The sequence below is a fragment of the Tursiops truncatus genome, chromosome 6 (genome assembly GCF_011762595.2).
Source record: "Tursiops truncatus isolate mTurTru1 chromosome 6, mTurTru1.mat.Y, whole genome shotgun sequence".
Taxonomy (NCBI): domain Eukaryota; kingdom Metazoa; phylum Chordata; class Mammalia; order Artiodactyla; family Delphinidae; genus Tursiops; species Tursiops truncatus.
Window position 1 is genome coordinate 66,496,829 of NC_047039.1, and position 288,358 is coordinate 66,785,186.

Sequence of the window (288,358 nt, forward strand, 5' to 3'; positions counted from 1 at the left end):
CCGTTCCCAAAATTTCCTCTAGGTTTTCCTAAGAAAATTCCACCCTCTTCCATTCTGGGGAGAAAAGGTTAAAATTAGGGCAAGCCCCGCAGGACTGGCATTCCAGATAGAGGGAGGCTGTCCCCAGAAATAAGCTGGTTCCCACTAGGATGGGCGGGGTGGGGCGGGGCGCCTCCAGTCCCAGTTCAGCCGAGGGGCTCCCGGGAGGCCTGCCCTCTCCAGTATCTGCCAGGGGTCTGGTCTCAAGCTTTAAAAATCTGAGCCGTGGCACTGCATCCCGACCTCTCCTCTCCCAGCCAGTTCTGGCTGGCTTTTCAAAAGTGTGCAGTTGTCTCCTCCCTGCCCAGCCCCATCCTCGCCCAGGACCAGCTGTGCGGCCGGCCGGCTTCACTTAGGACGCGAGCGCACCGAGCGGCGCTCACAGTTCAGGCACCTTCGGCTTTCCGCTCTGCTCGCGGGGCCGTTTTGCAAAGTTGGGCAGCTCCAAGCGCACGCTTTGCCTCCGACTTCTCCCTCCCCCGATTCCAGGCGTCCCCGCTTCCCACACTCCTTCCACCCGGAGCAGCCTGTCCCAGCGGGCTGGCGGCTCTCATCCCTGTCCAGTCTTCCTCCCCGACCATGCTGTTAGGGGGCGTCCTGCTGGCGGTGCAAGGTAAGGCCTGGATCCGGGGTGGGGGGGTTCCTCCGAGGGGCGCTCTCGTGACCCTCTCCCAATCCCGCAGCCCTGCTGGTCGGGCTCGCGGTCCTAGGCTGGGCCATCCGAGGACGCCTACGGATCCATCTCCACAGCCGCTAACCTCCCTCCCCGAGCCCAGCGACCGCGCACGGGTCGCGCAGTGCAAGCGCCCTGGGCGGGGGCGGCAATACTGCCTCCCTCTCCCGTCCCCTCCCGCACCCCTTCTCACTATCACCAGGTGGTTCCCCAGGGTGCCCTGAGTTGGTGTAAACGCTCCTGAGACCGAGCCTGAACTGAAACCCGCTTTGTGCCAGCAGCCCTGCAGCTTGCCGGTGCCCTGGACCTGCCCGCGGGATCCTGCGCGTTCGAAGAGAGCACCTGCGACTTTGACTCGGTGTTCGAGTTCCTGCCATGGATTTTAAACGAGGAAGGTAAGGGGGTCAGTGCACAGGGGCCCAAGGTGAACTTTCCTTTTTTTCTGGTTGGCTCTTTCGCATGGGCAATGTTATCATCTTGGAGTTAAGTACTCTCAGGAGGAGAAGTGTGAGTCATGGATCATCTTTCCAACTCTCAGCTGTGCTGCATGGATGGCCAATGAAGAGATGGAGGCCTTTGTTTACCTGGCCTGTGGGTAGAGGCTCTGCGATTTTGCCCACCCCCTCCCCCCACGGAAGGGAGAAAGGGGGCACAGCTGATGATTGTCTCGCACCAGCTGCGTGCCCTCTGCAGGTCAACAGCCTCTCTGGTCCGCAGTAGACACCTTGGTGAGCTGGGAAAGTTGGGTGAGGTTAGTTTTCTTCTCGTCCTGCAGAAATGGTGCCCTAATTCTGTGATGGGACCTCAGTGCTAAACCTCACATTTATGTTGTGCTTGACAGCGTTTTGTTGCATGACATCATCCTCATGTTATTGTTGTATTTATTATTCAGTACTTGGTGAAAGAGGATACCAAGTCCATGGCCATGCGCCTGAGGTCTCTCAGCTGGCTGGCATTGGTCATTGTCTTACCACTCATACCGTTCGGGTTCGAGTGACAAAGTTGAAATGTGGGCTCTTCAGATATAGCTTCTTGCCCTTCATTTATTTAGTAAAAAATAAGTAGTTCTCTAACACCCAAGAGGAGGCACTTCTTTCCCTTATCTCTCACTTGTGCCACCCCATTAAGAAGCTTGATGCCCCAGGCCACTGGGACTGGGAAATAGCCTCCTTTAAAAAACACTGCAGCATAAAAGAGACCAGCTAACCTCCTTCCCAGGAATCTCAGTTGTCCTCAGGACCCCACATTATCTAAGCTCCCTGGAGAAGGTGGAGGTTCAGAACCCCTGCTTAGGATGTGTGAACTGACATCACAGCTTTTCTGCCTTGGGCTTCTGTTTGGGGCTTTGCATATACTAGCTTCTCTGACATTGGCAGGGAGGTGATGTTAGCCCCATTTTACAGAGGAGGGACTCTCAGTCTTACAATATTCAAATGGCTGGCCCATGTCCCAAGCTACCAGTCAGTGGCCAGCTCTGAGCTGACTAGATCAGGGAAAAAACAGGAGGGAACTACTCAGTGGTAAGCTTTATTTATTGCCAACAATTGCCAAGTCTTTCCTACAGAGTACTTAGGGGTAGCTGGGAAAAATCAATTCATGATTTATCGTTTGAAGGATTCCTACCTTGCTGATTGCCTTAGGGAAGTCTCTTTCATCTCACCACCTTACCCCTTTCCCTGTCTGGTTGTGTTGGAAGCACTTTGAGCAGTGGCCTGACCTGGACCACATGACTGGCTTTGGAGAGCATTATTCTCTAGCACAGTGCTTTAGCTGCATCAAAATTACCTGGTGGGTATGTCAGGACACAGGTTGCTGGGCCCCACCTCTGAGTTTCAGAGTCAGTGGGTCTGGGATGGGCCTGAAAATTTGCATATCTAACAAGTTCCCAGGTGATGCTGCTGGTCTGGAGATCACATTTTGAGAACCATTGACCTTTGAGAACCCCTACCTCTGCTGGTGGCCCTGTGCAGGGCTAGGACTAAGGTGAAAGAGTCCCTTGCATGACCCTGAGAGTGAAAACCTCCTTAAATCTTGTGCCCTAGACACCCCTCTTGCCTCGCCCTAGCCTGGCTCTGAGAAAAGGAAATCAACATCACCCCTTAATCCAGGAGCCTCAGTCCTGTGCCCCCATTGCCAGGCCTCCGTCAGGATGGTGGCCCCCTGGCAGCCTGCTCCTGGGTCAGTGGGCAGGCCACAGCTCGCTGCACTCAACTGCCACCCAGACCCGCAGGAAGTGCTCTCTGCTGAGTTGGCACCTCTGCACCAGTGGCAGTTAAACTGTGCCCCTCCAGGAAAACAGGACGATGCTTACAGGGAAAGGTGATTGTGGTTTATAGCAAAATGAAGACACTGTTGCTTTCCTCTTTGCTTTCTTTTTAACTTCTAACAGCCACAGCTTTCTGGCTCAGGGCTGGGGAAAGTTCATTCATTCTCCTCTGAGCATTCCCCGGGGAGCAGGCTGGTTAGGCTTCCATCCTTACGTATCACGTTTTTCGGAGGCCAGAACTTGGACATAACAGTCCACTCCAGAGGCACAGCGAGGTAGGGGTGTGGCAGCCACTGCTGCTGCCTGCTGAGAAGCCATCACTAAGAATCTCCGGTATAAACCCATTCCTAGGTTAGTAGATTAAAGACAATACAAGTGTCCCAGGCTGAAATCTGTTCACAAGACTTTCTGCAAATTTACTTCATCTGGCTGCAAAAACCCTTTGAAACTGGTTCCATCCACCTCCGTGTATTGTATGGCGGCATAGAAAATTATAGGTTTCAGTGACTTTTGCCCACAAGTATTTGGAACGCAAATAGCACTTTCTAGATGTCCTTGGTCAGTAGGTTAATTTACAGTGGAGAGATCAAAGCCCAGTGACGAGAGTTAAGTAGAGAAAAAAATCTGCCAATTAGAATTCCATTACAGGAGATTCAAATCGGGAGTCATTGTCTCAAAATATCTCCCAGCTGCCCCAAGTTGTATTTGAGGTCCACCCCTTTGGTTTACTTAGAGTATTAGGTCTCTAAGCCTCTCCAATTACAATTCCAATGTCCCTAGCTCATGGCCATTTTGAAATATGTTTGATTTCCACTGGGCACAAAATGGATGAGTTTTGACAAGGCGATGCATTGACTTGGGTTGCATACCATAGGAAGGGTACCCCCAGGGACAGAGGGTGGCACCAGAGCAGGTGACTGGGCACGGCAACCGAGCCTCGTCTATTTTCCAGTTTCTTGATTTACCTCCATGTTTTCGGTAGAATATTTTAATTTTCTCTCACTTGTCAAGGCAAGTGAGATTGTGTCAGAATCAAACTTTGAACTTGCATCTAAATTTTAGGTTTGAATTAAATCCTGGAAAGAAGAGATCTATTTTATCCTATAAAAATCTTCCTTATTCATTCATTTATCATCTAAAAAAATCTTTATTCATTCACGGTTCAGAGAACATTGGAACCCCTTTGAACAGTCGTCCTCAGCTGAAGTCGAGACTGTTGGTTCCATTTCCCCACTGCCAACTGTGGGGGGCAGAAGCCCTCCGGCTGAGCATTCTTGGACACTGTAAAGTTGGCCTCACATCAGAATGGTCACGACGAGTCATCGGTTGGGTTTTGGCTTCATTCCAATCTTTGGACCCCTTGGTTTAGCATCTTTAAGCTGGCTCTATGAGGAAGTCATTGGAGGAACTGAGGGAGGGAGGGGGTAAAATCCAAACCCAGGTACTGCTCCTTAATTAGAAGTTTGGAACCCTAAGCCACCCCAGAGAGAAAGGTAGATGTGGACGTGTCAGGTTAAGAGGAGGTAAAAAAGGAAATTCAAAGCACTTGTAGAGAAAGTATTTTTTTTTTCTACAACAGTGAGGGTCAGTGTTTGAGGAATTGCCTAATACAGGAAGAATTTGGATGGTATTTGTACCCAGGAGCAAGTGATGGTATCTGAGGCAGGTTGGCCAGCTAGAAGTTTGGCATAACCAATGGGGGGTGGGTGGTAGAGTAGGCCGATATTTCAGTGTACATACATGTGTGTGTCTCTTCCTGTCAACCTCCTTTCTTCACCCAAACCCCTTCCTTCTCTCTTAAGAACACTTTCAGTTACTTGGTCAGCTGAGTTTCACTTCTTCACTCAGTCATGTGCTAGCTATTAATACTGATAAATCCTGCCTGATATTTCTTGAGGCCCGGCTGGAGCCAGAAGTCTGGCCAGCATCCCCGGGGGCCTTCCTAGAGGAGGAGGACCAGTCCCCCCTTTCTGTGGGTTACAACTCTCTTTCTGACTCAGCATCCCACCCTGACATCAGGAGTTCATCAGGCAATTCCCACCCTCTGGATCTGCTTAAACCTGCATCACCTCTGCTTGTTGGTCTCTTGATGCCCTTTATGCAGAAACACAGCCCCCGTGTTGTGGAGAGGCTGAGAGCAGCACGAGTCTGGGGTGTTCCTCAGATGCCTCTCGGAGTAACAGTCGACCCCAGGAACTGGCCGAGTTCTTCCTGCAATGCCCTGTGGCGTTCCCCGGCCCGCCCTGGCTACTACTGATGTCAGGTTGAACCTGGCTCTTGTGAGCTGTGCCTGAGCGTGGCCTTGGCTCTGCCCTGGCTCTGCCTGGGATCCTAGATCCTAGAGCTGGGCCTTGGAGTTCATCCAGTGCAACCTCCTCATTTTACGGAGGCGTGCATTGGGGCCCAGACAGGCTCCCAGTCAGGGTCAATGACCAAGTCAGTGGCAGCCCTGGGGCAGGGCCTCATTTCCTCAGCTCTTCACCTTTCTTTCTTCTAGCATTGCTGCCTCTCCCAATGTCCCTGTCTTCACCAGCTCCTGGACCTTGACACTTTGGTGTGTTAGTTAAACTCTGCAACGTGTTAGAAACTCTTCATCAGACATCTAATTATATTTCATACATGTGGAAGAACATGGGTTCCGAAGATGCAGTGCTTTGGGCCTACCAAACCCACAAAACACTATATTTTATGCCAGACCATGCATTTATTCACTCAGATGTGTAGGGATCCCACCTGCCTGCAATCTTTAGCATATAAAAGAGTGCCTGGCACATAGTAGATGCTCAACAAATATTTGTTGGATGAATGAATTTGCTGAAGGAATAACTTCAATATTGGATGATTAAAAAGTCCTTATGCGTTTCGTGTGTGCCTCTGGTTCATTCTGCCCCTTCAAAGGTAGTTCCTTAGCATAAGAAACAATGTAAGCCTAGTGGTTAATATGAACTCTAGAGTTGGACAGCTTGGATTAGAATCCAGGCTCTACCCTTATATGCTGTATGGCTTTGGGCAAATTATTTAACCCCTCTGTGTCTCAGTTTCCTTGGCTGTAAAATGGAGATAATTAAAGCACCTATCTCCTAAGATTGTTATGAAGACTAAATACATTAATATATTTAACACATAGTGAGCACTTTATACATGTAGCCTATTATTATTGTTATTCTTATTATTACTAGTTTTGTATTTTATCAAACATTATTTCTTCAATTCAGACAGCTTTCCAACACAGCTTCTGGATTGCTCAGGAGAATGTATTTTTCTTTTCATTATAGTTTTGCCATTTGTTCTCTATTCCAACCAGAGGAAGAGCTTTCCTTTTCTTATTGTTTGGCTCTATTTTATTTATTTATTTAATAATTTAATCATCCGTTAGCCTCCTGGGCCATCTAAGTTTTGTATGGCTGACTGAAGTGTGGACATAAAATAATAAGACTAAGTTTCGCACTTGGTTTACAGTCTCTCCCTATGACTTAGACCTTTTTCTCTATAAATTCTTAGTTTTTGTCAGGAATGCTTTGGTCCCTGCCCCAGCCTGTTCTTCCCTACTTATCTGTCCCACAGAGCTGGTGCCTCAGCATCTATCAAGTTCCATGCTGGTCCCTTCTAGCAGACCTCTGAACTCTCACCTCCTAAGCTCTTAGGCAGGTCCCTAACCCATGGCCTCCCCGTCAATCAATCTGAGTTCTTGGGTTCTCTTACCTGGCCCCTCCACTTGGGACTTAACCTACCTGGACTGGTAATCTCTGCCTGCTCCTCTCTGCTGTGACTCACTTCTCTGGATGTAGGCTCTGTCTGGCCTTCCTATCAAGGCCAACACCCAGTCTGGGTTCCTCCCTACTCAAATTAGAGTTGCTGAATGGGAAGTTGCTACCCAGCTCCTGGTCTGATCCCTGACAAGGCGCCCAGGATTGTTGGGATGTTTTCCTTCCCATAATTGCAGAAGTCAGCTGTGGTCACAATATATTGGGAGGAAAAAGTAATTTCTTGTCACAGGACTTTCTGCTTTCACTGTCATCTTCAAATCTCTTAGCATGCGGTCCCCAGGTTTTATGACTTGCGTTTTGGGATATGCTATTTATAAAAAATCCTGGTTCTTAAAATAGCAGAACCTATTTGGTAGGTCACCCCAGCAATAGTCCTACTTCTGTCTCTTGTTAAACAATGTTTGATTTTTAAGAATTTGAGTGAAACCTATTTATGGTAATAGAAGTGATGGGCATCTTGGTATATAAGCCCAGCAGGTAGCTGAACATGTGTCGGGCGTCTTTGCTGGTCAATCCTGATTTTTACTTCTACCAGTTATCCCACCCACTCTTCCTCAATTTCTCTTATGCTTGTCTTAATCAATTCAGTCATATAAATGTATTCATGCATTCAGATCTAGGCTCTTGCAGCATTTGATTATATGTTTAATTTCATATATATGTAGGTATGTATATGAAATACCTACAGGAAGACGGTAGTACTTAACACAGAAGAACATATGGCTGGTGATAAACGAGGAAGTTATTTAAGACCAAAGAACTTTCACAGTATATCAGAAATTTCTATCATATCCGTTAGGCCATACCTAATTAAGGAAAGCATAATGTCATAACTAATATCAATAAGACATTCCTGACAAAAAATAGGAATTTATAGAGAAATTCTCACACCTGTGCATTAGGCCAATGGTTCTCAACCCTGACTGGACATTAAAATCACCTAAAAGTTTCTTTAAAAATAGTTGTCTCCAGCCCTACCCCAAGAGACTCTGATTTACTTGGCCAGACATGGGGCCAGACTTGGTGCTGTTAACAAATAGACATTAAGAAATGAACAGACCTGGTGTTGTTAACAAATAGACACTAAGAAATGAACCAACTCCCTAGGTGATTCCAATATGCAGCCAGGGTTGAGGGCAGTGATTAGAAGAATGGCCAACTGCCCCCATCTCCCCGCAACCAGATGTAAAAAGAAGGAACGTCCTCTTATTAAGGATCCTTTAATGATTACCAATTGCCAACATGGTAAAGTGCAAACTGCCTAGCTTGGCACACAAGGTCCTTCGTGATTTGCCCCCAGCTGTATTTCTACTCTTCCCTCCCATTAATCCCCAGCGTGCTGTTCATTCAACATGCTCTTTACTTTCTTGCCTCCCCGCTCTATTTGTGCTGTTCTCTACGTCTGTATTATCCTGCTTTTCCATTCCCCTGCCCCATCCCGGCCTATTTAAATCTATCCGTGCTTTAATGTAGGGCTCTTTTTTGAAACATTCCCTGATTTTCCCAAGTAAATGAACCTCTCCCTTTCCTCTTTGTCCTCCCTTCCCATGGCTCTCTTCACGTTCCACCATGTAAATCTTCTTAGTGTCTCCTTATCGGCGTCCCCACCTCTTCACCTCATCAGAGTGTTACACTGTAAGAACAGGGATCACATGCTTCCCACAACACCTGACAGACAGTGTGTGGTACAAACAAACATTCTGGATTTAATCAATCTCTAAAGCCCTTATTGAGATTGATTTAAAAAGAAAAAAAAAACAAAACAAAACTTGACATTTTCCCCTGTAGTGAAAGAGGTTGTGTTTAAAAATCCTTCCTACCATAGGACTTCAAAGACTTTGGAGGCTTCTGTGGTAATTTCCAGATATAACAGTGAAGCCGTAGTTCAGCTTGCCTCACCAATGTGTGATTTGTTTCATCCCCGACATACCCATGGGCAAATAGCCCTTGGATTATTTACCCATCAGGGCTGCCCGAATCCCTTGATCCTCTGCCATCACAAACAATCATAAAGCAGCCTTGAGAGTGACACTGATGGGTCTAAAAAGTATTTTTTGCAAAAGATGAACAGACTTTGAACTAGCTGTTGAGAACTGTTGTTTCTAAGGAACTCAAGTGCGAGACATCAGTATAGTACCCACCCTATGGGATATTTGTCTGCTCCTGGAAGCAGCTCTTGCATACTGTGGTGACTTATGGAGAAACCAAAGGATTAGGTTTATGATTCAGTGTTATCTGCCAGAATATTTGCTTTTTCTACTTTTTGAGACATTTATCTGTGTTTTGGGGGATTCTGAGGTTTAGAATAAAATAATAAACCAAAACAAGTGGTATCATGCCATAATGTCATAGTATCATGAATGAACCATATGTTTTACAGAAAAAGTTTCTAAAGAATATTAAAGCAGAAACTAACACACCATTGTAAAGCAATTATATTCCAATAAAGATGTTTAAAAAAAAAGAATATTCATTCTATCAACACACATTTGAGTGCCCACTACCCATCAGGCACTATATTAGTTGTTGGAGTACAGAGAGTGCATGAAATACATACGCAGTCATGGTCCCTGACCTTTGTAGTCACCAGAGACCAACAGGAAGAAACATAAATCTGTAATTATGGTAGAGAGAAAAGGAATTGTATACTAGCCCAGGAGTTTCATTGCAAACTGCATAAGTAGGCTGTTTAAATTAAGCAGAAAAGAAATTTATTGGAAGGGTATTAACTAGCTCTCAGAATCAGAAGGAAGTCTAGAGAGCTATATTTGGGCAAGGGTAAAGAGATACATATTGTAGGCAAAATCCTACTGGAGGAGCCATTTGTGGACTTTACCACTAGATATTTGTTACTGCACTTCTGGGCCTGCCTGTTCGTTATTCTGTAGACAATGAGTACTGATATTGCTTGCTCTCCAGTCCAGTAGCTGAGAAGAGGATTGATTTGAGGAAGATTGGCAATGGAGAGGCTAGTTAGGGAACTGTGCAGTGGTCTAGCTAAGAGATGATGAGGGCTTGAAATAGGACAAGGGGAGTAAGGTAAAAGGGAGAGAGTAAATAAAACACCAGAAAGGGGACTAAATTGACAGGACTTGCTAATTGATTGGGCGGGAGTAACAAGTCAGGGAAAGTGACTCCCAGATTTCTGGTTTGGACAGCTGTTTGTTTGAGGGTGTCAACAGTTGAGAGAATTTCAAACTGAAAATTATGTTAGGGTAGAAGAAGTTGTGTTCAGTTCTGAGTTACCTGGGAAACATCCAGGTGGAGATTTCCAGCAGGACTTTGATGTAGGAAGCTGAAGGTCAGGTACAGTCTGGGTAGTACTATGGCTGTGGGAATCCTTAGCATAAAGACAGTGGTTGAAATCTTGAGAAGAGGTAAGATCACCCAAAGAGAATGTATAAAGTGGTAACAGCAGGAAGCTGAGGGTGGAGCCTTAAATTCATGTTTAAGGATTAAGCATAGGAAGGAGATGGTGGAATAAATGAAACAGAAGGAACTAGACATAGAGGAGGAGGAGAATTAGGAAAGTGCAGGGCCTCAGAAGCCAAAGGACTTAGGAGTTTCTAAAGCAGAGAGGTGGGCACAGTATGACTTGTCTGTTGGAAATGACAATTAGGTGCTTGAATGAGCGCAGTGTCAGTGAAATGATGAGGACAGACCCTGAATGCCCTGGTGGAAGAATGAAGGGAGAATGTAAACAGTTAGCAGAGTTCTCAGTAAGTTCAGATGTTCTCTCTTTCTCAGAGAGAGGTTCGACCAATACCTCTAAAGAAACTTGAGATGAAAGAGTTTTTGTTTTGTTGGTTTTGTTTTTTTTTTTTTTTTTAGGAAGGGGAGACTTGAGCTTGTTTTTGAAGTGAGAGGAAAGGATCGGTAAAGAAAGAAGATTCAGGAGACAGGGGGGCTCTAGCTCTGCACTAGAACCAATTTCCACTTTGACGATTCAGAAACCTCAAGAACATACCGATTTCTTGGACCCACATAACCCAAGATCCCTCCATTGAGTGGCTCAGTAACACTTGTGTCAACTTCAAAATGTGTGAAATTTTATTTCTACTGTAAATGCAGAGGATGTAGGAGATTGGGCTGAATCTGTGGTAATTAGGATGCATCCTAGAATATACTTATCAAAAAGCAAAACCAAACCTTTTATAGGCTACAGGAGAATGTTTGGGTATAAGGAAACTTTAACAGCATAGCATATTCTATTTCTGTTATAGGAATAGTTCCCAGCGAGAACTGTGAAGTAAAACCTAGTGAAATAGTTACACAATATAGCTTCCTATGCAGCCATGGTGTGTGACCCATAGGTGGCCTTTCATGGTACCTGTCGAGTACATTTATCGTCGTTGTCTGTAACCTTCACAACAGTCAACAGTCCTGGAGGTGGTTTTTATCAACATCAACACAAAGAGGCAGGATATGGACTGAAGCATATGTGGCTCCAAAGATTGGAGCTTCACTGGGCCCTAGGCTCCTTCCCATCAGAGAGTAAGTTGTTACCTTCATATTTCCAGAGGTCATCACCGAGGAAGACAGACCTGCAAGATTTATGCTTCCCTAGAGGTAGTGGGAAACCTCTGCAAAATACTGATGGTGTCCCAATATTCCAACTCCTGCCCTGGGGTTCCAGGCCCCAGATACAACCAGCATGCCTGCCATGTGGTGGTAAGCCTTTGGAACCACGCAAGCATCAAGCCAAGATAGGGAAATATACTTCTACTTATTTTTTCCATAACAGATTAAAGTTTACTCTTGGAACCATTTGAAGGATTCTCTTCTCAGTCCTCAGCATTATCTTGGCAGAGAACTTTAGGGAAAATTTACAGCTTGACCTAAAATGCTTTGGCAGTCTTAAGGAATACTCCTAAACTTCAAATTCATCCATTCGTACTGTGAACGAATTAAAAGAGTACACAGATAAATGTGTTTTTGCAAGCCAGTTGCCCTACTACACGAGCAGTTTGGTACTCACTCGTTCCATTACTCCTAACAGAATGGCAGTGTTGCTATCCAGCAACATTATATAATATTGTAATATATAACTTAGCTCTATGCTCAGAGAAATTTCCATTCCTTATTTGAAAAACTTTTGCCTCACTGCCAAAGAGAGCTGAAGTGTTATTTGGGGCCACATTTGTAATGAAGATGACTTTAATATGCTTTAACTTCACCAAGAAGATGCCTTCTTTGCTTACCAATATTTTATGACTAAGACCATATTGTCTGATACCATAACTTAATAAGTTTTCTTTTTTAAGCTTCTGCAGATTTCTTTTAATTTTGTGACTTTATGAAAAATGGGTAATAGACTAGAGTGTGTTTAAAGTGTATTGTGACTCTGCATTAGCCCATTTTAAAATATAAGCTTTATGGAAAGCTTTTGATTTTCCACTACAAATCCTGAAAGTTGGGAATACGCATCTGAAAACATTTTCCCTTTTCCAAAAATTCTGATGAGGAAAATGTGAGTTACACATTAGTACCGTTTTTGGTTTTTTTTGAGAATCAGCACTGAAGAGCAGACCCTTTTGTTTTTGTTTTGTTTTTTTTTAAATCTGTAGCCTTTGTTTAATTCACAGTTTCTTATATTTAAAGGATCATGGGTATTTTAGGTAAAATCTATTAATGTCCTGAAAACATTTTGGCTTTTTGAGAAATCCTGTCTTACAGAGGAGTATTCATCAGACACAATCCCTTCTACAGGAATAACCTACCGTAGGAGACCAAAATATAGGTAATAAAATATTATGCCCTTTTGTTAGTGCACTCAGATCCAAGAAGCAGAATTAAAAGCAGGATTAAAAAGTCTCCATGTGTATATACCTGGAATTTTATCTCTTCATTCTGCCTCTATCTGCACACCTATTCCAAGAAATAACTGAGTTCTTCACAGTTTGATGTTTGTCTGGGACTCGTTAAGTAGATATAACAATTGCTGATATTCTTGTTTTACTCATTGTCTTTTTTCTGAGTTATGATCTGTCCATTCAATTCAAAGCGCATCTGCTTCTTTGGTCCTCTGAACCAAAATTCACATTACCATACACTAATTCCATGTTAAATTCCATGGTCAATATCCCTGCTGGTATAATTTCAGTCACATTGATAAGAAATCATTCATTCAGGAGGTAGAAACAGTTTGCAGGTATATACATTGCCAGAGTTAATCAGGTGATAATTTTGTATATCAAGTTATTATGTACAAATGTTGTTATTAACAGTAAGGGACAGAGCTGGAACTCAAAGCTAAATTGTCCAACCCTATTTTCCAAGTGACACTGATCTATTTTTATAAAACATCACTCTGCATTACAGAGTACTTATTATTAGAAACTGAGTTTCTTGGGAAAAAAAGTCAGCCAAATCTTCCAACAAAAGTCATTATAACATACAAGCATTTACTAAAGAAGTGACTTCTCAAAACTTTCTTGTCACTTACTACTAGCTTAGAGCATATACTTTCTAATGGTGGTAAAATATTTATTAGTTTCATATATCTTTGTCTCGTAAATACAGTTCTATACATAGAAAAGTGAACAAATTATTTTAAAATATTCAGTATTCTATTTGGTGATTTTAGAATAGATTTTTTAACATCTTTATTGGAGTATAATTGCTTTACAATCGTGTGTTAGTTTCTGCTTTATAACAAAGTGAATCAGTTATACATATACATATGTCCCCATATCTCTTCCCTCTTGCATCTCCCTCCCTCCCTCCCTCCCACCCTCCCTATCCCACCCCTCTAGGTGGTCACAAAGCACCGAGCTGATCTCCCTGTGCTATGCGGCTGCTTGCCACTAGCTATCTATTTTACGTTTGGTAGTGTATACATGTCCATGCCTCTCTCTCACTTTGTCACAGCTCACCCTTCCCCCCTCCCTGTGTCCTCAAGTCCATTCTCTAGTAGGTCTGCATCTTTATTCCCATCTTGCCCCTAGGTTCTTCTGAACAAATTTTTTTTCTTTTTTTTTTTTATAGATCCCATATATATGTGTTAGCGTACGGTATTTGTTTTTCTCTTTCTGACTTACTTCACTCTGTATCACAGTCTCTGGGTCCATCCACCTCACTACAAATAACTCAGTTTCATTCCTTTTTATGGCTGAGTAATATTCCATTGTATATATGTGCCACATCTTCTTCGTCCATTAATCTGTCGATGGACACTTAGGTTGCTTCCATGTCCTGGCTATTGTAAATAGAGCTGCAATGAACATTGTGGTACATGACTCTTTTTGAATTATGGTTTTCTCAGGGTATATGCCCAGTAGTGGGATTGCTGGATCATATGGTAATTCTATTTGTAGTTTTCGAAGGAACCTCCATACTGTTCTCCATAGTGGCTGTATCAATTTACATTCCCACCAACAGTGCAAGAGGGTTCCCTTTTCTCCACACCCTCTCCAGCATTTATTGTTTGTAGATTTTTTTTTTTTCTGCAGTATGCGGGCCTCTCACTGCTGCGGCCTCTCCTGCTGTGGAGCACAGGCTCCAGACGCACAGGCCCAGCGGCCACGGCCCACGGGCCCAGCCGCTCCGTGGCACGCGGGATCCTCCCAGACCGGGGCATGAACCCGTGTCCCCCGCACCAGCAGGCGGACTCTCAACCACTGCGCCACCAGGGAAGCCCATTTGTAGATTTTTTGATGATGGCCATTCTGACCGGTGTGAGATGATATCTCATTGTAGTTTTGATTTGCATTTTTCTAATGATTTACATTGTTGAGCATTCTTTCATGTGTTTGTTGGCAATCTGTATATCTTCTTCGGAGAAATGTCTATTTAGGTATTCTGCCCAGTTTTGGATTGGGTTGTTCGTTTTTTTGATATTGAGCTGCATGAGTTGCTTATATGTTTTGGAGATTAATCCTTTGTCAGTTGCTTAATTTGCAAATATATTCTCCCATTCTGAGGGTTGTCTTTTCAACTTGTTTATGGTTTCCTTTGCTGTGCAAAAGCTTTTAAGTTTCATTAGGTCCCAGTTGTTTGTTTTTATTTCCATTTCTCTAGGAGGTGGGTCAAAAAGGATCTTGCTGTGATTTATGTCATAGAGTGTTCTGCCTATGTTTTCCTCTAAGAGTTTGATGGTGTCTGGCCTTACATTTAGGTCTTTAATCCATTTTGAGTTTATTTTTGTGTTTGGTGTTAGGGAGTGTTGTAATTTCATTCTTTTAAATGTACCTGTCTAGTTTTCCCAGCACCACTTATTGAAGAAGCTGTCTTTTCTCCACTGTATATTGTTGCCTCCTTTATCAAAGATAAGGTGACCATATGTGTGTGGGTTTATCTCTGGGCTTTCTATCCTGTTCCATTGATCTATATTTCTGTTTTTGTGCCAGTACCATACTGTCTTGATTACTGTAGCTTTGTAGTATAGTGTGAAGTCAGGGATCCTGATTCCTTTGGCTCCATTTTTCATTCTCAAATTGCTTTGGCTATTCAGGGTCTTTTGTGTTTCCATACAAATTGTGAAATTTTTTGTTCTAGTTCTGTGAAAAATGTCAGTGGTAGTTTGATAGGGATTGCATTGAATCTGTTGATTGCTTTGGGTAGTACAGTCATTTTCACATAGTTGATTCTTCCAATCCAAGAACATGGTATATCTCTCCATCTATTTGTATCATCTTTAATTTCTTTCATCAGTGTCTTATAATTTTCTGCATACAGGTCTTTTATCTCCTTAGCTAGGTTTATTCCTAGATATTTTATTCTTTTTGTTGCAATGGTAAATGGGAGTGTTTTCTTAATTTCATTTTCAGATGTTTCATCATTAGTGTGTAGGAATGCCAGAGATTTCTGTGCATTAATTTTGTACCCTGCTACTTTACCAAATTCATTGATTAGCTCTAGTAGTTTTCTGGTAGCATCTTTAGGATTCTCTATGTATAGTATCATGTCACCTGCAAACAGTGACACCTTTACTTCTTCTTTTCCAATCTGGATTCCTTTTATTTATTTCTCTTCTCTGATTGCTGTGGCTAAAACTTCCAAAACTATGTTGAACAATAGTCGTGAGAGTGGGCAACCTTGTCTTGTTCCTGATCTTAGTGGAAATGGTTTCAGTTTTTCACCATTGAGGACGATGTTTGTTGTGGGTTTGTCATATATGGCCTTCATTATGTTTAGGAAAATTCCCTCTATGCCTACTTTCTGGAGGGTTTTTATCATAAACAGGTGTTGAATTTTGTCAAAAGCTTTCTCTGCATCTATTGAGATGATCATTTGGTTTTTCTCCTTCAATTTGTCAATATGGTGCATCACATTGATTGATTTGCATATATTGAAGAATCCTTGCATTCCTGGGATAAACCCCACTTGATCATAGTGTATGATCCTTTTAATGTGCTGTTGGATTCTGTTTGCTAGTATTTTGTTGAGGATTTTTTTTTTTTTTTTTTTGGTATGCGGCCCTCTCACTGTTGTGGCATCTGCCATTGTGGAGCACAGGCTCCAGACTTGCAGGCTCAACGGCCATGGCTCACAGGCGTAGCCACTCCGCAGCATGTGGGATCTTCCCAGACCGGGGCGGCAGGCAGACTCTCAACCACTGTGCCACCAGGGAAGCCCTTGTTGAGGATTTTTGCATATATGTTCATCAGTGATATTGGCCTGTAGTTTTCTTTCTTTGTGACGTCTTTGTCTGGTTTTGGTATCCGGGTGATGGTGGCCTCGTAGAATGAGTTTGGGAGGGTTCCTCCCTCTGCTATATTTTGGAAGCGTTAGAGAAGGATAGGTGTTAGCTCTTCTCTAAATGCTTCGCCTGTGAAGCCATCTCGTCCTGGGCTTTTGTTGGTTGTAAGATTTTTTGTGTGTGTGTGTGGTATGCGGGCCTCTCACTGTCGTGGCCTCTCCCCTTGTGGAGCACAGGCTCCAGAAGCGCAGGCTCAGCAGCCATGGCTCACGGGCCCAGCCGCTCCGTGGCATGTGGGATCCTCCCGGACTGGGGCACAAACCCGCATCCCCTGCATCAGCAGGTGGACTCTCAACCACTGCACCACCAGGGAAGCCCTGTTGTAAGATTTTTAATCAGTTTCAATTTCAGTGCTTTTGATTGCTCTGTTCATATTTTCTGTTTCTTCCTGGTTCAGTCTTGGAAGGTTGTGCATTTCTAAGGATTTGTCCATTTCTTCCAGGTTGTCCATTTTATTGGCATATAACAGTGCCAGTTGTTACTTCTCCTTTTTTATTTCAAATTCTATTGATTTGAGTCTTCTCCCTTTTTTTCTTGATGAGTCTGGCTAATGGTTTATCAAGTTTGTTTATCTTCTCAAAGAACCAACTTTTAGTTTCATTGATCTTTGCTATCATTTCCTTCATTTCTTTTTCATTTCTTTCCGATCTGATCTTTATTATTTCTTTCCTTCTGCTAACTTTGGGGTTTTTTTCTTCTTCTTTCTCTAATTGCTTTAGGTGTAAGGTTAGGTTGTTTATTTGAGATGTTTCTTGTTTCTTAAGGTAGGATTGTATTGCTATAACCTCCCTCTTAGAACTGCTTTTGCTGCATCCCATAGGTTTTGGGTCATTGTGTTTTCATTGTCATTTGTTTCTAGGTATTTTTTGATTTCCTCTTTGATTTCTTCAGTGATCTCTTGGTTACTAAGTGGTGTGTTGTTTAGCCTCCCTGTGTTTGTATTTCTTACAGATTTTTTCCTGTAATTGATATCTAGTCTCATAGCGTTGTGGTCAGAAAAGATACTTGATACATATTCAATTTTCTTAAATTTACCAACGCTTGATTTGTGACCCAAGATTTGATCTATCCTGGAGAATGTTCCATGAGCACTTGAGAAGAATACGTGTTCTGTTGTTTTAGGATGGAATGTCCTATAAATATCAATTAAGTCCATCTTGTTTAATGTATCATTTAAAGCTTGTGTTTCCTTATTTGTTTTCATTGTGGATGATCTGTCCATCGGTGAAAGTGGGGTGTTAAAGTCCCCTACTATGAATGTGTTACTGTCGATTTCCCCTTTTATGGCTGTTAGTATTTGCCTTATGTATTGAGGTGCTCCTATGTTGGGTGCATAAATATTTACAATTGTTATATCTTCTTCTTGGATTCATCCCTTGATCATTATGTAGTGTCCTTCTTTGTCTCTTGTATTAGTCTTTGTTTTAAAGTCTATTTTGTCTGATATGAGAATTGCTATTCCAGCTTTCTTTTGATTTCCATTTGCATGGAATATCTTTTTCCATCCCCTCACTTTCAGTCTGTATGTGTCCCTAGGTCTGAAGTGGGTCTTTTGTAGACAGTGTATATACGGGTTGTTTTTGTATCCATTCTGCCAGTCTATGTCTTTTGGTTGGAGCATTTAATCCATTTACATTTAAGGTAATTATTGATATGTATGTTCCTATTACCATTTTCTTAATTGTTTTGGGTTTATTATTGTAGGTCTTTTCCTTCTCTTGTGTTTCTTGCCTAGAGAAGTTCCTTTAGCATTTGTTGTAAAGCTGGTTTGGTGGTGCTGAATTCTCTTAGCTTTTGCTTGTCTGTAAAAGTTTTAATTTCTTCGTCAAACCTGAAAGAGATCCTTGCTGGGTAGAGTAATCTTGGTTGTAGGTTTTTCTCCTTCATCATTTTAATTATGTCCTGCCACTTCCTTCTGGCTTGCAGAGTTTCTGCTGAAAGATCAGCTGTTAACCTTATGGGGATTCCCTTGTGTGTTATTTGTTGTTTTTCCCTTGCTGCTTTTAATAATATTTGTTCTTTGTATTTAATTTTTGATAGTTTGATTAATATGTGTCTTGACATGTTTCTCCTTGGATTGATCCATATGGGACCCTCTGTGCTTCCTGGACTTGATTAACTATTTTCTTTCCCATATTAAGGGAGTTTTCAACTATAATCTCTTCAGATATTTTCTCAGTTCCTTTCTTTTTCTCTTCTTCTTCTGGGACCCCTATAATTCGAATGTTGGTGCATTTAGTGTTGTCCCAGAGGTCTCTGAGACTGTCCTCAATTCTTTTCATTCTTCTTTCTTTATTCGAGCAGATCCTTTTGAACTCACATTTTAAAAGCCCTAATATATCATAGGTTATATGTTTTATCTGAAGATTTTCATCTTTGTTGTCAACATGAAATAGTTAATAACCTACCTACAGGTGGTTCTCTACTGAATATTGTGTAATAAAGGAGAAGCGATATTGAAGATGATGTATCTGAAGATGCATAGTATTCACATGAGTTATAATTCATGTTTTTTCTTCTAGTGTCATTGAGATGTAGCTGACATACAGCACTGTATAAATTTAAGGTGTACAGCATAATGTTTTGACTTATATATATCATGAAATGATTACTGCAGTAAGTTTAGTGAACATCCATCATCTCATGTGGATGCAAAATAACAGAAAAAGGAAAAGATATTTTTTCCTTGTGATGAGAACTCTTAGGATTTGCTCTCTTAACAAGTTTCGTATGTAATGTACCGCAGCACTAATTGTATTTATCATGTAGTACGTTATGTCCCTAGTATGTATTTATCTTATAACTGGAAGTGGTACCTTTAGACCACCTTCACCCAATTCCCTTTCCCTCCAAATCCCACCTCTGGTAACTGCAGATCTAATCTCTTTTTCTATGTGTTTGTTTTTTTGAAGTATAAATGACCTACAACACCTTGTGAGTTCCTTTTGTACAACATAGTGATTTGTTATTTTTGTACATTACAAAATGATCACCACAGTAAGTCTAGTTACCATCTGTCACCACACATGGATATTACATTATTATTTCCTCTATTCCCCACACTGTACATTTCATCCCCATGACTCATTTATTTTGTAACTGGAAGCTTGTACCTCTTAATCTCCCTCACCTATTTCACTCATTCCTCCACCCCCCATCCTCCGTGGCAACCACCTGTTTGTTCTGTATATCTATAAGTCTCTTTCTGATTTGTTAGGTTTATTCATTTGTTTTGTTTTTTAGATTCTACATATAAGTGAAATCGTATGCTATTTGTCTTTGTCTGACTTATTTCACTTAGCATAATATCCTCCAGGTCCATCCATGTTGTCACAAATGGCTTTATTTCATTCTTTTTTTATGGCTGAGTAATATTCCATTGTATATATACACCACATCTCCTTTATCTATTCGTCTATTGATGGGCACTTAGGTTGCTTCCATATCTTGGCTATTAGGCATGCATGATTCATTTTTAATCTTGGGCTTGTGAAGTGGGACTTATTTGCTTTCCATACATGTATGCTCTAAAGATTATTGAATGTAAAAGGAAACTAGAGTAGCTATAGAGAATAAATCCCAGGTTTTTAGACCACCCTCCATTTAAAGAACACATCAATAATTACCAATGATTTCATGCTCAATTTTGATCCACGTGGGCCTCTTGTCTGTCAAGTATGTCGTTAAGCAACTTTTGAGAGAGGTTGAGGGCAACCTGTTTGTGTAACAGCTGAAAATGGACAGCTTAGTTGTTAATAAAATTTCTCTGTCCCTCAGAATATCCCTCAAGCCTCTTGCCTCTCCACAAACTCAGCTACTCACAATAAAAATTTCTGGGAGATAAAAAGGGTGTGAAATTGTTTATATTTTTAATTAACTCTGTTCATTTGTCATTTTGGTGATCAGGAAGTCATTCATAATTTTGTGACAATATTCTGTCATAAAATAAGTTTTGATACATTAATGGATGATCTCTTGCTGAGCGTAATATTAGCCTAGTAGTCTAAGATTTCTTAGAAAATTAATGGGTCTTGGAAAAATAGATAATATTCACCATCATTCTATCCAAATGTGCAGTGAAACATGGTCATACACAGTAGACACTGCATTTGAGGCTCAGATGATTTAAGAACTTTTCCTTAGAAACACTCGACAAAGGAAAAATCCTGAAGAATAAACTGCAGGGATTCAGAGTTCTGATCTCCTTTCAGTCTTGATCACCAACCACCAGCTGCATTGCAGAATGACTTGCCATCAAGGTACTCTCAGCTGGGAGCTGAGGATGATACCTGGCGTATTTTATTTAAATATTTTGAGAATGGACACATCAATGATCATTTTTTATGTTTATCCTTAGATCTTTTTTCAGAGTTTCTAAAACTCAAAGACCATTTACAAGCATTTACTGAGCACTGGGTGAATGTGTTGGCATTGAGCTAGAAGACCCAGTAGACAAATAATGATAATTATTTTATCTAGCATTTATCGGGCAATTCTAATATGCCAAGCACTGTGCTAGATGCCTTGCATGTATAATCTCATTGAATTCTTACAATAACCCAATGAGGAGATACTCATTACAGATGAAGAAACTGGGATTTAGAGGGTTTTTTTTTTAACATTCCCAAAGTCATGGAACAAGTAATTGATGGAGCCTGGATTTTAACCTACATTTGTCTCCAAAGACTAAGAAAAGAATCATTCTGCTATTTTATCTCTGTTTCCCCATTCTCCCCTAACATGGGGTCTCAAAGGATCTTTGTGATAGAAATATTAATGATAGCTATAATAATAGCTAACTTGTAAATACTCATCTATATATTATTCTGTATTTGATGTTATTAACTAATTTAATTCTCCCAACAGCTTAGTGAGTTGAGTCTTATTTTCATCCTCATTTTAGGGTTAAGGGAAGTGAGGCATACAGAGGTAATATAACTTGCAGGTCACAGGGATCCCAGGTGGCAAGGCTGTATTTTGTAACAGGTCTTCTTGTTCCAGTCTGTGCTCTGTGAAGGAAATAGCAATTATAATACTCATTTTTTTCCAGTGCACTTTGAGGTGAGAAACTTTTCTACTTAAGCTCTGATGTGAATGACTAAGAGAACCATGAAAGGGCATTGTTTCTTCCAGATTCTTCCATACACAAGGGCAGTATCACCAAATAAATTCTAATTTGAGGAAATTTTAAATCAATCTTTTCCTTTAGAAATGGCACGGAACCCTGGGGCAACAGAAGAATTCCTGCTTGGTTCCAAGTTCTAAATGAGATTACATTGGGAACTCCTATGAGAGTCTCGCAGTCAAAGCATCCCCACGACTGCCCCACATTCTCTGGACAAATTCCAGTAGAACTTATGTTCCTTGATAATCTTATGGTCTTGTTTTAAAAATATGTCAAGTATCCTCATGCAAAAAAAAAAAAAAAGAAAGAAAAATGTAGTATCTGTGTGCTTGGGTTATGGAAAAAGACATTAGGCACTCAAATCAGTAGGGATATAAGCAGGAGACACCAAACAAGCAGAAGGACAATGAAAATCCCTCAACCTTGGAGCAAAAGCAACAAATGACCCCTTGGTAAAACTTACATTTTAGCTTAGCTAAAGAAAGACATGCATTTCGGTCTTGAGGTTTTTTTTTTCTTTTCAGTCATGACTATGTATGTATTTGTTTACTTTTGAATGTCTAATTTCTTTCTTTAAAAATTTTATTGATGATGGCTATTCTTACAGCAGAAACTAACACAACATTGTAAAGCAATTATACTCCAATAAAGATGTTAATAAAAAATTTTACTGAAGTATAGTTGATTTACCATGTGTTAATTTCTTCTGTACAGCAAAGTGACTCAGTTATACATATATATAGATTCTTTTTCATATTCTTTTCCATTATGGTTTGTCGCAGGATATTGAATATAGTTCCCTGTGCTCTACAGTAGGACACTGTTGTTTATCCATTCTATATATAATAGTTTGCCTCTGCTAATCCCAAACTCCCATTCCTTCCTTCCCCTCCCTGCCCTTGGCAACCACAAGTCTCTTCTCTATATCTGTGAGTCTGTTTTTCGTAGATATGTTGATTTGTATTGTATTTTAGATTCCACATATAAGTGATATTTGGTCTTGAGTTTTGACTAAAAATATAAACTCATGAGTAGTCAGCAGTGAAAGCGTAGCCCTAGGCAGTTGATCAGTGAGTTTGCATCTGTCAACAAAATGCAAGGGCCTGGTGGACAATATGCTAAGAGGCTCAGTATTCAGCTCTTATATGACTGGTCAGTTATTTCTGTGGAGCTGTAATATATAGTATGGTAAATTACTTGTCAGTGAGATCCTCAGCCATGATATAATAATAATGACCGCTTGTCACTATGTTGCAGATACCATGCCCATATTATTTCTAAACCCTATTATAACCTTGTATGATCTGTGTGGCTATATCCATTTTAAAGATATAGCAACTGAGACCCAGCAAGGTGACTCAGCTTGCCCCAGGTCACACAGCCAGAGCAGGATGGGGTCCAGGTCTGTCTGCTCCAAAGCCTGTGTCTGTTCCACTATCTTGCCATTGGGTGTCTGGCGCTGGATTTGATGCTGAAGGGGCTTCCAAAGAAGGGCAGGACTTAACTTCTGCCCTCTAGTAGTGAATAGGATTCCAACCTCTCAGATGTTGACCATTTTGACAACCTTTTCTCCCAAACCAGCCTCTTTACCTCTTTGCCTTTGCCAGGAGCTGTTGGCCTTTGCCATCATCCATCATAAACATCTCTCCCAAACTCCACTGGGGCTGGGGATTGCTTTGTGTCCCCAGCACCTGGCCTCATCATGGTAGGCATTTAAGGAGGGCTTAGTGGACTCAATTCAACTCATCTTCCTCCCTCCCTTCCTGTTAAGCTCAGCTTTCATGATCCCCTCCCCTCTTTGTTTCTCCCACTGGCTCTCAGTCCTTTATGACTGGCTCTTCCAAGCCTAAAACTAGTTCTTTCTTCAATCATTCAGGGGACCTAGTGTTTCTATCATAAAACTGCCATCATGTCCCACTTCCCAAAGCCAGCTTTGGTAAAGTTCAAGTGGAGAGAAAACTTTTGCCCACTAGTTCTTTTGGTCCTCAATCCTTGAAGAATAGATTTCTTCATCCTTTCTCCAGGGACGGCGTGATGACTCATAGCTCTGTTAGCTAGAAGAGATGCTTAAAAGGCTCAACGGTTCTGTCCCCATGAAGCCTGCCCTCCCACACTTAATACCAATTCACAAGATCCATTTACTGGAGCTCACGACATGCTTAATTCACTGATAAATGAAATAGGCGAGAATGTTCAGTAGTGCCATTTCCTATCCTAGAACCCTCTTCCCCCAGACCCTCATGTAGCTGTCTCCTTCTCATCATCTCAGCCTGAGCTGAGATGTTACCCTCTTCCTGGGGCACCCCATACCCCAGGTATGACCTCCCTCATGGTCACTATCACATCGCCCAATTTTAATTCTCTCTGTAGCACATTAGCTCTGATATTTTTCTTGTTTATTTAATTATGTATTTATTGTCTGCCAACCCTGTTAAACTGTAAGTTTTGCGATAGCAAGGAACCTGTCTCACTTGTGTCACTGTGGATTCTCCCATGCCCAACACAGTGTTTACCACCAGAAAGGTACTCAATAAATATTTGACAAGTGGATGAACAAATCTTAGTCACTGCGGTGCTGCTGCCTTGGAAATGTATGAAGGCCAACACATTATCAGGATTTGCTGAATGAAAAGAAATACCAGGTGAGCCTGGGCATCACAGAGACATTCTGTGAATGTGTCTAGGCAGAAGCATCAGATAGAAAAGGTGAATTTTTCAGTTACGTTTTGGTCCTGCCATTATGATGCCACCAACTCTCCCATTGTCTGCCAGTTTGAGCAAGTGTTTTACTGGAGAACAGAGATTTATCACACAGACACAGGATAGTATTTTCTTCCTTTTTTTTTTTTTTTTTTTTTTTTTGCAGTACGCGGGCTTCTCACTGTTGTGGCCTCTCCTGTTGCGGAGCACAGGCTCTGGACGCGCAGGCTCAGCGGCCATGACTCACGGGCCCAGCCGCTCCGCGGCATGTGGGATCCTCCCGGACCAGGGCACGAACCCGCGTCCCCTGCATCGGCCGGCGGACTCTCAACCACTGTGCCTCCAGGGAAGCCCAGTATTTTCTTCTTTTGACAAATGTGGAAAGCAATTTGTGGAACAAAGAAAGATATAGAACATTTAAAAACTAAATTCTAAGACATTACCCAAACATGAATTAGAAGGGGCGTGTGTGTGTGCGCGCGTGCCTGTGTGTGTGCGTACCTGTGTGTGTGTGTGTGTGTGTGTTTGTGTGTGCCTGTGTGTGAAGAATAAATCCTTAGGTAGTCTGTGGTGTGAGAGTGATTTTTCAGAAAACTGGCTAGTTCCTTGTAGTACAGATTGTGTGTAAATTATTCAAGCAACTGTTGTGATTTTCTTCTCTTCCTCTAAGATCAGCCAAGCTGATACCTGAAATCCATCATGGTAATCAGATTCCAGACCATGTGGAAAACATTCTCCCTTATCACAGATTTTTCTTTTATGATCCCAATAACACAGACCTCCATGTGAAGCCCTTGAAGCAGTTTGAAAAGAAATTCCCAAATAATGGATGTGATTGTCTGGCTGTAGCTCTCATGCATTCTTGTAAAAATGCACACAGCGTGTTGCGTCTCTCCACCCTTCTCTCTCTGGAGGCATGTGATAACCAGTATCACAACCGAGGTCTTAGATCTGTGTTCCCCAGGCGCATTTAGAACCATGACTACTCATTGCTGTCATTTATTTTGGGCCCCTGTGTGCTTCACCTCATTTCATCTCACAATCACCCTCTGAAGTGGGTGACATTCCCTCTAGTTCACAAGTGAGGAAACGGAAGTCTCTAGTGGCTAAGTGGTCTGCCTGACCTCACACAGCTAGAAGTGGCAGAGCTGGGGCAAGAAGGCTTATCATGGTATCTGTCCTGCCACAGCACTCCCAAAGCACTGGCAGTATTATTGAACCTCTCTTAAAGCATTTATTGCTCTTTCATTTTATTGGCCTTATTTAAGAACATATCTTTTCCCTCCTATTATGCTATGATTCTAGAAGTTAGCATCCATGTCTCTTCCTTCTCTTAATCTCCTATATACCTTACCAAATGCCCTGCACATAATAAATCAGGGCTGGGACTGGGGTGAGGTAAGTGAGGCACTCACCATGGCTGTAAAAGTTCAGGGGACCCCATAAAAACTCAGTCATCAAAATACATAATAATAATATTTATTTATGTTTTTACCTTTTGACCCTCTTTACCCATTTCTCCCATCCCCCGTCTCCCACTTTTGGCAATCACCAATCTGTTCTTTATGTCTATGAGCTTGTTTTTTTCCCTTTACATTCTACATATAAGAGCGATCACATGGTATGGTATTTGTCTTTCTCTGTCTGACTTACTTCACTTAGCACAATACCCTTAAGGTCTATTCATGTTGTTGCAAATGGCAAGATTTTGTTCTTTTTTATGGCTGAATAATATTCCATTTTTTGTGCGTATATGTATATATATACCACATCTTCTTTATCCATTAATCCATTGATGGACACTTAGGTTTTTTCCAGATCTTGGCTTTTGTAAAGAGTGCTGCAATGAACATGGGGGTGAATATATCTTTTCAAGTTACTGTCTTCATTTTTCTTTATATAAATACCCAGAAGTGGAATTGCTGGATCATATGGGTCATAGTTCTATTTTTAATTTTTTGAGGAACCTCCATACTGTTTTGTTACATTCCCACCAATAGTGCACAAGCGTTCCCTTTTCTCCACACCCTTGCCAGCACTTGTTATTTGTGGTCTTTTTGGTTATAGCCACTCTGACAGGTGTGAGATGGCATCTCATTGTGGTTTTGATTTGCATTTCCCTGATAACTAATGACGCTGAGCATCTTTTCATGTACCTGTTAGCCATCTGTATGTCTTCTTTTGAAAAATGTCTGTTTTAAAAATGCAAAACTAATGCAAAAATTCCATGATGAAGAAAATATTAAAATTTAAATAAAGACAGACTCCGACCCTGGACTTGGCCTCCCTTGCCTAGTCCCAGCCCTGTAAAAGCACTTAAAATATATTAAATGAATGGACTATAGAATTGGTGTTTGGCTCACGTGAGCTAAATGTGCCATTAATGATCTAGTGAAGTGTTACCATTCAGAACTCATTGATGAATCAGATGGACTAAAGCTCTTGGACTTTCTTGCTGTCAGTCTGTTCATAAAGATGTTGATTCAGCTGTACTGGTCACACTCACCCAAGCCTGGAAGAGCCACCAGAGTCCAGCTTCCCTACCAGTCTGAGCAGCAGTCTACCCAACAGGGGGAGTTTTCTTAGCAATTCTAAATTAAAAACTGCCCTTGGTTGTCTAAGATTCTGAAGTTCCTGGAATTTCTCTTTCATTTTGTTATTTTCCCACTTTCCTTATTCTTGTTATTTAAAGAAATCAGAATAGTTATTTTGGAAGAACACACTGTAAGATATATAAATATATGAGTTATATAAATATGTGTGTGTGTGTGTGTGTGTGTGTGTGTGTGTGTGTGTGTGTGTGTGTATCGACATCTCTCCCACTGTTCCCATCCCTCCACCAGGGCTCAGTAGATTATAATAAGTTCAGTAAATATTTGTGAATTTACTAATTGGACTGTAAGAGATGGACTGGAGGAAAAAGAATAGTTTAATTTTGAGGATATTAAATTAATATCTGAAGTCACCATTTTACAGCTGGCAAAAAGCTTTATACCAAAAAGGTCAGCAGGCTTAATTTGTTTTCACTTAAGCCTATTTTTTCATGCTGTTTTCATTATTTGTATTAGGAACATTGAAGACTTAGCCAAGTGAGGAATCTGTAAGTGGTATGCAGTTGCTTTGTCATTCACAGTAGCAATTAATAAGACAGAAATCTGGGGTCTAAGTGTCCATTGGGCAGCTTCTCATCTCAGCAAACATGCTCATTACAGAATGAATCACCACTTTCAGGGGGAACTTTAGTCTCTCTTCAGAGACATGTCTCTCTAAGTCATAGAATTAAAATGTTGAAAACAAGCTTCAAGTCCGCAAATGGTAAGACCAACTAGAAATGGAAACTTCAGGGAAAAGAGGTGCCCTTGGTGCTGTGCCAGTGAGGGATTGGGTAGAGGCACCTCTGTTCTTTCCCTCAGGTGTAGCTGTCCTATCTGGAGCTTGGGTGTTGTTGCTCTGGGCCTAGACCATTGAAAAGAAGAACAATTGCCATTAGGATAAATCTTTCTATGCTTATGTATAATCTACCTAGACAGGCACAATTTAGAAAGACTTAGCAATTTTCAGAAGACCAGATTATTCATGCATTCAACAAATACCTACTGAAGACCTACGTATGCCCAGTGCTGGGGATTCAGGAGTGAACAAAATAATAGTCCATGTCACATAGAGCATGCATCCTGGCGGGGAGAGCTTGAGATAAATGATGCAACTAACAACAGTACAACATGGCAGAAGGTGTAAGTTTCATGGAGAGAAATGGGACAGGGTAAGTGTGGGCTCAGGTGGGCAGGGAAAGACTCTCTGGAGAGGAAACGTTTGATCTGAGGCTGGAATGCTATGTTGGGGGAAGGCAAGGAGGTCAGTGTAGCAGCTAGTGAGAGAGGGGGCTAGGGAGAGGAGATGAGGCCACACAGGAATCTGGGGGCCAGATCATGTCAGCCTAGTGCAGGCCATGGAGACTTACGACTTTATTCTGAGAGAGACGGAAGCCTCTGGAGGTTTTTAGCAAGTAATGACCTGATATGACTTTTGTTTTATAAAGGTCACTCTGACTTCTAGGTGGAGAAGGGCTAGTGCCTTGACCCTGGATACCCAGAAGCCAGGCATAATCCTGCCCTTGTGGAGCTTATAATTTGGTGGGGAATTTTGGCAATGGGCACATAAACAAAGAAATAAAGTCAGTTCAGGTACATTATGAATAAAATGAAAGAGGGTGATGGGAAATCATGAAGGATGGGACTGCCTGCTACAGTTAATTGTTAGGAGAGCTTCTCTGGTGACGTTGAACTGAGAGCAGAGTGAGGAGAAAGAGCAGCCATGCACCAGGGAGGGAGGGCGAGGAGTATACCAGGTGGACGGTCAGCAGTGCAAAGGCCCTGAGGTAGGAGTGAACTGCGTGTGATGGAGGAACAGAAAGGAGGCCCGTGTGACCAGAGCACAGTGAGCTAAGGAGAGAGGTCGAGAGGTAGGCAGGGCTCGATCTTGGGGAGATACGTTCAGGCAATGGTGAGAAATTTGGATTCTAATCTATAATAATTGAAGTGGACATCCATTGGAGGGATTTAAGTATGAATTCTATTTTAAAAGGGTCACACTTCTGCTTTGTGGAGAATAAATACGCAGTGAGAATGGAAGTTAGGACACCAACCTTTGCAGTAATGTATACAAGAGATAATAGTGGTTTCGATACTGGTAGAGTTTGTAGAGTTGAAGAGTAGGTTTGGGACATATTTTGGAGGTAAGCCAACAGGATTCATTAATGCAGTGGATGTGGGAAGTAAGGAGAATCAAGAATAATCTCTAGGTAATTGACTTGAGCAACTGGATAGATGGTGTGCCATTTACAGAGATGGAGAAGAATGGGAGAGGGACAGATGGGAGAGGGCCAAAGTGAGGAGAGGGAAAATCAAGAGTTCTGATTTGACATGTGACATTTGAGGCCCTTGTTGGAGCTTTAAATGAAGATGTCCAGCAGACAATTCGATATGGGTGTCTGGAGTTCAGAGTAGAGGTCTGATGGTGAGACAAAAATTTGGGAATTATCTGCATGCAACTAGTATTTAATGCCCAGGACTACATGATCAGCTAGCAAAATAATATAGATAAGAAGAGAGAGAGGGTAGAAGACTAAGCACTGAGGATGTTCCAAAGTTTAGAGTGGAGACATAGAGAAGGTGCCAACCAGGAGGACTAAGAAGAGGTGGCCAGGTAAGCAGAAGACAAGTCAACACAGGGGGATGCTGTAGAAGCTAAAGGAAGAGAGTGTTTCTAGTGGGAGTATCCAACTGTGTTGAATGCAGCAGAGAAGTGAGATGAAGACAAAGAGAAAATATTGGATTTGGAACAACACTGAAGGTTTCTGGTGATCTTGGCAAGAACAGTTTGAGTAGAATAGAGAAAGCAGTTTTGAGCAGTTTCCCTTTGGCTGGGGGAGCCAAGTTTCATGACCCCTCCTGAAGTCATCTGTAAATTTTTATCTCTTGGAGCACAGAGAAATATAAAATTTCCTTCCACTGTCGAGCAGACTGAAAATGGTTGCATTCTCTGGCGTAGAATTAACCAGTTTTTGTTTTCTTCCGTTTCATTAAAAAACAAACCAGGGTCTGATTTCTTCACTTGTACTTATTGCTTTTTTTGCCTATTAATTTTGAAATTATTGGGATCGTGGAATGGCACAGATGGAGGGGTGTTTGTAATCCCTTTATTTTATGGATGAGGAAACAGAAGCCTGGAAAAGTAGAATGATAGAGGCAGGTTAGAATCCAGGAATCTTTTAACTACTTTATATTTAGGCTTTATGATCCATGTAACTCTCCCCCTCATTCCCAAATGCACCCAGTTGAATCAGATTAGAACAGTGGTCCCAGGTAGCTTGAGATAAAGGCATTCTGCCTCCAAGATTGCTTCTGATCTGAGACTGTACTTGTAAACTGGAATCAGCTTCATTGATTTGGTCATTTTTTAGGATATTACAGAAGATACTGTTGATGAGGGTCTGGAAAACACTCAGTGTCCTGTATCTATGGCATGCACACTCTCGTAGTTCTCTACTTGCTCAGATACAGCCCCCTGCAGATTTCCAGGCAGATACCAGTAAACGTTTCACATGGCTGTGCAGTGAAACCTGTTTGACTTACACTTTTTGGGTGGAAGTTGCCCGTGCTCCTAGCCTCAGCAAGCTTAGAGTGTACAAGGGTGAAAACCATACACAGAGCAAACGAGTAATGAATTCAGAGGTCTTTTATCTGACAAGGTGCTCAGGTGGTCCTCGGGACCAGTCATTGGCTGGTATGGCCTTTATATGAGTTTATTATTTAAAGATAGGATCCTTCTCTTTGGTGATACAAGTGGAAAACTCAAGTGGGAGATGCAGCGCTTTTGGATAACTTAAGAAAATCACTTTGTATATGAGGAAGACATCTCTTAGCCTTTCTTTGTGGCTCTAATAGACTGCCTAACTATATGGATCACCAGTATGGTATCACTGTGATGAGAGCTCCTCACCAGAACTTGCATCAGAACCAGATCTCAACCTACCACCATGCACGCCCCACCCAGGGTCTGAGTGTGCTCAGCCATGTGGTCTTATACAAGGCATTTATCCTAAGTCTTATTTTCAACATCTGCAGAAGGAGGAGAATTCCCATAAAGAGTACTGTGAGGCTCATGTGAACTGATTTGAGTGGATGAACATTACAAACTGTAAAGCTTTATACAATTGTGAGCTGTTAAAAGACTTACAAAGAGAATCCAGAGCTGAATTAAGCTTGACAGTTTGACAACTCAAAAGTATAAGACACTATAAAAGTAAGGAAAATATTTATTTTAGTTAAATTGTAAATTAGGCAAAAGGCTGTTTTATGAATATTCAGGGCACATGTGCTACTTTTTAAAAGGCACACTAATGACTCTGAATCTAGCACAGCCTGTATTCCGAGGTACCACCTGGAGCTGGGGACAAGGGAAATAGCATTTATTGTGTGTCTCTTCTGCAGGGGTGTGGGGCTTTGGGCTAGGCAGGATTCAGCAATGATGGAGACAGGGATCTTTCCTGTGAAAGATTATAAGCCAATAGGGAATCGGAGGCAAACATCCAGGTTCCAGGACGGAATGTGGTATGTGTAACAGAAGAGGTACAAAGGTTCACAGAGTCCAAAGAGTGGAGAAGTTTTGTTAGGGAAGGGAAGGCAGCAGAGAAGTTTTCTGAAAGAGGTGAAATTTCTGATGTGCTGTGATGGATGAATAGGATTCTGAAAGTTGGGTAAGGCAAGCCAGGTACACAGCAAAGACACAAAGATAGGTTGCAAAGTTTATGCCAGTATAAGAGTGGTCCAACATGAATGGAGCAAAGGTCAAAATGGGAGAATTATCATAGCTAACACTTATTGAGTGCTTACTGCATGTCAACCTGTCCTAAAGGTATTAAGCATATTTCTTCAGGGATCATCATAGTGACCCTATGGGACAGGTATTATTGATGCCATTGAGTTGATGAGCAAAGTGGGGCACAGGCAGGTTGAGTAAATTGCCCATGGTCACCCTGCTAGTAAGTGACTGAGGCAAGACTTGAACTCAAAACAGTGTTATTCAAAGGTCTAAACTTTAGACCACTGTGCTATGCTGCACTCCCATATTCTAAGAGATGAAAAGCTGAAATGAGACTGAATATCTCCTCTGGGGTTACACTACCACGGAATTATTAGGAGCAGGTACAAGTGTGCTCTTATTTCGGTAGACCAGTGTTCCCCCAAATTGGCACATGGACTACTAACGAGACATTGCCCACCAGTTTTGAAAAGTTATATATTTATCTTAATATGTATTTAGCATGTCAAAACCTTGATTGTGGAAATTTTTACTTAGAATGCTACTTTTTTTTTTTTTTTTTGCGGTACGCGGGACTGTCACTGTTGTGGCCTCTCCCGTTGCGGAGCACAGGCTCTGGACGCGCAGGCTCAGCGTTCGTGGCTCACGGGCCCAGCCGCTCCGCGGCATGTGGGATCTTCCCGGACCGGGGCACGAACCCGCGTCCCCTGTATCGGCAGGCGGACTCTCAACCACTGCGTCACCAGGGAAGCCCTACCCACAGGTATTTTTAATGTGTTTTTCTAATCATAGCACAAGTTTCTTGTGCAGCCTGCTTTCTGGGATGATAGGCTAACATAAGCCTCAGGATCCTCCGTACTTTTGTGAGTCAAATAACCAGGGCTTGTCTTTGTAAACATTTCATAGATACAACATTTCAGAAGCAAATTGTGAATTTACACAGCCTTCTGATAATTAGTTTAGAATAGGATACCTGACAAGTTTGTATAAATCGAATGCTACTTTGTTCCTTAGTGACTAGCACAATGTTTCTTACTGCTGAGACGGGGAACTCTTTGAAGATGATCGAGAATATTTAGCATTCACACTGATCCACACTGGAGTAACCTGGAAGGGAACTGCTTTGCTTTCTGGAACTTCTTGTTCCTAAAGAGTTTCAGGAAAAGTTGGAGAAGAATTTTAGCCAGACGTATATACAATGGAATATTACTCGGCCATAAAAAGAAACGAAATTGAATTATTTGTAGTGAGGTGGATGGACCTAGAGTCTGTCATATAGAGTGAAGTAAGTCAGAAAGAGAAAAATAAATACCATATGCTAACACATATATATGGAATCTTAAAAAAATAATGGTTCTCGTGAACCTAGGGGCAGGCCATGAATAAAGACACAGACGTAGAGAATGGACTTGAAGACATGGGAAGGGGGAAGGGTAAGCTGGGATGCAGTGAGAGAGTGGCACTGACATATAGACACTACCAAATGTAAAATAGATAGCTAGTGGGAAGCAGCCGCATAGCACAGGGAGATCAGCTTGGTGCTTTGTGACCACCTAGAGGGGTGGGATAGGGAGGGTGGGAGGGAGACGCAAGAGGGAGGGGATATGGGGCTATACGTATGCATACAGCTGACTCACTTTGTTATACAGCAGAAACTAACACAACATTGTGAAGCAATTATGCTCCAATAAAGATGTTAAATTAAAAAAAAAAGAATTTTAACCAGAAACATTTGTCCTTTTGGTTACTCTCCCCTTGTTTCCTAGGACGTCATTTTTATGTCAGCATGATGTTGGCTGAAGAAGAATTTATTCCTCTTAACAATTTCCTCAACTAAGATTAATGGTCTTAATGTGCCTTTTTGAAGTCATGTCCCTACCACGTCCCTCATGGGGGAGGTGGTTTCAAAAGGGATAAGCTGACTTTTGGAAATGGTGTAGGGTGAGTGAAGGCTGCTGGTGGGTCATCGTTTCACTGTGTGTTGTTAGAAACAGGCATGCTCTTTGGGAGATCCCATATCCTTCCTTGCCCAGTGACCGCTTGATTTCTTTAGGTTCCTGAGAAACACATAGGTACAAAGTGGGCATGGGCCTGACTGCTTCTTGGGAGGAAAGGAAACGAAATCTAGACTCACCCTATGCATGTCTGGGCCCAGACCTTTACTAGTAGAAGCATATGGAAGAAGGAGAAGGAAGACTAAACCAACATGAGCTTGTGGACTTCAGAAAGCTCCACTACTTCAAAATTGTGGCTCAGTCCTTATCATAAATTCTAGGAGCTTCCCTCTTTTTTTGGAGAGTGGACTTTCTTTCTCTTAATTTTAATTAATCCTTTGGAATAAGGAAGGTGAGAGGTAGGGAGTTTGTACCTTCAACTCTACCCCCTGCCCCCATATGGCTAGTGTTGTATAAATCGCTACAAGTGTTGAGCGATGTCCAGGACTTGAGTCACTGAAAGCACAGGGCTGAACACATCGTCGGTGTCCAGTAACTTCCTATTGACTGCATGTTTGATTGATTTGGGAGACAAGAAGATCTTATAACAATATATTTTACATATGATGTGGTCTTTGGGCCTGGAACTTGAGTAGTAAATTATATTCAAACTCCAGGCCATTTCTAGACTCTTTATAGGCATTTTTTTGCCATAGATCCTTGGCTGATACACTCACTGTCTTATCCCTTTTCTCTTTTTCCCATTTCAGCAGAATATATTCTTCTCCCATTTCCACACTCAATTGTCTCCTCCCTGCTTTTTATGGTAAATATTCTGAGATTTAATATATAATGTCAGTAAAATATTTTTTCAATAAATAGTGTGGAAAGGTGTTCAAAAATCATGACCAATTAAATATTTGCATATCAATGGTCAATGAATCTCTTAACACCAGATATCCCAAGTCTAGAACACTGTAAAACTGAGGAAATAAAAAAGAACCTAACGGAATCCTTCCGTTAACAGTGATTTTCAGAGGTTCAGAAGGAGATCACTGGTCTACCAGGGTGGGAGACACTTACTGACACTAGTTTTGATGGTTAACTTGGGTTACATTGGGTTAATAGTGTGTATTTTACCATACACTGTGACCCATTCCTCCTCATAAAGGAGACCAACTGTGAGATGAAGGAAAACTTGAAAGCAGTACTTGATTTACCCAAGATGTCATAGTTTCTTTTCATGAATCAGGAAATTCCCTGATGGGGACCATGCTACATCCCAGGGGTTCCAGAATTAAGAGATTGCTCTATTTTTCTTTCCATTCGAGTAGGAATAATTAGCTAACGAACATAACAGGAGTCATAAGTCTAGGGTTTTTGGTGAAAATTTTATGATCCTCAAATTTTATAAGGTCAAAATGCCTGCTTGTTTTTGTTTTAACATCTTTATTGGAGTATAATTGCTTTACAATGGTGTGTTAGTTTCTGTTTTATGACAAAGTGAATCAGCTATACATATACATATATCCCCATATCTCTTTCCTCTTGCGTCTCCCTCCCTCCCACCCTCCCTATCCCACCCCTCTAGGTGGTCACAAAGCACCGAGCTGCTTGTTTAATTTCTCTGAATTATCATATACCCTCCCTTCCTCCCAGGATTATTGTGAGATCAATGGAGACAGGGGAGATATAAAATGTTTTATAAAACTTAATATTCTGTAGACACTTGAGGTATATATTTTTTTTTATTTTTTACTTATCGATAAGATAAAGGCAAAGAAAGAAAATGCAGCACACAATATTTGGGTAATTTTTTGCTTCAGCACTGTTTGAAATCATTTCCATTGGGGAGTTGCCGATAGGGGAAGAAATCAAGAGTCAGCAATTATAGAAAGAAAGCAAAGTGATGATATATTAAAGAAACTAAGTTGGGGAGCAGAAGGGGAGCACCTGGGCTTAGAGAAGATTGTTTATAAATAGATGAACAAAGAGGCTGAAAGAAGGACCAAAATGAAATTGATGTTTTTCTTTACTTGCCAAAAATTCCTGGGAATATATTACAAAGTAAACTTATGCAATATGAAGGAGGCACATTGCAAGTCTGAATTTAAAATATAAATGTGGAATATTTAAAAGAGCCCTCATTTCAACTATTTCAGGAACCACTCAGATTAAAACCTCATAGAGCTTATTAAAGATTGGCTGCCCATTAAGTAGGTGCCATCAATATTGTGACTGATAATAATAATTTAAGAATCATTTATTATTAGGAAGTTTTTAGTGTTATGGTAAGTTGGAGAGCGCAGAAGATGCTGACCCTCATCTAGTTTATCTTGTCTTTAATTCTCTCAACAAGAGCAAGGTATGGAGATTTCCTGCCCAGCAGCACCATCTCCATATAAAACCAATCTCAAAGAAATTTGGTTCCCAATTGTACTGATCCCACCATTGTGTGACTCATCTGCCTGGATCCCAAGTTCCCAAGGAGTAAACGTCCGGTTCTAGCTGAGGCCCCCTTTCCTCAGGATAAGTTCTCAATAAGTGACCCTGAATTCTAGTCCCTTCCAAAGTAGATTATAAATTCTTTTCATTTTAGAATTATGATAGTGTGTGTGCTAGGATAATAGTGGTAGCTTCATACTTATCAAATATTTTCTGCATACCAGCCATAACTCATTTAATCCTCACAACAGATCCATGAGCTGGATATTAGTACTGTTATTATTCCCACTTTACAGAAGAGGAAATTGAGGCACAATGAAAAAGCTAAGTAACTTGCCCAGATTATACTGAACTAGATTTGAATCTAGGCAACTGAGTTTTTAACTGATAGACTGTATTGTCTCTCTAAATACTTGCATTCCCAAACTTCTGAACTATTGGAAGATTAAAAAATAGTACTTGTTTCTATCTCTGCCATATTAAAATGGAAAAGTGAGATAAAAAGAGTACACCAAAAATTAAAGGCGAGAGAGGCACATTTTAAGAGGAAAGATGAAAACATATTTTTATTCCTTCTGTTTAAGATGCAACAGAAATTTGTGTAAGGGAATGAAAAATTGGCTACAAAAGAGTAAAGCTCTCATTTCCAAGCTTAAGTATGTGCAGATATGTGATTTAGAAGGGAGAAGGCTTGCACTTTTGACAAGCCAAGTTTGTTTTAATTTGTGGTACTTGTACATCTCGTACCTGAGCAGCACTGAGTATTTGTAATAAATTGTCCTAGTTGGTTTAAAACCAAAATAAAACCAAGAGCTGGTGTCAGGGCTGATTCATTCCAAAGGGAAGACTTCCATCCAGGCAACAGAAAATTCTGTGGGAGTGGACCACTGACTTTGTCTTGTCTAGATGCCGGGCTGGCCACTGCAAATGTCAGTATGCTCCCTGTAGCTCAGATGCCTCCCCTGAAGTTACGGAAGGGATTCTTAAACTCTGGCCTTTGGCCAAGGACATTGAAGACTTGTTGGAAAGAGCCACTACTTTGCAGTGATTTATAGACAGTGTGCAGCAGCTTTTGAATAATAAATTGTATCCAGGGACCTGGCAACTTTCAGATCATGATCAAGTGGAAGTCCTTTATATTTCTGGTGTAAACCATGAATCTCATCTCACCAAAACAGTGCTGGGCACAAAGGGGTTAGAACCTCTCTCCTGGCCTGGCCACAATCCCCTTCTTTCATCATTCCAGTCCTGTTGATGTCTTATCCATGTTGCTCACTTCAACATTTTACATGGCTCTGGTTAGTGCCTTGGTATTACTTCAACAGGTAAACAGCTAAAGAAAACTATGTCTGCAGCTGCTCAAAGCTCAGTCCTTAAATGCTTAGGGTCATGGGCCTCTTTGAGAATCTGATGAGAGCCATGGATTCTCTCCCAGCAAAATATTCAGACACATAATGGTTTGTCTACAATGTCATGAACCTCTGAAACCATTCTTGTACCCAGGGTAGGAACCGTGGCCCTAATAACTTTAAATGAAAGGCTCTATTTTGAAATCCAGGCTCCTTCTAGCTCACACTTTGCCATCCCCAGGTGTAGCCCTTATCCTCATGGCCTCAGATAGTGGCAAATGTTCCAGCCATTGTAAATGCATCCAAGGCAGGAAGATGGATGGGAAAGATAATTTTAAGGGCATCTCCCGAAAGTTGCCCATACGACATATACTTATGTGCAGGACTAGCTCCGTGGGCATGCAACCAGTACAGTTACATGAGGCCTTTTGGTTTGGGTTTAGGGCTCTGTAGCCACCATCTTGAATTTCTTAATAAATTCATGTTTGTGTTTCGTAAGTGAAGTTCAGTGGAACAGTGGAGAACGCGCTGGGGGCTTGAGGCCTCAGCTCAGGCAGGGTTCCACCCACTGCCTCCTCTTACTTCCCCAGGACTAGTTCTCCACAGCTGACCCCTTTCCCCCTGGCGCCCTGGGCCTTCCCAGTCTCCCCATCTCCATCTCCACCTAGCAGTTGCTGTGGCCCTCTGCACCCAGTTGCAGTTGCCTATGCGTCTAGGGAGGATTTGTGTCAGGTGAAGTGTCCCAAGGCAACTTGGAGCAGGGCATGGCGACTGTGGTCCCCACCCTGAGGCACCAGTGTCAGAGCACACAAAGCAGGACTCATTGGGGGCTTAGCAACGCACTCACCTTCACCACAGACACCAAGACCATCCCAGCACGTAGAGGTCGTAACACACTTGGGGGTCCCCCATCTGCAGTGGGCGGGGGCAGCGGGACTGTGGGAAGAGTAGATGCCTAGCCTGACTTCCCAGCCCCCAGTGTTGAACAAGATGGGGAACCCAGTATCCTCTGGGCTGTCCTCCTGGTGCCTTTGAGTGTCTCCACTTCCCCCCCAGAATCTGCGTGCCCCAGGGAGCAACAGCAAACAGCAAATAAAAATCATCCTGACAGGTCAAGTGAGAAATTTCAGAAGAAATGTAAAAGCTTTATATTTAATACCTTTAATAGCGCCCTTTTCCTGCCTTTTCAGCAAAAGGCTCTTCATTTTCATTTTGCACCAAACCCTTCAAATTATGTAGTCAGTCCTGCTCTGTCTCACTTGCCAGCCACAAAGAGCTGCAAGAGAGACTGATAAATACAATCTTTGTTCTGGGTGGCTATGCCCAGCCCCAAATCAAGAGTTCAGTTACCATGGAAGATGGGGGATAATGGATATTGGGGTAGATAACTAGCAGTTTCCACCTTGTAAGATAACACTAAAAATAATTACCAGGGATCAAGCATTATTGAAAGTGTTAACAACTTTTAGCTCATTTAATCTTGAAGGCAATAGTACTATTAGCCCCAGTTTACAGTTAAAACAGCAGCACCCAGATATGAAATCACTTGCCCCAGAACACATGTCTAGCAAGTGATGGAGCCAGGATTCAAACTTGGGCAGTTTGGATTTTAAGTCCAGGATCCCTGTGTGGCACTGCCCTTGCAGTTTAGCCAGCAAAAACCACGCTCTGTGGCTCAACAGGGATGCTCCAGTTTACTAAGACAGTGAAGATCTTATAAAAAGTTAGGTCATGGGATCACCTGTACCAGAATTGCTACAGTGCTTGTTTAAAATGTGGCTTCCTGGGCTCTAATCCAGGGTACTGAATCAGAATATCTCAGGATAGATCACAAGAATCTTCGTTTTAAACAAATTCCTCCAGGTGATTCTTAGGAACTTTAAGAAATGTTGCTCGAAAGTTTATGTTTACAGTAAACTTCCCGAGATGAGTGTTGTCTGGGAATTTGTGAGGAACGGGATACTCGTATTAATACATTGCGTCAGGAAAGCAAAAGGTGACAACCCAGTGAAAGGGAATTTGGCAATATCTACCGAGACTCCAGATGCTTTGGCCCTGTGATATAGCAGTCCCACTTCCTGACATTTATCCTACAAATAGACCTACACATGTATGAAATGGCAGAGGTACAAGATTGTTCATGGCGGCATAGTTCATCATAGCAAAATATTGGAAGCAGCCCAGGCATCCAGCAGTGGAGAGCTGGCCAAGTCGCTCCACACACTGGCACAGAATGAGGAAGAACGCTAAGTTCTGAGGTAGGGAAAGCTCTAGGACATCTTGAGAGGTGAAGAAAACACAGTGCCCATAGTGTGCATAGTACAGCCAGGCCAGAGAATCACCTCCCGCAAACGATTCTCTCTTTATGAACTCTGATCTCAGGGCTGGCACGGCAGGTGCGGGCAGTAGAGTCAGCTGTGGCCCCTCTTAGTAAGCCCTAGGTTGCTGAAGGCTCCCTGACAGCTGTCTTTAGAATTAATGGAGGTACTTAGGGCCTCTCTGCCCTAGGCAAGGTGGGTCCTATTCATCAGTTCCACGACAAAGGAAATCATTCTATTACATCTCTTGGAAACAGTAAACCTAGCTCTTGAGTGTAGAATGATTCCAAGACTGCACAAACTTTTTCATCATTTCCCATTGGAAAAGCTGCTGCCTCAGACCTGGACTGGATCTGGGGGGAACAAACTTTATGTATTTATTTTTTAAGTGGTTTGGATGATTGGTCCTCTTCTTCTAGCTCTGTATGATGCCTATCTCCTCTTGAATTTGGATTGCTCTCTCCTGGTAGGGTGTTTTCTTTTGTACCTAAGAGAATGCTTACACTCTTGACTGGAAATATGAGGGAGTTTCAATAACAGATTGTTCTCTAAAAATAGTCCTCTCAGTTTTTCCCATTAAATTAGGTGTCAAATCTCAGAGCTAGTAGAGCAGTTTATTAGAGCAAAAGCAGCACAGAGTGTTCCCTTGGAGATCGTCATATATGGCCGTGAAACCCCAAGAAGGCAGAACTTGGAATTCTTCATGAGTTAGAGAAACCCAAATAACAAGTCAATTTTTTTTTCTTTATTTAAAAAATAAGGGTTAAAAAACACTCTGGCAACAAGAAGTAGATAAATAGTACATGATCCATTAGCATAATAAAAATTCTGTTGCTTCCTGTGTTTGGGGCCTGAATTAATTTATTCTGAGTTCTGTCATGACCAGTAGTGGTTCCAGAATGTGGGGTGGGGAGAGCTTGAAGCTACATTTTCATGGTCATTTATGTAAGATCAAAGAAGTATAAATTGACCGTGTCAAGGAGTGAAGGGGTAGCCGATGGACAGTAGAGGTAAAGCTCTCCTTCACCATCCCCTCAGGCTTCACCTTGGCACTTTAATTGCTCTAATTGGTAGATGATTCTCATCACAAAGGCCCAAAGTTATATCCAAGGTTAATCTGAACCAGCCAAGTCCAGTAGAACCTTCTGTGATGATGAGAATATTGTGAACCTGTTCTGTCCAATAGCCACTGGTCATTGAACAGTTGATATGTAGCTAGTATAACTGAGGAACCAAATTTTTAATTGTATTTCATTTCAACTACTTTACATTTATTTTTATTTATTTATTTATTTTTTGTGGTACGCGGGCATCTCACTGCTGTGGCCTCTCCCGTTGCAGAGCACAGGCTCCGGACGCGCAGGCTCAGCGGCCATGGCTCATGGGCCCAGCTGCTCCGCGGCTTGTGGGATCTTCCCGGACTGGGGCACGAACCCACGTCCCCTGCATCGGCAGGCGGACTCTCAACCACTGTGCCACCAGGGAAGCCCTCAACTACTTTAAATTTAAATAGTCACATTTAAATGGCTAGCAGCTACCATTTGGATAGCGTAGCTCCCAGAGCTTGGAAGAGGAGTCAGGAATTATGATTTCTGAACTCTTCCTTTATGGCAAATTAAGATGATGGTAATGTCATATTAGTGCTGTGTGCATTCATTGTCCATCTTATAGAATAGATATAACTGACCCTTGCCTCCCCCTTTTGGACGTTCTGAGAGGGGTGGGCCATCCCAACTTCCTTATTGGGTTCCGTGAGCCAGAGATGTCAATGCCAAGCTGTTCTTTGATTGTGTTTGTCCATTTGCAAGAATCAAACCAGGGATTCAGTCCCTGGAGGGGCAGATGGGTATGAAAGCGCTGCTCAGACAATAGAGGTGTGAAATCACAACACTGCACCTGATATTCACAAGTGAGAACACCTCTCTTGTGTATGTGTATTCCTTTAAAGTCAATCAATTCATTAATATCAGGGACTTGCCTTGACTTACATAAAACCCAAGCCCACCAATTCCTGCTTATAATTTTTACCAGAAAATAGAAAAAAACTAATTGCTGTAGCACACAGTGTGTGTGGTTATAACAATTAGGGGCTAATTTATTGTTATAAAACAGTCTTGTGTGTAGTGTAGATATCCAAGGTGGCTTTGCAAAAGCAAACATCATTCAATCTTGTGTATTTTACGAACCCTAAGTCAATCTGATCACTCTCTCCTACCTCCAGTTTCTCCCTTCAGAGTATTCATGTTTTATCGTAGTCCATTCAGTGGTATTTTCCAAATCACCTGGTACCTAATTTTTTTTTTTATGCTGCTGATTAAGAGACAATGCATAGTCGAGCCTCCCATCATGTAACCCACCAGGTCCTGCCAACAAAAGTCCTCATCTCCAACCCTCACACACTTACATCTCTAGGCCTAGGCTCCAGAATTTTTAAGATATAGGTCTAGTCATTTTTTCCTTAGGAATTCTATCTCCTTAGGAAGTGGGGAGGTTCGATGGCCCAGAGCAAGCCCAGCCTGCTTCAGATCCTCAGCTCCTGCTGACCTGTACTCCTAAGACTGTCCATCTGGAAGGCCCAAGACCTCCAGCGTTAGCACAGAGGGAGCCATCCTCCAGAACTAGTCTTCACTCCAGCCTCCACTTAGCCTGTGTGCTTTGTGGTCAAGGCCTAGTGTTGGGCCACCATCTCTTGGCTTCTGATGCATGCCCATTGGTAATAACATGCTTTACTTGACCCCCTAAGGGGAAGCCCTAAAATGCCATAGACCGGTAACTACTGTAGTTGTTAGAACTCCTGAAAGAGTTGAATCCTCTTGGCATAGATTAATGAGTTTTACATAATAGTCTAAGATGTTTTTGTGACATTAGGACATAGAAGCTCTCCAAAGGGCTTATTCAAGGAACAAATTTATAACACTTACAAGCTGCTATAATGACATTAACTACTCTCATCTCCTACTGAGCAAGACACCCAGCAGAGTGCAGTGAATATAAACAGGCCTAGAATTTCAGATCTTATTGTTCTGTTAATGAGCACATATGGTCCTTGAGCATACAGTGTGGGTGGTCCGATGGGGGTTATGAATCAAAGCCAAGAGGTTTTGTTCTCTGGTCAACCTCTGCATGTTATTTGTGAGCACTTGACTAATTGATCCTAAACTGCACGTTTAATGGCCACTTTTGGATTTTTGGCAGGAAAATGGCTACTTTTTTATTCTCAGATGTCATAATATATCCACCCTTTACAAACCAGAGCCCCAGCATGGACATGTGAATGGTCTCTTGGGTGAGATTAGAGGCCCTCCCTTTGATCCACAGCCCACGGCGTGACCTTGAGGAAGTCTTGGCCAGGTGTGCCTTCAGCCTTCCCCAACGCAAGCAAAACACACCTGCTCTTTATCTGGCTGAGTGGGAACGTGTGCAGCTGCAGTAGATTAAAACCAATGAACGTTTATCTGCAAACAGAGCTCCTTGGTGGTTAGATGTTATGCAATTACAAGTGCTATTGCTAAATATTACCCTGATTTACTTTGTATATGTTGAAACATTTAAAATTGATCACGCATTTTGTAGAAAATAGAATATTTTCCCAGTCTCCTGTTTTTGCTTTAAGTGATCAGAACAATTCAAATAATACAGAAGTGTATAAATGACTAAGTCTTCTTGAGGTAACGAATGTTAACGTAGAGCATTGCAGGTAACTTTTCACAATCCCTCTATGTGTGTAGAAATAGAAATTCTTATTTTTATAGTTTATAAAAGCACAAATATGCCTTTCATATGCTATGGCTATATACACACACAAATATATATATATTTTACATATACTTACATATATATATTTACATTTACATATATTTACATATACAGTACTTATACATATAATATATCTCCAAGTCAATACAGAGATACCTCATTCTTTTTAGTAATTCCCTAGTAGTCTATAATACGGTCCAGCATTTCCCCAGTGCTGGCCACTGTAGTGTTTCCTCTGTTCTTAAGTGATAAGGACAAAAGCAAAGGTTGTTACCTTGGCTTTATGATTTTTTTCATGTACTTCATTTTGACCTTCAGTTTGTTTTAATCTCCTCTTAATTAGGTTTTCTGTCCTTCACATGCCCGGTGATTTTTTTTAAAAATATGTATTTTTTAATCTTAAGGCCCCTTATTAAGAAAAAAGGAAGAGAAAAGTGCCTTGCTCTACAGTGATAGAGCTTGCAGGGATAGTTGGTTGGTTGCGTGAGCATTTGGCAGTATTGCTTGTTTACAAGGTCTGTTTCCTAGGTTTCCGTGTGTCATTGCCAATCTGTGTGACTTGGCAGCCAACAGCTCTTCCTAAACCATGTCTTGTGGCCAAATGCAAACTGAATGTCAAGGAACGGAAAATATTGCAAAATTTTTAAATGGTCAGGAAGGTTTTAATTGCAAGACAGGTCTAGTTTTTATTTTGTGAAAAATAGTGTGGAAACACCTAATTTTTAAAAATTCCCTTGAGCATTTACATTGCACACAAGGACTGAGAATATTTTTTAACATAGTACTTCTGTACTAGGCTGTTAGCTCACTGAGGTAGGCCTCTTTATATATTTTTGTATTATGTGTGGCTTAAAGTAGGTACTCAGTAAATGTCTTTTGAGCTAAATGGACCATTAAAAAAAAAAGTCTTGCTGAAGAGGGACTCTTGGATGTTTGTCTGATGCAGAGAAGAGGGCTCGGTGAGACAGTGGGGAAAGGACAGCCCAGGCATAAGATTCAATTTGAGATTAGGAGGAGACCAGGAAAGTGAGGTAATTCCATTTGCTCTAGTGATTGGCGCTAAATCAGATCTTGAGGATGTTTATCTTGGGCCTGAGAGCAATGGAAAGCCACAAGAACCTTTCTGGTGGAATGGGGGCAGGGAGGGAATGGCCAGATCAGTGAGTGGAGAAGCTGACTGGGGCTTTTATGCGTCATTGTGATTGATGAACTGGGAGGGACCGTCCTCTCCTGCCCGTTGCATGGAATGAGTTTGTTGTACCTTGTTTTTATAGTTTGTTCTGCCAGGTTTCCATGCATCAAAGAATATTCAGAACAATAGAAACAAAACTCTAATTTTTCATACTGTGAGTTGGTCTGTAGTCTGATTTTTGTGTATGTGTATACATACCACATATTTCCACAGATCCATCAAGAAAAATATAATTGGGGAACAATTCAAAAACCCTTCAAGAACAATGAAACTTCCTCCCTAGTCCTCAGTCTTCCTGAGTTTCTTGGTGGCCTCCAAAACGTTAGCCAGTCTCTCAAATGCTATCGAAGCTTGTGGATAGATTCAGCACTCTGGAGGTCCTATAATTCATTGTATGAGCCAGCCCAAGACCCAGTCCACTAACAAGCTTCAAAATATCATCTTTATTTTGGAAGTCTTTGTAGTCGGCCAGAACTTCCTCCCAGGAATATCTAAGTAAGCTTACCAAATAAAATTGATTTACCTAATACTTGCCTCTGTCCTACTGTGCCTGTTCTGGATGTTCTCACTTGTGATGACCTCATTTCTAGGCAAAATAAAAGATATCCTGCCTGGACATTCCAGGCTATCCCAGTTCTGGCGAGACCCATGAGTTGGGTGTGGCTTAAGCCTAACAAGCAGGGGAAAATGCCAAGAGAAGGATAAATAGTACTTTCCATCTTGCTTCTTGATACAGACCATGAAGTGTTAAGATATAAAGAACATGGAGTAATGACAGCAACTTCAAATGATTATTGCAAAACTCAAATAAAAGAGTGTGGGTAGAAGCTCTATGTAAACTTCAGAAAGCTCTGTGAATTATAGTTATTACTTGTTCCGGAATGCAAAATTCATTAGGTAAAAAAATTCTAAAACTAGCTGTCTTGAAAAGCCTAGCTTCAGTCTACTGTAATTTCCCCATGAAAGTCTGTTATCCACCTATTAGAAAAGTTGGTGAAAAGTATGTTCTCTCATCTAATGTCACTAGTTTTTTATGATTTTGCCTCAATTATTTCTGATTTGGAGTGTTTTCTTTTAATCTCTGCAAAAATATTGGGGTATACTTTTTTCTGTATATGTAAATCCTTCGTCTTTTAATCCAAGAATTCAAAGATGTGGCTGGGCTTCCCTTTAAAAGGCAAGTCAAGAGTTCTTGCAGCCTTACATCTAAAGAGCCTGCTACAAGTGACCTAGTCCAGATTTGGGTCTGTCTTTGGCATGATTCCTGTTTAGAAAACAGTGCCAATCATGGAAGTTACTTTTATTTGAAGAGAGGCAATTCCCTCTTTCAGACCTGCAAGCTTAAGAAGCAATTTCCTCTACCTGGCTTACTCTTGGCGCTTAATACAGCACCACCTGCAAATCGGAACTTTCTAATAAATGCCAACCCTTCTGCACCAGAGGAATGTTGAAAATATTAAAATATATATATATATATATTTTTAACTACCATAGGAATATTCTAGGAGACATTATCATCGCGAAATTTCAAAACATGGGTTTTTTTTTTTTTTTTTTTACGCCCTAGCATCTCCCACCAAGGATTGAATTAACAGAAAGGAAACATAGGGCATTTTATTTTGTGAGTAAAATCAGCGTCCAGAATAGCCAGTGTGACCAAGTTTTGAAAACCATGGAAGTGAGCAGTGGCTGTGATTGTCTTTTCCCAAGAATGAGAACAGTTTCAGATATGAATGGGTGGTTTGTTTGTTATTGTCCTCACCTCTCTATACTCATGTTGCACCATTGGTTTAGCAGTAAAGAATCTAGTCTAATATGTTCATTTAAAAGCGTATATCTGGGCTTCTCTGGTGGCACAGTGGTTGAGAGTCCGCCTGCCAATGCAGGGGACACGGGTTCGTGCCCCGGTCCGGGAGGATCCCACATGTCGCCAAGCGGCTGGGCCCGTGAGCCATGGCCGCTGAGCCTGCGCGTCCGGAGCCTGTGCTCCACAACGGGAGAGGCCACAATAGTGAGAGGCCCGCGTACTGCAAAAAAAAAAAAAAAAAAAAAAAGCGTATATCTAAGGGATTCTCCAATTTTAGCTTCACAAAGTTATATTTGTTTTGGACTGAATTTTTGGAAAATAGAGCACATTTCAGTTTTTGATTTTAAGTATTGTTTGTTCTATAATCAAAGCAGTGAAGGACTCTGAGTCCAGTGACAATTTTTCTGCATGGATATACATAATATGTCTTCTAAGCCAAAGCAAGTCCTGTCTGATGGATCACTTATGACAATCTCTTCTGTTAAAGGGTAGTAACAATCACCAGGCCAGAGGGAGTTGTAACTGAAGACAAGGATGATCTTTCTCAATGAGGGAAGCCAGCCAGCTCCAGGTCAAGCCTTGCATTCCATTCCCTTGGCTTCATTCCTCTTCTCCTCGTTACCCATGATTTCTTCTTTCTTATACCCCTCATCACAAGCCAAAGCCCAGTCTCTCAGGGACCTGAGGAAGCAACAGAGACAACTGCCTTGTAGTCCCTCAAGTTTATATTTATTAATGTGGATTCTGTTACTTATTGTTAGTGAGAAGATTCTTTAGCCAGACACAATTAAAATGTAAAAATCATACAGAGAAACATCTTGCTTCCATTGCAGTAAAGATGAGCATGTTCTGGCTTTAACACTAATTAGCTGAGAGACTTAAGAAGAGTTCACAGAGGGGGTTGGACTCAATGACATCTCAAGTCTTTTCTAATGTTAATATTTTGTGATCTCCAAGAAACCATACAAAGAAACCCAACTAGATATTACCAATATCTCCTTTAATATGTCAAGTCCTCTTGGGCTTCAAAATACCAACTAGAACCCACTTCCCTTCTTCTGCACACTCTCAACTTACATAATGTGGGGCTGGTTTTTGTGAGGGACTTACAACTCCCAAATTTCTTATCCAGGTCTCTCACATCCCCCACTGCCAGATCTGACATCTCCACCTCTTATTTTGCCACCTCCTTATGTTGTATCTTGGCTATAGTCTATGAAGAGTTGCCACTCAGCTCTCACTCAAGGTGACCTGACTTAAGCTCACCAGGGAGGAGTAAATAATGCCATGAGCATCTATTTTGTTTATAGCTATATCTCCAGGACCTTAGAACAGTGCCTGGTACAGAGTAGATGCTCAATAAGTATTGTTGAGCTCAGAGCTGGCACCACATCATGATGTCTTGGGCCCCACATAGTCACAATCACACACTGGATAGGTATCACCAGTCATTCTCTTCTCTGTTACCACCCCACCCCATGCCCAACTATTATTCCACTTGCAACCTGTTTTTTTATTTTTTCTTCCTTCTGCCTGATTCATTTCCTAGGTTAATCTATAAAAATTTCCTATCCACTTAATTAATAATCTAAATGTCATGTTTTCATTTAGTGAATAAGCCATTTGGAATGAGTTTGGTTTCCCAATTATTGTTATGATCCACTGACTCAATAAGGCGAATACAGCCAAAGAACTTTGAGATAAATGACACTGCTTGTCCTTGAACCCAAGAGACTTTGGGCTCTACTACTGAGGAGTCAACTGAAGCAAACTTTTCTACACTATTAATAGTACTTGGTCAGAGGGCAATAAAGTCTAACAGTTGCCTGCATAAAGGTCACACCCAGGGATTGTTATTATTATGAACTATCAGTGAAGTTGTAGTAATGGGAAAAATTAAACTTGTTTTAATATAAGACTTTCTAACATCTAATAAATACTATATCCCATTTCCTCTAATCTACAAGTGTAGGTGCCCAGAAGAGCCAATATGAAGTCAAAGGTGAACATTAACACATTAAAACTACACCACAGGGCCCCTGTTGTTCACAGCAACGTTGGTCCTGGGATGAACTTCTGTTCCCAAATTAAGTGGGATAGACTCTTGAAAAACAAATTATATGAACTTTGAGAGGACAATATTTCCTGTCACAACCTCATCCACTCCCCACCCCTCCAGCCTTCCTGGCCCATCACCAAAGAGGCTATTACCACAGGCTGTAGACATCATCCCTAGAGCTTTAAGTCAAACCTTCCAGTAGAGTGTTGCAATTGGTTCCCTAAGCCTCCAGGGACCAAGTTCATTCCATCAGGGATGGTACCAGTTGGGAATTCTGGGCCGTAGAAGATGAGATCCTTCATTTCTTAGGGTCTTAGCTTTGTCAGAGCACCTCTTGCCCAAGGAGCTATCCAAGGTGCTGTCTGAAACTCCTTGTCTTCTGGTAGATCTGAATATTTTGTCCCAGTATTGTCATATATTTCTGCCTCTCTTAAGCCTCACCCTTCTGCATTTGTCTAATCCTGAAACAATCTGTCTTTCTCAATTTGGATCCTTCCTGACCACTACTTGCTTCCAAATCCTGAGATGTGTTGTGACACATTCATAGCTCGCCCTCAACTAACCCTTTGCCTGCGTCTTGTCTTGACTCTGCCTAGTCTGACTTAACTCTTGTCCTCTCTCACCCTGTTGCCCATCTGGGCCTTCTGTATCTATAACACATGTAAGCACAGTAATATAAATCAGAAGTTAATCAATAAGAGAAAGTACACCTCAAGTTATATATGATTTTATTTTTGTATTAATATAAATTGCCTAAGTTATTGATATATATGGTTGACAAAAAGCTCTCTAATGAGAAAACTTCTAGGTATACAGACTAGAAGGACACACTGAGAAATAATTTTCATTCTTAATTTATTGTCTTTCAGCATGTTTGCTAGAGTAAATTCAATATTCAGCTACTGTGGGCAAGATCAACATTATTCTAGGAACATATATTTGTCATACAGACTCTAGTCACATTGGCAATTATGTGAAATAGAACAAAGAGAATTGTTTTGACTATAGTAGTAGACAACCCATTCTGGCAATTGGTGCTAAAATGTATTTTTAAGATACATTTTAAAAATATTTGGAACACTCCAAATTTATATACAGTGTCAAATTTGCCTAGAAGTTAATATATTTTTAATGTAAGATTAGTAATTTATGTTCCCATAAAAGTGCTTTTACGTACTTTCATAAAAATTGTCTCATTTGATTTCCTCTACATGTGTACGTTGTCTCTATAAGGAAAAGCAAATATTAACTTATAGCACTGTGGATACACATCAGGTGTTGTGCAATTGATTGTGTAGCAAGTACTCTGCTGTTTTCAGCTTCTTCTGCAATGATTGCACTGTCTTGAGAAAGAAAAACAAACAAACCTCCAAGCACAATAGCCTCTGTTTTCTAGCTATGAAGAGATTGTCTGCCTTGAGTATTACCAGTGGTGTTTGTATTGGCATTTATGGCAAGGCTAATGACTGCATGGAACTATGTCCATTCCTTTTCCCAGTCCCTGTGTGACCAATGACCCACATCTCTAAGATAGTTTTCAAGATTAGAGGTACAGATCATTGCCCTTAACAATTTTTTATGTCTGTATGAAGCTAATAAGCCTTCCAGGGACTGAGCTCTTGACCTTGGCTTCTGACCAACTCTTAGCATAGAGGGACCACATCCCAGATTAGCCTTGACTCATTTTATTTATTTATTTATTTTTAGTTATTTTTGGCTGCATCATGTCTTAGTTGTGGCACGTGGGATCTTCGTTGAGGCATGCAGATCTTTCGTTGCGGCGCCCAGGCTTCTCTCTAGTTGTGGTGTGCAGGCTCCGGGGCGTGTGGGCTCTGTAGTTGTGGTGCACAGGTTCCAGAGTGCATGGGCTCTGTAGTTTGTGGCACACAGGCTCTCTAGTTGAGGCCCATGAGCTCAGTAGTTGTGGTGCACAGGCTTAGTTGACCCCCGGCATGTGGGATCTTAGTTCCCTGACCAGGGAATGAACCCGCGTCCCCTGCATTGTAAGGCAGATTTTTACCACTGGAAGTCCCAAGCCTTGACTCATTTTAGACTTCAATATAAATAGAACTGGAATGGTCAAATAATCCGTTGTAGCAGTAGAGCCCACTCTTCCAATAAAACCTTATTAGAGATCCTGGTGAATAATATAGATAAAAGGAGATTGAGTTCCACGAAGGAAAGTCTGGGAACTTGGGTCCCCATTACCCTCCCATCGCTTGAGACACTACAGGGCTCCACAAAGCTCTGTCTGAGGACTACTGATTGTTCAGTTCCTTTACTTTATAGATGGGTACACTCAGGCTTGGAGAGATGAACTCACAGTTCGAGGCCACATAGCTAAGAAGGAGTAAAGCTGAGACAAAAGACTCGTCTCCTGACCACCTTCTGCTGCCCACTTCACATCCTCTGCCTCCTCCCTTCCCATTCCCTGATGCCTCATGGTTGAAACCATACATCATGCACTAACTCTGGATTCTGTATTGATAGGGCTTTTTTGTCCTCAACCAAAAACTACTCTAATTTAAACTAGCTTCAATTAAAGGACTTTGTCACCTAACATAAATTAGAAGTTCAGGGATATCTGACTTCAGGTGCAACTAGAAGCTTAAAAATTCCATCCATTTCAATCTTTGTCTCTTTATAGCTCTTGGTTCTGGCTTCTGTTGTGCTAGCTTCATTTCCAAGAGGCCTTTCATCATGGACTCCAGCAGGTGGAGGCATCCAATGTTCTTATAACTGATAGTTCCTGTGAAAAGGAAGTTTCTCCTAACTTCTTCAGAATTCTCATGATTGAGCCTCATTTACCTGAGTTGGTCTATGTGCTCATTCCTGAACCAACCTCTGTGGCCAAAAGGGTTTAAATGATCTGATTGGTCAAGCCTGGGTCAAGTGGCCACCCCTGCAACGGGAGGTTGAAGTCAGTCGCAATCGAACCATTTAGGTTGAAGATAAGGAAGGGCTGGTTTCTCAGGGAAGAAACAGGTTGCTGTTAACCAGAACTAGGAGGGAATGGATGCTGGGAAGGTAAAAACAACATGGATCTACTGAAACACCCTCAACTCTTAGGTGGCTTTTCAGACTGATACTTAGGAACAGAGGTGAGAGGGCTCGCCACAGAGCTAGCTGCCTGCACAGTTGCTACTTCTGTAGGACCCCAGACCCACCTCTATTATGAACTCTTTATTTATTACACAGTTGGAGAACATACAGGGATTTCTTGATTTTTTTAAAAAAAGCACAGGGCCTTCCCTGGTGGCGCAGTGGTTGAGAGTCCACCTGCCGACGCAGGGGACACGGGTTCGTGCCCCGGTCTGGGAAGATCCCACATGCCGCGGAGCGGCTGGGCCCGTGAGCCATGGCCGCTGAGCCTGCGCGTCTGGAGCCTGTGCTCTGCAACGGGAGAGGCCACAACAGTGAGAGGCCCGCGTACCGCAACAACAACAAAAAAAAAAGCACAGAGTTTAAACGTACCCTATATGTTTGGAGACAGTTGGTAGAGATGTCCAGATAATCCATTAGAAGGCTTGATACATTTGAGAGTGTTTGGTTGGGAGAGGACGGAACAAGGTCAGAAAACTTCCAGAAAAGTCTCTTAACAGTACGTAGTATTGATAACCCCAGATTGCTCTGCTCTCCTCTGTCTATAGCCCCACCCCCACCCCACCACCTGCTGGGATGGAGTATGTTCCCATACCAAACAAAGCTATGAACTGAGCAAGGCTCATAGCTAGGTCAGCTCAGGTGTACACACTCTGGGAGGGAAAGGCTGCCTTTCAGGTTTCCTAGGTGACAAAATACTAACAGTGGTGGAAGAACAAGATTGCTTTAGGATATTACAGTGTTAATCCTGTAGTTTTACAGCAGGATTCTAATTTAGGTTTCAACTAGAGGTATTTTAGGAGACTGATTAATGGAGATGTGGACCTGGAAATGCAGACACTTGGGTTCGTCTCAATTCTGCAATAGATTATCAGGTTGACTTTGATCAAATTTCTCACCCTCTTTGGGTCTTAGTTTCCTTTCCAAAAGGAAAGGTTGAAAATATAATAACAACTAACTTTGATAAAAATTAGTGTTTTCCAAAGTGGAGTATGCATGCCATAGTAGTTTATAAGGTTATTTTAGGTGGCACATGGCCATATTTTACAATTTTGATAATTATGTATTTTCCCAGTTTTATTGAGATATAATTGACATATAATTTATGTATGTATACTAGATTAACCAGCACAGCAACTCCCCAGTTTCATGAACAGTATTGCTAAGGAACCAGATAAAATAAGTATTATATTTTTTCAAAGATGAGTACAGTTAAAGAAAAACATAATATAACATTAGAACCTGTGGTACACAGATGTGGAAAAACCCCAAGCATGGTGCATGAATTATACAATTTAAGAAAACTCTGATATACATAACCTCAAAATTTTAAAAATTTTGTTAGAGTAGTATAATAATGATTTGACAAATATGAAATCTGAGACCACTCTTTATTGAGAACCTACACTACACCAGTTGCTATGCTAGGCACTTCCCATGCATGAGATTTTTGAATTTTTACAAACATCCTTCAAGGTACATATTCTTATCCCCATTTTACCCCTGAGGAACTAAAGCTTAGAGGAGGTTAATTAACTTTTCTGAAGTCAGGCAGTTATTGGCTGAGTTGTTATTTTAAGTAAGAACTACCTGATTCTAAAACCATGCTCTTTCCACCAACAACACTATCACTCCAGGACTCGTGGCTGACAGAAAAGTAAAACCAGGACAGGACCTCATATCTTCTGACTTCAACTCCTGGCAGGTTTTTCTCTAAAATTCACAGTGCTTCAAATTCCAGAGGGGCTTTCTGATGCTTTTCACAGTCTAAACAGGGCTGGACACATCAGCAGACAGGACATGAAGCTTCCTACTTTGTCTGACTCTGTGAGTACTCCCCTTCCTCTATCCTATAAATTCATCATTATAGCTCTAATTTCATATATGTTTGAATTTTTGCATCTCAAGAAGATTGTCTTCCCGCTCTGCAAGTTTGAGATTACCGTATAGTTTACACCCTAGTAGGGAATGGGTGAGAGCTGGCAGGAAAACGCAGTGAATTATAAACAGGCTGTTCCTCAGAGTGTACACAGGAGGATGTGTCAGGAGGGGAGTAAGGATGGTGGGGGAAGAGAGAAGAATGAAGAAGTGCCACGGTGAAGGATGAAGGTTGACTAAAAACTTGGGAAGACACCAAAGACAAAGCCCCCATGGTTTTGTAATTTTCTCTCAGTCTACCTCTAGGCCCAAAATAAATCTTAGGAACCATTGGTACAATGACTCAATTGTGCCTTCCTCATAGGTCTGCTGTTATGATTTAAAGAGATAAACATTTAAATGATTAGGGCTTGACCCATAATTAGCCCTCCTGAAAATGGTAGCTATTATAGTTATGGTGGTAATTATGTGTGCTGTTGAAAATGATCATTTTCTAACCTTGACATGTCTTATGCTCCTGTAAATATAAGATGTTTTGAAAACTCATTAAGGGGCTCCCTGGTGGCTCAGTGGTTAAGAATCCACCTGCCAATGCAGGGGACCCAGGTTTGAGCCCTGGTCCGAGTGGATCCCACATGCCGCAGAGCAACTAAGCCCATGTACCACAACTACTGAGCCTGCGCTCTAGAGCTCATGAGCCACAATTACTGAAGCCCGTACGCCACAACTACTGAAGCCCACGAGCCCTGAAGCCTGTGCTCCGCAACAAGAGAAGCCACCGCGATGAGAAGCCTGTGCACCGCAACGAAGACCCAACACAGCCAAAATAAATAAATTAAATTATTTAGAAAAAAGAAAACTCATTAAATTCCATGCTAAAAAAGTCATAAATCAAAGGACAAATGATAAACTGGGGAGCGTTGCAACAAGTGACAGATATTAGGCTAATCTCCTTATTATGTAAAGAATTTCTGTAAATTAATAATGAAAGACTAAAAACTGAATAGAAACATGGGCCAAAGACAACACAAAAAGGAAAATCAATGACTTTAAAACATGTAAAAAGTTGTTTAACTTCACTCATAATGAGAGAAATTCAAATTACAACTACAAGGACATACTATTATACATTTGTATAAAAACTCAAAAGCTATGTTTAAATATACATATATGTATTAGTATATGAATAAAGTATTTGTGGAAGGATGTCCCAGAAATTGAGAGTAAGAGAGAGGCTTACCTTCACTGTGTTATATCTTTCAGTTTTGCATAATTCAGTACCACCTATTCAAAAATAATCATAATAAAATTAAAAAACACTGAAACCACATGGAGTGTGTGGCCCTGGAGTCCTGAGACTCATGGCTCGTGTCCTTCTTTGCCACCCCTTTCCCTGCCTGGCTTGGCTCTCTGCTGTGCTGGAGTAAGGCACACGTCACAGGCCAGCAGGTGCAGAACCTTCAGGAAGGGTCAGAAGGGGAGGGGAAAAGAGCCACAGCCTCAGCCCTTTTATCTGAAAGGGTCCCCAGTGACCCTCAAATCTAATATTCTCTTTTCACAGAAAAAGAATTGGCCTGGAGCCTAGAGTTGCCAAGTAAATAGAGGAAGTCCAGTTCAGTTTGAATTTCAGATAAACAGGCAATTTTTTAGCATAAGTATGCCCCACGCAATATTTGGGACATACATCAGTATTTTTAATTGCTTAATCTGGCAATCCAAGTGGGATCCTGAACCTGGCTTCTCACCAGGCTGCATGTATTCTCCGAGCCTGGCTTTCCTGATCTACGAAATGAAGGGTAATAACTCTCCAGCTTTATCGTGGGGTTGCTGTGAGGATTAAACATGCCCCGGTGCTTAGTGAATAACTAAGTCTTCTAAAATCGTAAAGAATGAACACAGCTTCTCTCGGCATCATTGTTATCAAAACCCTAGTCTCCATGGCAGACAACTTATTGAAACCCACTGTCTTGTTTTCTACCAACTTTGCTGTGATTTCTTATAAGCTGTAGGCACATAGTCATACATTTATTTTCATGTTTAAGGAGGATTCTAAAATATTTTAACTGGGACTTCATTATTGTTTTTGGACTTAAACTTGTTGCCTTTATTTTAACCATATTTATCGTAAGTTGAGTGGCAGAATGTCCTGCTTAATTCAATTAGCATATATTTATTGAACACCTAGTATGTGGCAGGCGTTGGAAGGAAGGGGTGAGTAAAACAGACACAGATCCTGACTTCCCTGAATGCATGGTCTGGCTGAGATTCAGCAGTGGTAGGGCCAAAGGAAGAGGTAGACAGGCAAGATGAGTGTTTCTCAAGCCTGGCTTGACTTTAGATCATCTGGGGGGATTCTGAAAATTCTACTGTTAGTAGGGTGAACAACCAGGCCAATTTGTCCAGGATGCAGGGGTTCCTCAGGACATGGACTGATGTCTAGACTACACTGCAGACCCAGGTCTCCCTTGGTGATTGCAAGGTGCACCCAGGGTTAAGAACTCCTGGCTTAGAAGGAGCATAGAGCATGTTGGCTCTCAAACTCAATAGAGTCTATTTGACAAATGAGAAGCTCTCAGCCAGCGTGAATGTGGTTACTTACATAGACATGTAGAGAGTGAATGCGTGCACTAGACCCAACGCCCAGCTAACTGGATAAAACAGACATGAAAGGAGCAGGAATCCAGCTTGGAGTGGGCAGTGTGGGGAGTGGCTCTGGTCAGTAGTGTACTAGACTGCTGTGCTGTGGAGACCCAAGACTGTCTAAGTCCAGGGTGTCCACACCTGGTCCTGAGGACAAGTTTTAGGGCCCCTGGAAAGGAGGTTGATTGGAAGGGAACAGAGTTGGTAGGTAAAATTGCCCTGGACCACAAATGACTGTATCAAACTCTTGAGCCCACCTGACAGTCACAGCCACTTTTCTTTGTTCTGTTAATAGGTGGACATCTGTGTTCAGTTATGTTAGGGAAACAAAAAGAAGCCACAAATCTAGATGAGATCACTCATTTTACAGATATTACAGGGTTTACTTTCATCTAAACTCCTCTTTCTATTATTATGCTCACACCAGTGCAAGTTGTATCTTCTCTGTAAGGCAACAAAATAAAATGTGTTTACCTCTAGAGCTATAATTTCAAGTTGAACATTCTTGTTCATACTTGCTTTAATACTTTATAATAGGTGTAAAATGCAGAATTTGAAATGAGGAAGTGCAAATAAAAGTGATGTGTATGTATAAATATTTGTTTAAATTCAGATTTATTTATTTACCTGTACTGTGGTGAAATTTTCATAGGCACTCCTATTTTATTCTGGTTTGAATGAAGCTAGAATGTGTATAACTCCTTTTGTTTGGCAAAATTGCCTTGCATAATGCATAAGCAAAAATATTCAGCTGTGCTCTTGGTGGTTATTATTAGCAAAACTGTAAGATAGAGAGTCACAGTCTCTTGTAAGTCAAAATAAGAAAACTTCCTTATAAATGAATGTATATTCCATGGAAGAAGAATACTTTTTTCCTTCCAGGTACACTCAGGGAAACTGAAGAGAGAATCCAGTTACCTATGCATACCCATCCCCTGATGTCATCGCTCTCTGCATTTCCTTTATCTTAAATAGAGGGACACTTCCAAGTTTCCAAGGAATATCTTACCTACTTGGCAATTCATGTAGTGGAAAACATGTTCTGAGAACTGGTCTTTGGTAGAACAAACACTATCTGGTAACGCAGCCTTTTCTTATACTTTCGTACTTCTTTATTAAATACTACGTAAAGTGTAGCTCCCTTTCCAAATACCCCATGACCTTTCACTGTGGGCTCATCTCTTGGTTTTCTGTTGGTAGTTGCTAAGGTAAACTTCTCTTCTAAAACTGCCACTGGGGCCAAAAGTGTTCAAAGCTACGCCCTTCCCAGACCCTGTGAAAAAGAGTGAAGCAAACATCTGTGGTAGTGGCTTCAAATGTTGGCGTACTGTTTACACTGGAGATTGCCTCCTGGCATTTGTTTTACTTTTGCTAGGCTTAATGTTTCGTAATCTTTTAAGACTACTTTTGCGGTGTTAGCCAGGATATAAGAGTAATTTTCCTGTTGCCAGGGGGAACGAAAATGACATTTGAGACATCTGAGCAATGCTGACCTCATCACTTCCTGATGTATTGCTGATCCCTGCACTTCGGAACTCCTTGAAATTTGAAGCTGATAAAACTATAGCTCTCTTTAATCCAGAAATGTCACACACTGAAACATTTCCTGAATGCTTCTCACAGACTCTGCGTTCCAGGAAGGCAAAGAATTATACACTTTAACAATCCTTTATGTATCTTGACATAATGAGAATTTGTGTTTCAGAAAGTATTAACAGTGGGAGCATATGTGAAAATATTAAGTGTGGTGTGAGTTGCCAGTGAAGTTACAGCTCTCATTAAATATCATTTTTTCCAGAATAATAGTAAATTGAGTAATTTATGAAGTTCAAACCGAATGAGAAATCTCCATAATAAAAAACTTTTAATGCGTCCTTTATGTGTAAACATAACTGTATCTATCATTAGGAAGGAGTTTACCCATTTATTTTATTTTATTTTATAAATTTATTTATTTTTGGCTGCGTTGGGTCTTTGTTGCTGTGCATGGGCTTTGTCTAGTTGTGGCGAGCGGGGGCTACTCTTCGTTACAGTGTGCGGGCTTCTCATTGCGGTGGCTTCTCTTGTAGTGGAGCACGGGCTCTAGGTGCGCGGGCTTCAGTTGTTGTGGCACGCAGGCTCAGTAGTTGTGGTGCACTGGCTTAGTTGCTCGGTGGCATTACCCATTTATTTTAAAATATAGAAAGTATCTACAAGGAAGCAGGTAGATGTGGTATATGCCCTTATATGCTTAAAGCCTGTGAGGAATACAGATAATCAAAAAATTAAGAATAAAAATTTTAATACTGGGACTTCCCTGGTGGCGCAGTGGTTGAGAGTCTGCCTGCCGATGCAGGGGACACGGGTTCGTGCCCCGGTCCGGGAAGATTCCACATAAATTTTAATACTGATACTAAAAGAGACTTAGAAGAGACATTTAACTAGGTTTGGAGGTGGAGGTTAGCAAAGGCTGCTGGAAAAGACAGTATTTAAACAGGACCACCGTGTACAGTTGTCTAGGTTGTGCATTGCACAACTGTACTTTTTGGCTCTGTTAAGTTAAGACGTTAATGACGTGTGGTGGTGAGTGACCTAGGAAAGGAGGCAGGAAGTAGTGGAGTGGAACGTATGAAGGGAAGCCAATGAAAGAGCATCCCAAGTAAAGGAGATAGCGTGTGAGAAAGCCTGGAAGCAAGAGAGTATGTGATGCCTTAGCTTAGCAGAACTAAAAGAAATTCTGTGGCTGCCACGTAGACTGTAAAAAGAGTATGGTGGTTAAAATATGAAAGTCAGAAAAACAGGACCTTATAAATCAAGGACAGTGGGGAACCCCTCAAGTGTTTTAGGCCAGAAAGTAATATGATGAGTTAGGCACAGTAGAAGTAACACTCTGGACACAGTGTGGAGATCAGATTAGAGTAGGGCAAGACTGAAGCAGTAAGACCTATTGGGAGTCTCTGGCAACAATATAGACAAAAGATGGTGTTCCAGACTGGAGCAGTGGAGGGAACTTGGTGGAATGGATGGCTGTGAGAGAAATTTAGGAAGTTAAGTCATCAAGATTGATACAATTTTGGAGAAGGAAGGAGGTGGAGGAATCAATGAAAATACTGAGATTTCTCAATTGGTCATTGGATAGTCAGGGCTCCATTCACTTGGATTTGGAGCACAGAGGAAGAGCAGGATTTTGAGGAAAGAGAGGAGTTTGTGTCTATGACGTGTCCAAATGGAGACACCCAGCAGGAAGTTAGATGTATGGGTTTGGAGGATAATCAGGGACCCAGTTTGTGAACTAGACTTGGGAATCACCTGTATAAAAATTACGCTGGAAGACATAGGAGTGGTGAATCAGGTAGTTTGGAAGCCTGAAGCAGAAAAAAACCTAAATAACGGTGGTTTAAACTGAGATTTGTTTTTCTCTTTCATAATAAATAGTGCAGAGGTAGGAAGTCAGAATGTTTAGAAGACTCGACAATATAAGTAAGAATAGCCAGCTCCTTCTGGGTTTCTGCCCTACACACAGCAATGGCTTCCATCCTCAGGGTTGCCTGCTAGGTTGACCAACTGTGTTGGTTTGCCTGGGACTGAAGGGGTTCCCCAGACATGAGACTTTCCATTTTAAAACGAGGAAAGTCCCAGGCTACCTGGAATGAGTCAGTTACCTCTGCACATCCTAGTTTTGTGATGGCCACTGCAGCTCCAACCTGCTGCATCCACACCTCAGACAGGAAGAAGAAGGAAGGGAGGACAAAAGAGACAGGCCAACTGACTGAGGCCCTCTTTAAGGAGCTTTCTTGGAAGCCCCATCCAACAACTTTCTCTTACATCTCTGTCTAGAACTCAGTCATTGGCCACCTCCACGTGCAGGGGTGGCATGGCAACAGCAATGTCGTGGCTGGGTACATTGGCAGCCCCATCAAATTATGGTTCTTTAGAGAGAAAGCAGAGATACTGGGTGTGCAATTAGCAGTTCCTGCCACAATGAAGAAGACTCATCAGGGCAGAGAAACCAGACCCAGACCCAGTGAAGTACAAACCCTGAAGAGACAAACAAAGATGGAAATCCCCACAGAGAAGAGCCAGAAGTAGAAGGTAGGAGCAAAACTACTACAAAGGGTAGAGCCTCTTTGCTGCACCATGGAAGGTTTCATTCTGGGAGGGGTTTCTTACTGCTTGGGACCAAAATAAAACTGCAAATGCTACTCACTTCTCAATTATAGATTATTCCATAAGTTGCATTTCAGAAGCAGGTCATGTCTATAAAGTTGTGCTACAAATCAACCACCCTTGGTATATTGATTCCTGGGAGGATTTAGATTTAAGCTCATGCCTCTTAAACCTCATTAGTCTCCTTATCCACTGAAGCTAACCAAAAGCCAGGTGTTTCGTGCAGTTTCATTGAATGGGACTGAGAAGTTTCTTGAAACTGTGTCATTATTAAGGACCTCATATGGCAAAAAGAAAGAAGAACGGAAGCTATTCCCATTAAAAACATTGACTGAAAACAGATATGACTTGCAAAATTTGTAGAGCGATCCTTTCTAACCCAGCAGGGAGATTGGGAGCCTGATGGACTTGTTTTATGTTAGACAGTACAGAGCACCCTGTTGTCTGGCACCTAGGGGTCCAAATACAGCATGGAAATGGATTACCCGTGAGAAGCACACATGGTGCCTTCTGCTCTGTATAAGTTAGTAAATACTTATTAAGACACTGGGTTGAAATTCTGGGCTGTGCCTTTTACTTACAGGTCTCTGGTCTGTCAGTGTTGCCCTCACTCTGAGTGGCTTGAAAACCCTTCATTTCCATGTTGCCCTGCTCCCCACTTCCCAGCAATATTTATAGGTGAAATTGGCTAGGGTCCTCTGAGCCCAAGACTGTGGGGTCTCTCTGTCCACTGTCACTAACCAGAGTGCAGGTGCAAAAACTTATCCTGTATGCATTGATTCTAACCATCGATTTGTTAACATCCTTTTGGTGGGGGAAATGTGCCCTACTGTGGGTCAGTTATAAGGCATACCCTAATTTTAGAAAACTATGTATTTAAAACCCTTTTAGATGTGAGGCAATGTGATAGAAAAGTTCATCTGCTTACTGTGTTATGGAAAGGAATAGCATTTGTAGAAAAGTCTATACGGGCTACCATATAAAACTATCCATCCCTTCAGGATCCCAGTGTAAGGAAAAGGAGGAAAACTTTGCTCTCCTGACATAGGAAGGTTAGTACACTCATGAAAAGGTAAATTAATAAAGAGACATACAGGGAAATATTTGGAAGCAGCACAGAGCAGAGGGAAATGCATGGACTCAGAGCCAAACCTTCACTTACTAGCTGTGACCTTGGACTGCTGAATTAGCCTTCGTGAAGCTCTGTTTCCTCCCTTGTAAAGTGATAATTCCCACCTGACAGGATCACTCGTCAGGATTAAGAGAGAAGAATGTATGTCGAGAACCTAGTGCCTGCAGTGCAATGAATGCTAGTCCCCTTTGAACTTTGTTTCTTAACAGATGATTTGAGATGAATTCTGTTTTTTTAAAATTAATTAATTTACTTTTGGTTGTGTTGGGTCTTTCGTTGCTGCGCGCGGGCTTTCTCTAGTTGCGGCGAGCAGGGGCTGCTCTTTGTTGTGGTGCGCGGGCTTCTCATTGCGGTGGCTTCTCTTGTTGTGGAGCATGTGGGCTTCAGTAGTTGTGGCTCACGGTCTCTAGAGCGCAGCCTCAGTAGTTGTGGCACACGGGCTTACTTGCCACGTGGCATGTGGGATCTTCCCAGACCAGGGATCGAACCCGTGTCCCCTGCATTGGCAGGCAGATTCTTAACCACTGTGCTACCAGGGAAGTCCGAGATGAATTCTTGAAAGCTGTCTTCATTTTCATACGATCAAAATTATACTCATATAGTGATTCACTAAACAACTACAGAGGATAATAGTAAAGTTGGAAACTTCAAACAGAAGGTGAGAATAGTTTATGTAAGTCAGAGACATTTGTGATTTTTCTTAGATATTTTCAGAACAGAACATTCTTCTGCCAGAGGTAACCAGTACATTTATAAATAATTGTCAATCTGACTGATTAACAAATATTTAATGCAGTTTTTACATTTGGGGAATGCTATACCATTTGTTTTCTAATAACACAATCAACTGTTTTTGAGAACCCCTGTACCCATTGCATTTTCTATACTTTTTAATTTTTGCAAAGTCTTTGATGTGCAAAGAAAGCAAGACTCCTTCAAAATGTAAGCTGATGGCTGATACATAATTCAGGATGCAGTTGCATGGAAGCCTCCTCTCTCCATGAAAGGAATCTGGTTCTTTGCAAAACACTTTATGAGCATTTGCCGGATGCTTTGCATGTATTGTTGTCCAGGCTGATTTGATCAGCTGGTGGAGCCTAAAGATGATAGCCAACAAAAAATATAGTTGGGCAATGGGACGGGACAGACCGGGAGGGGCTGGGACCTAGAAAAAGATGTGCCCAGAGTAGTAGAGCAGGCACTAGGGAGAATGGATGCAGCTGCATACGGATCTTCCATACAGTGGGCAGAAGTCGGTGTCAGAAGGGCAAGACAATAGGCAGCAGGCAGAACTAGTAGCAGTTAATATCAGGGAGGTCCGGTATGAGAAGATGAGATGGGCTAGCCATCAGGAAAACCATGCTGATCAGATCTTTGGAAAAATAAGACCTAACATTCATTAAGAGCTTACCACATGCCCTTGGACACTGTGCTAAGAGCTAATCTTATTTAATCTTCTTTAAAACTCTGCAAAGTCAGTATTTAGCATCCTCATTTTACCTGTGAAGAAAGTGAGTCTCAGCATATGTGACTGGCTTAAAGTGACATGATTTGTAAGTAGTGTGTTTGGGATTTCAACCAATATCTGGCTGGAGTGATAGCCACAGAGTTTTAACCACTCTGCTTCCACAGACAGGGCCCAATCCAGACAGGCAGGCAGTAGGGCATTCAGGAAATCTGGCAAGAAGATCCTTGCCTGAGTTCAGGGACTGGACTTCAGCCCTGGGAAGGAAGCTGCCAAAAAGAAGGCAGTGTCTTTGTCTTAGACATGCGAGACACTAAGAGCTAAACAAACAGAGATGTAAGCAGCATTATCAGACCTGGGTCACAAGGTTTCAGCCAGAACGATATCAGGGGTAAATATATTGAATTCTACTTCAGATGGTGGTTAATCCTGGGTGAGAGCCATGGGGCTTAGCTGTGAGGATGGGAACTGCTGAGGATGGGCAGCCAGGAGAGCCCTAGTACTCAAGAGGACAAAGGTGTAGATTTCAACAGCAGAGTCAATTAGGTTGAAAAGAATGAAGACTGTTCTCACGTCAGCATTGTGAATGTGCTGCTGGTCTGTTACCTGAACGAATATCACCTCTGAACCATAGTGGAAAAAAAGTAAGAAGACAATATAAATTTCTTTCTGTTGAACAACTAAAGGACTCCCCCCACCCCTGCCGCCATGATGAGAAGAGAAATAATTAACGATTAACATTACACTTTACAAGGCATTTTTATATATATCATTTTCATCAGGTTTCCACAACAACTCTGTAGATATGAAATCATTTCTCACTTGAGCTTTACATTCTAAAGTCAGCATGAAAAGTGAAAATTGGATACTGTCAATATTGCCCTTGAAAGTTCCTTAAATTACACAGAGTATAGCATACATGGTTTTCTATATGTTATACCATTTCTATGTACAACACAGCCGATTTTCGTTTTTGTGTTGAAATACATAAAATAAATTTCATTTAGTGGCTATTCGTATGAAAAACCTATTTCATACAAGTATGTATGTATTGCACTGGTTGGAGTGCTTTAGTTGGTTTGTCATTTTCTAAGTATACTGAGTGATTTCTCAAATATTGAATGTATATGTAATAGGACTCCACTGTTTATTATTCCCATTTTGTAGGTAAAGAGACTGATGATGCATTTAGCATATGCATGATGTAGTTTTAAGCCAAGGTTATGCTTTGCAACCACTGTTCCATACAGTCACCCCAGCATGATTATCACACCTGAATGCCAGTACATTCATTAGCAAAAAGAATTGCAGGGATACCAAGAAGTCCCTCGTGATTTATGCCCTGGCCATACCACCATAGTGATGGCCTGGGATTTAGTCCCATCACACTGTGGCTTGGCTAATAGAAGTCATTAATACATTGAGCTCGAGCTGTGCAGATATGTGTAGCATTTGAGGATGACCTCAAGACTCAGTTTTTATGTCTGCCTTCACTGGAACAGAAAAGCCTTTTCTGTTGTTTTCTGATGCCTGCCTGTGACTAGAAGACACCTTCAGACCCTGAGGCATGTGGAGCCTGTCCATTCTGGCAGGATGGTTTAATTATTGGTTTTGACTGCTGACTTTAAAAAAAAATCTGTTTGGAAGTTTATGGCCCTTTTCTGACCCCTTATAAAGATTTTATCATTTCCAATAACTATCTCATAAATTAGTTCAAATTACCTAAGCAGCAGTATTTGAAAAGGGTCCTTCCCTCCCCTCCTGTCATCATGTTTCCAACACTGGCTAGTAAATCTCCCCCAGACCCTTGGCCCCATGCGTCATAGTCAACAACACAGTCCACATGTGATTTCTGCCATCCTTTGCCTTTTTCTTGTTTGTGTTTAACATCTCTGAATGATTGTTTTCTATTCTTACTGGTTAAAAAGTTGGGAAATGGAGTGATGTCTGCAGGAATGGTAGAGTAAGGACTTCAGAAAATCCTCTCCCCATAAACATTTATTCAAGGAAAAGGATTGAGTATCAGTAAGAACAGTGAACTTTGTGGTATTTTAACTTACCCTATCCTATCCTGATCTTTAGGTGCATATGGAAATGCAAGGGACCCAGAATAGTCAAAACAGTCTTGAAAAATAAGAATGAAGTCAGAAGGCTCATACTTCTCAATTTCAAAGTTACTACAAAGCTATAGTAAGCAAGACTGTGTGGTAGTGGCATAAGGATAGACATAGATCAATGGACTAGAACTGACAGTTCAGAAATAAACCTTTATATCTATGCTCAATTGATTTTCAACGGAAGTGTCCAGATAATTTAATGGGCAAAAATTAACTCAAAATATATCAAAGACCTAAATGTAAGAGCTAAAACTATAAACTCTTAGAGGAAAACATAGGTGTAAACCTTCATGACCTTAAATTAAACAATTAATTCCTAGTTATGACACCAAAAGTACACACAACCAAAGAAAAAATAGAAAATTGGACTTCATCAAAATTAAAAACTTCTGTACTTCAAAGAAGACCATTAAGAAAGCGAAAAGACAACCTACAGAATGGGAAAAAAATATTTGCAAATCATGTGTCTGATAAAATCTAGTATCCAGATTATGTAGAATCTCTTATAACTTAACAATAAAAAGATAAATAACCCAATTTTTTTAAATGAGCAAAGGACTTAAATAGACATTTCTCCAAAGAAGATATATAAATGGCCTATAGGCACATGAAAAGATGTTCTACATCATTAGCCATTAGAAAAATGCAAATCAAAAGCACTATTAGATACCACTTCACATCTACTAGGATGGCTGTAATAATTTTTTTAAAGATGGACAGTAACAAGTGTTGGTGAACATGTAGAGAAGTTGAACTCTCATACGCTGTTAGTAGACATGTAAATGGTGTTGCCACTTCAGAAAACAGTTTGGCAGCTCCTCAAAGGGTTAAATGTAGAGTTACCATATGACCTAACAATTTCACTCCTAAGCATATACCTAAGGGAATTGAAACTTATATCTACATAAAAAGTTGCACAAAAATGTTCATATTAGCATTGTTAATATTAATCAAAAGTAGAAACAACACAAATGTCCAACTGATGAGGGGATAAATAATAGTGATATATCCATAAAATAGAATATTATTCAGCTTCAAAAAAGAATGAAATTTTGATATATGCTACAACATAATAAACCTCAAAAACATTGTGCTAAGTGAAAGAAGTCAGTCACAAAAGACCATGTATTATATAATTCCATTCATATGGAATTTCCAGTATAGGTAAATCCATATACACAGAAAGTAGATTCGTGGTTTCCAGAGGCTAGGGGGAGGGAAAAATGAGGAATGACTATTAATGGGTATGGAATTTCCTTTGGGGGGGATGAAAAGATTCTGAAAATAGATAGTGGTAATGGTTGCACAACTTTGTGAGTATACTAAAAAACACTGAACTGCATTAAAAGGGTGAATTTTATTGTATGTAAATTATGTCCAAGATTAAATTCCAGCTGTCAATCTCATTAGGATGGAATAAATGAAATATTTCATACACAGAGGAAACTTCATTAACTAAGTGGTGAAATGATTTTTTTCTTTCTTTTTTTCTTTAATTGAAGTATAGTTGATTACAATGTTGTGTTAATTTCTGCTGAACAACAAAATGATTGTTATACATATATACACATTTTAAAATATTCTTTTCCATTATGGTTTATCTCAGGATATTGAATATAGTTCCCTGTGCTATACAGTAGGTCCTTGTTGTTTATCCATTCTATACGTAATAGTTTGTATCGGCTAACCCCAGACTCCCAGTCAATCCCTCCCCCTTGACAACCACAAGTCTGTTCTCTATGTCTGTGAATCTGTTTCGGTTTCATAGATACGTTCATTTGTATCATATTTTAGATTCCACATATAAGTGATATCATATGGTATTTGTCTTTCTCTGTCTGACTTACTTCACTTAGTATGATAATCTCTAGTTGCATCCATGTTGCTGCAAAGTAGCCATACTACATATGGCTGAGTAGTATTCCATTGTATATAAATAACACATTTTCTTTATCCACTCATCTATCAATGGACATTTAGCTTGATTCCATGTCGTGGCTATTGTGAATAGTGCTGCTATGAACATAGGGGTGCATATATCTTTTTGAATTATAGTTTTGTCCATATATATGCCCAGGAGTGGGACTGCTGGATCATATGGTAATTCTATTTTTAGTTTTTTGAGGAAACTTCATACTGTTTTCCATAGTGGCTTCATCAACTTAGATTCCCACCAACAATGTAGGAGGGTTCCCTTTTCTCTACACCCTCTCCAGCATTACTTATTTATAGACATTTTTTAATGTCTTTATTGGAGTATAATTGCTTTACAATGGTGTGATACTTTCTGCTTTATAAAAAAGTGAATCAGTTATACGTATACATATGTCCCCATATCTCTTCCCTATTGCGTCTTCCTCCCTCCCACCCTCCCTATCCTACCCCTCTAGGTGTTCACAAAGCACCGAGCTGATCTCCCTGTGCTATGCGGCTGCTTCCCACTAGCTATCTATTTTAGGTTTGGTAGTGTATATATCTCCATGCCCTTCCCCCTCCCTGTATCCTCAAGTCCATTCTCTAGTAGGTCTGTGTCTTTATTCCCATCTTGCCCTTAGGTTCTTCAGAACTTTTCTTTTTTCTTTTTTAATTCTATATATGTGTGTTAGCATATGGTATTTGTTTTTCTCTTTCTGACTTACTTCACTCTCTATGACAGACTCTAGGTCCATCCACCTCAATACAAATAACTCAATTTCGTTTATTTTTATGGCTGAGTAATATTCCATTGTATATATGTGCCACATCTTCTTTGTCCATTCATCTGTTGATGGACACTTAGGTAGGTTCCATGTCCTGGCTATTATAAATAGAGCTGCAATGAACATTTTGGTACACGACTCTTTTTGAATTATGGTTTTCTCAGGGTATATGTGCAGTAGTGGGATTGCTGGGTCATATGGTAGTTCTATTTGTAGTTTTTAAGGAACTTCCATACTGTTCTCCACAGTGGCTGTATCAATTTACATTCCCACCCAAGGAATACTTCCCAAGTGCAAGAGGGTTCCATTTTCTCCACACCCTCTCCAGCATTTATTGTTTGTAGATTTTTTGATGATGGCCATTCTGACTGGTGTGAGATGATATCTCATTGTAGTTTTCATTTGCACTTCTCTAATGAATAACGATGTTGAGAATTCTTTCATGTGTTTGTTGGCAATCTGTATATCTTCTTTGGAGAAATGTCTATTTAGGTATTCTGCCCTAAATAGACATTGGATTGGGTTTTTTGTTTTTTTGATATTGAGCTGCATGAGCAGCTTGCAAATTTTGGAGATTAATCCTCTGTCAGTTGCTTCAGTTGCAAATACTTTCTCCCATTCGGAGGGTTTCGTTTCATCTTGTTTATGGTTTCCTTTGCTGTGCAAAAGCTTTTAAGTTTCATTAGGTCCCAGTTGTTTATTTTTATTTCCATTTCTCTAGGAGGTGGGTCAAAAAGGATCTTGCTGTGATTTATGTCATAGAGTGTTCTGCCTATGTTTTCCTCTAAGAGTTTGATAGTGTCTGGCCTTACATTTAGGTCTTTAATCCATTTTAAGTTTATTTTTGTGTATGGTGTTAGGGAGTGTTGTAATTTCATTCTTTTACATGTAGTTGTCCAGTTTTCCCAGCACCACTTATTGAAGAGGCTGTCTTTTCCCCATTGTATATTCTTGCCTCCTTTATCAAAGATAAAGTGGCCATATGTGCATGGGTTTATCTCTGGGCTTTCTATCCTTTTCCATTGATCTATATTTCTGTTTTTGTGTCAGTACCATACTGTCTTGATTACTGTAGCTTTGTAGTATACTCTGAAGTCAGGGAGCCTGATTCCTCCAGCTCCGATTTTCTTTCTCAAGATTGCTTTGGCTATTTGGGGTCTTTTGTGTTTCCATAAAAATTGTGAAATGTTTAGCTGTGGTTCTGTGAAAAATGCCAGTGGCAGTTTGATAGGGATTGCATTGAATCTGTTGATTGCTTTGGGTAGTAGAGTCATTTTCACAATGTTGATTCTTCCAATCCAAGAACATGGTATATCTCTCCATCTACTTGTATTATCTTTAATTTCTTTCATCAGTGTCTTATAATTTTCTGCATACAGGTGTTTTGTCTCCTTAGGTAGGTTTATTCCTAGGTATTTTATTCATTTTGTTGCAATGGTAAATGGGAGTGTTTTCTTAATTTCATTTTCAGATGTTTCATCATTAGTGTATAGGAATGTAAGAGATTTCTGTGCATTAATTTTGTATCCTGCTACTTACCAAATTCACTGATTAGCTCTAGTAGTTTTCTGGTAGCATCTTTAGGATTCTCTATGTATAGTATCATGTCATCCGCAAACAGTGACAGCTTTACTTCTTCTTTTCCAATCTGGATTCCTTTTATTTATTTCTCTTCTCTGATTGCTGTGGCTAAAACTTCCAAAACTATGTTGAACAATAGTTGTGAGAGTGGGCAACCTTGTCTTCTTCCTGATCTTAGTGGAAATGGTTTCAGTTTTTCACCATTGAGGATGATGTTGGCTGTGGGTTTGTTATATATGGCCTTCATTATGTTCAGGAAAATTCCCTCTATGCCTACTTTCTGGAGGGTTTTTTATCATAAATGGGTGCTGAATTTTGTCAAAAGCTTTCTCTGCGTATATTGAGATGATCATTTGGTTTTTCTCCTTGAATTGTTAATATTGTGTATCACATTGATTGATTTGCATATATTGAAGAATCCTTGCATTCCTGAAATAAACCCCACTTGATCATGGTGTATGATCCTTTTAATGTGCTGTTGGATTCTGTTTGCTAGTATTTTGTTGAGGATTTTTGCATCTATGTTCATCAATGATATTGGCCTGTAGTTTTCTTTCTTTGTGACATCTTTGTCTGGTTTTGGTATCAGGGTCATGGTGGCCTCGTAGAATGAGTTTGGGAGTGTTCCTCCCTCTGCTATATTTTGGAAGAGTTTGAGAAGGATAGGTGTTAGCTCTTCTCTAAATGTTTGATAGAATTCGCCTGTGAAGCCATCTGGTCCTGGGCTTTTGATTGTTGGAAGATTTTTAATCACAGTTTAAATTTCAGTGCTTGTGATTGGTCTGTTCATATTTTCTATTTCTTCCTGGTTCGGTCTCGGAAGGTTTTGCATTTCTAAGAATTTGTCCATTTCTTCCAGGTTGTCCATTTTATTGGCATAGAGCTGCTTGTAGTAATCTCTCATGATCCTTTGTATTTCTACAGTGTCAGTTGTTACTTCTCCTTTTTCATTTCTAATTCTGTTGATTTGAGTCTTCTCCCTTTTTTTCTTGATGAGTCTGGCTAATGGTTTATCAATTTTATCTTCTCGAAGAACCAGCTTTTAGTTTTATTGATTTTTGCTATCCTTTCCTTCATTTTATTTTCATTTATTTCTGATCTGATCTTTATGATTTTTTTCCTTCTGCTAACTTTGGGGGTTTTTGTTCTTCTTTCTCTAATTGCTTTAGGTGTAAGATTAGGTTGTTTATTTGAGATGTTTCTTGTTTCTTAAGGTAGGATTGTATTGCTATAAACTTCCCTCCTAGAACTCCTTTTGCTGCATCCCATAGGTTTTGGGTCATCGTGTTTTCATTGTCATTTGTTTCTAGTTATTTTTTTATTTCCTCTTTGACTTCTTCAGTGACCTCTTGGTTATTAAGTAGTGTATTGTTTAGCCTCCATGTGTTTGTATTTCTTACAGAGTTTTTCCTGTAATTGATATCTAATCTCATAGCGTTGTGGTTGGAAAAGACACTTGATACAATTTCAATTTTCTTAAATTTACCAAGGCTTGATTTGTGACCCAAGATTTGATCTATCCTGGAGACTCTTCCATAAGCAGTTGAGAAGTATGTGTATTCTGTTGTTTTAGGCTGGAATGTCCTATAAATATCAATTAAGTCCATCTTGTTTAAAATGTCATTTGAAGCTTGTGTTTCCTTATTTATTTTCATTTGGATGATGTGTCCATTGGTGAAAGTGGGGTGTTAAAGTCCCCTACTGTGATTGTGTTACTGTCAATTTCCTCTTTTATGGCTGTTAGTATTTGCCTTATGTATTGAGATGCTCCTATGTTGGGTGCATAAATATTTACAATTGTTATATCTCCTTCTTGGATTGATCCCTTGATCATTATGTAATGTCCTTCTTTGTCTCTTGTAATAAATAATCTTTGTTTTAAAGTCTATTTTGTCTGATATGAGAATTGCTATTCCAGCTTTCTTTTGATTTCCATTTGCATGGAATATCTTTTTCCATCCCCTCACTTTCAGTCTGTATGTGTCCCTAGGTCTGAAGTGGGTCTCTTGTAGACAGTGTATATACGGGTGTTGTTTTTGTATCCATTCTGCCAGTCTATGTCTTTTGGTTGGAGCATTTAATCCATTTACCTTTAAGGTAATTATCAATATGTATGTTCCTATTACCATTTTCTTAATTGTTTGAGTTTGTTATTGTAGGTCTTTTCTTTCTCTTGTGTTTCCTGCCTAGAGAAGTTCCTTTAGCATTTCTTGTAAAGCTGGTTTGGTGGTGTTAAATTCTCTTAGCTTTTGCTTGTCTGTAAAGGTTTTAATTTCTCTGTCAAATCTGAATGAGATCCTTGCTGGGTAGAGTAATCTTGGTTGTAGGTTTTTCTCCTTTGTCACTTTAAATATGTCCTTCCTCTCCCTTATGGCTTGCAGAGTTTCTGCTGAAAGATCAGCTGTTAACCTTATGGGGATTCCCTTGTGTGTTATTTGTTGTTTTTCCCTTGCTGCTTTTAATATGTTTTCTTTGTACTTAATTTTTGATAGTTTGATTACTATGTGTCTTGACATGTTTCTCCTTGGATTTATCCTGTATGGGACTCTCTGTGCTTCCTGGACTTGATTAACTATTTCCTTTCCCATATTAGGGAAGTTTTCTACTATAATCTCTTCAAATATTTTCTCAGTCCCTTTCTTTTTCTCTTCTTCTTCTGGGACCCCTATAATTTGAATGTTGGTGCATTTAATGTTGTCCCAGAGGTCTCTGAGACTGTCCTCAATTCTTTTCATTCTTTTTTCTTTATTCTGCTTTGCAGTAGTTATTTCTTCTATTTTATCTTCCAGGTAACTTATCCGTTCTTCTTCCTCAGTTATTCTGTGATTGATTCCTTCTAGAGAATTTTAAATTTCATTTATCATGTTGTTCATCCCTGTTTGTTTGCTCTTTAGTTCTTCTAGTTCCTTGTTAAATGTTTCTTGTATTTTCTCTATTCTATTTCCAAGATTTTGGATCATTTTTACCACCTTTATTCTGAATTATTTTTCAGGTAGACTGCCTATTTCTTCTTCATTTGTTAGGTCTCTTGGGTTTTTACCTTTCTCCTTCATCTGCTGTATGTTTCTCTCTCTTCCCATTTTGCTTAACTTACTGTGTTTGGGGTGTCCTTTTCGCAGGCTGCAGGTTTGTAGTTCCCATTGTTTTTGGTGTCTGTGCCCAGTGGCTAAGGTTGGTTCAGTAGGTTTTGGAGGCTTCCTAGTGGAGGGGACTGGTGCCTGTGTTCTGGTGGATAAGGCTGGATCTTGTCTTTCTGGTGGGCAGGTCCACATCTGGTGGTGTGTTTCGGGGTGTCTGTGGCCTTATTATGATTTTAGGCAGCCTCTGTGCTAATGGATGGGGTTGTATTGCTGTCTTACTAGTTGTTTGGCATGGGGTGTCCAGCACTGTAGATTGCTGGCCGTTGAGTGGAGCTGGGTCTTGGCGTTAAGATGGAGATCTCTGGGAGATTTTTGCCGTTTGATATTACGTGAAGCTGGGAGGTCTCTTGTGGACCAGTGTCCTGAACCTCAGTGGCACAGCCCTGACACCTGGGTGGGGCACCAAGAGCCTTTCATCCACATGGCTCAGAATAAAAGGGAGAAAAAAAAGAAAGAAGAAGGTAATATAAAATAAATAAAATTAAGTAAAATAAAATAAAGTTAGTAAAATAAAAAATAATTTTAAAAAACTTGTTAAGTAATAAAAAAAAGAAAGAAAGAAGAGAGCAACCAAACCAAAAAACAAATCCACCAATGATAACAAGTGCTAAAAACTATACACAAAAAAAAGACAGACATAACCCTAGAACAAATGGTAAAAGCAAAGCTATACAGACAAAATCACACACAGAAGCATACACATACACACTCACAAAAAGAGAAAAAGGGGGAAATACATATATACATTCTTGCTCCCAAAGTCCACCTCCTCAATTTCGGATGATTCATTGTGTATTCAGGTATTCCACAGATACAGGGTACATCAAGTTGATTGTGGAGCTTTAATCCGCTGCTCCTGAGGCTGCTGGGAGAGATTTCCCTTTCTCTTCTTTGTTCGCACAGCTCCCGTGGTTCAGCTTTGGATTTGGATTCATCTCTGCGTGTAGGTCGCCTGAGGGCGTCTGTTCTTCGTCCAGACAGGACGGGGTTAAAGGAGTCACTGATTCGGGGGCTCTGGCTCACTCAGGCCAGGGGGAAGAGAGGGGCACGGAGTGTGGGGCGGGCCTGCGGCGGCAGAGGCCGGCGTGACATTGCACCAGCCTGAGGCGCGCTGTGCGTTCTTCCGGGGAAGTTGTTCCTGGATCCCGGGAACCTGGCAGTGGCGGGCTACACAGCCTCCCAGGAGGGGAGGTGTAGATAGTGACCTGTGCTTGCACATAGGCTTCTTGGTGGCGGCAGCAGCAGCCTTAGTGTCTCATGCCCGTCTCTGGGGTCCACACCGTTAGCCGCGGCTCGTGCCCGTCTCTGGAGCTCCTTTAAGCAGCGCTCTGAATCCCCTCTCCTCGCGCACCAGGAAATAATAAAGCAAGAAAAAGTCTCTTGCCTCTTCAGCAGGTCCAGACTCTTTCCCGGACTCCCTCCCGGCTAGCTGTGGCACACTAGCCCCCTTCAGGCTGTGTTCACACCGCCAACCCCAGTCATCTCCCTGCACTCCGACCGAAGCCCGAGCCTCAGCTCCCAGCCCCGCCCGCCCTGGCGGGTGAGCAGACAAGCCTCTCGGGCTGGTGAGTGCCGGTTGGCACCGATCCTCTGTGCGGGAATCTCTCCGCTTTGCCCTCCGCACCCCTGTTGCTGCGCTCTCCTCTGCGGCTCCGAAGCTTCCCTCCCGCTACCCACAGTCTCCTCCCGCAAAGGGGCTTCTAGTGTGTGGAAACCTTTCCTCCTTCACAGCTCCCTCCCACTGGTGCAGGTCCCATCCCTATTCTTTTGTCTCTGTTTTTTCTTTTTTCTTTTGCCCTACCCAGGTACGTGGGGAGTTTCTTGCCTTTTGGGAGGTCTGAGGTCTTCTGCCAGCGTTCAGCAGGTGTTCTGTAGGAGCTGTTCCACATGTAGATGTATTTCTGATATATCTGTGGAGAGGAAGGTGATCTCCACATCTTACTCTTCAGCCATCTTGAAGGCCCTCTCTATTTGTAGACTTTCTGATCGGTGTCAGGTGGTACCTCATTGTAGTTTTGATTTGCGTTTCTCTAATAATCAGTGATGTTGAACAGCTTTTCATGTGCCTACTGGCCATCTGTATGTTTCTTTGGAGAAATGTCCTTTTAGGTCTTCTGCCCATTTTTTGATTGGGTTGTTTGGGTTTTTTTGTTGTTATTGTGTTGTATGAGTTGTTTGTATATTTTGGAAATTAAGTCCTTGTCAGTCGCATTGTTTGCAAATATTTTCTCCCATTCTGTAGGTTGTCTTTTCATTTTGTTTATGGTTTCTTTTGCTGTGCAAAAGCTTGTAAGTTTGATTAGGTCCCATTTGTTTATTGAAATGATTATTTTTAATAAAGTAAGAGAAATAGCTCACCAAAAACATTATCATTTTTTTCTAGAATAGCAATTTTATTAGTGGCAGTCCAGGGAAAGTCACCATCCCTGATATCAGTATCTTCCTCATTCTTTCTTAATTTTCTAAAAGCTCTTCAAAATGTGCCACATTCCTTTTAGTTCAATTTGGCTCTAATATGACCACAAGATGTAATCTGACCACAAGCAAGGATAAGAAATAGTTCCAGCTTAGGTGCCAGTTCAGATTAATTGGTAGTGATTACATGGAACACTGTATTTAGAAGGATTCTGAGGCTATATCCAGGCTGAGCAAAAAAAAAAAAACTGTAGTGATTAACTAAGAACTAAGAATCTCTGTTTTGAGATTGGCAGTGGTAGTGGAGGTGGGTAGCTCTTGAGCTAGTTATTTGATCTAGGAAAATGCATTATTCAGCTGAGTGGATGCAAAATCACTTGGGTGGATAAATCTTTGGATGGACTGTAATGCAACTAATATGCATATCCACACAGCATGACCTAAGAGCGATTTTGAGGTCTGTAATTTGCATGCAGAATCTCAATAATTTGAAACAGCCAATATTTATGGCCAAGATGTCAAAATCACTCAATAAATAGCATTAACTTTCATACTGTATAACATCATGGTATTTAAAATAATACATTTTATATACTGTGTGTTCTCAAAGGCTTTTAACATAAGAGCATTAGCATATGCTTATAATAAAATCTGATATAATAAAAGATTATGTCAAGAAAGATTGTTTTATGGCATTCACTGAAAAATCAAGATAATCACCAGTAGATGTAGTCATTGAGCCTACTATAACACACATTTACTTAAGTTTGAGTTCTACCTCCATGTAAAACTATTTCCTCCCTCCTTTGCATGCTATCAGTACTTACATGCCTGACCTTTCTTTGATAGATAACAAGTGTCCTGAGAATGAGTCCTATTTCTCTGTCAGATGTGTAAATCAGTGGTTCTCAAATTGTGACCCACAGACCAGCAGCATCGGCATTACCTGGAACTTTTCAGAAATGCGGTCTGTTAGATGTGCAGCATCACCCCAGACCTACTGGATCGGAAACTCTAGGAGTGGGCCCAGTAATCTGGGTTTGAACAAGCCCTCCAGGTGACTCTGGGCTCAAGTTTGAGAGGCCCTGCTGTGAGTTGTTCCTTTCTAGAATGGGGAAAGGAAGGAGGGAAAGAAATTGGGCAAGTGCCCCAGGGAGAAGTGGGCCTCGTACGGCAACTAAGTTGGCATGCAATGTAAACATCCATAGGACACAGCACGGACTTTCTTTGTTTCTTTCTTCTTTTATATCCCATGTACCAACCCTCTACTTCCTCAGAAAAGGTTTGAAGTGCTCTCAGGATCTCCATCAATTCCCATCTCCACCCCACCCCACTACCAGTCTGCTTAGAGTCCCTTCTTTTGGGGTAGTAGCAGGGTGGGACAAGGAGGATGGTGCTTATTCATTCCGTCGTGTCATAATGAAGCAACATTATGTTTCAAAAAAGGGTTGGCATCAAGAACCCCAGCTTAGGGGCTTCCCTGGTGGCGCAGTGGTTGAGAGTCCGCCAGCCCATGCAGGGGACACGGGTTCGTGCCCCAGTCCAGGAGGATCCCACACGCCGCGGAGCGGCTGGGCCCTTGAGCCATGGCCGCTGAGCCTGCGCATCTGGAGCCTGTGCTCCGCAAGGGGAGAGGCCACAGCAGTGAGAGGCCAGTGTACCGCAAAAAAAAAAAAAAAAAAAGAACCCCAGCTTAGTTAGTGCTTCAAAACCCAACAAACCCCACAGCTAGTAAATCTATGTGAAGCACTTAAAGCAGCACCTGGTTCATAATGAGTGTTCGCTGTACCTAGGCGGTAATGGTGTTGCTGGTGATTACTGCCAGGGCCAGGTTTATCCACAGAGGGTGCCTGGGTTGGCATCTAGAAGCAGTTGTATTTGCACCCAGTGGGTAGTTGCTATGTTGAGAAGACTGCCAGCTGGAGATAGATCTTGATCTTGAAAGCTTCCACAGGCAAGTGAGGCTCCTTGAAGTCAACGCCCTAACTGTTCCTTAACTGTGAGGGAGGTCATCAGCTGAGCTGCCACTGGCCTGTCTGCACTTGCCACAGGATGGGGCTGGGATGAGCATTTGGGGCAGCAAGTGTGGGAAGAGGGGCTGAAGAACATCAAGCAAAGAGGCCTTTTAGGGCCTTTCCAGTAAGAATTTAGTGTTGGGAAGCCCCAAATGCAAGGGGTAGGGTGGGTGGTCACATGACAGAAGACTGCCTATTAGATGCTGGCCACGAATGTGGGAACCTCTGAGCAAGCATGAGGGTTCAGGTCAGAAAGGCAGAGGGTCCCCAAGACCCACAGGCAGATCAGATTAGTGTTAAGGAAGCCAACGACCAGAGTTAGACTTGGAAGGCTCAAGTGAGAATTCTCGGTTCCAACCCCTTTTTTTTGTCATAGAAATGCTGTTTTACAGCCTGTTGTAGCCAGCAGAGCACCCCTTGTCCATATTAGGAGGATGAGGGGAGAGGGGGCAGGAGGAGGGAGGGGGAGTGAAAGAGGGAAAGGAAAGGAGGAGGGAGTGGAGAGGGATGGGAGAAAAGGGAAGGGGAGGACAGAAGGGAAGGGGAGGAAGGAGGGAGCGAGGAAGGGGACAAGGGAGGAGAGGGAAATAATGCTTGCTGGCCCCAGTGTGTCTACTGATTTCCAAGCCCTGTCCTACATGTTTTGCACGTACTTTCTCACTTAGTTATCAGAACTATGAGATTCGGTCATGGAAGAGTCTAGAGGAAGAGAGTCTTATGCCTAATGAACTTGCAATGAACGTTTTCTGCCTAGGCTCTAAGATCTAAGGTAACCAAATCAATTTAATCTACAATAATGAGGCAAGTCAAATGCAGATTGAGTCATTAGGGATGAGGGAAGCTATGGAAAGGGAAGGGAGGCTTTCTGACTCCAGTAGAGGAATGCTGCTCCTCCAGATTCTGAAGCCCCTTAGCCTGGGTTCTCAAACTCATATGCCTATGGGGACCAGGAAGATGAATGCAATGTGCTAAATGGGCCTATTATAAGGTGATAATAGGCAACAGACACTTGGCTTCAATGTCAGAAGGTTATAGGGAGTAGTGGGGATTGTGGCAAAATGGAGCCCGCATACCACCTCTGAAGAGGCAGCACTACTCAGCTCTGGATTGTTCTTGTCATGTGTCATGTGCAAGTAGCCTCAGTGTTACTGGACCTTCTAATTTTTCACCAGAAGCAGAGACCCCGTGTTCAGGCAACATTCAGTGGCCCCACAAAATGCATCTGCAGGCAGTATCTGCCCTCAGATTTACGGGACCACAGTTGTGTATTTTCCTGAGTTGTGAGCAGAAGATTGATCTCTTCTCTGTGTCCCTTTCTCCTTCCAGGCCATTACATTTACGTGGACACCTCCTTTGCCAAGCAGGGGGAGAAAGCCGTGCTGCTGAGTTCTGATGTACAGACTGAGGAATGGAGCTGCCTTCGACTGGTCTACCAGATAACCACATCTTCGGGGTCTCCATCAGAGCCCAGCCGGCTGAACCTCTATGTGAGATTTGATGATGAAAGCTTTGATCGCTTGCTTTGGTCAGCCAAGGAACCTTCGGACAGCTGGCTCATAGCCAGCTTGGACTTGCAAAACAGTTCCAAGAAATTCAAGGTAGGTAGAGTTTATGTGCAGGGCTTCTTATTTGGCATTATGCTATTCTAAGATCTTATGAAAACTTCTGCTATTGAAGTTAGTTTTCTCCTGTGTTAGGATGTGACATCTTATGGGAGCTGCATCATAGAAAAATATCAGTAGCGTAAATTAGTATTTTGTTGATTCCTTAAAAGAGTTTCTTCCCAGATTTGTTTTGTGTGTATTTAAGTGGGATTTCTGTAAGACTCTAAAAGGGGCTCAAACCAACCTCTTCAATGGGAATTTATTTTCCAGTGGGCTTTAGGGAGCATTCTCATTTCTTATAATTTTTTTTCTTATAATTTTGTTTCATCCTCCTAAGTTATGTGTGATATGTGTTTATGTTGTCTTCCTGATGGTTTGTTTGCTATAAATTTTGAACAAGACATTAACTGTAATAAAAAAAATGAAAATACATTGAAAGAGGAAAGATACTTAAAGGACATGTTCTGATTCCTTTTCAGAGATGGAAGTTGTTCCATCAGAAGTAATGGGAAAATAAGGTAGAGAAAGTAAGATAAAGTTGGATGTGTATTGGAGCAGGGAAGGAAGATGTAATCTGAACTCGGCCATGAAGTGTGATATTTAGTGAGAACATGTCATGGGGGACAAAGCGGAGCCTTCAAGAAAACGTTCTCCATTCCTAGTCCGCTTTTCAATTCCCTATGCCATATCTCTTCTTCCTCAACAAGCTTTGAAATACGGTATTCTCCTACATTCCCTGTCTACTTGTAGTCCCTCCCATCAGGCAGCAGGGTGGATTAAGGGACGGAGCATTGAAGGTCTGAGCTCCCTATTTCACAGCGTCCTCCGGACAGTGTATCACACCCTAGACCTACCAGCATAGCTGCAAAATATTGGACTAAAATCACATAAGGAGAAGCAAATATTTTCAGAAGCAGGACCTACTGTGAACAGTGCTTGAAATCAGCCACATAAGTTGTTATGCTTCTCTCTGTTCTTTATGTAAAATTTTCAAATTTTCAGTAATATAGAAACTACAAGATGAGTTTTGAGCGTCTTCCACCTCATGCAGAAATCCCCCACCACTAGTCAAATGACACTTCCTACCTCCTCCTGCAAGGGATTTATTTTTTTCCCCGCTGAGGCCTCTGCCTTCAGTCCCTGGCTAGTCTCAGAATGGATTTCCCCAGGGACACAAGCTCTCCTGTCCCTCTGCAGCCAACTGGTGCCCCACAAGCACCGGAGAAGGTGGTGACTGCGCTTATGATGGAAGACAGCTGACTCTGAGCTCTTATTGGAACCTTGATCACCTCAAAGTTCTGAGAATATGTGTATGAGCTTGTACACACATGCACACACACACACACACACACACATGCCTTCTTTCAGTAAAGCCCATCATGAGATTGGTATCCTATAGCAATGAGCCGAGACAAACAATCTCGTTTTGCCTTGAATCGCTGAACAGCTCCTGACAAGTAGCTGAAATACTAATAAAGGACACGTGGTGTTTTAAAGTCTAACTCCCTTCTCCCGCATGTGTTGTACAGATTTTAATAGAAGGTGTGCTAGGACATGGAAATACAGCCAGCATCGCACTCTTTGAAATCAAGATAACAACTGGCTACTGTATCGGTAAGTGGGTTTCCTTTTCATTGCATCCGAACATGCATCTTTTTCTAAAATCTCCTGTTGCCAGGGGAATTGAATCAATCTGAAAAGCAGGGCATTTTATAAAGGACACCATGCAGTGCATTTTGAATTTTGCATCACTTGCGTGTTGTATGATGTTTCTCTGTCTTTAGCAGAGGAAGGCTCATTAGAGTTTGCCTCGATTGACTGGGTTGATGAAAGAAAAGTAGATGCAGCGACTGTAACCTGAGTTGCTGCCTTAAGCTCAACATATTCTAATAAACGTGACATCCAGTTTGCTGCATATTCAGCTTTTTGTAGCTTTTGCCAGAAAGCAGGCATCCTGTTACCTCTTTATTACCTCTTTCCTCACTTTCCTCCATTTCTCTCTTACACACCATTGCTCTGTCTTTATACTCACAGTTGTCACTTGATTCCACTTGAGCAGGGTTGGTAGGTGCCTCTTCTGTGCCAGCTTCTGAGAGGGCATCAAAAGCAGACATACTCTATGTCCTGAGGTCACTCACCTTCCATTCGCCTCCTACTGAAGCTGTTTCTGTATATGACAAATTCTGCTGGAGAAGGACAAGCCATGCTGTGGAGGTGTCGGGAGGAGGGGAGAAAATTGGACAGGACTGAATCCAGGAGATGCATTTGAGCCGTAGTTTCAAGAAGGAGTAGAATTTAGTCAGGTAGAGGAGCAGGGTAGGAAGGAAAGCACTCTTTCTGGGCAGACCCCATAGTGGGTGGACAGCACCGAGTGTGTCCAGGCAAAGGCGAGAGGCTGGGTAGTGTTTGAAGTGAGAATCAGCACTGTTAAGGGAGTCTGTTAAGGAAGAGTCTGGAGCCCAGCTGTGGAGCTTGGGTTCCGGGATTATGTGGTTGGGAGGCGTTAGAAGTCAGTCATCAGGGGAGGGGCCTGCAGCTGCGTTTTCAGATGATGACTGGCTGCCGCATGGAAAATGAGTTGGAAACAAAGAAAATAGGTCAGAGATAGAAAAACCCTTAGGAAGTGATTGTGACCTTACAGAGGGGACATACGAGGGTCTAAAATTGGGGTTGGCAGTGGAATGGGATAAAGGTGGTAGATCTGAGGGATTTTTCAGCACTGACCGTACTTGGAGGCTGAATGGCTGTGGAAAGGAAAGAGGCAAGAGAGTCAAGGGCAGTTCTGAAAGAAAACCGACCTAGATTGCGACCATTTTCTGAAGATTGTGACCATTTTCTGAGTTAAGACTGTATCTTCCTTGGAGCTCCTTAGTGGCGGCTGCGGGGATCTTAACACTCTACCGACTTGAGTCGTACCTACCTAGTGGAGCGCCACCTACTGGCTTAGTCAATGCACTGCTGCCCTCAGTCTCTGTTTCATTACCGGCAAAATGGGGATAAAATATTTCCCTCGTAGGATTGTTGTGGGGACTAATAAGATCAGGGATGTGAAGGTTATTGTCACAGTGCTTGGCACTCAAAAATGTTAATTGCTTTTCTCCAAATCACTTGATGGAGAAATAGGAGCGCTGATATTTCTTCTTGTTGAACTGTATGATCGTACTCTCACCTTACCTTTCTTTCTGTGCACTCTTTTTGCTCCCCTTGTTTGTAAAATGAGGTTAATAATAGTACATACCTTGTAGGGTTGTTTTGAGGATTAGATAATTTAATTTGTATAAAGTGCTCAGAACACTGCCTGGCACATTGAGGAATATTTTGCTTTTCCTTTACTCTGTGGCAGCCTTTGGCACCGACTCTTGGGCATGGGTTAGCGGATGCTGTAGTGGAAAAGTTGAAAATGAAAATCTTAAAAATGTTCAGTGCTTGTTAATACAAAAGCACACTGATAACTCTATCAGTCAGGACCCTGGCAGGAAAGTGGAAACAGAGTACATTCAACCTGAGTAATTTGAGGAAAACTCACTAAAGGGACTACAAAGGTGTGGGTGGGTGAAGGAAACCAGTCAAAGCTAGTGCAGTAATCCAGGACTAGTCAGAGTGATGACTCATGAGCCATCAATATCTTTAGGTCTGAAGGGGCAAGGGAGAAGGGGTTACCAGAACCTGGAGACAGTAGCTGTACGGCCCCTCAGTAGAGAGACACAGCCAACCCATGGCAACCTGGCAGAGAGGGAGCTGGAGGAATAAACACCCCCAACCTTGCTCTCCTCCTACCTTCCATTGGTTGAATCCAATGAGAAGCCAGAAGGCAGGGAAGTCCATACAAGGCCGTACACGTCAGCCTCTGGAGAATGGAGCCCCGTGGAAGAAAGGTGGGTGGGACTGGAGGGGCCAATAAGAGATGACCAGCACAATCACACTTCATATTTTTAATTGATAATTATGGGGGTCAATGAAAGAACTGGCTTGTGAGTTTCTTGTTGCCCGTAAAGGAGTCTGTTGACTGGGAACAATTTATCTGTGCAAACATGTCAGTGCTATTGAAAAGGGGAAAGAGAGTCTCTTTGTCTTCTCTTTTATCTCCACTCCGGAGCTGCAGAAGGACCCAGTGCCTAAGATATTCCTGTCCCGACTACGCTGACCAGGTTCTTGTTTATAAGCAAAGCAGATGATTTTAGCATCTAGGAAACATGCCCCTTAACCCTTAGCTTAGCACCTTGTCTACTATCAAGAGAGAAGGGGATGGGGGAATGGGCTACCAGAAAGGCGGTGGATAAACTTTCTGGAGCTAAAAGCATAGCTCTAAATAGTGCTTTGACACAGAGTTGGCTGATTGACCAAGCACTAACCATGTGTCTGGCACTGTGCTGGCAGCTGTCCACACTTACCACAGCCCTGTGCAGAGGGAGTGTCCCCCTATATCTCCTAGGAACAAATAGAGGCTAGGAGAGGTCACACAGCAAGCCACATGGCAAGTAGGCAGAAGGGCCACAATCCAAAGAAGCAATGATGAATTATAATCTCTGTTCATTACAGGATCTCTTTTCTTGACCGACATTGTCCAGGGGTCCTGGTACGAAGATCCCAGTGGTCAAAGGGAGTGAGAAACATATCTGAGTATCTAATAGCAAACTGCAGTAAGCCTGGGTGTACCCAGGCATAACTACATCTACATGAAGTCTGTTTTTATTTCTCTCTTGCCAGAATGTGACTTTGAAGAAAATCATCTCTGTGGCTTTGTGAACCGCTGGAACCCCAACGTGAACTGGTTTGTTGGAGGAGGAAATATGCGGAACTCCCACTCCATTCTTCCGCAGGACCACACCTTCAGGAGTGAACTGGGTGAGCTGGGGACAAATGGAGTCCTTGTTCCAGGATAACTGTTTCTGCCATCTCTCTCTACATTGACCTGACTGTGGCTTGTCGACAGAGAAGGAGACAGAGAGAGGAGGGTGAGTAGGGACCGAGAGACCTGGTGGAAGAGAAGAGTAAGCCGTGAGAGAGAGGAAAACTGCAGACACGAGCTCTGTAACTAAGGAGAAGGCCACCCAGATAACAGCTTTTCTTCCCCTGTGACCTGGTCTTGCTATTTTCTTTTTCTTTTTTTTTTAACATCTTTATTGGAGTGTAATTGCTTTACAATGGTGTGTTAGTTTCTGCTTTACAACAAAATGAATCAGTTATATATATACATATGTTCCCATATCTCTTCCCTCTTGCATCTGCCTCCCTCCCACCCTCCCTATCCCACCCCTCCAGGCGGTCACAAAGCACCGAGGTCTTGCTATTTTCACATTTCCATATTATGCTTGACTTTCTTCTGTTTGCTGTTCAACATTTCTTATTTCTAAAGACAAGGCTGGAATAATCCTAGGTTACTTTTCACTAAAAATACATGGAGTGATGGGAATAAGTTTTTAAGAACTTCCCTGGTGGCAGGGAGGGGAGCCAATAGTACTGATGGTCAGTCCTGAATGCGGTGAGCAATAGGGCCCCCTAGTGGCCAAGCGGGCTGGTTCTCTGTAGGGAAAATAGGGAGGAGAGGTCATCAATGAGCAGTGGGCTGGAGGAGAAAGTCCCCACAGAGACAGGGCAAGGGCTTGCATCCTTGTGAGTTATGGCAGCTCTCACCGGGACCTTGGTAGGCTTCATAAAAGCCTAGGTCTCCCTGCAGTTGCAAAACATTCCAGTCATCAACTGTAAGTTCTTGTTGACCAGCGAGAAGATTCTGGTGACTGGCTTTCCATCAAGGACAGAATAGGAATGTTGGTTCTGCTGCAAAGGGTAACATTTTCCCCTTCATTCCTTTGCCATGCAGATATTGAGGTGATCTGCTCAGTCACAATAAATTGCTGATGATGACAGTGTGTCCCCTTCAGCTGCCTGAAGACATGGCAACTTTTTATGGTTCTTTACTTCATTCCTCATTCACTGTAGTTTCTCTTCATGTGAATATTTTTAACCACGTCTCCAACTTTTTTAAAGTGTCCATCCTATGGCTTATCTTAGCTTTGGACAGTCTTCATTCTGTCCTTATTGTTATCTTTGCTCCTGTTCTGTCTCCTTTATATCCAGAGTCTCAGATTCAGTTTCCCAAAGGGGCCAGGCAGATGGTATAAAGAGAGTGACATATAGGCTGGGTGAGCACGGTGGCAAACTAGAGAGCATGGACCACATACAAAGAGTACTCAACTTCAATTAGTTGCCACCATGCGAGAATGCAAGCCCAGGGAACCAGGTCTTTCAGTTTTGCAAGATAATCAGCAAGGTGTGGGTTTTATGTGAAATTTCCCCAATTTTTAACTTGGTGAATATTCTCTTAAAAAACACCACAAGGCCAACCAAACACATCTTCAGGTCAGACCCAGTTAGCCAACTTCTACTTTGCAACCTTTTTTGTAAGTTCCTTTTCTTTTTTAACATGCCCAGTCTTCTTAGAACAACATATTTATAAGTAACCATATATAAGAAAGATTGGAGTCTCCTGTCTCCTGTGGTTTACCTGTTTAAGACTAAGCCAACTTTTTTTTTTGCGGTACTCGGGCCTCTCACCGTTGCGGCCCCTCCCGCCGCAGAGCACAGGCTCCGGCGCAGGCTCAGCGGCCATGGCTCACGGGCCCAGCTGCTCCGCGGCATGTGGGATCTTCCCGGACTGGGGCACGAACCCATGTCCCCTGCATCGGCAGGCGGACTCTCAACCACTGCGCCACCAGGGAAGCCCTGGATCTAGCATTTTCATTCATTCAACACTGTATTAGGTATGATTGGAAAAATGACAATTAAAATGACAGGTCCTCTATGGCCCCTGCCTGGTTTCAAGGAACATACATTTGAGAAAGAGGAAAAGATTTCTACCACAAATGGATGTAAGACAAAGTAGTATGTGTCGAGTGCTTCCAAAAAAAAAAAGAAAGGTGCTTGGTATTCAGCGACAAGAGGGATCACTTACTGTTTGGATGTTCTAGAAGACATGATGCGAGAAGTCAAGTGTATTTGAAGGATGGGCATGATTTGGACAGGCAGAGACAAGAGAGGCAGGAGCCATGATGCCTCTGGCAAGCGGTAGCAGCTGAGAAAGAGAGATGAGTGAGAAAACAGTATGGGGGCAGTTCTAAAAGGCTTTGAATGCCAGGAAAGAGATTTTAACTTTATTCCATTGATGATGGGAGGCCATTGGAGGTCTTTGAGAAGAGAGAGTTGCAATCACAGCAGTGTGTTAGTTTGATTAACCAGATGGTGATTATCTCAGTAGATACAGGACTGAAAGGTAGAACAAGGGAACGAAAAATGCCCCAGAAACCATTTCTTTAGATACATCTATGGTCACTTACATAAGGAATTGAAATTAGAAAAAGACCAAAAATGTATTCACTTCCTTCTTTTAAAAGTAAGGTTTAGCACTCTTGGAGATGACAAAAGATTTGGGTTTCCATATGTATATCCATATTTTGGTCCTAAAGACACACAGCCCATCACTACTTGTGGCCATTGTAGGAACCACACGTCTAATGAGTGTTATGTGTAGAGTGAATGATAAGCTGTTATGACAGATTAATCCATGAATCTGAATGAGTATTTTAAATGACAGTTGGGTTAACTCAAAACAATAAAATGTTACTACCTCTTGAAACCTTTGTTTAAATGAATAAAACAACTAACAATGTCTTGGGGTTTCAAAAAGAAATGCCAGATGACATTTTCTTAATTTATGGAAGTTGGCTGATTTTGAGATTGTTTTTCTGCCATATTTAAAAATTCTAGTGCAAGGAATAGAGAGAATCTTGAAAGACTAATGCATTAAAATTGCAATAATCCTTGGTGTCATTATCACAGATGTATAAGCTTCAGTGTTAGATAACTGTTCCCAAATTACTTAAAAATTAGTTCCAAAGTCAGATCCTCTGGGTAACCAATATCATGACCTAATAATTACTTGTTCAGTGCATCATTTTTCATTCTCAATGGTGGCAAGGACCAGGTGGCTTGGAGAACACGTATTTCTTGGGAGAGACAGCAGATCTGTGGACTAGTGTCAAATCATCCACTTGACTATGTTACCTGAGTATCATCTATTCTTTGAAGAATGCATCACCACTAGTTCTTCCTCACTCTCATTTGTGAGCACAGAACATTCTGACCATATTTGCATCAACAAGAGACAGAGGAGGACTAGGCTAGAGGTCAGAAGGCTTGTGCTCCAGACCCAGTTAGTTATCAGAGCCCTCTATTACTTTGGGTGATCAGTGGACATTTGGTCCTGTCTAGAACGTCCAGTAAGACATTTGGCCCATGCCATAAGGTCCTTGAAATTTGGTCCTCTCCAAAACATCCATAAGCATATTTGGTCCATGCCAAATGGTTTTGGACAGGACCAAATATCAAGGACCTTTGGCGTCTACCAAATGTCATATGGACCAGATATTTCATGGATATCTTATGGACTTGAGGATATGGGGAAGGGGAAGGGGAAGCTGTGAAAAAGCGAGAGAGTGGCATGGACATATATACACTACCAAACGTAAAGTAGATAGTTAGTGGGAAGCAACTGCACAGCACAGGGAGATCAGCTCGGTGCTTTGTGAACACCTAGAGGGGTGGGATAGGGAGGGTGGGAGGGAGGGAGACGCAAGAGGGAAGAGATATGGGAACATATGTATATGTATAGCTGATTCACTTTGTTATAAAGCAGAAACTAACACACCATTGTAAAGCAATTATACTCTAATAAAGATGTTAAAAGGAAAATTACTGAAAATATGGAAGACTGACAATGACTGAGAAACAATATTATTAGACTATGTAACAAAAATAGACAATAAATAATGCCAAACTAATCATTTTTTAAAAAAAGCAATCTATAGATTCAATGCAATCCCTATCAAACTGCCAATGGCATTCTTCACAGACTTAGAACAAAAAATTTTACAATTCACATGGAAACACAAAAGACCCCGAATAGCCAAAGCAATCTTGAAAAAGAAAAATGGAGTTGGAGGAATCAGGCTCCCTGACTTCAAACTATACCACAAAGCTACAGTAATCAAGACAGTATGGTGCTGCCCCAAAAACAGAAATATAGATCAGTGGTACAAGATAGAATGCCCAGAGATAAACCCATGCACTATGGGCACCTAATTTATGACAAAGGAGGCGAGAACATACAATGGAGAAAAGACAGCCTCTTCAATAAGTGGTGCTGGGAAAACTGGACAGCTACATGTAAAAGAATGAAATTAGAACACCACCTAACACTATACACAAAAATAAACTCCAAATGGGTTAAAGACTTAAATGTAAGACCATACACTATAAAACTCTTATAGGAGGAAAACATAAACCATAACAAGATCTTTGACATAAACCACAGCAAGATCCTTTTTGACCCACCTCCTAGAGTAATGGAAGTAAAAACAAAAATAAACAAATGGGACCTAATGAAACTTAAAAGCTTTTGCACAGCAAAGGAAACCATAAACAAGACAAAAAGACAACTCTCAGAATGGGAGAAAATATTTGCAAATGAAACAACAGACAAAGGATTAATCTCCAAAATATACAAACATCTCATGGGGCTCAATATCAAAAAAACAAACAGTCCAGTTAAAAAATGGGTGGAAGACCTAAATAGACATTTCACCAAGGAAGACATACAGATGGCCAAGAGGCATATGGAAGATGCTCAATGTCACTAATTATTAGAGAAACGCAAATCAAAACTACAATGAGGTATCACCTCACACCAGTCAGAATGGTCATTATCAAAAAATCTAGAAACAATAAATGCTGGAAAGGGTGTGGTGAAAAGGGAACCCTCCTGCACTGTTGGTGGGAATGTAAATTGATACAACCAGTATGGAAAACAGTATGGAAGTTCCTTAAAAAACTAAAAATAGAACTACCATACGACCCAGCAATCCCACTACTGGGCATATACCCTGAGAAAACCATAATTCAAAAAGAGACATGTACCACAATGTTCATTGCAGCTCTATTTACAATAGCCAGGACGTGGAACCAACCTAAGTGTCCATCAACAGATGAATGGATAAAGAAGATGTGGCACATATATACAATGGAATATTACTCAGCCATAAAAAGAAATGAAATTGAGTTATCTGTAGTGAGGTGGATGGACCTAGAGTCTGTCATAGAGAGTGAAGTAAGTCAGAAAGAGAAAAACAAATACCGTATGCTAACGCATGTATATGGAATCTAAAAAAAAAAAAAATGGTACTGATGAACCTAGTTGCAGGGCAGGAATAAAGAGGTAGACATAGAAAATGGACTTGAGGACATGGGGTGGGAGGGCAAAGCTGGGGCAAAGTAAGAGTAGCATTGACATATATATACTACCAAATGGAAAATAGTTGGCTGGCAGGAAGCAGCAGCACAGCACAGGGAGATCGGCTCGGTGCTTTGTGATGACCCAGGGGGTGGGATAGGGAGAATGGGAGGGGGGCTCAAGAGGGAGGAGATATGTGGACATATGTATGCATGTAGCTGATTCACTTTGTTGTGCAACAGAAACTAACACAGTATTGTGAGGCAATTATACTCCAATAGAGATCTATTTAAAAAAAAACAAGAGTGCTTTGGGTCCCTCTTGAGTACATATAAATACATTGCATTTGACATTAGAAAAAAAGAAGAAGGGAGACTAAAGGGACTAAGGAATGGGAAAAAGAGGACCTGGCCTTTCTAATATCTCGACCAGGAGATTTTCTAATATCTATATCAAGAGATAGGCATGATGACATGGTCATCCCTGAGGAGCACAGAGACTTGGTAGTAGGGTGTATTACCCCTGCTGTAGGCACTCGCCTCTCTCCTCTCCCCTCCCTCTCTCCATTCCATCTCCTCCTCTTCATCTTTTCTATCTTTTCTCTTCTTCCTTGGCTATTCTAAAACACCTGACAAAGGCAGGCAGCTTTGCCCTCTAGCATTGTTTAGTCCCCTGACATCAATACCAAGGCCTATAGAAGTCGTTGATCCTGAGCCTGAAGGGAAGGAATCCAGGAAGACTTTTATCTCCCTTCCAGCAAAGCATCTGATTATAGTCATCCTAGTCAGAGCCTGAACATCAGAATGACGCTTCTTCATTGATCACTCATTCATTCATTCAACAAACACATAATAAGCACTCTTTATAGGTCAGGTATTCTTGCATATCCTGGTGATACAAAAACTGTCACTGACCTCAAAGAGATCACAGGAACCAATTCTTCCAAAGTGCTATTCCCTAGAATACCAGTACTTGAGTATAAAAGTCTATATATGAGAGAAGAAGGGCTATATATGTGATCAAATAAACTGTGGAAACCCAGAGCTAAAGAAAGCTAAACAGATTTATTTCAGGACTTCTCAGTGCCTTTAATATAGTTCTGTGTTAATGTATATTATGGCATTTCTCAAAATGTTCAAATACTGAAATGCTATGTAAACATGCATAGTGATGTATGATCAATAGAGGTATGAAATAAATGATATGGGATCATAGAGAAGTGAAAGACCACCTTGGTTTTGGGGGTCAGGGGAGGCTTTCTACAGGAAGTCATATCAGAACTGGAATTTGGCCTGATGGATAAGGAGAAGATAAGTTTAGCATATGCAGAGGTGTACAGGCATGAGAGTGAATGGTTTCTTTGATGTCTAGGGAGTATTTGAGAATGCCAGTATGGAAGATGATGGCAGAGTAGGCCCTAGATCCTAGGTTATGTTTCTGCTTATGATCATCAGGAATCTTGAATACTTACTTTCCACTCACTTCTTCCAGCTCTTCTCTGCTATTTCACTTCGACTTCTCTTCAACTTTTGGAGTGAGGTTTTGCCCAATCAGTAGCCAAAGAGCCTTCTCATTCCCACCCAATACACACACACACACACACACACACACACACACACACACACACACACACACTCATTCATACTCCTCACACGTAGACTCCTATGTTAAGACTTCCCTGCTGCATAGGACAGGGCTAAAAAAGATGGGTTCTAAAAATTCTAAAATGTTTTACTTGAAAAGCTCTGTGCTCATATGACTCAAAGGTTTGACCAAGATCACTCTTGGGGAAAAAAAAAAAAAACCTCCAATGCTCTAAACAAGAGAGAGGTTGCCTTCTTATTACATTTACCTTCTACCAGGTATATTGATTTTCCCTGAGCTCCATCAATTTTGGTGGCAAAGGAAAGATTAAATGGTTCAGATGTCTGCCCGCAGCAGCAGATTTGCCTCTATATAAACTCATCTCCTGTTCATTCGTTTCCTGGAAGCAGCTTATGCTTTTGCTTTCAGATGAAAACTGGAGAAACAAACAGCAGGGGTGAGGGCAGCTGTGTGCCTGCTCAGAAACTTCAGAGCTGCCGAGCTGCCGAAGGAAGTCTTCCCCGGAGGCTCTGGCTTCCGTGTTATAGAAGAGGGAACAGTGAATGTAATATCTGAAAAATATTATGTGGATATAAGTTTTCCTTCATTTGGCTGTGTGTTTTTAACAGCCCCAAACAGTGAGTCAGATTTTTCAAATGAGCACCATGTCTCCAAATTCCTGTCTTATGGTGGAAATGACTACCACAGTAAGATTGTGGTGGAATACTGAAGGGGCTGGGATATTATGTTGCTTTTTCTTACTCAGTTTGGATTCATCACATATGGATTTTTTTTCCTTTTTTAATATTTTATGAAGTGAAACAAAATCCTTCAGGGGGTAACCTACTGACAGCTCAGATCATTACTGTCTCCTACCTGCCTTAGCAAAAAGAAGATAATTGCTGGAAAGATAATGAGGGAAATCTGTTTCTTTGCTGAGATTTTAGAAATCAGGTCTGCATATGGTGCCATCGTAGAAGGAGCTGAACAAAGTTTCAAAATGTAAAATAAGGTCAGAACTGTTTTATTCCATCAAAGACCGTGAGATGGGCGGATCGTCTTTCCATAACTCATGACATTCTTTTCCCATTTCAGTTTGGATTGAGTTCAAGCATCATCTTAACAGCACCTGTTCATTGTCTCTCTGCACTGATCCATTTGGTTCATTGCATAAGCACCCAGTAGGGGAGCAGCTTTATTAATTTTCTTACCATTGCCTTTGTGCAAGCTCTGCTGGATCTCCTTTCTCTGTCCTTGGGTGACTTTACCATGGCTTTCCAGGCACTTTCAAGTATTAACAAATAGCTTCGTTTTTAAGGATTAAGTTCAGTCAAGTCAAAACTCCATTTTCTCATCCAGTTCAAATTTTCCCCCAGACCAGACCACAGAGCAGCATCAGAGAAGGGATTGGGCTTTATTTCTTCATACTTCTTCCCTTTGCTCTTTTCTTCCTCTTTCCCCACTCACATGGCTGCTTCTAGTTCCTCCAGGGTTGGGAAAGGTGGGATGGGGGTGGAACAGAAATGGAAGGGAAGGTGACAAAAGGTTGTATGTGACCAGTGCTGTTTAATCTGGGGTCGATGCCCTTCACACTGCAGGTGGCCAGATGCTGGCCATTTCTCTCACAGCCAATGACAAAAATGATGCACTCTCTGGCCATCTATGAATCTCCCTTAGTGCCTGTCACTAGGTACACCACACCAACCCCTTTCTTTTTTAACATCACCAGCCCCTTTCTGTTGGGGTTAACACCCTGCATGCAGTCTCTTTGAGAAGAGTTGTTTAAGGCGCTCTAGCCCAGCTACCTTCTGAGTTGCCCACTTAGGCTTAGGGAAAACTCAAATCTTTGCCCCATCAACCTCTGGAAGTACAGCTCCCTGGCAACAAAAATCCTTTCTCTCCATTCTGCCCTCACAGGCCCCTACAACCTCTAGCTGCATGCAGCCAAGAGTTAGGCCCCAGCCTCTGTACCCCACAAACTCCAGTTCCACTGATCAAATTCTCCCATTAACTCTGCCACCCTCCTCTCAAGGCCCAAGGCAGTCACAGAACCCAGGAACTTGCAAGCATGGGTGGGGATGAAATTAGATGGTAGTTTCCCTCCCCCATCCTCTCTACAAGTGGTTCCCTGAAGCCCCCTCCCTTGGATCAAGGTAAGAAAGGGGAAGCAATCTCCTCCCGTTCCCTTGGGGGGTCAAAAAGGAACACATGACAGGTCAGCTCTGTGACAATTCTCTTCAAAGAAACTCTGTCTCCAGTCTCTCTGATCCCTCCTTGGCCTTCTCATATATACAGGCTGGCAGGGTTGGTGGAGAGATGGGCTACTCTGGTAGAGCTGGCTTAGATTCCAGGTCTGCCACAAGGTAGCACATCCAACAGGGATGGTCTAGCACCACTCTGTAGAAAGTAGAGGGACTTGTCCCCCATCATTCTTGGCACTGAGGTCTTAGCAGAAACTAGGAGAAGTTCCATTCAATCTGACTCTACTATAGAGTCAGACTTTATTATAGTAAAACTTACCCAAACCCTTAGAACTAAAGGTTCAGCAGATGACTCTCAGCTCCATAGACTGGAGAGCGGGCATGATAACTTGCTGTCTTTGGGTACTGTCTCCTCACGACAGCAGCAGACCAGCTGGCATACATTCCTTCAAGTTTTCTCCCTTACCTGGGAGACAGCTTGTCCAGGCAACCACGACACAGATGCAGACGTTGCAACTGGAGCACAAATGTGGCCAATGGGACCAAATCATAGATGAGTCAGAGGACGCCATTGGCATCGCAGACAAGCCAAGGGCAATCTCTGTGGAATGCTGGTTAGCCAGACTCTGAAAATGAAAGTTCAGGAGCTGCCCTCAAAGTTCTTTTCCTAAGTCAAGGGAAAATGGCTGACTACCAGTGGGCCACTGGTTCCACAACAAAAGTTGAGCTAGTACAGAGGACTGCTGCAAGAAAGTCCTCTTCAGAAGCAAGCGTACATGTGCTGTTATCGCAGGCATTATGCCAGAGGGGCCTGAGCTTTGGCTGGCATCACCGAGAGTTTTGATCTTTCAACAGGATCCCCAGTGATTTTGTTGATTATAGGATCCTTTCCACCTAAGATCTATCTATACCTAGTTTCATCTACTCAGACTTAAAGAATCTGATAAAAGTTGCTTCTTCTAGAGATTCTACCAGCTCTAGAACCCTGGACCAGATAGCAGGGTTGGCCTCATTGAGCTGGGCAGGAAAATTCTCATAATATCAGACACTAGACATAATTTCCCGAGGACTCCAGGCTACCTTTTTCATTCCCCTTGGAAGTGTACACAAAACAGTGCCTGCACACTCCCCCCCCCCCCCCCAACCACTGGCTCCTCTTCCTCAGAGCAGATTGTACCCGATGCCACACACTCAGCCTGGGCTGGTGGTCATTTCTCTGGCCCAGCCCCCTGGGGTAGACACCTGGTGATTTCTGAATCATCTCCACCCTTTCAACTGAGATGATAAACTTCTGATGAGCTACCTTTTATTTCCCAGTGAAAAACAGTCTTAGTAAATAATACCCAACTTGGCAACAAAGGAATGATGGAGAGGAAAGGGAGGGGCAACAGAATGTGGTCTAGTCTAGTGGTTCCATATGAGACTTGGTGTCCGCAGTCCTGGTCTGATTCCCAGCAGGCTCTCTGACTCACTTTGAGCAGGTCACATTGTGTTTGCTGTTTTTTTGCATCAGGAATGGGATTGTGGCTCACTTGGCCTAGTGTCTTGTGCATGGGCACAAGGCACTTAACTGCAAATCCAGGGGTTAAACTATTGTCCACCCAGGAGGTGAGTAAGTAGCCTTTAAAGAACACTGTCAGATAGCTGTGAACTGTGAGGAAGATACATTCATAATGGGTTAGAGTGTGAGACATTGCCCCTAAACACAGTTATCGTGCACTCCAGAAGTAGAATGAATAATTTCTAGTGGATTTGTGAGGTCTCCTAGATTTACTGAGAGTCTCGTGGAGCCTTTGGAGGTGCCCGTCACCCCGGGTAGACTGATTTCCTGCTTCATGGCTGTGGCAGTTTGGGTCCTCCAAGAAGCAGTCACTAAGCTGGGATTAGGTGGAAAGAGACTTATTGGGGGAAATGGCTGGGAAGCATAAGTGGGGAGAGAGCTGGAGCAGCTGGAGGCCAGGACCATGTGTCCATTAGGCATAGAAGTCCCAGTGCCTAGGAGACCTGACATTTTTAGGAATCCATGAGCATGTTTTAATTTGATTTATTTTAAAATCAGAGGGAAAAAATGAATGTCATAATAACAAATATTATAATAGGTCCAGCCTAGATCATATTCATCTTTATATGAATGCAGTTATAAAATAAAAATTTTATATATTTTGTGGAGAAAGGGGTCCAGCGCAGCAAAAGTGCCTAGGGCCCCAACAAAAGTCCTAACGTGGCCTGGGTGGGGAGAGCCTTCAGCACAGGATGGAAGGCTAACACCTGTGAAAGAGGGGGGCCAGGCCGATGGGGAGTTGCTGAAGAGCCCCTGTCAGGCAGAATGGCCTTGCCCTGGTACCCCTGCTCTGCTTGGTCATCAGCTGAGGACACCCGATGTGGCATGGCCTTGGCACACATTGCTGTTGTGGATCCAAAGGTGAAGCAGCTGGACACTGAATGGAGAGTATGTCAGGAGCCCGCCAGCATGGCCCCGCAATGAGGTACCAAGGAAACAAAGTATGACAGCTCCTCTACCCTTTCTCCCTGGCTGGATATCTTGGAAAGAGATTGTTTCACCGGTTAGACAAATTACAAAGGGCATAAAAACCTCCTCTCTGCCTTTGACACTCACATGCATTCTCAGTGAGCAAAGGCGTGTTACAGGGCTAGCTGGTCACACCCATTCTGCATTAGTCGGAGCTACCTGGCCACCAGCAGTGCTTTAGAGGACACCCGAGCTTAGGAGGGGGGCTCATGGCCCTGCTTCCTTATCAGAGGTTCTTGGATTCTGCTCGGTCTGACATTCTGATTCTTCCTTTAAAATCCCTCCCCAGGGGTGGCCAATTGGGAGCCCATCAGCTGTTTCCAGTCTTGCAGATATGTTTATTTGGCACACACAAAATTTAAAAAATTATGGTGGGAGGTGTTATGGGTTGAATTATATTTCCTCAAAATTCATATGTTGAAGTCCTAACCCACAGAAATTCAGAATGTGACCTATTTGGAAATGTGGTCATTACAGATGTAATTGGTTAAGATGAGGTCATACTAAAGTAGGGTGGGCCCCAAGTCCAATATGACTGGTGTCTTTATAAAAAGGGAAAATTTGGACACAGAGAGATACATGCACAGAAAGGAGAATACCATGTGAACATGAAGGCAGAGATCAATCCGTCAGTGTCAACGAGTGCCAATGCCAAAGAAGCTAGGAGAGAGAGAGGCATAGAATAGGGTCTCCCTCACAGTCATCAGAGGGAACTAATTTTTCTTGTACATTGACCTTGGACTTCTAGCCTCCTGAAGTGTGGAACAACAAGTCTCTTTAGTTTCAGCAACTCATTTGTGGTGCTGTTATGGTAACCCTAGCAAACTAATAGAGGTATCATTTTTAAATGAATGGATTTGCCAGAAAATTCTGGATTTTGAGTTTCAATGGGAAAAGCTTGCAGCACCTGGCTGCATGTCAGGGCATCAGCTGGAAGTAGAGGGATGGGCTCTCAGGGAAGAGCACAGGTCCATGCACGGGGCTGGCGCCCCTTACCACCAGCTGGTTGTTGCAGCCCGAGAATATGGACCCAGCACTATCAGATTTTCTGATTTTTTCAGAGAAGCCTAATTTCTGCTTCTCGTTGCTGGTAAAATGTGATTTTCAATGTTGGCAGCTAATCCATCACTCTATTTTCTCCCTGACCCACTCCACTTCAATCATATACTTGATCTGGCTGGCTGCTCTGATCATCTGAGTTTGTGATTTCTGGTTATTCACAGTTGCATGGCTTGGCAAGATGATCAGACAATTCTGTTTAAGCAAGGGAGATTTTTCAGAGGGGTTGAACAATTTGCTACCAGGAGAAAATGAGTTTTAATTTATTCACCTTTCCCCTCTGCCATGTTGCAGTGAGGATCTTTCTGAGACCCTGTATGTGTTTTGAATCACCATTTGTTGAGGACCTACCACATACTAGGCAGTGTGCTAGATGCAAAGTAAGTCTCCAGTGTGTGAATTCATATATTCTTCCTAATATCCTTACTGCTATTTTGCTGAGGATAAAAGGAATGATTATAAACCTGTCACCAGGTAATAAAAGCAAAGACATTAAGCTGTAATTGTTCTGAGCTTGTAAATAGAAAGGCCGTTCTATCAAAGCTTCATTGCTATTACTCCTCTGTCACTGCAGCTCAAATAAATTTAGACAAAATTGCTGGTAATAATAGTACCATACTGGGGAAAGCATGGTACTAAAAACATTAATGGCATTGCTTTACTTCATTATAATCATGTTAGGCAATTACAATGTGCCAGGCACATGCTAACCACTTCACATACATAATCTCATTTAATACTCAGATCAACCATATGAGAGAAATATTTGATTCCTATTCTAGAGATCACAAATTGAAGCCCAGAGATATTGAGTGACTTACTCAAAGTCCCAGGGATGCTAAGATATAGAGCAGGATTCAAAGTCAGTTCTTTTAATGTCCAATCCAAGCTCTCCCCATTCTGCCTCACAGTTTCTCTCTTTCACCAAAATGCCTCTAATGCAGTCAGCCTTTGGGTCCGGAGCCCACCAAAGCCTTGCCACGGGTGGGGTCCCAAGTTCAACTTCCCCAATCCCAACCCTGTCAACAGTGTTGACTGACCTACACATTCTATTAAAGAGGTACAAATTGTCATCTAGTTTGAATTCATATCAGTTTCACTCAAAGAACACACAGCGACATTTTGTGTACATGGGAAAGATGTACAGGAGGGTCACTGCGATTTTAAGAACAGATGGTATGTTTGGTATGCTCTTAGAAACCGTACAACTCAAAGAAGGCTTGTTGGAGGGGGACTTCTGGGGTAATGTCCTGCTTTTTTTTTTCACAGCTGTGTTCAGCTTGTAAAAATTCAAACACTTTACAGATGACACATCGACGTTTCTCTATGTATGTTTTACTTCAATCAAAATTAAGGGGAAGAAAAAGAATGGTGCTTATCTAGTATTAAGCAGAGCACAGTGAACTCCACTATTTATCTCCAAGCTGCAACATTCATCAACCCGTGGCCAAACTTCTTTCCTCAATAACTCATTCGCTTCCTCTCCTCCACTCCCACTGGATTATTGTGAAGTAAATCCCAGATCATGTAGTTGTGTCTGAGACTCCGCCCGCCTGTCTTAGGCTGTTTTCTCTGTGTGATTTCAGGCCACTACATGTATGTGGACTCGGTTTACGTCACGCATTACCAGGAGGTGGCACAGCTCATCTCCCCAGTGACCACGGCCCCCATGTCTGGCTGCTTGTTGTTTTATTACCAACTCCAGCAGGGGAATGACAGCATCTTCTCCGTGTATACGAGGGATGCGGCTGGCCTGTACGAGGAGATCTGGAAAATGGGCAATCCAGGGAATGCTGACTGGAACCTCGCTGAGGTGGAGTTCAGCGCCCCGTACCCTATGGAGGTAGGTGTGCCAGGTGTGCCCTGGCCTGGCCACTCTACAGGGATGCCACCCACACCCAGGCGTGGAATTCGAGAGATACTAGTCTCACACTCATTCTTTCTTTTCCGCGGTGTCTGTCTTAATCTTCCTTTTCCCTTCCTTGGCCTTCTCCACTTTTCTCCCTCTTTATTCCCTCTACCTTCATCCCTTATCACTTCATTTTCTAGAGAGAGTATTCTCTAATAAGGACAACTATGGGAAAGCCAGTCAACCCACTAGATTTCTTGGGCACACGCTCCCTCTGAGCCTTGCACTGTGGTCACGTGAGTTCAGAAGAGGAGATCAGTGAAACGCCTTCTACGTGAAACTCCCCCTTGAACTTCCATTCCTGACAGCAACTGAAGGTTTCCCTTACTTGAGGGAATACTCTCTCTAAATTTAAAAAAAAAAAAAAGACTTCTTTTCTCCTTTACAGTATAAATAATGTCATAAAAGTCAGAAATAAACTTACGATTGTGGCCCTAATTTGAAACAAGCCTTGGGGGCCTATAAAGTTTTTTAACTTTTTATGGTTTAAAACTCTTTATAGTTACATGAGTGGTAAATGTCCAGTGCAGAAGAATTAGAAAACTTAGAGAGGCAAATCAAACGAAAACACCCTATGCCAGCCCTGCAAAGATAAGAGCTACTAACATTTTGGTGTTTATCCGTGCACACCCGCAGACCTGTTTTCAAAGCACATATATTAATACATATCTATGTATGTGTCTGTTGGATGGTCCAGTACTGATGACCATCCAACCAAGTAGATAAAATTATCCCCATATTACAGATGAAAGAGGAGGAGATGGAGAGTGCAAGAAGTCTGACGTTTTGTTCTGGGTCACACTGCTGGTGCGTGCCAGGGCACTCAGAAAAGTTCCTGCGTTAAATCTGACTTAAATTTGAAGCAAGATGGTCAGCTCTGTCCGGGGACCCCTAGGACCTCTAGAGTCAGTGGGTGCAACATTGTGGTTGCAGATCTGGAGCTCTAAGCACAGTCTTAGTCCCCACAGGTTTTAACGTCTCCTGCTTTCGCTTTGCGCTTTTGCAATATCTTCCCTAGTTCCGTTTAGAGTGCAAAAGAAGCAGATTACCCTCTGGATGCTTTTCAGCGGTACCATCTGCTCACCTGATGTGGAGCTTCAGTGAGTGTTGGGCTTGAGTCTCAGTTTCTGATGGGTCCTGTCCAGTGCCTGCCACTCCCCTTCCCATCCTTCTCCTTCCCCCAGACAGCCCCGGAGAGGGGCCTGTGGCAGTATGTGTGCTATTTCCTATCCCAAAGTCTAACCAGGGCTTGATTGGCTCTTGCAGCCCAGTGGAAAATTTTCTGTGAGTTTGGGTTACAAGGAGGAAAAGAAATACACATACTGCTTCAGAAAATTTTCCTTCTATTAAAGTCAAATGAGTCACACACACAGTGAAGGCGTCGTCTTCGCAAATTCCTTTCATCCAACCGTAAACTCCCGGGGCAACGTTTAGATGAGCGAGACTTTGCTGAATTTTCTTTTTAACCAATGCTTGAAAAGTTACAGTGTCTGTTTACTGCTTAAGTTCACTACTAAACTTCAATACCTATCCTTTTGGGTCACACGTGTGTGATTTTGCCCTAGCAGTCGGGACTCATTACGCCGGGATTATTTGCTCTTGGTAATTGCGGGGGGAAAGAAATTTATCCTGTGGAAATCAGAGAATTTAAGGTCCCCATATTCTCAAGTGAATTTTTGAAAGGAAAACAAACATTTGAGACCCTCATTCTGAACAAGAGAGAACATAATGGCACAGAGGCTGTGATTTGCCAATTATGATCGGAAATATTCTTATTCTCCCTTACTGTTCAGTAAGATCACATTCTGTCGTTGGCTTTATCAGCTGGAACCTTGAAAACGAGATGTCACAGACCTGTGTTGAGTCTGTAAACTTAATTAACCCCTCTTCATTCGTCCACATCTGTTTCCTTGGTTCTCAGCCCTTCCTGTATTGCCAGAGACAAGCTTCCAGGGCCCCTCTTAGATTTTGCAGAGGCCAGGTGTCTAAGGACCATAGTCATTAAGCCGAAAGGGATCGTCTTGTCCAAACTCTTTTTTAAAAAATTAAGAAATTGAGACCTAGAGTGGAGAAGGGACAAGCTGGAGTTACTTAGTGGCTGACTAGCCTCAAACATGAATGTGAGTTCAGGAGGGGGTGTCACCCAGGAGGAAAAGGCATGGATTTAGTTCAGAGCTCGTTATGCACCTGACTCCATGCTAGGATCTGTATATACAGCATCTCATTTAATGGCATCTACAGTCCTACAAGGTAGGTGTTATAATGCCTATTTTATAACTAAGAAAAGCGAGGTCCCAAGAAGGTTAGCTATGTCCCCAAGGTCACCTAGGTAAGTGACAGAAATGGGATTTGAACTCTGGTCTATCTGCTGTCAAGACACCATTCTATTTAGAAGAGGTTGAAGACTAGACGCCTATGGGTCAAATCTAGCCTATGATGATTTGCCTAGCTGCTGTAGTGGTATATGTTTGTTTCTTTGTTTTTGTTTTGCATGTTTGTTTTCGTTTTTGAATTAATTGCTAACATTGAAAAGTCCAAAGATTTCAAATAAAAATCTAGAGATCCAGGTCCTCTTGACAGTTTGGTAAATCCAGGCATGTTAGTCCTAAATTCCCACACGTCAGCAATTGACGAAGCTGGGTACCAGTTGCCCCCTTTAGATGAGACTTGCTCCCCATTTCACACCCTTTCCTGCTGCATCAGACCAAACCCATGTGACACATTTACCTGCCTGGCCCGGGTAGGCACTTGAGTTTCCACCCCTGCTCAACACTGTATCTTCTCATGTTATCAATTCAGCAGAGTAGACTGCACACTGGGGTAGTTTTCCCAACACAGGTGAGCGCTGGGCTCACCACACCTGATCCCCATGGTCACAAGCAGAAAGTCGTCCACTGACCTCAAAGTTACAGTTGGTGGCAGAGAAGAGAGTATAACTAAAGGGAGCTGAACTCATTAACAACCCCGTGTTCTCTTTAACCATTTGAGCATGCCAGGATATGCTGAAATCCTAATATCCGTACATAGGATTTCTGGGCCTGATTCTGACTTAGGCATCAGGAAATCATCTCTGCATCTTTGTCCAGATGGACATGGAATTTTAAGTACTTGATTTTTTTTTTTTTTTGGTACACGGGCCTCTCACTGTTGTGGCCTCTCCCATTGCGGAGCACAGGCTCCAGACGCACAGGCTCAGCGGCCATGGCTCATGGGCCCAGCCACTCCACGGCATGTGGGATCTTCCCAGACCGGAGCATGAACCCGTGTCCCCTGCATCGGCAGGCGGACTCTCAACCACTGCGCCACCAGGGAAGCCCTGGACATGGAATTTTATGTATGAAAAAGGGAAAGGACCTTGGAGGGGCCTAGGTCTCTGTGAAGGGCAGCAGCAAAATTAGCCTGCCTTCTGCAAGCAGGCTGTTGTTTCTTTAATTGAAGTTCATAATGCAAATTGTCAATTCTGTAGTTCTATCAGAAAGTGATATAGGTACTTTGACACTCAAGGGGCAGGATGGGGCGGGGGGGCGGAGTCCACCAATAAAATGCAATTTAGGGCTTAGTATTCACTCTCCCCAAAAGAAAACTGTGAGTTAAGGAGGGAGCTGCCCAAATGCCTATACACCTGGCTGGATTGACACACCATTTTAAATCATAGTTACAAGCACTTAAGCCTAAAAGAAAATATAAACATGTAGCAATATTGTCATTCTCCTCTGCAGGTTATTTTTGAAGTTGCCTTCAATGGTCCCAAAGGAGGGTATGTTGCCCTGGATGATATTTCTTTCTCTCCTGTTCCCTGCCAGAATCAGACAGGTAAGCATTCTCTTTTCCTTCTTCCTCACATCTGGAATTTTCCTTTCTCAACAGATGCCTGTGGTCAAGACTTGCTTTAATTCCTTCTAATTTCCCTACCTTTTCCTCTTATCCTTACAAATTATTTAACCGAATAGTCATTTTTCTGGCATATTACTCTTTTTTTCTCTCACAGAGTGAATTTAATTTTTCTGATACCAGAGGTCAATTGTCATGGGTTAAGAAGCTTCTATCTTCTCTACCTACTAAGAAATTAAAATTAAATAATGCTAACTCACTCCCACTCCATCTTTCTCTTTAAAGGGTATCTTGGGTCCATAGACAGGTGGCTGAGTAGGTGGAAAAAACTCTCAAAATCTACTGAGTAGAATTATAAAAACTTATAAAAAACTAATTTTATGAATCTAATTTTTAAATGTCCTCCTGTTTAAAGATGTTAGTATTTGGTATACATTTCTATGATGGCTTTTGGTCTCAGAATATATACTCAATTTAATCTCTCTAAGTGAACCCTCACATTATTTTATCATGGCCAATTTTGTTTCCATAAACTTGGTGTTTGGGAAAAAGAGGAAATTTTTACTTTCTGGGAAATTAGGGAAACAAATTGATTCAAAGTGAATTAGAAAACAAATGTTTTAGAATAAGAAGGGTGACACTATATTAACAATAACCCAGATACATGCAGTCGACCTTAACTTTTAGTGAATTTGTTTCCTTAAGAGGCCCCAGGGAGACACTGTGGTCATCCGACTTATTAAGGAGCCCTCATTCTGGGTTTTGGAGTGTGGGAAGTAAATTTTTGAACTTGGCCTTGGTAGTCCAACTTTCACTTAAGGTAGAGTTAGTCTCTAATATGGTTTCAAATATATATTCTATAGGCAAGGGAACTGAGAAAGAATGTTTTCTATTCAAGCTAAACTGTTACCCTCAAATTACAGAGAAACTTGCTAATTAGCTAAAACCAAATATTATTTTTGACTAATTTTTTTTAAAAAAACTAGTGAAACAGATAGAACCAGACTGGATTTACATACTTATATTTTTTCATTAAAATGCTTTAATCCAGCTGTAATCAAAAATTAAAAGAGTCTCTAAATTTGACAGAACACAGAAAGCAAAATTGTTTTACTTCTCTAAATCTGATTACTCCCTAATTCCATCAGTTAATATTTCAGTGATGTTAATAGTAGTTTTACAACATCTTTGTGATTACTTTCAGAAAGTTCGTCTTCTCAGTCACTGGGCACTTACACTGAACTTTTTTCTATATTTCCAAGTTATACATATGGGAGAAGAGGTATTTATTCAGCGTCTCTACTGGGTAGCAGGTGGGGTGAAGCGGCAGCTGGAAGGTGATAGAATCTACTAGGCCACCTTAGAAGGAATGTTTAGAAACGTTCTCCCCTTTAAAAATATATAGAATATATGTGAGCTTTTTCCCACTGACTGGTGAAAAGAAAAGAAAGATTCCAGCAAAATAAGGACCGCTTATTAAGAGAGTTGGTGACCCTTCAGTCTGTAAAATCCAGCCCAGACCCTCCCTCCGTAAGGACCACCGAGGATTCACATTCTTATATGAAGTTAACCAAGGTCCTGTATTGGTCTTCAGAACTTCCCAACATACCAACTTTGCTTTAAAATGGTTTAATTACATGATCAAAGTGTTATGCTTGAGAGCCAGCCTTTTGGACTCACATCCCTACTCTGCCATTTACAAGCTGTGTAACCTTTGTTAATTAACCTCTCTGAGACTCTGTTTTCACCTTTATGGGACAGGGATGGAAGAATCTGTTTCATAGAGGTGTCGGGGTGAATGATGAGTTAATAGTGTCTGTGACAGCCTTAGCAGAGTATGGCACACAGAAAATGCTTAGTCATTAGACCTAATATTTACTTAATTTTCAAAATATTCCCATCCATTCCCCTAGAGAACAGGGGGTCAGATTGAAACCAAAGAGAACCAGCAAAGGGCACTGCTTTGATGAATGTGTAAGCTGGAGCCTGCTTTATGCCCTTCATTAAGCAGCTGTGGGCCAGATTCTGAGTCTTAGAAGCTGAACCCTCTGGTTTTCATACTTCCTCTTGCATTTCACAAATAGTTTATGGCCTTCTGTTTCGAAACAGGTGCCAACATTTTTTTCTTTATCTTGGTTAGCTTCAGACTTGTTGTCTCTGCTTTTCCCAGATGGATCTGGTGGTTTCTTCCCTCATCTCCCTAGTAAGCTGAGACAGGAATTATTTCAACATATGAAGCATCTTGTTCCCACCATCTGGTTGCTCTTAGAGTTAATCCAGTTTCCCAGACCTGAGACCTATCTCAGAGTAGCAGGTATTAAGCACCAGTGGCTTGCTACCGCGCCAACACCCCCGCCCCAAATAGTCCCCCAGGATGCTTCCAGAGGACAGTGAGACCTTACCCCATCCCCGCAACTTGAGTTACCACACTTCCCTTTCCAAGCCTTTTCCACCCACAAACTCCCCATCTACCGCCACATTTAGCCTAGAATCTAGATCATAGGGATAAGCTCTCCTCTTAGTCTGTAAGTCCTTGAATGCCTAACAGCTGATTCCATTCACTTCTAGGAATCCTGCCTTAATGCCCAACTCCCACACTGAGCGCTCCAGCCTGTGCCATATGCAGACCTAACTTCCTCTCTGGGCTTGGGTTCGCCCCACACCCAGGCCAGGGTCTGGGAGGATCCTGACACTCATGGATATACATCTGAAAGGATGTCTACCTGGGCCTAAGTCCCAATATTGACCATTCATCAACAACACACTGCCCAGACCTCTTGTCTAATTGGAAACCTGGCTCCAGTTGTTGTGTAGGTTACAGCCGAAGGTGTGACAGTCTTCCTTAGCTCAGAGGCCCTCAAAGATCTCCACAGCCTGATCAGTGGCCCAGTCTACTCCATCATGATTCCTCAGTCTGGTGGTAGTTCCCACTCACTCTCTTCCCTCGCCAGCCTTGAGCTGTCCCAGCTTGCTTTTGGACTGGCTTGTGCTAAAGTAAGAACTACTGTGCAAGTTTAGCAGCCTAAAGAGCACCACGCCCAAAGTCTCTCTAGCACTACAGGGGCTGATAAGCCTCTTAGATCTCGAGGACTGATACTGAGTCCATCTCCATGAACTCTATGAAGCAGAGGAAAAGATGAGAAATACTCCTAACCATTCTTCTCAAACCGCAACACCCTCTACCTGAGTAGTATACCTTCAGAGCCTCCTGATTCTAAAAAGTTCAAATGTCAGAAATCAAGTAATTAACTAAATCGTACATTATGATGCTCAGAGAGACTTTATTTCATTTTTTGGATGGGGCGGGGATGATCGGCTGATGCTCAGCGACTTCCAGTTGCCTCTGATTCCTCCCTATGCTTCAAATATGTCATTAACACTCCCCAAATACAATTGTGATTGCCACTTGGCTCATGCTTCTGAAACAAGCCTGAAGCAAAGGCTCTTCATTCACCCCAGATCTTTGGGGAGCTCATTTTAGGTCACACATAGGCCCTCTGGCCTCATCTTCAGTAATTAGATACTATCTCACGCTAGAAGCAGCATTCTGGGTGAAAAAGATTTAGGCTTTGAGTTATGCTTTTGAGGTTTTCTTTTTATCAGACCTTCTTAGGACCCCAGAAAAATCCATTGCTCAGACTAAGTGTTTAGCAAAATAATATAATTGCATCCTCAGAAAAATCTTCTCTGTGTGACTCAGCTTGTCACTATGGAGACAACAGAGGCTTGCTTACTTTCAAGCTTTAATACCACCTCTCACCCCCTCCCACACACCTAGGAAATGGGTTATGGTTCTCTTGTGGATGCCCAGGTGTATATGCCTTAGGATGTATTCCTGATGAATAATTTCACTGACCTTCCGTTCTCTTTATGCATGGCTTTTGGGAGTGCCACACCATTTTCTGAGCTGGATGGCCAGCTGTAGATCTGAATTCCCATCTGCTTTTTCATTACCAGGTGGCAGAGGGGTGACCAAGACCGGAGACCATAGTGGGGTTTCCCATGGGCTCAGATCTCCACGGGGGGATGTCAAAGGATCCTTGTTTGTATGACGTTATATTCATTTTCAAATGAATACCTTCATGACTTTATCTTCGCACCTTAAAGAGTTACCATGATGCTGACAGAGTCAGACAGAGCAGTGTGTGGGTTAACCCACCAATCTCAGAGCACTGAGAATTCTCTTCCTTTCCTATCTGGCTCATCAGGGTCCTCTCCTTGTACACTTGCTATAGGAGCATTTTCTTTCTGTTCTCTCTTTGTAACGTGGTGCTAGTCACTTTTCTTTTTAATTTAGCATTTTAAAACTCTTCAGTATCATTTTAAACTCAGACAGAATTTGCAAGAATATGTTAAAAAACTCCCGTATACTCTCTACCCAGACCTCCAAACGTTTAACATTTTGCCACATTTGTTTTATCAACCATTTAAGAGTAGGTTGCAGGGCTTCCCTGGTGGCGCAGTGGTTGAGAGTCCGCCTGCCGATCCTGGGGATGTGGGTTCGTGCCCCTGTCCGGGAAGATCCCACATGCCTCGGAGCGGCTGGGCCCGTGAGCCATGGCCGCTGAGCCTGCTCATCCGGAGCCTGTGCTCCACAGCGAGAGAGGCCAAAGCAGTGAGAGGCCCACGTACCGCAAAAAAAAAAAAAAAAGTAAAAACAAAAAGGGTAGGTTGCAGATATTATGTCCTTTCACCACTAAATACGTCAGTGGGTATTTTCTAAAACCAAAGACATCCTCCAACATGCTATGGAATAATTATAAAGTTCAGGAAACTTAACACTGATACAATATTATCAATTAACCTATAGTCCATATACTAATTTCACCAATTGCGCCAATAAAGTCTTCTATAGGTATTTGTTTTTCTGGACCAAGATGGAATCTTGGACCCCTTGTAGCATTTGGTTGTCATGTGTCTCTCATCCCCTTTATCCAGGCCAGCTCCTCAGCCCACTGGAATGTTTTCTTACTTTGAAAATTAACAAATTGAGTCTCTGTCCCTAAACAGCTTTTTGTTTCATCACATCTCTGCACCTAGAACTCAAATGTTTCTCTAGAAGTGATTTTCTGCTTATTCAAAATAGTGCTGTCTCTGGCCCTAAAAGGTTAGACCAGTGTATGTCAGTGTGCAGAACAAGATAACACTTGGCTGCACTGAATGTGTCCCAAACCGCTGCAGTCACGTCTCCTCTGGACACAGAGGGCAATCTGAACAGTGAGGTTTACAGTTACTTGTTGCTAGGACCACATCATTCTTGAAAGAGCAGAAATCTTTTATGTTCCCTTTCCTCCAGGCAATCTGGGATGAGGTGATGTTTATAGACCAGAGTAAGTGACACCAGAACTCAGCAAAAGCCAAAATAGTATCAGAACGGGTGACAGAATTGGTGTGACTGTTTGAGCAGTGTGATTTATACTGAGTAATGATCCTCTTCCAGCAGATCAGATCTTACTACTAATGTCAATTATAAATAGACAGTGGCTGTGCTTCTGACAGAGATTGATCAACAAAGGAAAACTATTTCTAGAAAATATTATTTCTGAAATATCTGTCAGAAAAAAATTAAGAATTCTATAAAATCCTTACTTTTTCTCTTTATTTTTAATTTTGTATTAATGAATTTTAAATTGTGAAGAAGTATGTGAATAAATGCTTTCAGTCTTTAATCAAGAAAGGAAATTTCTTTTGAAGTCTGGTACTTCATTTTTGTAGAGAATGTGAACAGAGCTCCTTCTTTCCATCCCTTTAGGGAGGAAAAGAACAATTTTACTGTCATGCTGAAATGTGGATTTGATGCTAACCTGTCAGCATGCCACTAGGGTAAAAATATTTTTGTTGTGTGTTACTTCTCTGAGCTCCCCTGGTACAAATGTCTACATATTTGTCAATCAGTTAATGTAGTCCTTTGAGATCCTTGGGTTTGGCTCACTTTAACTTTGATTCTCCTTTGCTCAGAGCGTCCTTTTAGTGCCGTAGAAGCAAGCTGCAATTTTGAGGAAGATCTCTGCAACTTTTACCAAGACAAAGAAGGTCCAGGCTGGACCCGAGTGAAAGTAAAACCAAACATGCATCGGGCGGGAGACCACACTTCAGGCTTAGGTAAATCAGAGTCTGTTGTGTGGGATGTCATGTTGGGGGTTGGGAGCGGGTAGTATTCGTCTCCATTCGCCAGCCGTTCTCACCAGGACACCAGCTTGAAAAAGGGAGGTGAGTGTGGGAGCAGCTGTGAAGAAGCAAAGACAATAGGTAACCTTGTGTCTGGCCATTTTTCAAAACTGGAATTCAAGCTGCTGCGCTAGCAGGAGTATTTACCAGTTTATTAAATAGTCAAACCTTTGGAAATTATCTTGCTCTTCACTTTAGATGGAGAAGTACCTTTAAAAAGCTATTAGATTCCAATTATATGAAACATCCAGAAGAGGCAAAGCCATAGAAACAGAAAGCAGATTAGTGGTTGCCAGGAGCTGGGGAGGGGGATGGGAAGTGACTGTTTAATGGGTATAGCGTTTCCCTTTGAGGTGATGAAAATATTCTGGAAGTAGATAGTGGTGGCTGTGCAGCATTGTGAAAGTACTAAATGCCACTGAATTGTATGCTTTAAATGGTTAAAATGGTAAATTTTATGTTATGTGTGTTTTATTGCAATAAATAATATATAGTGGGGCATGAAAGCTATCACAGCTGTTAGACAATTTTGGATGGACCTACAAGGAACTCTTAGAAATCAGTTTGAGCTCCCCTTATGTAAGGATTACCTGTCTCATTAAAGGGAGCCCTTGTGAAGCCCACTCCAGTAGAGACTGGTGGAAAGAGCTTATTCTCAAGGGGTTAGTGTCTAATTCATTTATTCAACAATTATTTATATACTGGGCACGGGGGTGACTTACCAGAAAGCTGATGAAGCTTGTTTCAGGGCCCCTCACTTTCGAGGGGCCCTTGCAATTTCATACTTGTAATTTTGTATTCTTTGCTTAGGGGTTGGCTAACTTGTAGAATTACAGAATAAAAACCTATTCTGACCCTGGCCAGCCTAACCCCTGGGGGATACAATAGTGAACAAATCAGGTATGTATCCCACCCTTGCTGGCTAACCGTCATTTCAATGGGCAAGAGAAACCCTAAACAAACATATACGCAAATAGACTCAAGATTACCAGTTGTGGAGTGTGCTGAGAGACACGAAGAGTGACCTCTGAGAGAGAATAAGGAACCACATTTTGGGTGGGGAGTTTATCTTTGTGGCTTTTATGTGTGGAAGCAAGAGCAGCCCAGGCAGAGGAATCAGCATCTGTGAGGGCTTTGAGTTTGGAAAGAACTGGATACTCCCAGGAATTAGAAGATTAGAGTGGCTGCACTGTGGGGAGGAGAGTGAAGGAAAATGAAGGTAGAGAGGAAGATCTTGGGCGTGGCAGGCCAGAGTAAGCAACTGGAATTTTACTACAAAGGAAATGAGAAGCCATTGAAAGAGTCTAAGTAGAGAAGAGAGGGATTAAATTTAGGTTTAAAAAAAGATTGCTCTGGCTGTTGTTTTGGCCACCTGTGTTAGTCTGCTTGAGCTGCCATAACAAATACCATAGACTGGCGGACTTAAACAACAGAAATTTATTTTCTCACAGTTCTGGAGGCTAGAAGTCCCCAAATCAAGGCACCATTGGTGTTGGTTTCTGGTGAGATCTCTCTTCCTGCCTTTTCCAAAGTGCCTTCTCATCGTGTCTTCACATGGCCTTTCCTATGTGTGTACACATGGAGAGAGAGAGAGAAAGAGAGAGATCTCTGCTGTCTCTTCTTCTTATGACACCAGTCACATGGGAGTTAAAGCTTCACCCTTGTCACCTCATTTAACCTTAATTGCCTCCTTAAAGGCCCCGTCTCCAAATACAGTCACATTGGGGGTTAGAGCTTTAACATATGAATTTTGGGGGACATAATTCAGTCCATAACACAACTCATGAAATAACCAAAGAATCTTTTGCCGGATTAAATAAAACTAAACTGTATAGCAAAGAATGAGGCACCCAAAAGAAAACTGATGAAGGAGGATCAAAAACGGGAAAGGAAAAAGAGTAAGGTATTATTCTTTTTCTTTCTGCCCCAGCTTTATAGGACACATAATTTAACATGGTAAACTGTTTTAAGTTTACCATGGGGTTGGTGGAGCATGTGGGAGGGGAGGGTCTTGATCTTATTTTTTCATGTTATTTAGGAGAAATTGGGGAAGATCAGATCTTCAGCACCTGGGAGGGTCTATCTGATTTAAAACCTGCTTTTTCGGAGCAGGCTTAACATATGAACAAGAGAGTAAGCTCTGCCCAGATACACAAACCACCCTCCACCCATCACCCCACCAAGGACTGCCAGGCCCTGTAACCTCTCCCCCTCCACTGGTCACTGCAGGGGTAAGACGGAAAATCTGCTCTGGGCCTTGTGTTCTCTATGACTCAGTACTACTCAGTCTAGTTGTCAGTTGGTTGTCCAAAAAGTGGGGAACCCCACATCATCTTGGGATGATTTCATCCTTTTTGTTTCATGAAAAGTGTAAATCCTAGGAATTCCCTGGCGGTCCAGTGGTTAGGGTTCCATGTTTTTACTGCTGAGGGCTGGGGTTCAATCTCTGGTCAGGGAACTAAGATCCTGCAAGCCACGACACGGCCAAAAAAAAGAAATATAAATCCTGATTGATGACTAGAATCTGGACATATGCAGTGGGGAATCTGTACAGGTTTACTTAAAAATGGAGAAGGTTTGGGCTTCCCTGGTGGCACAGTGGTTGAGAGTCCACCTGCCGATGCAGGGTACACGGGTTCGTGCCCCGGTCCGGGAAGATCCCACATGCCGCGGAGCGGCTGGGCCTGTGAGCCATGGCCGCTGAGCCTGCATATCCGGAGCCTGTGCTCCACAATGGGAGAGGCCACAACAGTGAGAGGCCCGCGTACAGCAAAAAAAAAAAAAAAAAAAAAAAAAAAAAAAATGGAGAAGGTTTATTAGCAATAGAATCACACAGATATTTTCAATATTTTAAATGCTTTCTATCATTTAAAGCCTGTAGAAATAGTCTCTGTTGGCAAACTCCACTGCTTGAACCAAATTTTCCCACTTGATAATCTGGGCTGAATTATTTAGGTTTTTCATTGCTGACGCACTGAATGTTTTGTCCTATTTGCAGGGTATTTCTTGATGGCCAACACAAAGTTTACGTCTCAGCCTGGCTACATTGGAAGGCTCTACGGTCCCTCCCTGCCAGGAAACTGGCAGTATTGTTTGCGTTTTTACTATGCCATCTATGGGTTTTTAAAAATGAGTGACACCCTAGCAGTTTATATCTTTGAAGAGAACCACATGGTTCAAGACAAGATCTGGTCTGTGCTGGAGTCCCCAAGGGGCGTTTGGATGCAAGCTGAAATCACCTTTAAGAAGCCCATGCCTACCAAGGTACAGTAGAACCTTTCTGCAATTTTCAGTTGCTAAACTGGGTTAGTGAATTTCTGTTTAATTATTTTCAGCTGGTGATGCATTGTTTTTCTTCTGTTCAAGCTGAGATCCCCACTCCCACACCCTATCCACAGCCATGGGCGAGTTATATCCTTCAGTTCTTTTCAGTTTTCTGTCTCTCAGAGTCATGGTCACCTAGGAAGTTTGCTTGTTTAGTCCGTAGATTCCTTGAGGATAGTCCAAAGACAGAGAATATGTGAATAATCCAAGTTCAACAGCTATACTTTAGTTCGAAGCCACAATTCACACACACACACGCATGCACACGCACACGCGCGCGTACACACACACACACACACACACACACACACACATAGGCTAGTACTTTCAAAATGTGAAATCAGTGAGCCTGGTTCTACATTGAGGCTTTAAGGTCAACAACCTAAACCTCTAGCTGAACACAGGATGGGGAAACTCAGTAAAATATGAGAGCCAACGCAGACAGAGAGAATTTAAATAATGGAACCATCAGCAGAGTATTTGATAGCAATAAGAAAACAGAGATCTTCATTGCGGGGAAAATACAAAAGAAAACTGTGATCTCCTGAATTTTACAACTCATAAACTTAAACTTAAGCTTTACAGGTGCAATAAATTCTGTCAACTAACCCAGATGAAATTAGAATGGGAAAATCCATTTTGTTTCATCTGTCAGTTGGTCAGAAGATCTCTCTCATGTACCCTCTGTGCAAAAAAGAAGCTAAAAGAAGGTCCCTTCCTACAAACAGATGCCTCACACAATGGGAGCTCAATAGATATCGCTGAAGAATGGATGGGTCAGTTGCTCATGTTCATTAACTAGGAATTACCCAAAGTCCAGGCTCCCCAGGGGAAGATACATGCCTAGCAGAGCTGTAGAACCTTCTTCATAAACATTAATGGCCCAAACTTCTCTTAGCTATAACCATCTGGACAGAACCATAGCTTTGTCTATAACTTCCTGTTAAATTTTGTACACCATTCCCATCATAATGTTGCTTGGTTACTCTTAGTTCATTGGAATACCCACCAAAGCATGATTAAATCTTTACAATGATTAATCAAAGATCTTTGAACATATTTACAAAGTTCTTTTTCATTGCTAGGCAAGAAGAAATTATGATTATAATGACATGGCAGCCTCCTTGACTTACTGATTTCTAAAAGGGTCAAACCAATTTGTGATACCTGTAGCAGAATATAAGCACACAAGTTTTATCACAATCTTATAAGCACTGATGGTATTGTTTTCATGCTGACTAAATAGGTTGTTGTAGGCATCCCCTTCTTAATCCCATCATATTTTGGTCACCTGACTAAACTGAGCTATTTGGCTCATCCCCCTGAGCAACAGAGGAAACAAATTGATGTTTCTGTTGCCAAGTTCCAACTCCTAGCCTAGGCTTATGTTTTTTAAACCTATTTCCTAGCCAGTTCCAAACATTTCCTGAATGAGACTATCTTTCTATAAATGTCATCTCACATTTGCAGCATTTTTGCATTTCCTCTTTGATCTCTTAGTCCTTCCCTGCACCTCTTAGGGATCCCAAAGGCTTACATTCTTTCCCCATTACCATTTATTTAACTCTCTCAAGTAGTTATGGCAACACACACACACACAGAGCAAACATGCACCAGACCCACATAATCAGGGATGCACCAGAAAATAAGAGAATTTTTGTTGTACTCCACACCCTCTGTTGCTAACGTTTTAAAAAAAGGAGAACATAATAAACATTTTATTCATTTATTTGACTTTATTCATTTATTTATTCCTTAATTCAACCATAATTTATTAGGTATATGCTCAGTGCAGGGCATATAAAGATGAAAGAGGCTCAGATCCTACTTCTGAGAATGAGATCACAGATGATAGAACATTAAGCTACAGATACGTAAAATAACTACCAACAGTACAATCTCACTGTCTCACAGAAGGGCTATATAGAAAAGTAGAGGAGTAGTTCTACCAATTGGACATATAAAAAACAGTGATTAATAGAGGCCCAGCTGAGCTGGTGTTTGGAGGGTTAACGTTCAGGCCATGCTGGATTCTAACTCCTGCTCATGCCTCACTCCACTCCTCCCTTCTCCCCAACGCTTAGCCCTCCCTCTCTGCCTCCAACCCTCCCCCCATCCGCTACTCACAAAACATGGGTGTTAGTAATCTTCCGGCTCGTCAGAGTGAGTCTCTGCTCTTACCTGACTTCCATGGAATGGGAGCAAGCCCCCCAGCAAATAAGGGTGCCCCAGAGAATTTGCCCTTTCTTCTTTGGCTGACTTCCAGCCCTCCCAGCGACCACAGAGACCCTCCCCAGCCACTTCAGGAAAACTGGATCTAGACCCAGTGGGGGCAGAGAAGTTCTTATAGCCTATTCAGGGATTTGGCCCCAGTGCAGGTGAGGAGATGGTAGGTACAGTTCAATGCCAGGAAACTCTGGACACGTATCTGAAGGTGGCCAGTAGTTTTTGGCGGGTCCCTTCTAAACAGAACCAGCACAGAGAGTGAGAGAACCATCTAACATCCATAGAGGCAGCATTGAGTAAGGCAGGAAACTAAAGTTCACTGACTTATGGAACACATACAGGTGGAAACAAACATACAAACGGTATCTCAGAGAAGGGACAAGATGAGAAGCCAGAGTTTCCCTTAAGCACCCCTGAACTCAAACTCCACTTCTACTTCTTTTTCTAAAGGGTTTTTCCTGATTTTCTGACACCTTCCTCTATACTTCTAAATATTCTATTTCCACCTCATTGCTTGCTTCATTAACCTTAGCAGTACCTGCTGACTCCCTGCTATGAAAGACAAGAAATTTAGCTTATTTACGCTATTTCCTTTTGTTTTCTCTCTCCTCCTCACAATTTTTAGTTATATTTTTAACTTTTCTCTTGGTTCCCTTTGTAACTTTAATACACCTAGCCATCTATTTTTGGTTCCATAAACTTTAGGTAGTGTCCCTTGACATCCCACTATGTGCAGTGAGTGCATTTTCACCCCTCTATTTCCCCTCACCTTGCTTGCCCGCTTCATCCCTCAGTTCTCTCAGCTGTACAATTGCTTTTACACGGTCATGGCTGAAAACATTTATATTCCTCCAGTGAAGCCTTCAGTGCCTTGCCAATGGCAGGATTTCCCAGTATGGGCCCCCTTGGCATTTAGAAGAGGACAGTTCTGCCTTTGTGAGGGGCCATGCCTCACACGGTTGGGATTTTGACATCTGCAGTGACAGCAACAACCCAAATTATTTCCACACGGCCCCAGAGGTGCGTGCAATCCTCAGATGAGAACTGTTGCTCTCTAAGCCGATTCTGAAAATTGAAATTAAGAGCCAACCCCACCTGCAGTCCATGCCTGCCACCTCCGATCTGCGCTCTGCCCAGAGGCAGAGTGATGATGAGGAAGCCTCCCATGCAGTGACCCCCTGGCTTCCCGTTGCTCTGAGGGAAAAGGCTCTCATGCTCTGACACGATCCCCTCCCCAGCTTGGCCGCTTCTCCCTGCATTCTAATCCCATTGCACTCAGTTCCTGGAACATGCTGCCCTCTCCCACTTTGAGCCCTTGCACACATCTCCTCTGCCTAGACGCTTGTTAATTCAGTCACCGCTGAATGTCCTTTCCACAGACACCCCTCCTCTGGCTCACTGCCCAGAATAGGTTAGGGTGCCCTGGGCCTCCTAGGCCTCTCCTGCGTCGTCTTGGAGACGGGATAGCACAGCGATTAGGGATAATGAGACAGGAGTCTCTCTGGCTTCAAATCTCCACTCTACTACTGAAATGGCTTTGCAATCTTAGTTTCTTTCCTTAATTGAGGTATAATTGACATATAACACTATATTAGTTTGAGATGTACAACATAATGATTTGGTATATGTATATACCGTGAAATGATCACCGCAATGTTTACTTTACATCTGTCACCTCACACAGTTACAAATTTTGTTTCTTGTGATGAGCACTTTTAAGATCTACTCCCTGAGCAACTTTCAAATACACAGTACAGTGTTGTTAACTATACTCACCATGCTGCATGTTTATAAGTTTACAGTTGAAGAAACTGAAGTTTCAAAAAGTTAAAATAGTCCTATTCTTGCTGTCGCATTGCCACTGTCCCTCAAATTCCAGACAAAATCCTTAACAGTTATACCTCAAAACTACATCTCGAATATGCCCACTTGTGTCTCCCCAGCCACCTAAACTGCTTCGTATCTTTCTATCTGGTTTTTCTGCTTCCACCTTGCTCTCTCTACGCTCTCATGCAGCCACCAGAATCATCATCTTGAAACAGAAATAGGATCAGGCCACTCTCCCGCATGAAACTGTCCTATGGTCTTTAGAATAAAGCTCCATTCCCTCCTGGGGCTTATGAGGCCATGCACGATCTGGTCCCCGCCTCCTTCACCGACTTCGTCTCCCTTCACTCCGCCCATGATCACATAGTCACACAGTCCTCATAGTCCCACCGGCCTTCTCTCTGTCCCCTGAGTCCCAAGGCCTTTCCTTCACCAGGGCCATTGCACTTGCCATCCCCTCTGCCTGCGATGCCCTGCCCCCATCTATCCTACGTCAAGCCCGGTTCCCATTCTACTGTCCCAGTCAAATGTCTCCTCTTAGAAAGGAACTTCCCTGACCACCCAGTCTGTAACTGCTTTTCCCATCCCCAAGTTATTCCCCATGATATTTCCTATTTTATTTTGTGCATAGCATTTACCTCAATATGAAATTTTCTGATTTGTTTGTCTACTTGTTCACTGTCCATTTCTCTTTTCCCATAAAAATATAACAATGAAAAGGAATAAGTAAAAGAATGAAAGAGTGGACTTTCTAAGGATGGTAAGTGGCAGAGCTGGGGTTTGAACCACGGTCTATAGACTGTCTGAAGCCTGCCCTTTGCCGCAGGTATCTTTGGGTGCTCAAGGTCTCCATCCAGTCTTGGGGAAAGCCTGTTCTTGTGCAGCTGGAAAAAGTGAGGCTCCCAATATGTCTTGGGGCATAGGCACCGTCTGTTATTTTATTTAATTCTCACAGCATTCCCGTAAGGGACGTAAAGTATCTCCTTTTAGTGCTCTTGGCATTCTAGAATACAGTTAGACTAACCCAAGGTCATGTTCTACTAGCAATGAATGCCTAAACTCAGAGCTCACTGAATGTGCGTCACTGTTGTGGGGAAGACCCTTCCCTGTCTCTGCTTTGCGTCCTCGCCACGCCATTCCTAAAGCCGGTCAGGTGTGAGTGGTCAAGACCCAACTCAACGAGAGTAAATGGCTGCCTTTTCACACCTGTTCCCTGGCTGGGAGCCTTGTATTTGAATCTTGACTACACCTGGCCTAACCCTAATCCCGGTGTGAGTTTCACCGGTGGAGATGTTTGGTAGATATGTTTGAGTATCTGTGCTGCACAAAATAATAACAATAATCTCTTCCCTTCACATTGCTTCTTAGTATAGCCTGCTTTCATGAACATTATTTTCACCTCTCAGTGAGTTGTCATGTGAGATCAGAGCTGAGTGGACTGACGGGCAGCCTGGACAGAACTGTAAAGTCAAAACTGTCGGCCTCTTTCCCTTTGTTTCTCCTCCTGCCTCAATCCTAATCCCTGCACACTAGCTCACCTGTGCCTTCCCGGGTACCTCCCACTCTGGATGTTTCTTTACCTTTATTTCCATATTAGTTCTTACCCAGACCATTTTAAGGACAATGGGCTGATTCGATGAACAAGTCCCTGCTCTCTCCCCTATACAGTCTAATGTTTGATGGAAACTATAATATATATTTCTACTTAAGGAATGATAGCAATGGTAAGAATTTCCCAGAGACCATTCTAACAAAATAGCCGTATGGATGGCTGTGTAATGTCACAGCTGCCAACAGCAACAGGAACTTTTATTGAACACTTTCCACGCGCCAGACACCGTGCTAAGCACTCAACATGCATTACTTCATTTGATGCCGCAGCACGCTAGGAAGGAAAGCTGTGTAGCCCTATTTAACAGACAAAGAAAGCTTGTGCAGAACATTAAGGACGTTCAACAGCACGCAGCTATTAAGAGGCAGAGCAGAGAGGTAAATCCAAGTCTTATTCAATCCAGAATCCATGCTTTTTATACCATACCTTAATGCCCCCACCCCAGCCCTCTCCTGGCTAATGTGGAACGTGTAGGATCAGATAAGAAGGGGAAGCCAGCCCTAACTCAAGACTTCAAAAAATCTCTAGGGCTTCATTATTAACTCTCTGTTGTTCTATTTTAGAAATCACTTTGGCTCCTAGGAGGGGGTCAAAATTCAAGGTGGTTCAGCACAGACAAAGGAGATCTGTGGGGTAGAGGGAAGTACAGCATAATGCTCAAGAGACTTGGCTGTGGGCTCTCTGGCGCTTACGCCTTTATAATTGGGGCTAGTTATGTGAATATTGCTGAGCCTTGCTTTTCTTCATATGCAAAATGAGTGTATTAGTAGTACGTGCCTCATAGGATTACGGTGCATCATGTAAAACCCTTAGCATAGTACCTGGCACATAGCTGACATTAATGTAGCTGGAGAGAGAATGACAAAGAGACTAAAGAATTTTTTTCCTAGGTCCTGATCCTTATAAGGTTTCATAGGTGACATCTCTTCAGTACCTGGGTAATTCTGTCCCTGAACTTTTGCTGTGAAGTATTCTTTAAATTAAAATCAGGTCGGAGTTAAATCTTTATTTTAATAGTACTAGACTACTGCACTTACACAATCGTGAACTGCTGACAATATATTTGTTAACGTTTTAGAAACATTTTGTAAGGGCATGAATCATGAAATGGTTTTCTTGATCTGTTTTTCCTCAGCATGTTACTAAATAGAGAGCAGGTAATCAAGAGTTACCTTGAGACTTTCACACACTAGAGATGGTAATGCGGAGAGGGAACAATTCACTCCAAAGTGCTTTTCTTGAAAGCTAAATGTCAGGAGAGACTAAAGAGTCGCTGTCAGAAAGTCTGTAATGATGATGCGCAAACATTAGCCTTTTTTTTTTTTTTTTTTGGATGGCTTGATGTTCTTTTAATGTATGAAAAAAATGTTTGAGCCTAGTGTAAACATGCTTTTGGTCCCTGAATTTTTTTTTTAACATCTTTATTGGAGCATAATTGCTTTACAATGGTGTGTTAGTTTCTGCTTTATAACAAAGTGAATCAGTTATACATATACATATGTTCCCATATCTCTTATGTTCAAATCCTTGGGCTGACATTACGCTTGGTCACTATAGCACCTATATCAGGTCCCGCAATATCTTTTGACTTGAAGCAAGTTTTCCCTGTAACAAAAGACCATTAAGTGGTCTGTTAATTAGAGGCACTGGGAGGAACTCAATATCATGTTCATCAAATCTTTCTTTTGGAAAAAATGTTAAATGTCCCATAAATGAGAGCATGACCAGGCATTCTCTTTCATCTGGGTCTGGCTTAATGATCAGCTCAGCAGTCATTAAAGTCTGCATGGTAAACCCTTCTAAGTCTGCATCTTTATTCTGTTGTAAGATTAAAGAACAAACTTCAAAAGTCATTTATGGAGATGGAGAAAACCCCCATCTGGCCAGTCTGAAAAAAATATAAATACATTTTTTTGACCAGGCAAGAACCTTATGTCAGCACTTCTCAGAGTATGTCCCGTGGAGTACAAATCCCTTCAGTTATTCCATTGAAAAGGGGTTCTGTGGTCAAATGAGTTGGGGAAGTTTTGTATGCTAGATCTCTACTTCCACATACACACATGAAGATTCACCCTGCACAGTAACATGTTAGAAACTCTGGTAAGTTCTACATTAAGGAATCCTGTTCAACCTTGTGTAAGGTGGCAGTTTCCTCAGAGTACTTGACATAGAACCCTTGTGTTGTGCATCATACTACTATCATAGCATTATGTATTGTATGGAAATTGTCCATTTACCTGCCTACCTACATTAGCTTACATCAGACTGTAAGCTTCTGGAGAACAGAGATCCATATCTTATTTATTTTTTATTTCTTATGTGAACACAATTCCTGGAACAGAGTGGGTACTCAATAAATAGTTGGAAAGAGAACCGAACTCTCAAGGAATATGTGTTGATGGCAAGGAAGAACAATGTAAATACATCAAAGGAAGAAGGAAGGTGAACTGTTTCTGCCTTTGAATCATATAAACCATAATCTCTTATAACGTAGCACCTGTGCAATTGGTCCTGCAAGGAATTTGAATGTGAACACTTAAAAGCAGGAACATCCTGCTGGAGTGGATATAAGGATGCACATAAACACATATATGCCAAGTCTGGTTTGGGGCTTTTTATGATGATATTTATTAAAACCAAAAGCTGTAACTCTTTTCTTTGGAACAACTTACATCGCACGATTTCCCTATTCCCAAAGACTGATATGAGGTTTTCCCAGCTCTCTTGATTTTCCTGATCCCTTTCCTGTCCCCCAACACAGCTTCTCCAGCCTCCATTCTGTGCTGTGGTCCATGGAGCACCCACTTCCACATCATAGTCTCCCCACCCACAGGTCCTTCTGGCTTCTCCTACCTTGGTCCTCTTAACCCCTGGGAACCCTCAGCAGGTATTTTCATCTTCTTTTCCCTAAGCTTCTCAGCACAGCTGGAGAAAATGAGATTAATCGCCACTGTTCCCTCCAGGCTGCTGGGATCCATGCTGCTGGGAAAGCCTTTTATTCAGATCATCTCTCACTGACTTCCACGCTCGTTCCCCACCCCAGATATTCAGATCCATTTTCACTTGCAAGTTTCCAACTCGATCCTACCTGCCTCATTCTTAGGATGTGACCTCATGGGTTCACCTGCCAAAAGAATGAAGACGTTGAACACAAGCCCCTTCAATTCTGTTCCTCTCTGAATCCTCACTTGCCTCTCTTTGAATCTGACAGTTGGTTTCTCAGTCAAAACCAACCGGTCATCTATACGTTTGATTTCGTCGTCCTGCCTCCTCTGGGACCTTATTTCATAAATTGTTCCCTCTCTCATAAATTTTCAATTTCCATTAGTCCTTTGCATGCTGCCAACATATGTTGGTCATACAAATGAACAGCAAACCTTCCTTTCACCTTTTTACCCATTTAAGTTGCCACCCTATTCCATTCCTTTAGTCTTCAAACTCCCTGGAACACGTGTCTTCAATTACTGTCTAGGAACCAGTGCAGTTTCTCCTTCTTCAAATCCTTGCCTTCCTCCCCCACTGCTCCCTCAAGGGTTTATCAACAGCAAATATTTCCCATTGATCTTGCTGCAGGAATCATCATACCTGAGAAAATCCTACCCTTCTCTCAAAGTCCATCTCAAGAGCCCCTTCCTCTCTGAATCTTGTATAAGTCATTAATTTGTGTTTTGTTGGGATGAGATTGTATGATAAAAGATCCTAGGTCAGGGCTAGGAAGACTTGGCTTGAAGTCTTGACTCTGGCATGAAATGACACAAATCAGAATGTCATGTCACCTCTCCATGAAATAAAAACATGTTTTAAGATGTCCACTCAGTCTCTTCTAATTCTTATTATATTTTTAGACATCTTAATGTCAGGAACTGTCTTTTAATATTGTGCAGCACAGTCCTTGTGGATAGCTTTCTCTATTACTTTATTTCCTCTCGCAATTATCTTCTCATTTTAGCAAAAAGTGAATGAAATTTGTCTGTGATTTGGATTTCTGCTTTTCACTTTGCCCTTTAATAATGAAAATGAAACTAGTTGTAAAATATCTAGGGTTCTAAAATTTTTAAAGACAACACTTAGCAGTTTGCTTGGATAGAAGAACAGGTCTAGTAAGTTTCTGGAGAGATTTTATAAATAGGTGGCTATTTAATAACAAGACACTCTGCTATAAAGGGACTAAGGAATCAGAAAACCAATGTGTAGATAAGATACATGAGAAAAGGTGAATTTCCTATCACATTTCATGATGTCTGAGAACATTGGGAAATGGCTGCTCCAGGATATTAATGTTCCAGCATAAGTAAAGCAGGGCAGCTGAGTGCAAAGCAGAAACTGCAAGATCATTAATTTCTGACACAATAATCAACACATTATAGAACAGATTAGGGTGGTTCCATACACAGAGCCAGGAAAATTATACTGTCAAATGGAATATGTCTTAATGTGAAATTGGATAGAGGAGCTAAGTATGGAAAAGGAGCCTACTGTTGAGTTTTTCCAAGCAAAACTCAGTGTCAGCTGTCAGTCCAGGAATTCTAAATTACTTTAAATATGCATAAGGCAGAGTTGAGATACTCTGATTTTCCTTCTCTTTCATTTCCTTTCAGATATTTGTTGTTGGGTTTCTGTGTTTCATGTCAATTTATAGGGAAATGACTGGAAAGACTGATTAGCACAACTGGTAGTTGCTAACACACAGCTTACATGAGTGTGGTGTTTATGTCAGTGCATTCTTTCATGACTTTCCCAAGGAATTAATTTCATAGAATATGGCTGGATTACCACGTTTGTTCTCTCAGCACCATGGAGATATCTGGGACATTCTTTCCCCATAGTCTTATTAGTAAGCTTAATTAAGCAAAAATGTATTCCAAAGATTGTTTATAAACCTAAAAACACTACCTCCCTCCACACTTCCAGATTCCTAATCTTGTATTTCACAGTCTCACGATGGCTGCCTTTATAGGGAATCTTTTCCCGGGTTTTTTGGATGAGGCAACACTGACTAATTTGCACTTTGAGATTCTCTGGTGATCCTCTGGTTTCCTGAGCTCATAGACCAGGTAAGTATTTGCTGGACACTCTAGGTATAAGCTCAATTCACTTACTTGGAAATCGGCAATTCACATATTAGTAAAGACTCGCTACTTTCTCCCACAGAAGAATACCTTATTTCCTTTTGCATAGATATCCCCACCTTTTTCTCCCTCCCTTGTGTGGCTTTCTCTGGGCATTCTGTGCTCTGTCTTTGCAGTACCTACATCTAGTAGAAGTCTCTCTCCAGGTGGTCAACAAGCTACCTCCCTATGCATCTCCCACCACACCCTGAAGGGTCATGAGCTCCTATTTTCTCTTCAACATTGGCTTACATGTGAACGTAGGCAATGCTCAAAGACGCATTACTATTTGTGGCCTGCCTATTTCATCTCAGTCTCTGAACCAAGACATTTAGTTCTCCCTTAGTGTCTTTCTCCAGATAAAGATTGCCTAATAAACATATCTGAAAGGCAAATGTCAAGCCAGAAAAAACAGTTTGCAACGTATATGACAAACTCCTAATACATTTAAGCTTTAAATTTAATATATCAATAAGCAAAACATGAACTAAGAAGTAGGAAGGTGGGCAATGAATATATATAGGCTAATCAGAAAAAAAGAAATATGACTAGAAAATAAATGCACAAACATGTCCAACTTCATTTATAATCAAAGAAATTTAAAAAGTAATAAAATAGCACATTTGTCTATCAAATGGATCAAGATATTTTTAAAACATAATACTCTGGAGTATGATATTTGTATTAATAGCTGCATTCATACTGCCTATATTGTTCAGTTTATCAATTAAAAAATCTTTCACTTTAGGCCAAAAATATATAGATGTATATATAATATAGGAGTTATTTATATACTTAAATTTCATTTATTAAATATTTATATATATATATAATTACATATTTAAGTATATTATATATAAATCATTGCCCTGGAGAGGTGAGTATTCAAGGAAATAGGATTCTCATAAGCTCTAGCGTGAAGGTAAATTGATATAATATTACTAGATGACAATTCAATTACCTGTATCAAAAAGAAAGATCCCAAACATGCATATCCTTTGACATAATAATTCTAATTCTAGGATTTTATCATCAGGAAATAATCATGGTTATGCACAAAGGTTTATCTACCAATATTCATCACAGCAGTATTTGTAATATTGCAAAATTGGAAACTGCCCAATTATCCATCAGTAGGGGTTGATTAAATAAGTTGTAACACAGCTAAAAAGGGCTTAGCATTATACAAGCTTTTAGCCACAGCTCTGCCTCAAGTCAGGATCTCCACTTTGCCCTGGGAGTTAATGAAAATAAGACCCACACTGTCTCTATGTCTCATACACGAGCAGAGTGAAGTCATTATTCCTGTTTGGCTATTAGCTAAGGTCACTGTCTTCTCCTGACCCAGAGAAATTCATCCAGAGCAGGGGTGAGCCCTTGAGAGTCAAGACAAAGACGTAGATTCCGCCTTTTTTGCAATTGATTGTGTTCTCCAAGTCTCCTGGTAGGACTGACGTTTTATATCTCCATCCACGTGTCACAATAGGACCGTATTATGATGTTCATCCTTGGGCATGACAATTAAATTGATGATTACATTACATTGCTCAGGGAAGTGTTTGACCAGGGGTCCTCCCTAAGGGAGGTGGGCCGGAGATGAACCACATTGTATGTCCAGGAAGGCATTCACACCTATTTCCTTTAGTGACGATGAAAGGCTTATAGGAAAATTTTATATAATAATGTTCTCGTTATTAGGGTGTGAGATTAGATCCTAAAACTCTAAAAATGATACCATCTCACCTTTAGTTCTAATGTTCATTTTTTCAGAGGCTTTTCATGTTTATTTTCCATTTAGACCCTCAATACTAATTGTACAGGATTGTGCAGGATCTATGTCCCACAAAAAAGAGAGCATGAATTTTGGAGTCAGACAGACCTCACTCCCAAAACAAAGGAAAGGAAGTGAAAATGGGTGCAAATGAAGATAAGATTGAAGGTGTGGATGTGGGGAGTTGAGGGGATTCTTTCCTATGGGCTAAATTTTCCGTGTGGAGCAGACATAAGGTCATCGGCTAAGAGAGAGAAGGACATCAGTGAAGTTAGGGAACACCTGCTGTGGAGAGGCGGGGTTACTGCCTGCGAGGAGAGGTTTCAACACTCACCAGCCCTGAAATTCAGTCACGATCTATGTAAGATTCAGGTTCTGGTGCCAGGTGATGGAGAACTCTTTATAAACATACATAAGGCAAAATGACAGGAAGCTAGTTGTAATATAAATACAGGTCAAAGACATACTTGTCCTCTGCTATTACTTGGGGAGTTTCAAGCCTTTCAGAATCATATTCTAAAATACCTAAAGCAAAAAGGAGAAAATGAGCAGATTGGTATAATGAACTATGTTCTATCAGATATTCGGAGTGTCATGTTTCATGGCCGGGTCTACAGCTAGCTGTTATATGACCTTGAGCTCATATCATAGGGTCTCTGGGCCTTTTCCTCATTCTAAAAAAATATGTGATTCTGAGGTCTCTTCTGGAAACTCCTTTTCCTTTTCAGTGACCAAATGATTTGAAAATAATGCAGATTTCTGAAATCAGTGAGTTGAGAGATCTGGGTATTTACCACACAAATAACAATGAAAAAGTTTGCTGCTGATCTGCAAATCTACCACAGGGTGCCCTCTACCCTAAAATGGAAGGCTCTTACAAGCAGACGGACTCATGCTGGGAAAAGCTGGAAGCTGTTCACTCTTTGTTGCTTGTGAAAGCCAAGAGCTGAATTAAATCAGATGGGTCTTTAAGAAAAGAAGAAACAAAACAGATGGATCTTTTAAGAAAAAAGTGTTGGTCAGCTAAAGACTTATTTAAAAACACATGGTCATTCTGCCTTTTGTGGGATCTGAAGACCAAATATAGTATCTGCAGGAGGCATGCTGTTACGGTTTAGCAACTATTTCCCCAAACATGGCTGGAATTCTAAAAATACTAAAGTCTTATACTCATTTTTCTAGATAAAGCTCCACTCAGCCTGTCTTTAGGGATTTGTGAAAATTCCACCCTTTTAGCCAAGTGTCTAATGTCAGAATTTTTGTTTTGCTTTATGTTTTCTTTTTTAATTCTCTTAACAACTTATTGTCAAACAGTTAAATGAATGCAGTTGCATTACATAGTATAGTATATCCTGCAATTGTGTCAAAAGCATCTTAATGAAGGGCTCTGGAATTCCACTGACTGGATTATAGTAATTTTGTGAGTAATTATTCCACCAGCTCTGCAGTCGCCATATCCAAATTTATCTGTGCAGATGATTCCAGAAGATTTCAAACCTCGTCAGAATAGAAGTTAAATTTAACCCAGAATCAAACCCTCTGGTAAATTGTTGAGGTCCACTGCTTATAACAAGAACGTAACTAGGTTTGTTTTCGAACATGGGTAATTTATGGTGTTGTTGGCATAGGATTGAAATGTTTCTATGTGAAGATAGGAGGCCATTTCTGGAAACTATCATTCACATACTAATTATAGGCCCAACTGGGGCTCTTCAATTGGTAAAGTAGGTGGTGGATTAACCCAACAACCTGGCCAGCGATGTCTCTCTGGAAGGCCATGAAACTACTTTAAAAGTCAGTGAAAAACCAGTCAGTTCAGCCAGTGTTGAGCTCTTTAATACCAACGATGCTTTTTTAACTACACAACAAAGGTTTGTGGTTCCCTGCAAAAGCTTTCATTACTTCCCTCCCTCAGCAAAGCCCTATTCATTGTGTTGGGTACCACTTAAACTATGACACTTCATAAAGTTATAATTAGTAACCCTAATGTTTTTTCTTTCCTGCATGCTTTAATCAAGAACTTTTCTGGACTTTTACAGGTTTAGGAGCAGTCTAGCCCCTCTGAGTAACCCAGCCTTGTGGCTGCGTTTCTGTACAGACTCTCTCTCCACCCCACTGTCCCCACCCCCTGGGAGGGAAAAACTTTAGGAGAGAATTAAAATTTGTATACTATGAGGAAAGTTTTCTCAGTTACCCTTAGGATTTGCTCCCTGTCATTATGTTATTTTGAGGGAGTAGACCATTCTTTTTTGAAAGGGAGGCAAGTGAAAACAAAGAAGATACTCCATTGCCCTTTGACAATTTGCAGTTTTCTGAAGAAGGAAATTGGAAGAGTGAACCCCTGATCATCTCCAGGATGATTATTCAGCTGGAGTGTCAGTCCATCTCCCTTGCTTTTTTGCTCCTTTGCCTTTTCTTTCCAGAGCTTGAGGGTATTTCATTGCTCCTTAGAACTACCACCTGGTGATGTGCAGAGGCGAAGAAAACTAATTCAATCTAGCCTGCTTTTAACATGTAAACAACTGTCCTGCTCTGCCTGGGAAGAATTAACAGGTTGAAATTGACAGAGAATCCAAAAAGGAGGTAACAGATCTGAAAGTTCCTCACATAGGGACTACACGTAATAGAAATTTAGCAAGTGGGGTTTGATAATCCACATAGCAGTTTTCTACCACCTTTGACTGGTGGTTCTCAGCCAGAAAAGATTTTGCCCTGGCCCCCCTCCCCAAAGGGACATTTGGCAGTGTCTGGAGACATTTTTGATTGTTATAACTTGGGGGTGATATTGATATCTAGTGAGTAGAGACCAGGAATGCTTAACATCCTGCAATGCACAGGGCAGTCCCCTACAACAAACAATTATCTGGCCCCAAATGTCAATAGGGCTGAGATCAGAACACCCTGCTGTAGATAAATGAGTATGTGCAATGTCTAATTTTAATATGATAAGAAGTAAGTTAAATCATGTTTTTGATCCTTACTTGACTATATTTAAAATTATTTGTTTGCAAATATGTATTTATCACTCTCTCCATTCACTGCCTATTTGTATTTCCAAAGTTAGTCTAGCTAAGTTTTCTCAACAATTAATATTCTCTATCAAAAAAAATTTTAAGTATCACTGGTCCCTAAGGACTGGAACCTTTAGTGCACTGAAACAAATTCATTTACACAAATCTAATTTGCCCTAACTTTTAAGAGATTTGCATAAAATCAAGAACACTGTCTAAGGGACAGCAATTTACTTTGTCCCTCTTCTCCCCTCTTAAATAGATATTAGTATCTATTCAAGTTGCCTAAGATTTTTTTCCCAGTCTTTAGAGATATTCTGTTTACTTTGAAATACTGCCAAAAATGAAATAAACACTGTTTTTTAAAAAAAAAATCTATAAATAAACAAGAGGTTAATCCCCTTAAGAATTTAGACTATGGACAATTTCCTTCTTGTCACATTCTTAATGGGACCCAGGGAGAGAGTTCTTAAGAACAGACCAAAATGTTTGGCTTTCTCTTCGCCTGTGTCAGCCAGGCCCAATCCTCAGCTTACCCAGTCACCAACTACCCTAAAATAACCTCTCCACCTCAAGAGGCCCTCAAAATGCAAGATGGCGGCACAAGAATAGGAGACGACGTTATCAGCATTATTTATAGCAGGGTGGAAATCCAATGTGTTAGACCAAACAAGCTGATCTTGTCACGTTTCTTTTGTGTGTTGGCATGCTGATAGACAACTGCCAAACAGATCTGAGGTTTGAGGCCATAGTTTCAATCTAGTACATAGCTGACTGACTTTGTGGCTCTTTTATCAGAACAACATGTGGTCTGGCCGGTATTCTAAGTGTAGAAAGAGTTCTAAGATAGGAATAACCTAATGGCCTGCTGTTGTCCAGAACATCTTTAGCATTTCACTTAACCCACTGTGGCAGTTCACAGATTTGTTTGGAATGTCCAAAAGGAGCCAGGAAGCTCTATCCAGTGGAACATTCTGCAATGAGGAAATGTTACATATCTTCCATAACCAGCTCACTTGATCACTGGCTCTATGTGGCTGTTACGCACTTGAAATGTGATTAGTGCACCTAAGGAAATGAATTTTAAATTTTATTTAGTTTTCATTTAAATAGCCACATGTCCTCGTGGCTACTATAATAAACAGTGCCAATCTGAAAAACAGTAACTCATTATTCCACATCTTCATTATAGATATTTTGATTCCTTCTTCTTTTCTCTCAATTATAAATATAGCAAAATTAAAGAATGTTTAGAAAATGAAATTCTATTCAATACCCGTAATTTCATGAACCTAACAAAACTGTTATACATTTGGTAAATTTTCAAGGTTTTTTTCTATGTATTTTTAGATGAGTTCGATATAATTTACCTTATTTTATTTTGCTTTATTTTATCTATTATAACCAGCTTTTTTTCCCTTAACATTATGAAAGGAATATATTTCTCTACTACTAAATAATATTCACAAGCTGTCAGAGTGAATGATTGCCTATTTCTTAGATTGTAGCACCATGATTTGTGTATTTCCTCTGTTTTTGAAATCTTGGGTTCTTTCATTTGTTTGCTTCCTTGCTTGCTTGGTTTTATGGTCATTATAAAATAATGCTGTAGTAAACATGTGAAAGTATGTTTACATTTCTCCTCTTTAAGATATGTTTACCTGCCAAATGTTTGAGTCTTATTTAGGTAATACTTTACATGGTGAATCATTTCACTACCACAGAATCATTTTGAAAAAGTACTTTTTCACCATTCATGTCAAAAACAGACTTTAAAGAAGCGAAAGGAAAAGAAAGCCAAATCTTTTCTAGGGGCAGCACTATTAATTCAGTAAATTACGAGACAGATTACTACTCCTTCCCATAGAACAGGAAGAATTGCTGATAAAATGTAACTGTACTCAGGGCTGATGCCATAGACCTCTGCTTTGCAAACGGGGAACAAGTTCCCACGCATAAATCCTACAAGTAAAATATTTTACATAGTCAGATCATGTCTAGAATTTATAAAGATAAGAAAATTAATGGAAGTTAAATTAAAAAACCCAAAACGCCCCTTTTATTTTGTTCCTTGTAAATACATATAGTTATATATTATCACATCTCCAAACTATCCTTTTTATAATTTAAAGTAATATGAATACAGTCCAAGTAAACTTTCACACATCTTACGATTAGGAGTTATTCTGAAGATATTGGCCTAAGACATTTTATATTTTGCATAGTGATAAACTGTCATGAGATTTTTCAGTTTCTTTTTAAATAAATTCTATATTCTGGTGGCTCTGATCATCAAAGAGCAGTTAGATCCTATTGATAACACAGATAAATTGAAGACATAGCATACTGTATATTAGAACCTAAAAAGAATCAAATGTTCTCATTATTCATAATTTGGGTTGTACTTTCTGTAATATCTCTTTGTCTTTTTTGAATTAAGATTTGTATTTGAGGGATTGACCATGGACTGAATGACCTTGTGCTCATTAAGCATTAGGTTATACCTGTGAAGCAGCTTTGTAAACTGCAAAGTACAGTGAAAATCTAGTATAAATGTTCTGAAAAGCGCTCTTTGCTCATCCTATACATGAAAAGGAGACTTTTAAATTGGCTTAATGGAAAGAAATCCAAGACTTTTCTCTCTGTCTTTGGCACAATAAATTTAATAATTTATAGTAGAGATTTATTTTTCCTTCACATACAGCAGTAAAAATGTTTGGCCTGATAAAATAACTGCATTTAGGGCTTTTATTAGTGATAACACTCAAGGACATAGATCTTTACTTTGGAAATGGAACTTGGGTCTCCAGATAGCAAATCACTGGGACTTTGTTCACTCTATGAATGAAGCACATTGCCAGAAAGTCAATTCCAAAGAATCAATAGTGTGTTTACACTGGAAATGTTTGTAAAAAAGCTTGGACTGCCATCCACCCTGTACGCGCTTTGTGGATTATCTGGGGAAAATATTTAAAAGTTGACTGGTTTTCCTCTGCCACCTAGTTAACTTCTTGCTTTCCTCTCCCAGTGTTTTAAAGAATGTAAACTAAGTTCAGCATTAGTGTGCACAACATATCATTGTGAGCTTGATTCTACTGAAAAAAATAAGAGAAGTAGTCCCAGGGTCATATATAAATGGTTAACCATTACTCATGCCACTGTGATCTGTGGTTCACAGACAATGAAGAGGTGCCTGTAGTTTGCTTCTGCACATCTGTTGTGTCAAGTACATCCCAGGTCGTAAGTGTTTCCAATTTTTGGTTGACAGAACTCACAGTTTTACTTTTCTGAATTGCAGGTGGTTTTCATGAGCCTGTGCAAAAGTTTTTGGGACTGTGGACTTGTAGCCCTGGATGACATCACAATAGAATTGGGAAGCTGCTCGTCTCCAGGTAAGACGGCGGTCATTTCAGCTTTCTTTTGTCTCCCTGGCCATTTCATGGCATGTCCTGTTTCTCTAAGAACATACCACGTACATTTAATCTGTGCTAGTCTGTCCTTTGCCTTTCTTGTCAGAAGTGCCTCTCTCATTTAGAAATGATGCCTTGAATGCAATGTGTGACTTTGTACATATGACTTGACCCCTGTATCTTCATCTATAAGAGAGGTGGTAATACCTACCTGAAAAGTGGGGATAATACACTTAAGTTCCCTAGTGTAGGACCTGGCACAAAACAGTGCTTTAAAAACAAATACCTTCTATTATAATTCCTTTTGTTATTATTATTGTTGTTGCCTCATACGCATGCAGGTTTTCAAGAAATATTGGTGAAATTATTATACATAGACTAGGTAAACATATCATATCTAAATGATAATAAATAAATATTTTCCAAGTGAATTAAATGACAGTGGAGCAATGGAGCAAGCATTGATGATAGTGACAAATATTGTGGCTGTGTGTTGGACCTTATGTCTAATGAGAAAATTGTGCATACCTCAACCCAAATCATTGGTTTCTATCTACTAATTACCACTGCATCCTAAGTCTCAGGGTATCCATTTCTTTAACAAACAGGCAAATTGTGGCATCAATTTGGCACCAGAGAATAATCTCCGTGTTTATTTAATTAAAAGATAATTTGTTTGTAGTCGATTTGTGTGGCATTGCAAGAACAACATAAAACAAGATAAAAATCTCTACACTCAAGACGTAGAAAAGGGAATGAGCCTTCATTAGCTTGTAGTGTATATAAAATAAAATGAAGTAAAATAATTATCATGCAAGAGATGGAAAAGGTAAGCTATTTATTAGAGAATCTAGAGGTAGGGAGGTACAACCAAAGAAGTCCCCAGGAAGTTGGGAGGTGACACCACTCTAATAATAATCATTATTACAGTTATTGAAGATAGCACCCAAAGACATAAACATTTGTTTTTGGAAATGGAAAATAAACCTCCAGGCAGCAAAACACCAAGTTCTAATATTTAGCTAATATTTATTGAGAACTTCATGTTCTAAATATTTTACATACATCATCTTATTTAATCCTCACAACCCCTGAGGTGGATACCACTAATATTCCCACATTACAAATAAGAATGCTGAGGCACAGAAAAATTCAGTAACCTGCTCCTCACATATTAAGCTATGTCTCCAAAATCACATTTAATTCTTTCACATTCTCCCCCTCCTCCAAAGCAGCTATAGAGTTGCTCTGAGGATTCCCTTCACTCATTCTGGATTTCTGAAGAATGCTCCTGCATGCCGTTTTATTATTTTTATGTTTCCATAGAGGCAACATACCTCCAGTTTTCAGAGCTTTATAAGCTCATTCACACAAATAAATTCACAAGTCAGAGAAAGTTTCTTTCTCAAAGTATTCCCATACTTTTGGATCTAGATTTCTGATTGTTCTCTGCCTCTCTGGCAGAACCTAGGGTGGAGTCCAGCCTCTAGCTGGAAGCACCAGCGTGGCTTAGGTGGGCTTCTGGTGAGGGGGGCTGCCTCTTCATGTGGGGCATGTGGCCAGGCGACACCCATACGTGCAGCACGTGCTTCCAGTGAGCCTTGGAATACATATTCATTGAAAGAGCCTCAGCAATTGCATCACCTGCTGTTTCCTTGCAGAGAAGCTTCCAACTCCACCTGGAGAGTGTACTTTCGAACAAGATGAATGTGCATTTACTCAGGAGAGAAGGAACCGGAGCAGCTGGCACAGGAGGAGGGGAGAAACTCCTACCTCCTACACAGGACCAAAGGGAGATCACACTACTGGGGTAGGTGAGTTATGCCACATGGTGCTGTTTCCTAAGGAAACCAGAAATAGCATTCTAGGGGTCATTTACTGCATTTTGAAATGGGAAAAATGATGTGTCTAGAATGAACTGTGCGTGGGATGCTACACATGTGGGGTAGGTAATTCAGTATGTGCATTTAAAATCATTCTTTCTGTTTATTACATTGCTTATATATCTTGCTGGAAAAAGGATTTAAAGAGCTTACAAAAATATGCACGCAAAGACAATTTAATTAGAGGTAGGTTTAAAAATAAAAGAGAGATGGACAAAAATGAAAAAAAAGTATATGATGATGTAAACTTAAGCCCAGGACTCAGACCTAGTATAGAAATATGCTGGCAGACAGGGGAGGAGATATATCAGTTTGAGTCCTCACTTTCTAGAAACTGAAAAAGATGGAAAACTCATCTGTAAAACATGACTTACAGTGTTCTTAGGATAGAAACAGATGAAGCAGTCCATCAATGGGTGGAGGCAATAAGGAGGTGCATTTTCTGTAGAAAATGTATAAACTACAATAAACTAGGCTAAAAGTTGATCTACTTCTTATTATCACCATGTGTCAGCAATTGTAAACAATGTCAGTGATAAAAATACTCCCTAAAGAATAGACCTTGGGGCTTCCCTGGTGGCGCAGTGGTTGAGAGTCCGCCTGCCGATGCAGGGGACACGGGTTCGTGCCCCGGTCTGGGAACATCCCACATGCCGCGGAGCGGCTGGGCCCATGAGCCATGGCCGCTGAGCCTGCGCGTCCGGAGCCTGTGTTCCACAACGGGAGAGGCCACAACAGTGAGAGGCCCGCGTACCGCAAAAAAAAAAAAAAAAAAAAAACAAAGAATAGACCTTTCTCACTGATCCTCTCAATTTTACTTGGTATACCAATTGGATAACAGCACATCATTTGGCCCAGAAAAAAAGAACTATCCCTGATACTAAGATTATAGAGATATTTCCTGAAGGGTCCTTACAGAGAGTTGCATAGTGCTGTTTCTTATGGTCTACCTCAAGATAAGTCTAGGGAATAACACCACAGAGCAACCTATAGCATAACCTATTTGTTGAATTGGCTTAATTTGGTAGGGTGCAATCAGGAACAGCTTTGTTTTTTCTTTCCAACACTCTCTTCAAACATACCCTAGAGAATTCTCCCTTCCCCACCCCTTGGCAGATCCCATAGCTTCTCAGTCTGGTTGAGGTATAGGAGCCGCCACACATTCAGGTATGTTAAAAAGTCCAATTCAAATTAAAACTTCAGTTTCTCATTCAAGCAAATCATCTTTCTCCCTCAGCATGGGCCTGATTCATAGTTTGGAGATGATAAAAGGGAAGACTCTCTGTGCTTTAACTGTGTTTAACTTCCTCCTCTGCCCCTCATCTTCATGATCATTTAGTCAGGGTGAGTAGAGGAGGGATTAAAAGAAAATAACTTTTAAAATGTTTGGTGCTATTTCAAATTCTTTCTTGGATATTGAATACCTTCTGTTATGACAGATATCTAAATACTGGCTCTTTGGAGACGGTATCTAAATACTGCCCCTTTTGCATCTTACCATTTTTGGCACTGTACTCTCTGGCTTATCTCCTATGGCTACCCCCTCTTCCCCTAGCGCTTGCACTACAGAGGTACAACTCACACAGATTTTCTGCATACGTTCCTCCTGACAGTTTTGACTTGGGTCCTTCTGAGAGCCTTTGGTTCCAGCCACCTTCCCAGTGAGTATCAATTTGGCCTCGGATCCTAAACGCACCTTTGCCTGACTAAGAAGAAGATGTGCAGCTTGGTCCTCCCACTGACCTCTCTTTCCCTCCTGTTGCTTCGGAGAGTCTGGGACAGTGTTGCATCAGTTAGGGATGCTGTTGAAGAGATTCAGCCTTGGTTCGACCAGGTTCCAGCACTGAGTAGAAGATTCTAAGAGAGCTCTAAGAGTGTGTGAGACTGTATCTGGAAAGACAAGGAAGTTAAAAAAGATGACAAAAAAGACTTGTATATGTTAGGACTATTTTGGTTGGGAACAGTTTGTTACCCTTTGTAACAGAAAGAAAGGCCATTTCAGGGCCGACTTCAGGCATAGCTTGATGTAGGGGATAAAACTATGTCACTGGGATCAGTCTCTCTCTCCATCTCTCTGCTCTGGTTTTTCAGAGTTGGCTCCAATCTCAGACAGGCTGTCCTCTCATGGTAGCAAGAAGCTACCGCAGCTGCAGCCTCATGGCCTTTCAACACTGAATCTAGTGAAAAGAGATAACTCAAACAAACAAACAAAAAATGAGTCTCATTAGCTCTGATTGGCAGTGTATTGAGGGCAGAGTACTATCAAATTCCCGTTTGAATCCCCACAGGGCTTACTATTGTACCTTACACACTACAGAGGCTCAAAAATGTCCATGGAGTGAATAAATGAACCTACAAGCCTTCATTGATGTATATAAGAATAACTAACCATTTAGTTAGCAAGACCCCTAGAAAATGTTATAATGGGGAGAAACTAAATTACAAGAGGAGTAGAGAAAGATCAAGAATAAGTCAGCTTTATTTCGAGTCCATTGTATTCACGATGTTGTCTGTATGTATGATTTTCTCGGGGAGGGAGTTGATAGTTTTCTTCCATTTCTCAGGAACACCAAGAAGGCTAGCAACAACAGATCTGAGAAGAGGGCCATGCTGTGGTGGACGACCACAAGGGAATCCTCTGGGTAACAGGCCGTGCCATGTCTTAGACACGGAAGAGAGGACAAAACAAAAATAGTGAGCAGTGGAGAGAGGGAGTCTCTCATCTATGAGAGCTTGGCCCTCATGACCTAATCACCTCCCAAAGATCCTACCTCCAATTACCTCCAATTACCATCATATTGGGGATTAGGATCTCAACATATAAATTTCAATAAATAAACATTCAGTTGATAACACATCCTTACCACAACTTGTAAAGTATGTGAAAGTACCCATTTTTCATATGAGAAAACTGAAGGTTGGAGAAGTGCCTTTCCAGGGCCACACAGCAACAAGTGGTAGAGCAGGGACTGAATCTCAGGAATATTGGGCTCTAATGTCCACATTCTTTCCGCACTGCCTCACCACCAGAGTTTACTACATGATAGTAAGAGACCACACATGACCTGGGACAGTTGTGACAGCTTATACGTGAAAAGCACAATTCTTCACTTAGCAGTGTAATCTCAACCCTATTACCCTTCGCACCAAAGAGGGGTGTCTGCTCTTGGAAAGGATATATTCAAACTGATGGTAGTTTTAGACATCCACTGAAATGTATCCAGCAGAAAGTATCTAAATTTTTTCTGACCTGTTTCTAGTGTCAGTGAACAAATATTGTCAGTTTAACTCCAGGACTGCAGCTCACACACCCACTGTGTATCCTAAACCTTCAAAGGGTGGCTTCCCCTTTTCCTGGCCTCTAATGGCCTAATGTGGGCTGATATATTGTCTCTCAGATCACAGTATGACAAGGATCACCCATTCAAAAATTAAAGCATAAGCAATTAAAGGCCCTTTTAAAACAATTGTTTATTTGTTAAAACCACCAGTGTCATAAGCTACATGTGCATAATGTAAGATGAAATATCTTAGGACTGGGGGCAACCATAAATGTTATTTAGTGTAGGCTCTCTACGATCTTGATTTATTCCATATTTTCTGAGGACCCACTATGCATTAGGCCGCAGAACTATATTTGCTGTGGAATTACAATAAGTAAGGTAATAACAGTTAAATTCTAGAGATGATGGAACCACGCAGAGAAGAACAGTTAGCTCTCCTTGGGAGCATCTTAAAGAATGAGTGGGAATTCATCAAGAAGAACATCAGGGAGTAGGGAAGCATTTCAGGATGAGGGAATGACAGGTGCAAAGCATGGAGCCATTAAGCAGTATGGCAGCTTCAGGGAACTGCAAGTGATTCTACCTGGCTGCCATGTAGAATACTGTCAGAATTCCCAAGATTGTGAAGTATGAGATATAGGCTTGTATGCAGGTAGTACATTTGGAGATGTGATCCCAAGGAGTACAAGTGTGGGGCAAAGTCATCAAAGCAGGGAAAGAGGGAGAGCTGATACGAGGATGCATCCCTGACTTGGCCACTGCTATGACCATCTGGCTGCTTGATCTGGGGGGAACAGCTGAGAAACCATGTTGAAGTATGTCCCAGAGCCATCACCCAGGGGAAGAAAGGGAGAAGCATTTGTCCACAGGTTCCCTTCCTGCACTGGCCAGGGATAACTGTCCATTCAGCATTGGCTACTCTCTCTTCCCTTATTTCTAGGTTACATTTGCATGGGTGCTGAGTGATTCTGCCGAGGGCCAAGCCCAAAATGACTGCACAAAACTTAGCATCAAATACAGGAAGTAACAGGCAGTTGGCATGGGCCCAAGACAAGGCATCTATCAGGTGCATCTGAGTGAAACTGTTTAAAGGCTGTGTAGAATTAGTTGTAGTAATAGTGACTAGAATAAGAGACCAGTGAGACAGAAAATCTGTAGTAGTGAACAGAAGCATCTCATATGGGCACGTCTAGGAAAGTGGTGGGAGATGACAGTGGACAGTCAGATGAGAACCAGATCACCAAGGGCCTCGTCTACATGCTAAGGAATTTGCATATTCACTCTTTGTAGAAAAAGCATTCATTGAAAAGCTTTAAATGGACCATTTTAGTGGTCCCAACGCAAAATGATGAAGCTTTACTTGATAGTTTTCCCAGTAGACATCATACTAGGCACCACTTTCTTAGCCATCCTGCTTAGGGGCTTTACATCTAACACTATCCTCGACATCTGTCTAAGTCATCACAAAGGTCTGGGAAAATGAGAAGCAGTTCGATCTCAGAAAAGGCTTGAAACCCTTCTCTAGTGGCTCTCTCATAAAGATGAGGGTAGACAGAGGCAAATTGGGTATGAGAGCCAGGACTCAAACACAGTTCTCTTGATTCCGCCTTCATCTCAGGTGATACGTAAGGTGAGGTCTTGGCCATTTATATTCAGATCAGCTTGAAAAGAAACAGGCCAATACCATGAATGAATGACTTTTGTTGAATGTTGTACAATATGAAAGAGTATCAGCTTCATAAATCAGAGACCAGGTGTCAAAAACATTATAAGAAAAAGGATTATCACATCTAACTCCTTTATTAGGATTAGAATTGGTTCTATATCAGGTAGCTTTTAGTGTATAGCAAACACCCCAAAGCTTAGTGGCTTAAGATAATAACCACTTATTTCACTCACTATTCTGCAAGGTGGCAATTTGATCTGGGCTGAGCTGGGCAGTTCAGTTCTTGGTTGGGCTCATTCATGCACCTGAAGCCATCTGCCAGGTTAGTGAGGAGCTGGCTAGTTTAGGGGGGCCTCAACTGGGATAACTTGTTCTGCTAGCTCAGATTCAAAGAGTGAGGAAATGGACTCTATCTCTTGATGGGAGGAGCTACTGGATATAGGGAAGGAATAATTATGGCTATTTTTGCAAACAATCTACCATAGATTATATCAGCCTTCAAAATGGTCCCTCCTGAACGGGTTATTATTGTGGAATCTTGTAAAGTCACTTGCATTGATGGTAGAAGTGCTAAATTTAGCAAGTAAAAGTACGTGACACCCAGTTAAATGTGAATTTCAGATAAACAATGAATAATATTTAGTAGAAGTATATCCAGATTTTGGACATAGTTTTGAGTGCAAGTCATGGAAACAAAGAACATTAAAACCAGAAAGGACCTTAGAAAACACATGGCCCGGAGGTTGCAAATTCAGATGCAGTCCTGTGTTAGGAAACCATGTCTTTAGCAGGAGGGCTGTTATGTAACAGAGTGCGGTGGGGACTGTGGTTTGCTGATGTATGTGCATCATCTAAAGGTACTCAAAATCAAGTTTTAAAATTATTGTGATACCTAGATAAGTATCTGCAACCAAGTTTAGCTCAGATGCTCCCAGGTTTTACCTCCTAACTGAGGTTATTTGATTCAACAAGCTGACATAGTTAAAGGGGGGTCTAGGACTGGAACCAGATGATCATGACACCCAGTTCTGCACTCTTTTCCTACACTGAGATGCTTTTCCTTTAGCCTTACTTTGACAACTACTCAGTATTAGTTTAGAACTTGGGTTGTAATCCAGGACCCCTAAATACCCAGCCAGGGATCTCCTAGATACTGCTAGAAAAGTACATTGCTCTTCATTATTTTAAAGTAAAATACTTACTGAAGTATAACATGTACATAGAAAAGTGCTGCAAATTTCCCTCTAAATGCAGTTTTAGCTGTAACCCACATGTTTTAATAAGTTGTGTTTTCCCTCTCATTCAGTTCAAAGTATTTTCTCATTTCCATTTTGCTTTTTTCTTTTATGCATAGGTTATTTATAAGTGTATTGCTTAATTTCTAAATATTTGGGAATTTTCTAGTTACTGTTTTTAACTTGTTTCTAGATAATCCGACTATGCTCAGAGAACATACCCTTAATGATTTCAATCCTTTGCAATTTGTTGAAATGCCCAAAAAAGAGTCAATTTAGGTAAATGTTCTATGTGTGTTAGAAAATAATGTATATTTTGTTGTTGTTGTATGAAGTGGTCTGTATATGTTGACTGAATCAATCTTGTAATCCTGTTCCTATTTTCTATATTTTTACTGATTTTTATCTGTTCAGTTGAGAGGTATATTAGTTTCCTATTATGATTGTGAATTTATTTCTCCTTTCAGTTCTATCAATTCTTGCTTGTATATATTTTGAATCTATGTTATTAGGCATATAGAAACTGTATTTTTTAAGCCCCGAAAGATATGACTGGTTTGGTTGCTTCTATATTTATTCACATATTTCTCCATTCCATTAGTATTCATTCCTTCCTGCATTTCCATGTTTCTCTCTTGAATTTTTTTTTTTTTTTTTTTAGGAAATATTTCTCTTCTGCCAGACGTATTTTCTTCTGCATCTAGTGTTTTGTTTGGTTTTGGTTTTGGTTTGGGGTTGTGTGTGTGTGTGTGTGTGTGTGTAAGTCCACTGCTAATGAATTCTCTCAGTTTTTGTTTGTCTGAGAATGTCTTTATTTTTCCTTTACATTTGAAGGATGTTTTTGCTGAGAATAGAATTCTAAGTTGACAATCATTTTTTTAATCAGACCTTTAAAGATGTCATTCAGTTGTCTTCTGGCTTCCATCATTTCTATTGAGTCAGTTTTCAGTCATATAGTTGTTCCTTTGAAAGGGTACTTTTATTCTCTGGATGCTTTTAATATTTTCTTCTCATGTTTTGTTTCCAGCATTTTAAAATGATTTGCATGTGTGTAGTCTTCTTGGTAGTTATTCTGTTTGGGGTTCACTAAACTTCCTTAATCTTTAGGTTGAGTTTTCAAAAATACTTGACCTTTATCTTGTCAAATATTGCTTCTGCCCCACTTTATCTCCTCTCTTCCTGAGATTCCAATTACATGTACATTAAAAGATCTCACCATGTATTATATATCCTTTATGCTCTTTTACAAAGATTTTCTTTCTTTTTGTTCTCCTTTCTTCAGCTTGGATATTTTCTATTGACCTATTTTTTTTTTAGTTTGCAAGTCTTTTTTGCTATGTCCAGTATGCTGTTAAATTCAATGATTGATTACTTAATTTTAGTAATTCTATTTTTCAGTTACAAAATTTCCATTTTTTTACTATTAGCTTTATTAAGATAGAATACACACACTATACAATTCACTCTTTTAAAGTATACAATTCTGTGGTGCTTAGCATATTCGCAAAGTTGTGCAATCACCACTATCTAATTCCAGAATATCATTATCACCTCAGAAAGGAACCTTGTATACATTAGCACTCACTCCCATTCCCTCCCCAACTCTTGCCACCCCCATCCCTAGATAATTACTAATCTACTTTCTGTCCCTATGTATTTGCCTATTCTGGATCTTTAATATAAATGCAATTATACAACATGTAGTTTTTTGATTGGCTTCTTTCACTTAGCATAATGTCTTCAGGGTTCATCCTAGTAGCATGAATCAGCACTTTGGTTTTATTGTGATTATATTCCAATGCATGTAAATACCACATTTTGTTTATCCATTATTTAGCTGATGAACATTTTGTTTATTTCTACTTTTTGGCTATTATGAATAATGGTGCTACGGTATTTGCGTACAGGATTTTGTGTGAATATAAGTTTTCATTTCTTTTGGTTGTGTTGGGTCATATGGTAACTTTATATTTAAACGTTGAGGAATTGCCAGACTATTTTGCAAAGTGACTGCACAATTTTACATTTCCACAAGCAGTGTGTGAAGGTTTCTCCTTCACACATATTTCTCCATATACTTATCATACTTGTTGGTTTCTGGTTTTGATTATACCCATCTTAATGGATATGAGGTGGTATCTCATTGTTTAATGTCTGTTTTGTCAAATATTACTATAGCCACTCCATTTCTATTTTAGGTACTGTGAGTGACATATCTTTTTCCAACCTTTCACTTTCAACTTATTTGTGGCTTTTTTTTTTTTTTTTTTTTGTGGTACACGGGCCTCTCACTGTTGTGGCCTCTCCCGTTGTGGAGCACAGGCTCTGGATGCACAGGCTCAGCGGCCATGGCTCACGAGCCCAGCTGCTCTGCGGCATGTGGGATCCTCCCGGACCAGAGCACGAACCCTTGTCCCCTGCATCAGCAGGTGGACCCTCAACCACTGCGCCACCAGGGAAGCCCCTTATTTGTATCTTTGAATCTAATGTGTGTCTCTTGGAGGTAGCATATAATTGAATCTTTTGAAATCCATTTTACCCATCTCTACTTTTTGATTAGAGTGTTTAGTACATTTACATTTAATGTGATTACTAATAAGGCAGAATTTATGTCTGCCTTTTTTCTATTTGTTTTCTGTATTGTATGTATTATAGGGGTTTCTTTATTCCTTTATTCCTCTATTACTGCCTTCTTTTGTGTTTAATAGATATTTTCTAAGATAACATTTTAATCTCCTTATTGTTTGTTTTACTATATATTTTAAAAGTTATTTTCTTAGTATTGCCCTAAAGATTAACATTAACATCTTAAGACAATCTAGTTTATATTTAATATTGACTTAATTTTTTCATGGTATACAAAACCTCCTCCTTCCTTTGTACTATGATTGTCATGTACATGATATCTTTTACATTATAAGCCCATAGACATGATTTTTAAGTTATTGCCTTATGCAGTTGTCTTTTAAATCAGATATTTTAAAAAGAGAAACACAAATACATTTATTCTGTCTTTTATATATACCTATATAGTTACCTTTATCAGTGCTCTTTCTTTCTTCATGTGGATTGAGTTATTGTCTAGTGTCCTTTCATTTCAGCTTGAAGGATTCCTTTTAGTAGCTAGTGATGAATCCAGTATTTGTCTGGGAATGTCTTAAATTCTCCTTTGCTTTTAAAGGATACTTTTTCTTGATTTAGAATTCTTGGTTTTCTTTCAACACTTTTGAATTATGTCATCTCACTGCTTTCTGGTCTCATGTTTTCTGAGGAGGAGTCAGATGTTAATCTTATTGAGGATCCCTTGTACATGATGAGTTACTTGAGTCACTTTTCTCTTGCTTTCAAAGTTTTCTTTGTCTTTGTCTTTTAGCAGTTAACTGTGATTTTTCTAGGTGTATGTCTCCTTGAGTTTATCCACTTAAAGTTGTTTGACCTTCTTGGGTGTGTAGATTAATATTTTTCATCAGGTTTGGAATATTTTTGGCCAGTATATTTTTAAAATGTTCTTTTTGCCCCTTCCTCTCTTTCCTTCCTTCTGAGACTCCCATTGTGCATATGGTAATACACTTGATGCTGTCCCACCAACCTCTGAAGCTCTGTTCATTTTTCTTCATTCCTTTTCCTTTGTTCATCAGATTGGATAATCTCAGTTTACCTGTCTTTGAGTTTACTGCTTCTTTCATCTGCTAGTTCCAATTTGTTGTTGAGCCTCTCTTGTGAATGTTTCATTTCAGTTATTGTGCTTTTCAAACCCATAATTCCTAGTTGGTTTTCTGTAAATTGTCTTTTTAATGATACTCTCTATTTGGTGAGACATCACTCCCATACTTTCTTTAATTCTTCAGGCAGAGTTTCTTTTAATTCCTTGCACATATGTATAATAGCTGACTTAAAGTCTTTGTCTAGTAAGTTCAATTATAGGCTTCCTTAGAGACAGTTTCTATTGACAGCTTTTTATCTTGTGTATGAGCCACAGTTTCCTGTTCCTTTGTGTGTCTCATAATTTTTGTTAAAAACTGGTTATTTTTAATACTACAATGTGACAGCTTCCCCTCCTCCCAACATTTTGTTGTTGTTGTTGTTCCTGCTACTTGTTTGTTTAGTGACTTTCCTGAACTAATTATATAGAGTCTTTATTCTTTGTTGTGTGTGGCCACTGAAAAATATGCTCAGCTTAACCATCAACTAACGACTGAAGAGAGATTTTTCTTAAATGACTTGAACCAATACATCTCCCAGCACTTGCAAAAGTGCTCTGTGTTTGTATTGGGGCATGGTTTCAATGCTCAAGTAGACAATTTACATCTCTGCTAGCCTTCACTTTTTTCTTTTTCAGAGACTCAAAGTCAGCCAGGTTAGGACCTTCTCAGTTCTCTCCTGGGTATGTGTATATCTCTGCACATGTACATCATTTTCTAGATTGACAAGAATATTTTGGAGTTTTGCAAAGTCCCCCACAGACATATCATTCCCTAATTTTTTCCTGAAAAATTTTTTGTCAGCCTTTTGTTAGCTTCCATTGTTAATAGCACCTTAGGCAATTGCAATGTTAAACAATTGTTTGATTGTTCTTGGCAAATGCCCATGAGATAAGGCTGTTCATACAGAATAAGGTTTACCTCAGTTAGGTTAAATAAAGACAAGGTGTGGGAATGAAACTTGCCAAGCAAGTCAAGTAATGACAGTTTTCTGTATGTATGTATGTATGTATGTATGTGTGAATATTTATCTATATAGTATATAGATATATAGATATGGCACTGGAATGCTGTTCAGGCATAAAAAGGAATGAAATCTTGCCATTTGCAACAATGTGGGTGGACCTTGATTGCATTTTGCAAAGTGAAATAAGTTAGAGAAAGAGAGACAAATGCCATATGTGCTCACTTATATGTGGAATCTAAAAACAAAACAAAACACCAAATTCATAGATATATAGATAGATTGATGTTTGCCAGAGGTAGGGTGTGGGGGGTGGGTGAAATGGGTGAAGTGGTCAAAAGATATCAACTTCCAGCTATAAAATAAAGTCATGGGTATGTAATGTACAGTATGGTGACTATAGTTAGTAACACTGTATTGCATGTTTGAAAGTTGTTAAGAGAATCGGTCTTAAAAGTCCTCATCACAAAACACACATACATAATTTGTAACTGTGTGTGGTGATGGATGTTAACTAGACTTGCTGGAGTGATCATTTTTAAATATATACAAATATCAAACCATTATGTTGTACACCTGAAACTAATATAATGTTTATTTACAATTGTATCTCAATTTTAAAAAAAGGAAAAAAAGAATTTGGGTAGTCTTAGTCTTGGGAAGGCAGAGGAGAGGAAGGGTATTGCTTTGCTAAATGTGGATAACTTTAAATGTTTTGCCTTATCTTTTCAATCTATCCTCTATTGTTGAGGCCAGTAAGGAAATGTAAAACCTCAAAATGAAATTTTAAACAGCATTTCCAATGGAGTAAAAAAGACTTTGTTGCATAGTCGCGACTTAGCTCACCATTTCCTTGGAGGAAGGACTACTGGCTGCTCTATTTCTGAAGAGGAGAGAGTGGAAGGTACACAGCAGAGTCCAGAAGAAATTCCATCCTGGCGGATGAGAGACTCCCTCTTGCAAGAGCACCGGAATCACAACCAACTGCTGAACAATCATCGTCAGGGAGACACTGGAATTCACCAAAAAAGATACCCCACATCCAAAGACAAAGGAGAAGCAGCAATGAGACGGTAGGAGGGGTGCAATCACAATGAAATCAAATCCCATAACCACTGTGGGGGGGTGATTCACAAACTGGAGAATACTTATACCACAGAAGTCCACCCACTGGAGTGAAGGTTCTGAGCCCCACTGTCAGGCTTCCCAACCTGGGGGACCAGCAACAGGAGGAGGAATTCCTAGAGAATCAGACTTTGAAGGCTAGACGGATTTGATTGCAGGAATTTGGCAGGACTGAGAAAAACAGAGACTCCACTCTTGGAGGGCACACACAAAGTAGTGTTCGCATCAGGACCCAAAGGAAGGAGCAGTGAACCCATAGGAGACTGAACCACACCTACCTGCTAGTGTTAGAGGGCCTCCTGCAGAAGTGGGAGGCAGCTGTGGCTCACCACGGGAACAAGGACACTGGCAGCAGAAGTTCTGGGAAGTATTCCTTGGTGGGAGCCCTCCCAGAGTCCGCCATTAGCCCCACCAAAGAGCCCGGTAGGCTCCAGTGCTGGGTTGCCTCAGGCCAAACAACCAACAGGAAGGGAACCCAGCCCCACCCATCATCAGACAAGCAGATTAAAGTTTTACTGAGCTCTGCCCACCGGAGCAACACCCAGCTCTATCCACCACCAGTCCCTCCCATCAGGAAGCTTGCACAAGCCTCTTAGATAGCCTCATCCACCAGAGGGCAGAAAGCAGAAACAAGAAGAAATACAATCCTGCAGCCTGTGGAACAAAAACCACATTCACAGAAAAATAGACAAAATGAAAAGGCAGAGGACTATGCACGAGATGAAGGAACAAGATAAAATCCCAGAAAAACAACTAAATGAAGTGGATATAGGCAACCTTCCAGAAAAAGAATTCAGAATAATGATAGTGAAGATGATCCAGGACCTCGGAAAAAGAATGGAGGCAAGATCGAGAAGATGCAAGAAATGTTTAACAAACACCCAGAAGAATTAAAGAATAAAAAATCAGAGATGAACAGTACAATAACTGAAATGAAAAAAACACTAGAAGGAATCAATAGCAGAATAACTGAGGCAAAAGAATGGATAAGTGACCTGGAAGACAGAATGGTGGAATTCACTGCCATGGAACAGAATAAAGAAAAAAGAATGAAAAGAATAGAAGACAGCCTAAGAGACCTCTGGGACAACATTAAATGCAACAACATTTGCATTATAGGGGTCCCAGAAGGAGGAGAGAGAAAGAACCCGAGAAAATATTTGAAGAGATTATAATTGAAAACTTCCCTAACATGGAAAGGAAATAGCCACCAAGTCCAAGAAGCACAGAGAGTCCCAGGCAGTATAAACCCAAGGAGAAACATGCTGAGACACATAGTAAGCAAACTGACAAAAATTAAAGACAAAGAAAAATTATTGAAAGCAACAAGGGAAAAACGACAAATAATATACAAGGGAACTCCCATAAGGTTAACAGCTGATTTCCCAGCAGAAGCTCTACAAGCCAGAAGGCAGTGGGACGATATATTTAAAGTGATGAAAGGGAAGAACCTACAACCAGGATTACTCTACCTGGCAAGGATCTCATTCAGATTCAAGGGAGAAATCAAAAGCTTTACAGACAAGCAAAAGCTAAGAGAATTCAGCACCACCAAACCAGCTCTACAACAAATGCTAACAGAACTTCTCTAAGTAGGAAACACAAGATAAAAAAAGGACCTACAAAAAGAAACACATAACAATTAAGAAAATGGTAATAGGAAAATACATATCCGTAATTACCTTAAATGTGGATGGATTAAGTGCTCCAACCAAAAGACACAGGCTTGCTGAATGGATACAAAAATGAGACCCATATATATACTGTCTACAGGAGACCCACTTCAGACCTAGGGACACATACAGACTGAAAGTGAGGGGATGGAAAAAATATTCCATGCAAATGAAAATCAAAAGAAAGCTGGAGTAGCAAGACTCATATCAGACAAAATAGACATTAAAATAAAGAATGTTACCAGAGACAAGGATATTACATAATGATCAAGGGATAAATCCAAGAATAAAGATATAACAATTTATAAATATGTATGCACTCAACATAGGAGCAGCTGAATACATAAGGCGAATGCTAACAGCTATGAAAGAGGAAATTGATAGTAACACAATAATAGGAACTTTAACACCTCACTTACACCAAGGGGCAGATCACCCAGACAGAAAATTAATAAGGAAACACAAGCTTTAAATGACACAAAAGACCAGATATAGATAATTGATATTTATAGGACATTCCATCCAAAAACAGCAGATTATACTTTCTTCTCAAGTGCACATGGAACATTCTCCAGGATAGATCACATCTTGGGTCACAAATCAAGCCTTGATAAATTTAAGAAAATTGAAATCATATCAAGCATCTTTTCCAACCACAATGCTATGAGATTAGAAATCAATTACAGGGGGAAAAAACGTAAAAAACACAAAGATATGGAGGCTAAACAATACATTACTAAATAACCAAGAGCTCACTGAAGAAGTCAAAGAGGAAACCAAAAAGTACCTAGAAACAAATGACAATGAAAACATGATGATCCAAAACCTATGGGATGCAGCAAAAACAGTTCTAAGAGGGAGGTTTATAGCAATACAATCCTACCTCAAGAAACAAGAAAAATCTCAAATAAATAATCTAACCTTACACCTAAAGGAACTACAGAAAGAAGTACAAACAAAACCCCAAGTTAGTAGAAGGAAAGAAATCATAAACATCAGAGCAGAAATAAATGAAATAGAAACAAAGAAAACAATGGCAAAGATCAATAAAACTAAAAGCTGGTTCTTTGAGAAGATAAACAAAATTGATAAACCTTAGCCAGACTCATCAAGAAAAAGAGGGAGAGTACTCAAATCAATAAAATTAGAAATGAAAAAGGAGAAGTTAAAATGGACACTGCAGAAATACAAAGCATCGTGAAAGATTACTACAGGCAACTCTATGCCAATAAAATGGACAACCTGGAAGAAATGGACAAATTCTTAGAAAGGTATAAGGAAGAAATACCTTTTCCAAGGTATCTGGAAGACTGAACCAGGAAGAAATAGAAAATAGGAACAGACCAATCACAAGTAATGAAATTGAAACTGTGATTAAAAATCTTCCAACAAACAAAAGTCCAGGACCAGACGGCTTCACAGGTGAATTGTATCAAACATTTAGAGAAGAGCTAACACGCATCCTTCTCAAACTCTTCCAAAATATTGTAGAGGAAGGAACACTCCCAAAATCTTTCTACGAGGCCACCATCACCCTGATACCAAAACCAGATAGAGATACTACAAAAAGGAAAATTACAGACCAATATCACTGATGAATATAGGTGCAAAAATCCTCAACAAAATACTAGCAAACAGAATCCAACAACACATTAAAAGGATCATACACCATCATCAAGTGGGATTTATCCCAGGGATGCAAGGATTCTTCAATATACGCAAATCAATCAATGTGATACACCATATTAACAAATTAAGTAATAAAACCATATGATCATCTCAATAGATGCAGTAAAAATTTTTGACAATATTCAACACCGATTTATGATAAAAACTCTCCAGAAAGTGGGCATCAAGGGAAACTACCTCAACATAATAAAGGCCATATACCACAAGCCCAAAGCAAACATCATTCTCAATGGTGAAAAACTGAAAGCGTTTCCTCTAAGATCAGGAACAAGTAAAGGATGTCCACTCTTGCCACTCTTATTCAACATAGTTTTGGAAGTCCTAGCCATGGCAATCAGAGAAGAAAAAGAAATAAAAGGAATCCAAATTGGAAAAGAAGAAGTAAAACTGTCACTGTTTGCAGATGACATGATACTATACATAGAGAATCCTAAAGATGCCACCAGAAAACTACTAGAGCTGATCAATGAATTTGGTAAAGTTGCAGGATACAAAATTAATGCACAGAAATCTCTCTCATTCCTATATGCTAACAACGAAAGATCAGAAAGAGAAATTAAGGAAACAATCCCATTCACCATTGCAACAAAAAGAATAAAATACCTAGGAATAAACCTACCTAAGGAGGTAAAAGACCTATACTCAGAAAACTATAAGACACTGATGAAAGAAATCAAAGAAGACACAAACAGATGGAGAGGTATACCATGTTTTTGGATTGGAAGAATCAATATTGTGAAAATGACTATACTACCCAAAGCATTTTTGGACTACAGATTCAATGCAATCTCTATCAAATTACCAGTGGCGTTTTTTACATAACTAGAACAAAAAATCTTAAAATTTGTATGGAGTCACAAAAGACCCCGAATAGCCAAAGCAGTCTTGAGGGAAAAAAATGGAGCTGGAGGAATCAGACTCCCTGACTTCAGATTATACTACAAAGCTACAGTAATCAAGACAATATGGTACTGGCACAAAAACAGAAACATAGATCAATAGAACAGGATAGAAAGCCCAAAGATAAACCCACACACCTATGGTCAACTAATCTATGACAAAGGAGGCAAGGATATACAATGAAGAAAAGACAGTCTCTTCAATAAATGGTGCTGGGAAAACTGGACAGCTACATATAAAAGAATGAAATTAGAACACTCCCTAACACCATACACAAAAATGAACTCCAAATGGATTAAAGACCTAAATGTAAGATCGGACACTATAAAACTCTTAGAGGAAAAAATAGGAAGAGCACTCTTTGACATAAACCACAGCAAGATATTTTTTGACCCACCTCCTAGAGTAACAGATAAACAAACAAAAATAAACAAATGGGACCTAATGAAACGTAAAAGCTTTTGTACAGCAAAGAAAACTATAAACAACATGAAAAGACAACCCTCAGAATGGGAGAAAATATTTGCAAATGAATCAACAGACAAAGGATTAATCTCCCAAATATATAAACAGTTCATGCAGCTCAATATTAAAAAAACAAACAACCCAATCCAAAAATGGGCAGAAGACCTAAATAGACATCTCTCCAAAGAAGACATACAGATGGCCAAGAGGCACATGAAAGACTGCTCAACATCACTAATTATTAGAGAAATGCAAATCAAAACTGCAATGAGGTATCACCTCACACTGGTCAGAATGGCCATCATCAGAAAATCTACAAACAATAAATGCTGGAGAGGGTGTGGAGAAAAGGGAACCCTCTTGCACTGTTGGTGGGAATGTAAATTGATACAGCCACTATGGAGAACAGTATGGAGGTTCCTTCGAAAACTACAAATAGAATTACCATATGATCCAGCAATCCCACTACTGGGCATATACCCAGAGAAAACCATAATTCAAAAAGACACATGCACCCCAATGTTCATTGCAGCACTATTTACAATAGCCAGGTCATGGAAGCAACCTAAATTCCCATCGACAGATGAATGGATAAAGAAGATGTGGTACATATACACAACGGAATATTACTCAACCATAAAAAGGAACAAAACTGGGTCATTTGTAGAGACGTGGATGAACCTAGAGACTGTCATACAGAGTGAAGTAAGTCAGAAAGAGAAAAGCAAATATTGTATATTAATGCATATATGTGGAACCTAAAAAAATGGTACAGATGAACCGGTTTGCAGGGCAGAAATAGAGACACAGATGTTGAGAACAAATGTATGGACACCAAAGGGAGAAAGTGGCAGTGGGGGGATGAATTGGGAGATTGGGATTGACATGTATACACTAATATGTATAAAGTAGATAACTAATAAGAACATGCTGTATAAGAAATAAATAAATAAAATAATTTGGCACATGCCTCAAGGGAAGATTGCTCACTCTGCTGTGTGTATCATTTCTCACAAAACTTGATCCTCAAGCCCCAGCTGCTTTTGCAGCCCTGGACTCCAGTTTTTATCATCCCACAGTGAGAACTGTTGGTTTCTCTGCCTCTTAGCTGCCCTCTGCTTAACTTCTAAACTGAATAGGCAAATGCCCCAGTGGGGAAAGCAGCTTGAAGAATGTTGAGTTCACTTCACTGACCTTCCCTTGTCTCAGGGATCTTGGCCCCTCAAGTTCTTGCTGCTTGGGAAGCTCTCTGACAACTTCAAAACAGATGTTTTCTAAAAAAAATTTATCCATTTTAAAAATAATTTTTCTCAGTGGAAGCGTAGGTCAGCTACAAGTTACTCAACATATCCACAAGGGGATGTCCCTGGTATTTCATTTTTTTAGCATCATATATTTAAGAGCATGATTGTTATACTCAAAATTTGAAGGCATTTGCTGTTTTCTTCTGCACTACAAACCAACCCATCATAATGTTTTTGAATGAGCTCTATGTGTCTCTGGTCTCTTTCAACTGTATTCTTTTGTTGATATTTCCTGGCTGTTCTACCCAAGATCTTGCTGTATCTGGTATTACATTATTGCACGGTGTTCTGTCTTTGGCAAGGAGTAGTAGAAGCAGAATATTAAAATTTACATTTATACTGCCTTTGGCTATGAACTGTCTGAGAGACTATTCTACTTTTTTCCCTTTATAACTCTCAATCTTGAGTAATAAATATTGGGGACAACTATCATAGTAAAAAAAATACTGCAAATGCCTTTTAAATTTAATTATGGTAGAAACCACTTAACAATTACCTCCTATTTTTTATTTCATTTTATTTATTTTTGGCTGCGTTGGGTCTTCGTTGCCGCATGCAGGCTGTCTCTAATTGCAGTGAGCGGGGGCTACTCTTCATTGCGCTGTGCAGGCTTCTCACTGCGGTGGCTTCTCTTCTTGTGGAGCATGGGCTCTAGGTGCATGGGCTTCAGTAGCTGCAGCACGCAAGCTCAGTAGTTGTGGCTTGTGGGCTCTGGAGCACAGGCTCAGTAGTTGTGGCGCACGGGCTTAGTTTCTCCGCGGCATGTGGGATCTTCCCGGACCAGGGCTCGAACCCATGTCCCCTGCATTGTCAGGCGGATTCTTAACCACTGCGCCACCAGGGAAGTCCACCTCCTATTTTTTTAAAGAAGTGACTTACATAGTAAATGTACTTACGGTTGCTTAGATGAATGTCACTAGAACTTCTCTTCAACAGGGATATGGTCTGAAGTAATAAGAAAATGTAATTGGCTTAGTAACAGTTCATAGATTTATAGGATGCTGGAGGTAGACAAGATCTTATAGATCAGTTAAGACAACATACACATTTTAAATATTAAAGCACTGAAACTCATTCAAAGTAATTTTAATTATTGTCTGCTTGGATCCTGGGAGAGCAATAGCAAACCTGCCTGTGATTAGATGTACAATTTAAACAATAATGAAATTACATCCAAAAAGGTCTTCTATTGCCTGCATTGTTGAGTTTTTGCTATTTTTACATTTAGTCCTAACAATCTTTTCTATGTCTCTTTTTTCAAATACAGGCTTTAAAATAATGGCAGGGTACAAAATTGGCTGAATTTCTTATTCCATACTTTAATAAAGTGACAGGCTCAAATGCTGGACCAGCAACAGTATCTTTCTCTTTGATGACTGGAGGGTATTTGTTAGGTGTTAGTGACAGCAGAATCTTTTTTGAATGCAATGCATTCTGGGACTTTCAGAGGATATACCTGTACTCATATACTGCATTCTGCCTTTTTACTTCCCATCCTTAAAGCCTGTCAATTTACACTTGGAAGAACATATACAAGAGAAAATAGAGGAGAGGCATACAAAGCTATTTTACAGACAACTACATTAGATGGTCAGTAAATATAGGTTCATTAAATTAAAAAGGAAGTTCAGAAAGGCTACGATATAGTTTATTGTGTGTCTATCAGAATCAATACATCATCCTACATAGCAATTCCAAGGGAGCCGTAGTTCCTGATTCACTAACTGCTGATGCAGTTTCCAGTTCTAGGGCGTAGCATGGTGTATGTGGTCTAGTGGAAAGACCAATGGGTACACAGTGAGCTGACTCTTCCACTTGCTACCTGCATAACCTGGAAAATGGTCACATAGCTTCTCTGAGCCTCAGTTTCCTCATGTGTAAAATAAATACAACAGTGGATGCCCTGCTAATCTCTTAGGGCTGCTGTGATGATTAACTGAGGTTATATTTCTGAAAGGCTTGATACTATATAAACTCCACTGAAGTGAACGGTATTACTATTTTTATAATGAGTGACTAGTTTACAAAATCTGATGCTCATCTCTGGGATACTTTCTTGGACTCGGTGTTTTGTGTCACTTGTGCCTTTATAAATAGAAAATCATGGCCTATGCTTACAAATAAAATGACTTAGTAGAAACCAGAAGGTTTGGTAGACCTTAAACCAATGTTTTCCAGAGTACCACTGGGTAATTTAAGGGGTAAGTGGATGAATATTTTTGATAGTAATATTTATGTATAAGAAAATATACAATCAGTACAGCAAAACCATTATTTCACAGATTTATAGCTTGTTTTCTGTTTTCATGCTAACATGCATTTCCTATTTGAATAAATGGATTTAAGTAGCAAAACTGGAATCTATTTAAAGAAAAATATTAAATGAATAACAGTGCAGGTAGTATGTGGATAAGTAAATATATATATCATGATGGTAGTATTTGTGTGACTAAAGTTGGGGAAACATTTTCAATGTTTAAGTCAGTCATCTCATAGAATATGTCATTCTACTAGAACAACAACAAAGACAAAAAAAATTCTAGCTCCACCATTCGGTTCCTTATTTAATAAAATAATAAAGGCACTTGTGACAGATAAATCTTGACTTGCATTGAGCTAGAATGGACTCTGGTGGATTTGTCTATCCATTTCTTGTCACCATCTACTTGAGTAGCTCTATCCTGGCAGAATCAGAAAGTTCCCTGACACTAATGCTATTTCTTTACAAGATAATGAAGACAAGTCTTAACAAAATTCCAAGGGTTTTATTGGCTATTGAAATTTTATTAACATTTATATGATGCCATGCTGTCAGAATTCTTTTTTTTTTTTTTTTTCGGTACGCGGGCCTCTCACTGCTGCGGCCTCTACCGTTGCGGAGCACAGGCTCCGGCGCGCAGGCTCAGCGGCCATGGCTCACGGGCCCAGCCGCTTCGCGGCATGTGGGATCTTCCCAGACCGGGGCACGAACCCGTGTCCCCTGCATCGGCAGGCGGACTCTCAACCACTGCGCCACCAGGGAAGCCCCAGAATTCTTTTTAAACAATTGTTTTAGTTGCCCTGGAGTTTACATGGATTTTTGTGGCCAAAAGATAGTAGAATAAATAAAGGAACAGATAGCTATCCAGTTTAGTGAGAAAATGCCTTCAACTGTAGCATTTCCTAGCTCACTGAGTCCACCAGTGAATAGATTAAAAGTCATCCAGTCCTCCCTCTCTTCTCCCTACCACCAAATCCTAGAAAAGTAGCTATTCATCATTTTCTTAACAATTTCCAAAGAAAGAGACGCCATCAGTTTCTTTTGTGGTACCGTTCAGTGTTTCAATACATCTTCTGTACTTCTGACAATTAAATTCTCTTCCGACACGCTACTTACTAAACGTAGGAGTCTTATGCACTTCTAAGAACACCCCCTTCTTGTGTGGTAGAAATATCAATGATACATTAAAATACCAAATAATGACATTTATTTATAAAAGTGTACTGTCAGACAAAAGAAATTCAAAATTATATCTTTAATGTGTTGGTTATATAGCTGAAATTTAATAGCAGTCTCATTCAAGTCCTTGTCTTTTAAGAATTTTGGTGCTAATATCCATACATGTAATGATGCTACCCAACTAGGCTGTAACTATTGGGGCAGTTGGCTCCAGATTATTAAAATCTCCAATCTCCCTCAATCTTTTCATAACTTGTCACACTAGTTTCTGATATTGTCAGACTCTGCTTACACAAGAGAAGGCTTCTATGACAGGCTTTTAAAAAAAAATAGTGGTAAAATATACATAACATAAAATTTACCATTTTAGGCATTTTTACATACGTAATTCAGTGGCATTAAATACATACATCTTGTTGTGTAACCATCACCACCATCCATCTCCAGAAATTTTTTTCATTTTCCCAAACTGAAACTCTGTACCCAATAAATAATAACTCCTCATTTATGACGGAGCTTTAAAGATCATTTAAAAGATATAGCAAAGAACAATTTTAGAGAGACGCATTTAGCAGTTGTTCTTCCCAAAGCATTGGTATCTTTTTTCCCTGATTGTTAAGAATCCTCTTTCAGCTTAATGAAGCAGCTAGCTATTCATTCCACACGGCCCCCCACTCCTTCCTGGCCCTGGTGAGAGGAGGCTGCTAGACTAGAGGAACAGCTGCTTCACTGCTCCAAATTACAAATACGGTGTGTGTCTCAACACATCACAGCTGCTGAGCAAAGAACAGATGGGACCCTCATCTCCCAGTAGACCCATTGGAACCCCCGTCTTGAATGTTAAACAGTGATCCACAGAGAAAGTGATTTGTTTTCTCTAGTTAATAATCCCTTCTGCAGACTGGAATCCTTCATGTGCAGGAACACGTAAGCCAGTCTGAGGTTTCAGCACTGGGGCTCCTGGCTCCAATCCATAGCTTTTGTTTGCTGAGACAGACAGCATTTGGAGTTGGAATGTGGCAAAGCTTGTCAACACACAGGGCTTTTCTCTGCTTTCCAAACACATGTGAGGCAGACTGGCTCTCCGTGAAGCTGTGATCTTTTCTGGGGAAAGGAAGTGTCACATGCAAGTCAAGAAGCAAAACATATTTGGAATCAAGAGGAATAATTGGTCTGGGCATCAAAGGGACAAATTCTGATCAGTTGACAAATATGTTACAATTATTTTTAGGTATAGATGTTGATCTAGATTAGTCTAAATCAGTATTGCCTTATGGAATATGCATATGTCCTTAAAATAGAAACCGTTTAAAAAAACAACAACAAAAAAACCTGAAGGATTTTTGGAACGGTCAGCATTACTCAAGAAAAGCAGACTGGTGCCAGTGCCCCAGAGAGGCACAGTTATACTGACACTCCCCAGGATGTTACCCCTCTCTTCAAAAAGCAGCACAATTACACATGTCACACACCTTAGGAGCTTTCATTTCATCTTTCATGGTGCTAAACACAACAATCTCTGGAACTGGAAGCCTTAGGTAATGGCTTCAGTCAGATACCCAAGACGCAGAGACGCATGAGCTGAAAGCATTACCAGAGTAATGCTTCATCCAGTTGAGGCTAAATGATTAGTGCACAGTACTCACAAAAGAAAGAATTCAGTTAGATAATCCTGGAGGTGATTAGAGGTTTACCTCTCTTCCAGGACCTCAGGCTATTTTGGCCAGGACTCATGTCGTTATCACTGGGATGCACTATCATCACTAGACGGAAGATACTTCTTGGGTCATCTCTCACTTATGATGGATCTATTGCTTCCTTTCCACTCTGAAAAGACTTCATGTTTTACACCCACAATAGTCTCTACTTTCCAGTTTCCCAGTGACAGCATCTTTCAGAGGAGCCCTCCCCACCCCACAATTGAGTGTTTCATCTTTAGCCAAGGTCCTTTTCTTAGAATTCAAGTAGGCTTTTGAGTGCCCCAAAGCCAGGCACCAAAGTTATTTTTCTTTGACTTTCTTCTTATTTACCTAAGAATTATTTCTGGAGGAAATATTTTTTAATTCAAACATGCATTAAAGTAGGGTTTCAGTTCACTGTGCTATACTAACTTATGTATAGGATAGTATGGAATACCTTTGTGCATAGTAGGTGAGAAACTGTGGTCATTTCATGCTTTGACTTTATTTTCCATGGAATTAAATTAAATACACCCTTCTGTAAGGATTTTGTGTATCTGTATTTGTTTATATCTAGTCTTGCTTAAGTTAGGAAATATTAGAGAAAAGAACAACAAAATTTCCTCTCATTGCTAAAGGTGTAAAAACCCCAGTGCTTCTTGTGTAGCAATTTTATTGCCAATGAAAGAATGAAGATAATGAAGTTAAGAATGTGTGTTTGGTTAAAAAATACATCAGATGGTGTGGAACTAGCTTGAGAACACTTGCTTTGATGTGACTTTAATTTTATCAAAACTTGGACTTGTTCCGGCTTTGCCTTGGAGCATCCTATTCAAGTACATGTCTCATTGCCAAGATCCTCATGCAACTGGAGGGACCTTGTTAGAGCCATGTGCTTTGGAAATGGTCAAACTGGTCTGTGGCTTAGAGCTGTGGAAAAAATTCATTTGTTCATTCAACAAATATTTATTGGGCATCTACTATGTTCCAGGCACTGTTCTAGGACCTGGAGGCATAGTGAAGTAAATAAGGAAATATCTCTGCCTTTGTGTGTTCCAGAGGAAGGAGACAAACATAAAAAATAGGAAAATCATACAGTATGTTAAGAGGCAATTAAATGGTGTGGAAAATAATAAATTAGGGTATAGAGAAAGAGGGGTGCCAGAGGAAGGGAATTGCTATTTGAAATGGTGTAGTCAGAATAGGCCTAATAGAAAAGGTAATATCTGAGCAGAGTTAGAGGTGAGAGAGTGAGACCTGAGATTATATGAGAGAAAAGCCATTCTAAGCAGAGTTTAGCACACACAAAGGCCCTGAGGTGGTAGTATACCTACTGTATTCCAGGAACACTAGGGAACTCAGTGTGACCACACAACCCAGAGTGGGTGAGGAGAAAGGTGGTAGAATCAGAGAGCTAAGAGAATGAGCAGGAGATCGTATGGGGCCCTAAACATTTTCAGGCATTCAGCTCTCACTCTGAGTGAAATGCTGAGCCAATGGAAGGTTTTGAACAGAGGAATGGTAAAATCTAGCTTTTGTTTTAGAAGGTTTACTGTGGATGCTGTGTTGAGATTAGATTGCAGAGAACAAGGGTAAAAGCAAGCAGACTAGTTGGGAAGTGTTGTATTAATCCACCTGAGAAATGACACTGGCTCAGACCAGGGGGTAGCAATGCAGGTGGTGAGGAGAAAAATGACTGGATTCTGGACATATTTTGAAGGTAGAACCAACAGGAATTCCTGACCATCTGGATGTGAAGAGAGAGAGGAGGCGAAGAGTGGCATGTGATGGCCAGGTTTGGGGCCTGGTCAACTAGAAAGGGTAGGATAGGCTTTAGGGCAAGGCTGTTAGGAGCCTCGTTTTGACCATGTTCAGTCTGAGATGTCTACTTGACAATATGTGGAGATGTCTACTAGGCACTTTAAATAAACAAGTCTGGATTTCAGAAAAGAGGTTGGAAATTTAAATTTGAGATATGACAACACAGAGCATTTAAAGCCATGAAACAAGATGAGATCACCAAAGGAGTGAGTGAGAATAGAGAAGTTCAAAAACTGGGCCTTGGAGCATTCCAGGGTCAAGAAGTCAGAGAAGAAAGGGTGAACTAGCAAAGGAGTAAGCAGTGAGGTGGGGGAAAAACTGGGAGAGGTCAGCTTCCCACAGACCAAGATAAGAAAGTCCTTCTAGGAGGCAGGAGTGATCTACTCTGTCCAATGCTACTGATGACAAGAATGACCAGGACTGAAAATTGACCACTGGTTTTAGTAATGAGGATGTCATTGGTGAGCACGCCAGAAAAATGACAGTATTTTCCCAATATTTTAGAGCAGGTCATGGGGATGACTGGTTGACAAAGCCCACACCCCATGACTCTGATCGCCCAGTTTTTCAGGGTGATAACTTTACTGAGTGAAACGCTGGGGGAAGGGGTTGCACAGTGCACACTATTTGATAAGACCAAATTGGGTAGGACTCTTTCTCCCACCCTTTTAATAGCATGTAGGATTCTCAGGTCTTTACGGAAATGAGGGAAAGGAAGAGGAGGAGTGCCTTGAAGGAGCGTAGGTGGAGCTTCTGATCAGTTCTGGTTGGGGTATCTCACACACTGCCTTTTGGGAAATGAATGGACCTCATTGATTAAACTTCAAACTATAAAGATGCTCTAGAAGCCATTTCATTTGCATGCATTATTTGGGATCTCTTTTTTTCCCTCAATGCAGCCATTAATTTCTGTGTGAAATAATAGATAACACTATGTAAAAATTATTTTTACATTGTGTATGTAAAAAAATCAATATCGGCAAAGAAGACAATGAAATCACATACAAAAACCTGTGCATATTTTTTCAGGTAGAAGAGATATAAAGGTTTCATCAAATGAGCAAAGATTAAGAGCTACTTATGTAGAGTGCAAGGCTTTTTTAAAAATGAGCCACAGGTGCACAGCATTATATTATGGCTGTATTATTCTAGAAATTACTATTACTATATTGCCTGTTTCAGTAGCTTCATGGTAATTATTTAATACCAACCAGCTCAATTTTGCGGGGAAGGCTGATCTGTAGTTATGTCCCATTTCTGTGGTGTAAATACTTCCATCATGGCCCATTTCAAACTACCAATGTGAAGCCATTTGGACCTACCAACAGAAATCACACAATTGATTGTTGGGAGCCAGTGGAAACAGGCTCCAACACACCACTGCCTTATTTACATGTGAACTAATTCCGCTTCTGCCTGAAACCAGTAAATTAAAAAGCAAACTAAAGTTAGGAAAGGAAAATGGAAATGTAAAGTGTTATATAATTAACATGTATACGATGTACAGTATATAGTATAAGATATATAATATATAAAATGTCATATATAATTATATTAAATATTATATAATTATATTTTCAAGAAGTGTCACAGAAAACCTCAGGAAAGAGGGCAGAACAGGAAACTCATATTTGAATATGTATTACATGTGAGCATATGTCGCACACATTATTTAATTCTCACACCTCTGTAGCACAGGTTTATTAATTCTTATTTTTAAATTGAAAATAGGTTCAGAGAGGATAATCCATTAGACCACAGTCACACAGACAACAAATGTTAGAGCCAAGACTTGAACCCAGATCTACCTGACTATTCCCCTAAACCAGTGTCTAGAAGCTCAGAGTATTGTCCACGAATTAGTAGGATAAATTCTGATATGTTAATTGCCACCTCAGTGGCACAATACTAGTATATTTATTACTTCCTGTATATTAAACTGAATTATAAATTATTACATGAAAACACTTATTTTGATGGTCTAAATTTTGTAGCATATTTATCCTCCTTGGATTATACATATTCTCCAAAATTATAAATCCTTTATCAGTACTGTAGTCAAGTCATTCATTGACTCTGATTTGTTTCCAAGAACACTATTCAAAAGAGAAAGAAGAGGGGAGGGATAACTTAGGAGTATGGGATTAAGAGATACAAACTGCTATACATAAAATAGATAAGCAACAAGGATTTACTGTACAACACAGGGAACGATATTTAATATCTTGTAATAACCTATAATGGAAAATAATCTGGAAAAATATACATGTATATATAAGAGAAAGAAGCGAATATAATTAGTGTCCTTTTTAACAATACCTGATGTTGCATTGCTGTCAAGGCTACTACATGTACATCGAGGCTTCCCACATGGTGTACGGACAAAAAGCACGACTCTTGTCCAGGCCTCTACGAGGAGTCACTGGAAAACACTGCTTGACTCTTTTCTACCACATGTATGGAGCAGGGACTGGCCTCCTGAATGTTTATTTGAAAAAGGAAGGTGACAGTGAAGAGTCCCTCTTATGGAGAAGAAAAGGTGAGCAGAGCATCTCCTGGCTACGAGTGCTGATTGAATACACCTGTGAGAGGCGACACCAGGTAAGCCAAAAGAGATAAGAATCAAGTGATGGGAAATGTTCCTTTAACCTTCTGATGCTCTTTCTTTTTCTTGCTACCATCAAGAATGTTTTGTTCTTTTTCAGGGTCATAGATAAAGGCAGTACTTGTTTAAGAGTAAAAATAATTAGTCTATATTGACTGAACCTAAGCAGTGAATGGGAAATTAGGCAGAAAGAGAAGGCTTTGGGTATTTATGCATAAAGTGATTTTTGCAACTCAGTGATGAAAGTGTATCTATTTTTGTCTTGGTGCATTCTGAGTGTCAGGTATATTCTGTGTATCCTGCAAACTTCCAAAACAGAGTCTCTCTTTCTTCTAAACATGGTGTTACCTAATTAGTTGTTGCAGCTGCATCTTTCACTCATCATTAGCCACACACAAGGGCTTTTGTTGTAAGCTTCTATTTAACAGAGTATGTGGTCCAGAGTAAATTTTTAAGCCTCTGCCCGCACTGATGCAGAAGAAACTAGTCTTGATCCTATGTCCTGGGTCTCCCCTTGGGTCTTCTCACAGGCGGTAGAAGACCTCCATCCTACAGGATCCCAATTATAAGGGAATCTGGACAGCAATAAGAAAGAGCCTTTTCAATTCCAATGGGTGAGATTAAGCAGCCAGTTAGTCTAGAAATCAGCAGCAGCCTCCTGAAAGCCACTGACTTCACCTGCCTGCCGTGAGCCAAGGCTCCAGAAAGCTCTGGGGAGATATCATCAGACCCCTGACTATTCCTGAAATTGCTCTGTAGAATTCCAGGTGTGACCTTCAGCTAAAAGCCCTACTTCCTCCTCATCCTTGCTTCTGGAACAGCACCCCTCAACTTCAACCACTGGCCGCTTGGTTTAAGCAAATCTTAAAGGAAGATTTAAGGAAGAAGTATCCAAAAGAAAGACATTATTTTACACCAGCCCTTAACCAAAATTAATTTTCTGCAGATCTAAATGGGAATGAATTGCAGAAGCTGAGGTGACCAGGTTACAGTGCCATCTAGGGTGCTGGATTGCTAAGAACAAATGACAGAGGGAAGATGTGCCATTCTTTACTGTTGGCCCATTATCTCGGCATGGATAAAATTATCTAAAACTTTAACAAAGAAAAAAAGCCCCAGGAATAATTTTGATAGTGATTTAATATCTGCTTACAGAAGGAAAATGGATCACTCAGGAACTTATTGATATCATTGATCATCATTCAGAGATGATGAATTAATTTTTTAGGCTATCAGGGCACTCATACTCCTACCCTATTCAAATGTCCTCAAAGTGTGGTCCTGAGACCAGCAGCAACACCTGAAATGCATATGCACCTAATATGAAATTCACCTGAAATACACATTCTCAGACGCCACCTCAGAACTACTGAACCAGAAACTCTGGGGATTAGGGCCCTGAAATCTATGTTTTAACAAGCCTCCTAGTGATTCTGATGCACTCTAAAGATGAAGAATCTCTGTTATTGGGAGAAAGGAATCTGAGTCTCTCAGGTGGAGCCTGAGCACAGATGTTTTTTAAAAGCCCCAAATGATGCTGATGCAGAAGAGCTCTAGAATTTGAGTTCTGTGGAACAGGTGACTTCCCAGCATCTAACCTGGGGGCCAGGTACAGGTCCTTGCATATACTAGACTTGCTAGGTGGCTTGTTGTTTGAAAATATTTTTGAGCACAAAGTAGTGAGGCACCTGGGGTGGCATCTTGGGGTGTTCAAGTTCAAAGGTGAGGAATGACCTGAGAGACTTTCAGCTCTCAATTTGGAAAGAAGATTCCAGACCATTCCCTTTGGCTCAGATGTGAATCTGCCATGAGGAATTTTCTTCTTGATTTTTTGATTCCCTCAGGACTGTCTGGAGACCACGATGAACTAGGTTCTCCAAAACATCCTAGTGTCTAATAAAACACAGAGACACTCATGTGCAAATGGCCATCTTCTATGTGCCAGGTACTTACAGTGCTGAGAGCTGTGCATGAGTTCTTCCAATTGATATTATAGCTCCTCTTTAAAGATGGGGAAAACTAAATCTCCAGCTGGTCAGTGGCAGAGTGAGAACTCAATCCCAGATCTGACTGGTTCCAAAGTTTGTATCTCTAAGCCACTGTTCTACGTTCCCTCCCACCATAGAAGTCCCAAAATACACTCATTGCCCTGGGTGCCACAAGCACTGAGTGATCTTGGAGAAATGTTATCCTCTCTGAGACTGTTTATACATTTTCAAAATGGGGTAATAATGCCTGCCGTGCTGATATCACCAGAGTTAGAGTGAGGGTCCAATGAGATTATGCTTGTGAAAGGGTTTATAAACTTTAAAGTACCAAACTATAAAAAGATACTGTTTCTAAAAATATATTCTCTCCCAAATATCTCTGGTCTTTATAACCATGGCAGACTTGGTAATCTCAATAGCTACATCAGGCATCCAGACTGAGATCCTATAGTATAAGGCCAAAATATCTCCTTTTAATAAATATTTATTGACCATTTACTATTTTTAAGTGCCGGGGATACTGCAATGCACATAGCATAGAGTTCCTACTCTTTTTTAGTTTACATTTTAGTGGTGGAGAGGTAGAAAATGTGAAACAAAAATATACAGTGTAACATCAGGTGTTAATAAGTGCTATGGAAAAGAATAAGTCAAGCTGATCAGGTAATGAGGTCAAAGAAGTATCAGGGAATACTCATGTAAGGCCTTGGGTGACATGGTAGAGTTTGAAATTTATTCCAAAAGCAATGAGAAACCATCAGATGGCTTTAAGGTAATACAGTCTGATTTATATTTTAAAACGATCACTCCAGGTACTACATGGACGGTAGGCTGCAGTGGAGTAGACTCTGGGGGCTCCTGCAAGAGGAGTAGGAGTGGTGGGTTGGGCTGTGCAGCAGAAGTGAGATGTCATCAGAAGCCCACAAGACTTCCTTCCGTGTGGAATGTGGGGTTTGAGAGAAAGAGTCCAGATGACCTCAAAGTTTTTGACCTGAGCAACTGCTAGAGTGGAGTCACTCTTTGTTGAGATGAGGAAGACCTTAGGTGGAGCAGATCTGGAGGAGTGAGGGCGGTATGTGCAGGAGGGAAATTAACAGTTGGTTTGGTCTGGTTTGGTTTTTGATGTGCAAAGCTTTTGATGTCTATCAGACATCCAAGTGGGTGTGTCAAGTAAAAAATAGGCTATGAGACTGGAGATCAGGAAAATGCACAGAACTAGAGAAGTAAATGTGTACATCACTAGTGGTGGTGGGCAGGTGTAGGTGATTTTTGGAATGCTGTAGTACTGCCGTCATTTGAGATTTATCCTATAGGGGAAATACCTGGGTGGCCTCTGGATGATATTCCAGTCATCAGACTTTTTTCTTTGTAGAAAAAAATGCATTAAGTGGCAAAATTTTAATCATGTCCTTTCCTAAGGGATTTATTAAAGTGCTAAGCAGAACCTGACTCACCATTGATCAAAAACACAAAATGATTTTATTTCCTTTGGATTCCTTGCTTACCTTTCCTCCTCTGCTCTCAGGTATTTTCCTCCCTGATTTCTTATATTTTGATACCATTGAAAGAGAGTGTTAGACAAATTCTCAGCTCAATGAAATATTTATATCATTCATATTGTTCATTATACTGCCTAACATTTAGTAGGAATTATTATGTGCTGGGTACTGAGCTAAGAGCAGGTCTTCAAATTTTCTTATTCATGGTACCCTTAATCTCAGTAATTTTTTTCCTGGTGTCCCTAGACCAAAATATAGCTAATGTTCCATTTATCAAGTAGTGGAGTCCCAACAATTAGTATTTATGTGCTAATGACTTAGTAACCTTTTGAAAAAAATACTATACTTAAACTGAAAGAAAAAAATAATATTTCTATCTAATTCTAAAATAACCACAATTATTTAATAGAATTTCTACAGATACAAATAGGGGAATAATACAAAGGGGCAATCATGATGCTATAAAATGGTGATCACTCAAATATGAAGGAAATTCAAAGGAGAGGATTGTATGAAATCAAGTGTTTGGCCCAACTGAAGACAATTCAGGGTATAATTCCATCAGGTGATTTTCCTATTATACTTCCATTGCAGAGGTGGAGGTCAAAAAACAGATTTTACTGTTGTCCAGAAAACCAAAACATTTATTAACTACACTCATATGTCTTCCTATCAAGATGTGTTAGGACATTTTTTCCTCTTTTTGCCATTTATTTGGATTCTTGTTTGGGGTCATATCTTTAGAATTTCTATTAATGTTATTTTGCAACATTTCCGTCGTTAAAGCTTCTTTGAGTCATTAATTTCAAGATAGTTTCATATGCTTATTAATTATCCACTTTATAGTCTCTGATTTAGTTTAAATCATAAACTAGTTCAATGGGGAGTCATTTGCTCATAAAATGAGTAGAGCAAATGTGTCTTCTGGACGATTTTCATTACCTATAAGCCTCCCTGGAGTATTCGGTGGTTTATTAACCATTATCAGAGCAGCCTTAGAGCTGGTAATATGATCTATTTTCCTTAGAACCTGAATATTTGATCAGTTATTTTCTTCTAGGATCTAAAGTCATGAAACTGGTTTCCTCTTTTTCTTGGGCTGTGTCTTGGATGTTATGGTATTTAACATGATAAGTGACCCATTGTCTTTTTGGTAAATTTAATTGTTATATGTTGCTGTTCATACTTGGGTCTCATCCGTCATTTTAATTCTCCCACCTAGTACTAGTATGAAGGTAGCTTTAGGGAGAGCCTAAGGAAGCTTAGGCTTCTGGGCCCCTCACTCTCATAGGCCCTGTGAGTACCGGGAGTAGAATGTTCTAGGTGGGGACGGAAACCAGGTCACCACCAGGAGGCATTTCTAGGTGGGCATTTCTGGGAAATTGCCTAAAAATGTCTCAGAAGAAAGGAACTTGAATCTCCAAGGCTCCAGTAATTTTTGTGAATTTCTTTAAATTTCAAATAAATATTCCCTTTTGTACCTAAATTTGAATTGGTGATTTTGTATTATTTTCCTGAAACGGGGCCCCTGAGAACAATCTAGGCTTCCAGACCCTTACAGCCTGGATTTGCCCTTGACCAGCATTGTTTCACCAGGGTGACTCTATTTCTAAATTCAAACTTCATTATTTTTCAGATAATTTTTGAAGCCATTCGGGGAGTGTCAATAAGAAGTGATATTGCCATTGATGATGTTAAATTTCAAGCAGGATCCTGTGCGGGTAACAATATTTTTACAATTATATAAGTTTGACTGAAAAGGGATTTTGCAATAGTCTCAAATCATAAGAATGCAAGTTAAGTATTTTCTGCAGTAAAAATAGAGAAAACTATTATTGTCTATTTGTCTTTCCTGACAGAAATGGAAGATATAACTCAGCACTCATCAGGATATTCTGAGGACTTAAATGAAATTGAGTATTAAGGAATGATCTGAATTGGATTAACTAAACAAAGCCATACCTCTCTTCAATCAAAATGAAAAAAAAAAAAAGACAAATGAATACTGGACAGTCTTAACCATTTCATAAGTTATAAAATGACTTCAGAGCACTCTTTTTCATTACTTTTGCAAAAAATACTGACTCAGGGCTTTTTTTTTTTTTTTTTTTTTTTTTTTTTTGCATATGACAACTGTTACTAGAAGTACAGGCTGCTGGTTTTGCCTAGATCATTCATCTTAATTTTGGTACCAGTTAAAAATACAAATGTACTATATTGTAGTCATTTTAAAGTATGCAAATAAAGGGCACAATCAAAATGAGATGTGCTCACTTAAATCTGCATTCAGTGAATGTACTGGGAGGAGAATAGGTCTTGTGGGTTTTCTTTTGAAGTTCAAGTATCATAAATATTTTTGAAGTAATAATGTGAGGTGTCAGTAATGTCTGCAGAATGAATGCAGCTTTTCACAGTAACAAGTTAATCTAAGAAAATAAAGTCTTATTTTCTATGTTTTATTCATAGAAATGGAGTATTAGTTTTTAAATATTTTTACCATATGTGATAACAAAGGATCTTTCATGAATGTCCCAAGGTATAAGTCAGTATTAATTATTGCTGTATTACAAGGCAATGCTACCTTCTTTTTTCCCCCTTTAAACTACTTTTGAAAGTCACTCTGAACACTTGGATAGAAATTGCACTCTTTTTTTGTAAAGCAAGCTTAAAAATGTTTATGTACACATACCCCAAGATTTTTATAATGGGTTAAACAATTTTACTGATTTTTAAAATAACTGTTTTAGTAATATTTTGAGTAATATGAATTCAAGCAGATATACTAGACTACTGCCTTTTATTTACATGTTTAGAAAATTGTATATACATATTTGTATACCCAAACAGCTGTTATGAAATTACGATTACCTAATAAAAAATAATTTGAAAATCTCTTCACTAGCAATTAACTTTTTTCAACATTATTTTTCTTTATCAGAATATCTTCACTGTATAACTGCCAATTCTAATTTGAATCTCTCCTCTGCCACACTTAAATGCTTCTTAAGCCTTTTTATGTGTGACATAAGCATTGCAAACATGGATGCAATAATTAATTTTTAAGGAGTGTTTTATTTCACATAATCTCAATTTTCTCCCAAATTTTATCTTATTAGAATGTAAACTCTGTGAAGACAACAACTCTTTCTTGTTTTATTTGCTATTGTAGTTTCAGTACCCAGAAGAATGTCTTGGTATATAGTAGGTACTCAACAAATAAATACTTGAATGAATGAATGAATGAATTTAACCCACCAAACATCCCCCAAAGTGGATATATTATTATCCCTTTTTATAGATAAGGAAGCCAAGGTGCAGAAAAGTGAAAAAATTACTTAAGATTTTACCACTGTTAAGTGGAGAAATTTAACAGTCAGGTCTCTCTGACCCTAAAGCCCAAACCTCTTAATTGCTTTGTGTGGCCAAAAATCCACTGTGCTCATGGATTTGGGAGGTTTTCCCACTCAAGAATGTCAAAACCCGTAAATTAATCTGTAAAAAGCATTATAGCTCCTCAAATGCCACATTACTTAGAAAACAAAATATACTCCACTATACAAAATAAACATCCTGAAGTTCATGGAGAAAATAAAATAAACTTTTATAGTAAAGCAAAATTTTGTAACTCAAATCCTTTCTATTTATGATGATTAATTACCAATGGGGGGACATCCCTAAACAGAGTTGAAACACTGGGGAAGGAAGATTTCAAGATGTTGACTAATTCATCAGCATATTAGACATTATAATTTCTTCAAAGCATTATTCCTGTCCAGAGCTTAGTTATATTTGCTGAATAAAGAACTGAAGATTGTGTCAGGACCTAACACAGTATGTAGTGCATAATAAGGGATTTATAATATGTGGTGAAGGAATGAAGTCATTCACCAGACTCCTTGCTTACAGATTACATAAATCCATGGTAATGATCATTGCTAACATTTATTGAATACCTATTATTTTCAGACATCGTTCAAAGACCTTTACATGTATTTGCTCATTTAATCCTACAACAATCCATGAGGTAGAGCTAGTGATATTTCCATTTTGTAAGTAGGAAAACTAAATCTGTCCAAGTTCAGCAGCTAGTGTAGGGCTTGGCTTTGTACCTTGATCTGCTTCACTGTTCTTGAAAAAAAGAAACAACAAGCCCAAAACAGAGTCACTCGTGCTAAGCCCCACATCAGCAAACCAAGACTTAGTAGGTAACCTAACTGCAGTTATAACCTCCCCTAGGACTGTAGTCTTAACAGGTCAGTCTGGAATTTTCTGGTTAGCACCAATGAGGTAATCAGCCACATAGGCCCTTCCCATCCCTCACGGGAAGATGAAGTAATCCACTCTCTCCTTTTGCCTTTCCCCTCCTGTCTATAAAAGGCTTCCACTTTATACAACTCCTTGGAGCTCTTCTCTACTTGCTAGATGGGCTGCTGCCCAATTCATGAATTGTTCAATAAAGCCAATTAGATCTTTACAATCGGCTCGTTTGAATTTTTACTCAACACTGCCAAACCTGTGCTGTAATCCTCACAAGACTGTCTCCTGAACTTCCTAACTCTCCTACCAACTCCATCCCCAATACCAAAGGTTCCAAGTTTCCCTCACTCAAGAGGATTTATTGGCTACCAAAATTGCTCTGAAGGTTGCCAAACCAGAGATACTACTTGGAGCACTAGCTTTGGGAAGTGGAGTGGGGAGCAGGGGTTGGGGGCTAATTATTGACTTAGGGCAAAAAGGCAGGAGGTAACTATTACCAATTGTTGCTGAGAAACAACCTGAAGTTCATAGAAGAGAAGAGAGGAAGTGGAAGGTGAGCAGATGAACTTACCCTCCCTTACTCATGCCCCTTTTGCAGGATTCGCTGATTGGATACTTCTCTTCCTTTTCCAGGTTGCCTTGGCCTTCATTTTAACTGTACTTCACCTGGATGAAAATATGGAAGAACGGTAAGCACAGTATCATTTTCTCAGGTTTAGAAATGCCCCAGGGGAAGGCATACTAGCTAATAAATACTGCTTAACCATTTAAACCCAGGCTTTCACAAGACTGTCTCCTGAACTTCCTAACTCTCCTACCAACTCCATCCCCAATACCAAAGGTTCCAAGTTTCCCTCACTCAAGAGGATTTATTGGCTACCAAAATTGCTCTGAAGGTTGCCAAACCAGAGATACTACTTGGAGCACTAGCTTTGGGAAGTGGAGTGGGGAGCAGGGGTTGGGGGCTAATTATTGACTTAGGGCAAAAAGGCAGGAGGTAACTATTACCAATTGTTGCTGAGAAACAACCTGAAGTTCATAGAAGAGAAGAGAGGAAGTGGAAGGTGAGCAGATGAACTTACCCTCCCTTACTCATGCCCCTTTTGCAGGATTCGCTGATTGGATACTTCTCTTCCTTTTCCAGGTTGCCTTGGCCTTCATTTTAACTGTACTTCACCTGGATGAAAATATGGAAGAACGGTAAGCACAGTATCATTTTCTCAGGTTTAGAAATGCCCCAGGGGAAGGCATACTAGCTAATAAATACTGCTTAACCATTTAAACCCAGGCTTAGCATTTATTCCAATTCTCACCTAAACACATAAGTCCTTCAGATGGAAACTACTTTTTCACACAAATTGCCTTCTCTCCTATAAGTTGCTGTCTGGGTTGGAGATTATGTATAGTAGGGAGCAAAGGAGATGCTACTGGGAAAATAGCGACTCTGATGCAAGGTCTGGCTTAACGTGGAAGAAGAAAATGTTTAGCAAAGATTTGTTGAGAAATTTATGCTCTGGGCATTATACTAAGCATGGAGATTACATGTTAGTGAGGAAAATAGAGATGTAAACCCGTCAGCACAATCAGAGCGCTAAGTTCGATGAGACCAGATGCCCAGGGAGGGCTTAGGAGGGGCATCTGCCAAGGGAGGGCAGGACAAACCTCCGACTGCAGTCTGGGCAGAGCAGTGAGAACCAGCTCTAACACAGTGTTCCGGGTGCCCAATATCTTCTGTCACTCTCTGGGGGCTAAGGCATGGGTTCTTTGACTTCTTCTCATGCAAGGGACTTGTTTTCCTGTGTGATTTAGCCAGAATGGGGGCTGGTGGAGGTGGGGGGAGGGTTTTTGTACCGGTCATTCTAATATTGTGGCATTTTCAACGTGGATTACTATAAAGAGGGGAAACATAGTGATAAGTGCACGGTTTCCAGATTCAGGCTGTCTCAGTTTAAATCCTGGCTTTGTCACTTATAGGCTTTGTGACTGAAAGCAAGTCACACCATCTCTGACTCCTATTACTAATCTGAAAAATGGGGCAAATACTTGTCTCTACTTCTTAAGGGTGCTGTAAAGATTAAATGAAAATAATACATACAAGCCCTTAGTGTCTGACACACAAAAGCCTTTCTAGTTTATATTATAAGGGTTGTGTGAAATTTTTGGATAAATCACAGTTATTTTTATGTATCCTTTCTCTACAAAGGAATTGTGAGTTTATAGTGCCATCTTAAGGATAAAGCAAACATATGATTTTGTCATTTTATCATCTTTTTTTAAAATTATTACTCGCAATACAAGGCTCATTTTAACCAGCACCTGGGCAATGCCCACTTTGCCCTTCCTATTCCAGCCATTGTTAATGGTTCTTCTTTGCTGCTTACCTGTATTCATACCCCTTGCAAGATTTATCATGCTAAAGCTAAATTCCTGCTTTTACGTCCATCTCCTCAAGAATGGTTGCATATTCAATTATGTACCTACTCTGCCTAGCATACTCAACAAATATTGCTGAACTAAATAAACAAATTCTCAATAAAGGCATTTAGTTTAGTACAAATATGTGTGTGGATTCCAAAAATCACGAAGGATATAAAGATTCTCTTTGGTCCATCAAAATTTCATGGTCTGGAAATCCACACACTAAAAATTTAACTTAAAAATATGTCACTGGCCACTTGGGGCACCTGGTAAAAACAAATATAAAGCTTCTTTGGAAGGCCATGCATTCAACCCAGGCTGTACAAGTTTCCCATGTATAAAACTGCATGGAAGGACTCACAATCCAAAAGCACAAAACGTTTAGTGAAACAGTCCACTAGAAGCACAAGTCAGCTGCCAACAAACAGCATAATTAGATACCCAAGACTTATGGCCCCCATCCAGCTGTGCCATCACTCTAACATCTCTGACCCTCTTGTCTCCCTCTTATAAGGACCTTTGTGATTATATCGGGCCTACCTGGATGGTCCATGATGATCACCCCATTTCAAGACCTTTAATTTAATCACATCTGAAAATTCCCTTTTGCCACGGAAGGTAATATATTCACAAATTCCAGAGATTAGGCTGTGGGCATTTGGGGGGAGCCATTATTCTGCCTACCACAATTTTCTTTAGCTATTAGGTCAGCTCTCTTTAAAAGGCCAATTTTGGTTTTTCCTTTTCAACTCCTCTATCTGCTTTATTTTCTTATCTGGCAGGCTAAGACATCCAATATAGTGCTAAATAGAAGCAGTGATAGTATCATCCTTGACTTGTTCCAGAACCTGAGAACATTTCTAAACATTTCATCATTAAATATGAGTTTGCTGAAGGTTTCTGGTGTTGCCTTTTATTGGTTAAATGAAGTTTTCTTCTACTCATAGTTTCCTAGAAATTTTAACCATGAATGTGTGTTGAAAATATGTTTTTTCCTGCTTCAATCTTTCTCCTGAAATCTTTCAATATGAAGAATCATATTAATTGATTTGCTTTGCTAATATTTAATCACCCTTGAATTCTTGTAATAAACCCAATTAAGTAATGACATTTACTTTTTTGAACATTGCTACATATGTGCAAATATGTTCATGAGAAAGAATGACAGAAAGTTTTCTTTAATTTCCTTAGAAATTAGGGCATTTAGACAAGGTTAGACTCATAAGATGAGCTGAATGAAAAATCTTCCTTTTTTTTCTATTCTCTGAAAGAGTGGGTAGGATTAGAGCAGTGGCTCTCAACTGAGGACAATTTTATCCCTTACAGGACATTTGCCAATGTCTGGAGACATTTTTGGTTATCAAAACTGGGGAGATGTTACTGGCATCTAGTGGGTAGAGGCCGAGGATGCTGCTGACCATCCTGCAATGCACAGGACAGCTGCCTCCTCTCCCGCCAGCAAAGAATTGTACCCAGAATGTCAATGGTCAGTGGTGCTGAGGCTGTGGTTTATTTTCTCATTCTGAAGAAATAACCACTCTCCTCATTTTGTATGTGTAATTTGGTATTTTTTCAGAGAGGGCTTCAAAATTTATATAAGCTTCAGGCCCCATAGAACCTGGACCTGGTGGGAGAAAGAGAGGGCACCATATAGAGGTGGTGTGTGTGTGTGTGTGTGTGTGTGTGTGTGTGTGTGTGTGTGTGACAGAGAGAGAGAGAGATCATTGAGTCAAAGCCAATGCTAGAGAGAGGGGGAAAAAGAGAGAAATTTTGTTTAGACATAATTTTCAAATAATCACAGTGACTAAGAAATTGGCCACAAGCAACAATTCCAAGAAACTGAAGGAAAATAATTAGTGTGGTATATGGTCTAGCAATTCTAATTTTTGGTATCTATCCTAGAGAAATGCTAGTACACATACATAAAGACATGTCTGAGGATGTTCCCTGAAGCAATGTTTGTAAAACTGAAAAACTGGAAGCAATCTACATTTCAAATCAGTAGAGTAATGGATGAAGTGTGATATATTCATACAAAAACTCTACAGCAGTTAAAAGGGAGCCAGATTTATATCTGTCAACATGGATATATCACAGGAATATATTTTTTAAAATAAAAAAGCCGTTGCATAACTATTCTTACCATATTTTTATGTTAATACATTTACATATGTATGCATGTACTACGTTGTGTGTTTATATAATACATTTTCATAATGTACTCACACTCAAAATATTATTACATATTTTCTGTAGATAAAATGCACGTAAATATTGAAATGGCCTTAAAAGGCATTACATTACACACTGAACAAGTGTATAAGAGTAGTTAACTCTGAGGGATAAGGAGTACAGCAACATGATTGAAGAAAAAAATGTCAAGTGTATACTAATTTTATCTGTATTGTTCTAATTTTTAAGAGAAGAATGTGTTCAAATGTTTCATATGTAATGTTTTTAAATAGATTAAAAAAAGATAATGAAATCATGCCAAATTGTTCAGGGTTAATTTCTTTTTTTCCTTCCAGTTTTATTGAGATATAATTGCCGTACAGCACTGTGTAAGTTTAAGGTGTACGGCATAATGATCTGACTTACATACATCATGAAATGATGACCACAGAAAGTGTAGTGAACACCCATCATCTCATATAAATACAAAATATAAAAGAAAGAAAAAAAATTTTTTTCCTTGTGATGAGAACTCGACTCACTCTTAAAAACTTTCATATGTAACACACGGCAGTGTTAATTATATTTATCATGTTGTACATTACATCCCTACTACTTATTTATCTTATAACCAGAAGTTTGTATCTTTTGATCACCTTCATCCAATTCCCCCTCTCCCCACTCCCTGCCTCTGGTAACCACAAATTTGAATATTTTCTCTATGAGTTTATTGTTTTTGAAATATAATTGAACTTAAAACTAACAAGTTATGGGAGAGTTCAGCACCCCAGCTTGTGGAAATATTGGGAGGAAATGTCACTCTCGGTTCCTGATACCAAAGGACTCACTTATTTTATAATTTATGAAGCTGATTTCAACAGATTTAGCACCATGCTGACAATTACCAACTTTCTTTCCTTTAGGAAGTAACAGGGTGTTAGGGGAAATGTTTGCTCTCCCCCCAGAGGCTTCCAACCCAGCCTGCGCAAGGAGGACCATCAACTTGAAGTTGAGCGTAAATTCCTCCTGGAGTGGTTTAATATTGTTTTCCCAATTTATATCCTCCAAAGAAATGAAGGCCCATTTAGCTCTAGGCTTTCTATCATGACACATCACAAAGAACACCTGAAACCTAATATTAATTCCTAATTATTTTTTTAATCTTTCAGTTGGTTTTTGTATCCAATGAATGGAAATTTGAGAAAGAGACAAATCTGTTGAGACATTGATCCAGAATATAAAAATGAGTTATGAAAGAGTGCTTAGAGCAGCAGCTGGTATATGGTAAATGCTGTTAGTATTAGCAATTACTACTAATATGATAGCTATTATTACAACCAATTCTAATACTAATATTGCTACACCAAGAAGAAGCAGATATTTTGATTGTTTTCAACTTTTGTATGATGTTAGAAACAAATTTTTAAAAATTAAGAACTGTAGATATAAGGTATTCTTACCGCCAGCAGAACTTGTTTTATGGGGTTTCAGTTCCCTGTGGGAAGGGTGTTCATTCTCTTCAGAAACCCTCATCCCTGCCTAGATCTTCCCCATCAGTTCCTTAACTAGGTTGATGAGAAAGTGTGTATATATGTGTGTGCGTATGTGCTGGGAGCGGGGAGAGGGGGGAGGGTTGTTCCTGGGAGCCAAGGACTTAGGTTTTAGCATCTGATTTCTTCCCTCCCTTTCAAGCCAGGATGGTTCACTTTTCTACTTTATGAATTTACCAAAAGCAAAAGAAATATTCCCTCTCACTTGGTATATAAACCAGAGGAGAGTATTCCTGTTAACCTGTGAGGGTTCTTGTTAGAACTGGAAGAGAAAACTGTCTCAGTCAGAGATGGCCTCAGCGGTGTCCCATTCCAGGCATTGTGCCCCCACCTTCTTGCTATTGTGGCATCATTATCGAAAGCTTGGAGTGAAGCCAAGAAAGAGAACATAGAATATGATATTCTACTGGTGAGGTGAAATATATTTATAATCCTTGACCCTACCCCTGTCTGCCAGGTTTTTGTTTGTGTCAGTTTTAAAGTTTCTGCAGAATTGGAAGGCCATCACTTAAAATGGCCCCTGGTCACTTATTCCTCGGTCAATAAAAAGTTAAATACAGTTGCCTTGCCACGTCTATTACCTAGCAAGGATGGCATGATGAATTGAGCTGACGACTGGACTTTAAATCATGGATGTGTAGGATTAACCGTTTTGGCTCACTCATTCATTCATTAGCATCAGATTCTGGTTAATTGATATTCTATTTCCAAAGACCTCCTTCTGCCTCTTTAACACAACCCCTTTCAAGACAGTTTTCACCAGTGGAATTAAAGAAACCAGACGTGGCTGGTTAATAAATAAATGTGTATACCTTTGTGGGTGTATGAAATTGTTAATATTAGGAAGCACTGAGCTAGTATAACCTGCCAGTGTCTCTCTGGTTCATGCTAACTTCCAGTCATAGAGTCCAACAAAAGAGGATTATTTAAATCTGTTTGGTGGAATACTATATACTACCCTATACTATATAGTTACCTAAAACTGTGTTACAGAAAAATATTTAATGGCATAGAAAGATAATAAGTGAGAAAAAGGGGGTTAAATAACAGTATATATAATTTGTGCAGTATAATCCTTTTTTTTTTAACAAAAGGGCCATAACATACATATACAAGGAAAAAAGATATCAAAACATACACCAAAATCTTAACAATGATTAGTCTGGGTAAAGGAATTATGAGTAATTTTCCCCTTTGTGTATGTTTTTCTCTGTGTTCCCAAATTTCGGCATTTAACACAAATTGTGTTTGCAAAACCCAGTAACATTTTCCTTTTCAAAGGATGATGGTAGAGTATGACTGGCTGACTGTCTAGACAAGAACTCATAGTGTGTGTGCATTCATGGGGTCATCACAAGTTCAGGGGCTCTTTCCCAACTTTCAAGTTTATGAGCACAATTTGAGTAGTTCACTAAAGAACTAATGATGATATAAAATGATTAGATATGTTCCTTGCTCTCAACACTCATTACGCCTACATTATTTTTCCATTAGGATAGGTTTCCCTATATGTAATCATTTCTTCAAAGAATTTGACTCTTCTAAGGCTCTTGAAGCAGGGTACCAAGTCACTTTTCAAAAAATTTGTACTAGTAATGTAGCAAATGACAGGATAGTGCCCTCCTAAACACTATTTTTTAAATTATTTCCTGCCTTTTGAACAGTTATAAAGGTATTCTACTTTATTTTAATTTGTATTAAAATTTTCTAATAACAAGTTCACTTTTTTTAAAAAAACTTATTCTACTTTTCTTTGGTTACAACTTTTAGAGAGCACAGATTTCAGTTGTGTGAGAGGAAGAAGCAGGAGCCTGGGAAAGGAGCATTTGTCCAGGAGTCAGGAATCAGGGTTCTACTGCAATAGCTTCCTCAATGGCCTCCCCACTCCCATGCTTGACCCTGTCGAATCAGCAGAGTGCTCACTTAAAAACTTTAATCAGATCACGTCTCTCTCCTGCTTAAAACCATCCAATGGCTTCCCATTGCTTTTAAAATAAAATGCATGATGGGCAAGGCTCCCCTAAGCAACCTTGCTCACTTCACTGCAACCACGCTGCCTTCCCTTCGTTCCTCATTCCACTGTTTCCCACCTCAGAGTCTCTGTCCTTGCCTGGAATGCTCCTTTCTCATTTCCACACCTGGCTCGTGTTCCTTCAGGGTTTAGCTTAAATATCACTTCCTCTGACAGGCCTTTCCTGACTCTCCATCACATTCATTCTGTTTTTTCTTCCTGGGACCTATCACCGCCTGAAATTATCCTGATCATATGTAGGTTATCTTGTTCTGTTCCTGTCTCACACACCAGAACGTAAGCTCTGAGACATGCAGCATTGACTGGATCCCTTAGTACCACAGCCCAGCCTCTCGTAGATTAGACATTATTAGTTGAGTGAGCGAAGACCTATGTAGACCTCAGGGAACCTCATCTTTAGTAAGGGAGTTAACTAGATGAATGTGAGTAGGTTTAAGTGGAAGCACCCGCTCAATGACGCCAGCGGGGATTTCTAGAAACCTGAGGCGAGGAAGTCTTAATAGAGAATTAGGGAGCGAGGGGGTGGAGAGTCAATGAGGAGAACCTTTGCGGTGTAGTCGTTCCATCTGTTGGAGAGCGCAGGAGACCCTAGCGCGATGTTTTAGGGGAGAAGCAAGCATAGAGCCATTTGAAAAAGTCTTTTTTTCTTTTGTGGTTTTTTTTTTTTTTTTGGACACGGAGACCTGATTGAAAGCAAAGTAAGAAGACTCGCCGGACTCCAAACCGGCGAGTCCTGGCGCACTCGGGACCCCGGCCCACCCAGGTACCACCGCAAACGCCGCCCTCCGTCCCCTCCCGGATCTGTTTCCTCGGAGCGCTGAAAAGTCTTTCAAAATACTAAATGCAACTGACATCTTTTTCTGAGTTAAAAACAAACAAAACCTCTGAAAATACAGAGCAGAAAATCCCGTATCCGCTTTCCGCGAGTTCCCAAACCCCGCCGCTCTATTCTCGCCGGCTCAGGTTAGGCCCTGCACAGGGCGGTGGGAGGGGCGGGGTATGCCCGCTGACGCTACGGGCCTGGACTGCGCAGGCGCGGGGCGGGCTCGCGGGGGAGTCGCGCGCCGCTCACTTCGCGCGGGAGTGGGGCGGTGGAGCGTCGGAGCTGCGGGTCTGTGGGAACGGAAGCCACGGCCAGGAAGAGAGGCAGCCAGGATGGCGACTCCGAGCAGGAAAACGTCCACCCCAAGTCCCCTGGCCCCCAAGAGAGCTTTCCCGAGAGATCCCTCGTCGGAAGTCCCGAACAAGAAAAAGAGTTCGGCCCCACCGGCGGCGCTGCCGCCACTGCCGCTGCAGTCGTCCGGGCCTTTCGTTGAAGGCTCTATCGTCCGCATCGCTATGGAGAACTTCCTGTGAGTGGCCGGAGGCCGTGCCGCGGCGGGGGAGGCGAGCGGGCCCGCACGCTGGGGGCGCGGGCTGAGTGCGTGCGCGGCCGGGTGGGTGGATGTGTGCCTGGCTTGTGCGTCTGACAGTAAATTCTTGCCGGGATTGCCGTGAGGATATTTACTTGTGGGCCGTGGAGATCGACGTGTGTGTTGATGCGGTAGTCGTGTGTGTAGTGTGTTACGGTTTTTAAATTCTTAATGCCAACGTTGCTTGAAGGCGTCATATGGCGGGCCTTGGAAGTAGTAGGAATTAGATCTCCGCCCGCTGGGAGTCACGGCCTAGAAAGGTAGGACATAATCTGTAATTCACAAAACTATGCGTTCTGGGAACTTAGAGGCTGCAACAGTTAAATCAGAGTGGCAATGATGCTGCGGCAGATACGTGAGGACTAGGCAGTTGCCAGGTGGACAAAGATGGTGAAGGTTGTTCTGGATGGAGGTTGAAATGTACAGGAACACTGAGCCTTACTTTCAGTTGTTGCGCCTCCCAACAGACCCTTGACTCCTTTAAATCTGGCTTTCTTCCCTGGTTCCTTTCTTACCCTTCAGACAACTAACCATAATACTCACTTTAGAATTGAGTAAACATGTTCTAACACAAATACCGTGTATCCGTTTAGCACCTTGGAGTTCGTTTGATCAAGGCCTGTTTTTTTTTTTTTTCTTTTTTTTTAAGCTTTCACAGAGCGGTGTAGGGAAAACAGAATTGCAGTAACAATAGGAACATTTTTTTTTCCAAGCATCTATCATGTGCCAGGTATAGAAGTAGGTGCTTTATTTACACAGTGCCCTCATTCATTCCTCATAACAACTCTTTATATCACCTGCATTGATAAGCTTAGAGAGGTTAATTTGCCGACGTTTACACAGCTAATAAGTAGGTGAATTGCTGTTTGAATCCAAATCAGGAAAGATAAATATAATTAAATGAAGTACCTACCATAATAATATATATGCGTCATGATGCCGTGCGGGCACAAAGGATGCAATGATTAATTTCGTCCACAGTTGTGAGAAGGGCTTTGTACTGAGGGTTATGAAAGTCTTAAAAGAAGGGAAGAGCAAGGAACTGCCTGAAACAGTTTGCTATATTGGGGAGATTTCCAGTATTTTAGTATGGCTAGAACATAGGATGTGAGCTAGTATGTGGACAGAGTAGATACTGAAGATGTAGACAGATGTTGAGGGTCTGTGTTTCCTTTGCTGAGGAATTCCAACTTTATCCTGTAGGCAGCCAGGATGCATTTTAAGCAGGGCATGACGTATGATTTATATTACTTTGGAAGCAGAGTGAAGGATGACTTAGAAAGGGTGCAAGATTGTAGGCAAGAAGGCTTTTACAATATGAAGGCAGAGATGATTAGGGTTTGAACCTAGCAGTGGGAAGTAGGATCGGAAAGAAGAGATTTGACAGGATTTGGCTGTAGATTAATTGTGAGAGGCATGAGGGTAAGGGAGGAATGGAGCATTTTTCTCAAGTCTCTGCCTTGGCAAGTTGGTCATATATAGTGCTATGCAGAAGGAGCAATTTGGGGAGGATAATAATAAATGCCTTTTGGATCCTGTGAATTGAAGTTTCCTGTGGGGCATCTTAAAGATCTTTTATAGTCAGTAGTTTTAAGGGTTTGGAGCTTACAGGAAAATGTGAGAGGTGAGAGACTTGAGAATCATGCATATAGGTGATTGTTGAAATTGCAGAAATGGTTGAGATTGCCCAAAAGGGAATATAAATAGGAATAGAAGGCTGAGTACGGTGTCCTGGAGGAATGACAACATTTAAAGGCGAGCAGAAGAACTCACAGACTAAGAAAGAACTGTTCAGGAAAGTAAGAGGAGAACCGTGGGAGAGTATTATCAAAGAAGCCAAGGAAAAAGAGCGCTTCAAAAATATCATCTGCTACATTGAAGTCAGATAACAGGACAGAAAAGAACCTGCTGCATTTAGCAGTTAGGAAATCTTTGACACTTTGAAGTAGTGGAAGCAGAAAACTTTGCAGTCATTGAAGAATGAATGAGTGTGAGGAAGTAAAGCTTGGATGTGAAGAGGAGAAAGAAAAGGTAGCTGGAAAGTGCAGAGCTAGGGGAGGTTTTGTTTATTTTTACAATGAGAGGACTTTGAGTTTTCGGAATGAAGTAGGAAGAGTAGGCTTAGAGAACCGAAATGGCCTGGAAGAGGGTAGTCAAAGGAAGGATTCCTGGTAGTTAACCAAGTCGAATGGGATCGAGAATGGGGGGAGAGATTTCTAGGCAGAAGGAATAGCATGTGCAAAGGCTTGGAGAAAGAAGGAAGCATAAGATAGTCAAGAAACTGAAAAATTCATTATAGTTAGAATATAGAGGTCTTATTAGAGAATAGGGGAAGGAGATAGAAAGTAGAAAACAATGAGCTAGAGCTAAGTTATGAAGGGTCCTATTTTTTCTTTTTCTTTTTTTTAAAAAAACTTTATGTATGTATGTATGTATGTATGAACGTATGGCTGGGTTTGGTCTTCGTTGCTGCGCGCGGGCTTTCTTTAGTTGTGGCGAGTGGGGGCTACTCTTCGTTGCAGTGCATGTGCTTCTCATTGTGGTGGCTTGTCTTTGTTATGGAGCACGGACTCTAGGCGTGTGGGCTTCAGTAGTTGTGGCACATGGGCTCAGTACTTGTGGCTCGCGGGCTCTAGAGCACAGGCTCAGTAGTTGTGGCGCACGGGCTTTGTTGCTCTACGGCATGTGAGATCTTCCCGGACCAGGGCTCAAACCCATGTCCCCTGCATTGGCAGGTGGATTCTTAACCACTGCGCCACCAGGGAAGTCCTTCTTTTTCTTTAAAACAAGTTATTTCAGATTTGCTTGTCTACCAACATGATTTGGTGATTGATTGGATGATGGGCGGGTGGGTAGTGTGGATAGAGGTGAAGGAGATGGTAAGAATCAAAGATGATGCAAAACTAATGCCTAGGTTTCTGACTTGGGCAGTGAGATGAATGATGATATCCTTCACTAAGAGACTATAAGAGTGGTTTTAGATGGAAAAGATGGTGGGTTTAATTTTGAATGTGTTAAGTTTGAGGTGACTCTATCCAAATAGAGTTCTTGAGGTGGGAATTCCATCTATATAGGTCATCTGGACTGACTTTCAGCATACAGATGCTACCTGAGGCCATGGAGAATACATGAGGTACTAGGCAAAGTATGTAGACTGAGAAGAGGGTGGGCCTCTGACATTAGCTCTTTCAGGGCGAGCTCAGAGCAAAGGGAACTCACAAAAAGGGAATTCCCAGTAAACATATTTTAGAGTCAGAAAGGTTTTTTAAAATGCAGAGGCTTGGGCTTCCCTGGTGGCGCAGTGGTTGAGAGTCCGCCTGCCGATGCAGGGGACATGGGTTTGTGCCCCGGTCCGGGAAGATCCCACATGCTGCGGAGCAGCTGGGCCCGTGAGCCATGGCCGCTGAGCCTGCGCATCCGGAGCCTGTGCTCCGCAGCGGGAGGGGCCGCAACAATGAGAGGCCCGTGTACCGCAAAAAAAAAAAAAAAAAAAAAAAAAAATGCAGAGGCTTTATTTTGTTTTGGGCAATTTTTCCTGTTTATAATATTTGTGTGTATAGTATAGGCCAGAAGTTCTCATGCTTCTTCCTGTTGTATTTATTGTTTGCTTAAATACCAGTTGCATTACTATTTTAGTAAGACAGTCACACAGAGATTTCACATCAGGAAATTCCAGTATTAATAGAATGGGGCTTCATGTGTTGGGTTAAGAAGTTCCATGTCAGATACTTTTCCAGATGTCTGAAATTCCCAAACTAGTTTTATTTTAGCCGTTGTAAAGGATTGCTTTAAGACTCAGCTGTTACTAGAATAAAGCTTCTGAAAAGATAGATAGATAGGTGCTGTACAGAGATGTGGGGTTGGAAACCTGCCAGAAAATACCTCTCTTTACCACCTGTATTTATTTTATTACCACGTGGCATTTCAGAATTGTTAATTTGTTTGAGTGTTAAAGTTAAAGTGTGCTTGGTTAAATTATTTAAATACTTAGCAGGTAACAGGCTAAGGTTTTTTTTACTCTTGGGGAATTAGTTGGCAGCTAACTGAAACCCTGTGGGAACAGGACATTATTTATGGGTTCCAATTCAGAATATTCAAAGACAAGGTAGAAGGATATCTGAGTCAGAGTTCACTTCACATTTTGCCGTAGCTGTCCCGGAGTACTAATATGGATTAGATGCTACTGTTGCATGTAGAGTGCTGGACAGCATGCTGCCTTCTAGTATGAGGGAATGTTACAAAAGTGCTTGGTGATGGTGCACTCTTGTTTCCTCCCATAGGAATAAAATTTACTTGAATTTGTACTAAAAATAGATCCTTTGGTGAATGTCTGGCAGCATATTAAAGGAATTGGATGTTATTTTTTAAGTAATAATAAAAATTAAACTATTGGCTTGATATATCTTCAGTTTTCTAATTAGAATAGAAATAATTTGGTTGACTATGAGAAGTTGCTAGTAAGCATTTTAATTCAAGAGAAATATAAATGTAAAATCCACAGATTCAGGATGAGCCATGGCTTCACTTACATATAATTTGGTTAAAAATTATCTTATTTGTATAGTAGCTTTGATGTACTCTCTCATGTATTGTAATTATTAAAGAGTAAATAATATGAAACTTTGCTTTATTCAGCAGACTTAATATTTGAAAAAAAGCACATGAAGTCTTATTTTCCCATGAATGTTCTATTTTAGATACACATTATCACTTTTTCATTTCTCCCACTGACAGATTTTTTTCCCTCTAGTTTATTAACAACCTATAAATTAACCTGACATTAAATTTGTAAGGTTAGGTGGTTTTTAAAAGAATTTGAGGAAGCCTGCAGGTAATGATAAGGGTAAAGGAAGAAAAAGTGCTTTGGTAAGAAAATATTCTTCACTTCTTATCTCTGCTTAGTAATATCACCTCTTTATAATTTAGAACATATGATATCTGTGAAGTATCTCCTGGGCCCCACTTGAATATGATTATTGGAGCTAATGGAACAGGGAAGTCCAGCATCGTGTGTGCCATTTGCCTTGGATTAGCAGGCAAACCTGCTTTCATGGGACGGGCAGATAAGGTGAGTTAACATACGTACTTTTTAACAGAATTCAAAGCCATGAATTGCTTTTAGTAACAAATCAATTTCTATATCTCCATTCCTTGAGTATAGCAAATGTGTTGTGCTTGAATATAAATAATGAAGTTGGCAGGGCCACTGTGGGGAGATTTCCATTTCCAGAAGTAGTGTGCACTATATACCTAGAGAATTCTCCAAGTATGTAACACCTGCAACCTTAGAAATAATGTAAAATATATCTTTTTAAATGTATTTCTGGGCTTGTGGAAAGGTGAAGTAAGTTTACAAAGGGCACAAACAAAGTAGTTTGGATCTAAAGATTTCTACAAGCTCTGGGGTTGTTTACCCAGGGGCATTTGCTTTACCTTGCACCCTAAAGCCTGGCTTTGAATTGGTTGCATAGGATTGGGGGTCCTGAAGGTGCAGAAGGGTTAGAAGATAAAACTAGAAGCCAAGCACTGCATGTAGCAGAAGAAAAAAAAGATCACAAAGTGGGACAGTGAGGTTACTTATCTCATTGTTAGCTCTGAATACAGTAGATAAAAAAAAGAAGATCTTCCAAACGAGTCTTATCACATACATTGTAATTTTAGTTTAAAGTGGTCCCAGTTAGTAACATCTCTCTTCAGGCAGAAGCAAATGCAAATCCTCTGAAGGAAAATATCCTCAATCCAGTCCTCAACATAAAGCTCTAAGAAATTCATGAATCCATACCTAAAAAAATCACAAAGCATAGGAGGAAATGAATCACCAAAAATGAGAGCTAACAAAAACAACAGACTATACAATCAGACCTGCAAAGCTTGTAGACACAGAATGTAAACTAGGAATACTTAATTTATTTAAGGAAGTGAAAGAAGATTGCAAGTATAACAAAAGAATAAGTAACAAAAAAGATCAGGTAAATTTGAAAAATTTGATCAGGTAAATTTGAATCAAATAGAACATAAAAAAATAACAGTACATGGGAGGGAAACTTCATGGACAGGTAAAACAACAAAGCAGACATATTTGAGAATTTGTGAACCAAAATACTTGACAGTTTTTCTAAAAATGCAATATAGAGATAAAGTGAGAAAAAAGTGTGAAATAAAGATTGTGACCTGATAGTTAATGGACTAAGGAAGAGGCAATATTCAAGAAAGAATGACTAAGAATTTTCCAGAAATGTTGAAAAACTTGAATCCTCAGATTCAAGATACCTAATGTATCCCAGACAGGGTAAATGAAAGAAATATACAAATAGACACATTGTAGTAAATTCCAGAATACCAAACATAGTAGTAATATTGTCTCAGAATGGAAACAGAGGGGCAAAGAAAAGAACAGTTTGAGATGCTCATAAAGGAACTTTGAAAGTATATAATTTAGGAAGAAGGAAAATGATCCCAGAAGGAAGTCTGAGAGGTAAGAAGAAATGGTGAGCAAAAAAATGGTAAACATGTAGGGAAGTAAACTGTGTAAAATAATACTAATGTCTCATTTGTCAAGTTTTTAAATCAAAGAAGATAGTACTACATGTCCTTCCTGGACAACAGGAAGGAAGTGATCAGAGTTGAAGTATTCTTTGAATTTGTATTGTTGGGAGAAAGTTAAGATAATTGGTTAGCTTCAGAGTTTATTAAGCTAAATATGCATGTTAAAATTTCTAGGGTAAGCCAGTAAAAAAATTGAAATACATAATCTCCAAACAAGAAAGGTTAAAGTAGGAAGAGAGAAGTAGAGAAAAAATAACCACTGCCCAAACAACCCAGAAGGAGTCTCAAGAAAGGAGGAGGAAGAGAAAAGAAAGAGAAATATAGAAAAGGATATTATTAAAAAACATAAAAAAGATAGTGGAAATACATTCACAATAATAATAAATGCTCTACATTCTTGTTAAATGAGAAAGTCAGAGTACATAAATAAAACAAAGTTCCATTCTGTTTTGTTTACAATAAGCATATCTAAAATAAAGAACTACAGAGAAGTTGAAAGTAAAAGGATGAAAAAATACATACCAGGCAAATATTATACAAAACAAAGTAGGTGTAGCTGAATTTATACCAGGCAAAATAGAATTTAAAGGAAAAAAGAACTTTTAGAGATAAAGATGGTCGTTAAATATTGAAGAAAGTTTCAGTTCAGCAAGAAGATAATTCAGCTCCCAACTTAAATTCACATTATCTAGTTCCAAAATATATAAGCACAATCACAGAGTTCTTAAAGACAAGTTAACAGCTCCAGAATTATAGTGGAAGAGCTAGTGGTAATCAGTAGATCCAATCAGATAAAAAATTAGTAAGAGTATAGAAGGTATGAACAACAGTTAGATTGAACTAATGGACATGTTGTAAACACTGCACTCAACAATTGGTAGAGCATACATTCTTTTTAAGCAGAAATGGAATATTTCTTAAAATTAACCATAAACTGAGCCATAAAGCAATATCAAAAAATATCAAAGAATTGCTACCACATAACTATGTTCTCTGACCACAGTGCTATTAAGATAGAAATAATAAAGAAGATAACTAAAATTTTCCCATTTGTTTAGAATGAAACATGTACTTCTATATTATCCACAGGTCAAAGAAGAAATTTTAATAGAAACTGAAAAGTAAGAGCAGAAATTAATAAAATAATAAACAATGATTCAGTAGGAACCACAAAACTAAAAATTGCTTTTCAAAAATACTATTTAAATCAGTAACTTCTGGGGGCAGGGAGAGAAAGGAAGAAAAAAATATAAGGAATGGCAAAAAGTAATAGTTAAGATATGTTAAATTGTGATCCAGAAAACCCCCAAATTTAAGTGGTTTAAATATACAAAAGATTAATTCTTGCTGCTTATCCCGTGTAGGCCCTTTGTGGTCACTTAGGTACTTTAGCCTTATAGAATCTTCATTTCAGTATATACAGTTTACCCTTGAAGAATGCAGGTTTGAACTGCACAGGTCCACTTATATGTGAATATTTTTCAATAGTGAATATATATGTTGCGCTCATATTTCATTGGACAAAGCATGTCGTGAAGCCATAACTTGGATCAGAGAGAAAGAGCAAGTGCAGTCGTTTGCTTGAAAGGAGAATCAGAATATTCACGAACTGCCCTGATGACTACCACGAGGGTGTTACAAGAATGCAGCAGAGGTTTGAAAGATTATATAAGAATATTATGAGAATCATTATGCCACTCAAGTTTAAATTTTTAAAAAGTTGTAACTATAAATGTTTCTACAACTACTTAAATTATCAAAACTGACTAAGTATAAAAGATAAATTAGCTGGTAAATTTTTTCTCATAGAGAAAGACAAAGACAATTGTGGATTAGTCCTAATAGCAGTAAGTTTCTATTTTACACAGAGAATGTGACCCTAGGTACCCAAATCAATCAAGGATAGAATGAAAAAATTACAAGCCTGTCTCACTCATGAATCTAGAAGCAAAAATCACACACAAAAAAGAAACTGTAGCATTTTGAATTTAATAGTACATAACACATCATGACCAAATTGAATTTATTCAAGGAGTGAGAGATGTATTATGTTAATTTTTTCCTAAGAATCAACCACATTTTAAAGGAGAAGGACTCTATGGTCATCTTAATAGATAGAGAAAAAGCATTCAGTTAAATTCCACAGTAATGTATGATTAAAAGCTCTTAGCAAACTAGGAATAGAAGGGACCTTTATTAATTTCACAAAAGATATCTATGAAAATGTACAGCAAGTTCAGGAGCAAGTCAAGGTTCCTTACTACCATTACTATTGTACATTGTACTGGCAGTTCTAGGTAGAACAGAAAAGATACATGTTGGAAAGAAAGAAAACTGTCATTCACAGATTATGTGAGTGTCTGCATAAAAACCACAAAGAAACTCCAGATAAGCCTCCTGATGGATCGATATGCAAATTTATCAGGATTACTAGATATAAGATTGTATAACCCAGACACTGACTCTGTAGGCACCTTGATCTTGGACTTCCTAACCTTCAGATTTGTGAGAAATAAATGTTAAAGCCACCCAGCCTGTGGTATTTTTTTTATAGAAGCCCAGACTAAGGCAAGGACCTTTTTACATTCTTTAACTTACTGAGGACTCCAAAACCTTTTGTTTCTGTGAGTTATATCTATTGATTAGAATTAATAATAAACTTAGGGTTTCCCTGGTGGCGCAGTGGTTGAGAGTCCGCCTGCCGATGCAGGGGACACAGGTTCGTGCCCCGGTCTGGGAAGATCCCACATGCCGTGGAGCGGCTGGGCCCGTGAGCCATGGCCACTGAGCCTGTGCGTCCGGAGCCTGTGCTCCGCAACGGGAGAGGCCACGGCAGTGAGAGGCCCGTGTACCGCAAGAACGAAAACAAAAACAATAATAAACTTAAAAATAATTATCAGATTAGAAATAAAAACTGAGACCCTGCCAAAAAAAGTTGTATAACAAAAATCAATTGCATTTCTATATACTAACAAAGACCAGAAAATGCAATTAAAAATGGACATTACAGCCACAAAAGTACAAGTTTCATAGCAGTAAATTAATAAAAGACATGTAAAACCTATATGCAGAAATTACAATTTTTATTTAAAAACATTGAAGTTTAGAGAGATGCACTGTATTAATGGACAAGAAGATCTAATATAAAAATGTCATTCCAGTCAAAATCCCTATATTGTCTATATAAATTACAAGCTGACTCTAAATTTTAGGTGGAAGAATAAAGGGCCAGAAATAGCTAAGATACTTCTAAAGAAATAGGACAAAATGGAAAAACTTGCCTATCAGATATCAAGACAATACAAAATTACAGTAAATTAAGACATTGTGGTATTGGTGTAGGATAGACTAGTGTGATGTGACAGAATAAAGAGCCCAGATACAAAGCCATGATTAGTAAAAACTTGATTTATGACAGAACTGACACTGTGGATGAGTGGGGAAGAGATGAATAAATACTACTGAGACAGTTGCTTATTGGTATAGGAAAAAATGAAATTGAGTCCTTTCTTCACACTACAACAAAAATCAGTTCCAGGTATATTAAAGATCTAAATGTGATTGAACAGAAAGTTTCTGGAAAAGATTGGTAGTCGAAGAAAATATCCTTGTGACTTCAGATTAAAGAAGAATTTCTTAAATAAAAATATAGACTGCAAAGGAAAGGTTGATAAATTCAACTACAGTCAAATTAAGGAACTTTTGTTCATCAAAAGACACCTTGTAGAGAAAAGACTAGTTACAAATGAGAGAAGGTATATATATAGCACATATAACAAGATTGGTATCCAGACTACATAATCAAAATAATGGCAACTGAGAAGATAAATGAGCAAAAGATATGCTCAGATGTCTCACAGAAGAGGCACCCCAAACAGCCAGTAAATACATGAAAATATGCTCAGCTTCATTAATTATCAGAGAAACGAATTAACCCTGGCATGGTGCATCCATTAGACCCACAAAAATTCTTGTGGTGCCATGTGGCTTATAAGGATATAAAGCAGTGGGAACTCTGATACATTCTTGGTGGGAATATGAATTTGTACAACCCCCTTGGAAAATATGGCATTACCTAGTAAATCTGTAAATGCCTATATCCAGTCCCTCAAAAATTCTACTTCTAGGTACCTTAGTAAGCTTGTGTCCATTTATACTAGGTGAAATTATGGAAATATTTATAGAAACATTGTTTGCAATAAAATTTAGTATAGTCAAATAAAATTGAATATTATATGACAGTAAAAGCAAACTTTGGCTCATTGGTTAAATCTCAAAAACAGAATTTTAAGGAAAAATGCCATCACAGAAAAATACATGTGATGTGAATTTGTTTCTGGAATGGTCAAATATATATATAATATATATTTAATATTTGGAGATTTATACAGTAAAAATAAAAGCAAAAGAATTATCAGCAAATCAATTTAGAGATTACATCTGTCGAGAGAGAAGGACATAGCTGGCATGAATTAAGAAATGTCAGATACACTGGTAGTGATCAGTTCCTTAAATAGGTAGATACATGGTTGTTTTGTTATTTCTTAAACAGTGCATAAAGTTCATATTTACTGTGTGGTATGTATTTCACATAAAAACATGTTTTAAAAAGAAAGTCTAGGGGCTTCCCTGGTGGCATGGTAGTTAAGAATCCTCCTGCCAATGCAAGGGACATGGGTTCGAGCCCTGGTCCGGGAAGATCCCACATGCCGCGGAGCAACTAAGCCCGTGCGCCACAACTACTGAGCTTACATGCCACAACTACTGAAGCCCGTGCGCCTAGAGCCCGTGCTCCACAACGAGAGAAGCCACCGCAATGAGAAGCCCACACACCGCAACAAAGAGTAGCCCCTGCTCACCGCAACTAGAGAAAGCCCATGCGCAGCAACAAAGACCCAAAGCAACCAAAAATACATAAAATAATTTTTTTAAAAAAGTCTAAAAGTTGAGTTGTTACTTCACTGTAAAATATTTTTAAAACTTGAAGTGATTCATTTTTCTAAAACTGTTGTAAATATTACGATATTATCAAAATGATATTACAGGTTTCTTAGCCAGGCTTAAAATTTAATGTAGGTTACAAGATTGAGTTTTACACCCCTTATGATTATAAATAACGTATTCAAAATATGATTTTTTTAATGCTCTGTGGGAGGCATTTATGAGGTAGAAAAGATACTGCTTTATTAATGATTGGCTTTGTAACCTTAGTCATTTGTCTGGAACTCAGTTTTTCTTTATTTCAAAGAACGGGTTGGGGTAGATAATTTCCAAGGACCCACTCAGATTTTTATAAATATTGATACGTAGTTTTGTCTGTTTTGTGGCCGCACTGCCCACTGCTCGGCTTGTGGGATTTTAGTTCCCTGACCAGGGATCGAACCCCGGCTGTTGGCAGTGAAAGCACGGAGTCCTAACCACTGGACCGCCAGGGAATTCCTGATATGTAATTTTCAGAAATCATTTATTGAATCCTTATCTCTGTGTAATGGTCTGCTGGATTGTGCTCCAAGGGCTGTATGGTCAGAATGGATTGGGCTGTAACAATGTTCACCAATCTTCCTATTTATTTGTGTCATAAAGAAGACACATCTCTCCTCACCCTTGAGTGGTAGGCTTTTTAAAGGAAGCTGTGGAGTGCAGTGCAGTGTTTCTTAGATGACAGATTGCAGACCTTGTGTTTAGGGGATGTCCAAGTTCTTAGCAAAAATACCTTTTTAATGTTGTATTTCTATTTAAATGCTAACATAAAAATTTAGTACAAGCATGTTCTGTACCACCTGTACAGATACTTTATAATAAAAACTTCCTCCTGATCTTTTCTTCCATTTGGTACGAAGTATTTTAATTGTTGCAAGCTAATGAGTAGATGACCCACTCCTACAAAAATGCCACTGTTTTCCCTATCTATGAAGAAACTGAAACAAGAGGCTAAGTAACCTGGTTAAGGTCAAACAGCTTATATATGGCAGACTTGAGATTTGAACTAGACACGGTAAAGCCTGTACTCTTGATCATTAAGCTGTACTTTCTTGTTACAGGAACAGGCTTTTTCATATTTCTGGGTTTCACTTTCATAATCTATAAAATGGATATAACATATAGCTCATAACTTTGCTCATGAGTATTAAATGAGAAAATTGTATATAAAGTGCTTAGCACAGAAACATTTAGTAATGCTTAATAAATGTTAACTGTTGTGGTTATAATTGTCATCATCACTATTAAAAAGACAATTGTTTGCAAGGTGCAGTTTTTGCCTTTTTTTAAGTATTACTTACTTACAGCCTAATTTAAGATCCAATCTGATTTTTTTAGGCCCAGGGTCTTTTTTCATACTTATGCTCAAATATATAGAAACTAGCTTAAATATGTCTATTATACTATATAAATTGTACTTACTTAAATTGTATTTACTACGTTTATTGCTCTTTTTTTTAAGTGCTGGGTGGTAGGTGTATCCTAATTAATAACAGGATGAGTACTTTTAGAGTGATTGTTAATAATATTTAATCTGTGCAACTCCATAGAAGTACCCAGGGTCTGGAGCTGGGCTACCTGGGCTCAGATCCTTGCTCTGCACTACTTACTGGCTCTGTCATGAACTTTGTAAGAGGCTATTAGGCACATAGAAGGTTCAATAAATGGTAACTTAAGATGATGACTATCTGTGAGTGGAACCAATGGAGGAGTCTAAATCTGGGAAGGGTGCAATTAGAAGGTGATGGGAATGAATGTACAGAGTAGTTATTGAAAGAATCTGACAAATAATGATGACTTTGCTAAATCGCTCATTGTTAACCTGGGAATGTCATCACACAGCTCACTTTGTCTTTCTTATATCTTAGGTTGGCTTTTTTGTGAAGAGAGGATGTTCCAAAGGCATGGTTGAAATTGAATTGTAAGTGTTAAAACCACATTTCCCTACATAATTTCTTAGTTTATGTTCATGCTTTCCTGATGACTTTAGTCAAGAGTAATAATACAGTATTGTGGCATAGATACTGGAAATAATATTTAAGGGATACTTTATCTAGAGAGGTAAGGTGTTTTTGGTTTTGTTTTTGGTTTTTTTTAATGCATCTTTTTTTAAAAAATATTTATTTATTATTTATTTGGGTTGTGCCGGGTCTTAGTTGCGGCAGGCGGGTTCCTTAGTTGTGGCATTTGGACTCTTAGTTGCGGCGTGCATGTGGGATCTAGTTCCCCGACTGGTGGTTGAATCCTCGCCCCCTGCATTGGGAGCATAGAGTCTTAGCCACTGCGTCACCAGGGAAGTCCCTTAATGCATCTTTTAAAACCTGAATTGTAAGAACTTTCTTCTGGAAAAATTCTTAAGGAAATTAGAAATTTATGGGAGATAATGAAATAGAAATATACCACTATTAAATATTCATTAAGAAGTTGCAGTATTTTTTACAAACTTAAGCTTTCTTTTTTCTGATTTTGAAAGCAAAATATTTGCTTGTTTAAAAAAATGCAAACAATGTAGGAGTGTAAAAAGATGAAAGCCTTCTTGCCATAATTCCACTTCCAGAAACGACCACTGTTAGTAGTTTGGTGAACTTCATGTATGGCAGATACTTGGCATTTATGTCACCATTTTCCATTCCCTCCCTCATGGTAGAAATCGATAATTCATTATGGTGTTCTTTTCCCTTAAACCTAGATGTTCTGAGTTTACCACTCTTGGCAGCCATTTCTGATGGATGAGAGTTACTCTTCAAGATGAAACCAGTTGACCATCCTTGGTGCAGATACTTTGTCTTTTATATATGAACATGTACATCCTTTAGGTGATTTTTAGAGTGTTGCTTTTTGGAGTGTTTATAGAAAGTTATTGAATTTTCTTAGCTGAAATAGCTCTTAAAGATTATCTAATACTTTATTTTGTAGGAAATGAGGAAGTGATCTTTATTCAAAAATTGTTGAAAATTTTAGAATTTATGTAGAGATGAGAAATAGGCACACATGGAAGAAAACAGTTAAAGAGGTTATGCTCAACTTATTAAAATATAATGGTGGTATTTTACTGAAGGATACAAAACCAAGACCTGAATAAATGGAGAAGCATATTATGTTCTAAAAATATAAATTTGTAGTCACCATTAACATGTCAGTCCTTTCCAAGGTAACGTATAAATCTGATATAATTCCAATAAGAGTCTCAACAGGTAAATTTATAAGTTGATTATAAAGTTCATCGGGAAGAATAAACCCAAGAGGTCTTGAAAAGTAGAATCATGAATAAGACATTTATGTAACAGATGTTAAAGTGTAAAATAAGCCTTTTCTTAAAATTTAATTTTTCTTTTATATTGGAGTATAGTTGATTTACAGTGTTGTGTTAGTTTCAGGTATATAGCTAAGTCATTGTTATACATATACATATATCCATTTTTTTTCAGATTCTTTTCCCATATAGGTTATTACAGAATATTGAGTAGAGTTCCCTGTGCTATAGAGTAGGTCCCTGTTGATTATCTGTTTTATATATAGTAGTGTATATATGTTAATCCCAAACTCCTAATTTATCTCTTTCCAAGTCCCCCCCCACCCCACAATCCCAAGTCTGCTTTCGAAATCTGAGTCTGTTTCTGTTTTGCAAATAAGTTCATTTGTATCATTTTTTTTAGATTCCACATGAAAGTGATATATGATATTTGTCTTTCTCTGTCTGACTTACTTCACTTAGTATGATTATCTCTAGGTGCATCCATGTTGCTGCAAATGGTATTATTTTATTCTTTTTTATGGCTGAGTAATGTTCCATTGCATATATGTACCACATCTTCTTTATCCATTTCTCTGTCAATGGACATTTAGGTTGCTTCCATGTCTTGGCTGTTGTAAATAGTGCTGCAGTGAACATTGGGATGCATGTATCTTTTCAAATATGCATGTGTGGTTTTCTCTGGATATATGCCCAAGAGTGGGATGTATGGTAATTGTTGGAACATATGGTAATTCTATTTTTAGTTTCTTAAGGAACCTCTGTACTGTTCTCCATAGTGGTTGTACCAATTTACATTCCCACCAACAGTGTAGGAGGGTTCCCTATTCTCCACACCCTCTCCAGCATTTATTGTTTGTAGACTTTTTGATGACGGCCATTCTGACCCATGTGAAGTGATAGATACCTCATTGTAGTTTTGATTTGCATTTCTCTAATAATTAGTGATGTTGGGCTCTTTTCATATGCTTTTTGACTATCTGTATGTCTTCTTTGGAGAAATGTGTATTTGGACCTTCTGCCCATATTTTGATTGGGTTGGTTGTTTTTTTGATGTAGAACTGCATGAGCTGTTTGTGTATTTTGGAGATTAATCCCTTGTTGGTCGCTTTGTTTGCAGATATTTTCTTCCATTCTGGGGGTTGTCCTTTCGTTTTGTTTATGGTTTCCTTTGCTGTGCAAAAGCTTTTAAGTTTAATTAGGTCCCATTTGTTTATTTTTGGTTTTATTTTCATTACTCTAGGAGGTGGGTCCAGAAAAGATACTGCTGTGATTTATGTCATAGAGTGTTCTGCCTGTGTTTTCCTCTAAGAATTTTATAGTATCCGGCCTTACATTTAGGTCTTTAATCCATTTTGAGTTTATTTTCGTGTATGGTGTTAGAGAATGTCCTGATTTCATTCTTTCACATGTGGCTGTCTAGTTAATAAAGCTGTTAATAGTATGGAATTCGTACAGAAAATTAGAGGAGCAGAATGGAGAAAATAGGAACAGTTCTAAATGTATATAAGAATTTTTTTTTGAATTTTATTTATTTTTTTACAGCAGGTTATTAGTTATCCATTTTATACATAGTAGCATATATATGTCAATCCCAATCTCCCAATCCATCCCACCCCCACCACCACCACCACCACTTTCCCCCCTTGGTGTCCATACGTTTGTTCTCTGCATCTGTGTCTCAATGTCTGCCCTGCAAACTGGTTCATCTGTACCATTTTCTAGGTTCCACATATATGCATTAATATACGATATTTGTTTTTCTCTTTCTGACTTACTTCACTCTGTATGACAGACTCCAGGTCCATCCACGTCTCTACAAATGACCCAATTTTGTTCCTTTTTATGGCTGAGTAATATTCCATTGTGTATATGTACCACATCTTCTTTATCCATTCATCTGTCGATGGGCATTTAGGTTGCTTCCATGTTCTGGCTATTGTAAATAGTGCTGCAATGAACATTGGGGTGCATGTGTCTTTTTGAGTTACGGTTTTCTCTGGGTTTATGCCCAGTAGTGGGATTGCTGGGTCGTATGGTAGTTCTATTTTTAGTTTTTTAAGGAACTTCCATACTGTTTTCCATACTGGTTGTATCAATTTACATTCCCACCAGCAGTGCAGGAGGGTTCCCTTTTCACCACACCCTTTCCAGCATTTATTGTTTCTAGGTTTTTTGATCATGACCATTCTTACCGGTGTGAGGTGATACCTCATTGTAGTGTTGATTTGTATTTCTCTAATAATTAGTGATGTTGAGCAGCTTTTCATGTGCTTCTTGGCTATCTATATGACTTCTTTGGAGAAATGTCTGTTTAGGTCTTCTGCCCATTTTTGGATTGGGTTGTTTGTTTTTTTAATATTGAGCTGCATGAGCTGTTTATATATTTTGGAGATTAATCCTTTGTCCGTTCATTCATTTGCAAATATTTTCTCCCATTCTGAGGGTTGTCTTTTTGTCTTGTTTGTAGTTTCCTTTGCTGCACAGAAACTTTTAAGTTTCATTAGGTCCCATTTGTTTATTTTTGCTTTTATTTCCATTACTCTAGGAGGTGGATCAAAAAAGATCTTGCTGTGATTTATGTCAAAGAGTGTTCTTCCTATGTTTTCCTCATAAAAATTTAATTTATTGTAAAGGTGGCAATTTAAGCATTGGGTATAAATTACTCAAATTGAGTTGAAATAATTAGCTGTTAATTTTTAAAATGGATAAATATAGAGCTTTATCAGCCACCCTGTACATCAATAAAATCTCGATGTGTTAAAGGCTGAGTGAAAAAAATATGTAACTTTGAAAATGATAGGAAAAATGTAGAATATTTTTTAAATCTCAGGAAAGGGAGGGGCCTTTCTAAGTAGAACAGGATAGCCAATAACAATATAAAGGAAGATAGGAAGAGCTCTAAGGAAGAGAAGGCTCTGATGACTGGAACTACACGGCCTCTGCCAAATCACGAGGAAAGCTAGGCTGAGAACAGCAGGTCTCCACTTGAGATAGGCTGGGTACCTGGGACCCTTTACCAGAGCACTTGAACCTGGACAAACTTCCCCTGAAGCGACAGAATACAAAGTAACTGTAAGGGACTAAAAATAACTGCACACATGGCAGTTGGGGCAGTTATGAACAATAAGATTAAAAAAAAGCCACAAACCAGTTGAGGTGCCAGGAGCAAAAGCAGGGCATTGTGCATAATCCCTGCACAAAGCACCACCACGGCAGTGGACAGGTTACCTAAGCTGTACCTCCTGCCCAACCCACGTACCTGCCCCTGTTGTTACCCATTTTAAGGACCCAAGCAGCTCCTCTTGTGGAGTGAGCATGGGCACCTGACTCTTGTTTTCACCCCCTTATGCTGCAGCATTAGACCCAATAAAGCCTTGCCTCGAAAAAAATAAACAAATAAAGGAAAATAAGAAATTTAGGCTCCATAAAAATCTAGCTAAATATAATGGTGCCATAGTTAAAAATGAGTGACAGATGGGAGGAAACATTCTCAGTACAGATAGCATGTACGTGTCTCAAAATTATCAAAATACCAATGTTTCATCAAGTCAGTAAAAATTATAAACCACTTAATAGAAAATAAGCAAAGAAATTTAATGCAAAGTAAATGGCCAGTAAATATATAAAGAGGCTACACCTCACTAGTTATCAAGGAAATCAAGGTGAGGATTCTTTTCTTCTCAGCTTAGAAAATTTTTAAAATAAAATTCAATCATATGAAGGTATAGGAAAGTGAATCCTGTTGTGCACTGTTTGTGGGAGTACAGGCACTATATCCTATTCGGCAGCATCTGTCAAATATTAAATACAAATATTCTTTGGTCAGTCACTATTCTAGAGATTGATTGCTCATTGACACAAAAGTAGCTTTTTCCTAATTTTAATAATGAAAATTATGAATAACTCAAATGTATATCACCTGATAAATGGGTAAACAGAATGTGATATATCCATACAATGACATTTTATTGAGCCGTAAAAAGGATTGAAGTACTGATAGATCCTATAACATGGGTAAACCTTGCAGAGATAATGCTTGGTGAAAGAAGCCAGACACAAAAGAATACATGTTGCATGATTCCATTTATATGAAATGTCCAGAATAAGCAAATCCATAGACAGAAAATAGATTAGTGGTAGCTGGGGTATGAGGAGAGGAAAGAATGGGGAGTGATTGGTTTAACAGGTATGGGCTCCTCTTTTGGGAGATGAAAATATTCTGGAATTAGATGGTGGTGATTGTTGCACAACCTTGTGAATGTATTTAAAAACCGTTGTTGCTACACACAGTCTTTCAACTGTATACCTGAAAATGGTTAAACTAGTAAATTTTATACATTTTACCACCATTTTTTTAAAAACCATCAAATTGTAGACTTTAAAATGGTGGATTGTATGATATGTGAATTATATCTCAATTTTAAAAAATACAAGCATACCTCGTTTCATTGTGCTTTGCAGATACATTGTTTTTGTTTTTTTACAAATTGAAGGTTTGTGGCAACCCCGCATTGTCAAATGATGGTTAGCATTTTTTAGGAATAAAGTATTTTTAATTAAGGTAGGTACATTGTTGTTTTAGATGTAATGCTGTTGCACACTTAGTAGACTACAGTATAGTGTAAACAACTTTTATAAGTACTGGGAAACCGAAAAATTCGTGTGACACACTTTATTGCAGTATTCACTTTATTGTGGTGGTCTGGAACCAAACTCGCAATGTCTCCGAGGTATGCCTGTTGCCAAAGATACTCCTGGGTTAGCCTTGGTACCATTGATTGATCACAATGGTTTCTTAGATATTGAAACTGAAAAAATATACTAAGCCAGGTATATTTATAAAATACAGAGGAAGTATTAATATTTAAGTTTCAAAAGTCCATTATGGATGGCTGCAGGTCTTAAGCACTCCTGACTTTCTACCCTGAATCACCAAAGCCCAGTTGTCTTCTTAGTTATCTAAATAGGTTAACTACTTGGTGTGCAGTAGCTGCTTGCTCTAATAATCTAACCAGTGACTATTAACCAGAGTTCTGTTACCAAGTCTGGCACAAGGGGAGATTTCCCTTTCCCCATACTCAACATGGTTATGTTGTGCTCTCTTGTTCCATTAGGGTCCATTTGGCTTTGAGAGTACCAGACACAAAATGGCTCATTTTTAGTTGTTGGAATTGTCATTGCTGTTGAACGGCTGCATTAACTGACCACATATCCATTGAAGGCAACAGTGGATAGAATAGTCTCTGACATGCATTTATGCAATCATTTTTCAAATATTTATTAGTTCATTGGGGGATACAGCATTCTGCCATCATGGAATTTATGGTTAGAGGCGAAGAGGAGACATAAACAAATAGGTAATAAAATATGTTAGATGGTGATAAGCACTGTGTAGAAAAATAGAGGCAGGAAGAGAATATAGGGAATGCCAGAGTGGAAATTACAGTATTGAATAAGGTGATCAGGAAAGTTCTCCCGAGAAAGTATTATTTGAACAAAGACTTGAAGAGAATAAGGGGATGAGCATGGAGATATTTGGAGAAACAGCATTTCAGGCAGAAGAATCTGTTAATGCTAAGACTCTGAAGTGGTACCTAGAGTCACTGGATTGCATTGAACAGGAAAAGGTAAGTTCTGAAAATATCAGGGAGGGAGCCAGCTCATAAGGCCTTGTAGACCTGTAAGGAATTTGCATTTATTTTGAATAAGATGGGAAGCCACCAGGATTTGAGCAGAGAGGTGACATAATCTAACTTAAATTTTAACCAGACCATTAAAGTTGCTGGGTGAAAAATAGGAAAGAGAGGCAAAAGCAAGGATACCAATGTAGTGATGAATAATAATAACCCTAAGAGAAAATTAAAATAGTTTGGGATTTGCTCACAAATTGAATATAGGGTGTGAAAGAGAGGCATCGAAGAGGACATGTACCTATATAGATAATCTGGCATGCTTAAGAGTGGAGTTTCTGTTAGCTGAGGTAATGAAACGTGCGTCAGGATGTTTTAGAGTAAGATCAGAAGGTCATTTTGGAGTAAATTATATTTCATCAAATTAAGATGGCACCATTTGTAAAATGCAGCTTCCAACTGAACTATGACACAGTTTGAAATGTGCAACCCAGTTTCAGAAATGTTAAGATGGAAAAGAACAATAACAAAAACAGATGCTTCTCAGGGTCAGTAAAATACAGAGTAAAGTTTGAGATGCCTATATAGCCATTCAGGTAGAAATGTTGAATGGGCAATTGGATTTTTTAACCTATCGTTTGGTGAGAAGTCTGGGCCAAAGATAATACGTTTGGGGAGTTGGCAGTAGGGTGATTGAAGTCTCCAAGGGAGAAGATACAAAGCAAAGAAGTCTAAGAGCTAGACCCTGTTGTACTGCAGCATTTAGAGGCTGAATATAGGGAAAGGAAACTGGGAAGACTGCTAGTGAGTCCGAAGAATATAGTACCTGGAAAGCAGTACTTTGAATGGCTCGAATGGCTTGAGGAGGAGGGATTGATATGTGTCCAGTGTTGCCGATAGGTCGAGTAAAATGAAGACAAAGAACTTAGATTAGATTTAGCTCATTGTAGGCCTTGGCAAGGTTTAGGGGAGGTGGTGCTTTTATTTATTTCTGTTGAATGTTCAGGAAAGGCCTGTTGAGAATATTCATGAGTTGAGAACTAAATAAGAACTATAAGAACTGGGAGTAGAGTGTTCCAGGCAGATGGAAGAGTTTGTGCTCAGCATCTAGGGCAGAATTAAATTTGTTGTTTCTGAGGAACAGAAAAATGGTAGTGTGGATTCGGTGAAATGAGGTATTTGTTGTAGGACTTTGGAAGATACCATTTATTTGGTTCCTTGATACCATTTACTTTTTGTTCCTGATTTGGTGTTCTTTTAATTATGGCTAGCTAATGAATTTTATCAGCATCTATTGAATTGATCATATTATTTTAATTGTTAAATTCAGTTAATTTCCTGATATTCACCCAGTTTTGCATTTTTAGAATAAATGCAGTATAGTCATAATTTTTGCATTGCTAGATTTGCTTTTCTAATGTTTTATTTAGGATTTTTACATCTCTATTTTGTTTGTGAAATATTTGTTGTTTGAATGTTTGGTTAAACTTACTGATAAAATCATCTGGGCCTCGAGTTTTTTTGTTTTTTAATTTTTTAACTATTTAATTAATGATAGTGGATTATTTAGTTTTTCTATTTCTTGAATCATCATGGTAGTTTATACTTTTCTAAAAAAAATTTTCATCTTAGCTTTTAATTTTATTGGGCTAAATAATAGCTTCTTATGTAACTTTATTATATTTGTATTATGTTGTCTCATATATAATATATATTATCTAAGTGTCTTCTGTAGTTGTATTCCCCTCTTTCATTCATGTTTTTTTCATGATTTGGAAAAAATTGATTTGTTAGTTTTATTAGTCTTTTTTAGTGAATTAACTTTTTGCATTGTTATTTCTGTCTTAACATCATTGCTTTCTATTTCATTAATTTTTACTCTTACCTTTACTAATTCTTCTTTAAACTTCTGGTTTCTTTTATTCTAATTTCTTGAAATGGATATTTATTGTACTAGTTTTCAGTCTTTTGTTTTTTCCCTGATATAAATAGTTAAGGTTAAAAATTTCCCTCTCAGTATTGCTTTAGTTCCATCTCCCAAATTTTGGTATATTGTATTTTCGTACTTTTCAGTTGTGAATGTTTTCTTCATTTTCTTTTTGAGTTCATAAATTAAAAGTTGTTTCAGATTCTAATGTAGTGATTTTCCTGTTACATTTTAGTATTGATTTCCACCTTGACAGTAGTGTGGTAAAAGAAAGAGAGAGAGAGAGAGAGAGAGAGAGAGAGAGAGAGATGGTCTTTATGTTCCCATTCCTTTGAAATTTGTTGAGACTTACTTGTACTGAGCTTTTGTAATTGTTACTTGTTTGGTTGAAAGAATGAGAATTCTGCTGTTGTATGTGCAATGTTCAGTATTTGTCCATTAGTTCAAGCTTATTAGTTATATTGCTAAATCTTCTGTATTTTAGCTGATTGCAGTTGTCAGATCAATTCCTTAATTACTGAGAAAAGTGTATTACACTATTCCTTTATGTAGATTTGTCAATTACCCTTGTTCTGTCAATTTTTGCCTTATATATTTTCAGGACATTATTGAATTCTTTATTGTTATGTGCTGATTTCTTCATCTTTCGAGACTTTTTGCTCTAGAATCTGTTTAACTTGCTATTAATGAATGTAGTTAGCAGCTTTCTCTTTAAATATTTTCCTGGTTATCTTTCTTTCATTCATTTCAAGTTTTTAATATCTTTTTTATCTTATTTAAACAAGGATAGTGGGGTGGTGTTTTTCATATAGTCTTTTAAATAATACATACAGTTCATTTACTGTAATTACTTATACGTTTGGACTTATTTTTACTGCCTTATTCTGTGCCTTTAATTTGGCCCACTTTTCAGTATTTGTTTCCTCTCTTGCCTTCATTTGGATTTTTTTGTTTGGTTAATTTTTCCTTTTTTATTGTTTTGGAAATTATGCATTCTTCTCTTGTTTTAATGGTTATTAGAATTTTTAACAAATACTTTAATAGAGTCTAGACTTAAATTTTCATCTTCCTACTGAATAAATATCTTAGAGTGCTTTTTATAACTTTTTCTCTGAATTTATATGCTACTTTAATTCTGTCTTGTTTCTTAAACTCTTCAAGATATAATAACTATTATTAATTTAAACTGTAATGTTTGTTTAGAATTACGCCACATATTTTCTGTTTGCCTTGCTTTTCATTCTTTCTTGCATTTGTTTTCTTCCCTCTGGGATCACTTTCTGCCAGAGGACATTCTTTAAAGTTTCCTTTAATGAAGCTCTTCTAACACTCGGTTTTTGTCTGTAAATATTTTGCTCTAAATCTTGAAAGATGTACTTGCTTTATATAAAATTCTACACTGATAGATATTTTCTCAGCACATGCAAAGTATTCCATTGTCTTCTGTTGTGAATCTAATCTTAGTTTCTTTGTTGGTAATTGTTTTTGGTGTTTTATAGTTTCACATCATATATTTATGTGTGGATTTATTTTTTATTAATACTGTGATTTATTCTTAAATCTGTAGTTTGGAAAATTCTAATCTGTTATTTCTCCAAATACTGCCACTGACCTATTCTTAGCCTCCCTTCCTTCCAGAACTCTTACAAGACAGATGTTAGGCTTTCTCAGTCATCCAAGTCTCTTAAGATGTTTCATATTTTTCATCTTTTTATGTCTATGTTGCATTCTAGATCCATTTCTCTTTGGTTCTTTTTCAGATCTATTGTTTATTTATATTTTCAATCTTTTATTTCTTAAAATATAATAAACGTAGTTATACTTGAGTCCTTTGATTCCAATACGATTTTACTTTCGATTTCTGCTAGTTCTTACTATTGAAGCTTTGTTTTCTTGCATGTGTGTTTCCAGCGAGCTTCTCCTTTCTCTTGGAACGTTATCTGTGTTAAACTCTTTGATGATAAAGGTAGATTCCTGCAGAGAGAATTTTTGTTAACTTCTGTTAAAGATCATTGGATACTATTAAACCAGTATCTCAATATACAGAATTCTCAGTTTGAGGGTTTTTGAACCTCCTTACGTCTGTCATGTAACTTCAAGATACAAATCTGTTTGAGAGTGACTTGGGGTTAGTAACTCTCAGGGTAAAATTTTTCTTCATTTCACAGTTCGAGTCATAGTTTGATACAGGCAAGTTGGCCTTGCTGTGGCTGAGGGTGGTGGTGGAGGTAATGGTGTAATTCTAGTTTACCCTCACAGTGACAGTATAGCCTTTTGGGGATGGTTTCTTTTCTCCTTTTTTTTTTTTTAATTAAAGTATAGTTGATTTACAGTGTTGTGCTAATTTCTGCTGTACAGCAAAGTGACTCAGTTATACACATATATACCTTCCTTTTTATATTCTTTTCCATTATGGATTATCCCAGGAGATTGGATATAGTTCCATCCCCAAATTCCCAGCCTATCCTTCTCCCACCTCTTCTCCCCCTTGGCAACCACAGGTCTGTTCTCTATGACTGTGAGCCTGTTTCTATTTTGTAGATAGGTTCATTTGTGCCATATTTTAGATTCCACATATAAGTGATATCATATGGTATTTGTCTTTCTCTTTCTGACTTACTTAGTGTGATGATTTCTGGTTACATCCATGTTGCTGCAAATGACATTATTCTGTTCTTTTTATGGCTGAGTAGTATTCCATTGTGTGTGTGTGTGTGTGTGTGTGTGTATATACCACATCTTTATCCATTCATCTGTTGATGGACATTTAGGTTGTTTCCATGTCTTAGCTATTGTGAATGGTAGTGCTCTGAACATTGGGGTGCAAATATCTTTTTGAATTATAGTTTTCTCCAGATATATGCCCAGCAGTGGGACTGCTGGATCATATGGTAATTCTATTTTTAGTTTTCTGAGGAACCTCCATACTGTTTTCCTTAGTGGCTGTACCAAATTACATTCCCACCAACAGTGAAGGAGGGTTCCCTTTTCTTCACACCCTCTCCAGCATTTATTTGTAGACTTTTTAATGGTGGCCATTGTGATCGGCATGAGGTGGTACCTTGTTGTGGTTTTGGTTTTCATTTACTCTAATAATTGCTGATGTTGAACATCTTTTCATGTGCCTACTGGTCATCTGTATGTCTTCTTTGGAGAAATATCTATTTAGGTCTCCTGTCCATTTTTCAATTGGGTTGTTTGTCTTTTTGTTATTGAGCTGTATGAGTTGTTTGTATATTTTGGAAGTTAAGCCTTTGTCAGTCACGTTGTTTGCAAATATTTTCTCATTCTGTGGGTTGTCTTTTCATTTTGTTTATGGTTTCCTTCGTTGTGCAAATCTTGTAGGTTTGATTAGGTCCCATTTGTTTATTTTTGTTTTTATTTTTATTCCCTTGGAAGATTAACCTAAGAAAACACTTATACGATTTATGTCAGAGAATGTTTTGCCTTTGCTCTCTTCTAGTAGTTTTATGGTGTCATGTCTTACGTTTAAGTCTTTAAGCTATTTTGAGTTGGTTTTTGTGCATAGTGTGAGGGTGTGTTCTAACTTCATTGATATACATGCAACTGTCCAACTTTCCCAGTACCACTTGCTGAAGAGATTGTCTTTTTCCCATTTTATATTCTTGCCTCCTTTGTCAAAGATTGACCGTAGGTGTGTGGGTTGATTTCTGGGCTCTATTTTATTCCATTGATCCATATGTCTGTTTTTGTACCAGTACCCCACAGTGTTTTGATTATTGTAGCTTTGTAGTATTGTCTGAAGTCTGGGAGGGTTATACCTCCTGCTTTTTTTTTTTTTCCTCAGGACTCCCTTAGCAATTCTGGGTCTTCTATGGTTCCGTATAAATTTTTGTATTATTTGTTCTAGTTATGTGAAAAATGTCATGGGTGACTTGCTAGGGATCACATTAAATCTGTAGATTGCTTTGGATAGTATGGCCGTTTTAACAGTATTAATTCTTCCTGTCCAAGAGCATGGGATATCTTTTCATTTCTTTGAATCCTCTTTGATTTCCTTTATTAATGTTTTATAGTTCTCAGCATATAAGTCTTTCACCTCCTTGGTCAGGTTTATTCCTAGGGGTTTTTTTGGTGCAATTTTTTTTTTTTTTTTTTTTTTTTTTTTGCAGTACACGGGCCTCTCACTGTTGTGGCCTCTCCCGTTGTGGAGCATGGATGCGCAGGCCCAGCGGCCATGGCTCACGGGCCTAGCCGCTCCACGGCATGTGGGATCTTCCCGGACCGGGGCACAAACCCATGTCCCCTGCATTGGCAGGCGGACTCAACCACTCCGCCACCAGGGAAGCCCTTGGTGCAATTTTTAAAGGGATTGTTTTTTTACATTCCCTTTCTAATATTTCATTGTTAGTGTAAAGAAATGCAACTGATTTCTGAATGTTAATCTTGTATTCTGCTACTTTGCTGAATTCATTTATCACTAGTGGCTTTTGTGTGGTGCCCTAGGGTTTTCTATGTATACTATCATGTCATCTACATATAGTAAATATTTTACCTCTTCCCTTCCAATTTGGATACTTTCTATTTTTCTTTTCTGAGTGCTGTGGCTAGGACTTGCAATACTATGTTGAATAGAAGAGTTGAGAGTGGTGATCCTTGTCTTGTTCCAAGTTTTAGCGAGAAGGCTTTCCACTTTTCACCACTGAGTATTATATTGGCTGTGGGTTTGTCATAAATGACTTTTATTATGTTGAGATATGTGCCCTCTATACCCACTTTGGTAAGAGTTTTCATCATGAATAAATGTTGAATTTCGTCAAATCCTTTTTCTGTATCTATTGAGATGATGATGTGGCTTTAGTTAATGTGTATTAACATTGATTGATTTGCATATATTGAGTCATCCTTGTGAACTTGAGATGAATCCCACTTGGTCATGTTGTATAATCTTTTTTATGTATTGTTGGATTTGGTTTGCTAATATTTTGTTGAGAACTTTTGCATCTATACTAATCAAAGATGTTATAATTTTCTTTTTTGGTGATGTCTTTGTCTGGTTTTGGTATCAGGGTGATGGTGGCTTCATAGAATGTTTTTGAGAGTGTTCCCTCCTCTTCAGTCTTTTGAAAGAGTTTTAGAAGGATCAGTATAAGTATGATCTTCGTATGTTTGGTAGAATTCGCCCGTGAAGCCATCTGGTCCTGGACTTTTATTTGTAGGGAGTTTTTTTGCTTTGTTTTATTTTTTAATTACAGATTCTATTTCACCTATAGTGATTGATCTGTTCAAATTATCTTTCTTCTTGATTCAGTTTTGGTGGGCTCTGTGTTTCTAGAAAGTTGTCCATTTCTTACAGGTTGTCAACTTTGTTGGCATATAATTATTCATAGTATTCTTTTATGGTTTTTTGTATTTCTGCAGTATTGGTTGAGATTTCTCCTTTTTCATTTCTTATTTTATTTATTTGGATTCTCTCTTTTTTCTTCTTGGTGAGCCTGGCCAGAGGCATGTCAATTTTGTTTACCCTTTCAAAGAACCAGCTCTTGGCTTTACTAATTTTTTTCTGTTGTGTTTTTAATGTCTATTTTATTTATTTCCTCTCTGTTCTTTATTATTTCCTTCCTTCTGCTGATTTTAGGTTTTGTTTATTTTTCTTTTTCTAATTCTTTTAGGTGGTAGGTTAGGTTGTTTATTTGAGGTTTTTCTTATTTTTTGAGGAAGGCCTGTATTGCTGTCAATTTCCCTCTACGAACTGCTTTTGCTGCATCTCATAGATTTTGTATGGTTGTGTTTTCATTGCCATTTGTCTCCAGGTATTTTTAATTTCCTTTTTGATTTCCTCGTTGACCCATTGATTTTTTAGTAGCATGTTGTTTAGTCTCCGTGTAATTATTTTTTTCTCATTTCTTTTCCTGTGGTTGATTTCTTGTTTCATGCCATTGTGGTTGGAGAAGATCCTTGAAATAATTTCTGTACTCTTAAATTTGTTGAGGTTAGTTTTGTGCCCTAGTATGTGGTCAGTCCTAGAGAATATTCCATGTACACTTGAAAAGAATGTGTTTTCTGGGTTTTTTTTGGATGTAATGTTCTGAAAATACCAATTAAGTCTAACTGTTCTACTGTATCATTCAGGATCTCTGCTACCTTATTGATTTTCTGTCTAGAAGATTTGTTTGTTGACGTGAGTGGGGTGTTAAAGTCTCCTATTATTGTATTCCCATCAATTTCTGCCTTTATGTCTGCTAGTATGTTTTATGTATTTGTATTCTCCTATATTAGGTGCATATATGTTGATGAGTGTAAAGTCCTCTTCTTCTATTGACCTTTTTATCATTATATAGTATCCTTCTTTATCTTTGTGGCCTCTGTTTTAAAATCTATTTTGTCTAATACACGTATTGTGACTCCCGCATTCTTGTCATTTCCGTTTGCATGAAATATCTTTTTCCATCCCCTTGCTTTCAGTCTGTGTGTGTCCTTTGTCCTAAGGTGGATCTCTCTTAGGCAGCATATTGTAGGTGCTTGTTTTTTCATCCAGTCGGCCACTCTGTCTTTTGTTGGAGCATTTAGTCCATTGACATTTAAGGTAATTATTGATACCTATACATTTATTGCCATTTTAAACCTTGTTTTCCAGTTGATTGTATGTTTCTTCTTTGTTCCTTTCCTTTTTTGTTTTTCTTTTTGTGACTTGATTACTTTCTTTTATTTTATGCTTGTGTCCTCTTCTTTTTGGTTTTTGTGAATCTATTGTATGTTTTTGATTTATGGTTGCCCTGTTTTTCAGGTATGTTAACCCCTTCTTATATCTGCTTGCTTTAGACTGATAGTCATACAGCCTTAAACACAGTCTAAAAAAAAAAAGAATCTACATTTTCTTAACTCTTCTTCCCCAACTTTTATGATTTTGATATCCTTTTTTTACATCTTCATGTTTATTCTTTTGCTGTTCCTTGTCTTTATCGTCGCTTTCACAAATAGGTTTTTTCTTTTTTTTTCTTTTTGATCTGTATACTGGCTTATTTAAGTAGTTTACTTTCCAATTGTGATTTCCTCATTCCTATATCTTCTTGCTTTTTTCTGTTTAGAGAAGACCTTTCAATATTTCTTTTAGGATAGGTTTAGTATTGCTGTATTCTTTTAGTTTTTGCTTGTCTGAGAAATTCTTTATCTCTCCTCCTATTCTAAACGATAATCTTGCTAGGTAGAGTATTCTAGGTTGCACAATTTTCCCTTTTAAGACTTTGAATATACTTTGCCACTCCCTTCTGGCCTGCAGTGTTTCTGTGGAGAAATCAGCTGATAGTCTTATGGGGGTTCCCTTGAATTTAACTCTTCGTTTTTCTCTTGCTGCCTTTAGAATCTTCTCTTTATTTTTAACTTCTGCCATTTTTATTTTTTTTTATTAGAGTATAATTGCTTTACAATAGTGTGTTAGTTTCTGCTTTATAACAAAGTGAATCAGTTATACATATACATATGTTCCCATATCTCTTCCCTCTTGTGTCTCCCTCCCTCCCACCCTCTCTATCTCACCCCTCCAGGTGGTCACAAAGCATCGAGCTGATCTCCCTGTGCTATGCAGCTGCTTCCCACTAGCTATCTACCTTACATTTGGTAGTGTATATATGTCCATGCCTTTCTCTCGCTTTGTCACAGCTTACCCTTCCCCCTCCCCATATCCTCAAGTCCATTCTCTAGTAGGTCTGTGTCTTTATTCCTGTCTTACCCCTAGGTTCTTCCTGACATTTTTTTTTCTTGAATTCCATATATATGAGTTAGCATACGGTATTTGTCTTTCTCTTTCTGACTTACTTCACTCTGTACGACAGACTCTAGGTCTATCCACCTCATTACAAATAGGTCAATTTCATTTCCTTTTATGGCTGAGTAATATTCCATTGTATATATGTGCCACCTCATCTTTTTTTTTAACATCTTTATTGCAGTGTAATTGCTTTAAAATGGTGTGCTACTTTCTGCTTTATAACAAAGTGAATCAGTTATACATATACATATGTTCCCATATCTCTTCCCTCCTGTGTCTCCCTCCCTCCCGCCCTCCCTATCCCACTGCTCCAGGCGGTCACAAAGCACCGAGCTGATCTCCCTGTGCTATGCAGCTGCTTCCCACTAGCAATCTACCTTACGTTTGGTAGTGTATATATGTCCATGCCTCTCTCTCGCTTTGTCACAGCTCACCCTTCCTCCTCCCCATATTCTCAAGTCCGTTCTCTAGTAGGTCTGTGTCTTTATTCCTGTCTTACCCCTAGGTTCTTCATGACATTTTTTTCCTTAAATTCCATATATATATGTGTTAGCATACGGTATTTGTCTTTCTCTTTCTGACTGACTTCACTCTGTATGACAGACTCCAGGTCCATCCACCTCATTACAAATAGCTCAATTTCGTTTCTTTTTACAGCTGAGTAATATTCCATTGTATATATGTGCCACATCTTCTTTATCCATTCATCTGAAGATGGACACTTAGGTTGTTTCCATCTCTGGGCTATTGTAAATAGAGCTGCAATGAACATTTTGGTACATGACTCTTTTTTTTTTTTTTTTTTAACATCTTTATTGGGGTATAATTGCTTTACAATGGTGTATTAGTTTCTGCTTTATAACAAAGTGAATCAGTCATACATAAACATATGTTCCCATATGTCTTCCCTCTTGCGTCTCCCTCCCTCCCACCCTCCCTATCCCACCCCTCCAGGCTGTCACAAAGCACCGAGCCAATATCCCTGTGCCATGCGGCTGCTTCCCACTAGCTATCTACCTTACTACGTTTGTTAGTGTCTATATGCCCATGACTCTCTCTCGCCCTGTCACAGCTCACCCTTCCCCCTCCCCATAACCTCAAGTCCGTTCTCTAGGAGGTCTGCGTCTTTATTCCTGCCTTACCCCTAGGTTCTTCATGACATTTTTTTTCTTAAATTCCATATATATGTGTTAGCATATGGTATTTGTCTTTTTCTTTCTGACTTACTTCACTCTGTATGACAGACTCTAGGTCTATCCACCTCATTACAAATAGCTCAATTTCGTTTCTTTTTATGGCTGAGTAATATTCCATTGTATATATGTGCCACATCTTCTTTATCCATTCATCTGATGACAGGCACTTAGGTTGTTTCCATCTCCGGGCTATTGTAAATAGAGCTGCAATGAACATTTTGGTACATGACTCTTTGAATTTTGGTTTTCTCAGGGTATATGCCCAGTAGTGGGATTGCTGGGTCATATGGTAGTTCTATTTGTAGTTTTTTAAGGAACCTCCATACTGTTCTCCATAGTGGCTGAACCAATTCACATTCCCACCAGCAGTGCAAGAGTGTTCCCTTTTCTCCACACCCTCTCCAGCATTTATTGTTTCTAGATTTTTTGATGATGGCCATTCTGACTGGTGTGAGATGATATCTCATTGTCGTTTTGATTTGCATTTCTCTAATGATTAATGATGTTGAGCATTCTTTTATGTGTTTGTTGGCAGTCTGTATATCTTCTTTGGAGAAATGTTTATTTAGGTCTTCTGCCCATTTTTGGATTGGGTTGTTTTTTTGTTATTGAGCTGCATGAGCTGCTTATAAATTTTGGAGATTAATCCTTTGTCAATTGCTTCATTTGCAAATATTTTCTCCCATTCTGAGGGTTGTCTTTTGGTCTTGTGTATGGTTTCCTTTGCTGTGCAAAACCTTTGAAGTTTCATTAGGTCCCATTTGTTTATTTTTGTTTTTATTTCCATTTCTCTAGGAGGTGGGTCAAAAAGGATCTTGCTGTGATTTATGTCATAGAGTGTTCTTCCTGTGTTTTCCTCTAAGAGTTTGATAGTGTCTGGCCTTACATTTAGGTCTTTAATCCATTTTGAGCTTACTTTTGTGTATGGTGTTAGGGAGTGATCTAATCTCATACTTTTACATGTACCTGTCCAGTTTTCCCAGCACCACTTATTGAAGAGGCTGTCCTTTCTCCACTGTACATTCCTGCCTCCTTTATCAAAGATAAGGTAACCATATGTGCATGGGTTTATCTCTGGGCTTTCTATCCTGTTTTGTTTTTGTGCCAGTACCATACTGTCTTGATTACTGTAGCTTTGTAGTATAGTCTGAAGTCAGGGAGTCTGATTCCTCCAGCTCTGTTTTTCGTTCTCAACATTGCTTTGGCTATTAGGGGTCTTTTGTGTTTCCATATAAATTGTGAAATTTTTAGCTCTTGTGCTGTGAAAAATGCCAGTGGTAGTTTGATGGGGATTGCATTGAATCTGTAGATTGCTTTGGATAGTAGAGTCATTTTCACAATGTTGATTCTTCCAATCCAAGAACATGGTATATCTCTCCATCTATTTGTATCATCTTTAATTTCTTTCATCAGTGTCTTATAATTTTCTGCATACAGGTCTTTTGTCTCAGGTAGGTTTATTCCTAGATGTTTTATTCTTTTTGTTGCAGTGGTAAATGGGAGTGTTTTCTTGATTTCACTTTCAGATTTTTCATCATTAGTTTATAGGAATGCCAGAGATTTCTGTGCATTAATTTTGTATCCTGCTACTTTACCAAATTCATTGATTAGCTCTAGTAGTTTTCTGATAGCATCTTTAGGATTCTCTATGTATAGGATCATGTCATCTGCAAACAGTGACAGCTTTACTTCTTCTTTTCCGGTTTGGATTCCTTTTATTTCTTTTTCTTCTCTGATTGCTGTGGCTAAAACTTCCAAAACTATGTTGAATAAGAGTGGTGAGAGTGGGCAACCTTGTCCTGTTCCTGATCTTAGTGGAAATGGTCTCAGTTTTTCACCATTGAGGACGATGTTGGCTGTGGGTTTGTCATATATGGCCTTTATTATGTTGAGGAAATTTCCCTCTATGCCTGCATTCTGCAGCGTTTTTATCATAAATGGGTGTTGAATTTTGTCGAAAGCTTTCTCTCCATCTATTGAGATGATCATATGGTTTTTCTCCTTCAATTTGTTAATATGGTTTATCACATTGATTTTTTGCATATATTGAAGAATCCTTGCATTCCTGGAATAAATCCCACTTGATCATGGTGTATGATCCTTTTAATGTGCTATTGGATTCTGTTTGCTAGTATTTTGTTGAGGATTTTTGCATCTGTGTTCATCAGTGATATTGGCCTGTAATTTTCTTTCTTTGTGACATCCCTTTCTGGTTTTGGTATCAAGTTGAAGGTAGCCTCATAGAATGAGTTCCTCCCTCTGCTATATTTTGGAAGAGTTTGAGAAGGATAGGTGTTAGCTCTTCTCTAAATGTTTGATAGAATTCGCCTGTGAAGCCATCTAGTCCAGGGCTTTTGTTTGTTGGCAGATTTTTAATCACAGTTTCAATTTCAGTGCTTGTGATTGGTCTGTTCATATTTTCTATTCCTGGTTCGGTCTCAGAAGGTTGTGCATTTCTAAGAATTTGTCCATTTCTTCCAGGTAGTCCATTTTATTGGCATAGAGTTACTTGTAGTAATCTCTCATGATCCTTTGTATTTCTGCAGTGTCAGTTGTTACTTCTCCTTTTTCATTTCTAATTGTATTGATTTGAGTCTTCTCCCTTTTTTTCTTGATGAGTCTGGCTAATGGTTTATCAATTTCATTTATGTTCTCAAAGAACCAGGTTTTAGTTTTATTGATCTTTGCTATCGTTTCCTTCATTTTTTTTCATTTTTTTCTGATCTGATTTTTATGATTTCTTTCCTTCTGCTAACTTTGGGGGTTTTTTTTGTTCTTCTTTGTCTGATTGCTTTAGGTGCAAGGTTAGGTTGTTTATTCGAGATGCTTCCTGTTTCTTAAGGTAGGATTGTATTGCTATAAACTTCCCTCTTAGAACTGCTTTTGCTGCATCCCATAGGTTTTGGGTCGTTGTGTCTCCATTGTCATTTGTTTCTAGGTATTTTTTGATTTCCTCTTTGATTTCTTCAGTGATCACTGCGTTATTAAGTAGTGTATTGTTTAGCCTCCGTGTGTTTTTTTTTTTTTACAGATCTTTTCCTGTAATTGATATCTAGTCTCATAGCATTGTGGTCGGAAAAAATACTTGATACAATTTCAATTTTCTTAAAGTTACCAAGGCTTGATTTGTGACTCAAGATATGATCTATCCTGGAGAATGTTCCATGAGCACTTGAGAAAAATGTGTATTCTGTTGTTTTTGGATGGAATGTCCTATAAATATCAATTAAGTCCATCTTGTTTAATGTATCATTTAAAGCTTGGGTTTCCTTATTTATTTTCATTTTGGATGATCTGTCCATTGGTGAAAGTGGGTTGTTAAAGTCCCCTACTATGAACATGTTACTGTCAATTTCCCCTTTTATGGCTGTTAGTATTTGCCTTATATATTGAGGTGCTCCTATGTTGGTTCATAAATATTTACAATTGTTATATCTTCTTCTTGGATCGATCCCTTGATCATTATGTAGTGTCCTTTTTGTCTCTTCTAATAGTCTTTATTTTAACATCTGTTTTGTCTGATATGAGAATTGCTACTCCACCTTTCTTTTGGTTTCCATTTGCATGGAATATCTTTTTCCATCCCCTTACTTTCAGTCTGTATGTGTCTCTAGGTCTGAAGTGGGTCTCTTGTAGACAGCATATATAAGGGTCTTGTTTTTGTATCCATTCAGTCAATCTGTGTCTTTTGGTGGGAGCATTTAGTCCATTTACATTTAAGGTAATTATCGATATGTATGTTCCTATTCCCATTTTCTTAATTGTTTTGTGTTTGTTATTGTAGGTCTTATCCTTCTCTTGTGTTTCTTGCCTAGAGAAGTTCCTTTAGCATTTGTTGTAAAGCTGGTTAGGTGGTGCTGAACTCTCTCAGCTTTTGCTTGTCTGTAAAGGTTTTAATTTCTTCATCAAATCCGAATGAGATCCTTGCTGGGCAGAGTAATCTTGGTTGCAGGTTTTTCTCCTTCATCACTTTAAGTATGTCCTGCCACTCCCTTCTGGCTTGCAGAGTTTCTGCTGAAATATCAGCTGTTAACCTTATGGGGATTCCCTTGTGTGTTATTTGTTGTTTTTCCCTTGCTGCTTTTAATATGTTTTCTTTGTATTTAATTTTTGACAGTTTGACTAATATGTGTCTTGGCGTATTTCTCCTTGGATTTATCCTGTATGGGACTCTCTGTGCTTCCTGGACTTGATTAACTAATTCCTTTCCCATATTAGGGAAGTTTTCAACTATAATCTCTTCAAATATTTTCTCAGTCCCTTTCTTTTTCTCTCCTTCTTTTGGAACCCCTATAATTTGAATGTTGGTGCGTTTAATGTTGTCCAGAGGTCTCTGAGACTGTCCTCAGTTCTTTTCATTCTTTTTTCTTTATTCTGCTCTGCAGTAGTTATTTCCACTATTTTATTTTCCAGGTCACTTATTCGTTCTTCTGCCTCAGTTATTCTGCTGTTGATCCCATCTAGAGTATTTTTAATTTTATTTATTGTGTTGTTCATCATTACTTGTTTCATCTTTAGTTCTTCTAGGTCCTTGTTAAACGTTTCTTGCCTTTTCTCCATTGTATTTCCAAGATTTTGTATCATCTTTACTATCATTATTCTGAATTCTTTTTCAGGTAGACTGCCCATTTCCTCTTCATTTGTTAGGTCTGGTGGGTTTTTATCTTACTCCTTCATCTGCTGTGTGTTTTTCTGTCTTCTCATTTTGCCTATCTTACTGTGTTTGGTGTCTCCTTTTTGCAGGCTGCAGGTTCGTAGTTCCCGTTGTTTTTGGTGTCTGTCCCTAGTGGCTAAGGTTGGTTCAGTGGGTTGTGTAGACTTCCTGGTGGAGGTGACTAGTGCCTGTGTTGTGGTGGATGAGGCTGGATCTTGTCTTTCTGGTGGGCAGGTCACGTCTGGTGGTGTGTTTTGGGGTGTCTGTGGCCTTATTATGATTTTAGGCAGCCTCTCTGCTAATGGGTGGGGTTGTGTTCCTGTCTTGCTAGTTGTTTGGCATAGGGTGTCCAGCACTTTATCTTGCTGGTCGTTGAGTGAAGCTGGGTGCTGGTGTTGAGATGGATATCTCTGGGAGATTTTCACCGTTTGATATTATGTGGAGCTGGAAGGTCTCTTGTGGACCAGTGTCCTGAAGTCGTCTCTCCCACCTCAGAGGCACAGCACTGACTCTTGGCTGCAGCACCAAGAGCCTTTCATCCACACGGCTCAGAATAAAAGGGAGAAAAAGTAGAAAGAAAGAATTAGTAAAAGAGAGAGAGAGAGAAAGAAAAAGTAAGATAAAATAAAGTTATTAAAATAATTATTAAGAAAAAAAATTTTTTTAAGAAAAAAGACCGATAGAACCCTAGCACAAATGGTGAAAGCAAAGCTATACAGACAAAATCTTACACAGAAACATACACATACACACTCACAAAAAGAGGAAAAGGGGAAAAAATCATAAATCTTGCTCTCAAATTCCACCTCCTCAATTTGGGATGATTTTTGTCTAAAGGGGGGGGAGGGAGGGAGGGAAGGAAGGTAGGAAGGAAGGAAGGAGGATAAAGTAAAATAAAATAAAGTTATTAAAATAAAAAATAATTATTAAGAAAAAAAATTTTTTAAAACAAAAAAACAACAACAAAAAACGGATGGATAGAACCCTAGGACAAATGGTGGAAGCAAAACTATACCAACAAAATCTCACACAGAAGCATACACATACACACTCACAAAAAGACGAAAAGGGGGAAACGTCATAAATCTTGCTCTCAAAGTCCACCTCCTCAATTTGAGATGATTCGTTGTCTATTCAGGTATTCCACAGATGCAAGGTGCATCAAGTTGATTGTGGAGCTTTAATCTGCTGCTTCTGAGGCTGCTGGAGAGATTTCCCTTTCTCTTCTTTGTTCTCACAGCTCCCAGGGCTCAGCTTTGGATTTGGCCCCGCCTCTGTGTGTAGGTTGCTGGAGGGCGTCTGTTCTTTGCTTAGACAGGACGGGGTTAAAGGAGCCGCTGATTCAGGGGCTGTGGCTCACTCAGGCCAGGGGGGATGGAGGGGCACGGAGTGCGGGACAGGCCTGCGACGGCAGAGGCCAGCGGGACGTTGCACCAGCCTGAGACACGCTGTGCGTTCTCCCAGGGAAGTTGTCCCTGGATCCCGGGACCCTGGCAGTGGCAGGCTGCATAGGCTCCTGGAAGGGAGGTGTGGAGAGTGACCTATGCTCACACACAGGCTTCTTGGTGGCCGCAGCAGCGGCCTTAGTGTCTCATGCCTGTCTCTGGGGTCCGTGCTTTTAACCGCGGCTCACACCCGTCTCTGGAACTCCTTTAAGCGGTACTGTTCTGACATTTTTATTATAATATTTCTTGATGTAGGTCTGTTTGGGTTCATCTTTTTTGGGACCTTCTTTTTCCTGTATCTGGATATCTGTTTCCTTCTTTAGGTTTGGTAAGTTTTCAGCCATAGTTTCTTCAAATACATTTTCAATCCCCTTTTCTCTTTCTTCTCCTTCTGGAATCCTTGTTATCCGTAGATTGGCATGCTTTGTATTATCCCATAGGTCTCTTATATTGCTTTCTTTTTTTTTTTTCATTTGGCTTTCTGTCTGCTGTTTTGATCGGGTAATTTCCATTATTCTGTCTTCCAGATCGCTTACTCTTTCTTCTGCATTATTCATTCTGCTCTTCATTGCCTTTAGCTCAGCTTTTGTCTCGGCAAATGAATTTTCTAATTTTTCTTGTCTCTTCCTTATAGTTTCTACTTCCTTTTTACAGTAATTTGCATTTCTGTTGATAGCCTTTCTTAATTCCTTCAGTATTTTTGTTACCTTCTTTTTGAACTTGGTGTCTGTTAGACTGAAGAGGTCTGTTTCATTGTTCCTTCAGGGGAATTCTCTTGGTCTTTTCACTGGGAATGGTTCCCTTATATCCCTCTTACTCTGTGTAAATACACAATTATATACTGTAGTCTTGGAGGGCTATTAATAGGCAGAAGTGTCCCTGTGTAGCTTGTGTGGGTTTAATATGTTTTTGGTGTGAGGGTTGCTTTTGGTTTGGATGCTTGCCGTTTCTTTCCTCAGCGTGTGCTGGCTGTTATCCCTTGATAGGGGCTATGCAGGTGCACTGCCTGCGCATGTGTCCAGGAGGTGGGGGAAACAACCAGCATCCACTCATGGGACCCTTGGTAGCGGCAGCAGTCCACGCCCATCTCTGGAGTCCTAGATGGCAGTGGTGGCTCGCACCCATCCCTGGAGCTCTTGTAGGTGGTGCCCTGCCGCCTGAAAACGCGTGCAGAGAAAGGAGCTTCTATGGTGGTCCCACCCCTTTCCTCACACACACCCAAACAATGGCACCTTGTCTCTCTGGTGGTCCCAGGTCTTCTTCCATGCTGCTGATTGCCAGTGAAGAAGATGGATGAGTAGATAGGAGATGTGAAGCAGTAGTACTTTTAAATCAAGAAATAAGTAAATACCCTTCTTTCAGATTTTCTATTTTTTAATGTTCCTTATAGTCATGTGGTACAGTCTCCTCTGAATTTAGAGTGGTGGAGTGTAAGATGAGGAAACCATGGGCCACCTGTATGGGCAGGCTGGTTTTGATGTCTGGAAATGCATATGTAAGAGTTAGTTTTCATTCATACATTTTCCAAGTAGAGAGAGTTTCGAGGTTTAACTGTTGTATGCTTTTATATACCAACCCATTTAAAATTGTAGTCAACACGTGATTGGAGTGTAGCATAATGATTAAAGGATAAATAACTCCTCTGGCAGTGTTTGGGAATTAGTATTGGCATTTGTTTTAATTTTATTTTAACAGTTTAAATAATTTCAAATGTTGAAAGAGTAATAACCTACAGGTGGTCAGTTACGTATTATCACTAATGTCAGGCTTTTCTTCTTTGGAGGGGCCAAAATGTCAAAAGGAGTAAAAATTATAATAATAATCCTATGTGGCAACCTTTGATGCAAGAGAATTTTAGAAATTTTATTTCTAAAATTATGTATTTTGAGTATAAATATTTTTAATTTATTTTTTAACTAGGTTCAGGACTTCTGGAAATCTTGTAATCACTCGTGAGATTGATGTGGCAAAAAATCAGTCCTTTTGGTTCATCAACAAAAAATCTACAACTCAGAAAGTAGTAGAAGAGCAGGTTGCAGCCTTAAATATTCAAGTGGGCAATCTTTGCCAGTTTCTACCTCAGGTATGAGAGAATTAAATGTAAATGTGGGGAAATTTTGTGTATGTTTCCTCTTTATGTCATATAAGAATGTAAATACTTTTTAAGAGTATTGTAATGGTTACTATTTAAAATGAGCATAGTGGTCTTAATACTTACAGTTCTTTGTAAAAGGTAGCATCTCATCTCTTACAGTATAATCTTACTAATTTGTAGTAATTTGTAAATATTCAATTAATGAGCCTGTTAAAGTATTGTAAAGGAAATAAAGGTATTATTTTTAAGTACAGAGAGTAGCTTGAACAGCTGTGTGCTCCCATTCATAGACTCATAAAATTTTGTTAATAAACAACTTCTTAATCAATGTGTTTATATAAAATATTTTATATACTAAGACTTTTAAATCTATAGGTGTGCCTTCTAAAAACCTTTCATATTTTAAGTTTGTTTAGTAAAAATAAAACATCCTGATATTGCATGTTATTTGTTAAAATCAGATCTTTTAAATTTGTCTTTGAATGCAGTCTAGTGACCGAATTATAGTTCATTTTTTTCTTCAGAAACTGATGATTTGATTACTATATCCAAGTGAAAGAAAAGTTAAAATTTTAAAGTATTTATCAGCTGTTATAAGACTATCTGCAGAAGTAGATGTTTTAAATTGCTCTGTGTGTGTTTTTTTTTAACTTCTAGTATTTCATTCCAAATTATGTGTAGTAGATAATCATTTCAGTCCAGGGGAGTATTTTTTCTTTTCTTTCCAAACTATTTGTTAAATGTGTATAAAACTTAAAACCTGGAAATGTTGACATTGAAATTTTTTTTAGGTTCTCAAAAAGATGACAGTTTATACCTAAGTTTATTATTTTAAAGAATGATATATGAAGGACAGGGTTTATATTAAGATTCACATCTCAAAATAAAGGGGATTTTTTCTTTTAAATGAGTTTCTTCTTGACAAATATCATTGAAGGAAAAATGTTTTGAAGATATTTATAAACGATAATATTAACTGATATTTAAGTTTTTTGCTCTAGGATAAAGTTGGAGAATTTGCTAAACTCAGTAAAATTGAACTCCTTGAAGCTACTGAGAAGTCAATTGGTCCTCCAGAAATGCACAAATACCACTGTGAACTCAAAAACTTCAGGGAGAAAGAAAAACAACTAGAGGTATTTATAAATAGACAACTCATTTTATGTCTCTCATTGATTTCTGTGTCTCAAAATGTGGGAAAGTAAATAGTAGTTTTGATTCATTGAGTGCATTCATATATTTGTGATTTTTTTTCACCTAGGATTTTGTTGCTAACATTAAGTTAGATGACAAAAAGTGGGAATGGATTTTATATAAAGTTTGAAAATTTTGACTGTCATTTCATCAAATATATGTTATTAATTGAATTTCTAAAGCAGCAGTCCCCAACCTTTTCGGCACCAGGGACCGGTTTCATGGAAGGCAGTTTTTCTACGGATGGGGGGAGGGGTGGGAGATGGTTCAGGCAGTAACGCGAGCGATGGGGAGCAGCAGATGAAGCTTCACTCGCCTGCCTCCTGCTGTGCGGCCTGGTTCTTAACAGGACACGGACCAGTACCGGTCTACAGACTGGGGGTTGGGGACCCCTGTTCTAAAGAACCGATAATAGTATTATAAAGTATTTTTTTTCTCTCAGGAGGTTTCAGTGTTATTCTTTTATTCATTCAGTATTTACTAAACACCTACTATATGCCAGGCACTCTGTAAGGCTTTGGGAAATACAGCAGATATGTAGCTTTTAATATAGTCTCTGTTGAGCCAGTTCTCATATTGTTTTCAGTTGTGTGAGGATGGACTTTGTAAAAGAACTGTACATTTAGTTGCACTGTTTGATTTTTATTTTCACCTTTAATAAATAAATTAAAATGTTCTTTTTAGCATATCATTCGAAAAGGTGCTTTATTTAATGAATCATTTTCCATATCTCAGCAGCTAAAATAAATTCAGTAAATTTTTGTAATGAGAAATCTTGTAAACAAATGCTTTCTCTTAAACTGTAACTGTCTGTACTTGATAATGAGCTTTATTATAATTTAATACTATTTTTGTTATACTTATTCAGAGCGAATGGCCAAAGGAGTTGTAATTATTTTATCCTACTTTATATACTCTGTCGGTCCTTTTACTTTTTGCCACATCAAACAATCTTAATACTCCCCTCTGAAACACTCACTGAAACTACCTACCAAACTCTGAAAGAAAACAAACGTATTTTACTAAGCTCTGAGTACATTTTTGGCATTTGTTAAATCACAATATAAAGGCTGAATTTTAGCTTTCCTTTATCTCATTTCTAAGTCCTTCAGTCATTGGTATTTATAACATAGTAATCATAATAATACCACTCTTCATTTGTATGTCATGTTACAGCTTTTGTTGAGCTTTCACCTGTAGTAGGTTGAGTTGCTTCTACCGTTGAGGTGAATGGGGCAGATACCTCTCTTCTCTTTAGGCAAGAAGAATCCAGGCTTAGAGATGTGGCAGGGCTTCCTCACAGTCCCATAATTAATAAATAGTAGAACCTAGACCAGAATTCAGGTGTGCACATTAGTTGCACACAGTTAAGAACTCCTATGGAATCATTTATTGTGAAATTTTGTTAGCACGGTACATTTTTCATTATTAAAAGCTTTGACCTTTTGTCTTTCTTCAGTTAAACTAATTGTTAAAGAAATATTTATTTTAGACCTCATGCAAAGAGAAAACTGAATATCTAGAGAAGATGATTCAGAGGAATGAAAGATATAAACAAGATGTGGAGAGGTTCTATGAACGTAAGCGACATTTAGATTTGATTGAGATGCTTGAAGCAAAAAGGCCATGGGTGGTAAGTGTGAGTTATTAAAGGTGAAAATAGTGATTCTTTAATTAGCAGAAAAGTTATAAAGAAGGCACTAATTGCTGTGTATTCAAATTAGGTGCTTTTGTTCATTTTTGCTTTGTATATCATACATAGTAACATTTTTCTCTTTCTTTGTGTTATTATATAACTGTGTGCTATGTTGTTATTGCATGTTGATTAAGTCTGTGTCCTTAATTTTTCCAGATTTGAGTCAACAGATAGTTTTGTTTTATAAAATGTTAATCAGCTAAAATGTTTACATATGTAAAAATTAAATCTTTGAGTGTCCTCAGGTCACTGAGAATTTACTTTGAGTGTGCTACTAATATCAGCTTCAGCTACAGACAAAGCTGAAGGATATTAATTGTAATCTTCTACTCATTATGCTTCATAAGCTTACTGAAACTACTGTTTTTAGTCACTCTGTAATGTATACTGTTTAAAACCACAGTTTGGGCCAAAGATTCATTTCCCTCAATACATTACTTTTCAGTGGGTGAAACAAAATAAGAAAGTTTAATAATGGTTTTTTTTGGTTTTTTTTGGTTTTTTTTTTTTTGCGGTATGCGGGCCTCTCACCGCTGTGGCCTCTCCCGTTGCGGAGCGCAGGCTCTGGATGCTCAGGCTCAGCGGCCATGGCTCACGGGCCCAGCCGCTCCGTGGCACGTGGGATCCTCCCGGACAGGGGCACGAACCCGTGTCCCCTGCATCGGCAGGCGGACTCTCAACCACGGCGCCACCAGGGAAGCCCTAATAATGTTTTTAAGGCTAGGATGGAAATAATTATTAGATTGGAGAAATATGTGGCTTTATTTGTGAACTTCTCCCACCCACCCTAACCCCACCACCCCTGCTTCACCCTATCCTTTCCCATAATTCCATTTTCTTAAACTTTTTTCTTCCTTCAGCTCACTTTGATTAGGTTTATCCTATGTCCATTATTATTCTTGCACCTGCTTTATGTTTGTCTTTTTAAGTCTTTTGATTTCTCCCTTTTCTTTCAAGATTGATTTCAATCTTTTTTCATTTTTTCCTTTTTTTGGTTTACTCTAATTTTATTTGTATTCTTTTCTTACCTTTCTTCATCCCATTCATTCTTACTATATGCTCTCTTAGCACTCCCCTTAATTTTTTTTAGCAAATATTTATTAATTCCTGTGATGTGACAAGCATCATTTTCACCTGCATGCTACATTTTGCTTTTCTCTTGAGCCATTTTACTTTTTGTTTTTTCATTTTTATTTTTCATAACTGAGTTTCTTTTGGTTCTTTATATGTTTTTGAATGCCTTCTTTATTGAGAGACTAGAGGAGGTCCTACTGTTAGAAGCCATTAGGATGTAAATTTCAATAACAGGAAGGGATGGAAGACAGAGAGTCTGGCCTAGTGATAGAGTTAAGTGCTCAGTGAGTATCACTGAGTTAATCATTATGTTGGTATTTACTATTTCTGAAGTTGTTTCAGAGGGCAAATTTTTTATTAATAGACCTGCTAAAGGGATTCAAAACCATCTTTTTCATAGATTTGGTTTCTGCCTGTACCTTGATTTTTGTATTTGTGTTACTTTAAGCTAGGAGTGCATTAACTTCTCTTTCTTGAATTCATTACAAGGAATATGAAAATGTTCGTCAGGACTATGAAGAAGTAAAACTAGCTCGGGACCGAGCGAAGGAAGAGGTCAGGAAACTTAAAGAAGGGCAGATTCCTATAACACAACGCATTGAAGAAATTGAAAGGCAGCGTCACAATTTGGAGGCTCGAATCAAAGAGAAGGTACTTTTCTGGCTCAATTTTGGATTTCCTGTATTTTATTTTAGCAAATACAAAAAATATTTTGCAGGTCTTTTAAAATGCTTTGTAGATTTACTTGTTAACTTTAGTTCCTTAAGTTCTTTTACTAGGAATTCTACTACCACAGATCTTTCAAGGTCCTAATCATCACTTGCTACTTTATAGGAGCTTGCTACTCTATAGAAATTCCAAGACATAAAAAGAGAAAAATGAAATGTTATTGTTTTAATAACAGGAGGATTCAGAGTAGTATTCCTAGAAACGTTTAACTCCTTTTGTGAATTTATTATACATGCTTTGTAACTATATACCCTTTTGGAGGAATGTAATATAAAAATCCTGATGTTTCTTGGAATAAATAATATAATGGCCTATGGAATATTCTTGATATTTTGAAAATGTAAATTGAAATTTTTTGTGATCATGGCTTTTAACCTTTAGGTGAGATTCTGGCGTCAGATATTGTTTTGAGAATGGACCCTGCAATTCTATGTAATCGTTTCTAGGATAAAATAACATGAGAAAATAAATGTGAAGAGATACAGAAACATATGTATACATATTGCTGCAGCTATTTTTAATATCTATAGGAATAACCTTTCATAGATTTTCAAATAATTGTTGGTATTTTGGGTGATAATTATGAATTTAGTTGGAAAGAAACCATAGAAAATCATTGTGGGTAAACTTACATAGCAACTTAATATTTGGATGAGTGGGGTCACATAATTGCCTTGCTTGAATTTTTAACTAACTTCCCCTCTTCTGGTTCAATCTTACAGGCAACAGATATTAAGGAGACATCTCAAAAATGCAAACAAAAGCAAGATGTTATAGAAAGGAAAGATAAACATGTAAGATCTTGTATTGAAATTTTTGTTATGTTAATTTGCCCTAACTTTTGTGTTCAGGTGTAGATTATGAGACACCTTCTTGTTTGGGAATTGTCTGAGATCCTCCTCATTCTCTATTTCTTATCTTAATCTGTGAGGGGAACTAAGCTTTGGAAGTACAGCACTTGCACGGAGGATAAATGGGGAAAATGGCTCTAAACTACTCATAGATATGCATTATAGGGTGCAATAGATATGTATTTAATAGGGTGATGGTAAAGTTGGATTTAGTTATCTTAATAGCAGAAATTAAATTATAAGGGATTTATTCTGTTGTTTGTTTATATTAAGAGTTGGGTATTAAAAAAGCTGATTATAAATCCATTGTGCATGGATGGGACTTGATGACAAAATTATTTTAGGATAATTGGGCAAGAAAGTGGGCTTTTTAGCTAACAGATCCCAAAATGTATTTGGGGTTCTGTTCTCCAGGACCATTCAGAAACTAAAGTTTGTATTACCTTTCTTAGGGATAGATGCATGTCTTGAAGCATTCCTGGTGTTTAAAGCATGACGTTAATCTCTCAGTTTTCAGCCTTACCCCTTTTCCTATGCCTTTATCTTCAAGTTCCAATCCTCTCTCATTTAACTTCTCCAGAGAATAAACCTCACATTTTCATGACAGAAGCTTGCTTGCTAGCGTTAGTGCTCAAGGTGTGTGCATAGAGGTGGTGTGAAGGCATTGGGGTAGGAGGGTAGTGTAGGGTTGGTAGGGGTAATTCTCTATGTGGGGTGTGTGTGTCTTTCTCTCTCTCTTTTTTTTTTTTTTTTAATTTACTTTGGAAGGCTCAACAATAATGTATTTATAGCAAAATCTCCTTTCTCTAAATCCCTCTAAAGTATGTACAGGGCAGTCACCATTGTGTCCAAATACCTGGTAGAGAAATAGAGACTCAACAAAATTAAACAACTTGCAGAACTCAGAAGTAGCTCCCAGTGCCGCACTCTACTTTCCCCAATGTAAAATAACATTTTCCATAAAAATCTTACTTAATATGTAATGTCTTTTTACTTGATATTTCCTAGTTCTAAGAGTCTCCAGGATATTTTTTTTTTAAGAAGAGTCAGTTCTTTTCTTGTTTCTTTCTCTTTCACTCACCCTTTACACTGTGGTTCCTATAATAGGCTGCTAAATTAGTTGTCCCTCTACTACATTTACTCTTCTGAGTATTTATTGAAATCTCCAGTTATTGATGTCTCCTCCCTTACTCCTTTTGTTCTTGTGAGATTGAGCCCTTTTTGCTCCGTTTCTGTTATTTAGTTAGAGTTTAGAAGGAAAAAGGCACAAAGATTCACCTTTAAAACCCCAAACGGGAATACTAGGTTGATAGGTTGTCTAACATTGAACCGTCCTTGCATTTTGTCATAAATCTTACTTGGTATTTTAATATGTTCCTGGATTCAAATAGAAAATCTTCTTTTTAGGATTGTTTTGCACCATCTGAGATTGACCTAAAATTTTATTTTATTCCATTCTTAACTGTTTTTTTTTTAGTGTTATGCCAACCTTTTAAGTAGTTTAGTACTCCTAAAACCAATGTTTTCTTTTTTTCCCTTATCATAATTGCCAGTTTGTCACTTTCGTAAGTTCTTGAATTTTTAGCCTTTCTTAATTTTTAATACATTTTAGGGTATAAATTTTTTTCTGGTTATCATTTGGTTATACATTTCATATGTGTGATATGTACTGCTTTTCTGTTTAAGATTTTATAATTCTCATTTAAATATTTCTGTTTAAGCTTACATAGGAGTTCTTACTGTTTCAATTTACTTGGATATGGAATTTTTAAGCTTTTTAAAAAATGTGTAGTTCCAGTTATATTGCTTTATGAGTAATAAATGTGGCCTTTATGACTTTATTTTAGAATTTTTGGAAACCTCTTTTGGACTTTTATATTTGGTTTTGTATGTGTTCTTCATACATTCATAAAGAATGTATTCTGTCTTTAGGGGTGGTTTTTTATACATATAAATATAGATATATAGCTATATATATATCAAGCTTACTATAATTATGCAAATGTTCTACTTATTTTTTTTTCTTACCAACCTGACATCCATTTTAAAGTATCAGTACCTTCTGTGAATGTAGATTTGTCTATTTTTCCTTGTAATTGTATTAGTTCTTGCTTTCTAGATTTTAAAGCTTTATTGTTTGTTCTTTCTGCATCATGTTTTTATTTTATCTGCTGTAAATAACATATACTGGGTTTTGCTTTGTAATTTTTTCAGTTTGGTGTGAGAGACACTTTTTCATACAGTAAAGGAGTTTAACCAGTTCACATTTACCATTGTTTTCTACTTCCTATGCTTTTTGTTTGATTCTTCCTATTCCCCTTTCTACTTTCTGTTGCTGTTGATCAAGGTTTTCTTATTCCATTTTTTTTTCCTAAAGTTATATATTCTAAGCCTATTCTACTGATTACTCTTGAAGTTTAAATAACATATTTTTCTTAATAAAAAAAGTTAATCAGTATTTTCATTCTACTTAATTAAGATCAGAATCTTAGCAAGCTTTTATTTCTTTTTCCTCCTCTTCATGCCAGTGTCATCAGAAATTTTACTTGTCAGTTATTTAAGATGTTATTTTCTACTATCTGTATTTATTTAGACTTAATATATTTATTGGCTTATTTGATCATGTTTCTGCTTATATTACACTTCTTATGATTCTTTCTTTTGAAGAGGTAGGAATTTTGGGGGTTTTTTTCTTACTGGCTATCTTCTGTAGGTGTTTTAGAGACGTTCTTTGGGTGATAAACTTTCTGAGTCCCTGTATGTTGCAAACTATCTTCTTTGCAGTCACTATGGAATATTAATATGGCTGGATATTGGATTCTAAATTACAAATTTTTTTTTCCTTAGCACTTTGACAGTCTGCCTCAGTGTCTTGGGTCTAATGTAGTTGGCCCTCCATGTCCATGGATTTTGCATTTGTGGATTCAACCAACCACTAAGCAAAAATATTTGGGAAAAAAAATATTCCAGAAAGTTCCAAAAACCAAACTTGAATTTGTTATACACCAGCAACTTTTTACATAGCATTTACATTGTACTAGAGATGATTTTTTTTTTATTTTTTACATTTAATGTAATTTTTTTTCATGTTTGCTTTGGGATGGGGAATAGATCACTCAGTAAAAGCATACAATAAAAACAAAGTATGTCTTACGTACAGCTTTAAAACTACAATAATGATGTACCTTTGCATCCCATAATAATGATGTGTGTAGGTTGTATGCAAATACTATGCCATTTTATGTAAGAGACTTGAGCATCTGTGGATATTGGTAGCTGTAGACGAGGGGGGAATGGAGAGGTGCTGGAACTAACCCTCTGAGGATACCAGGGGACAAGTGTATTGTTCCTGAAAAGTAGCAGATATGAGAAGTAGCCAGAGACTATGTTAGGTAGACCCTTGAAGAAAAAAGAAAGCAATTTGAATTTGATTGTAAATGCAGTGAGAAACTATAAGAAGGCTTTGAAAGTTTTTAAGCCATAGAGAAACAGTATTTCATATATTCTATTTATTTGTGCATTTATTTATTTTTGGCTGTGTTGGGTCTTCATTGCTGTGTGTAGGCTTTCTCTAATTGCGGCGAGCAGAGGCTACTCTTGTGTTAAATTCTATTGTACCATTTTAATTCCCTTGTTCTTTTGCTGTGTATTTTTTGAGCTATTTTTTTAGTGACTGCCTTTAGAATTATAAATAACATCTTAATTTATGATAATCTATTTCATATTAATATGAACTTGAGTAGTATACAAACTTTGTTCCCATATAGCTCCATTCCCTTCTCCTTCCTTTGTGTTATTATCATACCAGTTACATTTTTAATCATTATAAGCCTATCAACATAGTTTTATAATTATTTATATAGTTTCATTTTTGTGGCAATAATTGTGTGATTCTCTGACACCAACTTTGTGTCCTAAAGTTCAATTCAGTTCTGATACTAACTACTTGGAATTAAAGCAGATTCTACAATTTCATGGCTCAGTCTCACAAGATAGTCCTGGCTTTACATGCCAGTCTCAATTCCCCAGACCTCAGATTTCCTACTCTTCTCTCTGACTTTGCTACAGATTCAGGGATTCCCACAACCCCCCTCCACCGCCAACTTCAGGTTCAGTATTTGCTAGAACGACTCACAGAATACAGGAAGATGTTACACTTAACAATTACCTGTTTATTATAAAGGATACAACTCAGGAACAGCCAAAGGAAAGAGGTGCATAGCACAAGGTATGGGGATTAGAGTGGTGCAGAGCTTCTAATCCCTTTCTGGGTGCACCACCTTCCCAGCATATGGACATGTGCACTAACCCAGAAGCTCCATAACCATGTTGTTCAAGGGTTTTATTGAGTTTCATTACCTGGATATGATTGATTAAATTATTGGCTGTTGGTGAGTGAGGTCAATCGCCAGCCTCTCTCTACTCCTTGAGGGCAGGGGGTGAGGCTGAAAGTTCCAACCCCTTAATCATGTGGTTGGTTCTTCTGGTAATCAGTCTCTATTCTGAAGCTGTATAGGGACCCTGCCAAGATTCGTCTTATTAGCATAAAATCAGGTATCTGCAAAAGGGGCTTAGTGTGAATAACAAAAGGCACTTCTGTCACTCAGGGAATTCTAAGGTTTTTAAGACCTCTGAGCCAGGAACTGGGGACAAAAAACCAAATATATATTTTTTATTATACCACAACAGTTGTCTTTTATATCAGATAGGAGAAAAGAAGAGTTACAAACAACAGATACATTTTTACTATCTCTTATTTACATATGTAGTTACCTTTACTGGTGCTCTTTATTTCTTTGTGTAGTTTCAAGTTACTGTCTAGTGTCCTTTCATTTCATTCTGAAAGACTTGCATTAGTATTTCTTGTAGGGCAGGTCTACTAATGATGAATTCTACCAATATTTGTTTATCTGAGAATGTCTTAAGTTTTCTTTCTTTTGGAGGGATAGTTTTGCTGGGTATAGAATTCTTGGTTTTCTTTCAGTACTTTGAATATAACATCCACGGCCTTCTGACCTCCATGGTTTTTGATGAGGAATCAGCTATTAATCTTATTGAGGATCCCTTGTACATGATGAGTTACTTCTTGCTTTCAAAATTCTCTCCTTTTCTTTTCAGCAGTTAACTATGTAATTTCTAGATGTGAGTTGCCTTTGGTTTATCCTGCTTGGAATTAATGGAGCTTCTTGGATGTGTAGATTAATGTTCTTCATCACAATTGGGAAGCTTAGGGTCATTATTCTTCAGATATTCTTCCTGCTTTCTTTTTCTTCTCTCCTTTTGAGACTCCTTTTACACATATTTTGATATATTTAATGGTGTCCTACATTCTATTTATTTTTCTTTTTCTTTTTTCTGTTCCTCAGACTGAATACTTTCAATTGACTTATCTTCAAGCTCACTTAATCTTTGCTTTGCATGTTCAAATCTGCCATTGAGCTCCACTAGTGAATCTTTTATTTCAGTTACTGAACTTTTCAACTGAGGATTTCTACTTGACTCTTTTTTTATAATTTCTCTCTCTATTGATATTCTCTATTCAATAAGACATTGTTCTCTTACTTTCTTTTCCTTAGACATGTTTTCCTTTAGTTCATTGAACATATTTAAAATAGCTATCTTAAAGTCATTATTTTGTAACTATTTCTGGGCTTCCTCAGGGACATTTTTTGTTGACTGCTGTTTTTTCCTGTGTATGGGTTATACTTTCTTGTTTTGTTGACTGTGTTTTAATTTTTTGTTGAAACTATAAAGTTTAAATAGCAGGATGTGGCAACTCTGAAATCAGATGTCCTCCTTTAACCCAGGCTTGTGTTATTTTTGTTTGCTGATGATGTTGTTACTGTTTTTTTTTTTAATTACTTTCCTAACTCTGTGAATTCTGTATTCTTTGTCATATGTGACTACTGAAGTCTCTGCTCAGTTAGTTAATGGTCAGCTAATTATTGGACAGGTATTTTCTCAAATGACTATAATGTCTCCCAATCTAGTATATCTCCCAGTGTTTGTTGAGGGTCTCTGAATGTATGTTGGTTCACACCTTCAACACTCAGCCAGGCATTGTTTTCACTTTCCACCAAGATTCTGTCCTCAAATACTCCCTGAATTGTTGAAAGTGTTGGTTAAGTTCCACTGCTAGTTTACAACTCTGTTTCAGCTTTCACTTCCTATTTGCACAGAATGTTGTGAGAGATAAGGGCCTCCTCAGCTCTTTCTAGGGCATGCATACAGCCTTGGGCATGCACAGTCCTAACTCAAGCATGCATTTGACCTTCTGGATTCCCAGGAGCTACCAAAACTTCCTATGGGCATCGTATTCTCCAGCTTTTTCTTTTAAATTTTTTGGTTAGCTTATTGTTTGCCACACTTTTATCTCACACCAGGCAGCTCTGTCGTTAAACAATTGCCACTGATTGTTTTTGACAGCTTCCTCCAAGGAAAAGGGTCTTTTGCAGTGTGCAAGCTATGGAGTCAGGTCAAATGGAGACAAGCTTTGCAAGTAAGGTTTTCCTGGAAACTGCCAGACAGATCAGATAATGATAGTTCTCTGAGATTGAGAATGTGAAAGTTCTCCAGCTTTGTGATCTCTCCCGTAGCTCCTAGGCTGCTGATTTCACTATGACTGTGGGCTGTTGGTTTTCAAGGCTGCCAAGGAACTGAGGAGAGGGGAATAGGAATAGGGCATATTCAAAACACCACAAAGCTTGTTGCTTTTACCAAGATTCGAGCATTTTTCTTGAGTAAATGCTCTCTGGCTTGTTGAAAAGCCTTTGGTTAAATTCCAGAGTTCTGAAAGAGTTAATTTTGATAATTTTTGTCAATGTTTTCATTACTTTTCTGGAGGAGAGGATTTTCAGAGTTCCTTTGCCATTCCTGTTGACAGCCAAATCTTTTCTATATCTACAGAAAAATGTTGCTAGGATTTTAATGGGACTTGCATTAAACATATGTCAATTTGGGGAGAATTGAAATCTTTACTATGTTGAATCTTCCAAACTGTGAAAACGGTATGTCTCCATTTATTTAGATCTTTGATTTTTTTTCCATCAGTGTTTTGTAGTTTTCAGCATATAAGTTCTCTATGTTTTGTTGGATTATACCCAAGATTTTCTTTTGATTTTTCTTTTTCTCTGTTCCTTCTTCTTTTTTTTTTTTAACATCTTTATTGGCGTATAATTGCTTTACAATGGTGTGTTAGTTTCTACTTTATAACAAAGTGAATCAGTTATACATAAACATATGTTCCCATATGTCTTCCCTCTTGCGTCTCCCTCCCTCCCACCCTCCCTATCCCACCCCTCAAGGCTGTCACAAAGCACCGAGCCAATATCCCTGTGCCATGCGGCTGCTTCCCACTAGCTGTCTACCTTACTACGTTTGTTAGTGTGTATATGTCCATGACTCTCTCTCGCCCCGTCACAGCTCACCCTTCCCCCTCCCCATAACCTCAAGTCCGTTCTCTAGGAGGTCTGCGTCTTTATTCCTGCCTTACCCCTAGGTTTTTCATGACATTTTTTTCTTAAATTCCATATATATGTGTTAGCATACGGTATTTGTCTTTTTCTTTCTGACTTACTTCACTCTGTATGACAGACTCTAGGTCTATCCACCTCATTACAAATAGCTCAATTTCGTTTCTTTTTATGGCTGAGTAATATTCCATTGTATATATGTGCCACATCTTCTTTATCCATTCATCCGATGATGGGCACTTAGGTTGTTTCCATCTCCGGGCTATTGTAAATAGAGCTGCAATGAACATTTTGGTACATGACTCTTTTTGAATTTTGGTTTTCTCAGGGTATATGCCCAGTAGTGGGATTGCTGGGTCATATGGTAGTTCTATTTGTAGTTTTTTAAGGAACCTCCATACTGTTCTCCATAGTGGCTGAACCAATTCACATTCCCACCAGCAGTGCAAGAGTGTTCCCTTTTCTCCACACCCTCTCCAGCATTTATTGTTTCTAGATTTTTTGATGATGGCCATTCTGACTGGTGTGAGATGATATCTCATTGTCATTTTGATTTTCATTTCTCTAATGATTAATGATGTTGAGCATTCTTTCATGTGTTTGTTGGCAGTCTGTATATCTTCTTTGGAGAAATGTCTATTTAGGTCTTCTGCCCATTTTTGGATTGGGTTGTTTGTTTTTTTGTTATTGAGCTGCATGAGCTGCTTGTAAATTTTGGAGATTAATCCTTTGTCGGTTGCTTCATTTGCAAATATTTTCTCCCATTCTGAGGGTTGTCTTTTGGTCTTGTTTATGGTTTCCTTTGCTGTGTAAAAGCTTTGAAGTTTCATTAGGTCCCATTTGTTTATTTTTGTTTTTATTTCCATTACTCTAGGAGGTGGGTCAGAAAGGATCTTGCTGTGATTTATGTCATAGAGTGTTCTGCCTATGTTTTCCTCTAAGAGTTTGATAGTGTCTGGCCTTACATTTAGGTCTTTAATCCATTTTGAGCTTACTTTTGTGTATGGTGTTAGGGAGTGATCTAATCTCATACTTTTACATGTACCTGTCCAGTTTTCCCAGCACCACTTATTGAAGAGGCTGTCCTTTTTCCACTGTACATTCCTGCCTCCTTTATCAAAGATAAGGTGTCCATATGTGCGTGGGTTTATCTCTGGGCTTTCTATCCTGTTCCATTGATCTTTCTGTTTTTGTGCCAGTACCATACTGTCTTGATTACTGTAGCTTTGTAGTATAGTCTGAAGTCAGGGAGCCTGATTCCTCTAGCTCCTTTTTTTGTTCTCAAGATTACTTTGGCTATTCGGGGTCTTTTGTGTTTCCATACAAATTGCGAAATATTTTGTTCTAGTTCTGTGAAAAATGCCAGTGGTAGTTTGATAGGGATTGCATTGATCTATAGATTGCTTTGGGTAGTAGAGTCATTTTCACAATGTTGATTCTTCCAATCCAAGAACATGGTATATCTCTCCATCTATTTGTATCATCTTTAATTTCTTTCATCAGTGTCTTATAATTTTCTGCATACAGGTCTTTTGTCTCCTTAGGTAGGTTTATTCCTAGATATTTTATTCTTTTTGTTGCAATGGTAAATGGGAGTGTTTTCTTGATTTCACTTTCAGATTTTTCATCATTAGTGTATAGGAATGCCAGAGATTTCTGTGCATTAATTTTGTATCCTGCCACTTTACCAAATTCATTGATTAACTCTAGTAGTTTTCTGGTAGCATCTTTAGGATTCTCTATGTATAGGATCATGTCATCTGCAAACAGTGACAGCTTTACTTCTTCTTTTCCGATTTGGATTCCTTTTATTTCGTTTTCTTCTCTGATTGCTGTGGCTAAAACTTCCAAAACTATGTTGAATAAGAGTGGTGAGAGTGGGCAACCTTGTCTTATTCCTGATCTTAGTGGAAATGCTTTCAGTTTTTCACCATTGAGGATGATGTTTGCTATGGGCTTGTCATATATGGCCTTTATTATGTTGAGGAAAGTTCCCTCTATGCCTACTTTCCGCAGGGTTTTTATCATAAATGGGTGTTGAATTTTGGCAAAAGCTTTCTCTGCATCTATTGAGATGATCGTATGGTTTTTCTCCTTCAATTTGTTAATATGATGTATCACATTGATAGATTTGCATATATTGAAGAATCCTTGCATTCCTGGAATAAACCCCACTTGATCATGGTGTATGATCCTTTCAATGTGCTGTTGGATTCTGTTTGCTAGTATTTAGTTGAGGATTTTTGCTTCTGTGTTCATCAGTGATATTGGCCTGTAGTTTTCTTTCTTTGTGACATCCTTGTCTGGTTTTGGTATCAAGGTGATGGTGGCCTCGTAGAAGGAATTTGGGAGTGTTCCTCCCTCTGCTATATTTTGGAAGAGTTTGAGAAGGATAGGTGTTAGCTCTTCTCTAAATGTTTGATAGAATTTGCCTGTGAAGCCATCTGGTCCCGGGCTTTTGTTTGTTGGAAGATTTTTAATCACAGTTTCAATTTCAGTGCTTGTGATTGGTCTGTTCATATTTTCTATTTCTTCCTGATTCAGTCTTGGCAGGTTGTGTATTTCTAAGAATTTGTCCATTTCTTCCAGATTGTCCATTTTATTGGCATAGAGTTGCTTGTAGTAATCTCTCATGATCTCTTTTATTTCTGCAGTGTCAGTTGTTACCTCTCCTTTTTCATTTCTAATTCTATTGATTTGGGTCTTCTCCCTTTTTTTCTTGATGAGTCTGGCTAGTGGTTTATCTATTTTGTTTATCTTCTCAAAGAACCAGGTTTTAGTTTTATTGATCTTTGCTATTGTTTCCTTCATGTCTTTTTCATTTATTTCTGATCTGATTTTTATGATTTCTTTCCTTCTGCTAGCTTTGGGGGTTTTTTGTTCTTCTTTCTCTAATTGCTTGAGGTGCAAGGTTAGGTTATTTATTCGAGATGTTTCCTGCTTCTTAAGGTGGGCTTGTATTGCTATAAACTTCCCCCTTAGAACTGCTTTTGCTGCATCCCATAGGTTTTGGGTCGTTGTGTCTCCATTGTCATTTGTTTCTAGGTATTTTTTGATTTCCTCTTTGATTTCTTCAGTGATCACTGCGTTATTCAGTAGTGTATTGTTTAGCCTCCATGTGTTTGTATTTTTTACAGATCTTTTCCTGTAATTGATATCTAGTCTCATGGTGTTGTGGGCAGAAAAGATACTTGATACAATTTCAATTTTCTTAAATTTACCAAGGCTTGATTTGTGACCCAAGATATGATCTATCCTGGAGAATGTTCCATGAGCACTTGAGAAAAATGTGTATTCTGTTGTTTTTGGATGGAGTGTCCTATAAATATCAATTAAGTCCATCTTGTTTGATGTATCATTTAAAGCTTGTGTTTCCTTATTTATTTTCATTTTGGATGATCTGTTCATGGGTGAAAGTGGGGTGTTTAAGTCCCCTACTATGAATGTGTTACTGTCGATTTCCCCTTTTATGGCTGTTAGTATTTGCCTTATGTATTGAGGTGCTCCTATGTTGGGTGCATAAATATTTACAATTGTTATATCTTCTTCTTGGATCGATCCCTTGATCATTATGTAGTGTCCTTTTTTGTCTCTTTTAATAGTCCTTATTTTAAAGTCTATTTTGTCTTATATGAGAATTGCTACTCCAGATTTCTTTTGATTTCCATTTGCATGGAATATCTTTTTCTATCCCCTTACTTTCAGTCTGTATGTGTCTCTAGGTCTGAAGTGGGTCTCTTGTAGACAGCATATATAAGGGTCTTGTTTTTGTATCCATTTAGCCAATCTGTGTCTTTTAGTGGGAGCATTTAGTCCATTTACATTTAAGGTAATTATCGATATGTATGTTCCTATTCCCATTTTCTAAATTGTTTTGGGTTCGTTATTATAGGTCTTTTCCTTCTCTTATGTTTCTTGTCTAGAGAAGTTCCTTTAGCATTTGTTGTAAAGCTGGTTTGGTGGTGCTGAACTCTCTCAGCTTTTGCTTGTCTGTAAAGGTTTTAATTTCTCCATCAAATCTGAATGAGATCCTTGCTGGGTAGAGTAGTCTTGGCTGCAGGTTTTTCTCCTTCATCACTTTCAGTATGTCCTGCCACTCCCTTCTGGCTTGTAGGGTTTCTGCTGAGAGATCAGCTGTTAACCTTATGGGGATTCCCTTATGTGTTATTTGTTGTTTTTCCCTTGCTGCTTTTAATATGCTTTCTTTGTATTTAATTTTTGACAGTTTGATTAATATGTGTCTTGGCGTATTTCTCCTTGTATTTATCCTGTATGGGACTCTCTGTGCTTCCTGGACTTGATTAACTATTTCCTTTCCCATATTAGGGAAGTTTTCAACTATAATCTCTTCAAATATTTTCTCAGTCCCTTTCTTTTTCTCTTCTTCTTCTGGAACCCCTATAATTCGAATGTTGGTGCATTTAATGTTGTCCCAGAGGTCTCTGAGACTGTCCTCAGTTCTTTTCATTCTTTATTCTGCTCTGCAGTAGTTATTTCCACTATTTTATCTTCCAGGTCACTTATCCGTTCTTCTGCCTCAGTTATTCTGCTATTGATCCCATCTAGAGTACTTTTAATTTCATTTATTGTGTTGTTCATCGTTGCTTGTTTCATCTTTATTTCTTCTAGATCCTTGTTAACTGTTTCTTGCATTTTGTCCATTCTGTTTCCAAGATTTCGGATCATCCTTAGTATCATTATTCTGAATTCTTTTTCAGGTAGACTGCCTATTTCCTCTTCATTAGGTCTGGTGTATTTTTATCTTGCTCCTTTATCTGCTGTGTGTTTTTCTGTCTTCTCATTTTGCTTATCTTACTGTGTTTGGGGTCTCCTTTTTGCAGACTGCAGGTTCGTAGTTCCTGCTGTTTTTAATGTCTATCTCCAGTGGCTAAGGTTGGTTCAGTGGGTTGTGTAGGCTTCCTGGTGGAGGTGACTAGTGCCTGTGTTGTGGTGGATGAGGCTGGATCTTGTCTCTCTAGTGGGCAGGTTCACGTCTGGTGGTGTGTTTTGGGGTGTCTGTGGCCTTATTATGATTTTAGGCAGCCTCTCTGCTAATGGGTGGGGTTGTGTTCCTGTTTTGCTAGTTGTTTGGCATAGGTTGTCCAGCACTGTGGCTTGCTGGTCATTGAGTGAAGCTGGGTGCTGGTGTTAAGATGGAGGTCTCTGGGAGATTTTCGCCGTTTGATATTATGTGGAGCTGGGAGGTCTCTTGTTGACCAGTGTCCTGAAGTTGGCTCTCCTACCTCAGAGGCAGAGCCCTGACTCCTGGCTGGAGCACCAAGAGCCTTTCATCCACACGGCTCAGAATAAAAGGGAGAAAAAGTAGAGAGAATTAGTAGAAGTATGAGGAAAGAAAGAAGGAAAGGAGGGAAGGAAGGAAGGAAGAAAGAAAGAAGCAAAAAAGGAAAGGCAAGAAGGAAAGAAAGGAGGGAGGGAGGAAGGAAGGAAGGAGGGAAAGAAGGAAAAAAGACAGAAAGAAAGAAGATACAGTAAAAATAAAATAAAGTATAATAAAGTTATTGAATTAAAAAATTCTTATTTAGAAAAAGAAAAGGGACGGATAGAACCTTAGGACAAATGTTGGAAGCAAAGCTATACAGACAAAATCTTACACAGAAGCATACACATACAACCTCACTAAAAGAGGTAAAGGGGGAAAAATCATAAATCTTGCTGTCAGAGACCACCTCCTCAATTTGGGATGATTCGTTGTCTAAAGGAGGGAACGAAGGAAGGAAAGAAAGAAAGAACGAAGGTAAAGTATAATAACGTTATTAAAATTAAAATTAATTATTAAGAAAAAAAATTTTTAAAAAACCATGGACGGATAGAACCCTAGGACAAATGGTGGAAGCAAGACTATACAGACAAGATCTCACACAGAAGCATACACATACACATTCACAAAAAGAGGAAAAGGGGAAAAAAATCATACATCTTGCTCCTAAAGTCCACTTCCTTAATTTGGGATGATTCGTTGTCTATTCAGGTATTCCACAGATGCAGGGTATATCAAGTTGATTGTGGAGCTTTAATCCGCTGCTTCTGAGGCTGCTGGGAGAGATTTCCCTTTCTCTTCTTTGTTCTCACAGCTCACCGGGGCTCAGCTTTGGATTTGGCCCTGCCTCTGCGTGTAGGTCACTGGAGGGCGTCTGTTTTTTGCTCAGACAGGACGGGGTTAAAGGAGCCGCTGATTCGGGGGCTCTGGAGCACTCAGGCGGGCGGGGAGGGAGGGGAGGGAGGGGCACGGAGTGCGGGGCGGGCCTGCGGCGGCAAAGGCCAACGTGACTTTGCACCAGCCTGAGGCGCGCTGTGCGTTCTCCCGGGGAAGTTGTCCCTGGATCCCGGGAACCTGGCAGTGGCGGGCTGCACAGGCTCCGCGGAAGAGGGGTGTGGAGAGTGACCTGTGCTCGCACACAGGCCCCTTGGTGGCGGCGGCAGCAGCCTTAGCGTCTCCCGCCCGTCTCTGGGGTCCGCGCTTTTAGCCGTGGCTCGCGCCCGTCTCTGGGGTTCGCCCTTTTAGCCGTGGCTCGCGCCCGTCTCTGGAGTTCCTTTAAGCAGCGTTTTTAAACCCCTCTCCTCACGCACCAGGAAACAAAGAGGGAAGAAAAAGTCTCTTGCCTCTTCGGCAGGTGCAGACTTTTCCCCGGACTCCCTCCCGGCTAGCCGTGGTGCACTAACCCCTTCAGGCTATGTTCAAGCCGCCAACCCCAGTCCTCTCCCTGCGCTCCGTTGGAAACCGAAACCCGAGCCTCAGAGCCTCAGCTCGCAGCCCCGCCCGCCCCCGCGGGTGAGCGGACAAGCCTCTCGGGCTGGTGAGTGCCCGATCCTCTGTGCGGGAATCTCCCCGCTTTGCCCTCCGCACCCGTTGCTGTGCACTCCTCTGCGGCTTCGAAGCTCCCCCCTCCGCCTCCCGCAGTCTCCGCCCGCGAAGGGGCTTCCTAGTGTGTGGAAACTTTTCCAACTTCACAGCTCCCTCCCACTGGTGCAGGTGCCGTCCCTATTCTTTTGTCTCTATTTTTTCTTTTTTTTTTCTTTTGCCCTATCCAGGTACGTGGGGAGTTTCTTGCCTTTTGGGAGGTCTGAGGTCTTCTGCCAGCCTTTAGTAGGTGTTCTGTAGGAGTTGTTCCACGTGTAGATGTATTTCTGGTGTATCTGTGGGGAGGAAGGTGATCTTCGCGTCTTACTCTTCCGCCATCTTCAAGGTCCCCCCCTTATTCTTTTAATGGTTTACTTGGGGTGTTTCCTTATAAGCAGTCATGTCATCTACAGATGGAGACAGCTTTATTTCTTCCGTTCTGATTTTTATGCCCTTTATTTCTTTTCTTGCCTATTGCACCGGCTAGAAGTTCCAGCACTGTGTTGAATAAGAATGGTTAGAGTAGACATCCTTGCCTTGTTCCTGGTCTTAGGAGGAAAGCATTCATTTTTTCACTATCGAGTATAATGTTAGCTGTAGGGTTTTTTATGGTTCAGGAAGTTCAGGAAGTTCTCTATTCCTGCGTTTCTGAGAATATCATGAGTGAGTGTTGGATTTTGTCAGATGCTTTTTCTGCATATCTATTGATACGATCATGCACACGTTCATTTTTAGCTTGTGAAAATGATGGATTACATTGATTTTTGAATATCAAATCAACCTTGCATTTCTGAAATAAACCCTACTTGGTTATGGTGTATAAATTTATAACTCCTTTTCCGTATTGTTGAATTCTGTTAGCGAACATTTAAAGGATTTTTGTGTCTATCTTCAGAAGCAATATTCTGTGGTTTTCTTTTCATACTTGCCTGCTTTTGGTATCAAGATAATAACTAGCTTCTTAAAATGAACTGGGAAGTGTTCCCTCCTATTCTCGGTTTTGGAAGAGATTGTGTAGAATTTGTGTTAATTCTCCTTTATATATTCTGAATAATTCTCAAATAACACTATCATGGTCTGGAGATTTGTTTTTGGAGTTTTAAAATTATGGATTCAATTTACTTAATAGTTACAGGGCAATTCAAATAATCTATTTCATATTGGTTGAGTTGTGGTAATTAGTGGGGTTTTTTAGGAATTGGTCCATTTTGTCTAAATTGTTAAATTTATGTGTGCATAAATTCTCTTATTATCCTTTGGATGTCAGTAGGTTCTGTAGTGATACTGTTAACCCTGTTTCATTCCTGATGTTGGTAATTTGTATCTACTTTGTCTTTTTTTTTTTTTTGGTAGGGTATGAGGGTGGGGATCATTCTTGCTAGAGGTGTGTTAATTTTATTGTTTTTTACAAAGAACTAGCTCTTTGTTTCATTGGCTTTTCTCTGTTATTTTTCTGATTTCATTAAAGTCATTCATACTTTTATTACTTCCTTTCTGCTGCTTGATGTGGGTTTGTTTTGCTCTTTTTCCAGGTTCTGCTCAGATTATTGATTTGAGACTTTTCCTCTTTTCTCGTGTGTATGCACTTAATGCTATAAGTTTTCCTCTCATCACTGCTTTACCTGTGTCCTGCAAATTCGGATATGTTGTATTTTTATCTTTGTTCACTTTGATTTTTTTTTTCTACCTTTCTTGAGATCATAGTTTGTTTATCCATTCATCTGTTGATGGACATTTAGGTTGTTTCTGGTTTAGGGCTATTACCAAAGAATGCCGTGAGTATTCTTGTACAAGTTCTTATGTAATATAACATATGCTCTCATTTCTTTTGGATAATTTCCTAGAAGTGACTATCATAAGTGTACATATAACTTTTGAAGGAATTGCCAAACTGTTTTATTAGCAATTGATTATTGCTAATTGACCAAAATGATTATTAGCAATTTTTTGTAGCTGTAATTGATAAAAGTTGACTTGTGATTACTTAGAATTATTTTAATGATTCTTCACCATAAATAATTTGAGAAACACTGCTTGGAGTAGCCCTGGAGGGGTAGATTTAGGTAGCTACAAGAACTCTCCTTACATTGTATAAGATAAAGCAGAGTGAGTACAGATGGAGGTAGGTTGAAGGTTTTGAAAGGAGGAAAAGTACTCTGATCAGAGTGCTCTGACTTTAACACTGCTGTTAATGAAATATGAGACAGGGTCATTAGCTGGGTGAGTAGAGAGCCTTTAGCAATATAAGATTGAGGAAGGAGGAAAAGATGTGAATTCATCTCAGAATGAGAACATACATTTATTAGAAAAATGTAGTAGGTTTTTCTGAGAGTTCTGAGTGCCTCTTTAAGTTTTGTGGCCATAAACTTGAAGTAAGACCTGTTTTCAAGAGTTTCTCCAATTAGTTTAGTTGTTTAGATACAGATAAATAGAAAATATTTATTTAGGTTTAATAAGGACTAAGCTTTTTCCTTTGCTAATGTGAGATAGGAATGGTGGAGGGTCAAGAGGCTTTTGCAAGGGAGTGATTCTAGAGTTGTGGAACCTCAGCCAGTTAAGGAAAGGAATGAGGGGGATGGTGGATTGTGAAAAGATAGTAGGGTCAGTGGATTACAGGACCCTGTGCAGTCAAAGGATAGTTGCAGTAGGAAGACCATAGTAAGTAAAAATGTAAGGAAAGGAGATGGTGATCAAAGAGTAGGATTGTGGAAATAGTTTTCAGAGGTGGTATGATTTTTGGTGATCTACATGATCTAGTCAGAGATATAACTATAGATATAATCTAATATAACTGTAGGAGAAGGTGGCTGAGGTGGTGTTTAGGAAAAGACAGTTGAAGAAGTCAAGGAGCACAGAGGCCAAAGAGTTAGACTGATTTTCTGTATGTATGTTGGAGTTCCATTATGGCCAGCATAATGATGGAGAGAAAGACAGTGAGTCATGTGCTAAAGGCATCAATGAATGAAGAGGGTGAGGAAAGACTTTGAGGGGGGTAGTTAACATAGCAAAGATAATGGGTGTTAAAGTCTGATCGTATGATCTTCAAAGATCTGAAGTGGGGCTCAATTAACGGAGGAAGTAGTACAGTGGAGATTGATGAGGACACCCTCCCCACTTTTGAGTCCTGAAGTGCTCTGAAGAATTATGGGAGGAAAAGGTCACCATTTGAAAGGTCTCTAGGGAGAAGTATCTTCCAGGAATAGCCAAGTTTTAGCTAGAACAAGAAGAGAGAGCATTCAGAGAAATTGAAGATAGAGAGCAGCAATGGGGATGGTATCCTAGCGAACATGCATGATCCAGGAGGCTTGGACTTACTGTGCCTGAGCTAAACATGGTGTGATGGAATTAGTTAGTTATGGTAGTTTTTTGGATGAAGGTGGCAAAGAGTTAAAGTTAGAACTCAGAAAATTTAGCTAGGACATGGGACCATCAAGCTGCTTTTCAGTTTTTCAGGTCAACGTCAGACAAAGACCTCTTGATATAAAATTTATTCAGCAGCCCAGTGATTTTTGGTAGCTTGGTGGTCTCTATTTTTCTGGGATTGTAGCGGTTATATTTGTTAAATTTCTTGTCCCTTTTTGATGGACTTGGACTTCCTCATGTGTTTGGTGATTCTTAATTCTCTGTCTCCCGTGACATGCCAGTTTATTCTTCTAAAAGCCTTGGACTCCATGGGTTTCCTGGCTGAACACTGTGGCTTCTTGTCTGCTTCCTTCTTTTGGGCTCATTGAACATTGTTAATTTTCAGTCACACACACACAGTGTTAATTCTTTCAAACATAATATTTTATCTTTCACTTCTGCATGTTTGTTATAGGAGAGGAGATTTTGGCATGTATTCAGTTCATTATCTTGACACTGTCAAAGCTAAACTTTTAGAAAAGAAAATTGATTATAACCCAAATTTCCAACCGTAGGGAATGGGATAGAATGTGGTATATCTATATAAAAGAACATTATGCAGGTATTAAATTTTTGTTTTGCAAGGACATGGAGGTAATGAGAAACTGCTCTCGATAAATTTTTAGTGATGCCATTTGCTAAAATGTATATGCTCTATTGATGGATATAGGCTGGCATTAAAATGTAAATGTTTAAGGACCTCAAGATTTTAGGTGTTTTTTATTTGTTTTAAGTTTCTATATTTTTCATATTTTCTATATTGAATATGTCATAATATACATTTATAATGGGGAGGAAGAGGGAGTAAATTTGACTTGGAAAGAAAGGTAACTAATAAGCAAATTATATGATACGATAACCTTATCTAATTTAACACAAAATTCTATTTTTGCAAAAAATACATTGGGTGTATGCATCTGTGTCTTGAAGAAAATCATAACTCTGTCTTAGGTAGACCATGTATGGTTTTGATAAAAATTCCACTGGTAAGTTGCATGATCTGGTTTTTTTTAATGACTTACCCTGAATATAAACATACAGATTGAGGATTAAAATCTCAAAATACTAATTTGAAGTGCTAGTAGAAAATAATTTAATGGAAAGAAAATAGTTTATTGTGGTTTTAAACTAGTAGGGTGACATAATCTTCACCATCATTTCTATTGCTGGTTTATTGAAAGTCTGTGGTATACCATGTGACTGTTTTCAGTTTTATGATCTATAGTATGTGAAATCTTCCTATAAATATTTAGAAATCTGCTGATTGGCTTTATAAATATTTCATTTATTTAGCAAATATTTACTGAATGCTAACTATATGCTAACCACTGCCCTAGGTACTTGGAATGTATTGCTGAACAAATAAAGAGACAGGTGGTCTGGTAGGAGTAACAGTTTAATTCTAATAGGATACCTTTTAGTGAGAAAAAAACCCATGTTCTTAGGTTGTTTGCATTTTTAAAACTGTTTTACTAAAGCCTAATAAACCAGGAGAAAAAACAATCTCCAGTGCTAACCTGCTTTTGTTTTATTAGATTGAGGAACTTCAGCAGGCTTTAACAGTAAAACAAAATGAAGAGCATGATCGACAGAGGAGAATAAGTAATACCCGCAAAATGATAGAAGATTTGCAAAATGAACTGAAGACCACAGAAAACTGTGAGAACCTTCAACCCCAAATTGATGCCATTACAAATGATCTGAGACGAGTTCAAGATGAAAAGGCATTATGTGAAGGCGAGATAATTGATAAGCGTAGAGAGAGGGAAACTCTAGAGAAGGAGAAGAGGAGTAAGTTTTTTGTTTTGTTTTTTTTTAACATCTTTATTGGGGTATAATTGCTTTACAATGGTGTGTTAGTTTCTACTTTATAACAAAGTGAATCAGTCATACATAAACATATGTTCCCATATGTCTTCCCTCTTGCGTCTCCCTCCTTCCCACCCTCCCTATCCCACCCCTCCAGGCTGTCACAAAGCACCGAGCCAATATCCCTGTGCCATGCGGCTGCTTCCCACTAGCTATCTACCTTACTACGTTTGTTAGTGTGTATATGTCCATGACTCTCTCTCGCCCCGTCACAGCTCACCCTTCCCCCTCCCCATAACCTCAAGTCCGTTCTCTAGGAGGTCTGCGTCTTTATTCCTGCCTTACCCCTAGGTTCTTCATGACATTTTTTTTTTCTTAAATTCCATATATATGTGTTAGCATACGGTATTTGTCTTTTTCTTTCTGACTTACTTCACTCTGTATGACAGACTCTAGGTCTATCCACCTCATTACAAATAGCTCAATTTCGTTTCTTTTTATGGCTGAGTAATATTCCATTGTATATATGTGCCACATCTTCTTTATCCATTCATCCGATGATGGGCACTTAGGTTGTTTCCATCTCCGGGCTATTGTAAATAGAGCTGCAATGAACATTTTGGTACATGACTCTTTTTGAATTTTGGTTTTCTCAGGGTATATGCCCAGTAGTGGGATTGCTGGGTCATATGGTAGTTCTATTTGTAGTTTTTTAAGGAACCTCCATACTGTTCTCCATAGTGGCTGAACCAATTCACATTCCCACCAGCAGTGCAAGAGTGTTCCCTTTTCTCCACACCCTCTCCAGCATTTATTGTTTCTAGATTTTTTGATGATGGCCATTCTGACTGGTGTGAGATGATATCTCATTGTCATTTTGATTTTCATTTCTCTAATGATTAATGATGTTGAGCATTCTTTCATGTGTTTGTTGGCAGTCTGTATATCTTCTTTGGAGAAATGTCTATTTAGGTCTTCTGCCCATTTTTGGATTGGGTTGTTTGTTTTTTTGTTATTGAGCTGCATGAGCTGCTTGTAAATTTTGGAGATTAATCCTTTGTCGGTTGCTTCATTTGCAAATATTTTCTCCCATTCTGAGTTTTTTTAAACTTACAGTGAAGACATGTTTATAAAATGGAGATATGTCTCTGTTGATGGGCTTTCTTCTTCCCCTGATCATGTCTCTAAATGTTCATGTCTGCTTGTTGAGGAAGCTCAGTTCAGTTCTTCCATTTTAGTGTCTTAATTACCTATATCTATTGTGTAATGATTTGCCGCAAGCAGACCGTTGTCTTATGTCAGATTTTGGCAGTTGATTTAATTCTCTAAAAATACTTTGCTTTATTTTCTTTACAGTCACTCACTTTTCTGTTTTTTCTCAGGTCAAATTTAAGCTCTTCATTCTAGCCTTCATAATCTTCCATTAGCTTTGCTCCTTGAAGCCTGTCCAATTTCATCTTTTTTTTTCTTTGCTATAGACCATGTGGCTAGATCTGTAGCATTATTCAGTTAGAGGAGATCTTACATTCTGTCTGCTCAGTATATATGACTAAGGTCAGTTAGTAAAAAAATTTGTTTATATGTTTAGCAAAATGCTAGGTGTATGGTTTAAAAAAAATAATAACACTAGACAAGAAGGGTGGCCCAGTGCCTTTCCAACTTCCAGACCCACTGTCAAGAGTAAGCACTCTTAACTATTTCAGTAACTTTTTCTAATAGTCTTTCATATATCTTAATCATATTTTTATTTTACCATGTCTTGGTTAATGAACTTTAGATATCATCTTTTAATGTTTTGTTGCTTCAGATGTGGATTTCAACTCATGACACCTCCCCTACCTATTATTGTAATTCCCCAAATGGGATTATTATATTAATATTAGTAATCATTAACATTTATTAATGTTTATTACCAATAATATTCTTTTTTTTGTCATTTAATATTTGTTGATAATGCTTGAATGCACATTTATAAGCTAAAAATACTGATACTCCTAGCCTTTCTTTTTACTTTCCTCCCTTTAATTCTTTAATATGTACTCTGGTTTTTATAGTTTAAAGGCTGAAAACATACTTTATTGAGAACCATAATTAAGTTTTATATGGTCTGTTTATGGGTTGATTCTACTAGCTAGAAATATTAAGTATTATTTATGTTATTACAACAAGAAAACTTGCTCACAGCAGAGCCAAGTAGTGCATTATGATCTAATTTCTGTTCATTGATAATTTTTTTTTAGGATTTTAATTTACCATTTTTTAGAAACACCATTTACTTTAGCATTTCCTTAAATTGGGAAAAAAATTATCAAGCATTCTCTTGAGTTCTGAGACCTTCCATCCTCCTCCCAACTAAACTGATTGTTCTCAAGGTCTCCTTATGGCTGTTACCTAGGACTTCTCTCACACCTTTTCTGTGTTGAATAAAAAGCTATTCCTGAATTCTGTGTCTTCATTTTTCTTAAATTACTTCCTTGTTTTGTAAGAGTACATCTTCACATAACCTGCTAAGAAGAGATATTTGGGAATTAATTTGAGTCTTTGCATCCCTGAAAAATCTTTACTCCATTATCCCCTTTTTTATTTTGGTGTTATAAAAATCTAGCTTGAAAATAGTTTTTCTTTCAGAATCCTGAAGGCCTGTTGCCATTGTCTTTTGATAGGAAGTCTAGTGTTTTCTTATTATTTTGTATGTGACCTATTTATTTTTGGTAGTTTAAAGATCATCTTTTATCCCAGGTGTTTAGAAACTTAAGAATGATTTGTCCAGGGTGGGTCTTTTTCACTGTGTTGGGTACTTGCTGAGTGGTGTTTATAACCTTTAGATCTAAGATACTCTTTTATGTTATTAATAGATTATTTCACTAATTAAAGTGTTCAGAGGAATAATGCTTTATTTTCCAATTTTAGGTGTGGATGATCATATTGTGCGTTTTGACAACCTTATGAATCAAAAGGAAGATAAGCTGAGACAGAGATACCGTGACACATATGATGCTGTTTTATGGCTGAGAAATAACAGAGACAAATTTAAGCAAAGAGTCTGTGAACCCATAATGCTCACGGTAAGAAATTTGTTCATCTTAGTAGTATCTGTTATTTTTATTATTGTAATCATTGTAGGTTTTGTTGTTTTAAGAATTCTTAGTCTTGTTAACACCCTGCTTTTCCATTAGTAGACTTGTGGCATCTGGTATGCTGCTGAATCCATACATGAGCTTTTTAAAGGGTCCTTGATAATAAACCTATGAACTTTTTCTTGATAGAAGTATGAAACTGGCAACTTATTGACCAAGAATCATGTGTAAACTTGGTTAGCTGGTTTCCTTCTGGCAATTGCTATTCTTCGGTTATAACAGGCAATATATTAAATGCTGCCAAAGGGGTAGAAAACTGCTATAAATAAATACAGTTGATATGGAACACCTGACAGGATAGACAACAAAATCATCTGCTACAAAAATAAAGCATTCTGAGGATTCTGAGAATGAAACCAACAATTTATTGACCTTATAAACATTTGATAAGTCTTATTAGTGATCATGAGTCATCAAGAATAGGGCAAGCTGTATTTAGTAAATCATTTAATGAAATGTGGGTGTGGATTTACTAGGAAAATTTCCGTCTAAAATATTTTAAATGGTAAGTTGGGCCATGAGAAGGAATGAAAAAGTAAAACCCACCTTCTTTGCTAATGACATGTTTTATACACACACACACACACACACACACACTTAAAACTTCAAAATGATAAAAGGATTATTTTTGCTAGATGATTTTTTTTTTTGGAAAGAATTCACTGTAGATCCTTGTAGGATTCATGAAAAGTTCTATATTCTGTAACTCCTGTTTATATTATGCTTTATTCAAAGTCATTTCATATAGTTTGCATTATATTAGCAAAATTAGTGTGCATAATACTGTATTCTCTTCTTGCTCAGGTATGAATCATTAGAATATTTTTGCTCGATCAAGAAGGGAATACCTATTTTGAATGCAGACATTACTGTTTTGATTAATCCAGTAAGGATTGAAAGAAAACACAAGAAGAAATACTGTGACCCTTAGTATTATAAATTAGAATGCAAGTGTAATTTTCAACAGATTCTTATTAAAGTGCCAAACTCAAAACAATACCTCTGGACTTTATTAGATTTGTCATCCTCTTGTCACTTGATTTCCTGATAGTAGCCTATCACCAAGTCAGATTACTAGCTGGCATATATTTACTTTTTAAATTACATTTGAGTCTGAGATAAAGGGAGATACTCTGTTATCTTACCCTTCCTGGAACAACCTTTTACTTTTACTACCACCTTCTTCCAACTGTATCCTGCCCATACACTTACCTAACCCTTCAAAATCTAGTTGAAATGCATTGTACCACCTCCATAGGCCTTTAAAATGTTGCCATAGGTCTCTATTTACTAATATAAAGGGACATTTATGATATGTTAATGACTTATAAAACAGATTACAGGATAGGGTATATAGAAAGATTTCATTTTTAAAAATTGTGAAACAGGAGTCTGCCATCAACCACCAGAACATCTTGGAAAGCTACACCTCCTATGTCTACCTGTCCGTGTCTTACTACTTTGTAAAGATGTGGCTCTGAAGAACTTTGCCAGATATTTTCTTCACCAATCTCATGAGGAGAAGGAGCTCGCTAAGAAGCTGATGAAGGTTCAGAACCAACAAGGGGCCAAATCTTCCTTCAGGATATCAGGAAACCAGACAATGAATGCAATGGAGTGTGTATTACACTTGGAAAAAATTGTGAATCAGTCACTACTGTAAATGCACAAACTGACCAATGACAAAAATGACCCCTACTTGTGTGACTTCTCTGAGACTCATTACCTAAACGAGCAGGTGAAATTCATCAAAAAAATAGATGACTGTGTAACCAACTTATACAAGATATGGGCCCCAGAATCTGATATGGCAGAATGTCTCTGATAAATGCACCCTGGGGGAGAGTGATAACGAGAGCTAAGTCCTATGCTGGCTTATCCATAACTATAAAAAAAGATGACTTCCTATGGTGATATTGGGATTACTTTACCCTTTCTGTAAGTTGTAGCAAACACCCACTTTATTTTTTTTTTCATTTGTACCATTCCTTACAACAAAGTATTGAGTTGGCCAAAAAGTTCCTTTGAGTTTTAAGTAAAAACACATTTTTCATTTTCACCAATAACATTATTGAACAACGTATTCACCCTTTTGTTCCACTACCTTTTATCATTTTTCAGGCGACTTCATAATTCCGTCTTCCAAAAACTTTCTATCTTTTTGAGCAAAGAACTGTTCTAGGTGCCTTTTACAGTCTCCCAGGGAATTGAAAATTTTTCCATTAAGAGAATTTTGTAAAGACTGAAATAAATGGAAATCCAAAGGTGCAATGTCTGGTGAATATGGCAGATGAATCAGAACTTCCCAGCCAAGCAATAAGCATTTTTGCCTGGTCATCAAAGAAACATGCCATCTTGCATTATCCTGATGGAAGATTATGCATTTTCTGTTGACTAACTCCGGACGCTTTTCGCCAAGTGCCGCTTTCAGTTGGTTGAATTCGGGGCAGTACTTGTTGGAATTAATCGTGTGGTTTTCCGGAAGGAGCTCGTAATAGAGGACTCCCTTCCAATCCCACCATATACACAACATCACCTTCTTTGGATGAAGACCGGCCTTTTGTGTGGTTGGTGGTGGTTCATTTCACTTGCCGCACAGTCTCTCCTGTTCCACATTATTGTACAGTATCCACTTTTCATGGCCCATCACAATTTTTTTAAAAAACAGAACGTTTTCATCACGTTTAAGTAGAGAATCACATGCAGAAATACGGTCAAGAAGGTTTTTTTCACTTATGTGGAACCCAAACATCAAAGCGATGAACATAACCAAGCTGATGCAAATGATTTTCAACACTTGATTTGGATACTATGAGTATGTCGGCTATCTCCTGCTTGGTATAAAGTCAGTTGTTCTCAATTAATGTCTCGATTTGATAGCTGTCAACTTCAACTGGTCTACCCGACTGTGGAGCATTGTCCAGCGAGAAATCTCCAGCACGAAACTTCGCACACCACTTTTGACACATTCAGTCAGTCATAGCACCTTCTCCATATGCTGCACAAATCTTTTTTTTGCATTTCAGTTGCGTTTTTACCTTTCTTAAAATAATAAAGAATAATATGCCAAAAATGTTGCTTTTTTCTTCCATCTTCAATATTAAAATGGCTACACAAAAATTCACCAATTTTGATTTTTTTTTTAAATACACGCTGATATGACAGCTGTCACAATATAGTCTAACAAAGTTGTTTTGAACAAAGTTAAAGACAACTAAGCACTAGAGCCATCTTTTGGAAGAACCAAATGAACTTTCTGGCCAACCCAATAACTTGGTACCAAAAAAATTGTGAAACAGGGGCTTCCCTGGTGGCGCAGTGGTTGAGAGTCCGCCTGCCGATGCAGGGGACACGGGTTCGTGCCCCAGTCCAGGAGGATCCCACATGCCGTGGAGTGGCTGGGCCCGTGAACCATGGCCGCTGAGCCTGCGCGTCGGGAGCCTGTGCTCTGCAACGGGAGAGGCCACAACAGTGAGAGGCCCGCGTAACGCAAAAAAAAAAAAAAAAAGTGAAACAGTAGACATCTAATGTTTGTAGTGTTTATGTCTGGGTGATGGTATTTTATATGGCTTTGATTTTTTTCATTTGTTTGCTTGTTTTTTTAGTTTTCCCATCTTTCTATACTGATCAATATTCTGTAATTTAAAATAATACCAACATTTATGTGACAAGCAGTCTACTAATTTTTTTTGTTGTATTATTTCTTTTAATCCACATTTAGTCCCTTGAGATATAGACTGTTTTACTCTACCCATTTTAGGATGAAGTAACTAAAGCTTTCAGAGATTTAGGTGGTACTTGATTAAGGTCATACATAGGAATGGAAGTGACATCTGTCTGATCCCAGAGCCCTAGATCTTGAACTATCTTAGTATCTTCCATAGCACTGAGCCTCAAGTGCAAAAATGTCTAACTAGTTAGTATTTTTTGAGTGAGTAATTAAGTTTATGCTCTAGTAGTACAAACCTAGGGTTTCTCTTGAAAGCACCAATAGTTATAATTAATCCATAGCAAGTTTTTTCATTAGTTTCATAAAGTTTTATTTAGGCCTTTGTATTTTTATACTAATTAGTTTTTGCCATAGATAGCATGAATTCCTCTTAAAGATTAAGAAGAAAAATATTAAAAGTTTGGGGACAGATGAGAAATGTTTATACTCAGGTTACAATCTAACCCTATTTCAAATGTTTTCAGTGAGTTGGCCAGAAGGGAACTTTTTATTTCTTAGATGGTATCAAAATCAATATGCATTAGGTGCTGTTAAAGTCTTGGCTTTTGTTTTACTATGTCTTGGACAGTAAATTAAATAGATGTTTAAAAATGTTGACTCTTCAATACCAAACAGTTCTTTTTTGGTCTACTTTTTTCTCGAGGATTTATTTAACCTAATTAAATAAATCTAAGTTAAGTATATGTTCTGGTAGTTATGTTCTGGTAGTCACTTTGGGTTTCATGAAAATCAACTTTTATTTTCTTTTTGTTTTGTTTAGATCAATATGAAAGATAACAAAAATGCCAAATATATTGAAAATCATATTCCATCAAATGACTTGAGAGCTTTTGTGTTTGAAAGTCAAGAAGATATGGAGGTTTTCCTCAAAGAGGCAAGTACTGTAATATTTTAATTCACTTCACACTTAGCTTCCAGTGCTTGAGTTTTCAACCTCAACCTAGAGCAAAAAATGATAACGACCTATTTTACCATCAGTAACTCTTGTGTAAAATTATTCAAATTTGCTAATTTCTTTTGTCTATACCACTGAGGATTGAATTAGTTTTATAAGAGGAACAAGAGCCCATAATTCCATCTTTAACATTTTTTGAAATTACCATTGGGAATTAATATGAAGAGTAATTCTGTCACATTGTTTTAAGAGAAACATCATAATGATGAGACTTTGGTCTTGGACATCCTTTTAGGAAATGTATTGGAATGAACTCCGTTTTTCTTTGGAGGGGCATATAATGTTGCTCATTATAAATAAAAAACTTTAAAAAGAATGAGAATTCTGTATCTGACTAGAAAAACACTACTGACAAAGAATATAAGCCACTGGAAGACATCATGGCTTAGTTAAGAGTATAGACTCTACAGATAGGTACCAGGCTTTGAATTCAGACTTTACTGCTGATTTCAGCAAGTTGACTAAATGTTCTGTGTCTTAATTTCTTCACTATAAAGTGGAGATAATATCTACTTCAAAAGATGGTTGTGATGATTAAATAATTTATTAAATGAAAAAGTTTAGAACAGTTTGTTGGGTACTATTGTTTTTATTATATATTGTTATATATCTGTATAATACATATTGTTAGCTATGTATGTTACTATCCTTGCCAGTAAGATTTCTTTTTCCTTTTGCAATACGCCATCTACTTTTTAAAAAGCCCTGGAAAGATGAGGTTTAGATTTTGTTTTGTTTAAACTTTTTCTAGTAAGTCTAAGTGAGGACAGGACCATGAATCGGCTTAAGTAGTCCTCTATTTCTCTGGTACACAAGTGATTGGAAAGAATCTTTACTTTCTTTGGCTTTTACGTATTGCCCTCCTTCTGGTTTGGAGTTGACAGGGAATGTGAATAAAAGATGACTGGATAAAAAAGTTGAATCTACAGAATTATAAAATGGTCTCCAAAAAATTAAGCATTTGTGTTATTTAGAACTATTTAAGCCTAAACAGTGAGTTCTTGAACTGATGTCACTGAAGAAGTAGGTTACTTGGATTACAAGTCTGTGAGACATGACACAGTGTGAAGGGTCTGTCTGGAGTCAGGTGTAATTAGATGATTTCTATTTTGCAAATGGCCAGCTTAGCCTACACTGAGTAACTGGATTTGCCTCAAAAACTCATGCTTCTTCCCCTGTGCTAAGAATTTGAACCATATATTAATAATATGTCAGGTTCCTGGAAATTTGACCTTTTTTTTTTTTTCCTTGTACTGTGACAACTTTCCATAGGGGTTCATCATTAGGACTAGAACTTCCTCTTACATGTATCACTTTTTGTATGTGTATTTTAAATTTTGAAATATATTGTATATAACCTCCTCCTGTAATTATATCTACTAGAGTACCATTTCCCATCCTTCAGTAACTTACAAACCTTCTTCATGGTGTTTGCCATTTCTGCATACTACCGTGTACTACCATCACAATTTTTTGCCATATCTGGGTACTAACTATATTATTATTTAAAATTTTTCTTTAAATCACTTCACTTGTTACTGAAATGAAATATTCTGAAAGGAAGTATAATGTCATTACCAACTTAGAAAAACAAATAATTTACATTACAGTAAAGACTGTAAAGGCAGTGTTAGTAAATCCTAGATCTGTACTGTTGCTTCTCAAAAGCAGATAATATGATTTTTTTAAAAGGAGGTAATAAGGAGTTAAAGACATGATGACACTGTATGTAACTTACTCATTGGTATGATTGAAAGGGAATTGAAAAGGAAATTACTTTCTCATTGTATAATTCAATTTTATTTAGTGTAGCCACTAAAACAATAGATTTTTAAAACTTAAATGAATTCTGCATACTAGTATCATTGATACATTGACTCATGGCCAATATTGTTTCATTATACCTCCACTCTATTTTTTTTAATAACTTATTTTGATATAACTTCAAACTTATAGAAAAGTTGCAAGAGTCATACATATGCTCCTATATACCTTTTACCCAGATTTACAATAATTATTCACATTTTGCCCTATTTGCTTTATTGATTTTTTCGTTTTTTTAATTTATGGAGTATAGTTGATTAACAGTGTTGTGTTAGTTTCAGGTATACTGCAAAAGTGATTCGGTTATACACATACATGTATCTATTCTTTTTCGAATTCTTTTCCCATTTAGGTTATCACAGAGTATTGAGTAGAGTTCCCTGGGCTATACAGTAGGTTCTTGTTGGTTGTGTATTTTAAATATAGCAGTGTGTACATGTCAATCCCAAACTGCTAATCTATCCCTCCCCCCACCCTTCCCCCTTGGTAACCATAAATTCATTCTCTAAGTCTGTAAGTCTGTTTCTGTTTTGTAAATAAGTTCATATGTATCAATTTTTTTTAGATTCTACATAAAGCCATATCATATGATATTTGTCTTTCTCTGTCTGACTGACTTCACTTAGTATGATAATCTCCAGGTCCATCCATGTTGCTGCAAATGGCATTATTTCATTCTTTTTAATGGCTGAGTAATATTCCATTGTATATATGTACCACATCTTCTTTATCCATTCATCTGTTGATGGACATTTAGGTTGCTTCCATGTCTTGGCTATTGTAAGTAGTGCTGCAGTGAACATTGGGGTGCATGTATCCTTTCGAACCATGGTTTCCTCTGGATATATGCCCAGGAGTGGGATTGCTGAATCATATGATAGCTCTAATTTTAGTTTCTTAAGGAACCTCCGTACTGTTCTCCATAGTGGCTGTACCAATTTACATTCCCACCAACAGTGCAAAAGGGTTCCCTTTTTTCCACACCCTCTCCAGCATTTATTGTTTGTTGACTTTCTGATGATGGCCATACTGACTGGTGTGAGGTGATGTTTCTTTTTTTAAAATATATGTATTTGTTTATTTATTTATTTTTGGCTGCATTGGGTCTTTGTTGCTGTGTGCGGGCTTTTCTCTAGCTGGGGCAAGCAGGGGCTACTCTTCGTTGCGGTGCACAGGCTTCTCGTTGCGATGGCTTCTCTTGTTGTGGAGCATGGGCTCTAGGCACGCAGGCTTCAGTACTTACGGCACGTGGGCTCAGTAGTTGTGTCTCGTGGGCTCTAGAGTGCAGGCTTAGTAGTTGTGGCACATGGGCTTAGTTGCTCCACAGCATGTGGGATCTTCCTGGACCAGGGCTTGAACCAGGTTCCCTGCATTGGCAGGCGGATTCTTAACCACTGTGGCACCAGGGATGTCCTTTTTTTTTTTTTTTTGAGGTGATATTTCATTTTAGTTTCTAAATTCAAGTCTTCTTTGGAGAAATGTCTGTTTAGGTCTTCTGCCCATTTTTTGATTGGGTTGTTTGTTTTTTTGGTATTGAGCCGCATGAGCTGTTTGTAAATTTTGGAAATTAATCCCTTGTTAATCTCTTTGTTTGCAAATATTTTCTCCCATTCTGTGGGTTATCTTTTCGTTTTGTTTATGGTTTCATTTGCTATGCAAAAGCTTTTGAGTTTGATTAGGTCCCATGCTTATTTTTGTTTTTATTTCCATTACTCTAGGAGACAGCTTGAAAAAGATATTGCTGCGATTTATGTCAAAGAGTGATCTGCCTATATTTTCCTCTAAGAGTTTTATAGTATCTGGTCTTATATTTAGGTCTTTAATCCATTTTGAGTTTATTTATATGTATCTTGTTAAAGAATGTTCTAATTTCATTTTTTCATGTGTAGCTGTCCAGTTTTCCCAGCCCCATTTATTGAAGAGACTGTCTTTTCTCCATTGTATATAGTCTTGCCTCCTTTGTTGTAGATTCATTGACCATATGTGTGTGGGTTTATTTCTGGGCTTTCTATCCTGTTCCATTGATCTGTATTTCTGTTTTTGTGCCAGTACCATACTGTTTTGATGACTGTAGCTTCTTATTGCCATTTTGTTAATTGTTTTGGATTTGTTTTTGTAGGTGTTTTTTCTTCCCTTCCTCTTTTTTTCTCTTGTGATTTGATGACTAACTGTAGTGTTGTGTGTGGATTCCTTATTCTTTTCTGCATGTGTATCTATTGTAGATTTTCAGTGTGCAGTTACCATGAGGTTTTGGTATAGCATTCTATATATAAACAAGATTGTTTTCAGTTGCTGATCTTTTAATTTAAAATGCATTTCCAATATCCTGCCTTTATGCTCTCCTCATAATTGCTGGTTTTGATATCATATTTGTTTAGCAGATGATTTTCCTACCTTTACTGTATGTTTGCCTTTACCAGTGAGCTTTTCCATTCATAATTTTCTTGTTTCTAGTTGTGGCCTTTTCTTTTCCACCTAGAGAAGTTCCTTTAGCATTTGTTGCAAAGCTGGTCTGGTGGTGCTGAATTCTCTTAGCTTTTTCTTGTCTGGAAAGCTTTTGATTTCTCCATCAAATCTGAATGAGAGCCTTGCTGGGTAGAGTATCCTTGGTTGTAGGTTCTTCCTTTTCATCACTGCCTTCTGGCCTGCAGAGTTTCTGCTGAGAAGTTAGCTGATAACCTTATGGGAGTTCCCTTGTACATTATTTGTTACTTCTCCCTTATTGCTTTTAATATTTTTAACCTTATGGGAGTTCCCTTGTACATTATTTGTTACTTTTCCCTTACTGCTTTTAATATTTTGTGTCTTTAATTTTTGTCATTTTGATACCATGTATCTTGGCATGTTCCTTCTTGGGTTTATCCTGCCTGGGACTCTGCTTCCTCTGTGCTTCCTGGACTTGGGTGACTGTTTCCTTTCACATATTAGGGAAGTTTTCAGCCATTATCTCTTCTAATATTTTCTCAGGTCCTTTCCATCTCTCTCCTCCTTCTGGGACCCCTATAATGTGACTGTTGGTGTGTTTAATGTTGCCCCAGAGGTCTTGTAGACTGTCCTCATTTCTTTTCATTCTTTTTTCTTTATTCTGTTCCACAGCAGTGATTTCCACCATTCTGTCTTCCAGCTCACTTACCAGTTCTGCCGCAGTTACTCTGCTATTGATTCCTTCTAGTGTATTTTTCATTTCAGTTATTGTATTGTTCATCTCTGTTTGTTGTTTAGTTCTTCTAGGTCTTTGTTAAACATTTCTTGTGTCTTCTTGATCTGTGCCTCCATTCTTTTTCCAAGATCTTGGGTCGTCTTTATTGTCATTACTCTGAATTCTTTTTCAGGTAGATTGCCTATCTCTACTTTCCTTAGTTGTTCTTCTGGGGTTTTATCTTGTTCCTTCATCTGGAACATATTCCTCTGCTCTCTCATTTTGCCTAACTTTCTGTGATTAGAGTTTCCATTCTGTGGGCTGCAGGCTTATAGTTCTTCTTGCTTCTGCCGTCTGCCCCTGGTGGATGAGGCTGTCTAAGAGGCTTGTGCAGGCTTCCTGGTGGGAGGGACTGGTACCTGCCCACTGGTGGGTAGAGCTGGCTCTTGCCCCTCTGGTGGGCAGGGCTGTGTCAAGGGGTGTGTTTATCAGGCAGCTGTTTACTCAGGAAGGCTTTAGGCAGCTGGTCTGCTGATTGATGGGGCTGTGTTCGCACCCTGTTGTTTGTTTGGCCTGAGGCATCCCAGCACTGGAGCCTACAGGCTGTTGGGTGGAGCCAGGTCTTGATGAGAAAATGGCAGCCTCCAAGAGGGCTCATGCCAATGAGTACTCCCCAGAACTACCATCACCAGTGTCCTCGTCTGCACAGTGAGCCACAGACACCCCCCCCCCAACCTCTGCAGGAGACCCTCCAATACTAGCAGGTAAGTTTCTTATGAGGTCATCGCTTTTTTACCTGGGTCCTGGTGCACGCAAGACCCTGTGTGTGCCCTCCAAAAATGGAGTTTGTTTCCCCCAGTGCTGTGGAATTCCTGCAATCAAATCCCGCTGGCCTTCAAAGCCACATTCTCTGGGGGCTCCTCCTCCTGTTGCCAGACCCCCAGGCTGGGGAGCCTGACGTGGGGCTCAGAACTTTCACTCCTGTGGGAGAACTTCTGTAGTATAATTATTTTCCAGTTTGTGGGTCACCCACCCAGCAATAATGGGATTTGATTTTATCGCCATTGCACTGTTCCTACCATCTTGTTGTGGCTTCTTCTTTGTCTTTGCATACAGGGTATCTTTTTTGGTAGGTTCCAGCATTTTTTTGTCAGAGGTAGTTCAGCAGTTAGTTGTGATTTTGGTGTTTCCGTAAGAGGGGGTGAGCTCACTCCTTCTACTCCGTCTTGTCTTCTCCTGCTTTATTATTTCTCCATAGCAAAGTACAGGTGGTTTTGCTATAAGCAATATATAATTCCTAAAAATTACTGTACTGCAGAATTGTATAATAAAAACCCACAGGGGCTATGGTGTGGAGGGGGGAAGCACAGCTTTACATATGTTAAATTATTAAGAAATATGCAGATACAATAAATGTGCTTTTTCTTTTTTATTTGTTTATTGAAGTATGGTTGACTTATAAGTTTCAGGTGTACAGCATAGTAATTTGATGTTTTATGGATTACACAATGTGCAAAATTAGTATGAAATATTGACTGTATTCCTTGTACTGTATGTTACAACCCTGTGCCTTATTGAAAGACCTGAAGTTGGCTTGTGGAAGTAGGCATTGGAAGGGTTCCGTATGTGAATTATGTAGTAGGTAAAATAATTATAAAGCACTTACCTGAAATTGGATGGAAAGTTGTAACACCAGATGTGCTTGAGGGGTGGCTTATAATATGTAGTGAACTCAGGCAGCTGGTAGATGTTTGAGAGGGATGTGTGTGTGTCTGTGTATTTGTGCACAAATTACATCTATTCCTACACAGCTCCATTCAGTTGGGTGCCATTTTTTGCATTCACCTAGAGAAAAGCTTATATTTGTTATGGATATAATTGTACCTAAGCAAATGTGAGAATCACATAATGTTTAAGTTGTCCCCTAATATATAAATTGCTTGGAATAAATTTGTCCTCAAAACAAGCATTACAGTAAAACTATTTTTCTGTTTGTAATTATGTGTGAGGAAATACTTTGAGCCTTTAAAAATATCCTGTTGCTCATGTAACTGCCTAGTAGGTTTAAGAACCATTAATGATTCTCATCATTCTTTCTATATTTATTAGTTGGTATTCTATAAGGAAGAGCTCTTTCTTCTCCATTTATTTAGTCATTATATCATATAAAACTCATAGAATTTTGTTTTATAGATTTTAATCCATTACTATCATTATTTATTTTAATGCTCAAATTGTCCCACATTTGGCCAGTGAGACCTTCAGCTTGACCGCTGTATGTTATTTTACCAACATTTTTTTTTTTGCGGTACACGGGCCTCTCACTGTTGTGGCCTCTCCTGTTGCGGAGCACAGGCTCTGGACGCGCAGGCTCAGCGGCCATGGCTCACGGGCCCAGCTGCTCCGCGGCATGTGGGATCTTCCCGGACCGGGGCACGAACCCGTGTTCCCTGCATCGGAAGGCGGACTCAACCACTGTGCCACCAGGGAAGCCCTTACCAACATATTTTGAGCAGTACTTACTTTTGGGGAGAGCAATGTGTTCACTTATACCTTTACCTTGCTGTGTCTGGGCCTTACAATCAGCCTTTTCCCCAAAGAACCCTAGTTTTTAGAAACCAAGATCTGTGTGTTAGATGTGTGCATTGCTGCTAGTGTCTCATTGCTTCTTAGCCCTTGCATGCAAACCCTTAATTTATATTTATCTGGAGAACAAGAGTGCATAAGTGCACCATGAATTCACACTGATGCTTCCAATTACAGTCGAACACAACAGGGTACCTTCTACTCTTTCTCCTTTGCATATCTGTAATTTCCTACTGTAGCAGTGAAAAACACCTCCTTCTCCCCCTTATCATCAATTTATTTACTAATTTGTTCAAGTGTAGAGTGCTGTGAAAGTAGTCACAGCATTCTAGGCTGTGAAAGTAGTTTGAACATTGCTAATCTGTGCCACCATGAAATTCCTCCATTCCACCATCCCATCTTGTCTCTCAGCAGTGTTTTATTTTTTTGTGTTTATGTCTTGCACATCTTTTGTTAAATGTGCTCCTAAGTATTTTATGGATTTTTGACACTCTTAGAAATGGATTTCTCAAATTCATTTTTCAGCTGTTAACTGCTAGTACATAGATATAATTTGATACTTTTTCATTTGATCTGTATCTTGTGACACTATTGAATTCACTTCCTGAATTCTAGTAGTTGCTTTATAGATTCCACAGGACTTTCTGTGTAGAAAATCATACCCTTGCAAATAGATCTTTTTACTTGTTCCTTTTTAATCTTTTACCTCTTTATTGTGCTTCACCTCATTGTCTAGTACCTCTAGGACAATGTTGAAAAGAAGTGGTGTGATTTGATACCCCTGCTTATTCCCAGACTTAGGGGGAAAGCACTCAATATTCCACAATTAAGTATTATGTCTGCTGTATACTTATCATAGATGCCCTTTACCAGGTGGAGGAAATTTCTTTCTATTCCTAGTTTGCTGAAAATCATATGGCTTTTGTACTTTATTCTGATAATACAATAACTTGGATTGATGTAGCATTCAAAATCAACCAATCTCACATCCCTGGGATAAATTCTACTTGGTCATGTATATTGCTGGATTCTGTTTACTAATATTTTGTTAAGGATTTTTGTATATGTGTTCATGAGGGATATTGTAATACTTTTGTCAGGATTATACGGGAATCATAAAATGACTTGTCCCTTCCTTTTTGTTCTGAAAAGGTTTTTGGTATTACTGCTTCCTTATCTGTTTGATAGAATTTATCGGTGGAAATAAAAAAAGAAATGTACTCTTTGTGAAAACACATAGCTACAATATCATCACACTAAAAAATTTTCTTATAAGTACCATTAAATAGCTAGTCAGTGTTCAAATTTCTGATCGTCCCATGAATGCCAGTAAGAATACCATAACTTTAAAAATTCTTTTGATTGAGTATATGGTAATTAAGGTAATATTTTCTTTTCCTTATATTAAGGTTCGTGACCATAAAAAATTAAGAGTGAATGCTGTTATTGCTCCTAAGAGTTCATATGCAGACAAAGCACCTTCACGGCCATTGAATGAACTTAAGTAAGTCTTGAAAATATTATTAGAACTAAGCTGTTACTTTGAATATTGAATAATCATTTCTCTCAAATATATTTTAATTATTTCTTTGTCACATAAATATGTTTTTTATAGGCTGTATTATTCCCTTTTAGGATCTCTTCCTAAGTCTAAAATAAGGAAAAATCTAGGCCCAGGAACAGACCATGGTATCAGTTAGTATATGATGGTGATTTTTTAAATCAGTGGAATAATATTGGACTACTTAGTAAAAGCTACTAAAATAGTTGGTTAGTTATTGGGAAAATAAAAGGGTAAATCATCACTTCATAATATAAAAATAATTTCCAGAAGGATTAAATGGAAAAACTGCAATTATAAAACAGCTATAAGTAAATAAAGTCTTAATTCTGTATAAAAGCAATGGTAGAAGCAACAAAAGAAGAGATTAATGGTTTGTAATTATAAATATTAAACTTTTCTGACAAGGAAATAAATCTGAATATTAATCACTTAATATTAAGTGACTAAACTATACAAAGAAAATACTTTCTGTACCATTGTTAATTTATTTTTTATTTATTGTTTAGTCACCACATGTCAACTAGGATTTTTTTTTAAATGATATTTTAAGAAGAAAAACCTAATAGTTGCTTTTCCTTTCAGACAATATGGATTTTTCTCTTATTTGCGAGAGTTATTTGATGCACCTGATCCTGTCATGAGTTACCTCTGCTGCCAGTATCACATTCATGAAGTTCCTGTAGGAACTGAAAGAACCAGAGAAAGAATTGAACGGGTAAGAAAGTACTGAATCAGTACCAAAAATGTAGTTTTGTTAAAACTTCTTAGCTTAAAGTCAAGGAAAACTTGTAATTTAAAGAAACATGCCATTGTTTTTAACCATACAGAAATTATCTTGGTATTTTCCATTTTTAATATGACATAGGACAGTGAATGTTGACTAATACTTGACGACAGGAGTGGTGTGGAGTTACCTAGAGCAGGGGTCCCCGACCCCCAGGCCGCACACACAGCAGGAGGTGAGCGGTGGGCAACCGAGCGAAGCTTCATCTGCCGCTCCCCATTTCTCCCCATCGCTTGCATTACTGCCTGAATCATCCCCCCCACCCACCCAGCCCAGGTCTGTGAAAAATTGTCTTCCATGAAACTGATCGCTGGTGCCAAAAAGGTTGGGGACCACTGACCTAGAGTAAATAAATAACTTAATACATGTAGGGTAGTTAAGTTAAAACCTGAAGAGACACGTGGCTCTCTTATGTGATTCTGCCTTGCTTGACAAACATTTGTTCAAACATTAACGGTTTAGTCATTTAAATTCTTGTATTATGTTTTTCAGACAAATTATACTTTAGGATGGTAGGCTAGGATATGTAACTGCTTTGGTAAGCCCTCCCCTTAAAGTTTCCATTTAAGATTATCTCATGTGAATGACCACCCCTTAATAGGATTTCATTTTCCTGTCTAGTACAGCTACATAAACTCTTAAGTTCCTATATTCTGCTAATGCTGCTTGGAGTTTTCTTCTCCTTACAAGTAATCTCTAAGACTCCAAACCACCTTCATTGCTTTTATCAAAGGGAGAAACAGGGAAGAAGTCTCCTCTAGAAAAGATTTTTCCTTAATACCAAGTTGCCATATTAATACTGCTTGTAGGACCCAATTACAGACCTAACTGCTATTTATAATAGTGAACTTATTAGAGAATGTGTTTTAAATTTTTTAACAACCATTCTACAAGTATCCCTAGGATATTCATTTGTAATTTCGGGGCCTCTATATACCTCATTAACAGAAGATAGAAATGGGGGCTCATTACTAACCCATTTTGCACAGACAAGCCATTATTACTTGTGGTAAGTTGCCTGTGTCTTTGATTAAAAATTATATTATGGTGACCATTTTGGGAAACCAAAAATACAACTCTCCATGTGGGTGTACCTCTGTCTTTGGTCTTCATAGATGGGGTTTAAAAAAAGAGGACAAGACTATATACATAGACCAATCCAATTTCTGTCATAACTTCAGAGGTAGGTAGGGTGCTATCTCTGAAGCTTAGGATAGTAGGTATTCTTTACTATTGCAGAAAGACTATAGAAAATTTGGTAAGGGCTTTCATAGCTTTACTTTGGGGCAGAAAGGAGCAATACTGCACTTGGAAAATCCTTTCACTTTTTGAACAGTGCTTCAAGTTGATTTTTATGCACTTTTTAACATTTTGGTTAAGTCATCTAGAGAGCTTTAACTCTACTGTCTGTACTAGAAAAATAACATTGTATATAGTAAAGCAAAGTCAGACACCTAATAAAGCCCTTGACATTGTCTTAGCCATCTTTCAGAAGATACAAACCTTCACTGAGGAAATTCACTGTCTTAATGTTTCATGTCTACCTAATGACAAATAATGGCTATATTTCTTCCTTAGAATAAAAATAACATTCTTTAGTGTAAGTTTTGCTTTATTATCAAGTCCTGACATTTTAGATTCTGTAAATGATTATGCTCTATTTATGCAGTTGTTCTCGTTAATTTCCAAGGCTGGTCTCTGGTTAAATTGTCTGCTGACCTCCTTAGCTTAACAATGTTCTTTTTGCTGAGAGCACTCCCACCATCTGTCAGTTTCAATTTGCTTAAAACTTATTTTCATGAAATGTGGGTAGGCTAACCTCATCTAGGCTTTCCCTTCATTTCAAATTATTCAGCATTTGTGGATACCAGTTTATACCCTATTAAACTAAGTATGCTTAAATATGTCTTATCTCTTCACTTAAACTTCTAGAGAGAAACAAGCCACAAGAATACTGGTAGTAAACCTTTAGAGATTGGAAAAAACTACAGCAGCCTATTCTTTATAAATAACAGTAACAGATCCAATGTTAGGGTGTTTAGAATGTGCATTAGTTTATGAAACTCCTTAAATAAATTCTTGAGAGAAAAGATCTCCAAAAAATGCAAAGTCTTTGAAGTCCTTGAAAAGTGTGTGCAGTAAGTATTCCCCAAATATACAGGAATTAAATATAAAATTATGTATCTTTGAACAATATAACTGAGGGGAGGGGAGAGTAAATGTGTTAGTTAAGATAACACAGTTCAGTCTACAGGGAAGTTGACTCCTGGTATCTCTTCTGTAGATAAAGTCCCAAAAGTACACTTACTTGGGAGAGATTGTATAGTGAAGTAGAAGTATAGCCAACTTTGGTGGTTGTTTTGGTTTTCTCCCAGTTCTCTCTTTCTTAGTGTTGTTTTCCCAAATAATAACCTGAGTTTTATCACTCACCTTTTTAGAGATGTTGGGTACATTTTTTAAAAACTAAAGTATATCCTAGTATATTTTGATCTTCTAAAATTCATGAGATCTGTATTTTTAATATTTTAGTCCTTTTAAAAATGTCATAATTATTCTTAGATGTGCACTGAATGCGTATTTTACATTATAGGTAATACAAGAAACCCGATTAAAACAAATTTATACAGCAGAAGAAAAGTTTGTGGTGAAAACTTCTTTTTATTCAAACAACGTTATTTCTAGTAACACATCACTAAAAGTAGCCCAGTTTCTCACAGTCACTGTGGATCTAGAGCAAAGACGACACTTAGAAGAACAGCTAAAGGTTGGTCATTTAAAAAAAAATTTTTTTTTAATTGAAGTACAGTTGATTTACAGTGTTGCATTAGTTTCTGGGGTACAGCAAAGTGATTCAGCTATAGATATATACTTTTTCATATTCTTTTCCATTGTGGTTTATTACAGGATATTGAATATAGTTCCCTGTGCTATATAGTAGGACCTTGTTGTTTATACATTCTACCTATAATAGTTTGCATCTGTTAATCCCAAACTCCCAATCCATCCATCCCCTGCCTCCCCCTTTCCCTTGGCAATCCCATATCTGTTCTCTATGTCTATGAGTGTGTTTTGTAAATAAATTTGTGTCATATTTTAGTTTCCACGTATAAGTGATATATGGTATTTATCTTTCTCTTTCTGACTTCACTTATAATCTCTAGGTCCATCCATGTTGCTGCAAATGGCATTATTTTGTTCTTTTTTATGGCTGAGTAGTGTTCCATTGTATGTATGTACCACATCTTCCTTATCCATTCAGCTGTTGATGGACATTTAGGTTGTTTCCATGTCTTGGCCATTGTAAATAGTGCTCCTATGAACACTGGGGTGCATGTATTTTTCAAATTATAGTTTTGTCTGGATATATGCCCAGGAGTGGGATTGCTGGATCATATGGTAACTCTGTTTTTAGTTTTTTGAAGAACCTCCATACTGTTTTCCATGGTGGCTGCACCAAGTTGCATTCCCACCAACAGGGTAGGAGGGTTCCCTTTTCTCCACACCCTCTCCAGCATTTTTGATGACCATTCTGACTGGTATGTGGTGGTACCTCGTTGTGGTTTCACTTTGCAGTTCTCTAATAATTAGCAATGTTGAACATCTTTTCATGTGCCTATTGGCCATCTGTTTATCTTCTTTGGAGAATACCTATCTAGGTCTTCTGCCCAATTTTTGATTGGATTATTTTTGAGTTATATGAGCTGTTTGTATATTTTGGAAATTAAGCTTTTGTCAGTTGCATCCTTTGCAGATGTTTTCCCCTAGTCCGTAGGTTGTCTTTTCGTTTTATGGTTTCCTTTCATGTGCAAAAGCTTGTAAGTTTAAGTCCCATTTGTTTATTTTTGCTTTTATTTCTTATTGCCTTGGGAGACTGACTTAAGAAAACATTGGTATGATTTATGTCAGAGAATGTATGGTGTTATGTCTTATATCTAAGTTAAAGATTGGTTATTTTGAGTATTAATAAAGAATATTAACTGGAGTTATAATACGTTAGCCTGTTTTTTAAATATACTAACAATATTGCATATTCCATAGGAAATTAATAGAAAATTGCAAGCAGTAGAATCAGGGTTGATTGCCTTACATGAGACAAACAAACATCTAGAACACAAAGATAATGAACTTAGACAAAAGAAGAAGGAGCTTCTTGAAAGGAAAACCAAGAAAAGACAACTGGAACAAAAAATTAGTTCCAAACTAGGAAGGTATCTTTCAGCCTATTTTGGGGTAAGGGGGCTGGGTGGGTGGTACAAAAGCACTATAAGGATATTGTTAGTTATACGTTGTAATGACACAATTCCCACCAGCACTCTGCGTACAATTTCTCTCTCAAACTTACACCCTCCTACCCAAAACATGGGACAAAGGGAGGTGAATCTTAAGTGTTGTGAGTTTTTCTGTTCCCTGATCTGCTGTTCTCATCCCTGGACCCCTTTCTGTTCTTAAAAATTATTGAGGACCTTGAGGAAGTTTTGTTTCTATGGATTATATCTATTGATATTTACCAAATTAATTAGAAATTAAATTCATTAAAATGATAATAAAGCCATACATTAACATATTTATGAAAAAGTTTTCCAAACAAAATACATTTAGCAAGAAGAATGACATTGTTTTTACATTTTTGTAAATCTCTTTAGATGAAGTTAGTTGTTTTTCATATGTGCTTCTGCATTCACTGGGTTGTGAGATGTTTTGGTTGAAGTATATGAAGAAAATCTGGCCTCACATAGATATGCAGCTGGAAAAGGGAGAAGTGCTTTAATAGACTTTTCAGTGTATGTATTATAAAAACTTGCCAAGGTGTGGTTTGTGAAAGTTTAATTGCAACATGGAATGTGACCTCATCAGTGAAGTTGTGCACTCCTACATTACGTTAAGTGCATCATTCACCCATGAATGACTTTGTTACTTTATGCTAGCTTACTGTGAGAGCCCAGGCAATTGTTCTCAGAACTTATTGTTTATTTTGAATTTAGATATTTTATAGAAACTTGGAATATATAAGATGGGATAAAAGCTATTAGGGTGTTCAGTCTAGGGGAAAGGAACTGTGGCTTCCAGTTTCAAGGCTTTTCCCATGTCCTGTCATGACACAGCACAGACCTTTCTGTTGTGATTGTTCTTTTATGCTTCTTTGCTATAGAATAAAAATATAGATATCAATAACATAATAAATGACAGCTCAGTCTTGAATAAGGTACAAGTTTACCTTGATCTAATATAATGTTTCTAAACACATTCATAAATTAAATATTTAAAATGCTTTAAGAAAAAAAATTTTAAGCAAACAATTGCCCATTAACTTTTGTTTAAAAAGTCAGTAATGTACCTTGGTTGCTTAAAGCAAGATATAGCTATTTAGTCTAACTGACTGCCTAGAATTTTTTTCTACTTTAACCCTTCACTTCTGTCGTCAGTCATCTATAAGACATTTACTGTTGGACTGCTGTATTGAACTCATTGTCTAAAGCGAAACTTTCTCCTCATAAAGTAATGTTGATTTTTGTAGTGCAGTAACCTTTCATAATCATTGTCATCCTGCTGTCTCATACCTCCAGTTACTCACTTTGGAATACTGCAGTGGTGACATGGTTAGTGGTCTCTACTTGACTAGTCTCCTTCTCTGTTCAGTGCATCCAGAATACTGTCATCCAGTTTATCTTCTTTTCACGTTCCTACCCCCTTCAAGAATATCTTATAGCTCCCTACCTTTACTACATAAAATTTAATTAAATACTGCTTTCTTTTAGATTGGCTTTCACGTTTTTCAAAATCTTATTTCACTCCACCCATTCTAATTTCCTCCCTGTCTTCACCAAAGTCTCTTCATGTACCATTCAGTCCACTCTCTGCAGCATCCACTGAACTTATTCATTCTTGTTTATTATTGCTTCCATCGTTTGTTCTTGATTTTTCCCTTGAGGCAACATGATGTAGTGGAAAGACTTGGACTTTGATGTCAAACAAACACATCTTACAATTTAGTATCTGGGATCTTAGGTAACAACTTCTGAGCCTTAGTTTCTTCATCTTAAAGAGCAAAGTATTAACCTTTAGGATTGTTGTATTGCCTTTTCATTATATATATTTTTTACCTGTTAATCAGATCTCCACAGTTAAGCTCCATAAGGGAAGGGACTATATTTATAAATATAGTCTTAAAGAGCAAAGTATTAACCTTTAGGATTGTTGTATTGCCTTTTCATTATATATATTTTTTACCTGTTAATCAGATCTCCACAGTTAAGCTCCATAAGGGAAGGGACTATATTTATAAACAATGTTTATCAGTTATGGGCCAGACACTATACTAAGTGTGTTGCATAATTTGCCTTTTTTTAGTATTCACCAGAGCCCAGTGGAGAAGTACTATTATTATTTACAGTTTATAGATGAGGAAACTGAAGCTCAGAGAAGGAAGTTGTTCAGTTGTATCGCTCATTAGTGGCAAAGAGGAAATTTAAATCCATCTTTCTGATTCCAGATCCTATACCATTAGCCACTAGCATTACCTAGACTATGCTGGGCACATACTCTATCTCAAAAAATATTTTCAATCTTGAGTGGTTACACAAAATGATTGTTTAACCTAGAAGCTAGCAGTTAACATCTGAGTAGCATTGCTAAATAGCCCACCCATAAAGCAGCAGGGGGCCTAAGAATTTGGGCTCAATCCTTGTGTTTTCTCTGATTTCCACATCATTATGCATTTCATACAGTTTAAAGCTGATGGAACAGGATACTTGCAACCTTGAAGAGGAAGAACGAAAAGCAAGCACCAAAATCAAAGAAATAAATGTTCAAAAAGCCAAACTTGTTACTGAATTAACAAACCTGATAAAGGTAAGCCATTTTCTTAATTTTAGTCATATTTTTTTTGTTGCAGGTCGACAGCAAAATCTTAGCAAGAGATTGTATTGTTGGACATTTCTCATTATAGATCAGTAAATTGGTTTAAAGCACTCATTAAGCTAAATTATTTTATTCCAGATGACTCAAATATACAAGAAAACTTTAAAATTCTCTTAGAATAAAATTATAAAAAGAATTATTTGAGAGAGGTATCAGTCACATTAGAAAAATGTTATTTTTTTCATGGTTTATAATTTTGTTTTTTAAAAGAAACTGTATTGTTTTTCTTAGTTGTAAAACAAACTCATAGGGGTTTTTTATTCCTAGATTTGTACTTCTTTGCATATACAAAAAGTAGATTTAATTCTTCAAAATACTACAGTGATCTCCGAGAAGAACAAATTAGAATCAGATTATATGGCTGCTTCATCACAGCTACGTCTCACAGAGGTAAAATGTTTGTTTTTATTTTTTATTTTGGGGCTTCAGACCAGTTTGAAAATGTGTGTGTGTGGGGGGGGGGGTGTATGTATATACACACACACACACACACATATATATATATATATATCATGCCTTGCAATATGCAGTTTTTTTATGCTCTTTAATTTACAAATTTAATGCATCCTGCTGATGAGGAAGCAATATTTGAAACCCTTTGTACGTATTCTGCATTTTATGTTATTTGATTGGGGGAGGTGTGGTAATAATCAAAAAAGAGAATTAGAGTCCCTGATTTAGTCACTTGAAGACCAAAGTCTCATGTCTGCTTTCTTAACCAATATAAATTATAGTTGTTACTGTTACCAAGCAGCAACTAGTAGCTTTTATTGCAGTTTGTATCCCATAAAGTAAACTGCAGATCAGTTCTAATCAACACTGAGAGTGGCCTTAGTGTGTAATCTTGGTGATTTAACCTTCTGTTAATACCTGTGAAACGATGATAAATATCGAAATAGTGGGGGGTTGGGGGTGCTGTACTAAGTTAACATAAATTCCAAAGAAGAACTAGCAACAAAATGAGTTAGTATAACAGTGGGATAGTTTTTGAGTCTTTCAAATCCTTTCCCAAAAACAGAAGAGCAACTAGGATAACATAACAGTTAACAAACAACCCATGGACAACATATACAACAAACCAAGCTTTAAGGTATCCCTATAGGTGTACTGCAGTATATTCTCACACTTAACCACCCAGGGTTAACATCAGGCTAGTTAAGGGCTTAGTCCCCAATAAAACTACCCTTACTTCAAATGCTAGCTGCAAGTTCAGAGGTCCCCAGGCCACCTGCACTTCTGACTAATTGGCTACAAATTCAAGAGCTCTTATGACTCCCCCAGGTTCTGTAATTAACTAGAGTGACTCACAGAACTGAAGAAAAGGCTATATTTAACAATTACAGTTTTATTATAAATGATACAAATCCCTACTAGTCAAATGAAGAGACATGTAGGGTGAGGTCTGGGAGGGTCCTGAACACAGTTTCTGTACACTTTTCTGGTGAAATCAGGATGTGTCACCCTCCTACCATCAGTGTGTTCACTAACCAAGAAGCCTCTATGGAGCTTCAGTGTTCAGGACATTTATTGGGGTTGCATTACCTAGGCATGATTGATTGGATCATTGGCCATGTGGTTGAACTCAATCTCCAGCCCTTCTCCCTGGAATTCAAGAGATTGGGAGGACAATAGTAAGACTCAAAGCCCCAGCCCTCCCCTCTAGTCACATGATTTGTCTTTCTGGCGTTGCCTTCGCCCATCCTGAGTCACTCCTTAGCATAGTAAAGTCAGGTGTGATCCTAGTAGGGGCCCATGAAAAACAAAGACAGACACTCCTATCACTCAGATAATTCCTAGGGTTTTAGAGTCTTCCTCCCAAGAACCAGGGACAAACATCAGTCAAATTCTATATTTTACAACACCTGTGAACTCCAAACTATAGGTGGGTGAGATCAAATCAGCAGCAGCATCAAGACTGGTGTGGTATCAGAAAGTATGTGGTAAGAAGCAGAGGGAAGGCTCCAAGAATCCAAAAATCAAGTCACCAACAGGTACTCATCTCTAAAGAAAAGAGGCCCCATTTGGTGTGGAAAGTTCAGCAGACCAATTTGAGAGCAGCTGAAACTGGGAGGTGACCATAGACTCAAGAAAGGTCAGGTGGCACTGGGGTGGTGGTTTAGGCCCTGTGAGCTCTCAAATTAACCGAAACTGCTTTGCAGAACAAAGCTGCTTACTGAGGAGAACTAGAACTACAGGATAGACTAAGGAGATAGTAAGCATGTATCATGTGATTATAAGGCTGACACAGCTAAAGGCACAACAGTCTAAACATGGGAGAAGGGAGACAGTGTAAGTAAAATGGAATATATTTGCTGATTGTCCTATAGGTACTATCAGGAAATAAAAGGATACTACTTAAGATTAGATGCTTTGGGAGAGGGAAATGAGGGAGAATTTCAATATTGTTTATAGTAGGAACCAGTATCTCAGAAAAGATATTAAGGCCGTAAAGATATTGTATAAGATATTTTGCACATAAATAATCTTTCAAATAAAAATAGCTTTCCTGGGCTTCCCTGGTGGTGCAGTGGTTGAGAGTCCGCCGGCCGATGCAGGGGACGCGGGTTGATGCCCCGGGAAGATCCCACATGCTGCGGAGCGGCTGGGCCCGTGAGCCATGGCCGCTGAGCCTGCGCGCCCGGAGCCTGTGCTCCACAACTGGAGAGGCCACAGCAGTGAGAGGCCCGCGTACCGCAAAAAAAAAAAAAAAAAAAAAAGTAGCTTTCCTTAAATGCCAACAATAGATGAAAAAGGGAGAAGGGGACAATATAAAACAGATTACATCACTGAAGATTAGATATTTAATTTATATACATATTAAGACAACACAATGGCAGAACTTAGGCCAAACATCAATCATATCATTAAATATAAATGGAGACAATTTATCTTTTTTAAAAATTTTTTGAAGTAAATTCCAATACTATGCATAATATGAGAGGCACATCTAAAAGAAAGAGACTCAAAAAGGTTTAAAATGAAAGGACAATGAGCACAAGGGATCTTTTGGGGTCAAAAAGGCTCAAAATATTAATCAAAAATATATGATAAACCTATTGATTTCATAATTGATGCTTAAAATATTAATGGTCACCTTTGGAGGATATTAGGGAACAAGCTCATGATTTTCAAAAATGGCAAAGAGAATCTAGCATTTATGCTGTCTTTTTTATGTGAACTATTTAGGATAAACAAATGAGATGGGGAAGTTTTTCTTTACAGAAGTATTTCAGTTAATAAATGCAGAAGGAAAAAAAAGAAAGAAAAGAAAAGATGCAAATGGAATTATAGTGTTAGAATATCACCACCTTGTAGCTGCTAATGAATCAGTGGATCACATTAGCTGCTAACATCACAAAAAGATAGATAGCCAGATATTTATTTATGTGTATCCTGATTGATGGAAGGACATAACACAACACCATCTATGAACTAATGTTGTGAAAAAAATCAAATTTCAACCCGATTAAACCTCTAGAACAAGGTTTCTCAATCTCAGCACTATGAATATTTTGAACTGGATAATTCTTTTTGTGGGGGGCTGTCTTTACCAGCATCCCTGGCCTCTATTTGCTAGATGCCAGTAGTACACCATTCCCTCAGCTGTGACAACCAAAAATATTTCCAGACACTGCCCTGGGGAGCAGAATTGCCCCCATTCAGAACCATTGCTCTAAAACTACCAGTTTACAGGAAATACAGGAGAGCAAAAAATATGCTAAATGACTCCACAGGAATACAGTCAGCAAAATCTAGAACGTAAGGGACTATATAGGGACAAATCATTTACTTTAGCGCTGTCCAATAGGAATATAGTGCAAGCTGTATGTCATTATAAAGTCTCTAGTGACCAAATTTTAAGAAGTAAAAAGAAATAGGTAAAATTATCTATCCATTTAATAGTATATTTAACTCAGTAAATTAAAATGTTATTTCAACATGTAATCAATACTGGAAAATTATTGAGATATTTTACAATTTTATAATAAGCACTCAAAATACTGTAATAAATACTTACATCTGAATTTAGATGATAAATTTTCATCACAAATATTAGATTTTATAAAACTTAAGAGTTGCAAAAGTAAATTCATATACTCAGATTATTCTAAACATTTTCTGGTGGCTAAAGTGAGTATTGATTTTAAATTATTTTAAATTAAAAATTTAGTCTCTCAGAACTCTAGTCACATATGACTTGTGCCTTACTTTATTGGGCAGTGCAGTACTGTAACTAAGATAAAAAGGGGAGAGGAAATGTATAAGCTAAAAGGGACTTAAAAAACGTACTAACCAAATACTATGTGTGGACATTATTTTGATCCTGATTTGAGCAAAGCAACTACTTAAAGAAGAAGTTCTAAGAAATGGAATTTTGAATATTGACTTAATATCTGATAATATTAGAGTTTACTGACAGTATTTTTTAAGTTTGATAATGTGGTTATGGATTTTTTTATCTTTTAGAAATACATTGCCGTAATATTTACAAAGAAAATAATGTTTGGAATTGCTTCAAAATAATCCAGGGAGGGGGCCACATGGGGAGCGAGTGGGGATGGTCATGAGTTGAAAATTGTTGAAGAAGCTGGATGGTAGATACATAAAGGTTTATTATACTGTTCTCGCTCCTGTTTCATATATTTCTACATTTCCCATAATAAAAAGTAAATGTTTCCATTCTTGGCCATGATGAAACAGGGGCTCAGTTTACCCTCTTATTTTAAACCACTAAAAGATGGGACAAAGTATATGAAACGAAGATTTTCAGACATTGAATAACAGGCAGCACAGGACAGTGATTCCGTAAGAGAAGGGAAAACAGAACCAGGTGAGCTCTACAATTGCCTTAATTAGCTTATTGCCTGGAGAGTTTCCAGGCCACGATGTAGGGAAGAGGGATTTAATAGGAGAGAGCATAACAGTACAAATCCTACAGACATTAAAAGGATTTGTTCATTGAAATGAACAAATTTCTTAAAAGATACAAGCTGTCAAAGATCACTGAAGAAGGAGCTAATTAGAATAGCCCTATGTTTACTGAAGAAATCATATTTGTAGTTAAAAGTCTTCCCATAAAGAAAACTACAGGCCCAGTGGCTTCACTGTTGAATTCTACCAAGCATTTAAAATAATATCAATTCTACCTAAAGTCTAGAAAAGGTGAAAAGGAAGGGAATACTTGACACATTATATGAGGCCAGCCTTAGATATCAAAACCAGACAAAAGAAAACTACAGACCAATATCTCTCATGAACATAGATGAAGAAATTCTTAATAAAATGTTAGCAAATCAAATTCAGCAGTATATAAGAGTAGTATATCCTAACTAAATGAGTTTATCCCAGAAATACAAGGTTGATTCACTTTAAATCTTTAAATCTCTACTAGAAATGTGCAACAAGGCAAGAAAAAGAGAAGGCTTACATATTGAAAAGGGAGAAGAAACTTGCCCATTTCAGACAAGTATGATCATTTCTGTGGAAAATATTAAGGAATGTACAGAAATGCTTCTAGTTGAATTTAGCAAGGTTGCAGGATACAAGTTTCAATATGTAGAAATCAGTTGTGGTTCCGTCTGCTAGCAGTGAACAATTTGAAACTGAAATTTAAAAATACTGTGTACAATAGCATCAAAAATATTAAGTACATAGGGATGTATATATTTTGGCCAAAAAGTTCATTCGGGTTTATTTGTAAGATGCTACAAAACCCGAACGAACTTTTTGGCCAGCCCGATATATATGACCTATACACTAAAAACTATAAAAGTAAACGGAATTGATTGTGTTCATGGATCAGTGATTCAAGACTTGTTAGAATGTCAGTGCTCCTCCAAATCTGTAGATTCGGTAAAATTCCTAGCAGGGTTTTTGGAAGGGTTTTAGTTTTTGGAAGTTGACAAGCTTATTCTAGAATGCAGTGGGCTTAGAAGAACTTTGAGAAAGAACAAATTGTATGACAGAAACTACCTAATTTTAAGACTTATTACAAAGCTACAGTAATGAAGACACCATTGTATTGGTGTAAAAATAGACATATGGATCAGTGGAACAGAGAATCCAGAAATAGATACACATATATACAGTCAGTTGTTTTTTGGCAAAGATACTGAGGCAATTTAATGTAGAAAGAATAGTTTAACAAATAGTGCTGGGACAATTGAATAGTCACATACAAAAAATGAACCACAACCCTTACCTCATACCATATACAAATGGATCATAGACTTAAATGTAAGAACTAAAGCTATAAAACTTCTTGAAGAAAACATAAGAGAAAATCTTAGTGACCTTAGTTTTGACAAAATAGAATAAATAGAACACTAAAAGCATGAATTATAAAGGGAAAGAAATCAGAAGTTGTACTTCCTCAAAATTAAAAATTTTTCAGTAGACACTGCTAAGGCAGGCTACACACTGGGGAAATGTATTTGCAAAACATACATCTGACAGAGGACTTGTATTTAGATGAAGGGCTCTTACTATGGGCCAGATCTAGCCTAAGGTCTGTTTATGTAAAGTCCCTGCAAGCTAAGAATAGTTTTTGCATTTTTAAAAGCCTCCACCCAAAAAAAGAAGAACATGTAACAGACTGTATGTGGCCCTCAAAACCTAAAATATTTACTTAGTGGCTCTGTATAGAAAACGTTTGCTGACCCCCGATAGATACTATAACAAGAACTCTTAACAATCATCAATATAAGCAAGACAATTCAGTCAAAAAAACAGGCCAAAGATTTAAACATAGTCTTCACTAAAGTATACAGAGAGCAAATGATCACATGAAAAGGTGCCCAACCTTATTAGTCAGTAGGGAAATGTGAATTAAAGCCATAATGAGCTATCACCACAGACCTACTAGAATGATTTAAAATTTTAAGACTGACCAAACCAAAGTGCTGGTGAGGGTGTGGAGCATCTGGCACTTGCATACATTTCTAGTAGAGATTTAAAGTGAATAACCACTTTGGAAGACCACTTGAGAGAGTCTTAAATGCTAAACATATACCTGCCGTGTGAGCCAGCCATTCCTCTCCCAGTATTTACCCAAGAGAAATAAAAGTATATGTCCATGGAAGACTAGTACACAAATGTGTAGCAACTTTCTTTGTAATAGCTAAAAAATATGAAATTCTACAAAATGCAGAATGCTTAGTGACTGAAATAAATCAGTGGTTACCTGCGAAGGGTACAGTGGGATGGATTACAGATGGATACACAGTTGTTGAAGGCGATAGACATGTTCATTATTAGTGGTGATGGTTTCACTGATGTACATATTTGTCAAAATTCATCAAGTTGTACACTTTATGTATGTGCAGGTTATTTATCCATTAGTTACACTTCAGAACTGAAAAATTTAAGGAAAAAACTTATGAAGTCTTTTTTCAAGTATGAAATTTTATATACAAAAGTAAAACGAGTAATATAACATCCATGTGTCCACTGTCTCTTCTAACAGATGTAACACTTCGCCATATTTGTTGCAGGGTTTTAAGACTATTCATGTATTCAGAGTCCCCTTGTACCCTTTCCTATCTATTCTTCTGCTTTGCTAGAATATACTCCTTTCTGGCAGTGGTCTGTACATGATTCACTTTACACTTACCAGAAACAAACGTGTTGTGTAAAAGTGAACTATAGTAGTATCTTTCAGTGGAAAGAGTCTTTAGAGGCTGGGTAGCCATAGGATTGCATAGATGAATGGAAAGATTAAATCAGAGTAGAAGAAGAGCTTCATTATTCTGAAGCCAGCTTCTTCAAAATCTCTGGCTTCTTGAAAAAGCTTATGGCTAGAAGAAATGGGAAAAAACCAAGAATTTTGCTAGCAGGTAAGCATCTTAAAGTATGCAAGCACAAACACACCTAGCCAAAAGGAGCTGAAGGTCAGGTTCCATATCCTAGGGTTGTGGGTAGTTCAGTTTGAGCAAAAGCCGGAGGGTTGGAAGAGGGGAAAGTTCCACCCCACCCAAAGAAAAGGGGTGGAGGAAGACAGGAAGGCAGCGGGTGTAGCAGTAGTCACTCTGAATATGTAGAAGAGATCCGGCAAAGAAACTTGGGTGGCGGGTGTGGGGGTGGGTGCTGGATGTGAAACAAGTTTCCAACGGAGAGCTCATCAGTGTTTACTTCGTGGGAGCATAAGGGAAGTCATCTGCAGATCGTGTGTTCTCTTGGTAAATAATGATAGAGCCCATGCCAAAGTTTCTTCATTGATTGAGCCTGTGAACATGGTTGTTGAGTATGGTGTTATAGAAGAGATTTCATGAAGGAATTGACCCCTTATGCAGATATATGGAGCTTTCCGTCCGGGCACACGAGACAGTATTTGATCCTGCTGCCTGAAGTTTTGTTTTTGAATTAACTGTCAATGAGAACTTAAGAAAACTATGGGTGTCATGTTACATAAGTATCACAAAATCATGTTCACTTTGGAGTAAGCCCTCTCCCAGACTTCAGCCCCTGTTGACATGGTTAGAGATACTCTTCAGCAGCCTTAGTTCACATAGATGTACTAAGATTAGGTGCAAACTGTGACTGATCCATTTTGTTAGTAGTAGCAGAAATAGTAATATTTTGAGTTGAGCTAATTACTCTGGAGAGTAGGAAAGTACTTGTGAGGAGGTTTTGTTTTCAATCTTTGAGTCACTAATTTTTTACAAAGATGGCCACATTATACTGTCTAGAGAAATAATCTGATTAGCTGCGTGTCACTCTAGATTTTGTTACCTGGAAATAATACCCACTCAGTTTTCAGCCTCTTACCATACTCACACACACATCTTGTCAGGTTTTTCCATGCTAATCTTACTTGATACTACCCCTGGCTTTATTTTGTATTTCCTCAACATATTTTGCAGCATGGTTTCCCTTTTTTATATGTTGATCTGAAAGTTATTAAATGCTTTTTATTCATAATTGTCTTACCAACCCTTTTGTAAGGTTCTTTTATTTCTTACACTATGTTTTGATAAGTTTTTTTACTGACTGATCATAGTCACCAACCACACATTTTAAACAGTCAAGAATGATGAGTAAAAGATACAGAGAATAAGTGTTTGGTAGTTCATTTTCTCTTTCATTTGCTCTTTTTCCTTCTCATGTTTGCTGTCACTTACCCATATTTGCTCTTACCTATTCTTCTGCTGTCCTACTGCATTTGAAACAAAAAGAAATCATTTCCTTCCTTCCTTCCCTCCCTCCCCTCCTCCTTTGGACACACTGCAGGTTGTACTAAGGAACCATTACTGCCACTTCAGGGTTTGTCTTTTACCCTGATCATGAAAACAAGTTCACAAAAGAAGACTGACACAAAAATTCAGTAGGGATTGTATTCGTGAAGGAACTTAGGGATAGGGATAACTAACCACCACTGAGTTTCAAACTTCCTCAAATTATTGGAAGGCAAATAGGGGAAAAAGGGTTCCAGACCCATAAAACATCTCCAGAGGTATGTCATTACCTTCTGGAATATTTTTATGACAAGTTAATAAGCTGACTGAATCCAGATATGGAGGGGACAGATGGATGTACAGGTTACTTGGTTTTTTACTTTGGGCAGCGTTCCTAACCACTCCAAGCCTACTGTCTTCAGCCATAGGTATTATGGTACCTAACTTGCAGGGCTATTTGTGATAGTAAATTCAATAATATATATCATGATGCTTAGTGTGTACCTAGCATGAAACCCATATTTCCTTAAGAAGTATAGATTTACATCAGGTTTAATATTACAAGAATTGGAAGTTGTTAAATTTATTTATCCTAATACTAAATTTAGAAATTCTGTGCTTTCATCTAATGTTCTTTCCTCTGCCTGCCTGCTTACTACTCTCCCACAAAAAACAACTTCAGAGGACTTTTTTTTCCAATTTAAATGAGATATATGTATTTGGCGGGAAAAAATCCTTTCCCAAGTAAATAGTATTATTGTCACTGTTTACTATTAGATTGATTGAAATAGAATTTGTAAGCTTGTATATTAAAACGTCAGTGAAGACCACTGATTTCTAAACTTCAAATTCGACGTTAAAATTTTAAGCTGCTTAAAGAAAAGATTAAATACTTTTCATATTTCTAAAATATATATGCAGTCCAATATGAACGAAAACTTATGGTTAACATTTGAATTTGCAATCAATTAAATTGGAATGAAGTTTGATTCTTTTCTTTATATGAAAGGAAAATTGAGGAAGAAATGTTTTTGATCTACAACCAGTTTTTAAGCATAAGTTTATGCTACCTAGAACGTAGTTTAATTCCTTTCACACCAAAATGGCTTTCATTTTGTTTCACTCTTATTTTAATAAATTAAGTAGAATATTTACTGTGTTAAGTTTATGTGCCACATATATTCAGTAAGAAATTCTGTGAACAATCTGATTTTTTCCACTAGAGGGCCCTCTTAGAGAAGGTTTTTCTTGTTTAGTGTCAAGGTATTTCTGTACAACTTTCGTAACAATTGAACTTTATCAAAAGACTTTCAGAGAAAAAAAAAAAAAAGACTTTCAGAGAAAAGATAATACTTACTCATTTCTTTCAGGGTATGTACCTACAGAGTAATCTTTTCTAAGATGTTGGTGGGGGATATTTTGTAAGTTTGCCATTTTCTCCCCTTATGTTTTACACAGATGAACTGTTTCTGTGGCCTTTTAACTGTTAAAGGCTAGATTCTATGAAGAAATGTAAATAAGCCCTTTTCACTAGCCTGAATTTACAGTGTTATCTTATATAATTGGACTCTTTCTGCACCCCACCCCCGCAGAAAAACTCAGTAAGAATTATGGGGTGGGGGAAGAACAGGTGCTATGTGAATAGTGTCACAAACATGTATGTATAGAAACAACATTGTCTCTCTTTTTTTTTTTTTTGGCTGCATTGGGTCTTCATTGCTGCGCGCAGGCTTTTCTCTTATTGCGGCAAGCAGGGTCTACTCTTCGTTGTGGTCCATGGGCTTCTCACTGCGGTGGCTCCTCTTGTTGCGAAGCATGGGCTCTAGGCACAAGGGCTTCAGTAGTTGTGGCTCGCGGGCTTTAGAGCGCAGGCTTAGTAGATGTGGCGCATGGGCTTAGTTGCTCTGCGGCATGTGGGATCTTCCCGGACCAGGGTTCGAACCCGTGTCCCCTGCATTGGCAGGTGGATTCTTAACCACTGCACCACCAGGGAAGCCCTCTGATAAAGATTTTATCAGACATGCCACCAAACAGAGGGAAACTATTGAATGAGCTTTTGTCCTAAGCCCAGAGCCCCAGATATTCAGCTTGGGAATATTTCTTTCCCATAATGTTCTAATACTTCACTTTAGCAAGATCCAGAGGAATAGGAAGTAGGAAGAGAAGACTTGAGGAGTGTTTAGTTCTGTCTAGCTGTCCCATGTTTTGCATTTGCCTGAGTATAATAGGCTCTAGAGAGCAGAGTAAGGGTGACTGGGAGTCTTTAATTTTCTTTTATTTCTCTTGCTGTGTAGGAGCCAAGGAATCCATTTAAGGAAACTTTATATTGATACTAACTGATCAGTATAAAGGCTTGCTTGCATTTTCAGATCAGTCCAGTATATATATACTTTTACTAACTTTTGTCTTAGTTTACTTTCTTTGCTCTCAAACTTGTGTGCATAAAAATTACCTCAGGACATTATTAATAATGCAAATGTCCAAGCCTTGGCCCCAGAGGTCTTAATTGTTAGATCTGGCTTGTGGCTGGGACATCAATACTGTTTAACAAATCTTCCCTCTATCTCACCCCTGCTCTGGTACTTTTTGTGCAGACCAAAGTTTGATGGAAAGAGCAAGCTAAGACCTGTTTTCTTTTTCATTTGCTATTTCCAACTTAATTATCTCTGAACCACATATAAAAAAGGAGATAATACATTTCTTTAAGATGGTAATGAGGATTATATTAATTACCGTATAGGATGGGGGTGATAACCATGGTTGGCACACAGAAGGCATCCCATGATGCCCTTTGTTTTTTTCTTTTTAACATCTTCATTGGAGTATAATTGCTTTACAATGGTGTGTTAGTTTCCGCTTTATAACAAAGTGAATCAGCTATACATATACATATATCCCCATATCTCTTCCCTCTTGCGTCTCCCTCCCTCCCACCCTCCCTATCCCACCCCTCTAGGTGGGCACAAAGCACCGAGCTGATCTCCCTGTGCTATGCAGCTGCTTCCCACTAGCTAGCTATTTTACACTTGGTAGTGTATATATGTCCACGCCACTCTCTCACGTCATCCCAGCTTGCCCTTCCCCCTCCCTGTGTCCTCAAGTCCATTCTCTACATCTGTGTCTTTATTCCTGTCCTGCCCCTAGGTTCTTCATGACCATTTTTTTTTTTTTAGATTCTATATATATGTGTTAGCATACGGTATTTGTTTTTCTCTTTCTGACTTATTACTTCACTCTGTATGACAGACTCTAGGTCTATCCACCTCACTACAAATAACTCAATTTTGTTTCTTTTTATGGCTGAGTAATATTCCATTGTATATATGTGCCACATCTTTATCCATTCATCCGACGATGGACACTTAGGTTGCTTCCATGTCCTCCACAATGCCTTCTTGTTACACATGAAACTTTTGCCACCTGGCTCTTGCCCACCTTGTCACTCTCATCTTTTACACGCTTACCTCTTCTCCAGCCACGTTGAATTTCTTGTTCCCTAAATAAGCAGGCCCTGGAGGCTTCCATGGCCTGTACGTTTTAAATCACCTATCCTGGGAATACCTTCTGCTGCTCCCTCTTAGTAATTTCTTATTTGTCCTTTAAGATCATTCACTTGACATAGCTTCTGTGGCCACTCTGACCTTCCTCCATCCCTTGCCCACACCACACACATACTCTCTTTGTGTAATTCCTCTTTCTTTTTTAATGTGCAAAATGGGGATAATAATACTATACAGTGCTGTGAAGCACCTAGCACATAAGCTTTCAGTAAATAGTAGCTGTTTCTTGTATGGTAATTAATGACTTTGTGTATCTTCCTTCTTATTCACCTTTCTGTATGCTCAGTGCATAATAAAATACTGACATTTGATAGGTTCTCAGTAATTATTTGGTGAAGGAACGAATGGGTCCATGAATAAATGATAGCTACCTGAAAGGTGCTTGGAAAACTATCAAACATTATTTAAAGGTTCTGCTTACATTTGAATGCTGAGTATTTGGATATGAAGCCTACATACTGTATATATCAAATTTTATTAGAGTGTAATTATACATAGCTAAATTAAACTTTCAGAAAAAGGCAGTTAAATTTAAATTTCAGAGCTCTTACAGATTCAAGAAATGCCATATTATTAATGTCCCGATATATTGTGAAGTTTAAGTTCAAATTTAACCTTTACAATAAAATCAGTCATGGTTTGAGATATGTTTTCAGATGATTTGCTTATCACAATCAAAATTCAATAATATATTTGATATAATGTGGTGGTTTAATAAAATAGCCCTCTGACTTAACAGTAACATACAAATTTTCAAAATATTTCTTTTTCTTGTATTAGCAACATTTCATCGAGTTGGATGAAAGTAGACAGAGATTATTGCAGAAATGCAGGGAACTTATGAAGAGAGCCAGGCAAGTATGTAACCTGGGTGCAGAGCAGACCATTCCTCAAGAATATCAGACAGTAAGTATAAAAAGTATATAACGCTACAAGCTAACATATTTCAGACAGCTATTTGTAAGCTTAAAGTGTGTTAGGCATTGTACTGGGCCATGAAAAACACGATGTGCCATAAAATATGAGATCTCCCCACCCCCCCGCCACCATTTTTAAACTGAGTATGTATGTAAAGTAATTTTGCTCAACGAATTTTCTTCACTATACTCAGACTTGGACACCAGTCAGTCTTAGTGCTTCATACTAAAGTTGTTAAAACATGGGTATTATTTTGCAAAATTATTAATGCCATAACATTCATTCTTCCAGTAAAAAGCTTTTTTCCCCAAGCACCCTTTTAAGAGGTAGGGTCAGGAGACGGGTTATAGCTTTTCATGGAAACATAGTACCAGTAATTGATATATAAGGAACAGTAAAGAGAGGTGATATTTAGACAAACGAAGGCAAAATGAAAATGTTTTCCTGGAAATGAGGGTGTTTATTTACGGTTGAGTGGGAGCTGAATCTTTATGGCTGACATCTGTTGCTAAGGAAAGGAAAAAAAGAGCCTTTCTTTCTTTACATTATGTGTATTTTATATTGTGACATATCATTCAGTTAGTAAAATGAGAAGATGCTGCCCTTTCTTCCAAGTTCTACCACTAATTAGGTAGCCCTGTGACCCAAAGCTTTATCTGACAGGTAGGAATAATACCTTGCCTACATACTTACTCTCTCAGAATAATGTCAAAGTAAAATTAGAAATAAAATTTTAAATATCTGGTATTTGTGTGGCTTTTTAAATTTCAAATGTTATCTATTTCAGTAGATAATGAAATGTCTGCTAAAGATATAAATAGAACTGGAAATAAAACTTATTTGGATTATAATTTTCATATCCTCAAAGATTGTGCTTTATGCTGTCAGACCCAGAAACTAGGGAGAATGGATCTGTTTGGATACATAATAGGAATTTAGTAGATATTTGTAAGAAAATTGAGGGGCTGTTGTTTCTAAAAATAAACCTTCTCCAGAATACATTGTGTTTATAAAATAAGTAAATACTAGTACAATATCTGTACTAACTTTTTCTTCCAGAAAGTAGCATGATTCTGTCCTTGATACATGGTACTGTTTTTGAAAGAAACAAGATTAGAACATAGTTCATGTGTTCATTAAAAATGTATTGATTACCTTCTATATATCACATGCACTGAACAAAACACACATACTTTCTTCTCTCTTGAAATTTATATTCTAGTCTGGAGGGTGGGGAAGACAAATCAAAAAGCAAACAGATTATGTCGGGGATAGTAAGAGGTACTAAGAAGAAGAATAAAACGAGGTAAGGGGCTAGAGTGTCAGGGAAGGCTCCTTTGAGAAGATACTATTTTAGACGAGTCTTGAATGAAGAGAAGAAATCAGTCAAGTGAAGGTTTGAGGGAAAAGCATTCCAGGCAGAGGAAACAGCTCATACAAAGCTCCTGAGGCAGAAGTATACTTGGCCTGTTTCAGCATAGAAAGAATCTCAGTGGGGCTACAATTTATAATCCAAGCAGAAAGGGGGGCAGAAGCCAGATCCTGTAGGGCCTTATACACCATAGAAGGAATTTTGGCTCTATTTTGAGATGGAACCCACTGGAGAATTTTAAACAGAAGAGTTATAGAGGTAGGACAACTTCAGTTTGTAAAAGAGCACTCCAACTGCTGTATGGAAAATAAAGTAGGGATACCAGAATGGAAGCACAAAGACCATTTAGAAGATTATTGCTTTGGACCAGCCAAGAGATTTTTGTGGCATGGATTAGGGTGGAAGCATTAGACACAGAGCAGTTTACAGACTTGAGGTATCTTTTAATGACAGAACCAGCAGGACTTGGTAATGGATTTGAGTTGAAGGGTAAGAGAGAGAACCCCTTAATTTGTTCATTTACTGAGATGGAAAAGATTGAAGGACAAATCAGTTTGCTCAAATTGGTGGGGAAGGTGAGGAAGTTGAAGATTTGTGTTTCACCATCTTAAATTTGTCTATTAAAGAGTCAAATGAAGATACCAAGTGTTCGGCACGTGAGTTCAAATCTCAATGGACAGGTCAGATTCAGAAAAATATACTTAACAAATATCTGAAGGCCTATAGAAGTTGAACTGCTTTCCAAAAGGTTAGGGAAAAAAAGACAGGTTAAGGTATTAGATTAATGCAGTGTGTTAGGATCTTTTTCAAGGTTTCAATATTCATTTTGTACATTGTAGTACATAAACTTTCGCAGGCTGTGGTGAAAAAGCAATGTACTGCTTTGCCTCGCCCCACAATAAAGTATCTCCTCTAATTTGTCTCTGTGGCATGGTCTCAGAAGATAGTACTGTGGTGAAATTCTACTGTCAAAGTAATTGGATTCTTAGGATGCTTTTGTAGTTCTTCACAAGTACAGTATAAAGTTCTAACTTCTTGCTCTCTTTCAATGCCCCACATATTCTGGACCCATTCTACCAATTCAGCAAGTACCCACCATTCCAAATGGACACAACTCCTCACCCCCCATGGTATGCAGTGCTCATTCTTTTTTCCAAGCTCCTGTCTCCCCTCTGCCTTACTTTTCCCTAGCCATTTGCTTTAAGGCCCAGAGATGGAATCTGGGCCTGAATTCTCTTACTCTCTTGTAGCTGCTGTAGCATGAACTGATACTTCCTTTCTCTGAATTCCATAACCTGTATGATATGTACTGCTTATTTTAATACTCAGCATCAATACATTGCCTTAAGGTGTTAGCCCGTGTTATTAAGTATATACATTTTGTTTTCTTTTGAAGTATAAGCTTTTTGAAAGCAAAAAGCCGTGTTTATAATTCCTTTGATTCCTTATTGTGTGCTAGCATGCTGTTCAACACATAGTAGATACTTACTAACTCAGCAGAATATTTTTCTTTTAACTATTTGAACTATTTTCACTGTACTATCTATAATAATGGACAATTTTTTTCTTCTTTAGGCTTTCCAAGATCTTCCAAACACCTTGGATGAAATTGATGCTTTATTAACTGAAGAAAGATCAAGAGCTTCTTGCTTCACAGGACTGAATCCTACAGTATGCCTCTTTCCCTAATGCCCACTGCAGCCACCACCGTCACCACACCCTGCCCCAAACAGAAACGCACGTGCGCGCGCGCGCACGCACACGCACACGCGCGCGCACACACACACACACACACACACACACACACACGCTTCCCTCCAGTACTTGCCTCCCACTCTGTACCGGAGCTCTTGGTAATAATAAGCTAGACAGCAGGAACAATGTGCTTTTAAATGCCAGATTCTGAATCTATTAGAATTTTAAATAGATTCTTCCTAAGGAACACAGTGTTCTGTGCCTTTTCTTTATAAAAAGAATACTTGGGCTAACCTGAAATACTGCAATGTCTATTTTTTCAAGGATAAAAAATGGCATTTTCAGTATGTTACAAGAACATAAATTAACTGCATACAAACAATGCAACAAAAGTGGCATTTTCAGTTAATGTTTTAATTGATGCAAAATTTTCTATAATTTTATCCTTTGGTAGATTAATCTTAAAGATTTTTTTTCTGCCAGGTTGTTGAGGAGTACACAAAAAGAGAAGAAGAAATAGAGCAATTAACTGAGGAACTAAAGATAAAGAATGTTGAACTGGATAAATATAGGGAAAACATTTCACAGGTAATTATTCCACCGTTTTCTTTTTCTCATGTGCTTACCATTATCATATGGGAATGTAGGATAATGCAAAATGAAATGATACATTGCATTTTTTCTTAGAAGCGTATGTTCTCATGACGAGATTGATATTGATATTAAATTTGTTTTATATAAAGTTTTGTATCAATGCAAGGACACTTTTTAAATTGTGTTTTTATATTGCCTTTACTTGCAGGTAAAAGAAAGGTGGCTGAATCCTTTAAAAGAGCTGGTAGAAAAAATTAATGAAAAATTTAGCAATTTTTTTAGTTCCATGCAGTGTGCTGGTGAAATTGATCTCCATACAGAAAATGAGGTAAAATTGCATTTGAAATGTTTCCTGGCAAGTAATTTTAATTATATGCTAAAAGTACATGTAAATTGTTTATTTACTCTAAAGTTATATCTGTGAAAATTTTGCTTACAAAAAAATTGTCCTAAGGAAGGAAAAGACCATATATGGGATTCCATCAGGCTCATTTTTTTTTTTTTTTGGTGACGTTGGAGATTAGTGACTAATACCTTACAAAGTCTTTTCATATCCAGTCTAAGTAATGGTTACTCAGGTGTGGTAAGCAAATGCATTGCTTTTTGAATTTGCTACTCGTTTGAAGAGTCATAAACAAATTGGTAAACATAACTGAAACATAGTATAGTATCAGTGGTTTCCTTTTGATCAAAAATTTGAGTTCACAAGAATAAAAATATTTAGAAATTTGGTACTAATTTCTTGAGCTACGTTCATGCATTGCAGTTGTGGATAAAATAAGATTTCCATTAAGAAATGTGTAGGGGCTTCCCTGGTGGCGCTGTGGTTGAGGGTCTGCCTGCCGATGCAGGGGACACGGGTTCGAGCCCCGGTCTGGGAGGATCCCACATGCCGCGGAGCGGCTGAGCCTGTGTGCCACAACTGCTGAGCCTGCGCATCTGGAGCCTGTGCACCGCAACAAGAGAGGTCGCGATAGCGAGAGGCTGTGCACCGCGATGAAGAGTGGCCCCAGCTTGCCACAACTAGAGAAGGCCCTCGCACAGAGACGAAGGCCCAACACAGCCATAAATTAATTAATTAATTTGAAAAAAAAAAGAAGTGTGTAAAGAGGGACTTCCCTGGTGGTCCAGTGGTTAAGACTTTGCCTTACAGTATAGGGGGTGTGGGTTCAGGCCCTGGGTCGGGGAGCTAAGATCCCACATGCCTCTCAGCCAAAAAGCCAAAACATAGAATAGAAGCAATATTGTAACAGACTCAATAAAGACTTCAAAAATGGTCCACATCAAAAAAATATACATATAAAAAAGAAATGTGTAAAGAGATGAACTAGGATGTGCTTCAAAATAATTGGGAAAGAGGAGTGGGTGGAGTTATAGATGAAACAAGATTGGTCATGTATTGATCATAGTTGAGACTAGTTGATGGTAGATACATTAAGCTTATTTTAGGGTTCTAATTTAGTAAATGTTGAAATTTTTCCCTTATAAAGCAAGGTAGCACCTTTATTTCCCCTTAGGAACTTTGCCCCATGACTCCTTTATCTGCTTAGTGTGAGACATAAGGATAGCAAACATCATTTCACTTTAAGTTTTAGTAAGATATTAGACCTGCCATGAGAATTGTCATCTACATAGTGTGGGCTTGTTAGAAGGAAGGGATGTGTTATAACATATAATTTATAATATACTTTCTATGTACCAGACACTGTGCCAAGCACTTCTAGGTTTATCTTGTTTAATCCTCAGAACCATTCTATAAAGCAGAATGGTTTAAAACCGTATTTTATAAATAAACTGAAACAGTAAAATATTAGAACCACTTACTCTCTGCAAGCTCTAGAGGTCTCCAAGGATCTATTTAGATAAAACTAATATCATGAGGTTTTAAGTTCTTTACTCTTATAATTGATTCAGTCTATTTTCAAAAAAATGTATGGAATTACCAGAGAAAACTCTCACCTTTCATCAACTTTTTAAATGTTTTATAGGAAGACTATGATAAATATGGAATTCGAATCAGAGTCAAATTTCGCAGTAGCACTCAACTACATGAATTAACTCCTCATCATCAAAGTGGAGGTGAAAGAAGCGTTTCTACCATGTTATACTTGATGGCACTTCAGGAGCTTAATAGATGTCCATTCAGAGTAGTTGATGAAATCAATCAGGTATAGCTTATTCTTTTATTGGGTTTCACTATATCTTGTAATAGATTTAAATCTAATCATTATTATTGTCATTGTTTAGGGAATGGACCCAATCAATGAACGGAGAGTGTTTGAAATGGTTGTAAATACTGCTTGTAAAGAAAACACATCTCAGTATTTCTTTATTACACCAAAGGTAGGTAATAAGTAACCTAAAAATACTCATACTCAGAAGTCCCTCGTGGCTAAAACATGTAGCAGATTTTGGCCCAGTATGTAAATATGAGCAGGAACACTCCCAAAATAGAACTAAAAAGATTATAGTAATATTTATATTATTAAAGGGGACAAGTTCCAGTGACATACTTAATCAGAAACCTTGTTAGATGTTGTCAGAGGAAGAAACATAGGAGGCATAGTATTATGGTCTAGAACTGAGATTTCCTCCATGCTTTTGGCACTTATTCTTCCTCTAAAGAAGTTCCTCTTTTAGCACTAAAAAATGACAGGAGAATATAAACCCTAGAATGCTGGTCCTTCTCATTTCTCCAGAAAGGTCTGTTTTGGTGCTGTGCTCTACCCTTTTTTAATTCACCACTGCCACTGACTTGGCCCAGAGGCAGTCCTAAGTACCCCATGATCTTCTGTTCATATATTAACTTTGGAGAAAGAAAAAGAATTATCTTCACAGAGAATTTTCCATAAGCTAGGACCATTACAATGGGAAATTTTCTTTTGTGAGTCAATTATAAAACTGATGTACAGTAATCAAAGATGTATTTATTAATGTAATCAGATTTTTTTAACTAAAGTGTTCAATGAAAAATTTCATTGGAAATCCTATCTTAAATTCAATTTTTTATTGAATAGTATAATCTGTCTTCTTTTTCCAGCAGATACCCTGTGGAGTAGCTAGATCTGTTAATTCCCTATTTACCAAACATGTTGGCCTATAAACCAAACCTCCCTGTTACATACACTTTTCAGGCTACGAATCTATCACAGTGCCTCACCACAGAAGTTGCTTGAGAAGTGTTTTGTGGATAAAACAGTGAAAGTATCCTAGGAAAATTCTGGAGGACACACTTTTCCAGGGTCAACCTAAGAAGTTGTATGATCCCATTTGGCCTATGAATATAGAGGGCTCCCAAGGCATGTTGATGATTCCTTAGGCCGCGCTTCAGATGCGCTAATTCAAATGAAGATCACAGTCGGGCAGGGTGTGTACTGAATTGAGAACTTAAGGGTTTCATTCATATTACAAATAAAATATTTGACTACACACATGTAAGGTTGGAAAGTTGTGCTTCTTAACGGAAAGCATTATATGACGGTTTGTTTTAACACTTACAGCTCCTGCAAAATCTTCCTTATAATGAAAAGATGACGGTGTTATTTGTCTACAATGGTCCTCATATGCTAGAACCAAACAGATGGAATTTAAAGGCTTTCCAAAGGAGGCGGCGCCGTATTACATTCACTCAGCCTTCTCAATAAAAGTAAAGGGCAAGAACTTTGGGACTTTTCTGTTAAATCCTGTATATAAGTGTGGCTCAACTGAATAAAAGTTAGGAGATTCATTAAGACTAAAAGATCAGTTATTTTTGGAAACCCACTATTAGATACAAATGGGTCGATGAAAAGAGACCATAATAACTTCTTTCTGTGGAACATCATCTGGTAGTAAAAATTAAGTCTTCTTGAGTCCTTAGCACTCTGACCATAAGTCATTGGGTCCCCATTTTTAAAAGTATTTGCTACTCAAATCAAAGGTACAGTGGAAGGGCTTATCAATTACAAGAAGTTTAATTGACATGGTAACCCTGAGCTTTACTTGCAAAGTAGTTTTAATTACTTTTAGAGTCTAAAGATGACTCTACAGCTTAAGCCACAGTTTTTCCCAGTGTTATATTTAATTTTTAAAATTTGATATGGAAATGTCTAGTCTAATGTATAGTAATAATTTATGGCAAATCTATTCATTTCTTCCTATTAAAAAGATACCTTATCTCCACTAGGAAATGGAATTTTATGAGCCTTTAAAAAAAGTTTTATGAAACTTGATACTATATTGGTATCTCAAAGAAGGGAAAAGTATTGGGGTTCAAAAATGGTAGCAGGACTTCTTTGAAATGCCACAAGGTGGCCACTAGATGATGCAAAAAATGCAACCAAAAGATTGACAGAGAATAAAATCAAGTGCCAAGGGTTTTTAAAGAATAACCCTGTAAAATGTGGGTGAGGTTTTTTGGGTTTTGGTGGTTTTTTCCTTTTTTTAATTTAAAGTCAATTGTATTTTACATCTTAAATTTCTAAAGCATTTTCTTAATTATTTTTAGTAAGATTTTTCTTAAGATTTCATATACTGGTTTCTACAGTTTATATTTGAAATTTCTCAGTGTTAATGTAAAGAGTGAGGAAAAGTATTGATTTGTTTAAAACCATAATGTTTTTAGAATCTAAGCTTATATAGGTCCTAAAACTTAGTGTTGATCCTACCCCATTATCTTAGAAAATCTAGTTTAAACTGTTCTTTCAACGTGAAAGAATTAGATGAGAAAATCATTTGTTTATCTCTGCATTATATTAATTAACAGTGCCAAAAAAAATTCTACTCTTTTAAATATTGTAAAATAACGGACTAGATCAAGGACATATCTTTGAACAATGGACTGGATCTGTGCCGGTAATAACAGAATTATTTTTTTGACTTG

The 288,358-nt window shown here is 39.0% G+C and overlaps 2 protein-coding genes across 11 annotated transcripts in view; both read left to right on the plus strand.

Annotated features, from left to right (window-relative positions):
* Nucleotides 1-229: 229 nt before the first annotated feature.
* Nucleotides 230-166,057, plus strand: MAMDC2 (MAM domain containing 2). Of its 5 annotated transcripts, none has more exons than XM_033858158.2 (14): nt 242-652; nt 991-1,107; nt 78,110-78,381; nt 79,917-80,001; nt 83,095-83,232; nt 97,633-97,889; nt 101,675-101,768; nt 107,745-107,888; nt 110,953-111,218; nt 130,132-130,225; nt 131,905-132,057; nt 159,413-159,672; nt 164,800-164,884; nt 165,023-166,057. In XM_033858158.2, the coding sequence occupies exons 1-14, from the start codon at nt 619-621 to the stop codon at nt 165,085-165,087; spliced, it is 2,064 nt and encodes a 687-aa protein (XP_033714049.2). In that variant the 5' UTR covers nt 242-618; the 3' UTR covers nt 165,088-166,057. The 5 variants fall into 5 exon arrangements, with proteins under 5 accessions (XP_073662299.1, XP_073662301.1, XP_073662300.1 ...); XM_073806197.1 differs by having other exon boundaries at nt 994-1,107; XM_073806198.1 differs by lacking the exons at nt 159,413-159,672; nt 164,800-164,884; nt 165,023-166,057 and adding an exon at nt 134,691-134,947 and having other exon boundaries at nt 230-652.
* A 10,612-nt stretch (nt 166,058-176,669) lies between these two features.
* The window catches only part of SMC5 (structural maintenance of chromosomes 5), a 112,833-nt gene continuing 1,144 nt past the window's right edge, over nt 176,670-288,358 (plus strand). The window contains exons 1-25 of one of the 6 annotated variants that reach the window (XM_019934701.3): nt 176,670-176,944; nt 181,931-182,072; nt 190,399-190,451; nt 216,288-216,450; nt 217,464-217,598; nt 219,149-219,289; nt 220,916-221,077; nt 221,878-221,949; nt 241,275-241,530; nt 244,459-244,613; nt 249,176-249,289; nt 258,329-258,423; nt 259,066-259,198; nt 261,858-262,031; nt 263,306-263,475; nt 265,993-266,116; nt 266,453-266,575; nt 279,699-279,824; nt 282,294-282,338; nt 282,784-282,879; nt 283,387-283,491; nt 283,706-283,825; nt 285,486-285,665; nt 285,745-285,840; nt 286,998-288,358. The exon at nt 286,998-288,358 is cut by the window's right edge and continues 1,144 nt beyond it. In XM_019934701.3, the coding sequence (XP_019790260.1) occupies nt 176,748-176,944; nt 181,931-182,072; nt 190,399-190,451; nt 216,288-216,450; nt 217,464-217,598; nt 219,149-219,289; nt 220,916-221,077; nt 221,878-221,949; nt 241,275-241,530; nt 244,459-244,613; nt 249,176-249,289; nt 258,329-258,423; nt 259,066-259,198; nt 261,858-262,031; nt 263,306-263,475; nt 265,993-266,116; nt 266,453-266,575; nt 279,699-279,824; nt 282,294-282,338; nt 282,784-282,879; nt 283,387-283,491; nt 283,706-283,825; nt 285,486-285,665; nt 285,745-285,840; nt 286,998-287,141 (3,321 nt within the window). In that variant the 5' untranslated portion in view covers nt 176,670-176,747 and the 3' untranslated portion in view covers nt 287,142-288,358. Of the gene's footprint in view, nt 176,945-181,930; nt 182,073-190,398; nt 190,452-191,217; nt 191,347-216,287; nt 216,451-217,463; nt 217,599-219,148; nt 219,290-220,915; nt 221,078-221,877; nt 221,950-241,274; nt 241,531-244,458; nt 244,614-249,175; nt 249,290-258,328; nt 258,424-259,065; nt 259,199-261,857; nt 262,032-263,305; nt 263,476-265,992; nt 266,117-266,452; nt 266,576-279,698; nt 279,825-282,293; nt 282,339-282,783; nt 282,880-283,386; nt 283,492-283,705; nt 283,826-285,485; nt 285,666-285,744; nt 285,841-286,997 lie in introns of those variants that run through there. The other 5 variants (XM_019934704.3, XM_019934702.3, XM_073806208.1 and 2 more) reach the window with 5 other exon arrangements.

What these genes read in the sequence shown, in the direction of transcription:
- MAMDC2 (XM_033858158.2), top strand. Translation starts at nt 619, where the DNA reads ATGCTGTTAGGGGGCGTCCTGCTGGCGGTGCAAG. An exon ending in CGTCCTGCTGGCGGTGCAAG is followed by an intron (nt 653 to 990) that starts GTAAGGCCTGGA and finishes GCTTTGTGCCAG; the next exon opens with CAGCCCTGCAGCTTGCCGGT. An exon ending in AGACCACACTTCAGGCTTAG is followed by an intron (nt 107,889 to 110,952) that starts GTAAATCAGAGT and finishes TCCTATTTGCAG; the next exon opens with GGTATTTCTTGATGGCCAAC.